Here is a 288358-nt window from a genome sequence, read left to right on the forward strand (position 1 = left end):
AAGCCGCTTTTGTATTGCTCCATCTTGCCATGTATACACTGCATCCTGACCAGAGGGCACCATTCGATAACACTTTAAGGGATCGTCCCGACCCATATTAACATCTGGGAGCAACCAGTGTCCAGGGTGGCCTGAAGCGGCCTAACTGCTACCCACACTGTCACCATGGCACGGTCCCACCCTTCTACTTCTTTGCTGCGTCTAAAACTGCAGTCCATTTCCTCAATTGGTTTGCAGGTATTGTGTCACTCCTTCACCCCCGTAGCCTCCCCGATGGGTTTCCATCTTTCTGTGCCCCCCAGGGTGCATTCTTGGGAAATGTGTCCAGTCTTGCCACACTGATAAAAGATGATTCCTTGCCTCACCTGGTGCACGGGTGCCTGCCGGGGCTCATCCTCCTTCTTAGGTGTAATCCCCACACTTTTATAGTTCCTTTCTCTGAGTGACTCCCCTTCTGAGGCAGCAAAGGCCTCTGCTATTCTTAAGGCTTCAGTGGCTGTCCAGGGAAGGTGCTGGTATACCTATAGCTGAGTGTCCTCATCCAGATCTTTTATGAACTGTTCAAGCAGGATCTGATCCACCAGGGCCACTCGATCTACCTTCCCTGGAGGAACCCATTTATCCAAAAGATCTTTTAGCAACTGCATTAAATTTCTGGGTCTGCAGTCCTCCTTGCTCTTTCAGGCATGGAACAACTTACAATAGTGGTCTGTGGTGAGCTCTAACCACTGCAGTATGGCCGCCTTAACCTTTTTATAGTCGCAGGCTTCCTCCTGAGGCAAGGCCTAATAAGCGACCTGTGCCTTGCCCACTACTAGTGACCTGAGCTTACTGGCCCATTGTAGCTTGTCCAGCCCTGCCTGGATTGCCAGCCTCTCAAACGATTCGATGTAGGCTTCTACGTTGTCTTCAAGAGTCATATGATGCATTCAAAAGGCGGTCAAGTTTCGACGCATCCACTCCTATTGTTGTATGGCTTGTTGCTGCTGGACCTCTAGCAGCTGAGCTACCGCATGCAATGTCTAGCCTAGCAAATTGATCTGGGGATTTAGATTCATCTCCATCATTGTATTGGCCTCCAGGGTACTCCTTGTATCAGCATTCCCAGCCAATACACCAATTTGTAGCCTCCCATGCCTCTCCCCCAAGCATTGCGTGTCTGGGTTCTTCACGAACCTTGCCATGGCTTCTTGGGTGGCACGGCCAGGCTATGTGTAGCAGCTTCGAGTCAGCTCCCCCAGGGCCTCTCCTGCCATGTCTTTGATGATAAATATGTTCCTATTGGGAGGACAATGTCTGGTCCTGCTTCACCTGGTACTTCCCCTTGACTGTCCTTGCAGTTGTTTCTTCTCGGAGCTCCACCTCCCCTACACCCTGCCTAACGCCAGCCATGATACTGTCTGTCAGGGCCGATGCTCGGGCCCTTCCTAACACTCAGTTTCTTAGGGGCTGTGGTTGTTAGCTATTGATAATACTCTTCCCAAGTGCTCCCCACAGCCCCTTTCTGCTCTCGGCTTATGCAGAGCCGAACTCTGCCCAGGCTCCAGCCCCCCTTGACGCATCATCTGCTCCCCAAGTTCAGTACCTGCCACCTGTCATCTGGGTCAGGGTCCCATCCTCACTGTATTCAATAGTGTCCCAGTCACTGAGGCTGCCGCCCTTAGCCCACGCTAGCTCCATAAACAACTCCTTGGGCCCTCACTGGGCCAGCGTTCTCTTGATGCTCCCCTTCCGAGAGAGCCACCAAGTCTCCTTCCCAGGGTCGTCTGGGTGCTCTGGCCCCTCCAGGCTGGCTGGGGACACTGTTTCCAGTCCCCCCCAGCTTCCTTCTGGCTGGACCTTTTCTCCTGGCGCCAGGTACCTGCCCAGCCAATTGCCCTTGGCGCGTTTTCAAAAAGTGTGCCTAGGTGGACGGGGGAGCCACTCCTGGCTCCTCCTCAGTCCGCCATGGGTTTTTCCTTTGATCTTCATCTGTGGTGGCTGGAGCCACTACGGTTTCACTTTCACTGCAATCAGCTGCTGATGCAGTGTCCCACCGCCTCTCCCTGGACTCTGGTAAGTTTCCACCACACAAGGGTTTCCCTCTTTCCCTTCTTAAAGATGAGTACCACGTTTGCCTTCTCCCAGTTGTTAGTTACAACTCCTGAGTTCCACAATTCCTCAAACAGCCTAGCCAGAGGCACCGCTGTGAGCTTGGCCAGCTCTTTCAGCACTGGCTGAAGATTGTCTGGATCAGCCAACTTGAAAGTGTCCAACTGATCTAACAGTATCTTCACCTGTTCTCCACTGATTTTATGAGGACTGCTGTCATTGCCATATTCTCTGTGCCCCGGTCTGGTGACCAGTTCTCATCTGATTTCAGGAATACTGGTGCAAAGCAATTGTTGAGGAGCTCTTCCTTTTTACAGGGATCAATTGTGGGCTTCCTCTCTGTGTTCTGTAGGGGTGCCACAGTGAAGCTTGATTTTTTTCTTGCTCCCTATGTACCTATAGAAGGATTTTTTGTTATCTTTAATTTTGGTCACCAACTTAACTTCCATGGATGCCTTGGCTTTCCTTGTCTTGTGTCTGCAGATCCTGGCCACATGACTATACTCTTCTCTGGATCCTGAACCATTTTTCCATTGGGTGTACACTTCTTTTTTCTTTTTGAGAAGTTCCTTGATGTCTCTGTTAAGACAGGCAGGTCTCTTGGCCCCTCTCCCTCTTTTTGATTGCCTAGGGATGCCCTCTTTTTGAGCGATAAGAAAACCCTCCTTGAGGAAGCACCATCCTTCTTGAGCTCCTAAGTCGGCCAGACACTGGTTGCAAAGGGCCTTTCCAACTAGACTCCTGAGTTTACTAAAGTCCACCTGTCAAAAGTCTAGGACTTTTGAGGGAGCAGGGCTATGGAACAGCAGTGGAAAGGCAAGTTCAGGGCTTGTTTGAGACTGGGGCCCTAGTCTCAGGACTGTTGGTAAGGTTGAGAAGTTCCAGACTTAGCACTTGGAAACCATGACTGGGGAAGGGCAGGGGATGAGCTGAACTTTTGTCCCTGATTAAAGGTTTGTTAGTACTGCTGGAGGCATCCTTGGGATGGTGCAGTGGGGTTCTCAAGGCAAGGTTAGAGATGGAGGCAGGGTTCTGTGGTGCTGTTGAGGGTCTGACCCTGGTGAGGGCCTAATGGGAGGAGCTACAGAGAGCCATGGCCCAGAGATGGCATCACTGAGGTATGGGGATTAGCTCCCCACAGGGTCCATCACAAAGGAGGGTGGCTGAATAGGATAAGCCTGACCCTGGTGAGTAGATGATCTAGGCTGCAGTGTCCTGCTGTTTAAGGCTGCTGCTATACCCTGACCCTGCTGAGGATACTGCTGGCCTGGGAGTGGAGTGGGACATACAGAGAAGCTGTGGAGAGAGAACTTGGGTGGGCAGAAGTGGGGAGTGGAGCAACACAGAGAGGTAGCTGGGTGCTCTCAGTCTGTCTTCTGAGGGTGACAACAAGAGTCTGTTGGGTGTCTCTCCACCCAGAGGGTCTCCATGTGTGTCTCTGATCTACTTTACCATGCCTGCTGCCACACTGGTAGTTTGACCTTCCTCCTCTCCTCATTGTTCAGGATGTTTTCTTCTGCAAGGATGTATTCTAATCCACATGACTGTGTCCCACTATTTGGGGCAGCTGAGGGCAGCAGCTCCACATGTGCTCTTCTGTTGCTGGAGGAGATGGTCCTGTTGGAGGAGATGATACTGCTGAGGATCTAACCTCCTGGGGAGAGCAAGTTTGCTCTGGTGGTTCTACAGAAAGGACAAGGACTCCCTTTAAATGACAGAACAGCTGCCAAGGAAATTGTAGTACTGTCACAAAATGGGTTTCAGGTTTGGGGAATCAATCAAAAAAAAAAGGTTATCAATTCCTTCCTGGCCCAAGGAGTGCAGTGAAACCCATACGAAGACTGCAAGCACTGTGCAGGGCTTGCAGGTGTAAAGTCTCCCTCCCATCACAGCTGCAAGCTTCCAGAGGACCCTGGTCATCACCCTACTAAGATCCCCTGATTTAAGTTCTGTAGCTCTGCAACTTCCCTAAAGCAGCCAGCTGCACCTGCCACGACCATTCCCTGCACACCCCTGGGTTGGCACTCTTCTCCCACAGTGATTTCCAGTTGGAACCCTACCCTGAAGTGATTCAAAGCAAACACATTTCCACCCAGCTTTGCACTGTGGGGGTGCATGCAGTGGCGCCAAGTCAGTCCCCTGCACCCCTGGACAAACCTCACATGGCTCCACCCCATGACCCACCTCAGCCCCAGCCCCTACCCCACTCCCTCCCTCACCATGGGGGCCTTGATCTGCCCCCTCCTTTCCTTTCCCCCCTGCTCCTTCCCCTTCCCCTCTGCAGACTTTTCTGCTGGGCACTGCTCTACAGGCCATTGGGGTGCATTCTGGGTGCATGCATACTGCGGCTGTGCACCTGCATGCAGATTCTCCATATGGCACTGTCGCAGAGCTCTCAGGTCCCCTGCAACTGAGAGCAGAAACGGCTTGGGAGAGACCCCTAGTGGCAAGAAGGGGGAAGCTCAGCTGCCAGTCACCAGTACTGCGCAGGTGCTGGTTGCTAGGGCAACCAGTGAAACCTAGAGACAGGAAGGGGCGAAGCTTAGCCCTTCTTAAGCCCAGGCAGGAGGCCAGGAGGGCAGTTTCCCTTTGGCGGCCGAGGGAGGAAGAACTCGGCCAGTACAAAGGGGATAACTCTGACGGTAGGAACATCCCCTAGTTCCTGCTGGGGTTGGTGCACTCTCTGATAGGGATGGGTCCTGACCAGGACAGTCTAGCTTTTATGTTGTAGCCCAGGGGTTTTGTGTTCGTGTGTTTATTGTTTTGACCAGAGGACTGGGGGAGGCTATTAGGGGTTGGAGGAGGCCTCATAGGGATCCTACAGTAGCGTGGGTGTTCCTGGTGCTGGAGAGGGCGCAGCATTATTTGGGGTGCATTGGCCCCAGCCCCGGAGCCAGGGGGCAGTGAGAAGCCCTGGAGCTAGGGGGGATTGAAGAGCCCTAGAGCCAAGGGGGGACAGCGAGGAGCCCCGAGTGAAGGGGGCAGCAACGAGCCCCCTAGCGGGCACTGGCAAGAAGCCCCAGAATGGCCAGTGCAGGACAAGCTAGAGGGTGCCGGTAGGGGTGCAGGCTATGAAATGAGCTAGAGGGCACCAGCAAGGGTGCAGGCTGAGGGACAAGACAGAGAGCGTCCGTGGGGCACAGAAAGTAAGACAGACCTGAACAACATCAGATACATCTGCGAGGCTTGGGCTGCGGTGTAAGGGGAGGAAAGGAGCTGCAGATAGTGCCTCAGGCACCGAGACAGAAAATAGGCAGCCTCTCGCTCGATTAAGATCTTCCAATCAAGCAAATAACAACAAGGCATGGCAAGCAAGAAGGCGGGCAGTTGGCCCTTGATCGGTGTTGCGGGACCACTAATAGATGGCCCCGAAGAGGCACAACTGTCACAGGCACCAATATATCTGTGCACCTGTAGTGTGTGTGTGTGTGCGCGCACACACATCCACCCCCCAAGTGCCTTTAGGCTGCAGCAACCGGAGCCTACACTGCCCTGAGGCTCCTCTGCACTGCCATTGCTGCACCACTGGGCAACCAGGTGGCAGAGGTGATGGCAGTGGAGAGAAGCCTAGGCACCCGCTCCAGACCATGTGCTCTGTTAACACTTTTAAAAAATTAGCACGTTCATTGGTTCTTGCATTAATTATGCACATTAACTGCAATCCTACATCAATAATTCTAAAATGAGCTCTGGCACTCTGAGGTGCTATTAGAGCCATTTAAGGGTGACACAGGGTGCTATGCAATATTAGCATCATTAGGTGTGCAAACATCTACACAATTCACAAGAGAAACCCAGAGGGTGCCTGGACATGTGCTGTGAGGCTGCTCCAACAAGCTGTAATTACAGCACATCAGAGCAGATTCAGTTAATCAAATCTGCCAGAGTGTGGTAATTACCATGCTCCAGCCAGCCTCCCTGTCTCGTGTATCATTATCCCCATGCCTCAAAATGGCAGCAGGGGTACCTGAACTAAAGCTTGTTGAACAAGCTTTAGTTCAAGTACCCCCGCTGCCATTTAGAAGCATGGCGACACTGATGCATGAGATGCTGCAGCACTTTAATTAGACGAGCTCTTGGAGCCTCTCTAATTAAAATGTCCCTCTCTACCCCCAGAGCATGTGTAAAAGTGCTCAGAGATTTCAAATAGGAAGTCACACCACCGTGTCAAAACCATTCTGACCTGTTGTCTTCCTGAGTTCTTTGCAACAGAAGACTTGCTTTGTTATTTTTCCAGAGTCAAGAAACGTGAAAGTTAAGAGCTTTTGGTATTTTCCTAGGCACACCTTGAGTCTAAAAGCTTGAGAACCACTGGTCTAGGTTCTGATTCCAACTTTGCAAAGGACTTGCTGTATAAACATGGGTATCTTACTGACTGTTCCCGTATCTGACATCCTCTGTAATTTTAGAAGATGGGAGCAAATTACTAGGGCTGTGTGAAGCTTCGGGTGGTGATTTGATTCAGAGGAAATTCAGCACAATTCAGTCTCTGAATCTGAATCAAATCAGGGGACGAATGTAAAGATCCAAATCAATTCAAAGCTCTCCGAATCTTTTCCAAAGATTCGGAGAGCTTTGATGATTTGGACAGTTCCCAGTGGCTACAGCAGAGAGCTGCAGCTGACTCTGAGCTGGTAAGTACTAAGGGCTGGGGGAGGGTGGAGGGGACCATGGAGGGACCCTTGCCAGCTCCCCCATCCACCTCTGCTCCCCCCCAACCCCCGCCTGCTCCCCCAGCACCCCCTATGGCTGCTCCGTCCACCCCAGCTTGGTACTTTAAAAAAAAAAGCCCTGGTGCTCACCAGGTGCTGCTGGGCAGGGGGCAATCCCTACTGCCCTCCACTACCCCACACTGCATGGGGGGCTCTGCACAATCCCCCTGACCCCTCCACATTCCCCCAGCCCCACCATGGGCGCCCCACCAGGGCCAGCTATGGCCCTTTAAGAAAAAAAAACAGAGACAAGCTTCGGAACTCACTACTCCTACAGTGGCCTCAGGGCCTTGTGGGGTTCATGCGGAGCCCTCCCCCCAACATGGCATGGGGCAATGAGGGGCAGTGGGGATCACCCCCCACCAGCAGCAACAGTGAGTCCTGGGGGGGTTGTTTTTTTTTCTTAAAGGGCCAGAGCTGGCCGAGGCGGGGCACCCATGAGGGGGGCTGGGGGAGTGAGGGGCTCATGATAGAACCCCCCATGCAGCATGGGGCAGTGAGGGGGCAGCAGGGATTGCCCCCCACCTGGCAGCACCTGCTGAGTCTAGGCTTTTTTTTTTTAACAAGTGCCAGGAGATGAGGCAGGCGGGGCAGCCATTGCTGCGCTGGGGGGAATGGGGCTGGCTGATTCAGAGATTCGGCAGCAACTGCATCTCTGATTCAGATTTGGCCAAAATCTAATTAGGCCAGTGATTCGAATCACCAGATCAAATCACTGTCCCCCAAATTGCCCAAATTCAAAGCGAATACTAGTCGCTTCACACAGGCCTACAAATTTCAAAATGTGTAGCTTAAGTCTATTGCCTAGTACCCAGTTGTCACAGGCCAGCTGGGCACTGTGAGTGTATCAATTTATCACAGGCCAACTGGACTGTCTGATTCAGTTTCGGATCGAGAAGGCAAAGTTGGGAGTGAAGTGAAGGCATATTTATTATAGCTTACACACACAACAGTTAACAGAAAGATAAATCCGATAAGCAGATAATGCAGTATTAAAGAGCTAATAGTAAATAACAGATAATAACAACAGATAGATAGATCAATTCTGTCACAGACCAACTGGGCACTGCGAGGGTATTAGCCACTGGGCTGTTCAAAACAACAGATAGACAGACATGGGTTGGCAACTTATTGATAGTCCCTCAATGCCAGGTACGCATCAAGTGATTCCAGCGAAGTCAGGCGTCCCCGATCCACACTGTCAGAGGGATTACCGGGGAAGGTCCCTTGATCTGGATCTGATCCTCACTCACACCAGGAGTCTGGGGTCCAGGCATGGAACAGAAAAAACAGTTCTGTTCCCTCCCTGCTGGTTATTTGATGCACATGCTTTTTATACCTAGTCTTATGTTAATCTGTTGGCCTCAGAGCCACTCACAATGTTGCCCTGTAGCTGTTACCCTATGGGATTGAAAGGTGTTAAAAATTATCATAAAAGGTTACTACCCAGACTTGGCTTTATCCAATAAGCACATTATGATGCAGCACCTTTAGATTTGAAATTGACATTGCCCTGCCTATGCCCCAACCTCTTTTAGGTTTCATTTGAATATGCTTTCTTGGGCTGTTTTTTTCTGGAATGTGTTGGATGTGCCAGGCAGTTGGATCCAGTTTTTTAATCACTAAAGCTGAACCCTGAGCAGAAACTGTTAGGTCAGCTAATCTCACAGCTACAGCTTTGCCTGTGGGGCCCAGTCAGGTCCGTGAACAGTTAATTTATCATTTTGGTTAAACTTATGACAGACAAGTTACATTTGCAGTTTACAAACTTACAAGCTTTATCTTAACTAATATTACCTGTTCAGGCAAAATACAAAATGCCTCCAAGAAGCACATATTTATTGCTTATTAATCCCGCTGGTTCTGGCTGTTACACCCAGTGGACAATAGTTTTGCACTGACTTTTTCTTTATAGTAGTGACAGGAACAGTGTAAACACATACACATACACGTACACACACACACACACACACACACACAGAGTCATTAATAGCACCTTAGTCTCAGAAGTAAAATGTTATGAATATGAAACATGCACCACTTTAAACAAAAAGTAAATAAATTATTCAACTGCACAGCCATTATTGTTAACTTTCCTCTTCTCATCCCCTTAACTCCACCCCCAAGGAGTGATGAGTGGATTTACAATTTTATATTCTGTTCTTTATATTACTTTCATGTCTTTTACTTTTGTTTCCTTTCTCTGGGGATAGTTGTGTCTGTTCTCCCTGCATATATTCAGTCCTTTCAGGAATAATCTTATTTTTCATTAGAATCTTTTCATTTACAATATTTACACAGGCACGGCACACATTAAACGATATTGGTCTTGTTTGTAATAAAAGTCACAGTCTTAGAGGAAAAGACAAAAGAAGGGAAGGGACAAAAGAGGAGCAGAGACAGAGAGAAGCAGTACCAACAGCAAGAAAAATTTCCAGAGTCTACTTTCAAAATCCTGCATATACTTAGTAAAATGGTTTATGCAATTAGTGGAGTGTAGATGCCAAATCTACATTGTAGTTTGTGTGCATATCCACTGATGTTAACAGAGCTACTGTGACTTGCATCAGCTGAATATCTGGTGTTGGAACTCCTTTCTACCCAGGTTTCCATGTCCACCTGAAAGAGACAAGTAGCCTGTACCATATCATATTAAAAGCCTGAGGCTTTTTTCTGTCATACTTTAATCTTCCCACTCTTAGACAGTTATGGGCCGGGTGGGGTTCAGTCAAACTTACTGTTTTGTTTGTGGAAGGGAAAGGGTGATATTTTTTGTATTGATTTTTCCCTTTTAGTCACACCTTTTATTGTTTGTATATTTTAGAAGTGTCAGCTTCTTGTCATTCCAGGTCCCCCAAATTGTGGTTTGGCCTTTGCTGTGAGTAAAATCTAATAGGAATGAAACAATGTTTGCTCTTTTTCAAGCGATGAGTTCTTCAAAGTAAGACTGTCAGCACAGAAATGTAGATGTTTCTTGTGCTTTAACTTACTGAGACTCTTTGATAGTATCTTTCATGAAAGGATCAAAACTCTTTCTAAATAATTAAATATGTTTCAACACCCTGTCAGGGAGGTAAGTATAGCCCCAATATTACAGATGGAGAAACTGAAGCATCCAGGCTTCTGCTTTTTAGTTTTTTTGAGTGGCCATATCTTAAAGTGATGGCTGGACAACTGAAGTGCTCTGCTTCAAGTCTCCAGCAAGTCAGTGGTAGGACAAGATGCAGAATGTATGTGTCTTGAGACTTTGTCCTCTACCCTACTTGCAAGACATTCTTGGAAAGAGTATTTTAATTACCCATAAGAACATACTGCCAAAGTCTGTGCACCAAAACATTACTTATTACAAACATTATGTTTGCAAAGCCCAAACCGTAAGAAAAAAAGTAAACTTTTAAAATAAATTTTTTTGCTCTGTAATGCAAAAGGCAAGCCTGTGGCCCAACTATTCAAGAATAGCCCAACAGAAAAAAACAGCATGTATCACTGTACCAGGCAGGGGCCCCCTAAGGTTGCCATACTCTCCCCTAGCGCCACTCACTGTGTCCAGTTCGCCTATAAGGCACCCTTCATTCTCGCCCACCATGTCTTGATCACAAATATATTAATGCCTCTCATCTTGTTGGTCACGGTGTTCCAGCTACCCCGTGTCTTGCCTCTGTAATGGGGTTCTGGACACCCCAGCCTTATTGGCTATGCATGGTTCCAACCACCCCTGTACCATGCCCCAAGCCTCGCAGATGTACCAGACATTGTTTAGTCTCTCTCACTTTCAGCGCGCCCTCTGGCGCTTGGGCTGTCCGCAACCCTTGTCTCTCAGCCAAGCCCCACAGGCACTCTGGCTTTTTGCAGCCTTGTCTCACAATCGCGCCCCACAGGCACTTTGGCTTCTGCAGCCTGGTCTCTGAATCGTGTCCACAGGCGCCCTGGCTTTCTGCAGCCCCCTCTCCGGGGTTTCTCACTGCCCCCTCTCTGGGGCTTCTTGCGGCTCCCTCTCCAGGGCTTCTCTGGGGTCTCCACGTGGCTGTGGCTCCCCTATGAGGCCTCCTCCATCCCCTTATAGCCTCACCCAGTCCTCCGGTCATAAACCATCAACACAACACTCCAGCCCTTGGCTATAACATAAACCTAAGCCATCTAACTATAATAACATTCAAGCCACTCCAGGGTTTCTCTATCTTTCACCAGTATCACATCATTTATTCATTCAGGCCTCTTCTCTGTTCTTACTCCAACAGAGTTCCTACCCCTTTGACAGCCCAGAGGGAACTGCCTGCCTGGCTTCAGCCTGGGAGTTATATGGGAGCCAGGCCCTGCCTCTTCTGGTCAGCTGACTCCCACTGGTTACCCTGGCAACCTGCAGCTGGGCTCCTCTTACTGCTCCACAAGTAGCAGGCACCTCAGTGCCCTGCTACAATCACATTGGAGGGAAAGAGTTCTGGTAGGATTAACATTTCAGTTGCGAGTGCCAAAGGGGTTAATTTAAAATTCCCCTTGCCACCATCTGCCAAGCCAGAAAGAAACACATATGAATGAGAAAATACTGTTGTTCATTTCTCCCAGCCCATTTGCTTTAGTTGAGATTTGCTAATGAGTATGTATTTTGTGATAATTTTTGTGGCATGGAAACTTGTCAGTCAGGTTCCCTGAGATGGTAACAACTCTTTCATGTAGCTATGCCTCCTAATGATGGTGGTTTTCAGTCATTGCAGAGCTGGGTTGGATTTTTACTTCTGACCTAGAGCTAAAAGAGACTATCTTTGTAACAGCTGCAAAAATTGCTTTTTTGATACTTCTGAGTCCTGACTGGTATCACAGAGGTACATGCCACCAATTCTGCTAGCAAATACTTATTTTTTTGTCACCCCAGATGGCAAGGAGGCCTGGTGGCACACATTTCCTGGCCTGGAATAATAAAGTACTGTTAACCTGAAGTATGGTAGTTTGCTAATCAAATGGAGCTGCAACCATTGGGCACAGGCAGAAGTTACAGTTGCCATGTGATCAGCTTCCTAAAAGTGCTCTACAACCATGCTGTGACACATGCACCACTCCAAAGCACTTTTAAAGTGTCTGATTGCACAACAAATTAACCTTCATTAAATGAGACATCAGATAAAAGTGCTCCACTTTGGAGCACCTTAGGAAACTTGTGTTCCCTAGGATTTATTTGTGGCACAACTGTGGATGGGCTGATGCAGCCCAACCCTGCCTCTGGGGCTTTCTGTAGGAAGGGAAGAAGGAGAGAAAGCAAGCTGCTTCCTGGGTTTTGCCCAGCCTGTGCTAGAGGCGGGGCATAGATTGGAGCCCTCTCATCAGGTGCCTCAACATAGCTCTTCGGCTGCAAGCAGGCTCCTCAGGCTCCTACAGCCAAGCTTTTCTCATCCCTCTCCCCCCTATCCCCCAACCCAACTGGCAAACTTCTGTTGGGTCAGGGGGTGGTCACTCCTAACTCACAGCACTTTATCTAAAGCGCCATGAATTAGAGTGGGGGCCTGCACATCTATCAGCACTCTAAGGGACAGCCAATTGCCAGGTCAACTGGAAGAGATCATGTTAGATCAGTCAGAAATTTCAAAAAGGAAACAAAGTGTTAGAATTTGCTTTTGAACACAGGGAAGATATACAAAATACAGAGGAATATGTTCTCTGTGCAGGGGAAACTTAACTGTCAGACCTCAGCAAACGAAAGAAAGTAAGAGAAGCCTCCATGGCAAGGAAAAAAGGACTGTACCACTGGAGCTAAGAGAAGACTCTTGGGTCCTAAGAAAGCACTAGCCAAAAACCCAAGAGCTCTCAGGAGCAGCAGTGCCATGAGGGAGGGAATTTCACTTAAGTGCTTTTTTGGAGGGGAAGTGTTAATTATTGGGAAGTGAATGGTTCAGAAATTACTCTGTAAAATGTGTGTTTTGTTTTAATTGTCCTGTGTACCTGAAGGGTTAAATGATAGAGCAGAGTACCAACAAGGTCACCATCTGGGAGAGTGAGCTAGTGCATTTGGGGTGTCTTGTTGGGGGTGGGCAGAAAGGGAGGTCAGCATTGGTTTTGTGAGGTCAGAGTAGATGGGCCACAGAGTCTAATCCCCTAGGAGTAGCACAGGACTCTATGTCCAGGAAATTTGACTTCAGCCTGTCCAGCCCCAGCTGACCTTATGAGTATGCCAAAAGGGAAGTCGAGCTTAGTCTCTGACAGGCTCAATACTGATATGAACCTTCTGAACAAATCCATCGCCTGAGGCAACAATTGAATGTTTCTTTCATTTAAAGCTGTGTCTACTTCCGAATCACCAAATCTTTCTGAGTCTCTCTGAATCAATTCAAAGTGTTCCAGTTCGATTCAGAGAGATTAAAGGCTCCTCTGATTCAATTCGGATTTGGAGATTCAGCCACCGAATCAGGCCGAATCTCCACCGAATCGAATCAGGGACTGAAGCTTCACACAGCCCTAATGTTCAGCTGTAACAGCATCCTGAGGGCCATTCTGGAGTAGAGGGTAGATGTAGCACAACGCATGGCTCTTGTCCTGTGGCATAGCCCTATTGGGGGGTCAGGAATTCCATTCAGGAATAAAATCTTTTCATTCAGGATGTTTCTAGGGTCTCTACCTCCAGGCTCACAACCTCTTTCATGCCATGGTAGAAAACCAGGTATGAAGCAGGATGTGTAAAGCAGCAGTGCAATAGAATTGGGAAGGCTGCAGCTGATTCAGAAAGGTGTGTTCCACATAGATTTTTGTCATTAGAAATAAACCCAACAGAACTTCATTGCATTTGTTGGATCTTGGCAAATATTGTGAAACTGGAATAGTCACTTATGGAGATTAGAAAATGACTTTTGCTTGGCTACATTTATACATCTCCTTTCCATGAGCTCTGTGCCAGTAAAAAAACAGGTTTGGAAGCAGTATGTGCACAAAGTTGGTTTTAATTCTACAACTGAGTGTGTTCATACTAGAAGGGGTTGGCATTTGGGGTCAGAATCAAGACTGTGGGGTGGACCTGACTCAGCACAAGTAAATGACATTTGCAGACAGATTTTGTAATCAAGCCATAGAGTTTAAAAATAAACAAATGCATGGAAGTCCAAATCTGTTCGCAGTTGTTACAGTCAGTAAAAAATACTGAAAAAGTTAGAAAGGATTTGCTGCAGATTATCTGCTCAGTTCCAGCATGTATCAATATTATTTTATTTGCCAGACTGAGACCAAAAACAGTTGGCGGGAGAGACATACACAGGAAAATGAGCCAGTAAAGATATTATCTAAGTCCATGCAAAAAACCTGCTTGCTTGGCTTAGAAAGCAAAATGTTTACAGAAAAAAACATGCCTTCTAAAATTATGTTCTTCTGCCCTAACATCACTGAAGGTTGTGAGACTTTGACCCTAGACAAGGAGCATAACAATTTAAGAGATTTTTATCAAAGCAGACGATAAAAAAAATAAATATGCTGTAATAAAATCAGTCTGATGGCTCACACGTGCCTTCTTTACATCGTCTTCTTCTTTCAGATGTGGTACACTCCCTGCCAGCCAAGCAGAAGCCTTTATGGAGAAGGTATCAAAGATACCAATCCACCTTCTTGAAGTTTCAGTTGCAATTAACTTCTGTTTCATCTCGCTGGTAAGCAAGAAAGTTTTCTCCTTTGACAGGTTTTACTGGAGATACTGGCTTCCTGAAGTCATTGGCGTGATTCAGTGACTAGTGGCTTTTTGGACATTGTTGCAATATGCTCTATAATGCTTTCTTTGCAAAATAATTCCAAGAATCACATGCATTTGTACAAAGCCTTGCACAGCTGAGTCCCAGTCAACAGCGTATCAAATTGCTTTCATAAGGCATGTGTAGCTTCAAAATTTAAACCAAGGTAAACAGAAATGCTTTTTACTTTCAGCGTTCAGAATTTCTCTTACAGCAGTCTAATAGTACTAATAGCATCACAAATAACCAGTATAAGGCAAGGAGCCTTTCTTATTGGTTTGGTTTTATTTAGCATCATATCTTGCTGGAGAGGTGCATGTCCCTGACCCTGGGCCCTTCGGATTATTTAAAAGAGGAAAATACCTTTAAAATACTTGGTTAACTTGCTCCCCTCTGTCACTTAAGATATCTGGGCCTCTCAGGGATGTTAAGAGTTAGTAACCATTAATGGATTAAGTCACCTTTGTGCAGAGGGGTCTTTGCAACGTTGATGCAGCACTTAATTACTAAGCCCCTGGGGAAAACTTTCTAGAAGGGGTGACTAATGTGACTGTTAAAATGTATTTTTCTGGCAGTTAGGTTGGATTTTTTTTTAACTCTCCCCATGTACAGTTAGTTTCTACCCCTCAACAGTCCTCCCCAACCCCACCACACACACACACACCTGGTTGTTCACTAGCGTATATCATCTGGGAGTAGAAGCAGGAGCAAAGAGCAGAGAGGTACCTAGGGCCATTGAATAGCTGCTCCCTATCCCACTGGCATTTAGGGCATAGGGCTACTTCACAGCTCAACTCTGCACTGCTCAGTAGGGCTGTCCGAAGCTTCGGGTGGCGATTCAATTCGAAGGAGATTTGGCCCAATTCGGTGGCCGAATCTCCAAATCCAAAACAAATCAGGGGACCAATTTAAAGGCCCAAATCTATTCAAAGCTCTCTGAATCTTTGGAAAAGATTCAGAGAGCTTTAATGATTCAGGCAGTCCCCAGTCGCTGCAGCAGGGACCTGCAGCGGACTCTGAGCTGGTAAGTACTAGGGACAGGGGAAAGTGGCTGGGGGAGGGGACCATGGGGGGACCCCTGCCAGGTCCCCTGAACCCCCCCCCACTCCCCCAGCCCCCCCGGCCCCTACCTGCTCCCCCAGCATTCCCTTGGCTGCCTCGCCCACCCCAGCTCGGTACTTTAAAAAAAAGCCACAGAGTTCACCGGGTGCTGCTGGGTGGGGGACAATCCCCACTGCCCCATGCTGCATGGGGGGCTCTGCACAAGCCCCCTTGCCCCCCCTCACTCTCCCAGCCCCCCTATGGGTTCCCTACCTGGAGCAGCTCTTCCCTTTAAGAAAAAATAAGCAAGAAAAGCCCTGGGACTCTCTGCTCCTGCAGTGGCCTCGGGGGTTAGGGGGCTTGTGCAGAGCCTCCCACGTGACTTGGGACAGTGCGGGGCATCAGGGATCGCCCCCCACTGGCAGGAGCGGTGAGTTCCGAGGTTTTTTCCTTTTTTTTCCCCTTATAGGGCTGGAGCTGGCCTGGGCAGGGCACCTGGGGCAGGGCTGGGGGAGCGAGGGGGGCATTGAAAGGCTCGTGCAGAGCTCCCCCATGCAGTGTGGGGCAGAAGGGATTGCTCCCTGCCTGGCAGCATCCGCTGAGTCGAGGCTTTTTTTTTTTAACAAGTGCTGGGAGCTGGGCCAGCCATTGCCAGGTTGGGAGAGTGGGTGAGTGATGAGCCTGGCTAATTTGGCTGAATCGATTCGGGACAAGTGATTCGAATCACCAAATCAAATCACTGTCCCCCAAATCAGCCGAGTCCAAAGCGAATACTACCCACTTCGCACCAGCCTACTGCACAGGTGTCAGGAACTCCAGCCCTAGCTTTTGCCTCTCTGAACAGTACAACTGCACTGACTCCCTGGGTCCTGTTGCAACCAGAAGGAAAGACTGACTCTTCTGGGTCTGTGGGGAATTCTGTACACCTGAATGCTGGTAGAGGCTCCCCCAATTCTTGAATGCCCAACTTGAATGGACTTGATTTTTCAGAAAGTGTTGAGCTTTTCATTTTAAAAAAATAGCACTCAGTTTTGGACTGTGGAAAAATGCTAGAGCAGCTTTTCTGTTGTAAAGAACTCAGAAAGACCACAGCGGGTCAGAATGTTTTTAACACTATGGATTCCTGTTTGAAATTTCTGGGTTTATCTTGTGAAACGTGTTTTCACACCAAGCAGTGTTAACATTGTGTAATGCTCTGGGCCACTTAAAAGAATCTCAAGGCACTTCTGGGAGCCATGGCACCCTGGTCAAGAGTCAGTGAAATAGACAAATAGGTTGTCTTTCTTTTTCTTTTTCTTTTTTTTACTTCAAGCCAGGTTTTTATTCATCCAGGAATAAAACCAAAATTGTTTGCTGAAAGCTAAAGTACTTTGGGTGAGAGTGGGGAAAAGGAGGTAGTATCTGATGGCAGGTTTAGGGAAACCCTGTTGTAAAACACCTTGTGCCTCTTTCCCAACTCTGAGGGAAGGACTATGTACAGGCATGGCTTGATTCTCCTCTTCTGCCAGGGTAAATCAGCAATAGCTACATTGAAGTCAATTAAGTTAAATGGGCACAAAAGCGCGTCTTAAGGAAAACCAAATGTGTAAGATGAAAAGGAATGTCTATGGTTTTTCAAAGTGTTAATATATTAATTTGTGCAAGTGTGCAGATTTATTTCCATTATCATTTCTCTGTTAAAATTTTCCTCTGAAACAAAATGTTACTGAGTTGTACGGCTGCCCGAAACCACTAACCCTATGGGCTGTTTTAAAATGCTGTTTACTGAAATCAGTGGAATGGGATTTCCCACTCTTGAGCCAAAAAGTGCCAGGGCAGTGCTGTATGCAGGCTATGATAGAAACAAACTTTTTGCTACTTGCAGCAGATTTTATATATATATATACACGTGTGTGTATAATAATTATATAATTTAAATACCTTATATATGGTATTTAAGTTAAAGGCCAAATCCTACTCATCTTACCCAGGCAAGTTATCCAATAGGCTCCACTGGAATGATTTAAGTAAGCAAGGTTTCAGCAGAAATATGTCTTTAGGTTGTGGCTACAGACTTTTTCTCATTCTCCTTTTATTTGGTGCTAAACAATGTTTACTGTTTAATGTTTACTCTGGTTTGCTGTGCAATTAGCATGGGACAGAGTAGGCAGATTGCAAAGGTAGTAATGTGTTTGCTTCATTTCACTGCTGGGTTAGATGTCCCAAAATCACATGGCACCCCTGCTGTTCCTATCTAGGCCTCCAAGTTTGTTCCATGGGGCCTAGCAAAGTTCAAGCATGAGCGCTTTGCCTCTTTTAGAGTGCCACTTTGAAAGACTCCTGAGAGAGGATCATTGGTATACATCCTGTACTGCACTAAAGCAGCTCCCTCACTTCTGTTCTGGGGATAGCATGTGTAAAGCAGGTATGCTGCCTTATTGTTATGCTCCCTAGTGTGCAGGAAGTGGTGTAGGAATGCCCTGCATAGACAGGGCACCTGTACTACCAGCTGTCAGTTATGGTACCCTTCAGCTGCTGTGATTCCATTAAATTCCCTGGAGGCTCAGTTCTCTGAAAATGGAAGGCTGATGTGCTAAACTAGGGATAGCCAACCTATGACATGCATCCACAAGTTGCACAGGTGGCTTCTGTATGTGGCACATAGCAGATCAGGGAGCGGGGAGGAAGAGGAAAGCAGAGCAGCATATCAGGTAGGATCACAAGGCTAGAAGTAGAAATCAGGGTAGCAGGTCAGACAAGGAGCACAGGGCTGAAAGTAGAAAGCAGAACAGCAGATTGGGCAGGGGAAGGGGACTGGAGTGGCACTCGGGGAAGGGGAGGGGCTGATCTGTGGCATGCCTCCCAAAAAAGGTTAGCTCCCACTGTGCTAAATGACTGTCATTTACCTTTTTTTTTTATGCTGCTGCCTGGAACTGCTTATCATCATACACCCCTGGAAATGACTTTGCTTGATTCAAAGTGGCTAATTGCTTGAGCCACTTAATTCAAATTTTAGTGACAAGCAAGCTGCTTGTGTCTAAATGAAACAGTAATAAAAATCCCAACCAGACAAAAGGAGTGAAATTGTGAAAAGTGTTAGGATCTGCAGAAAAAAGAATGATTGTATTAAAGCAGGAGTAATGAGCACCAAGCATAGGTTTGTTCTGCTGATGAAATGTCTCTGGTAATAAGACAGATGGCTTTGGGGCCCTGATCATGATCCCACTGAAGTCAGTTGAAAAATAAATAAGAACCTGGGGCCAAGGTTCCTGTTTTATCTGAAATGAGTCATTTGCTTCTAATCATATTCTAAATGAGGCTGGGGAGGGAGGGAAGTTCTGCTTGTCTTAGCTGGGGTCTTGTGGACAGCTCACGTGAGCAGTGTGATCAAGCTCTGGACCTTTGGCAGTACTTTAACTAAAAACAAATGGAGTTTCTTTTGAAAGCTCTTGAGATCACACTTTTGCTTACTATGAAATTAAAAGCCTCCAGACTCTCAAAATACTCAGTCTGTTCAATGCTTCAGTGGAAGGGGACTGAATGCCCTAGGAATAAGGGTGACTAAAATGTGAGTGAGATGGGAGTCTTTTCTTATGCCTGCCACTGATCTGCCCTGTAACCTTGGCCATGTCTCTCTCCTTCTCTCTGTGCTTCTGTTTCTGCTTCAACACTTTTTTCCTGCCTTTAGGTAGGAACTCTGTTTTACTATACAGTGTAGTGTTTCAGGATTTAGCACAACATCATCCCAATCTTAGCTAGAGCCTTTTCAGGCCATAACAATATTTGGAGGTGCAACTTTGTCCCTAAGAGATTGTTACTAGGGGGAAAGTAAAAGCAGTAGAGTGTAATAACATGCAAGTATGTGATGTGACTTGCATCTCTTACTGCTTAGTTCATATTTGAGATCAGAATACCCGACAATAGCTCTGAGTCTCAGAATAGTTGGTGCCCAGCAGAGGGCGCCAGAGGCCTTGCAGCTGAGTAGTGAAATGTAATTTTCTCTGTCCTGTAATTAGATGAACATCTGAGTGAAGGCGGTTGTTGAAGTTAGGATTTTGTAAAACAGAAAACATTTGCAATATACTTTGTACCCTCTTAGACACTAGAATTACTTTGTCAGTCTTCGTGCTATTATCACAAAGTTTATTTTTGTTTCGTTTCCCCCTTCCCCTCCCCCAATCATTTGTATTATAGCTTCCAGTCCTTTTAGGGTTAAAATCAGGGACAGTGTTTTAGCCTGCAATTTATCATGTGATGTGGCATTTCAGCAGATTTTGAACAACATGGCACTAGGCCCATATCTATGTATTCATGTTAATTAATTTAAATAAATGCATGATATTAAAGGAAACGGTAGTGAAGAAATCCCAAAGAATAATACTAAATAAATCCATCTGTAGTTATGACTGATATGATTTAATAATTAGGTCATTAGGAATTAGACATTCCATAATAAAGTCCAAAATCTAGTTATAACATAGAAACATTGAAGTGAAGAAAAATTAAACAAAACATAAATAACTTTAATTCTTTAAGCATAGTGAATTTCATGTGTAGGCTGAAAAATGTCTCTTGAAAATAGCAAGTAGAAATAGTTTTACCTAACATACAAATCTAACATGAGCTAATGTTAAAAATACTTGGAGCTCTGACTTTGATCCTATTGAAACTAAAGGCAAAACTTCTCTTAATTTCAGTGTAAGATTTTTCTCACTGCTGAGACTTGCTAAACAATTATACAATAGGTGCTTAACTCATGTGAGTGCTTTTGCAAAATCTTATCCTTTGTGTGCAATTAATAAAAAGATCTGATGTTCTGTGAGAGTTTTACCTGAAAAAAGCCAACAGGATCCAACTTAAAATTAAAAAGCATGGTGGTTTAAATTTTCTCCAGTAGTGTATAGATTTGTACTGGATGTAAAGTAATAACTAAAACAAAACAAAAATATGCATGCAAACCTTTGATATTGCCGGGGGGGGAGGGGGTATAGACAGTTTCTGCATAAAGGAATCTATAGACAAAGCCATCCTAATTTTCAAATTATAAATAAAACCTATATGTGAAGCCAGGACTTAAAATAAGATTTATAGTTTTATTTCTGGTGTGGATGGCTCTTTTTCAAATAATTCACAGATCAGTCCATTTCCTGCCCTAGAGGACTTTTAGAGGGGAAGTGTGTGTGTGTGGTTGGACTTCCATGAATGTTCATCCTTTTAATTTCTTGAATTAAATCAGTGTTCCCAGGTTCCCACTTCATATTATGTTAGATTGATACATGACTGGCAGGGTCCCTAGTGGTGTGAGATGTAACAGGAGGAGGTCTAGCACTAGCAAAAGAAAACTCATGATACAGGAGGCGCTACTTCACGGTCAGGGCAGCTAGGATTTGGAACCAACTTCTAAGGGAAGTGGTGCCGGCTCCTACGCTGGGGGTCTTTAAGAGGAGGCTGGATGAGCACCTCGTTTGACCCCAGTACTCCTCCTGCCATGGCAGGGGGTCGGACTCGATCTGCTCAGGACCCTTCCGACCCTAGGAACTATGAAACTATGAGACTATATTCTTGAAGATGTAAACTGCCAAAGATCCCTTGCCATGTTTCCTTTTACTTCAATTTGAGCCAGGTGAGGATCTACCGCTATTGGTGAAAATCAGTCACAAGATCGGTAACTTGAGGTGGGCAGAGCTGATATATGGCATCAAGTTCAGGAAGATTTTTCACTGAGGTTAATAATGGTTAATAATAGCTGATATTAGGTTTTAGCTGAGGTTAATAACTGATTTTAATTTTAGGTTCACAACACACATGCATAGACACACACGCTGTATATATTAGTTCTGAGACTAGCTCACAGAGCACAAAGTCCTAAGAACATGATATAAGAAAATAAGAAGTGCCATTTACTGGGTCAGACCATAGGTCCATCTTGCTCAGTTTCCTGTGTCACACAGCGGCCGAGTGGGTGCTCAGGCCGTTCATGTATGCAGTATGAGTCTGGGGATCAAAAATCTGCATGGTATTCAATGTGTGGAAGCACCATAGACTTATAAAGAGAAATAATGATACTTTCTGTTTTATTTATAATTCCCTTCTTAATAAACCTAACATTTTGTTTGTCATTTTGACAGCTGCTGAGCATTGAACTGTTTTTAGCGAAGCGTAAATAATAACTCCCAGATCTCTTTTCTGTGACAAAGGCTCATGTAAGTGTAAGCATGTGTTATTTTTGTCAGTAATAATTTTGGGTTATTTTTGCCCATGTGCGTAACTTGCTACTTATCTATATGGCATTTCTTCTGCCATTTAGTTGCCCAATGGCAGTTCTTATTTTCTTTATGTTCTTAGGACTGTGTGCTCTGTGAGCTAGTCTCAGAACTAATTTATACAGTGTGTGTGTGTGTGTGTGTGTGTGTGTGTCTATGCATGTGTGTTGTGAACCTAAAATTAAAATCAGTTCTCTCATTATTAACCTAAGTGAACAATCTTCCTGAACTTGATGCCATATATCAGCTCTGCCCACCTCAAATTACCAATCTTGTGACTGATTTTCACCAATAGCAGTAGATCCTCACCTGGCTCAAATTGAAGTAAAAGAAAACATGGTAAGGGATCTATGGCAGTTTATATCTGCAAGGATATGTATCATGGGTTTTCTTTTGCTAATGCTTGACCTCCTCCTGTTACATCTCATACCACTTGGGACCCTGCCAGTCATGTATCAATCTAACATAATATGAAGTGGGAACCTGGGAACACTATGATGCCAGATTCTTCTGTAGTTCCTCTGGCACAATCATGCCAGATTCTTCTGTAGTTCCTCACAGTCCTTTCATTGGACACTTACTTCCATGGAAGCAGAGATTGCTGTGTAGGACTAGAGTCGTACAGAAGATGCACAGGACCACCACAGAGATAGCTTTGGTCTCCAGTGGATTGTATAAGCTCACGTGTACTTCCTTGAAGAGTAGCCCCAGTAATGTGAAAATAGAAAAGAAACTCCCCTAATCCAAACTCACACAATTTCTGTTCCTCTGTCTAATATACTTCTGCTTTTTCCTGAGTGTCTCTCAAAAAATTGGTAGGCCAGCTTTTCATCTAAGGCTTGATCCTATTCCCACTAAAGCCAATGGTACAACTGCCTTTGCTTTCGTTGGCTGCAGAATCAAGACTTTATATGCTAAAACTACCAAAGCCAAATACATAGGCATTCATGTGCCCAAAATCCACAGTGTAAGAGGTCAAAAGTTAAGGGGACTACATTTTTCAGGTTTAATAACAGGGATACAATTTGCCAAAGATGTAGATATGAATTTAACTTTATGTATTTGTGAGCAGTCCCAGGACAGTTAATAAGACTACTCTTGGATGGCAATGCTAAGCACAGGCCTATGTGTTTGCCATGTTTCTGCAATGTGCTTATTATTTCTATAGTGAAGGGTATCTTTAATTTCACATTTGTTTTAATTGGTTGCTAGAATTTAAGAGAATTCAGGAGGCAGAAGTGCTGAGTCATTGGTTTGCAGCTGTCAAAGGAATTGCAGACAGAGCAGTACGGTTGAGATGTGATGTAATTACTAATTAAACAAGACAACCCACCTTTTGAAAAGTGTAGGCCCCCCAGCTGGGGGTGCAAGAGCTCACATGTAACTTGAAGGCTTGCCAGCAGGCACACCTGCCTGTTCCTCACTCCCATTTTGCAGTCCCATCAGGGATGTTACTTATGCTAAGGTTATGCATGCAAAAGTTTGTACACAGGTCTCATGATCCAGAACTAGGATTTTATGTATGCTGTAGTGGCATATATACAACCTATTCCTGCAGTCATTTGGGAATTTCACTGAGAGTTTTGCTAGAGAAGGACTTGATCCCAGAGGCCATAAACCTACACCGATATTGTACTTCTTACCTAGCAATTTAAAAGATGTGTTCTTTCTTGTTTGTAAGGCTTGACTTTACCTCTGAGAAGGCCAAACCCAGTTCTCACTTCTGTCAGGGTGTGAGGCCCTAGACGCCATCAAGTTGCTATAATTGGATTGCAGAGGAAATGCAAGCTGTGTAGGGGCCTTAAGGGACCTCATGGCACAGCAAAGATTTCTACAGCTGCTTTCCCTGTGGTGGTTCCATACCTAGAAGAAACATAACAGAAGAGGGATGGCAGTGGGCATGTGACTGCACTGGATCTCTGATTGAAAGACCTTTTCAAGAGAGAGTTTTGCTGGAGGAGGAAGTTTTTTAATCCTTCCTCCTTGGTATCTCCTTATAAGTTTCCATGGACAATGCACCAAGGTCCAGGACTTGACTCATAGAGATGTATTGCCATATTAGATACTGACCAGCTTGAAACTTTTACCTGACTTGACTTGTATGTCCATACAGGGATTGGTGATATGCACATAGTCAGAATAAGGGGAAAAATCACCATGCTCCCCTCTTGCAGTTCGAACTTTAGTCACTGTATCTGCAGGGTTGATTAAGGCTCTTTTTATTAATGTGTTTGTACAAAATGAAAGGGGTGGCAGAGGAAAATCATTATTGGATCTCAGTCAGAAAATGCTCACATTTTATATTGTGAAGGGCTAGATTATACATAAGTAGATTTACCAATGTTAATTTCAGGGCCATTATAGCCAGTAGTTGACAGGCAAATTATGTGCATGCTATTCAGATTGTTAAACACTTTCAGTGGAAGATATATTTGATTAAACACTTGTGAATGTAGGTGTACTCTCTACATTTAGATGTACTCTGAAAAATTCTGGAAGCAACTGAGACACTGAGGTTGTGTGAATCACCAGAGTATCTAGCAAAGAGGGCAATGCCAGATTGGTGATGCATTTGAATTGGTGAGGAAGTAAAGAGATCAGAGTGCAATTGCATATAGTTTGCATGGAAACCTAATTATGTCTTATAGACACGACTTTCAAATAAAGCTAAATACTCAAACTGTCTGGTACCACCAGGTGTTTGCAGAAAATCATTTTTGGAGGGATACGTGTTTAAATACTGATGAAATTTTACTCAACCGTTAAACATAATGTATTACTCAGGCTTCAGCTATTCCCTCAGCCCTAATGCTCTTTTGCAATTAGTGTGTGATGTCACGTTTTCCACTCTATTCATACCACTTTGTGGTTTCCTGAATATCAAGTGCCATGAGAGGTGAGTGAGATGGAGATTATTGTGACTAATTTCCCTGTTCAGACACCCTGCAGCAGTCCAAGGGACAACAATTGTGGGAGTGATGTTTCTTGAATAGCATAATGTCCCCCTCCCTCCCAAATACAAACTGCTGGATATTAGTTAGAGGGCAGCTGGACATGCTGGATTGCCACCCATGATGCCTGCTGGGCTGACACTACTAAGAGCACACTCTTCCTTAGCAATTAACTTCAAGTCACAGATTCATTTTTTTTTAGGTTTTAGCTATTCTAGCGGGAATAACATTGTAATTCCAGCCCACTGAAGTCAATGCAAATACTTCCACCAGCTTCAATGACAGTAGGATTTTTCCTTTCCTGTAGAGGTGATGCACTGACCCTCTCCAATGAACTTTACTGTGGCCTGCAACTTCAGTGAGCTGTACTGGGACAAGTCCTCTTCCAGGGGTGACATGTAGGGGGTGCACCCCCTGCATGTGGTGGTGCATCCCCTACGAAAAGGCGCAGTGGCTGCAGGAGCTCCTCAGCTTACTACCACTGGGCTCCTGCCTGCTGCTGCCCTGCTCCCACTGCCACCATACCCCCCCAGCTGCCAGGGGCATGCACCATTCACATGCTATTCCACAGCAGCATAGAGCATTTACAGAAAAGGAGTTTGCTGGTGCAAGGCCATTGCTGTGAACTCCAGTGCAAAACATCCTCCCTGACGCACAAAGTCGTAGGTCTTGGAAATGGGGGGAAGAGTTTCTCCTTAAGGATGCTTTATATAGCATAAATAAAATTTAGGAGTTTTAGAGCAAATGGCAGCGTTCAGTTAGAACTATACCATGCACCTGCACACTCTGCAGCTGCCAGGGCCTTGGGGTCTTAAAGCTGACCTGCAAATACTGTTTAAAAATAGACTTAGCAAAAAGAGGTGGTGTTTTAATGTATAAATAAGGCATGAAATGTTTGGGCATTTTTAATTTCAGAAATATCAGGAGAGTCTTTCCTGTGTGGTTTCTTTGTTTTGATTTTTCATTAGAAGTGTAAGGGAGTTTACTGTGAGCACTTAACACCTAACTTTAAGGGGCAAGGATGTTGAATGTTCAACAAAAGCCTCCTCTATTCAAAATGTTAATTACTCATTGAAGCTGAAGAGCTTTTACCAAAACAAGGAGTGTTGAAACCACATGCCTAAAAATACCTTTCCCCCAAAACTGTCACAGGTTTAGCTGTCACCTTTTCATTAATACTCCAGCCATCAGGGTCTTTTAGCCTAGAAAGAACCACTTAAAATGCAAAAGTAAGCAAAGTCTTAAAAAATACTTTTGTACTTTTTGGTTTTTATATCATACGGCTGGCAAAAGGGGTACAAATCTATCCTTATTTATTTTTGCAAGTTTCTTGTACAAGCTCTCCAACTATGTAGGCTTGTGATCTGGTGAAGGGGGTAAGGGACTTACATTGTTCATTGATGTTTGCAGGAGGTAGGGATAATTAGCCACCTCTTGCCTGATCCAGAGCAAAATATACACTTCCCTTCTATGCTTACATGTGTGAGTGTACCCAAAGAACTTTGTCTGACACGCACACACACACACACATGTGCACACACACAGACACACACACACACACACTTCCTATCTCTTCTTCCTCCTGTTTCCTCCTACGACTTCCTCCTATAGTAAGCCCTACTTTATTGACACAGCATTGTATCACCCAGATAGGTTATGCAAAATGGGACTGCGTATTCAGGTCATATTTGAGATAACTGGGATTCAGAGAAGATCAAAGAATGTAAAAGGTAAGACTCATAGAATCATAGAAAAGTAGGGTTGGAAAAGATCTTTAGAGGTCATCTAGTCCAACCCTGTGACTGAGGCAGGATCAGCCCTATCAAAAACATCCTACATAAATCAATTGTCTAACCTATTAGTAAAACTATGCAGTTAATCCTGACACAACCATTAGGCATAATGCCCTAACCTGCCACAGGTAAAGTAGGAGGATAACAGTGGCCAATGTCCTGCTGCTGCTATGCTTGAGAGATGCAGGTGGAAATGTGGTCATCTTACTTGCAAAGGAAGGCAAAAAACCCCATAGTCTGTACCAATGTGACCACAGGATAAAATTCCTTCCTGACCCCAAATATGGCAGTCAGTCTAACCCTGAGCAGAAAGTCAAGGCCCTCTATTGAGGAATGTCCAGGTTTAAATCCCAGTGGGAGCATTGGCACACCCCAGTCAAAGTCTGGGGCCAACACCCACTGCTGCACCCAATGCCCTCCTCCATCCCCAACACATGTAGCAGTAGGAAGAGAAAAAAAATTTCTTCCTTGCCCCACAAGCCAACTGGTGAAGCCCAGAACCATGGAAAATACCCATAGTATAGCATGGGCATAGCTACTTCTAAACAATCCCTGACCGGTGCTTAGCCAACCTCTTCTTGAACACTTCTAATGATGGAGGTCCCACAATGTCCCCAGGCAGTCTGTTCCACTGCCTCACTCTTCTAACAGGGAAGATGATTTTCCAGATATCCAGTTTAAACCTACTTTATTGCAATTTCAAGACTCATGATTTCAAATCTATGTTTGATTCAAAGTTAATTGATGTTACACTTTTGAATGATAGATATGGCCTTGCAAGTTGCAACAAATTTGAAGCTGATTTCCAAAGGTTTCTGATGGATTCTGAGCATGGCAACATCTGGCATGAGTGTTAAGGTTTCATTTTTTTGGAATTAAAATTAAGAGACATAGACTCCAGTGTAGGAAATGTATCTGTGTGAGCTGATTCTTGTACCCACTCAGAGCCCTGTTGTCCTCAGGGCCCTGTTTGCAGGTTCTTGGCCCAGGATCTAGCCTTAGGACCAAATCTTGCAACCTTTCCTCATGTAAGAAAAACTGAACAAACTCTGAAAACCTATTTAGTGGGTTACATTTTATGCTGATCCATGAGGTGAAAAACACTCAGCACTTCTTTCCACGAGACTGGACCTTCCCTATTTAGAGGCCAGAAGAGTGACCTGCATTCAGCTGTTACATTTTATTTTAAAAGGGGGAAACAAAGAAGGAGTGAGAAAAAGTACATAATTTGTCACAATGGGTGAATTAGCTTATCTCCTGGGAAAAGGGACAGTGTCAGGCTATTCAGTCTAATGCTGATTTTATTCTGCTAAGGCTGGAAGCTGGATCCTTCTCTCTCTACTCCCACATCATTGTTGTTTCTTACAGCAGCCTCAGGGGGCTCCAGCTTGGATTAGGGCCACTTTGTGCCTGATACAGTAAAGAACAAGTTTCCATCACTGAGAGGTTACATCTAAATGAAGGCAGCAGATAAAGGCTATCAGGAAACACCAGCAAAGAGAACGTGGGGTATCTTCTTATATCAAGGCCTATATGCCCCAGCCAAGCTAATGCAGCACAGTGCAGGTACCTAAGAGTCTTTGTCCAAAGAAGAGACAAGCCAGACTCAAAATGACTTGCTTAAATGTACACAGCAGGTCAGCAGCAAGACCATGAGGGAGGAAAAAAAGCCAATGGGTTCCTTCTAGAATCTAGATCATAGTCATACAGTGTATGACTCCATAGGGACCTCAGTGGGCTGGTTGGTTGGCACAAGTAACATGAGTAGGATTTGGTCCGTAATTAGTAGTCCTCCATTGCCTTTCACTGGAAGTGTGTTGCTAACGTAACAACATTTGCGGAAATTAAGGTAACCTAATAGAAGTTACCAAAATTAGGAAATCACCCAGTAGAGTGGAGAGAGGCATTCTTCAGGCTAGTTAGAGTTTCAAAGATCAGGGGACATAATTTTAAAATTAGGGAAGTAGGAGAAAGTTGAGAATCCAAGCAGAACCTTCACAAATGGTAATAAACATATGGAACAGGTTATCTGGGAAGTCTGTGGCAGCAGACACCTACTTGCCGTAGAATGAGGACCCAGTGAACAGAGAAAGAGGACAGGGTGAAAATAACTTTTCAGAGAGCAGGTAGGTCAGCTTCTGCACCCTTTCTGGTTTCTGAAACCCAGTTCTATATTCGCAGTGTTTGTCCCGGTTTCTGTGTCTTCACAGTTCAGGCAGCGGCATTATGCAGATGAGCATCTCCCAGCCTCCGTAGAACTAAAAACTGTCAATCTGTCTGGTCTTGAAGATAGGGAAGTCCCCGGCCAAGTCCTAGCAGGGCGCCCACCAAGCTGTTACCCAGCTTTACCCTCCTCGGGTTGTGTGTGGGCACCAAGCGCACTGGGAAGTGGTCAGGCTCCTGCAGCGCCCGGCCGCCGGTCTCAGCATCGTCAGGGAGCCGGCTCCGTCCTCTCGGGTCCCTCGGGCGATTGCCCGGCTCGGCGCTGCCCCTGCGCGGGGCACAGCGGGGCCCGGTAGGACCTGGCTGGGGGAAAGCGCGGGCCCTGGCGTTCAGCCGCGGTTTATTGGGCAGCGCTTGCCCAAAGCTCCCGGTCGTAAATCTCCAGCGCGGCGGCTCGCACCCTGCTCCCCAGCGCCAGCCGCCGAGGCGGTCGCCTTGCACATGGTCTTTATTGCTGTCACGGCTGGTTCCTTCCCCCGGGAGCTCGGCGGGTCGCTTGCGTTATACAGAAAGGTCTTGAATGGTGAAATCATTTTGTTCTGAAACACTGCCGGCCTCGGGGCCCTGAGGGCAGTTAAATCAACCTCCCAGGGATAAGAGGCAACATTTAAACGGGAAAATACAGCCCGGGAAGACGGGACTGAACACCCAGCGCCGCGGCCGGGGTCCGGGCAATGCTGCCTCGGGGAGCGGGGTAGGGACGAGCCTTGCCCTCAGCCGGGGTCAGGAGGTGAAAGGCCCCGGCCGCGGCGCGCCCTGCCCGCCCCAACCGGCTGCGGGAGCCGGCCCGGAGGAGCGAGGCGGGTGGGCAGCGGAGGCCGCTGCGAGGCTCCCTGTGCAGAGCGAGGGCCTGGCGCTTTCCCTGGGTCCGGCGAGAGCCTGGGAATCTGGGCCTCTGGCTCCGAGCCGCCGGGCGGTGAGGCGCGGGCGCCGGCGGGCGCTGTACGGAGCGACCCCGACGGCTCCGGAGCCCCCCCCCGCCCACCACACACACACACACACACACACACACACACACACACACACTTCGCGCACAGACCGCCGAAAATAGCGCGCAGCGCCGCGATGACCTGGGGGCAGAGAGCGCGGCGCGGGGCCGGGAGGGCCGCCCGCGGAGCCGGCAGCAAGCGCGGGGACACCGCCGGGCTCCGCCGCCGCGACCGGGAGCAGCCCGCGACACCTGCCGCGCGGCTGCGGCTCTGCCCCCGGCGCTGCCCCCGGCGGGCGCAGGACTCCGGGGCTGCCCTGCCACAGCGCGGGATGTGCACGGCGGCGGCTCCGAGGCGCGGGTCAGGCGGAGGCGGCGACGGGGCCGTGGGGACACGGGGCAGGCCCGGCTCGCCTCCCCGCGCTTGGTGCCGGGCTGCGGCGCGGCGGGCGAGGGCGCTGCAAGTGTCGCCCTAGCGGGAGCCGGACCTGGCGGGAGGTCCTGCCCGGCTCGGAGCCCGGAGCCGGCTGCCTCGCCCCGCAGCGCCGAGCTTAGGAGAGGGCCCGAGCGGCAGCCTGACCCCAGCGGCTTGCAGCGCGGCGGCAGGGCCGCGCCCGTGGCTGTGACCCCGGCTCAGCAGGCCGTGCGCGGCTGGACGGGCCCGCGCGGGCCCGGCCCGGCCCGGGGGCAGCCGTGAAGGCCGGGCGGGCCGCACTGGGCTCCACGGCTGTCGCACCGGGACCCACGAGGGCGGGCCGGGCCCGGGGGCGCTGTCCCGCGCGGGCCGAGCGCAGCCCGGGGGCCGTGCGGGGCCTCGCGGCCGCTGCTGACGCGAACGAGCCGCCGAAGCCGGTGCCCAGAGCGCGGCGGGTTTCAAACGCCTCCGCCCGGCCTCGCACTCGCAGGTAGTCAGCAGGCCCCCTCCCCCGCTCGGCCTCCCCCGCCCCCCGGCGGCTCGGAGAGTCCCAGACGCAGGTCGGCAATATAATAGGCTGCTGTCTTCAGTCCTGGGGCGGAGAAAGCTCTCCTATGACGCGCCTTGTGCAGCATGAGGTTGTAGCTCCTCCAGCCCCGGCTCACTCCTGCGGGAGATCTCCAGGCGCTCGCTCTTCCGAGGGAGGAGGCGGGGTGGGGGCGCCGCGGGGGCGCGGGCAGGCAGGACCCGCCACCGGCCCCCGTGCGGGCGGCGCGGCCAGGCCGCGGGGCCGTGCGGCCGCGGGCAGCCCGGGCCGAGGCGGGAGCATGGACGCGGCCCCCCCGCTGTCCCTGGGCGCCCTCCCGGGCGGGGCGCTGCTCTAGGGGCCGCCGGCGGGAGCCGCGAGGCAGAGGCGGAGCTCGGCTCGCGGCCGCAGGAGGCGGAGGAGGGAGCGGGGCGCTGCCGCGGGCGGCCCGGCCTGGGCGCGGGGCAAGGATGCAGCATCCCCTGGACCTGGGCGCCGCACACTACTTCCCCGCCGACGCCTTCCCCGACCACCGCTCGCACCGCTACAGGAGCTTCATGATCGAGGAGATCCTGACGGACCACGCGGACGCCAAGGGCGCGGCGCCGGCCGGGGAGCTGCTCAAGTTCGGCGTGCAGGCGCTGCTCTCGGCCCGGCCCTACCACAACCACCTCGGTACGTCCGGCCGCGCACCGGGCGGGCCGGGCCGGGCCGGGCCGGGCTGCTGCCGCGGGGCGCCGGGGCAGCGTGCAAACACTCCGCAAGCCGCCCGCCCTGCTCCGGCCGGCTCCCGCCCCCGCATCTGCTGCCTGCTGGGCTGGTTGGCCCGGCCCCGGGCGCGGGGAGCGTCCCCCGGGCGGGCTGTGGGCGCCCGGCGGCCTCTCCCCGCGGCCGCCTGCCCGGCTTCGTGTCTGCTCCCGCCGCTTCCTCCCGGGCCCCGCGAGGCCCGACGCGCCGCTGCCTCCGAGCGGGACGGGACGGGACGGGACCCTCCCGGGAAGCCGCCGCCCGCTCGGGGCGGCTCGGGACACTCTTCCTGAGAGAAACCCCCCCACGTCTTTGCCCCTTAGACGAGCCTGCCCCCCGTGTCGCTCCTGGCAGGGCAGCCACAAAGGCCCCCGCGGGAACAAGCCCCAGCCGCGGGTGAGCGCGGCGCTGAGGCCCGGGACCTCCGGCGGCCTCTGCCCTCTGGCAGGGAGGCCTGAGGCGGGACCCGATGTAAGAGCCACCGGGGCGAGGCCTCCGGCCGGGTCGCAGCCGACTTGGGACGAGCTCCTGGAGCGAGCGGGGGTGGAGCAGGCTCGGGCCCGCGGGCTGCTCCCGCCGCGACAGGCGCTTGGACCCTCCGGGGTGCCCGGGCCTGGGGCACACACAGCACCAGCCCCGCCACCGGCGCCCGGCCCCGCCGAGCCGCCCCGCACACGCAGGCCAGCCGGTGTTTTCCGTCGTGGTGGGTTTTGATACCTAGTCTGCGGGGAGGGGGTTGTTTTGCTTGTCCTGGTTCCTGCCGCGGAGTCGGCGCTGCCTCCCGAGTGGGGCCTGGCGCGGGAAGCCGGGCCGGGATCTCACGGACCCGCTCGACTCCAGGCCGGGAGCCCGGCGCGGTTCTTCCCGGGCAGCCGGCGCGGCGTCTCAGGAGGCCAGGGGCGCTCGGGCCCGGGAACGGCCCCCGCCGGGCCGCCGCGGCCTGTGTGCGGGGCAGGAGCGGCGGCGGGAGCCCAGCCCCCACGGGAGCCCCCAGCGAGTCGCTCCCCGCCTGCCTCCACCTCGGGGCCCCAAGGCAGCGGTGATTCGGGCCCGGGCGGGCGAGCTGCAGGGGCGGCCGCGGCAGACCAGGGTCCGAGCTGGAGGCCGGGGCTGTGCAGACGCAGAGCCATTGCTTGGATCTGGAGCAGAGGGCAGGCAAACCCCGCAAGGGCGGCCCCGCCGCCTTCAGGCTGGCGCTGCTCCCAAGTGATGCTGAAGGCGGCTGCGGGTAGCAGGGGCCGCTGCTCCCTAGGCGCTGACCCGGGACTGCGCGTGTAAACTCTGCGGATGCTCAGTCCGAGCGGCCCGGCGCGAGGGGCTGCGCAGCACCGAGCTCCCCGCTGCCGCCTGACGCTGTCTTTCTCCCCGCAGCGGTGCTGAAAGCCGAGCAGGCCGCCGTCTTCAAGTTCCCGCTGGCCCCGCTCGGCTGCTCCGGCCTGGGCTCGGCGCTGCTGGCGGCGGGCTCGGGGCTACAAGGCGGCTCTTCGTCCTCCCACCTCCCGCTGGAGCTGCACCTCCGCGGCAAGCTGGAGCCGGGCGCCCCGGAGCAGGGCGGCAAGGCCAAGAAGGGGCGCCGCAGCCGCACGGTCTTCACGGAGCTGCAGCTCATGGGGCTGGAGAAGCGCTTCGAGAAGCAGAAATACCTCTCCACGCCCGACAGGTGAGGGCGAGCGGCGCGGGGCCGGGCCGGGCGGGGCGGGGCGGCTCCCGCGGCCCCGGGCAGCTGCGACCGTCGCCCCAGGGGCCGGGGCGAGCTGGGGAAGGGACCGGAGCGCAGGACTCTCACGGGCCGTGCCGCCTCTCCCCGTGCAGGATAGACCTGGCGGAGTCCCTGGGCCTGAGCCAGCTGCAGGTGAAGACCTGGTACCAGAACCGGCGCATGAAGTGGAAGAAGATAGTAAGTGCGCGGGGCCCGGGCCGGGAGGTGGCGGCGAGGTAGGCCCAGACCGGCCGGGAGTGCTCGGCGGCCGCCCCGCGGCGTGGCCTGGGGCTGCGGGCCGCGTCCCCCCGCAGCCGCCGACTCGGCCTCGCCTCTGCTTTGGCAGGTGCTGCAGGGCGGGGGCCTGGAGTCCCCCACTAAGCCCAAGGGCCGCCCCAAGAAGAACTCCATCCCCAGCAGCGAGCAGCTCACGGAGCAGGAGCGCGCCAAGGAGGCGGAGAAGCACGCGGAGGGCCTCGGCGCGCCCTGCGAGGTCAGCCAGGAGGAGTGAGCCCCGCCGCCTGCAGCCCACTGCGGCTCCGGACTGCCGCCTCGGCGCCTCCTCCCGGGCCCCGCTGCGCCCCGGCCGGGGGCGGACTGAGCTCCAGGCTGCCGGACTGCCCCGCTCTCGCCGCCCGCAGCAGCCTGGGCTGATCCCGGCCTCGCGGGCCCCTTCCAGCCCCGCTTTCCGCAGCGTGGAGGACTCGTGCGCGGCAGGAGCCGCAGGAAGGGGCAGCCCCGAGGCGGGGGCGCTGCGCCGGGCCGGGCCGGGCAGAGGATGGCTCTTCCCGCTGTTTGAGACGCGCTCGGTGCCCGCCTCGGGCCGGCTGCGGGGCCGGGGCGGGAGCTGCCGTGGCGCTCTCGCCGCCCGCGGGGCCCCGAGGCCCTCGGCAAGCGCAGTGTGACCGGATTTGTCCCACGAAGACCTTGTCTTTGTCTCAATAAAGTTGTGACGCAGCCGCTCCGACTCACGCGCCGCAGCCGCGACGGGCCGGGCACGGGCCGCCGCTGCGGGACCGCCAGGGCCAGAGCGGGAGGAAGGGCGGGGGCGCGGGCGGCTCCGGCGTGGGCCGAGGAGGGCGCCCTCCCGGAGGAGAGGGGCCGGCTGAGACGGCCGCCGAGGGAAGGCTCCGGCCGCAGCCTTGTGTTTCTCTGCCGGCTCGAGCCCTCCCCGCGCGGGCACGGAGGGCTCGTGGCCACCAAGCAGGAGCTCAGCGCCGCAGCCGGCCAGGGGGAGGGCGGCTGCCGTGAGCCGGGCTCGGGGTCCGGGGAGGGCTGTCGGCCGGCCGGGCCGGGCCGGGCCGCGCACAGCGGGCTGCGAGATGCCTGGGACCCGCGGCCCTTTCCTGCCCAAAGCCGCGCGGCCAGGGACAGGGACAGGAGCAAGGCCCGCCCGGCCTCCTGGGCTACTGCCTGCCGAGGGGTCCAGGGCCTGGCCGGGGTCAGGAGCCCGCGGATGGCAGACAGGCCCGCCCGGTCTCCAGGCCGCTCCTCGATCTCTGCCAGGCGCCCTCCTGGGGCCGCTACAGATCGCCCTGCCCGGCCTGGGCCGTGGGGTTGGGGCAGGGCTGCCCTGGGCCGCAGCGCGGGGGGAGGGCGGGTCCTGGGGCAAAGGCTTCTCCGGGCGCTGCTGGCCTGCTGCTGCGGGAGCATGCCCGCTTCAGGCCTGAGAGGCGACGGGGAGATCGGCCCCGGCCCAGGTGCGGTCACGTCTGGAGCCGGAGCCCGCGGCGACCCGGCCGGGGCGGGCCGGGCCGGAGGGGCCTGTCCGGCGGCACGGACGCGGCTGGGCTCTTCCGTCCCCGGTCCGGGGAGCGCGCGGCCAAGGGGGTGTCGCGGTGCGGGGCGGCGGCCACTCCGCAGCTCCGATCGCGGGCCGCCGGCCCAGCCTCCTGGCCAACCCAGGGACTCTCGAGACGGGATTTGAAACAAGCCCCAGTCGCTGTCAGGCTCTTTCCAGCTGCGCCAGCTTCCGCGAACTCCCCCCATTATATCTATTTTAATTTCCGCGTCTCGCGTGGGGGCGACTCGGGGCGGTTGTCGGGGCCGGTCGCTGCCCGGGGGCCGCTGCCTTTCCTTGTCTCCTGGCTTCAGCTGCGGCGAGCGGGGAGCGCCGGCTGAGCCGGCCGCCGCCGGGGCCGCGCCGGGACCTGGCGGAGCGCTAGCGAAGGGGGTTGATTGCAGCTGCGGGGCTGGGACAAGGCGGGGCCGGCGCCGCGGGTCGGGCACTGCCGAGCGCGCGGGTTGCGGGTCTCTGGCCGCGGGGGCCACTTCCCAGCTGCGCTCGGGGGCAGGGGAGCAGCGGCGCCTGGAGCCATTGGGGCCGCGGGCGGCCGAGGAGAGCCCCGCCGCCGGGTGCTGGCGCGGAGGCCGGGGGCGAAGCGAGCCGGAGCGGCCAGGGGCTCGCGTGGCCTTTGCGGCGCGATGCCGGCCTTTCGGAGCAGCAAGGCGGAGCTCGGGGCGGCTGGGAGCCGAGGGCCCTCCGGGTCGCTTCTCCGCCTCGCAGGTGCTGGTGCAGCGGCTGCGGGACCCTGGCCGTCCCGGGTCGTTGCTGCAGCGCGGCTCCGGCCGGCTCCCTCCGCGCAGCGCTGCGCTGCCCGCTCCCTGCGGCTGGGCTCGCTCTGCGGAGCTCCGGGGGCATGGGGGGCAGCGACCACGGGGGACACTGGGCCCCTGCCGGAGGGCGGGAAGCTTCGGGGCTTGGGCTCGTGTGCTCGGCTCTGGCCTGCATAGGTGCTGGGGTCGGGGCAGGCTCCGAGGCCTGCCCGCAGAAGGTCTCGGCCGCCCCGCGACATGGGACCCTGGCGGGGGAGGGACGGGAGTAGGGGGCTGTGCTTCTAAGCCGGACTCGGGCCTCTCTGCCTAGTTCCAGCGTTAAACCGCGGAATTTGCGGGGGGGGGGGGGACCCGCGTGGCCTGCAGAAAAGCCGGGAGCAACCGCACTAAGACATCAGTTCAATGCGGCGGCAGGGCGGGAAGGGCACGTCGAGCTCCTCTTGCCTGCGGGCCCGGAGCCGGACAGCGGGGAGGCCGGGGCCGTGGGCTGTGACCTGCCCCACCAGACGTGACCGGTCGAAGGCACCAGGGCAAGGGGCAGGTGGAGCCGCGCTCGCACCGTCCGAGGGCAGCAGCCGAGGCAGATCTGTCCGCCACCAGGGACGGGAGGGAAGGAGCGCCCCGGCGGGGCGGGCCGAGCCGCAGAGCGGGCCCCGCACAGCTCTCGTGGCGGCCGCAATCCCATGCCGGCAGGAGCAGGTGACAGGGCCGGGAGCCGCTTCCCGCAGCGCGCAGCCCGCCCGGCCGCCCGGCCCGCCACGGGGCCGCATGTCTCGGGGAAGCCTTGTGCTCCTGGGCCCTTTCGCTAGCGCCGCTTCCCGCCCCGGTCGTGTCCATGCCCACACCTCCCGGCACGGGCCTGACCCTGCCGCGCCCCGGCCCAATTACAGCAGCGCGGGGCAGGGCTGGGACCGTGCTCGAGCTGCCCCAGCGTTTTCTACTTCTAGGTGGAAAAACCAGAGGGCGCGCGGCGGGAGCGCGGGTGCAAGACGCGCGCGGCGGGACCGGGCCAAGCGGCGCCGCGCTCTGCCCGCTCGCTCCTCAGCCCGCCTGTGTCTGCAGAGCTCTCCCGGGGCAGAAGTAGCCTCCTGCACCTTGGCACAAGCAGGCGTCCACGCTCGGGGACTGAGCCCGTTGAACTGTACTGGTGTCATTAGAGCGCTAGGCGCCGTCTGCATGAACAAGGCAGATGCGGATGGAAGGCAGGAGAAGCCCCGAGACCTCTAGCTTTCTTGCCGCGCGGGGATGTTTATTAGGGGAGGGATGCACTGTCGCTGGGACAACCGGCTGCCTCCCCCATCTTTCTGCAGGGCTGTCTAGATCAGATAGTGGCTGCTGCTAGTGACCGCGGAACAGTTCAGATGCGGCCAATTTTTGCTTAGTGGGACCCTCACTGAGGTCAGTCTTCCAGTTGCAAGGGCATCCCTGCTGTTTCAGTGCCTTGTTTGATAAATAAATGATTTGAGACAAAACTATTCCGTGTCTCACACCGTTGTATGACTTGTGTGTGAAAACGGAGTTTGATCCTCTGCAAACGATTGCGGAGGAATTAGGGGGCGTAAAAGAAACTTTTTATCTCGTCATTAAATCAGTGCAACGCAAGGTTCAGTTCTTGTTTGGAGTTCTTCTTGTTCTCTCTTTCGTTTTCTTGAGTGTTTAAAGAGCATGGGAATAACACTGAGTAAGTGGGGCATACAGCCGCGGGTACCCTGAAGCCTTCCCTTCTTTTCAAAACTTTCGTTCTTTTCAGTAGAGCCAGGATTTAATACTAAACCGTGAAAGAAAGACACAAAAAAAGTCGACATACTGTAACCCTTCTGCATAGGGAAAGATTTTTCCCCCTAGCTCTGAGCACTCGTGCTGGAAGCAGGAAAGCTTGTATTTCTATACATTTCTGTCTTGTCTAATGCAACGGTGCAGGCTGTTGTTTTTCGCATAAGCACACTAGTCGCCTGAAGCAAACATCATTCGAGTCAAAAGGTGTTTTTTCCATTGACTTTAGTGAGTTTTGGGTCACGCCTATACTTGCCCCTACTTTAAATGCTGCCGAAGGCTCAGAATTAATTCATCCAGTTTATTTTCACGATTATACTTTTTTTAAAATCGGTTTTTACTTGGTTTGTTGCCTCCTAATTTCCCTGGGTGTCCCTAGATTCTTGTGAGATGGAAGAGTCAAGCAGGAGCTCTCAAGTGCCCTCCCCCCCCGCTGCTTTTCCAGCCTCCCCTCCTGCTTCTTCTTCTTCCTCACTTTCTTATTCAGCCTCAGGATCCTAATCTTCGTCATTTCTTGTTCGATGGAAGGAAAATAAAACGGAGAATGAATTCTGAGAGGGTAGTCTGGCAGGATGATTTAATCCGGGTCCTTGTGCTCACACAGAGCTGCTTGTGCAAATTGTTCCCGGAAGCAGCGGAGGCAGCTCCCATATCACCCCCGAGCTCTCCCAGACCACCAGGAGTGTCCACACGAGCAAGGAGCCTGGGGACTTGCACGGGGGCTCTTGCACTTTCCCGTTTCCTGAGCCGGGCGGCTGAACCGGGGCGCAACTGCTGCAGCCTTCGCTGCCCCGAGCCGTTCTCGGCTCAGGTCCACAGAGGGACCAGCCGGGCGTTACTAGCCGCGGGGGTTCATGATGGGCGGACTGAAGCGCGCTGCGCAGCGCACAGCCGCTCTCTCCTTGGTCGCCCGCTGAAACACCCGAAGCGGGTAGGCCCCTCCGAGTCCGGCCGGAACAGAAGTTGCTCCTTTTTCTTTACATGCTTGTGGGATTTTTTTAAAGTAAAAAAAAAAATAAAGGTGGGGAGAAGGAGGGCTGGCGGGAGTGTCCATTTCAAGCACGCTGAAACGACTCCTCGTTCTGTAGTAACTCGATCAAGATCCAGATTCTGCTTTTTGTGTTCCGCTTCCGTTTCATCGATGTGCACCTAAAGTGCCTGCACGGAGCCGGTGGCGCGGTGCCCATGTCACCCGTACAGAGGTTGGTGCCCTGCGAGTGAAGGCGAGGATATAGGGCACAGGTGAAGCAAGAGCCCGGGGGCAGAGGGCCGCCTCGGGCTCCCCCCACACGTGCAGCCCGCCCCGCTGGCAGCGTAGGGCTGAGGTCGTTGGGGGCTCTGCGCCTGTAGGTGAAACGAATGTGTGCCCAGGAAAGGGCCGGGGACCGAGGGCGCAGGCCCGGAGCCTACGGGGCACGGGGGCGGTGCGCAGGCCTTGAGGGCGCGCTCCGCACAGGGCACCTCTAGGAAGACGGGCGGCACGAAGCCCTGAGCGCGGAACCGAGCACGTTTCCGCCACTGTTGCAAGCGCCCGCGAGCTCCTCCGGCCACGTGTGACTGACCCGTCCCTAGCCGAGCCGCCGGGTGACAGCAGCTGCACCCCGAGGGATTCTCCTTCCTCACGTTTCCCGGCGCGAGTTCTTTTCTCTTCGCCTATCTGGCCAGCAACAGACTCGAAATGTCACCGTTGCAAACCACTGCACCCCTTCCAGTCGTGGTCGTCTCTTTTCGTTGCTTCTATGCTATCTCCGGGTTATATTTCTACTGCCTTTACAGGGTCACAGTCCCCACTTTTTTTTCCAGAGCCGCTTTCAGCACTTGGATGCAGTGGAGTAATTAATAGCCTTCGTTGTTCACCAAACGCTGCTTTCTCTTTGGGGGCGAAAGGGGAAAGAAACGACTGAGATCCGGAGCGCATCCCTCGTCTCACCAGCCAAGGAGCCGGCAGTGGCGCCAGCTGTCGAAGATGGCACTCGGCAGCCTGGAGCGGATTAAGCTGCCAGAGGCAGCGGGGGGATCGGAGTGCGCGCACCGCAGTGAAGCTCCTTCGCCTACGGGTTTGCCGTGAAACGGAGCTGCTCCTTGCACCGGTCTCCCGAAGGCTTCCCCCAGCCGCAGCCGGGAGTGGGCTTTCTGGGCAGTGTGCACGATTTACACTGAATGCTTTTTTTCTCAGTTGTTAGCACAAACAACTGTTTTCTGCGTTCAAGCCCAGTTCATCGCTTCTCCTTTTCTCTCCAAAGCGGCGGACCAGCCCCTTGCCCCCAGACGGCTACCCCGGGAACATAAAAAAGGAAGGAGCGCGAGTCCGGCGCACCGGGCGCCTGCGCTCGGAGGGACATTCCGGCTCAGCGGGCAGCTTCCTGAAGCCGCTGGGTAGAGAGCTGCATTTCGTAACGCTGTTAAAACGTTTTAAACAGTTCTTGTGTCAGTGGAACAGGTGATAAAACAGCCTTCGGCTCTTTTTAACACGCTCGAGTCTATGAGGACTTTTTACAGTTAGGAATGGGTCATCGGGTTGCATCGAAATCATTTTTATTTCATTAAATAAGTTTGAATTTGTAAGACGATTTCTGTTGTTTAAAGAGTATGTAGGAGGCAGAAAAAAAGAGATGTGGTAAGATGATCTCGAAACAAGGCTCTGGCGAGCCAGCCCTGCGCGTTGTCCCTGCGCCGCAGGAAGATGCCGCGTGTGGCCAGGGCCGGGGCGGGGAGCGCAGCTGCACTGCCAGCTAATGGGACGTGCTGGAAATGCACTGGAAGAATGCACGGGGTTTTTCCGAAGTGTGAGCGTGCGGGAGGGAGAGAGGCTGCATGAACTCCTCTCACGTCAGCCCGCCGAGGTAAGTATCATCACTCCCCTCCTCCCCCGCGCAGCGCCCGGGGCACAGCGGGGACTTGACCGCAGACCCCGCGTGCCCGGGCTGCGCCTTCCTCCTCCCTCTGTCCGCGGCCGCCGCCTACGGTAAAAGGCGACTGCCTCCCTCTCGTCCAGCCCTGCCTTCAGCAGACGAGGCGAGGCTCCCCGCTGCCTTGGCCGCCGACCCCCCCGACAGCGGGGCGAGGCGGGAGCTGAAGGTTGTCGGGGCAGGCGGGAGCAGGGACAGGCGGGGCCTCTGTCCTGCCGGGCCGGGCGCAGGAGAGCGGCCGCGGGGCTGCGCTGCCCGGGCCGGGCCCAGCCTGGGGGCGCCGACGTCCCGCGGGCCTCGTGTGCTCGCGGCCACGTGCTGCCGGCCCGGCTCGGCCCGGGCCCGCGGAGGCGGGTTCTCGGGAGCCGGGGCCCTGCGCGAATCCCCGCCTGCAGCCCCCGAGCTGCGGCTGCACGCCCCGGCAGCGCGCGGGCGCGGGGAGGCGGCCTCCAGGTGCGGCGAGCTGGGCGCGGCCCGCAGCCACGTGGCCCGGCCCGGCCCAGCCCCGCCCCGCCGCGCCTGCGCCTGCGCCCCTGCGCTCTGCCCGCACGTGGCCGCGGCCCGGAGCCTCGGCCCCGCCTTGCAGTTCTGCTCCGGGCTTTCGTTGCTGGAAGGTGTCCGTCCCGCGGCCCCTCCGTGAGCAGGTTGCGGCGGAGCCAGCCTGGGAGTGGCTGTGTCCTGCCACGCGCCCCCGCTGCCTGGCCTGCCCCCGGGCCCGGGCCCGGGTCCGTCGAGGCGCAGCGGTCGCAGCCGTCCGTGAAGGCCCGGCTGAGCAAAGCGCCTCGTCGCGTGAGTAGCGCGGCCCCACGCGGGCCTGAGAGCTGCGCGCCTGCCGTCCACGGAGGGGCAGGGGGGCACGGCCCTTTGGGGCCAAAATGATAGTGGAAGAGGAGGAGAGCTGGATTTTTAACAGTGCCTAGAAGCTGTAAATCCTCCGAGTTGGTACTGAGGGATGTTTATCTTTTTTTTTCTAAAGCAAATCCAAGCAGAAGCATTCATGTCTCTAGGACTTCCGTGGGCAGGTCAGCCATGGTGGGTTATTTATTTTTTTAACCTACTAACATGAGTTTTAGAGAAGTCCAGTTTTTTCCCCGCTCTCACGGCTGGTAACAAATATGTAGTGATGTTAACATTCCTTGATGAAAATGATGCTCTATTTTTGCACTTTGCATGCTGGCTGGAGTTGGGGTCAGACTAAAACCTTGGCCTCGGATCTAGGTTCAAGTGCAGCGTGACGGTTCCAGCTGGGGTAACATATCAGGCCAAACCTAATCATTGAACTGCAGTCTTTACTTGGGCTAGTCTCTCTGTAGTCCTAAGGCATTGGCAACAATGAAATTTACAGGACCTGCATCTTTTCCCTAATTAAATTGTAACGTTTGATGTATGAGAAGCTTAGTTTCAAACCATGTAGTTTCATGTTGATGGAAAAAATCATAGTCATGGCTTCATTAGGTTTCACTTAGTTTGCAAGCAGCCTATTAAAACATGGTTATGTACAAAATGGGCTCACTCTGTGCACTGTCCCCAAATCTGTTGCTTATACATAAGAAGAAACCACAAAGAGGCTTGCAGCGGCTCTGTAAATGATTTTTTGCATGAAAGTTAGGCAACTTTTTACAATTTGGAAAGCATGTACTAGCTAAATAAATATAGATTTCAGACTGTTATTGAATGAAAGGTTTAGCCTTTTTGTTTTTAGCAGAAAAAGTTTCAACAAACTACTTCTGACATTTGTTTGAAATATGATATGATTGGCAGCAGGTAGTTAATTTAAATAATTTTCTCCTGTATAAAGTGGCTCTAAACAGGTTAAGAAACTAACATATTATTCTTACATGGATTGATATTTATAACTATTCAAGGAAAAATATTTGCAAGAGTCAGTATTATATAAAGACACTTCCTGCTGGGTTCACATAGATCTACTTATTGCATTATGCTTTTTTCATTTATATGTAAGACTTCTTCAGCCATCACTTACAACAAAAAGTTATTAAACCTGTGCAAAAAGTATTAATTTATCTCAAAATTGTTTCCATTCTGATGTTTCACTACTGACAGCCTAAAAATGCTCTGTGCTGTATCCCAGACCTCTCACACGTTCCTCAAAGATAAAGAGAAACAAAAGTAAGCAGGGCTGAGAAGGGAAGAGGCAGGTGAATAATACTCACTGATAGAGTGAAAACTTAGAATGCACCTGAAATTTTCCAAGGTCTTCTCATTTCAGGAGCATGTTTAGCAATTGAAACACAGGCTGCTTCAGACAAACCCTTTGTATGAATTTATGATGTGCAAGTCCTTCAGCCCTCCAAATACTCTCTTCTACTTTGCACTGTGTAACTGTGATGTAAAAGAGTGTTGGGTGCAAATAGATCTGACCTGGACTAACAAGGAAGCTCTACTCTTCCCTTCTGCTTCCAAAGCATAATTTATTTGGCAGAAGTAGGGCAGCTGGACTTGTAGTTGACTTTTCCTTTGATATCTTGCTGATTCTTCACTATCATACACACAGCTCTCATCATTTCCACCCAAGCAGACCCTTCTAAAATTAATTTCTGTATGCATCTCTGGGAATTAATAAAGCACTTAATAATTTAAAAAAGACAAATTATTTGTGTTGTTATGACTGGTCCATTTATAGGCATCTTTAAAATACCAGTCTAAAATTTGTAAGTTAATTGAATTGAAGCAGCTCTAATTAACAGTGAATTATTTGGACCTTTTCTTTTTTCCTCTTCCTGTTAAGTGTGTTTGGGAGAGTCAGGCTGCTAGCTTAGTTGATATTCTGTTGTGAAACAGTCAGTGCCCTAGCGTTTAGTTCAGTGCCAAGACATGGAAATATTCAAATTCTAATGATTTTGGGCTGATTTTTAAATATGAGACCTGATTATTGTCACAGCTAGAATTTTATGCAGTATGTTTATCATGTATTATATGATGGTATTAATTTAATCTTTTGCTATTTAGTTTTGCGTCGAGTTGCTTTTTTTAAAAATTTAATTGCATTTTTAGTTATTACAGTTATGAAAAGAAATCAAAGTTTCAGTTGTCAGTGATATTGCCAATTCAGGCATTAAGAAGAATCATGAGTCAGACTCCCAAAATCATGACATTATTTTAAAATTGTCGTTATTTTAACCAAATAATACATTTTTCTCTCTTTGTTTGCTTACTGGTTTTTGTGCTTTAAGGTTCATGTTTTAAAACTTTTTTTCCCCACAATTGTGAAAGCTAGAAACATGGTTTTTAAAGTTTAAGACTTAGGTTTTTGCATAAATGCTTGACTCCAATAGCAGGGGGTTGATCACAAGAGTTTCAGTAAAATCACAGAATCTGGCCACATTTGAAGCCAATATAGTGTTCAGTTGTTGCATCTACAGAGATGATTCCAGTTTTTGTTTTCAGTCTGTGAAACACTCATTAGCAGTTAAGGAATTTTTCAAATGTATCTATTTTTTGAAACAGCAAATTTCTTCACAATCCTCTAATCTTCTAATAACGGTCTGCAAATATATGTTCTCATTTTGTGCTGTCGGTTAGCAATGCAATATTGTCCATTTCCTGATTTGAATGAGACATGCTACTAACTGACACACAAGTGCCATGTTTGTGGCTTACACATTTATTAATAGAATATACCATTCAAAACATACTAATTTGATTTGAGAATAAAAATTATTTGTACTTGTATTTGTACCAGTATATTTCAAATGCTCAAATATTGGCAGAAATCCAAGGCAGCAGAAAATATGGCTGAATTTGTTTTTGAATCAGATTAATATTTGCATGGGGGGGAGGGGGGATTCTTTGTCATTGTTTTTTTTCCATTCTTGTTTTCTTCTTCCTGTTAAGTGTGGTGTTGTTTTTTTCCCATTCTTGGCTCCATCTGCTGTAATGCATTTGTAGCGTATATTTGGGTGTAATAGATGTTTCATAAATTCCAATACTTTGCTCTCTCTAGTGGGTAAATTGTAGTTAATCTTGATGAATCCACCTTGTACACTCATAGGCTATAGCTTAATGAGTGGGAAAATCAAAAGGTTTAAAGGGCCCCCCCACACACGCACAAAAGAGGCCCTTCAACAAATTGAGTATAATTTCTGCCCTTTTGAATGAGCCCTTAAGTAAAGGTCCTATCTTCTGTGTGTACAAAGTGGTTTTCTAGGTGAAAGCTAAGAAATCCACAACTTTTTCACAAAAGCTAAGGGATATCCTCCTTGCCCTGGCTAACCTTTGAACATGCAGCAAGGTGCATTCCGGCTGTTCACAGAAGGAATTAAATAAACCCAGATTCAAATCTGGGTGGGGGAGAAAGGGACTACAGAAAACCTGAGCGAGAACATCTGCTCTTAGCTGCAAGTCCTACAGGGTTGGACTTTGTAGTATTCAGCAGGAGTGCCTGGTCACAGGGTTTCTGGGTCAAAGGCCCAACAACTAACAAAGCTGATAAAATCAGTGTTAATACACCCTATGCACTTTCTCTTCTCTGACTAACTCACTGAAGGGATTGGGAGTTTCTGGGGTTGGGTAAAGAGCTGTGCTGCCAGAGGGGAAGGAGATGTTGGCAACATTATGGAGGGATGTATATGAAGACTGGAATTGGAGAAAGAAGGTCAGGTTTCCAGAGGGGCCTGGTTTGCTAAAAAACCAGAAGCTCAGGAATGCTGCCTTTTTTGTAAAATATATACACACACATATCTACATATATATTTCTTACATGTCTGCTTGCCATTTATTGCTGATAGAACAGAGCAGATTTTCTTCACGGATGTCTCAAAACTGATAGATTTCCATGAGGATCTTGCTGCATCTACATGGTCAGCAAGTCATACCAGAACCAGATGTCTCCTTTACAAATTAGCAGTTCCTTCTCTTGAGAGAAGGGATGTTGTATTTAGAGGTTTGGAAAACAGGAGACACAGACATACTTGCTTATTTCCTTGCTTTGGTATGCGTTTGCATGGCAGAGGGTTCTGTGTATCTAGTCTTTAAATTTCTGCCCATATATCCTTGAATTCTATTTTCCTAGCAGGACCTATTTGCATTACATTGTTCCAATCCCTAATTTACTTATAAAATAGTGCTTTTTATTCTGGTTCTTTTGAAATCCCTATTATTTCAGAAGGAGTATTTTATTTTTAAGAGTGAAAGGGAGGGTTGTCAACAAGGGAAGGAAGATAACTTTGTGGTTTGCTGTAAAGCTGTCAGGTCCCAGGCTATAAAACCACCTACCTTGTTTGGTGTTGTTTCATATGGAAGCAGACAAAACACCACACATGGAAATGCTGTTTAGAAACATCAGCTATGCTTGCTACTTGCACAGAGCAGTAGAATATCTGCCTGCTTTTTGTTAGCGATCAATCTGTAGGAATAATAATAGTGTATTAGTTTAGTGCCTAGGAACCCTAATCCTGGACCAACACCACACCATATCAGATTCTATAAATGTTAGACACCTACTCTATCTTGGTATGACAGATGTTGGTATGTTGTTTCCCCTACTCCTTCCCCTTCTGAGCCTTCGCCCAAGAGTGACAGCATTTATTTTTTTGAGTGAATCTATACAAATGATTTGCCTTTTGAAAGGCAACTTTTTTTTTGGTCAGAGTCCACAATGCAACATGATCCATCAGGGGAGGCCACAAAATATGTTATCCAAAAATGGGCAAATCAATGACATTTCTGTTGATAAAGATTTTGATTCTTCTCATTCCCCCAAAAATCCCAGATCTGGAGCAAGAGAATTCAGTAGAGATTTTTACCCCTATCTAAAGTTTTGTTAGGTACGTGTGCGTTGGATAAGAAAATACCACCTTTCTGACCAAAGAGACCATAATTGGAGGTACCCAAAATTGAGCCAAAAACTTTGGCATGCATCTGGGTTTTTTTTGCCCTTTTAAAATGAAAAAAAAACCTGTTTTCCTCAGCTTAGGCATATAAACTCCACAAGGATTCTCTTCTTTGACCCTTTGTTTACATATCTCACATTTTCCAGGTGTGTTTTTCCCCAATGATATTTTTAAGAGTATTTGTGGTATGTGTGTCCTTGCCTGTCCCACAAATTCTCTCCAATATACATTTTGTCGCATTACATTGTAGCTTTCACCTGAATTGAATGTAAAGAGCTCAAATCCAGGAAACGAAGGGCTTTAAAAATGGAACTACTGTTCCTGCGAGACATGCTTGAGGTAGGACACTTAATTTCCTGGTAAAGAAATGGATTTAACACTGTACTCCTTTTTACTTAGACCAAACTTGCTTTGATATCCTTGGGAAAAATTGCTTGAGTAGTGGCTGTAGGATCAGATGTAATAATCTTCCTGAAATTCCAGTCACTGAATCTCAGTGGTGGTATTTGCAATGATGGTATTTGCTCTGAAGTTTTTTCTCCCTGCACTGAAAAAGGACTCTGTTTGTTTTACAGTACTTGAGCAAATCATCAGTAGGACAAATTGATTCCTGCTACAGAGTAATAAGGCTGCTTTTTAGTGTATTGCACCTTTAAATGCAGTTCAAAATGACTGCTATTATGACCTGAGTTACTCTCCGCACTCTCTCATGGAGACTACTTGTTTTTGTTTCCTTCAATCTAAAATGCAAATAATTTGGACTGAGAAGATATTTGTTCCTTGTATAAGGAAAAAAAACCCCCACCCCATGATGGTGCCACTCTGTTGAAGTCAGTGGAATTGCATGAGGAATGGCTGGTTTATTGGGATAACTTTCATGAGTATCTAATTAAAAAATAACGGCTCCACTGGAAGTGTAATTGTGCAATGCAACACTAGCATTTCCCACAGGGGAGGGGGATTGCAAAAGGCAAGCACCAGAATTGCCAGGCATTGACAGTGTTGATCTCCCTCTCACTATGGTCCCTTCAAGAATTTTCTTACATTTACTGTAAGAGTATATAGCAAAAAAAGATGATAAATCTAGATCTCAAAGTGTGAAAGTTTCAAGAGGTCTTAATCTCCACTGGAATCTTAACCTCTTGAAACTTTCATGCTTTGAGATGCAGGTTTATGATAAACATTTTTTTACACTTCCACCCTGATTCAGGTGGCAGCAGTCACCCATGGCTGCAGAGGAGGAACGGGTCCCAACCCCCCTGCCCCAGTCCACCGGTGGGGCATCTAGAAGTGAGTACCCAGCTGGGTAGGGAGCATTGCAACCACAGACCAGATTGTGTTCATGGAGCAGGGGCTGGGAGCTTCCTGCTGCCAGGGCAGGGGGACATTGTCCCCACCCGGGCTCTAACGGCAGAGCCCAGCCTGGGAGCAGGCAGCTCCTGGGGGCAGGGAGCAATCTTCCAGTCAACTGCTACAAATTTGCTCCCACTTAGCTATCTACACGTGCTGTATTGCGCAGTAATTACTTGGCAGTTAATTTGTTACTTGCATGTGCAGGTAGCAGATTAACTGCTGAGTAGAGTAAATTACTGTGCGGTAAGGGTCAGGATGTGTAGACAGTGATGCTCACGATGCAGTAATTAACTCTACTAATGTTTACTGTAGAGTAATTTACCCTAGAATAAGCCCACCCTGCAGCATTTGTATGTGTAGATACACCCACTAAGTCAACAAATTTGTCCAATATACACTCCAAAGAGCATTTTATAAACAAAAAAACCCATGTTCTAGAATACAGTTAAGAAGAAAACTATAGGAAATTAATGTTTGATGCTGAAACTATGCATCCTTCTCTCTTTAATCTTGATGTCATCAGCAGTAATGCTCAGAAAAAAACAACTGCATGTCTGAAAGCTCTTAAATGAACTAGAGTACCCAACTGCAAAAGGGAGGAGGCAGTGACAGGACTGAATTTCCTCCTTTTTAGATCATTATTTTGTGCATAATTAAAACAATCTTTTGTTTTGTAATGGTTCAGTCTTCCGATTCTAATTAAAGGGCAGTTCACATGTGGCTGTGTAATATACAGTACAGCTGCTAGCACAGAACATGTGTAGTAAATTCATGCATCTAAAATATGGTATTCACAACTCTGGTTGCAACTATATTTCTTTTTCTGAAGACAATTTTGAGTTCTCTATTTTATAACCCCTGTGACTTTCAGTTGGAAATTTTTATTTGACCCGACAACTGTCCTTTGAATCATAAAAGAAAATGTTTTTGTGAAGTTTAAGCATAATTTAATTCAACTTTTTCATCTGAGGATAATTAAAGTACATTCCTCTATTGGAAATTTTTGCTTTTCTGTCTTGTTGTCCTTTAGTTCAAGATGATTTGTTAATAATCTGTCAAACTTTCCTTGTTGTTAATTTTCCTTGAGAACCATCAGGGAAACATGTTGTAATTTAGTTCATATTGTTATTGGTGGGGATGGCTTTTGTCATTGACTACTTGGAATAGAGTGAAGAAACATGGGTTTGACTTTCAAGAGAGCTCAGCATCTAACAGTTCCTGTTGTTGTCAGTTGGGAATGCTTTATCCTGAACACTCATCAAACATTGCCTGCTTCTGCTAAGGTACCCTTATGGAAGCCCATATGCTAGTGTGATTATGTTGCCCTTTGTTTGGATGCAGATCTAAAAGAGCCTGTATGTCCTAGCCAGTTGCGACAAAAGTCTTTATTGGAGCCTAAGTAGAAGAGACTTATGTTTTTGGTGGTAGAGGACTGTGGTTTGTCTGGCATTGACTTGGAATGGACTTGGCTGCACACCTGTCTCCCCCAGCCAGCTGCTGTACCAAATGCTTCTGGCCTCATCCTCAACTCCCTGTGCTGCACTGCTCTTCTTCCTCCACCCAGGGTGGGAGCAGGAAGTACAAATCAGAGGAGGGTGTCCAGAGACTCCAGCCACAGTTGTAGCTGGAGTGCTAGGGGGATGTTGTCCAGGTAGGAACCCAGGAGCCATACTTTAACGCCTTGTAGCCCCCCTGTTGGACAGCCCTGACCTCTTTCATAACAACACAATAATCTTGACCCAAAATATTATTCTTTTATCAATTTCAAAGTATAAATTCATGAAGCCCTTCTTTAAAAGTGTAAAACTCACATGTATGCATACACAGTTTTAGTATTCTCTGGTGTTTACGTTCATATATACAATTTTCTTATTAAATTGCATATACAACACAAATCTCAAGAGACAGCAAGTTATTTTAACAATGTAATTTAGGGATGGATACTATTTAATTTATATTCCTCTTCATCAATATGTCTTAAAAAAAAAGTGCCAAATTCAAGAGAAAGTGGTATATTGTATATTATCACATGAGCTTCCTGCAGTCTGCATGCCAAAACAAAAGTAGTTGGGTTGTGATGAAATACATTGTTCTGTGTACCTGGTTAAAATACATTTGGGAACGTTGCATGTGTAATTCTGAATAAATCTTACCCTGCACAGAAATCATAGTCTTTATACACATTTACTCTCAATAAAGTTTAACTTCCAAGGTATGCAGCTCTTTGGAAACAGCACTTCTATAACCACTGGGGTAATAAGTTGATTCCACTAAGCACATTTCCTATAGCTGTTAAACCACACTACCTCTGCAGATATTTGGAAAAGTCAAAATTTGGCTTCTTTCAAATGAATACAAGACAAACCACATAGTATTCTACTAGTCCATCTTTTTGCTTTTATTCATACTTATTGCATAAGTGGAAGGAAACTGCATTAACAGTCATTGAAGTTTATCAAATTCATAAGGTAGGTGAGTGGCAAAGTTATTTCTGTATTGCATCTAAAACTACTTCATTTGCAGTGGAAATGTAGCTGAATGCAACAGCTTCTAAAGGATATGCAGTAAAACTGCATGATAGCATAGGGCAAGCTGTGAAATAGACACTATGGGCCAAATTCTTTTACCTTTTATATACCCAAATGGTACAAATGTATTCTTGGATTGCCTCTGGAGGGCAGAGGTGGGCCTTTGAATTCTGGTCTGCCTCTTTTTCTTATAAGTGATTCTGATCAAATTTTCAGTATCTATGAACTTCAAATTCAATTTCAAATGTTGCAGTTTAAGGATATCTCTGGTTAGTAATTGGTGTATAAATCCTTTGGTAAATACCAGCACATTTACAAAAATAAAACAAAGCAAAATTTTTCCAGGTTGTTGAAAATCTGATTCCTGATCTGTAAGGAATCCTTGTATATATGCTTGTATTATAAAGATCCACCTGAAGGTTCAAAAGTGTCCTTGGGCCCTTAAATTGATGACTCAGGAATGCTTAAAATGTTTTATTTCATGATAAATGTACTGTTTCTAATCTCAGTATAATTTACAATTACAATAAATATCACAAAAAATTAATGTTGCCACTTCAAATACAAAGGGACAACAAACTGTAATTTGAGAGAATTTTATCAACATCCAATTGCCTTAACAAAAACAGCAATGTATCATTTCAGCATGCTGAGAAATATTTATCTTTTGGGACAGCAAAATCATTTGCAGAATGTTTTAACTGCTAAGTAAATATTTTACTGGCAACTTCTGAGGCATCATAAATGCAGTCAATATAAACAAAGCAATGTGGAAACCAGCTTCAATCTCAGTTCAAATAACTTCTGGCTAGATCATGGCAACACAGGATTCTGGGTTGCATCTGGCTGAGTCCCAGCATTTAGAAAAACCTGATTTCTTCCTGCTATTATAAGCAATTTTGCTTAGTTTACTTGTAAATTCTGGCGTTAAAAGGCTCAGCAAGCTTTTAGGCTAAATGATGCAACCAGTCAGCCCTTGACAGAAGCCTAACTTTTTAATTTTTTTTTTTTTTTTTTTAAAGTAGAATCCACTACTTTTGAAAGGTGCTGGATTCACAGCCCTTAGGGAAGAGATTGCCTGGCTAGACAACAGGAACATCCTAGGGCATAGTAGAGCAAGTTACTTAAACTGTGACTTGGAGGTATATTATGCTCAACGTTTATTTTATCCGTAGTTTCTTTGCTGAGGCTGCCAACCAAGATATTGGCTATAGAGTGGTTTTAGATGGTAGGCAGCTATGTATTGGGAATAGACTGGAGATTTCTTTCAGCAAAGCCATTGAACAGTTGTCAGATGGTGACAACTCGTGTTCACCAGCAGTCCAGTTTGGGCTTGAATTGGTGACCCAAAGATGAAGGGCTCATTGTTGCATTACTGGCTCCTAGAGACCTCCAATCACTCTTGTTAGATGTTGAAACTGAGCGTATGCTTTTCTGGCCTTATAACTGTGTGAGTTCCTGCTGAATTATATAAGGACTGAATTAAGCACAGATTCAGACCTGGAGGTTCAATTTAAAACTTTTATTGTTTCACAAATTCATAAACTAAGGGGGTCTGTTGGTTCACGAGGTTCCCAAATCAGGCCCTTGCTTTCTAACTCGAAGGCTAGGTACGGCTGCCCAATTTAGTAGTCTCAGAACTGGTCAACAGCTCATTTAAAAAGGAGTCCCTTATCTTTTTTTAGGCAGAGATACAAAACTGGCCACACTCTGTCTCTGAGTGAGGCATCTAACATAACTTTACTATCACTTACATACGATAACAAATATGCATATGTATATCTAAATCTTACTTCTATTGGTTACTTCTTAACTCATCTACGTCATACCATCAGGAGATACGCTCTTTATTATAATTTTTTACACTTCTTATGTTAATTCTTAGTGACCTAAATACATTATTCATCTATATATTTTGCTGTCCTTGGCGGGTTAAAAGGTCAAGGCTTGCAGGTTGCCACATGCAATTTTTATCATTGCAGTTAACAAGTTGTCATAGTAGTATTTTCATCTCAGGGTCAGATAGCAGTCACCAGAATGTCAATCACTGACTTCTCAACCTCCTTGAAGCATTCTGGGAGTTTTAGTGCGTTGTTCGTTATGCTAGGCCTTGCTTAGCATAAGCACTATCTCACAATAACTGCCATAACTATTGAGTATTTTAAAGATGGAAAGGGCTAAAAGTGAATTGTGGAATAATCTGTTGCAATCATAGTATTGCAATACTACCCATGTGTTTCCTTTATTAAAGATTTGATATTTAAAAATGGTCTATGGATAAAATCCTTAGACTTTTGGAACATGTATGCTCGCAAATATGCTGTCATAAGCATGTTGTAAAGAGTTGCACTTGATAGTCTGTAACCACTTTGTATTTTTCATTTTGGATCTTCATTGCTGTTTGGGACTTCTTCTAGTTCATTCCTTTCTGGAGGGAATTATAATTATTTTTTAACTACTGTTCCAATCTTTTATGCACCTGACTCTCCAAATTTGCTTTTTTTCCTTTTCTTTCAAATAAGCGTTTTTCTTTTCTTTGGCTGCTTCTCTTCCCATAAAAAAGGTAAAAAATAAGCTTTGCTGTTAAATCAGAAGTTAATATTTAAAAATGTTTTAGAAGCTGTAAATAAAAGTGTAAACATTTATATAGGTTAGTGTCTCTTGTAGGTATTATAAGGCTTTGGCCTCTTCTTGATGGGCGCCCTGCCCCCAAGCAATGTCAGGGTGAGACGTCGGCTCGGGTGTCACCTAGATGGTATGGGTGCTGCTCCTACTCACCTGCTATGTCTTCGATGTTCTTGGTTGGGGAGGCAGTTGCCTTCAGGTGGCCCCCCAAGAGTGACGAAGCCTCAATTCCCAGTTCTTTCTTCGTGGGGCTCCAAAACCTCCCCTTTACCCCAACCTTACCACTTCCATAGCCCGGACGAACACTGCCCTCCACAGGTCTTCTGCTGGATGATCTCTCTTCGCCCAGCTCACCTGCCTCTGAATAGCTCTGGCCTTCCAGGCCTGCCTGACTTCTTCCTCAGCCAGTTCCTTAGCTTCAGGCCAGTCGGGGCATGGAATCCTGCCCTGTCTTTGGGCTAGCTAGGGCTTCCAGTGAACCCAACAGAAAACAAACCTCCGGATTCTGCTGTTGGACTCCTGGGATCCTGTCTCCCAATGCTTCTTGTGGTTCAAATAAAACAGAAGAAAAAGGGATGGGGGACTTCCTTGTCCCTGCGCTCCAGGTGACTGTGGGGATGGGCTGCCGTCCCATGCCCCACTCTGACCCGCCACCTTGGATCCCCGGCTGACCTGGGGTCATTTCCTATCATCCCCAGACTGGTGGGCTGCGTGATTCCCATGCCGAGTTGCTCTTGCCTCCCCGCCACACTGATTGTGGGAGTAGCTGCTCCCTGCCAACACCTCCTGCCACCATATCTGGATTCTCTGGTGGGGCTGCGGTGCTGCTCCCAGGAGATCCTTGGTTCCTTGGGCTCAGGCTTCCTCCCTGGGTTGCCAGAGCCCTCTGTTTGCTGCTCAGCTCCCCCTATCTTGCCTTCAGCCGGGCGATCGTCTTCACGGCAGCACGCGTCTCCCAGTTGGAGTCCCACTTTCCCTCCATTGGCCGCTCAGCTGTTTCTCCGGCTGCTATTTGAGCAGCCCACAGCTCATGGAGGCTCCATCCCTGTCGTTTGCCGATCCACAGCTGCAGGCAGCTCCAGAATCACGGAGCCTGCATCTGCGATTCCTCCTGGCTGCCGCTCATCAGGATCCCTGCGGGATAGGTATTGGAGTGTGTGGGGTGGGGGTCTGGGACCCCCTAGCAGGGCTTTTCCTGCCCCTCTCACAGTTAGCTCTAATATTTCTATCTTCAAACTGTTTCAGATACAAAAGGACTACTGTGATTCAGTTTTTGTACCGCATCTTACTGATTTTCCAGTTGTAATGGTTCTTAGCTTGCCACTCATTACAGTAGTTCACTGCAGGTTTCTCTACAAGGAAAGCATTGACAGTTTTGTACATAGATGTAGCAGGGCAAGAGGTGTTGATAACAGAGGTTGTACAATAATGGGAGTGGGTAGGAACAGAGGTGGGGTGTGAAGAAAGACTTGCTGCAGAGAAAGATCCCAAACTACATATGGTTTAAATTCGTAGATTGTTAGGGGCTAGAAGGGACCTTGTAGATCATTAGGTCCAGTCCCCCTGCACTAGGCAGGAAAGACAACTGAGGTCAAGTGACCCCAGCAAGGTGACTGTCCAGTCTCCTTTTGAAGATTTCCAGGGTAGATGACTACCACCACTGGAGGGAGTGTATTCCACAGTTTGGACACCCTGACTGTGAAGGAGTTTTTCCTGGATTTGAGTCTGAAGTGGCCTTCCAGGAGTTTGTATCCATTGCTCCTGGTCTTCCCCAGGGGTGCCCTGGTGAACAACTGTTCACCGAGTTCTTGATGTACTCCCCTAATGTAGCAGTAATACACTACCAAGTCCCCTCTAGGGCCTCTACAGAAGAGAAGGCTAAGTCCCTTAGTCTTTCCTCATATGGCTTGTCTTGCAAGTCCCTGATCATATGGGTGACTCTCCTCCAGACCCTCTCAAGTTTTTCCATGTCCTTTTTGAAGTGTGATGCCTAGAACTGGACACAGTACTCCAGCTGCTGTCTCACTAGTGTGGAGTACAGTGTGAGTGTCACTTTCTTGCTTTCAGACAGGCAAGTGTCATATTTTAATTTGTGAGTTGTCCTGGGCCTTTTACTCATCCTCCAAGACCCTGTCACTGCAAGGGGTATGAAAAATAATCAGAACAAAATGAAAGAATCTTTATGTAGGAGGCTATTCCATCTTTACCCAATTGCCCTAATTACATATAAAAAGGATAGTTTAATGGATTTCCGCCTCTCCTTTTTGGAATAAAGATCCAGTGGGCACGTCTACATGAGCTGCTATGTTGCCATGGCAAGGTAGCATTGGCAGGCATGAACTGTGACGCTGCCGCTACTGCACAGTAATAACGATCTGCTATGCAGTAGCTCGTTACTACTGTGCAGTAGGGTTGGAAGCAAGCCGTACGGCACCAGGACAGCTCAGTACTGGCAGTTATTCTGCAGTCAGGTGCATGTGTAGACATGCCCAGAGACCAGAAAGAACCCTGTTTGCAAAGGAAAACTAATATCTTTAAAATTATGTGGGTTTTTAGAATGTTTTGGGGTGGATAACTTTTTAAACATTAACATATGCTTTAATTTTGGCATGTTTTAGAATGAAGAGCTTCACTTTTTGAAAAACCTATAAAAATCAAATTGTAGGGACTATGAAAAAGATCACTATTTGCTCACTTACCATAACTCCTCTTCCCCTATACTGTCTTACATATAGAACATCATATATCCATTAATAGGAATTTTCTTTGCAGAGTGAATACTCCGGCCACTGCAAATGTCTGTATCTCTGGAAGGTTCTCTTTGGTAATATTCCATTTGTTTCAAATCACAAGCAAAACGGGATGCAGATTATTGTGTTCCCGAGACAGAGTTTTACATGCTGCTGCTCTTTGGAAGTTGCAGAGGAGCCAAGTCCAGTATAGTTTCCTTGCTTGTAGTCACTGAGGCATCTTTCAAGGAAAAATGCTGTCTTGAAGCAGCGATAGTCCAGGAAAAGTAGACAGCAGTTCATCCACGATAGTTTAATCAGTTTGGAGATGTATCTTGAGCTTTGCCCTAACAACTTATGTTGTTAAATATGTTATAAAAAAATTTAAGTTGTCTAAAAAGAGAGTACTATCTAGGTAACTATCTAGGATCAGGGAGAGCAGAAGCCTGAGGAATTTGGTAATGGGCTATGATTTCATACTTCCAGTCTTCCAGGTTAGTAATGACTGACTTAAAAATGAATGACTGAGGTAAAATGAGTTTTGATCCTAAAGAGTTCCCAGTGGACTTGTGTGAATTCTAGGGCTACCGCCAACTTAGTGGGCCTAGTTGGAAAACCTGTTGTCAGTGTCATCAGTGCAGCTGTGGGCTGAATGAGAATGGAGATTGAAATACCACCTTACTACTGAGAACAACAGATCTAGATCCTGGTTAAGGCATTGTAGTGGACAGGTTGGGGAAGTTTGTGCAGTTTCTGCATTGCTTCTTATGGTTGTCTTTAAATCTGCATGTATCTGCCTCAGACTGGTTCCAAGAAGAAAGGGTTAGAGTGTTAGGCAAGGCCCTTCCACATTTTGAGGACTCTGTCTGCCTTACCTCGTCAGCTGTCAATATGATTTACATTATAAAATGTAGTTGGAATTCTTTTCTACTACTACTGTTAGTCAGTCTGACAGACTTGAGAGTTGTACTTGGTGTATGGATTATTCCTGCTTGCAAAGGATATGGAACTTTCTAGATTTACCATCGCTCTGCTCTGTATTACATTTCAGAGTTTACTGTTAATCTTGCCTTTTTAATACTGCCTTAGTCTTTTCTACTGAGGAGAGAGGAAGTGAGGAGGATTAATAAACTCCTCTTGCTCTTCATCAATAAGCTTTGACCTCGGCTCCTGTGAGACTAGGATTTCATGCTGCTTATGTGACAAATGTAAAATGAAACACCTGTATATCAGGGAGGTACAGCTAGCTGCGTGCATGTCACTGCTGATCCATCTGCAACCCACCTACTAGTTGCTCTACTTGGGAAGAGTTGAGGCAGCTGAGAATCACTCATAATGAACTGACATCTGTCACATCTTATCACCCTAATGGAACAGCAGTGTGACCTAACCATGGCTGTTCTGTTCTTGCTATTAATGAGCAAGTATCATGCATTTGGAGCACCACCAGAAGTATTAGGATGATATCTGACTAGTGAAAACATGCTAGTGATTAGGGCAGAGGAGGCCTGAATAACAGGATTGCCATGAAGTAGAACTTACCTATGTGATACTTCAAGTGCTCAACAGAACAGAAGTAGGGGCTGTGGTTATGCTGATCCTATGGCAGCATACTGTGTGTAGTAATAATGAATAACACATTTGTCTACAATCTGAAGAATTACTTGCAATTTTGAGGGCTGTGGACCTATGAGTGTGCTGGAGTAATTTTCCTTGGGTGGGATATAACTCAATCTAATACATGAGGCGTTTAATGTGTACCACAGACTCTTGTGATTTTAATTTTTTTTATAACGTATTTAACAAGAAGAAAAAATCTCTTCTCTAGCAGACCACTTATTTTAGAGGGTGAACAATTTCCCCCAGTGTTTGAAGCACGATTAAAAACATCAGAAGTATGGGGAATAATGAACACACAGTTATAACGCATGTGTCACACATGTGAGTGGGAAATATGTTGTTGTGTTCATAATTGGGCATAAAAATTGACAAAGGCAGAAGTTTATTCAATCCAAAAAGTCTGTTTAAATATTTAAATTGTTAGGGGTTCTTGGCAATAACTGCAATTTAATGCCTCCTTAAAAGTATTTTGATTAATTGAACACAGTGAAGGAAGTCAATGACAGCTCTTCACAAAAGATGTAGCCATTTTTAGACGTTTGCTTGAATGTTAGGTCACTTGTCCCTGTTAAATGTCAACCTTTACCTTAGCAAAACTCCCATTATTAGTCCCTATATAGCAAAGCATTTAAGCATATGCTTTTAACTATGTGCTGCGATCCCAGGACATAGTTTTGCAGAATCAGTGCTTTAGGTGGCCAGTAGGAGAGCATTGGGAGTTTTGCTCGAGTAGGATTGCATGATTGGACCCATAACTAACTTTGTTAGAGTGAAATTGATAGGATGGTGTGGGTGTGTCCAGGCAAGCACAGTCATGTGGTATGTAGTGCTGCAAACACATTTGCGGCACCACTTTACTGCACAGTCTGGAGTTTTCCGTGTTGCAAGGGCATGCTGCTTTGGGGTTTTTTTCTGCAGTTTTTTTTTTTGACCCCTGGATACATTAATGAATGTATTAAAGAGTACCGGCCCGAGTACTGAACCCTGAGGGATGCTGCTGGTCACCATATGCCATGCTGACTCGGTTCCATCAACAATCACTCTCTGGGTCTGACCATGGAGCCAGTTCCCAAGCCATAAGGTTGTCAAGGCCACGGTTCCCCAGTTTTGATATGAGGACATCATGGGAGACCAAGTCAAAGGCTTTTTTGAAATCCAAGTAAATTACATAAAGAACTCCACTCCTGTGCAGGTTTCACATCACCTGGTCATGGAAGGAGATGAGGTTGATCAGGCACGACCTACACAAAACGAAGCCATGTTGGCTGTCTCTCAGAATGGCACCTTTTGTCATCCTGTTGTTGATAGATTTTTGATAATTTTTTCCAAGATCTTACCACAGATTGAGGTCAAACTGATTGGTCTGTAGTTCCCTGGATCTTCCTTTCTGGTCCACACTGGCCCTCTTCCAGTCTTTAGGAACCTCTCCTGAGTACCATTAGTTCTCTAATATCCATGCCAATGGTCAAGCTATGATGTTGGCCAACTCTTTTAGCAGTCTTGGGTGCATTCCATCAGGGCCTGCTGACTTATGGATGTCCAGCCTCTCGGTGTTCCCTCACAAGGTCTTCACTAAACGTAGGTGTATGGTCACCTATACCGTCATAGTCCTGTGTCCTGTCAAGCAGGGTGACCCCCTTGGGCTGGTGGGAAGGTGATGCAAAGCAATCATTTTCTGGGTGTTGGTTGTCAGCTGCACCATTTGATTCAGCAGGGGTCCAGTGTTGCCCTTATTTTTCTTTTGACTTCCTATGTGTCTAAAAAAAGGACTTTTTATTGTCCTTGATTCCTGTAGCCAGCCTGAGCTTGGTATTGGCCTTAGCTTTTCTGATTCACTACCTACAGGTGCAGGCCAGTGATGCATAATCATCCTTAGAGGTATTTCCCATCTTCCATCCCTTTATAGGCTTTTCTTTTTAGATTGAGGAGGTTCACGAGTTCCTTATTTAGCCAAGGGGGTTTCCCAGCCCTTTTACTATCTTTCCTGTGGGCTGGGAAACCCTTGTGTTTCCCTTGTGTTTTTAGGATTGTGTCCTTAAGGAGTGACCGCTCTTCTTGGAAACCCTTTCCTGTCTGATTGTGATCCATCAGGACCTCAACAACCTGCTGAGCTTGTGAAAGTCCAGGATTTCTGCATCGCTGACTGATTTGCCAGCTTTGCAGTGGATAAGGAAGGTGATCAGTTCATGATCACTGTCACTGAGATTCCCTTTAATCCTTAGGTTGCTCATTAGATCAACTCTTTGGCCAGAACCAGATCTAGCAGCACCTTGCTTCATTTCAGCCCATGGACTTCTTGAGTCAGAGCTCATCAATGCAGGTGAGGAATCTGCGTGACTGATCAGATTTGGCTGGATGCTCCTCCCATGAGATTGAAATCACCCATGACAACCATGCACTGAAAGCGTGCAGCCTCTGGTAGTTCCCTAGAGAATTCGTGGTCAAGCTCTTGCTCCTGGTTAGGTGGTCTGTAATAGACTCCTACAGTAGTATCCCTTTCACCACGTTCTCCACGTATTCTAACCGAGAGGGTTTCATGTCGCCCTCCTTGGGTGCCTGCGTCAGCTAGTAGGGAAGCGTACTGCTTCTTGACAGAGAGAGCTACACCCCTGCCCTTCCTCCCAGCATGACCCTCCTGTACAAGGTATAGCCATCTATACTTGTGGTCCAGGCATAGGTAGAGTCCCACCAGGTCTCTGTTATCCCTATGAGATCATATTTGTTATTGCTTAGCAGAAGGGTCCTCCTGCTTATTCCCCATACTCCTGCTGTTCGTGTACAGGCAGCTGAGCCTGCCATTGGAAGCCCTAGACTTCTTTGTATGCTTAGGAGAGTCCTGCCCTTGGGCTGGGGTAGGGGTAAGTTTGATTGTGTTTCCTGACCTACTGATTATGTGCCTGTTCCTTCAGGAATTGTTCTGATGGTTGTCTGCCCATCCCCTGGTGATCTTAGTTTAAAGCTCTGTCAAGCAGGTCAGCCAATGTGGTTGAAAATAGCTTTTTTTACCTTGGGGTGAGGTAGAGGCTGTCTCTTCCCAGCAGGCTGCTGCCTCCCTCCTTGAGGTGTGGACTGTGGTTGAAGAAGCTGAAGCCTTCATGTTGGCACCAGTGCCTCAATCTTCTGTTTACCTCTTCAGAACATCTTTTCCTTCTGTGCCCATGGCCCTGTAACCCGGAGGATTGAGGAGAAAACCACCTGTGCCCCCAGAGCCCTGTAGTCACTCTTGACCTGGTTGGAGTTGCTCTGAGTCATGTAATTTGTGCCCATGTCGATGAGGATGGTGCAGTAGTGGTTGGTGTTCTGGCTCAGTTTTGGGATCCTTTCAGTTGCATCCTAGATATGGGCCTCTGGGAGGCAGCAGACCTCATGCACTAAGGGGTTGAGGAGGCAGGTTGCACTCTCAGTCCCCTTCAAGAGGGAGTCTCCCACGACTACAGGAAACCCTTGCTATTCACGGGTTCGGCATTTGCGGTTTCAAATATTCGCGAATGCCAAATTCACATTTTGAATGTGCTTTATACACTTACGGGAGCTCCTCAGAAGCACCGCGGTTGCTGCCACCGCACTCCTACCATCACCGCTGGAGCAGTGCCTCCCTCCCTCCAGCCGCCAGGGGCACTGTATTCATGAGTGCAGAGTGTGTTCATGAACGCAGTGCCTTATTTGCGGATTTCGCCATTCGCAGGGGATATGAGAATGTATCCCCTGCGAATGGCGAAGGTTGTCTGTACCACTCTGCACCTCTTCTTAGGTGTGGCTGGTGGTCACCTGCCTTCCTCAGGCACTGGCACTGGCAACTCTCCTGGCTCTGCTGATGCTGAGAGGGGTTTATATCTGTTGTGAGGTTCTGGGGGGGTGACCCTGGTGCAGGTTGTCTTCGGGCCAGAGATGACCTTTGTCCAAATGACCCCTGGTTGGACTTCATGGGGGCTCCTCTTGTCTGCTGTCATCGTGCTAGCCTTCCTTGCTCTTCCCTCCTCATTCTTTGGGTGAAGGGCCTGCTGGTAGGCATCAGTCTCTTCCTTTGACATCCCTGGTAGCATGCAATCTGGAGCTCCCCTATCTGGCATTCCAGGGATTCTAATGTGGAGCACCACCCCCCAAGGGGAGGTGTCCTTGCTCCTGATCCCAGATGCCTGCATTTGTGCCAGGCAGCCCCCACAGCCAAGAGCCTGGGGCTCCGTCTGGGTAGAGGCCTCAGAGACCAGAACTCCTTAGCACTCTGTACTGAAGCCTCTTGCTTTATGCTTATTTATTTATTGCTGTTTTTCCTTCAAGGTTTGTACCTCTCATGAATAAAAAAATGTAGTAAGCTTATTGAGATGACAACATCTCTTACCACTCAATTAGAGGACCTGCATCTTACAGAAGACCAGAGCTCTGAGAAAGCTGTTCCCCTCTACTAGCATGAAAAAGTAGAGGCATTCAAATTACTTTGATTTTCCAAATTGCTGCAGCTCTGGTGTCTTTTTTAAATGAAATTGTTTTATATAGTTTGATGCTAATTTATTATGTTAATAAGCCAACATTGTGAGAAGCTATTTTAGGCTGAGCCATGTATAGTAGTAATAACACATTTACCTTGGAATAGTAAACACTACATGCTTTTATTTTTTTCAATCTCCATGTGCAGAGGCTTCTAGAAACGTCCATATTGGATTAATCTAATCTGTAATGAGATGAGAAGATGGTTGGAAACCAACTTTACCATTCATCTCTCTCCCTGTAATAGTTTTATTAGTAGGATTATCATTATGTGAATGGAACTCTGATGAAGTGTGGTCAGTGGCAGAGGTGCACCTACAGTATAGTCATGCTCTACCTTGGATTTCATAAAAAAGAAGCAAGCCCATAGCATCTTGTGCATCTGTATCCCCACGCTTCAAAATGGTGGCAGGAATGCGTTAACTGAAGCTCATCAAACAAGCTTTAAAGTGCCCCCACTGCCATTTGGAAGTGTGGGGATGCTGATACATGAGAAGTGGAGGCTGCTGGAGATGCACTAAGAGTCAACTAAGAAAGCAGTAGTACTTATTTATAGCTGTTTACATGCATTTAACTCCAACTCTGTTAAGCATATAGACTAAAGGAGTGAATGAGAAAAAAATGTGGTATGCAAAATCAGAGCAAAATCCCAGGATTTGCAGGAGAACAGTGAGACAAATCTTTATGGTAGCAATGCGCATGTCATTTTATCTTTGTGTGTTTTCATGTGAGCCAGTGGTTTTTATAGTTCAAACAAGTTGTTAGAGGCAACTTTGACGTGACCAGTTCAGTCTTCATTAATCTGGCTGGTGGGGTAACTGGTGACCGCTATTTAACCAGTAACCCTACTCTAACCAGTGACATAAGTGACCTCAGTGATTTTTTTGCAGCATGGAATGGGCAGTATATTTAGGAATTATCAAAGATGGGTTTGCAGATGCTGAGGATCCTGTTCAGTTCTGGATGGCTGTTGAATACTGCATTCCCAACCTGGCAAAATATGTAGTAGTTCTTCTGCAACTGCCTGTAAGTTCATTTGACATGAAAAGAAGTTTCACAAAACTTGGGGTTCTTTTCAGTGCTTGGTGTCAATGTCTGAAAGCTGAAATCATGGCTGGAATGCTGCAACTCTATTTTAACAATCCAGAGTAACCACGAAAACGATTACATTTTCTGTGTGTGGAGCTAGCAGTCTATAAGCCTCAGCCAGAAAGCAGAGCAAACAGTTTGCCATTGGCCAGGTAATATCTGGTGGAATGTGGACAGGACTCTAGGGGAAGCAGGCCCAGGGAGCAGGGGCCAGGGGGCCCTGGACTGAGTGAGCGGCTCCAGGAGGGCTGAGGAGAGTGGAGAGCAGAGGTGGGCTTGGACTACAGAACATAAGCAAGCCGTGGGGTTTAAACATGCTTTAAGCTGTACTGTGTGTTTCTTTCTTTTTTGTCCTATAATAAACCTGGCTTTTGTTGGTACACTGCTTGCAAGGGAGTTTGTTCATCCAGTTTAAATATAGTTGTCCCAGGTTTCTGGGTGGGGGCTCGAGCCAGGGCTAAACTTATTTGAGATTTCCCAAAACTTGAACCCCTAGCCCTTATTGCTGCCAACAGGTGCAGGGAGCAGAACAGCGGGGGGACCCGCATCCTGATGCATGGGAGGAGCTGCTGCCCGGAGGGAGTGAGTGGGAAGTAGGCAGGGAGTGAGGGGTACCACCAGGGCTGGGGGGGGAGGTACCGTGGCTTGGTGTGAGGGGCAGTGGCATATCAGGGCTGCTTGGCACCACAAAGCAGTGTGGGGGGCAATCTCAGCTAGACCCATTTCCTGGTAAGTGTGGGGGGACAGCAAAAGCTCTGATTTTCCATGATGAAAAACTCATAAACAAACTAAAATTTATAAGTATTTAGAATGTATTCTGTTATAGTGATTAAAGTACTAGTAGGCTTCCAAATTGCTTTAAAACTGTAAATACATCAATAAAACATTGTGTTCAACTGATACCCATATACATAGTAGCTTTTCAATTTAATCATGGATTTGGGGGTTTTAATCAGAGAATTTGTGATTTTTATTTTATTGTTTTTTATCAGGGAAAACCCAAGATATCCATGCTTATCATGGAGGACATCTGTTCACCTACGGTGTGAACCCCACGGCTGCCTGGATTCTCCAGCTGCTAGGGTTTTGTGGGCCAGGTCCTGCAGGGCAGTGAACCCAGGCCTTGACCTGGGGAACGGTTCCTGCTCCATGCTTGCAGATGAACACTGGGAATTCCCTTGCAGGAAATTCCAGGGCAGACATTTCATGCTGCAGACCAAGGGAACCCCATACGTAGAGGGACCATCTGTCCCATTTTTCCTGAGACAGTCCTGGAGTTTAGAGGCCAGTCCTGGGTGCAGGGCACAGATTAAAATGAGCATCCTGGGCATAGGATACAGTCCAGCAGGGAAGGGAATCAGTGTGGTGCTCCAGGAAGGCAGCTGAGCAGGCTGCTTGTTACAGCATGCTGCTCTGCCTCTCCCTACAGTGGGGTGCTGACTTGGGAGGGGGAAGCAGGGGTGGGGAGGGGAAGTGGGGAGGCAGTGTCCTGGAAGTCTTGTATTTCTAACTGGGATGGTTCATCTGGAAGCTCTACCCATAAGATTCCCTGGGGCCTTTATCTTGCAGAATCAGGGGCCTGAAGCCGGGGGAGCTTCAGGGGTTTGATCCTGTGGGACAATGGACCTGGGCACTGTGTGTACTTGCCAGTCAACTGGATCAGTTGTGTTGTGACCACATCCTGGCACAGTTGATCCTGTGACAAAAACATCTGCTTGTAACCTTTGAGTAAAACTTTGCACATGTATTAAATGTGCACCTCAAGTACAGAATTGAGGCATTATTTGGACTGGAAAGCCACTTAAGGAGTTTCAGTTACCTGTTGAAGGTCAGGGAGGGAAGGGAGCAGCTGACCCAGCCCAGCATGGTTGGCAGGAATGGGGAGGAATTGATCCTATCCAGCCTTGGGCTTGTCCACCATGCATCTAGGACCCCCACAAGCAGGTGGGGGTGGGGCAATGGGTGGGTGGGGTGTGGTGTCCAGGAGCAGGAGAAATGGGTGGGGCTGGAATCATGGGGCCATGGCAGTGTGGGGCTAGGTTATGAGGCAAAGCCATGTGTGTCCTTGTGCCGGGCACCAGTTCTGCAGCAGGGACATGCAGGGAATGGATCAGGGCTCTGTCCTGTGCCCCAGCCCCATGCCATCATTGCCCCATGATCCCAGCCCCAGCCCTGTCCCACTCCTGGATACTGCTCCTTGCCTCTCCATGGCCCCATCTTATCTGCCCTGCCATACAGTTTGCCCATGGGGGTCCCAGACTGATCTTTTTGGAGACTGCCTGCCTGCTTCATCTAGCACACTTGGTGGTGAGTGCAGGGTGGATTGGCAGCAGCAACTGGGCAGAGTAAGTTGCTGCTATGGGGGCTGCTGGGAAGCTGAATCCAACTGCCGTGTTATTTTCACCCTGTCATACAGGCAGCAGGATTACCTGTACATATGACAGTCTGGGCTTCCCCCCGCACCTGGGCCAGGTAGGGCCAAGAGTCCTGCCACAGGGTAGATGGAATCCATTGGTATGCTGGGTCTGGCCTGTGGGCCAGGTTTTGCTTACCCCTGATATATGGGATACTCATGCCTCACATATTATTTAGTTAGAGGGGGGCACCTGTTTTGGGGAGTTGCAGCAAAGTTTGTCAGTCATTTGAATTTCCATCCAACCCTTGTTTGCTTGATTGTTTTTTTTTTTTTGTTTTAGTTTACCTGAGACCTACTTTCATTTGTTACACCTTGCTGCAGTCACAAATCTGTCCTCAGGTACATTTATGCATTCAGTTTCTTGAAGTTGAAGCCATATGCACTTCAACACTGACAAGTGCAGGGTGCTGCACTTGGGCAGTAGTAACCAGCAGCACACTTATAAGATGGGAAACTCCCTTCCTGAGAGCACGGAGGCAGAAAGGGATCTTGGAGTCATTATTGGCTCCAAGATGAACATGGGCTGACAATGTGAGGTCATGGTTGGAAGGGCTAACTGGACCTTGTTGTGCATCCACAGGTGCATCTCTAGCAGGACCAAGGAAGTGATCCTCCCCCTCTATGCAACACTGGTCAGGCCACAGCTGGAGTACTGTGTCCAGTTCTGTGCGCCCCACTTCAGGAGGGATGGGGACAACATGGAGAGGGTCCAGAGGAGGGCCACCCGCATGATCCGGGGACTACAGGGCAGACCCTACAATGACAGACTGCGGGACCTGAACCTGTTCAGCCTTCACAAGAGAAGGCTGAGGGGGGACCTGGTGACAGTCTATGAACTCCCTAGGGGGGACCAGAAGGGTTTGGGAGAGACCTTGTTTCCCCGAGCGCCCCCTGGCATAGCAAGGAATAACGGCCACAAGTTGTTGGAGAGTAGGTTTAGATTAGACATCTGTAAGAACTACTTCATGATTAGGGTGGCTAGGGTCTGGAACCAGCTTCCAAGGGAAGTGATGATGGCTCCTACCCTGGGGGTTTTTAAGAGGAGGCTTGATGCCTACCTGGCTGGGATCATTTGAGCCCAGTTTTTTTTCTCCTGCCCTGGCAGGGGGTTGGACTTGAAGATCTATAAGGTCTCTTCCGACCCTACTTCTGTGATTCTGTGATATGCACATGGTAGATACGGTTCTTAGGATTGCACTGTGAAGAAAAAAGCTAATAATTGGTGACGCATCGGGGATGCCCGCAGGTGCACGTTCACCCCCTGAGATTGGTCGTGTACCCCCTGAAAGCACCAGCCACGAAATTGGAAGTGCACTTCTGGTTTCGTTGCTGGTGGTTCTGCGCTCGGCGCTCAGTTGCTGGTGGACCGCCCCACTGTGATCAGCTGTGGCGGGTCTCCTCTTTTGGCAGTCTGGTGCCCTTCCAGACTTGGGAGGCACCAGTTGCCCATGAATTTAACAACCCAGGTCTCAATTGCTTGATCAAAAATAAGGTGTGACTAAGAATCTGATAGTCAGTTGATAGCAGACTGCTGTGTCTAAGCCAAGTACCATGGAAACAAATAGCTCCACATAGTTATTCCTGTCTGCCCAGGTCCTCCCAATTACAGGTAAAACTCCCATTGGCTAAACCAGGATGAGACCAGTGTTAAGAGCTTCTGAAATGCCTGCTTTCAGATTTTTCTTCCATGCACTCCATTATCTCAAATCGGGGAGTGGGGTCTGAAGTAGCACAGGGTAGATTGTGAATCATGGTACTTTTGGCTGCCCAAATGCCAGATGACTTTATACAAAAACAATGCTTCTTGCACATGAGTCCCAACTACTAAAATAGCATGGGAGTAGGAAGGAGTCTGGTTAGAAGTCTGTCATGGAAAAAATTGTAACGCTAAAATTTCACTGCAAGTTTTATATGAGCATTTGCTTAAAGAGTCTTGTATGTCTGACAGGCTAGTTAGCACATAATGTTTTCTGGTTGATATCTTCCAAGCCTTACACTTTAAATATACTGTTTATCAACCCTTTTATTAAATATACAAAGCAAGACCACACTCGCCAAAGTCTGTCACAACCCATTTCATTGTCACAACCCATTTTAATGTGTGCTGAAGAGTGAGAGTCCAAGCCACAAACTTGACTCAGTTCAGCCTCAATGGCTTTTTAAAAAGTCTCCAGTTTAAAATAATACATTATTAAGGCATTCAGAGTTGTCAAAATTAATATTTAATATCACATTTATGTTCCCCACACATACACACAGTTTTTCATTCACTTCAGTTGCTACACTGAAACAAAGTTATTTGCGTGACAGCCAAGTGGTTATAAATTTTAACTTTTTTGCATGGCAGAAATGCATCTGGGAGTTTGGACTGGTGGCTCTAGGCTGCTTTCTTCTGATTCATGAGTATACACATTTATGCACAAAAGGCTATCTAATGCTTGTTTTAAATTGCTACTCCATGAGATGTCTGAAACTGCACCCTTTTGACTGACTGACTAGTTTGAGGAAGGCAGAGTTTTTTTTTAATAGGTAGGGAAGAGTACAATGGGAACAACTTCCATATGCATTTATTTTTAAATCTAAAATCTTGTGATCATATGAAGAAAAATACTGCAAACATCTAGGATGTAAGGACTAATTTAATAGGTGATTGTGAATGCTATTCAAACGTACTTTTGAAAGTTGAGTATGGTTAGTCATGCCCAAAGACACTTCAGCCAAAATATCAAAACTTTTTTTCTCTCTTGTAGTTAAGTTAAAGATTGTTCTGTATGTGGTATTATATATTTGTTTTAAATCTGTTATTCACCACTGTTCAGAGAGGACATAGCATGAAAAGATGTATTTGAAAGTTTTTTTGTGATGCTTCCTGTCAGAATTAGAAATTGCATGCAAGTAGAAAAATGAAAATAAAAATATCAAAATAAAGGGAGGAAAACATGAATGTGGGGATATTTCTGAAGATAACATTTCACCTCAGACTGGTAGGATTAACACATGATGGAACATGCATAAAAAGATTTTGGGGTTTTGAAGAGCAAGCACTACCAAATTAACCTTTGTGTCACTGCTTCTTCAGTCTGAATTTTTGGATCTTCTTTTACATCAATAATGTTTATGGGAATAAAAAGAATGTTGAAGCTACATGGTCCTTGTATGCCCTAAGAAGTTTTTTCTTAAGGTATAGTGAAAAAATACCCCCAAATATTTTTGAGGGTACTGGAAAATGCAAGGGACAGAGTCTACGAAATAACTGTACAATATTTTAGCAATAAAACTTCACACATGAAAAATCCTGTTCCTTACCCCCCCACCCCCCAAACAGTCACCTCAGCAGTCACTGACTTAAGCTATGCTTGCTCAGCATGGCTGAAAATTGGGCCCAGGCTGTTTAAGACTTTGCCTTCAACAATGTAGGATTTATGTCTAGGATTTCTCTGTTTCTGCTGTGTTGGTTTATAAAACCTGTGCTGGCTGCAGCAAGAGATAGTGCCATGAAGGAGTCCCTTGAGTTACAAAAGATTCACTTGTGGCCCAGAAAACTGGGTTTAGGGAAGCTTTGTCCACCAGGTTGTAGCAAATATCTGCCCTACTGCAGCCCCACTGTTTAACCCACACTTTTATGGATGTTAGATTGTCTGATTGTCTTTGGGCATCTTGGAGTTCTAAGTAGTGAGCAACTAGGCCCAGGAAAAAGGAGAGTGGATAGTATAGGGTCAAGTCTGAATCTCAAACAAAACTTAGTAAATTAGTTTTTTCCATAGGAAATAAAACACGTTCTATTGAAGAGAATATATTGGGCCAAGACTATCTGTATAAAAAGGTAATGATTGCTATTACAGGTTATTGGGTTATGAGTCTGGATAAGGGAGAGGCGTTTGATGTCATTTACTTGGACTTTAGGAAGGCCTTTGACTTGGTGCCCCATGAGGCTTTCAAGGTAAAACTAGGGGACTATGGGCTTAATGATTCAATGGTCAGATGGGTTGGAAATTGGCTACAGGGTTGGACCCAGAGGCAGGTAGATGGATCTGTGTTTACCTGGTGGAAGATAGCAAGTGGGGTCCCCCAGGATTCTGTACTTAGTCTTTTCAACATCTTCATCAGTGATCTGGATGTGGAAGTGAAAACCATACTGGCAAAGTTTGCTGATCACATGAAGCTCTGGGGAGGTGTGGCCAAGCATCAGGTAGGCTGATGATTCAGGTGGATCTAGACAGATTAGTTAAGTGGGCGGACCAGAACCAGATGCTGTTCAACACGGAGAAGTGTGAAGTGCTCCATCTGGGGAGGAAAAATCTGCAACCAACTTACAGGCTCAGTGATGCTGTAGCAGGCCAGCAGGGAGTGCGTCTGCACTGAGCTACCCACCTCAATGCACCCGACCACCTTCCAGGCTCCGAGTGCCTCCCTGGGAGTGCCTCATGTCTGGCTGACCCCCTTCTTAGAGCACACCCACCAGCCTGGGGGTATAGCTGCCAGGGCTATAGGACAGGCTGGCACTGTGGCCCCTGGAAAACACAGGCCTAGTGGCCCTCAAGGGCACTTGACTCACCTCAAGAACTTGGGGTCCTTCTCTTGGTCAGAAGCACAAGTAGCAGTCTCCCTTAACCAGCCGAACCAAGGGGACCCCAAGGCATAATCTAGACCCACTCCCAATAAGACTCCCACACTAGGTACAAAAGGGAACTTTACTGGTTACAGGAAGTAGGGTTGGAATACGGTACAGAGTTGAGTAGTATCAGAGAAATCCCATAGAGCAAACAGGGTGGCTGGGGTAGCCTCTGGTCACGTATCTGAGTTACTGCAAGCTATATCTAGTTGGATCTCAGGTAGCTTACTCAGAAGTATCATCCAGAGGCAGGTGGAGATTCCCTCTGGAGGCAGGCAGTTCATTGATCATGAGTTTCGAGCAAGAGAGCAAGTTTCAGATGGTTCAGCTTTCCTCTTTGAGTTTTCATCATGGCTACTGCCCTTCCTCCTGGGCAGTCCTTAACTTATATAGACCTTATGACCTCATTTACCTGATCCAATGGAGGCCAGCCAACCAATTTGAAATGCATTACTGGTTGTCGGGCAGACTGGCAGGGTCTCTAGAATACTAGGGAGCCCAAGCCCTTCATCCAGGTATGTGATGGCAGTCACTTAGGCAGAGAGAGCAGGTTTCCCCCTTCCCTCAGGAATGTATCCAACTCAGGTTACCTAAAGAGATAGGGTAGGGTGTGTACCCTCTGCAGAGCCCATACTAACCAAATTGTCACAGAGCAGAATTTTTGAGGACAAACAGAGGTGGCCTTCTGCCACACTGCTATGTTAGCTAACACCGTGTCTGAAAGGGACCTGGGGGTCATAACAGACCATAAAATGAATATGAGCCACCAGTGTGATGCTGCAGTTAGCAGAGCAAACAGTACACTGGCATGCATCAACCAGTGCATCTCAAGCAAAATTAAGGAAGCTATTTTCCTGCTCTGTTTGGCATTGGTGAGGCCACAGCTGGAGTACTACATCCAGTTCTGGGTGCCACACTTCAAGAAGGATCTGGAGAAGCTTGAGAGAGTCCAGAGAAGAGCCATTTGTATGATTAGAGGCCTAAAGAGTAAGCCCTGTGAGGAAAAGCTGACAGATATGGGACTGTTCAGCCTAGAAAAGAGAGAACTTTGGTGGGATTTGGTGGTAGTCTACAAATACATTAGCGAAAAGCATCAGGGGCTAGGCGAATCCTTTTTCCTTCAAAAGGAGGACCCAGGAAACTATAGGCCAATCAGTCTTACCTCGGTCCTGGGTAAGCTTTTTGAGAGAGTTATCCTGGCGCATGTCCGCAAGGGGCCAGCAGGGGGGAATATGCTTAGGGACAACCAACATGGGTTAATTAGAGACAAGTCCTGTCAGACCAACCTGGTGGCCTTCTATGACCAGGTCACAAAATCCTTAGACACAAGTATAGCAGCGGACGTAGTGTTTCTGGACTTTAGGAAGGCCTTCAACACTGTCTCTCACCCCATTCTCATTAAAAAAAAACTAGGGGACTGTGGTGTTGACACCTATACAGTCAAATGGGTCACTGGTGGGCTGGAGGGCCGCACCCAGAGAGTGGTGGTGGATGGGTCATTTTCAACCTGGAGGGATGTGGGCAGTGGGATCTCCCAGGGCTCGGTCCTTGGGCCCGCACTGTTCAGCATCTTCATCAGTGACTTCAGATTCGCAGATGACACTAAGATGTGGGGAGAAGTTGGCACACTAGAAGGGAGGAATAGACTGCAATTAGACCTAGACAGGTTACAGGGGTGGGTGGATGAGAACAGGATGAGTTTCAACACTGACAAGTGCAAGGTACTTCACCTGGGGAGGAACAACCAGCAGCATACCTACAGGCTAGAGAATTCCCTTCTCGTTAGTGCAGAGGCAGAAAAGGATCTCGGAGTCATTCTTGATGCCAAGATGAACATGGGCCGACAGTGGGGACACGGTCAGGAAGACCAACCGTACCTTGTCGTGCATCCACAGATGCATCTCAAGCAGGTCCAAGGAGGTGATCCTTCCCTTTTATGCGACACTGGTCAGGCTGCAGTTGGAGTACTGCATCCAGTTCTGGGCACCGCACTTCAGGAGGGAAGTGGACAACATGGAGAGGGTCCAGAGGAGGACCACCTGCATGATCAGGATTCAGCAGGGCAGGCCCTATGAGGAGAGGTTAAGGGACCTGAACCTGTTCAGCCTCCACAAGAGAAAACTGAGGGGGGGATCTGGTGGCTGTTTACAAACTGGTCAGAGGGGACCAGCAGGTATTGGGGGAGTCCCTGTTCCCCTGAGCACTACCAGGAGTGACAAGAAATAATGGTCACAAGCTGGCAGAGGGTAGATTTAGGCTAGCTGTCAGGAGATGCTACTTCTCGGTTAGGGCGGCTAGGATCTGGAACCAACTTCCAAGTGAAGTGGTGCTGGCTTCTACCCTGGGGGTCTTTAAGAGGAGGCTTGATGAACACTTTGCTGGGGTCGTTTGTCCCCCAGTACTCTTTCCTGCCATGGCAGTGGGTCGGACTTGATGATCTGCTCAGGTCCCTTCCGACCCTACCAACTTTGAAATGATGAACAGTTGTTCACCAAAGCGCCCCAGGGGAAAATCCGGAAGCAACGGTCCTGAATTCCTAGAAGAAGCCTTTAGAATGGATATAAAGAAAAACTTCTTCACGGTTCATGCGATCAGACTTTGGAATAGACTGCCAGCAGGGGTGGTGCAGGCACTTACCCTGGAGATCTTCAAAAGTTGACTGGATGCCTACCTTGCTGGGGTTATTTGACCCCAGAAGTCTTTCTTGCCCAGAATAGGGGGGTTGGACCCAATAATGTCTTCCATATGAAGGCATGACCCCAGTTTCACCACTGGTCCTGTTCTGGTCTCTGCACTTCCCAATCTTCATGTTACCATGAGTGGCTCCCTTTGAGGAATCTTGTGTTGTATATGTGATCTTTCTGCCAGGCACTGGACAGCAATAATATGGGACAAGTTGGGGTTTTACACAAGTTTTCCATTCTGTCTTGAGCCCCATCCAGAAACCTGGAAAGATTCATGGATTGCTGGGGCTAGAAGGGACCTTGTGGATCATCAGGTCCAGTCACCTGGCAGTAGGTAGGAAAAGACAACTGAGGTCAAATAACCCCAGCGAGATGACTGTCCAGTCTCCCTCCACTGGAGGGAGTGTATTCCACAGTCTGGACACCCTGACTGCGAAGGAGTTTTTCCTGGATTTGAGCCTGAAGTGGCCTTCCAGGAGTTTGTATCCATTGCTCCTGGTCTTCCCCAGGGGTGCCCTGGTGAACAACTGTTCACCGAGTTCTTGATGTACTCCCCCGATGTAGCAGTAAGACACTACCAAGTCCCCTCTAGGGCCTCTACAGAAGAGAAGGCCAAGTCCCTTAGTTTTTCCTCATATGGCTTGTCTTGCAAGTCCCTGATCATATGGGTGACACTTCTCTAGACCCTCTCAAGTTTTCCCGCATCCTTGTTGAAGTGCGGCACCCAGAACTGGATGCAGTACGCCAACTGCCATCTCACCAATGTGGAGTACAGTGGGAGTAGCACTTCCTTAGTTTTGCATGAGATGCAATGGTTAATGCATGCCAGTGTGTTGTTTGCCCTGCTGGCCACAGCATTGCACTGCCTGCTTACGTTCATGCAATGGTTGATCACTACCCCTAGGTCTCTTTCGATCATGGTGCAAATCAGGTTGTCACCACTGAGCCTGTAGGTATGTTGGGGATTGTTTGCCCTCAGATGGAGCACCTTACACTTCTGAGTGTTGAACTTCATCTGGTTCCGGTTTGCCCAACTCTCCAGCCTGTCCAGGTCCGCCTGTACCTGCAGCCTATCTTCTGGCATGACCACACTCCCCCATGCCTTGGTGTTGTCTGCAAACTTGGCTAGCAAGCTTGCAGACCACCACATCCAAATCATTGATAAGGATATTGAAAAACACCAATCGAAGCACAGACCCCTGAGGGACACCACTGGCCACTTCTCGCCAGCATGACATAGATTCGTTCATGAGAACTCTCTTGGTCCTACCATGCAGCCAGTTTTCCACCCACTGAATTGTTGAGCACTTAAGCCCACAACTTGCCAATTTTTCCACAAGGATATTGTGGGATACTATATCAAAAACCTTTTGGAAGTCTAGGTATGTAATGTTGACAGGTGGCGTTCATAGGAGGAGATGAGATTGGTAAGACAAGACCTACTCATGACGAAGCTGTGCTGGCTGTTGTTAAGAATCTTACGCTCATTGAGAGTATCGTACATAGATTCTTTAATGTTTTTCCAGGATTTTCGTTGGGATGGAAGTTAGGCTGATTGACCTACAGTTGCCCGGGTCCTCCTCCTTTCCCTTCTTGCAGATGGACACAATCTTGGCTCTCTTCCAATCCTCAGGGATCTCCCCTGTGTGCCACAGTTTCTGAAAAAGTTTTGCCAAGGGTTCCGCAGTGACCTCGGCCAGGTCCATCAGCACTCTTGGGTGAAGTCTGTCTGGTCCTGCTGACTTATAAATTTCTAGCTTTTCTAGTTGGTTTTGCACCAGCTCAGCATCCACAGTGAAAAGGCTATTATTCCCACCATGACCCCTGTGATCCTTATCTCACTCTTCTTTTCCCTTGGTTTGGTGAAATACTGAAGCAAAGTGGGCATTCAGGAGTTCAGTTTTTTCCTGAGTGCCCATTACCAGATGCCCCAAGGTGTTAAGCAGAGGGCCCCACACTTCCATTTGTTTTCCTTCTGCTTCGTACATCCCTGAAGAAGGACTTCTTATTGTCCTTGACTCCCTTGACTAACTTAAACTCAGTTGCTGCCTTAGCTTTCCTAATCATTTGTCTACAAGTATGTACCACTGTTGTATAGTCCTCCTTGAGGACTGTCCCTAGTTTCCACTGTGTATGCCTCTTTTCTTTTTCAAGAGGACTGCAGTGTCCCTGTTGAGCCAGGAGGGCTTGCCAGCCCTTTTGCTACCTTTCCTCTTCATGGGAACAGTTTTCTTTTGTGCTTCAAGGATCGTGTCCTTGAGGAACGACCACTCTGTGCAGCCCATTTGCCTTCCATCCCTGGTCCTGCATTGCACCCCCTACTAATGCCTTAAGCCTGTTGAAGTCAGCATTTTTGAAGTCCAGGGCTTCAATCCTGCTAGTTGATTTGTCAACCTTGCAGCAGACTGTGAACCTGATGAGCTCATGGCCACTGTTGCCCAGACTACCCTCAACGTTTAAGCCACACACCAGATCATCTCCTTTGGTCAAGACTAAGTCTAGGAGAGTGGTACCTCTAGTTGGCCCTTGCACTTCCTGGGTCAAAAATTGCTCCTCGATTACAGTTAAGAAGCTGCATGACTGATCTGACCTGGCTAAGTGTTCCTCCCAATCTATGTCTGGGTAATTGAAGTCAGCCATGACAACAAAATCCCTTGCATGTGTGGCCTCTGTTGGTTCTTGAGAGAACTCCAAATCAAGCTCCTCCCCTTGGTTCAGTTGCCTGTAGTAAATGCCCACAGTTAGGTCTCTCTCACCTTGCCCGCTGCACCCCCCTCCACCCCAGCTTGACCCAGAGGGTTTCAAGCTGCTTATCTTTGAAGCCAGTTGTCAGCCTCCAGAGAGGTGTACTGCTCCCTCACATAGAGCGCTACCCCTCTGCCCTTTCTCCATGCTCAGTCCCTTCTGTGCAGGGTGTAGCCCTCTACACCTACGCTCCAGTCATGCGAGGAGTCCCACCAGGTGTCTGTGATTCCTACCAGGACATATTGCCCGCTAGAGAGCAGGAGGGCTAGCTCCTCCTGCTTCTTCCCCATGCTCCTGGCATTGGTGTATGGGCAGCTGATGCCCCCAACTGACACCCTCGATTTCCTGAGATGCTGTGGGAGAACTGTTGGCATTTTCAAAAACAGTTATCTTAGTGCCCCCCACGTGGGAGCTTTCCTGTGTGCCAGTCCCCAGGTATGCTGCACTTGGAGTTTCCCCATCCCCTAGCAAAGTCAGTTTAAAGCCCTGTCCAGTAGATCAGCCATCCTGACTGAGAACAGGGACTTACCTCTCCACTTGAGGTGGATGCTGTCTCATCCCAGGAGTCCTCTTTCCCTGAAGTGTATGCTGTGGTTGAAGAAACTGAAGCCCTCATGATAGCACCACTGTCAGAGGTGTCTGTTTACTTCTTTCACACAGCCTTCCCTCTTGGGTCTGTGGCCTGCCACAGGGAGCACAGAAGAAAAAACTACTTGAGCCCCAGTCCCTTGAGCCTGGCCCCCAGAGCCCTGTAGTCACTCATGACCTGGTCCAGATTACTCCTGGCATGTCGTTCGTGCCCACATGGATGAGCATGGGGTAGTAGTCAGACACATGGACGAGCCTGGGGATCCTTTTTGCAACGTCCCGGATGCGGCCCCCAGGAAAGCAGCAGACCTCTCGGGCCCAGGGGTCTGGATGGCAGGTGGTTCCCTCTGTGCCCCTCAGGAGAGATTCCCCCCATTACCACCACCTGGCATTCCCTCCTACGAGTGGGAGTAATTACCTCCTGAGTACTTATCTCTTCCTCTGGTGTCTCTGGACTGTGCTCATGCGTGATGAGGGGAACATACCTGTTATGCAGTGTCAGGGGAGGAGTAGTCCTAGCTCTGCATGCTCTGGATCTGGAGACTACTGTCTTCCAGGTAGCTCCAGGAGGGTCTTTGTGGCCACCTTCTCCTCCACCTTTTTCTTCTCTACTTCTTCCTTTTCCTGGAGTAGGGCCTGGCAATAGTTGTCAATGTAATCTTTGTGGGCCCTGATGGTGCCTAGCTGATGTACCTCTTCCTCAAGCTCCTGCACTTGGCCCTCCAGAGACTCCACCAGGGAGCGTGCCTCCATACGCAGTTGCCAGCAGTCATGCCAGGCAGCCCCCGCAGTCCGGGACTGTGGGCTCTGTCTGGGTGGAGGTCTCAGTGATGCCGGGAGGCCTGCAGGTACGACAAGTTGCCACCATGCCCAAGAGTGATTGTGTGGTAATAGGCTATGCTACTACCTGCAAACTAGTAAGTGAACCGCCAGCAAACTGCTTCCCCTGTTGGCAGGCCTTGTTCACTGGCTCCCTGGTCACCAGGGGAGTCTCCTTTTATATCCTTCTGGGCCTGGGCTGATTCAGCCCCTTTGGGTTCTGTCAGGCCCAGGCAGGAATCACACAGCTACCTGAGCGTTTCAAATCATAAATGCTATCTGAGTGTGTCAATGTGAACAAACCTTCCCACTTGTAAGCAATATTATAATATGGCCCATAAAAAATGGCCCATAAAAAATGACGGGGGAGAGTATGGAGCCCCGTGTCCACCTCCCCCTCCCCCCCGCTCCTGCCACTTGAGGTTCAGCCCTGCTCGCCATCCCTCTCCACGCTGGCATCAGGCCCAGGCCTGCTCCTCCCCTCCCCCCCAGCATCAAGCCTGGGGCCACTTCTCTCCTCCTTCCCACTGCCTCTTGGGGTCCAGGCCCACTCCACCCACCGGTGCCTCCAAGGAGCGGGGTGGGGAAGCAAGGCCAGCACAGCTGGCCTCGCCCCCCTACTCTGTCCCCACCATCACGGTGGTGCTCTGCTGCCGCCTCCTGGCCAGAACACTCTTGGAGCACTCTGATTGGTTGTTTCAGACAACTAGTCGGAGTGCAAATAAAGTGTTACAGACAGACAGACAAAGGCTCTAATAATACTAGAACAGAGCTTATTAAGGGGGGAAAATCATGACAAGCAAACAGTCACAGGGGAAACCTGAACACTCCATAGCTCACTTCAGCCAACTGTTAGGTTTTCAGTTAGTATGGTCAGAGTTGTTTCCTAGTTCAATGCAGAGTGCATTTGGTAGCTAGTGAAGTTAGTGTAGCTGCTATCTCCAAACTTCCTGTTGCCTCAGCACCACTGGGGGGCTGTTCCACCACCACTGCAGCACCTTGCTGCCACTGGGGGTGGAGGTTGCTCTACTAGTTCTTACTGCCAAGGGGGGAACTGCTCCCAGTTGCTGATGCAGTCCAGCTTTCTGATGCCTGGACCAAGCTTAAGGACTTCAACTCTTTTAGGTACTCTGGAGGTTTCATTTTATTTTACAAGGAAGTAGACAGCAGAACTGAACCTGAACCCATTACAGGGATTGGTGTATCATGCATTCTCTTCTAAAGATGTACTGAAAAATACCCTCAATATTATCTCTTAGGGTACTGAAAAATAAAAGGGAAATGCAGTGAGATGGACAAACACCAAGAAATTATTGTACAATATTTTGGTAATAAAACTTCATACATGAAAAGCCTTGTTCTATTTTTCTTTCCCCCTAAACGGGTGGCAAAATATGGCCTGTGAGCTAGATCCAGCCTACCAGGCAATTCCATCTGGCCTGCGGGGCCATTCCATAAGCCCTCTGTAAGCTCTGGCCCTGGGCTGTCCCTCTGCAAGGAGATGCAGCTCTGGTTGCTAAGCAACTTCTGATCCGCCCCAGACCTAAGCCAGGGGGTGGTGGAGGCAAGGAGCCTCTGCCTGGCAGAGCTTGTGCCCGTCTTCCCTGAGGCTGCTTCCAGCCTCCCTGCCTGCAAGCATGGGAATTCAGATATGGCTCTACCAGGCTGGGGCCAGGGACTCCCACTGGGGAAGGGGGCTGGCAGTGTGGGGAGCCATGCGCTGTGGGTCTGGGTGGGGCTGGCCTCACGCTGCCAGCATGTGTGGCCGGGGACTGGGTTGGAAGTGCGGGAGCTGCGGCTTTGGGGCCAGGTGGGGCTGGCCTTACACCCTGCTTGGGAACATGGGGAGCTATGTGTTTTGGGGCTGGGCAGAGCTGGCCCCACTCACTGCTACCACACGGAGATCCAGGGACTGGCACACTCCAGGGACTCTGAGGCTATCCCCCCCCTCACCTCCCACCATACCCCTGAACACACCCACACCCTCCCACACACAGTCTCACCCCTGACCATAACCCCCTGCCCACCCACACCCTCCCACAGCCCCTACCCCAGCCTTCCCCCACACACCCCATCTACCATACCCACATCCCACCACACACAAACACCCACTCCCCAACCAAACACCCCCCACACATACCCTCACCCCCATACACCCCCATCACCTCTAGATACACTATGCAAACGCATAGAAACGCATGGAACAAATTTTTTTTTTTTAAAATAAAATTAAAATAAGTTGTAGTAGATGTTTGATTCTTTTTAGTATATAATTTGTTTTCTTTCCAGTTTCAAGATGGCAGCCCTCTCCCTCCCAAAAGGAGTACTTCTAGGGCAAGGGGAGAGGCTTCCAGTGGCAAAACTCAGGGGTTAGGGGTGGGACTTCCAGTCCCAAGATGGCCATGGAGCAGGGCACCCATCAAAGGGCGGGGCTACCATTGTGGTCCTCGACAGTTCACCAAAACTTGTTAAATGGCCCTCTAGCCAAAATAATTGTCCACCTCTGCCCTAAACAGTTACCTCAGTAGTCATTGACTTCAACTATGCTTTCTTAGCACGTCTTGATGACAAAGCATGTCTTGTTGACAAAGCAAGGCTTAATGACAAAGTACAGGCCTATCTTAGGGATAGCTCTTAGAAAGGATTTTAGATATTCCTCAGCTGAGGGTCTCTAACTTAGACCTCCACACAGGTTACAGTGAGTACTGAGTTGTCAGCAACCTCTGCCGTACCCTTCCAAATATGATTTTGGAGGGGTAGGTTATTGTACACAAAATATGATATTTACCTGACCCCTTGCATTCAAACTGTGAAACTGCATTTAAAATGAATGTATACAGTTAGAGCAAGTTAATATAGTTTAAAACAAATGCAAATAATTCTTGCTCCAATGTGGATGTAAAGAAAAGAGATACAGTTCCCAATTATCTGTGCATAGCAATGAAGAGATGCAAGTAAGCATCGCAGTGAGGTCATCACACAGAACACACATACATTAATAGGTTTACACCTGTGCAGGTGTTTAGAATAGGCTTTTGGGTGTCTTTGACAGTTTGTCCCTTAGATGTAGGTGCTCAGGCCTTGTGTGCTAATGCAAGTATAAGGCAGGGTTGCTCCTAGGTAAAGTCATGATTTGGTAAAGCACATTAAGTATATGTATTAGTGTTTTGCTAAATAGGGACGGACATAAGCACATACTTAAATTCTTTGCCCTAATGGCATTTAATGTTTTGTCCTATATTTATCTCGTATGCCTAAGGAGACAGACAGTGCTCATTAGTTTAGGTACCTATGAGTGTTATTTGTCCAAGAATGATGAATATTTTTTAAATGTGGGAAATCTCAATAATTTTTCCATTCATAAATGTACTATGCCCTATTTTTAAATATTCTGAGTTATTAATATATTAAAAAATAACACATTTTATGTAAGCATAAAAAGGCAGATTCTTTTCCAGCCATTATATGTATACATGTCACTAGACACATAAGAGTGATTCTTTTCCACTCTGTTGAAGCTCCTGAAAATTATTTTATTTTATTGTTTCATACCACATTTGCCCTTAAGATTGAGTGTAGCAGGGATGCAGCCAAGCCCCATACTCACTGGGGTGATGACTGCAGTAGACCCCCGGCCAGGGCCATCCCGGGGGGGGGGGGGCGCAAATTGGGGCAATTGCTCTGGGCCCTGTGCTTTGGGGGGCCCCATGAAGAGTGCACAGGCCCCACCATGTCCGCCATACACTGCCAAACGCCACCAGCGAGTGCTGCTGGCTCTAGCCACTTACTGCCCTCCACCCAACCCTCCCACTCTGCCAGCTCTAGCCACTTGCCACAACCCTCCCCCTCCCCCCCCCCCCCCCCCCCCGGGCCCTGCACACCCCTAGGAACAGCTATAATAATTTCCCACTGGGTCTCTCATGAGCCCCCACTGGCCTTAATCCAGCCCTCAGGCCTGTTAGGTCCCTTGGGTGTGCAGGGCCCTAGCAGGGCCTAACAGGGTGACACCCTATTAGGTTGCTTGGGCCCCTAGGGGCAGCTCTGGCTGGTCCCTTGGGCTGGATGGGTAGCCAGCGGGGACTGAGTTTTTCCCAAGCTCAACTCACAGGCCAGGGTGAGAGCCAGAACCCTGACTCCAAATGTACATGGGCCCCAGCCTAAGAAGAGGGCAGGTGGCTGGCACAGGAAGCACCACCTAGAGTCTGGGAGCCACAGGTGCAGGAGCTGATGAGTCCCTCCAGGGCTCTTGGCATCTAATGGTGGCTGCAGGACATGTGGGAGCCAGCAGGAGTCTGAATTGCCCCAATCCAACCTGGAACTCCTCACTTAACACAGCACTGACCCCAGAGGGGGTGGGGAACACCAGTATAGGCACTGGCGCATGCCATATTCCTCCACTGGAGCTGAAGATGTGGAATAGTGGACCCAGGACCACTGTGGCTCTCTCAACAGATCCCTGACTGCTGCTCTGCCACAGGAGGTCAGGTATTTTTAGGGGCACCATGAATAGGTTCACAGGTTCATGATACCTGTGGCCCCAGATTACCCAAAAGGTTCAACCCAGGACAGACCAGCCTGCTCAGATTGGGCTCATATCAAGGGCAAACCCTGAGGAGACCTGACTGCCTAGAGGAAGGCTGCTGAAATATCCTGCCAGGCTGAGGCAAAGCTTGAAGCAGGTGCAGACACTGTTATTTAAGTTACATTAGCTTATTCATTTCTTTATGTGGGCCAGACACCGCTGACCACAGAACTTTATCAAGATCAGAGGGCATAGCTGAGGTGCACTGACTCTGGGTGAAGTGGCTTCCTTCTGTCATGGACTTTGTCTGCCTAAACAACAAGGCCAGATGCCTAGTACAGCCAGGTGTCTACTCTGAGCACCATCCAGAACACTTAAGTGGAAAGGGGTAGGGTTTAGGGGAGGCAGAACCCCATGGAAGGTTCCTTATGTCATGATGACACACAGTGGTCTCAGGCAACTCCCTACAATCAAGTACCACCTCCTGATACCTTTTGCAGTTGCATCAAATCATGGCAGGTGAGATATGAAAATAGGGGAGTGAGACATCTGCTGAGCATGTGGCCCTTGGGTCCCACCCCAGTGTGGCCACTGGGTCTGGGTCCCTCTACAGTGAGTCACAGAAAAGCAGTAAGGAGGACTACTTGTTGTTATATTAACAGTTTTTCAGAGATTCAAGCAGAGTGATGCCTAGATCCATTTTTGTGCCTAATGGGCATAAATACAATCTGGAATGAAATCTTTTCTGTAATCTCTAAACATTTCTCTAGCTGCAGAAATGGGTCAATGAAAACATGAATCTCTGAATACAGGAGGACATGACCTGTATTTTATTTGAAACAGTACAAGGGGAATCAGTTTTGTTTTACATTCATACTTGTAAATATGGCAACAATTACCTTTTAAGTGCTTGCTGTAACTGGAAGTAGAATTTTCTTCATGCATACTTTAAAATGGTTTTATGTGTTCTTACAGTATTTCTTAACATATCAAATATATAAATAGTAAAAGGTAGTGCTGGTTTGCTGTAGCATTTACAGTATGCTGTTTCAGAGGCTTTAATTTTTTTTTTTTTTTTTACAGAACAGAGCAAGTCCAGTACTTTTTAGACACTGCTCCCATCTTGTGACAAGCATGCTTTGGAACTAATTCCATGAAATTTGGGCCAACACTTACTATGGCACAGTGGCTTGCTTTAAGTAGATAGAAGACAAAGGAAGAGGGGAGCAGCCGTTGCAAGTAATAGTAATACTTAAACTCAAAATGCAGGAGTCTTTTCAAGGAGAGATGTGTAAATGTTTACTTTCGGTGGCATGTATGGCTTTATGAGCATTGCCTCATTGTATGGTATGCGATTGGCTCAAGAAACATGTTTGGAAGTATGACAGGCATATAGCTATGGGGCAGCCCTGATGCCCTCTGGTGGCTTTGTAGTTCCTGCCCGGCCCAGACATTAGTGTTACTCTCCCTAGATTGCTCTCCCATCACACCTGGTTTTTAATAGTAAAGGTTGATTAAGGTAGGCTGCCAGCAGGCCTTAGAGTGAGCCCTATCCTAATAATTTCCCACTGGGTCTCTCATGAGCCCCCACTAGCCTCAATTCAGCCCTCAGGCCTGTTAGGTCCCTCTCAGCCTGACAAGGCTACAGGTGCCCTACAGAGGCCTAAAAAGCAAATTGCATGCCTCCTTTTTCCTCCTGATACCATGCCCCAAGCCTCGCAAATGTTCTGTTCCTATAATGATGTTACGTATACACTCAGCCCCCTTGAGCCTTCAGACCCCCTGGTCCCTTAGAGAGTCTCCCTCTGAACTCTTGGAACCCTAGTCCCACACACAACCCTCTAATGGACTCTTGGACCCCGGGCCCTACACACAGCCCCTCCTCCGGGCTCTTGGACCCTCCAGTTCACCTTAGCCTGCTTTGGGCTCATGGACCTTCTGGCCTGTCTCAGGCCTGGCCCGGGCATGTGAACCCTCTGGTCCAAGTCTCAGCCTTTTTCTAGGCTCCTGAACTCCTACTGGGCCCTAGTTTCAGTCTCAGTGCTCCTGGTTCTCTAAATAGGCCTTGAGCCTGTCACTGCAGGGCTCAAGGTAAACTACCAGTAGAACTTCAAGAAACAAGAAGCATCACAGCCCTCTGATCCTCTACAGCAGGCATCAGCAACCCCCGGCACGCGTGCTGAGCATTGCACGCAAGGCCATTTTGCTAGGCACGCCACCACCAGCCCAGGCTCTAAGCAGCTGCTGCCAGTCATGGAGCCCAGGCTGCTCCCAGCAGGCAGCTGGGAGGCTGCAAGCCTGGCTGCAAACAGACTGGGCTCCATAGGCCGACTGCAGCTGGGAGGCTGCAAACAGCTGTTCCAGGCTCTGGCATGTTGGCACTCCGGCACCTTCCAAGGTAGCCATGGTTTTTTCAGCACTCCAGCCAAAAAACATTGCCTACCCCAGTCTAGGGGTTTAACATAAAACAAAGGCCACTTGCCTTTGTTCCCATGTCTGCAGTGTTACTTAGCTAAATCCAGGTACTTTCAGGAGCCCTGCTGCCCTGCAGCCAGGAGCTCCTCACTTTACAGTTGTGGAGGAGAGACTAGCTACCTGGTGCAGGCTCTGGGCTTGTATAGCTCCAGCCTGAGCCCTCTTCCCTCATTAGCTCCCCTCTGTCCACTGCAAGCATCCTCTCACATGCTTGCTCTCTTAAAGGAGCAGGCACATCCCAGTGCCCTGCTACAGAAACCATCCTTGGAGGTTTTTAAGACCTATCTAGACAAAGTCTTGGCTGGGATCATCTAGTTGGGGATGGTCCTGCTTTGAGCAGGGGGTTGAACTAAATGACCTCCTGAGGTCCCTTCCAACCCTAATTTTCTATGATTCTATGATTTAGTTATTTGTGTTCCAACTGTTTGCGTCTCACTGGATATTATTAATTGACTCAGGGAGCCATTTGTGAGACCACTGTATGTGACAGGTGGTCTTTTTATAACAGTTAAGCTCCTGAATAGTGGTAAAAACAATGGTGGAAATCATGCATCACTGTGCTCCCATGAAGGCATAAAGGAAACTTATGTAAAATGTGAGCATAAAGATATATACCCAGCAGTATTCTGTTTTTTTAGAGCCTTCATGTAGCCCAGATGTGCAGCAATAGCACCTGTAGGACAAGAATGCCAACTCTTGGCATTCTTGCTTGGATGTGCTCCAGTGGGAAGAGGACAATGTTTGTTTGTAGTGATGAATTGTATCCAGTAGAGGTGCACCGATAAAATCGGCCTGATATTGGATTAACACTGATATAACGAAAATTGATTGTATTGGAAATTGGCTTTTTTGTTGCCTGATGTGGCCAATAATGTGGCCAACAAATGCCCCATGCATGTGTGCAACTCTAATGCAGCATGTAGCCGGTGAGGAGCACAGCCTGGCAGTGTGGAGAGCTGCATCCAGTCTGTTTGGTGGAAGGGGAGGGGGGAGGAGAGGGGCATGGGGGGATGCAGATCAAGGCCCCTGTGGTAAGGGAGGGACTGGGGCTGGGGTTGGAGCAGGCACAGCTCATCCGGGGGGCCATAGGAGGGGGCCGGGGCTGGGCAGCTGCCATTACAGTGTGCACCCTGGAAGGGCATGGGGGACACGTGCCCCCCCAGATCTGCGTAGGGCATGGGTAGGCTGGCACTGTGGCTGGAGCTGCACTGGGCTCTTTGGCGAGGGCTGGGCTGGGCTTGGTTGTGCTCAGGGCAGGCAGTGGTGGCCCTGTGAGGGGAGGTTGGGGGGGCTACAGCAAATTTTGGGGTGGCTGCAGCCCCCCAACCCTTCTTCCACTGCTGTTGTTGCCCACCCTGAGTGCAGCCTGGCTTAGCCCTCACTGGAAAGAGCCCAGCGCAGCCCCAGCCCCAGCCCACAGTGGCAGCCCACCCAGCGGCATGCAATTCCCTTGCCTTCCCAGGGTGTGTGCAGTGACAGGAGCCACCCCCGCACTCCCTGTGCCGCCCAGACCAGCTGTGGCTCTGTCCTGCACCCCTCCCTGGCTGAGCTGCCCCAGTCCCACTCCCTCCATCACTGCAGTGGCTTCAATCTGTCCTCCCCTTCCGCCACAACGATTTACCAGCCAGACACTGCTCTTCAAGCTGCCATGTTGCGTATTGGAAATTAGATCGGTTTTGTCTGATATGCCTTCTTAAAAAATTGGCTATTGGTATTGGCCCCCAAAATATTGGTGCACTCCTAGTACCCAGCGTATTTAGTACAAATAAACTTTGCTTTCGTATTAACAGGGCAGCTGATTTTCCTGGAATGTACAATGCTTCAAATATTCAGATACTGTGTTGACAAGGAGGATACCTAGGCAGGCATTTTGAGGCTTGTCTCTCCTGAGAGCAAAAGACAGAGGCTTTTGATTTAGGAGGAATTATTTATTAATTATTGATACAAGTACTGAAATCAAGTGCGCTTGCAGGTATTCTCCAAAATCTTGCTAAGCTTTGAATTTTTCATGGTTGGTGGGTTGCACTGTACTTTACTGTCTGCTCAGGAATCAGTGTGGTTTGCTGCAGTAACGCTGATCATGTTGTATGTTTTTTTGAGATGGTATTGCCAGTGCTGAGTAATGATAGAGTGGCTGGTAACACTAAATCATTTGAAAAATCAGTCAGCAAAGTGAAATGCATTCCTTTACTGGGCCTCCAAAACAGGTCTGAGTTCAGAAGAATGTACATTAGACTGAACCTTGCCAAGTCATCTCTCATGAACAATATGATTTCAGAAGTTCTTTTTCCCCTCCCCCAAACCAAAGTACAGATTTGCTTTGATGACTTGACATTTTCATTTAAAATGGAATTGGAAGAGCTTTGTCTTGAAATAATTTTAAAGTAAAAACACCACAAAACATACAAATACTGAAAATACAAACATCATGTGAAATGGAAAACTGAGTGAAACTATTTTTCTTCCTCTTACAGTGGTGCCACTTTTAACTTTGTGCGAGTAAAAATGGTGTTTGGTTTGGCATTTGGTTAGGTAAAATGAAATAAGCTTGTTTAGCAAACAGATCTACCCTTGTAGGTTCAGTAACCATTAAAACTGATAGAAATGAGGAGCTATGGCTCCTTCAGCAGTTCTTTGGGGAATATCTTAGTAATTGGAAATAGGATGCATTGGAAAAAAAATTGTATTCTGAAGACATGTTAGTAATTGTTATAATAATGCTTCCAAACATGTTTCTTGAGCCAATTATATACCATACTTTCTTATATACTAGACATTCCAGGAAATAATACACATCTTGTTTTTGAAAGGCATAATGAAGGGGGAAGGTTTTGTTCTTTTTCCTCCAGTTATGGCTGCATGGAGTAGGAACAGAGCCTGATCTTCAGGTGACTCACCCTCCCTTTCTTCCTTCACTAAAGCTAAAACTCTAGGTTCTCCTGAAAACTGGTCTCTTTGGGTAGACCTATGATTTTGAAAAGAACTAAAGAGTTTCCAGGGCTGTAATACAGGAGGAGAGAGACCAGGAACAGCTAACAGACAGCAGAATTTCCCAAAGAAAGGTAAGCTTGAATAGTGGAACATCAAGACCATTGAAAAGGAGATATGAACATTAACACCTCTAGAGTGAAGACAAATGAGCCATTATGTCAATTGATTCCTTCAGCTGCCTGAATAATAATGCCCAAAGGTGCTGCACCATAGAGCAGCAAGCAAAGCAGGATCTTTTCATCCCAGACAGAAAATGAGCTTCCCTGTTTAATACATGCATCCCACTTGTGGGAAGGGGCTGATCTTTTGGGGGAAAAGATATGCTGTATGTGAGAAAATACAGTATTTATTTGCTACAGTGAAATAATGCTGTAGGTTATATAAAATATTTCAGTAAGAACTTTTGATTGAAAAATGGATTTTTCAGTGCTACTCAGATGAGAACTTTAGAGAATTAGGAAGGTTTGTGGCAATATGCTGTGTTGAATTTTTGTATTTATAATTGAACATTTATTTCTCCTATAGGAAAATGTTATGTCCTTGAAATTTGTAAAGCACCCAAGACTTATCACTTCACTTTGTTCAGAGGAGACAGTAATACTTTGTAGTTTTGTCTGAGGTCCTATATGAGAGTGCATGCCTTATTAAGTAGAAGTCAGCATGCAAGCAGTCTCTGGGCCACTGTGAATTAGGCTGAATTTACTTAAGCAGAAATAAACAGGTGTTCCAAGTCAATTCTTCTGAAAAGCAAAAACCATAGTCTTGAACTTTCTGATTTGAGCTAATTATGAAGCTAAGGTAATCAGAAGCTGAGCTATTTCCAGAGTTCACAATAATCAAATTTCTTCTGTTGTAGAGGTAATTTTGCAGCACAGGCCTTGCATCCAATCCTGGAACTGGGGTTTTGATTTACTCACATCTCTAAATTTTAAGAGTATAAACAGACAGAATTGTATCACTATGAAAAGATTTCATAGATTTCATAGACATTAGGACTGGAAGGGACCTCAGAAGATCATTGAGTCCAGCCCCCTGCCCGAGGGGCAGGAAGTCAGCTGGGGTCATAGGATCCCAGCAAGATAAGCATCCAAATTTCTCTTGAAGGCGTTCAATGTAGGGGCTTGAACCACCTCCGATGGTACGCTATTCCAGATCTTGGGGGCTCAGACAGTAAAGAAATTCTTCCTTATGTCCAGCCTGAAATGGTCTTGCAGGAGTTTTATAACCATTTGACTTTGTCATCTCTTGGGACGCTCTGATGAACAACCATTCCCCCAGTTCCTGGTGAACGCCCCTGATAAACTTATCACCCCTGAGCCTGCACTTTTCCAGCCTGTCATCGTAAGGTCTGTTTTCCTGACCTCTGATAATGCGCGTGGCTCTTCTCTGGACTCTCTCAAGCTTCTCCACATCCTTTTTGAATTGAGGAGCCCAAAACTGGAAGCAGTACTCCAGCTGCGGCCTCACCAAGGCTGAGTACAATGGGAGAATGATGTCTTGGGATTTATTTGAGAAGCATCTATAGATGCAAGCCAGTGTTTTGCTCACTTTATTAGATGCAGCATCGCATTGAAGGCTCATATTCATCTTGTCAATCATGACCCCCAAGTCCCTTTTATTTGTATTGCTAACCAGCGTAGCACTGCCGAGCCTACACGGATGCTGCAGGTTTTTCCTCCCAAGGTGGAGAACCTTGCATTTTTTGGTGTTAAACACTGTCAGGTTTTTGTCCACTCATTTCCTGAGCCTGTCAAGGTGAGCCTGGATTGCCCTCCTGTCCTCAGGTGTTGATCCTTTACCCCAGAGTTTGGTATCATTGGTGAACTTTGCCAGTCTGCTTCTGACTTGAATGTCCACATTGTTAATTATGATGTTGAACAATATGGGTCCAAGGACAGAGACTCGGGGGACCCCACTGGTCACAGGGCACCATGACGATTGACTTCCGTCAACCACCACCGTCTGGGTCTGACCACGGAGCCAATTCCCCAGCCAGCGGTTTGTGGTGGACCCAAAAACCGCAGTTGGCCAGTTTTGCCAAGAGGTGATCATGGGATACCAGATGGAAGGCTTTTTTGAAGTCAAGATATATGATGTCAGTCTCCTGTCCCTTGTCCAGGTGATAGGTCACCTGGTCGTAACAGGAAGTAAGATTGGTCAAGCAAGACGTACCTGCAACAAACCCGTGCTGGCTATCCCTCAGGATGTTGCTGTTGGCCAGTCTGTTAAGAATGGCCTCTTTGATAATCTTTTCTAAGACCTTCCCCAGGATAGAGGTCAGGCTGATGGGCCTATAGTTAGCCAGATCCGCTTTCCTCCCTTTCTTGAAGATAGGCACCACAATGACCTTCTTCCAATCTTTGGGCACTTCACCAGAGCACCAGGAGTTCTTGAAAATCCATGCCAGAGGCTGGGCTATGACGCTCGCCAGCTCCCTGAGTACCCTGGGGTATATAGATTGTCAGGGTTGGCTGACTTGAAGGTGTCCAGCCTCTCATGGTATTCCTTCACAAGGTCAGCATTGATGGATGGCAGGGGATCTCCCTCACCCAGGCCTCCCAGTCCCTTAGTGGGCCGGGGCTTCCCATGGGACTGATGAAAAACCAACGCAAAGTACCCATTTAATAGGTTGTCTTTTTTCCTGGGCGTCGGTTGTCAGTTGTTCCATCTGGTTTAGCAGGGATCCAATGTTGCCCTTGCTTTTCCTTTGGCTCCCCACATATCTAAAAAAGGACGTTTTATTGTCCTTGATACTTGTAGCTAGTTGGAATTCAGTTGTAGCCTTGGCTTTCCTGGTTTGCTCCCTGCAGCTCCGGACCAGTGTGGAATATTTCTCCTTGGAGGTGGATCCTGTCCTCTATCCTTTGTAGGCCTTTCTTTTTAGCCTCAGATCCGTGGAGAGCCAAGGGGTCTGCTGTGCCCTTTTGCTGCCTTTCTTCCGAGATGGAATAGCATTAGCTTGTGCATTGAGGATCATTCCCTTGAGGAGCAACCAGTCTTCCTGAACTCCCCTCCCCTTGGGGTCGTTCTCCCTTAGGGCCTCACTGACAAGTCTCCTGAGCTTGTCAAAGTCGGCTTTCCTGAAGTCGAGGACTTCTGTATTGCTGACTGACTTGCCAGCTTTACGGTGGATGGTGAAGGTGATCAGCTTGTGGTCACTGTCACCCAGCTTCCCTTCTATCATTTGGTCATGGATTAGGTCATCCCCGGTTGCCAGTACCAGATCGAGCCGTGCTTTGCCTCTCGGCCTGTAGACCAAATAGCTGTTTGGATGTTAGAGCTGCTTGTTTCTTTAGGGATACAAGTGTAGCAGAACTGCAGCTTTAACCCTGTTTCATTCACTGTTCAAGTTACAGTGATTTAGCTAACTTGTATGGCTATAGCAGGGCTTTCAACCTTTTTTAGTAAGCGTACTCCAGTGGCCGGATGTGGGCAGAGTGGCTGGGGAGGCGGGGGAGGCAGAGCAGCAGGTATCAAGTGCAAGCTTCCCCTCCCCCCCGCGTCTGGCTGGTTGGGCAATCCCTGGGTGGCCCGCAGACAGGTGCCGCTGCCCTTAACCCCCTTCCTGCCCTGCTCCTGGAAGGTGGAGGCATGGGGTGGTGGGTGGCAGCGCTCTGTCCCTGACCACCCACGTGTATCCTGTAGGGCCCTCCCAAGTACTCCAGGGGGTATGCATACCCCCAGTTGACAACCCCTAGGCTACAGAATTGTGCAGACATAATGATTACATTGTAATGTCCTGGACATCAGCTCTCCTTCTCATTTTACAGCCCTTAATATGTACATTTGTCCATAACCTTATGCTACATTAATGTTCGTTAATTCTAAGTATTAAGAATGGGAGAGATGAAAAAGATTCATACAAAGCAACTACCTTATTTCCTGGACCTTCACCCAGAGGAGTATCTTCAATCTTCAATAACTCAGGCATTGCCCTTGACAGCACCTGTCCACTGACAGACCTTTAACTTGGGTTTGAACCATATCAGCTCTGCCTGAGCATATTGGCTTGAGCACATATTTCAGTTCAGTGCAGCTTGGCTTGCTCTCCTACCTTCAGTGAGAATGCATATGTACTTTTAGTCCTCCAGTTTTATCCCATGGGTGCACTTGCACTTTACTTTCTTGTTGAAGTCTTGCACCCTGTGTCTTGAACCCTGTGTTCACCTGTTCCAGTTCCTCTGCACTTCTGTGATATGTTAACAGAGATTGTATTCAGGAAATTGTCTTGTGCTGCCAGCTGGCCAGAAATTGCCAACAGTTAGATAAATGAGACCCATTTGGGAACAAGTGCTCAAACAACACTGTTATGTTTAGGAAAGATGCAAGAAATGGAAAATTGGGGAAGTCACTTAGTTGCATCACATATAACTTAGTAGTTTCCAGACTGAAATTGTGGATGGCAAAGCTATTGCTGCCAAACATTGTTTGCTTTTACCTTCAGAACTGTCTGGATTCATGAGTAACTCAGGTTGGAAGTTTGTTTACACTGTTCCAGACAGCAACTCTGTCCTGTGCATAGGAGCTGCAGCATCCTACAAATGATTTTCGAGACTGATTTGTGTTAAGAGTCATGGGCTTAACCCAGGAGTGGGCAAAATGTGGCCTGGGGGCCAGATCTGACCCACTAAGGGATTTTATTGGGCCCATGGTGGGTCCCTCTGTCCTGTCCAGCCCAGGTATGGGCACCCTGGGCCATGATGTATGCAACTGGCTGGTTTCATCACTTCTGGGCATGCAGTGGGGCTGGGGCAGTGTAATGGCCAGACTCAGCTTCCTGGCAGCTCCAGTTGCAGTGACTGCTGCTCTACCAGTGTCACTGCCACTGCCAGATCGGGCCTGCTGCCCAGACACCCTGGCCCATCCATCGTGCACCCACCACTAGGGGTGCTGGATGGAGTGGGTAAGTGGGCAGGGTCTCCATGGAGGTTGGCCTGGGACCCCTGTGAGCAGCATGCGCTTGGCTGGGTGTATAGGATGGGGCTATGGGTGGGTGGGAAGTGGTGTCTGGGAGTGGGATGGGTGGGCGGGGCTAGGCCTGGGATCACAGGGCGGTGACAGCTTGGGGCCATGCAGAGCGGATCATGGCTCTGCCTCATGCTGTCATCACCCTGCAATCCTGGCCCTGGCGCCACCTGCCTATCCTGCTCCCAGACACTGGTCCCTGCTTGCTTGTGGCCCTGTCCCATCCACGCAGCTTAGCATGCCCTGCCTACAGCGGTCCCAGGCTGGTCTCCATGGAGACCCCCCATGCCCACTCGCTTCGTCTGGTGCCCCTGGATCGGTGTACTAATATAGCACTAAGGGGGTTTGGTGAGCTGTTGCAGGATAGGGAGGGGGGTGTTGACCCACCCTGGTGCAGTGCAGCAGGTGGTGGGGGTTGCTGGTGCTGACCTGGCCCACAGCAGCTCATTAAAACAGCTTCCTAAGTGGCCCTCCAGCCCAAATAATTGCCCACCCTTGTCTTAACCCATCAGAAATTCAGTAACTGCAGCCCCACTGCTTGTTTGCAGATATGTGAATCTGATGGGTGGATGTTTGCAGTGGAAATAATTCCACCTGTAGTAGGTTGGCCCAGGTTAAGCTAGTTTGCTAGGCTCATTCGTGTTAACTCTTCAATGAACCCTTGGTATCTGCAGTTATCTAGAACCACTAACATATGAGTAGGGATATTTCAGTTATATTTACTTCAGGGACTAGAAGCAGAATTACTGCAGATCTCAGAGTCTGTGAATGCAAGATTTTGGACTCAACTGAAGTGGCCTGGATGAAGCTCAGGTTGTCATACAAATTTTTGGATGACTGTCATCACCAAACTACAACATCAAACTTTTGGAGGTATGCTTATGTCTGCAAAGATTGAGATTGTGCTATTATGGAAAGATCTAGTTTCATTAAGGTAAACCACTAAGGTAAAATTTATGTCTTTCTTAGTATATTACTGTTCAATCAGTTACATATAATGTACCTCCGAAACCTGGTTGGGTTCACTAAAACCCTCAAACCTTTATCAAGTTTGGATACTAGTTCTGTGAGAGTCTGTGAAGCACATGGTTTAGGAATACAAGGGATATTTGACACTTTGGCTTGGTGTGGCTTTGTCTCCAGTGCAGGTAGTTTGCAGGCACAATTTACAGATTTGGATTGCTTCAGACCCAGATCTCAGTGGATTCCAGCCCCAATGGGAGAAGAAACCTTCCAGAATTATTGTACCAGTCTCTGTGAATTACTGGTAGGTAATTCTTGTTCTTTCAGTTCTGTTGAAAACTTAATAAAGCTTAAAGAAGTAAGTAATTCTAGGTGTTTAGAAAAGAGAATAGATTCCAGCAACATGCAGCTTTCTTATGGCACCTCATTATGAACACTATATGTTTGTTAATAGTAACAGTTACGTTTCATTCGCTAATTGGTCATTGGTGACCTCTCTTGGTTGACTGTGCTGCACTTAAGTAGCGTTTCAAACTTCCAGGACAAAAATGCAGTTTGTCAACAGTAATGTTACTCAATTGATTGCTATTATAGCCATGTCAGTATCAAATAAACAGATGTTTATAGTTAATCCATATTTTTGCCATAAAATATACAATCTTTGGCAAAAAACTAAGGGAAAGGCATTTTTTAATTTACTGTATAGTCTCCAAAATATTTAAATTGCTGTAGAGCCTCCAACATCAATACTGTATGTCAAACAGGCTGTATGTTCTCTAAAGGAAGTATTGTGTGTCTGACAAAAAAGAAAAGAAAAAAATCTCAAAATGTAGTCTCTACTAAAAAGATTTTTCCTTTTATTTTCTTCTAAAGAGAAATGTTGTTCCTGTCAGTCTTGTGAGTTTTTGTTTGGAGAATGTTTATTTTTTACATAAAAATGACAGCAGCCATAGAAACATCTCCTGTTCATCAGTCTCAGTATCTTTGCTGTTTGATACAATGTCAAATAGAGAGAGTGATGAGATGAAATGAAAGAATTATATTGGGTTTTGTTACCATGAATATTGTTTCCACTGGGTTTCAGTCTGCATTAGATGTTGGGACACTGCTTAGTCATGGTGCCTTGATGTAAAGGTGGTGGTGGTGGGGGGAATGAAGGTGGTATGTAATTGTTTTTCATAGTGAATATCCACCTTGTAGAATTTGTTAATGGCTGTAGGCTAAATTAAACTAAGGGCTCTGATGTATACAGTACTTTAATCTGCTAAAAGATTGCCATTGTTTTTTTGGTAAATATATTAAAAGCCTAAGAATTTTATTTTATTTTTTTAGATTTTGAATAGATTTGAAATATCACATTAACATGCCACTACTTGAGCCTGGAAGCGATGAGAAATCATGATTCTCTTAAAAGACAATTGTAACTGTAAATTTTCAACACATTTTTCGAATTACGCCTATCCTGCCTTTTTTTGCTCAAACTCTGAGGTGTTTATGTAGCCCGTAGTGACTCATGATGGTATAGTTAAGCATATGCATAAATGCTTAACTATAAAGGTGTAGGTTGTAGCTGTGTTGGTCTAAGGACATTGGCAGACAAGGTTCTTTGGCTGAATCGGATATCTTTTATTAGACCAACTTAAATAGTTGGAAAAACATTCTTTTAAAAGCAAGCTTTCGGGTTAAAAAACCCTTCGTCAGGGTCTAATAAAAGATATCAGATTCACCCAAAGAACCTTGTCTAACTATAAAGCACTAAAAGTGCTTAAGGCCCTGCTCCTGCAGATGGTTCTTTATAATAAATTTGGAGACCGGTCTCCTTTGAGAACCTCTTTTTTTTCTTACTCTATACCTTTGTCTGTTTATGTTAGTCATCATTAACTACTTAGTTGTTTTTTCCCTACCTCAAGTCAAATTCCTAGGTTCTGAGACATAAATCTTTTTTTAAAAGGCCATGTTTAATATTTCATGCCAACCTATGATTCCAGGAGGAACTTAATAAAGTTCCTTAAGCTTATAGCATCCTAAAAAAATTCAACATCAACATAAACATCCCTAGTTGTTTAAAAAGAATCAGGGGGGAAAAAGGATATAGAAAATTATAGGCTTCAGTAAAATGGTCTCTCAAAGTAATGTTTCGCCTTCCCCCTACCAAGGCACCCATAAAGTGCCAGTACGATATAAAACAAAACAGGCAAACCTCAAAACACTGGAATATGGACATTCTATTTTATTAGAGAACTAATTTTATCAAGCCATGTAAACACACTCACCATAAGCATAACTGGTCCTTGACCAGGGCTGCCAAGTACCATGGAAATACAGAGTAAATAATAATAATAATAAGGAAGATACGTTCCCTATTCCATGGTACAAGATCCTAAGTTTTAAGTCATACTGTGAAGAAAAAGAGTACAATAATAAAAATAAAAATAGATTTTCTCTAGCCCTAAAAATGCAAGCACATATAATTTCTTAATGCAGATAAAATAGCCAATTGTAGCCATCCCATCTACTTTTCTGGGGATGAAAGCACTGAAAATCAGAGCACTGTATGTAGAGTGGCGGCAGCTGCCGGATGCAGCAATGTGGCAGACCAGCACTCAGCACAGGGCAGCACATGCAGAGCAGCAGCAGCACAAGCCGCAGCAGTAGAGCTTCTCTCTCCTGGCCCCCCATGTCCAGCTGATGGAGCAGGGGGCAGGGGTGTGGCAGTGGTCACATGCAGAGCAGCAGCAGTGCAGGGTGGTGGGTGGTGGCAGCTGCTGCTGCTGCATGTGAGCTTTCCCTCACTCCCTCACTTCATCTGGCCAGCCGCCTGGAAATTCCGGTTAGTAAAGTATTCTGGTTATTTAAATGCTGGATAGCAGAGATTTTACTGTATCTTAACAGCTTTGGCTAAAGGACTCTGTCTCCTAGGTAGTCTTTCTAACTAGTTTTTTGTAGGTAAAGTATGAAGCAGGGATATAATATTGTCGTAGTGGGGCATACCCCAATGATCAGCACTAGGGGGTGGGACCCCAAGAGGTTCCCCCACTGGAGCCTGCTAGCAGGGGTGGATACCATTAGGCTACCTGAGACCTTAGACTTCCTTGTAGGGCTGCTGGTGATGTGGACAGGAGAACCCCTGGCACCATGTCTGCTGCAGTTTATCAGCTTGTGCTGAGTGCGGGTTGGCTGGCATGTTGGAGCAGATGTCACAAGAATGTGCCCTGTGCTGGCAGATGGGGGAGAGAGCTGGGACTGTGGTTGGAGGAACATGGAATCTGACAGCAGGATGCACTGGTTGGGATGAAGTGATCAGAGTCAGAGTCTGCCCACTAGACTAGAGGCTAGAAGGAACCTCTAGCCTTAAGGACCCGAGCCCCATGAAGAGGATTGGGTGTGTAACAGGAGTGCCAGTTTCGGAGCCTCTCTGGACGTGTGGCTCTGCCCCCCTGCAATGGGCCATCCGCCTGCTTACTCTCGCCTGCCATGCCTTGATCTTGCTTATAATTGATGAATGATTGGAATTAGCAGGAAGCTGCCCATTTTTGTGCGCCCCTATGACAGGGGGCGCTGTCTGCGGCTCCTTTTCCTCCCCTGCACCACAGCCCAAGCCTCGCAGATGGTGCTGGTGTGATCTATCTTGGGCCATGGTATTAGGTCCCGGCCCCTTTGTTTGCCTTAGGGGCTCCTCGTCGCCCCTTCTCACTCTCGGGGCTCCTCGCTGCCCCCCAATGCCGGGGCTGGGCCAGCGTGCCCCAAGCAAAGCCGTGCCCTCTCCGGCACCACTTGCTGTGCCCACTGGGCACCAGGAACCCCCAGATTATTGGGGAGCTCCCGTGAGGCCTCCTCACACCCCTACAGCCTCACCCGGTCCTCCGGTCAAACAAAACACAAATGTAAAGCCCCCGGGCTACAATATAAAAGCTAGACCATTCTGGTCCAAAAAATAGAAATCTCTCCTTACCAAAGAGAGAGAGAGAGAGAGGGCTCATCTACCCCTGGCAGGGATCGGGGTGTTCCAACCATCTGAGCTCTCCCCTCGCCCAGGCTGAGTTCCTCCTCCTTCGGCTGCTGGAGGGGAACTGCTCTCCTGACCTTCTGCCTGGGCTTAAGAAGGGCTAAGCTCTGCCCCTTCCTGGCTCTAGGCTTCCCTAGTTGCTAGGGCAACCAGCACCTGTGCAGTCCTGGTGACTGGCAGCTGTGCTTCCCCTTTCCCACCACTAGGGGTCTCTCCTGAGCCATGTCTGCTCTCAGTCGCAGAGCACCTGAGAGCCCTGCGACAGGGTGACATGATGGGAGAAGTCCTGGAGTGACACCGCCTTCCTCAGCATCCAGTGGACGAGTGTGTTCCAAGAGGGAAGCTGGGAATCCATTATTGTTTTGATTTGGGAAGTTTTGTATTTAAGTTAAAAACATTCCAGGTTGGCTGGTTGTGGGCATTGAAGCCCACTGAACTGTATTGAGGGGATGAAGCACTATGCCCAGACCAGCAAGTCAATAGAGGGCTGGGGAAAAAAGGATGCAGCTTACTGATCAGCCTCTGGCAATAGGACCTGGCATTCTCAGGCTGCGCCAAGGGGGAAGGACCCCTGGCACCCAGTACCAAGGTCAGGCATGGATGGGTCAGGAGGAGGGACTTATAGACTGAACAGACAGGAGGGTGCCACAGCCCAAGTGGCATTAAGGTGGTGATTCAAGCTTGGAGAGACATTCTTACTAATTGAGAACACTAGTCATTAAAGAGCATGGTGGTGTGGTGGCTGGAGCCACACACTGAAGCCAGTGACCCTGGGTACCCCAGGACATGGCCAGGGGATCCTGGACCATGGGGGACTTACCAGGGAAAAAGCTAGAGCCGGGGCAGGAGCGGTGCGTGCCAACACTGCACTGGTTCTTAGAGTCTGTCAAGTTTGGCAGCATTGGGCTGATGATTTCAGCCTCTGGTGCTGCTGTGGGAAGTTTAAAAGGCCCAGCAATTGCTGAGCAGGGAAGGGTGGGAACGCAGGGCAAACAGACCCCAGGAGCAGAGTAGCTTGGGATGCTGAAGCTATGGAGCAAGCCCAGGAGAGCTGAGCTCTGCCGGAGATGAAGCAGGGTTGGCACAAAGAAGCTGGGAAGCACCCAGATGACATGGCTGCTTCAAGCAGATCACTTTTATTTTCATTTTTTTCCCAGTTTTTTGGGGTTGCAGCCAAAGCAAAGGGGGAATACAGGACCGAGAAGGGCTGGCTGGAGCCTTATAGCCAGACCCATGCCTCAATGTCCAGCCGGACTTTCTGGAGGCTGGCGTGACTGAGCCTTGAGAAGTTTTCTTTCTTATTTGATTGCTGTCATTACTATTAGTTACCATGTTGTCTCAAGGACTGTGACCAGTGTGGGGAGCAGAGCTGCACTCCCATATTGTAGTACAGGCAATGAGCTGTGAACCCGAGACTGAATCAATTCCAGGTAAAGGACAATACATGGCCAAACTCTGCTGCTTCCAGAGGCCAGAGCAAGCAGCAGCTAACTCGAAACATGCGTGGTTGGCGAGTAGAAGGGGTGTATGGGAGGCGGAGCCCCAAGGTCAGCCTCATTGGGAACGTGAGTACTACCCATACTGGGCAGGAAGTTACACCACTGAACTCCTTTGAAGTAAGTTGACATCAAGACATGGCAGGAGGAGCCCCAGGGACCAGTATCTTGAGATACTCATGAGAGCAAGCATAAATAACACAGATCCTCCCTTTCTATTAACAAAATCAAGGTGTGGCAGATGAGTTGGAGGGTGTGCCCATGAGTAAAAGCAAGGAAAAGTCAAGCTGTCCGGCTGTAAAAACTGGCATTCAACCAATGGTAGCACTTGGTCCTAATGACAGAATTGAGGAAGGAGTGAATTGGCTGGGGCTACTGCCTAGCCTGGGCAGTGCATGGGGCTTGGTGTCTGGGGCTGGAATGTGCAGCTGCAGGGCGCTGATGGGGAGCTGGACAGTGCTGCAGGCAGCTTATTCAGGGGGAGGGGAGGGGGGTTTCACAGTAGTTTGGAGTCGGAAGGAACCTGAGTAGATCATTTAGTCTAACCCCCCGCGACTGGCTGGAGCACACACTGGGATCACACGACCTCATCCAACCTCTTTTTGAATTTACCCAAGGTAGGAGCGAGGATCACTTCCCTAGGAAGTTGGTTCCAGATCCTAGCCACCCTAACAGTGAAATAGTGTCTCTTAATCTCTAACCTGAACTTATTCTCCAGCAGCTTCTGGCCATTGTTCCTCATTACTCCATCATGGTGGGGGGGAATAGGACCCTACCTATTTGCTGCTGATCTCTCCTAATGAGTTTGTAGGCAGCCACCAAATCCCCCCTCAGCCTCCGCTTGCTGAGGCTGAACAGGTTCAGGTCCCTCAGCCTCTCCTCATAGGGCCTACCTTGTTGCCCTCCAACCAAGCGAACGACCCTCCTCTGAACCCGCTCAAAGCAGACCACATCCTTCTTAAATTGTGGCACCCAGAACTGGACGTAGTACTCCAATTGTGGCCTGACCAGTGTCGCATACTGGGGGAGTATCACCTCTCTGGACTGGCTTGAGATGCATCTTTGAATGCACAACCAGGTGAGGTTGGCTCTGCTGGCTGCAGTCTGGCATTGGCAGCTCATGTTCATCTTGGAGTCATTAATGACTCCAAGATCCCTTTCCGCCTCTGTGCTCACAAGGGGAGAGCTTCCCAGCTTGTATGTATGCTGTGGATTCCTTCTCCCCAGGTGTAGCACCCTGCATTTATCTACATTACCATCCTATTACCATCCGTCCACTTCTGTAGTCTGTCTAAATCTAAGTGCAGCCTCTCTCTCCCTTCGAGCGTGCCTACCTCTCCCCACATCTTGGTGTTGTCAGCAAACTTGGACGTGTTTTCCACCCCCTTGTCCAAGTCGCTGATGAAGATGTTGAACAGTGTAGGCCCCAGGACCAAGCCCTGGCGGACCCCATTATTCACATCCTGCTAGGTTGAGTATGACCTGTCCACCACCACTCTCTGGGTGCGCCCCATCAGCCAATTTTTGACCCATCCAACTGTGTAGGCATCAATGCCACAGTCGCTCAATTTATTAATGAGAATGGGGTGAGAGAGAGTGTCAAAGGTCTTCTTAAAGTCCAGAAAGACTATGTCCACGGTGACACCATCATCCAGGGAGTTAGTTACCTGGTTATAAAAGGCCATCAGGTTGGTCTGGCAGGACCTGCCTTTGATGAACCCTTGTTGATTCCCCTGGGCATGATCTCCCTTGCTGGCCCTTCACAGATGTGATCCTTGATAATTTTTTCAAGGATTTTCCCCAAGACCGATGTGAGGCTTATAGGCCTATAGTTTCCTGGGTCATCCTTTCTCCCTTTCTTATAAATGGGGACCACATTAGCTAGTTTCCAATCTCCGGGCACCTGGCCCGTGGACCATGATTGCTTGTACAGCTGGGCCAAGGGCACAGCAATGACCCTCGCCAGCTCTCTCAACATCTGTGGGTGGAGGGCATCAGGGCCCGCAGATTTAAAAACATCCAGCCCTTCCAGAAGATCCCTAACTACTTCTGTGCAGACCTGAGGCCTGGCAGTGCTGTCCCCAAGATTGCCTGTACCTGTGGTGGGAGAGCTGTCCTGGTCCCTGTCCAAGAAAACAGAGGCAAAGACCTTGTTAAAAATTTTGACTTTCTTTTCTGGCATAGCCACAAGATTAAGTCTAACAGGGGCCCTACATTACCCGGTGCCCTCTTCTTACTCCCAATGTATTTGGGAGTTAGCTGCCCGATACTGTATGTATCCTGGGAGGGGGGAGGCAAAAAGGTTATGTGCCCTCCAGAACTGTGCATGGGCTGTGGACAGGGGCGGATGCAGACTGTCCATTGTGAGACTGGGCTCCTTACCTTGCTGCCCTCCTCCCGGGGCCTCGGCGGCCTAGTGAGCAGGACCCGGCACAGCAGGGCAGAGCAGGGCTGAGTGCGGAAGCTCAGGCCTGCCACCACAAGCCATGCGCTGCTGTGGTAAAGTCCCTGCTGTCCACCTAGGAGCAGTGGGGTTAGCAACACAGAGTTGTGCCCCTCACTGCTGCCAGGTGGGCAGGAGGTGCCTTGTCAGGATGGCATGGGGCTTCCAGTGGCGGCACAAGCCTCCTCACCTGACCCCACTTTCCCTGCTGCTCTGGGTCCTGCTTGTTGGGCCATGGAGGCCCCGGGGTGGGCAGCAGGGCAGGGAGTCCAAGCCCACAGCAGGAAGCCCCTCCCGTCCCACCAATGGGCTTTGCTCTGTGCTGCCTGTAGGGGAGGGGGATCTGGTGTCTGTGCTCTGTTCTACTCTGCTGCAGCAGTTGTCACCTCTCATGCTCCTGGTGGATGCAGGGGGCTGCAGACCCGGGTCCCTGGCTCTGTAGCCTTGGCAGCTAGGGACCCTCTCCAGCAGGGCTAGGGGAGACAGGGGGCTGTAGATGGGGAGTGAGGGGCACTGGCAGGGCCAGGGGGCTGTGGCTTGGGAGTAAGGGGCCTAGACCTGCATCCTGGTGAGCTTAGGGGGCAGGGGGAGCTCTGATGATAAAAACCCCAAAATCAAATACCAAAATGTATAGGTACTTAGAATTTATTTTATTAGAGTGATTGAGGCAGTGGTGGGCTTCCAAATTGCTTTGAAGTTGTAAATATATCAATAAGATGTGTTCAGTTGATATCTATATATCTACTGGTGTTTCATTTTAAGTAAGGACTTTGAGGTTTCAACCAAAGAATTTGTGATTTTTATGAGTGAATTTGTGATTTTTAAACAGAGAAAGCCAGGACCCTTGCTCAGAACTGAAAATGCATCTGATATATATAAGACATTGTCCTGCACCAGAAAGGAGAAAAGCCAACCTTGGAAATGAGGATCTGATTATCAGGTGAATTTTGTTCTAGTCTGACCATCAAGGTTTCTTATGCACAGTCCTTTTTAGAAGAAATGGACCCAGCGTTGTTCTTTACAAATTATTGCATGCTCTTTGAGATGGGCACCTACTTAAACATAAAACAATGCTACATCCAGTAGCATTGGATGTTGGGAGGTAACAGTCCTGCTCACAGTGGCTGAGTATAACCACCATACTGGGAAGTTGCTGGCAATGACTTAAATGGGAACTTGAGCAAGAGTAGTGAACGCCAGAACTTCTGTGTCATATTTTTTAACCAGTCCAAGCTGATTAAATTTAGTTTTAGAAATGGAGAGTGTTAGAAATTTGTTCTGAAATTTAATTATGTTTTCCTGTTTAATTTAAAAAGCTCATTTTCAATGAAATATGATGTAAGCATGAAGCAATAACCATGTCTCAAGAGATGGGATAAATATTTTCCTAATAAAACTAGAGAATTAATTTTAGGAAGCCAATTTAAATCATGGAAGTGTAGGCTGGCACAAAGATCATAGTGATTCTGACAATAAAAAAAAGAGCATTATAGCACACAATATAAGCTTTTAAAGGAAGAACGTAATTGAGTATATATAAATTATCCTAAGAAACATTCAGCTGCTTAGAAATGGGAACTTACATATATAAGGTTTGTCTTAAAGGATATTGTTGTTTAGTGAGAAAATGAATGTTCTCTTAAAATGCACAGCTTCATGCATTTTAACATGTAATCTAAATTCCACTGAAGTCAGTGGAAAGACTTAAGGTGCAGACAGAAGTGCAGCTCCTGTCTAACTTATAGCGCTTTGCAGGATGCGACATGGAGCTGCAGTTTAGAGTAACTGTGAGTCTGCAGCTGCTTTCCTGTAGCCCTGCCCCTCCCCCCTCCCAGTCCCAGCACTGTCATCAGAATGGGAGCGGGGGGAAGGGAGCAGAGGGAGCTTGGTCTGGGTTTTTCCCCAGTCAGTGCTGGAGGTTGGGTGGGTGGATTAGAGCTCCCCCCATCTGAGTGGGGGTCCAATCCACCTGCCCAACCCTCTTCTGCAGGCTGGGCAGACCCCCAAGGGAACTCCCTCCACTGCCCTCCTCCCCTCCCTTTCTGAAGACCGTGCTGGGATATGTTGACACAAGTTAATGAAGGTGCTCTGCTTTGAAGTGCCTTCATCTAAATGCTTATGTAATGAGAGTTCAGATTGTTGTGAGATCAGGACCTTTTAAAGCGCTTTGCAGCCATGTACTTCTGTAAGGGCACAGCTGTAGAATGCTTCAGGGGGCTGATCAAACAACAAATTGTCCCTTGTGTTAGCACCCTCAGTGGATTGAACTTTCTCTGGATTGTCAGACTAGTAAATATGGCTCTGGACTAGGTCAAGAAGACTATTTTCTGTTCTTGTGCTCTACCAAATTTACACTTCACCTATTTGTGCTTCAGTTTCCTAATCTGTAAAATGTGGTATATCTGTAACTATAATGTGCTCTGAGTTCTATTGATGCAAAATGTCAAAAGGTAGGTGTTATTGCTTAGATATTATTATTAATGCAAATATTTCCAAACAAAAAGTACTTGCTGAGACATGTCATTTATTAGACAACTTTTAGAAGTAAAAGAATACCAGTTACTTTTGTACTTAATGAAATAAGGTGTAATTGGGCTGTATACCTCTGGTAGGGAGTTACTGTTAGTTGACAAGAAGGTCATATATAAATTGCATTAATAGTTTTTCCCCATAAAGTTTATTTCTGTATTCTGAATTTTCCATGAGTGGTGAGCTTGGCTGAACAGTCTTAATTATTTTTAATATTTTTTGGTTGGGAATAGCACATGAGAATGACAGTCATATAGATTCACAGAAGTTTAGGGCTGGAAGGGACCTCATGAGATCATTGAGTCTAGCACTCCTGCTCTGAGCAGGAAAGACTGCTGAGGTCAAATAACCCCAGCAAGGTGTGTGTTCAGTCTCCTTTTGAAGATCTCCAGAGTAGGTGCCTGTACCACTCCCACTGGAAGTCTATTCCAGAGTTTGGACACATGAACGGTGAAGAAGTTTTTCCTTATATCCAGTCTGAAGCCTTTTTCTAAGAGTTGATGACCATTGCTCCTGGTTTTCCCCTGGGGCACCTTGCTGAATAGCTGTTAGCCTAGCCCCTGATGCTCTCCCGTGATATATTTATAAACTGCCACCAAATCCCCCAAAGTCTTCTCTTTTCTAGACTGTCAGCCTTTCTTTGTATGACTTGCTCTTCAAGCCTCTAATCATATGAGTGGCTTTTCTCTGGACTCTCTCAAGGTTCTCTACATCTTTCTTGAAGTGTGGCACCCAGAACTGGACATAGTACTCCAGCTGTGGCCTCACCAGTGCTGAGTAAAGCGGGAGAATAACTTCCCTAGTTTGTTTTATGTAACTTGGGAACACCCAAGGGTGTGCCCATCTTCAATTGGAAAGGATAGATGAGGCAGGCGACAGTGCTGTGAGAGGTGACCTGTGATTTGAGCTTAGGTCTCTCTTTTCTCTAAAGAGCATTGGTGTGAAGTTGACCCTAAACTATTTACAGTTTATTAAATTATAATATACATAGTATTCTTATCCAATGTATACAAGTAATTATTTTAGTAGGTATCACCCAAGAAATAAAGGAAAACTTCTGGTAACTATTCCCAATGATATCATTCAACAACACTAAGGGTATACAAATAAATATTTACAAAATGGTAAGCCAGGAGCCACCTCCTGGGACTGGTTGTCTCAATGGGCAACACACCTTGGGGATGGCCTTCTCAACCCTGCACCCTACAGAGGCCTGGCACAACTAGTGAGTCCTTAGGATGCCCATGTGAGGAGGAGGGGTGGATACCCAGATGGGTGAACCAGGTAAATTAGGGTCAACAGGTAGTTTACAGGGAACCCAGAGGAACCATTGGCAGAGTACAACCGGGTAGAAAAGGAAAGGGAAGGAGGTGGGGAAAAGGTATGAGCAGGCCAATAAGAAACCAGTTATACAAAACTAAACCAATCCCATCACGTATTGTACAACATATCCATAATTAATCTTACAAAATATAACGTGCAGCTTTACATGAAATAAGGCGTGTCTACTCCTGGATTCCAGTTAGCAAGTGGTACCTCCCCTCCTGTAGGTCTAGTTGGGAGGGAACCTTTCACCTAGGGCTTCCCTCTGGGGGTGCTTATTTTAGGAATGCCTCCCCTGCGGGACCTGATTCCACAAGCAACTCATAGTCCTCTCCAAGGAGCCGTTGACCAGGCCTCAGGGTCCTCTGCTCAGTCAGAGGTCCCCCCGGTGCTGTTTGCCTCATGCTGAGACCTCCCCTTCTGGCCCTGTGCCCTGCTTTGGGCACTGAGGGTTCTTCCTGCTCCCGTGGGGAATCAAGCCACCGCTGGCTGGGTTTACCCAGCCTTACACCTGGGTCTTTGCTTTCCCGGGCCCTGTTCTAGGGTCTCTGGGTCTTTTAGTTCCTTGGCTGGGCCACACTGCGGGGCTCTGGCTATCCGGCCTACGCTGGGGCTAACCTGAGTAGCCTCAAGCTGTTCCCAGGGCTGGCTCTCTGTGTGCCAGTCTGCACACTGCTCTGTCTGGCCCCCTGCTGGGGGTGCAGGCTTGAGCCGCCTCAATGCGCCCCCCAGAGCTTGAGCCCCGTGTGCTAATCTGTGCACCACTAGGGTGAAGAAGGGATCCCGATGGAGGCCTTCTTCAGGCTCTTCCTTCTCCAGTGTTGCTTGCTGCATCCCCCTGTGTGGCTCATGCCACTCCTTTTATACCCTCAGGGGGCTCCATACTCTGAAGTCCAGTGGACCTACAACTTCTTGCAGGTCCAAACTCAGTCTGGGGGCTCCTCACCCCCTCCTTTCAGGAAAGGGGTGGTGCCAGCTCCTTCCGCTCTTCCCCTATTGGTGGATGGGCTCCACCAATCAGCACTGAGAATTCTTGAGCCTGGGACACACTGGGGCTTGAACAGGTAAGTCTGCTACATTTGGGATGCAGGAAATCCAACACATCCCCCTCCCCGCCCCCAATCACGCATGCACACACCCACACTCACACACAATATACAAGGGTAGGACTTTATTTCGAGCTATATACACTGTGTGAACTCATGGAAATCAGGACAAAATATTATTTGAAACAAAACATATTATAGTAGATGTTTGAATTTGAGTATATGATTTGGGTGTTTTTTTCTGGTTTCAAGATGCCAACCCCCCCCCTCTAAAAAGGAGTACTTCTGAGGGCAAGGGGTGTGTGTGTGTAGACTTCTGCTGGAAAAGGGTAGGGGGTAGGAGTTGCACTTCCAGTCTCAAGATGGTGACCGGGGGTGGGGCACTTAGCTCACCAAAAGTCATTAAGCAGCCCTCCAGCAGAAATAATTGCTTTAGAGGGAAAGTAAATGATTGGGGCATTGCTAGCGTGATCCATCCCCTGTCATACCCTCCTTGGCATCAGCCAGCATGGGTTTAGGGATGTCAGAGGACATATCCCTGACTGTTCTACTTAACAGTTTCCAGTGGAGCTGTCCACCATTAATTTGTATAACCTGGGGCGAACAATATACGGCCTGCGGGCTGGATGTGGCCTGCCAGGCATTTTCATCAGGCCTGTGGAGCCCACCAGTGAACTGTACCCTGCCCAGCCCTGAGGCTCCCACACACACCCCCAGCATACCCTGTTATATGCCTCACTTCCACCCTTATGGGCAGAAGGGCCTGGCCCTGCTAGCACTGGGTGGGGCTGCTACTGTAGGCTTCCCTGAAGTCCCACTTCCTCCTGGCAACAGGTAGGGAAGTGGTGGGCAGGGCTGCAGCTGGGTGGGAGTTTGGAGTGTGGGGCTGGTGGCAGTGCAGAGTCTGCAACCAGTGGGGAGCAGCGTGGAGCTTGGCTGGGCAGGGTGACCCCTCCTACATTGCCCCTGGCAGCCAACGGGGGCAGAAGCAGTAGCGGGGGGGAAGAAGGGTGGAAGGGCCAGCAGCGGTGCTTGTGCTTGGTGCTAGTGTCTGGCTCCAGCCAATGTTGCACATCATGGGGATGAGTGCAGCTCCCATTGGGCCATCTGCATTGCCAGTGCTCCTGCACTTGCGCTGCACAGGAGGGAAGCCCCAGGTGCTGGAGCCAGTCGGGGCAGGAAAGGCAGCTCTAGTGCCTGGGAATTTCTTCCCTTGCCACTTGAGTTCTGGAAGTGCCAGCTATAGAGAGTACCTGGTGGGGGCTGTGCTTTTTGCTGCAGTGTGCAGTGCTGCTCAGAGCCAGGCACCAGCGCCCTGAGCACCCCTTCCTGCTGCTGTGCCATTGGGGGAGTGTGTGTGGGGGGGTCCCACACCCCTCTCATCCTCCCTTACACCGCACAAATGCCACAGTATCATCTGTAAACTTTGTGATTCTACTATATACTCCATTTTCTAGGTAATTTAGGAAAGTGTTGGACAAAACTGGTCCCAACATAGATCTTTGGGGGACCCCTCCATCTTGAAAAATGACTATATACCTCTGTCTTTTGTTTCCCATCATCTAACCAATTTTCAGCCCATGAAAGGACCTTCTTTCCAATCTCATGACAGCTCAACTTTTTAAAGAGCCTTTGGTGAGGGAGCATATCAAGAGCTTTTTAAGAATCTAAATATATCAGTTGGATTCCTCTGTCTTTGTGCTTGTTAAGACCTCCAGCAGATGGCTGAGGAAGGATTTACCTTTATATAAAAACCATGCTGACTTCCCCATTATATCATATTTATTCATGGGACTGCTGGTTTAATTCTTTATTGTAGATTGTATCTATTTGCCATAGATAATTGTAGTGCCCGGGATCACCTCTAGAGCCCTTTTTGAAGATGAGTGTTATATTGGCAACTCATGAGAAGACTGGCATGGAGGCCATTTGTAACAATAGGTTATATATGATTTGCTGCCCACAGTTCTGTAATTTCACAGTTGAACTCCTGGGTAAATATCATCTGGTCCTGGTGACTTGCTACTGTTTAATGTATCAATTTGCCCTAGAACTTCCACAACTGTCATTTCAGTTTGATCTGATTCTTTGGATTTGTCTGCTGAGAACAATTCATCTGGTTGGGGAATCTTCCCAGTGCAAAGAATTCTTTTAGTTTCTCTGCTAAGGCCTTATCTTCTCTGAGTGCACCTTTTACATCCTATTCATGTAATGCAGGGGTTGGTAACTTTCAGTCTGTGGGCTTGATGTGGCCATTTCATCCAGCCCACGGATGTGGGGTTTGGCGGCATTTGACAGTGGGGGACTTCATCAGCAGTTGCTTTCCTATGCTGCTGCAGGGAAAAGCGCTGGCACCAGGTGCTGTCCCCATGCCACCATAGGGAAAAGTGGTGGTAGTGCCTGGGTCCTAACACTTGCCTTTTCACTGGTCTCTGACCTGAACTAAATTGATCTAGCCTGCAGCCTAAAAAGGTTGCCAGCAGCTGATGTAATGGTCCAACCAATGGTCTTCAAATTCTTTTTTGAACACTTGTACATTTTTGTACTCTGATTTGCTAATTTTGCCTCTAAGCCAGTTGTTATACTGATGACCATACAACAGTAGCCTAATACCTGTACAGCTTTGAAAATCCCTACACTTCACTATAACTGTGTTTGCTCTCAGAACTTCATAATAATATTCATAAACTCACAATAATTATGACTAACTTCACCATTTCTTTACTTAGGTACCGCAGATTTTACTGCAGATGTTAAATACAATTTAATAATAGTTTCCTAAGACTTAGTAAAATAGGTGGTGAAAGATTCTTTTAGGTGTGAAGACAGAAATGTAGTTGAGAAAAACGAGGTCAAATGGATCAGTGGGGCTAGATCCAGAAGTTGAAGCATCCGTGTTTGTTTGGAGCCTACACATGTATAATTCTGAAGGCAGTAGCTTATCAGCTAAGAGGCTGGAGAGCACTTGTTTATATAATGGTAATAATCATATCCTGGGCTAATAATAACTCAGTGCTTCTAGGCCAGGATATAATTGTCTCCACAGTGGGCATGTCTACATATGTGATTAATGCATGCAAATAAACTGGCAGGCTTATTGCTCTGGAGTGTTTTGCTCCCAGGTGCGCAGTTTGAATGAGGCAGGATCCGCAGTAGGCTGTGAATTTTTTTCCTGTGCAGCAGTGCACCTGTAGACGCTGACCCAGCTGACTGGGGCATGACAGTACTTCGGTATGGGGGCTGCCTACCAGCTAGCCCCACACTTGAAGGACCCTTGTGTCCTGGCCAGCTCCTCCACAGCATGCTGAGCCTGGTTGGAGAAGCCCCGGGCTGGCAGGCTGTACCCCCTGGTCCCCTGCCAGCTGGGGTTGCTGCAACTCAGCTCAACATGCTGTGATTCAGGTGCATATGTACACGACGCACCTGGGAGCTTCCTTTATTGCTGCATGTTAATGACACATGTAGACTCACCCAGTGAGTATAAGACTAGTGCAAAAGGTTTCTTTTAAGGGGATCTATTGACAAAGTTGCTGGAACTTAGGTGCTAGAGCTAGAATACAACAATTAGGTACAACATATAAACATGCACAAAGCCCTTTTAAATGATTAGGTCTCCTAAATAAGTGATGAATAGTTATTTGGAGATATAGCTATAATTTTATTTGCTTCAGGATTTTAGAGATTACTCAGTAGAGAAGGGGTGGGCAAAATACAGCCCACAGGCCAGATGAGGCCCACCAGGCACTTTTATCTGGCCCACGGCGCTCCCCAACAAATTGTGCTCTGCCCAGCCCATCTGCCCATGAGGGTGGGAGCAAGGTGCTTACACCCATCCTCAGCATATCTTTTTATCCTGATGGCCTGAAGGGCTGGCCCCACTAGGATGGGATGGGGCTGCTACTGTAGGCTCCCCCACATTCCATTACCTCTGGCAGCAGGTAGTGAAGCTGGGGACGGGGTGGGGTTGCAACTGGGTGGAAGCACAGAGCATGGGGCTGGAATTGGCTGCAGTGTGGAGCCCTCACCCAGGGGAATGGAGGCAGGGCAGTGTTCAGGTAGGCAGTGTGGATGTGAGGGGGGAGGGGTATGGGTATCCCTCCCACGCTCTTCCTCATGGGTGTGCAGCCCTGACAGGCAGTGGGGGCAAGTAGCACTAGCAGGGAGGGGCGCTCTGCTTGAATCTGGTGCCTGTCTTCTGGCTCTGGCCAGCACTGTGAGGAGCACAGCCCCCGCCAGGCTGTTTCCCCGGAGTTCCCTGCATTTGCGGGGCACAGGAGGGAAGCCCCAGGCACTGAAGCAGCCTGGGGCAGGGAAAGCAACTGGCTCCAGCACATAGGGCTTCCCTCCTGTGCCCAGCAAGTGTGGGAAGCACCAGGGAGACAAACAGCCTGGTGGAGGCTGCACTCCTTGCTGCTACATGCAGCTCTGCCCAGAGCCAGGCACCAGCACCCCTGCATGTGGCTGCACTATAGAGGGAGTGTGTGTGTGGGGGTCCCCACATCCCTCCCACCCTCCCTTAAACCCCACAAATCACACACAGACACACACACACTACACCCTCCAGTGTTAACTACATTGACTGCAGCAGAGGACAGTGTTCCAGAGCCACATGCCCACACCCCATAAACGCCACACAACCCCTTCAACATAACCTATGCCCCCTCCACACAGCCACACCCCCTCACAAACTTCTCTCACACTCCACCACACACACATCACCCACCACAGCGTCCCCACACACACCTTACACCCCCACCATATTCCCCATCCCCCCACACACGCACTCAACGACACACCCTAATGCAATACAAGACTGAAAATTTATTTTTGAGTTATTGTACAATCCTCTCTATATACTCTACACAAACACAAAGCATGGCAAAATATTTTTTGTAATAAAATTAATATATATTATAGTAGGTGTTTGACTTTTAGTGTATGATTTGTTTTTTTCTGGTTCTAAGATAGCACCCCCCCCCCAAAAGGAGTGTTTCTGGGGGACCAGGGGAAGGGCCTTCTGGTAGCAAAGTTCAGGGGTTAGGGATTGGACTTCCAGTCCCAAGATGGTGGCCAGGGGCGGGGCACCTACTAAGGGGTGGGGCTATCCACGCAGCCCTCGACAGCTCACTAAACTTTGTTAAGTGGCCCTCTGCCTGAAATAATTGCCAGCCCCACCAGCAGAGGCTTAGTTTGCAAGTCTGTATGTATGTGCATCAGTGATTTTACTAAGTTGTGGTTATGTCTGAGCAAAAACCAGAATGATGAAAGTCTCTCTCACTGGAGTAAAATTAAAGTAAGAATAATTTACATTTAGCGTAAACAGTTAAATGGTAGCTGGCAGGAATAAAGAATCCTCAGTCCATCAGCTGAAACATTATTCTTCCTAGTAAACCATATCACTTCCTAACAATGACTTGGGAGCTTGTAGACGCATGCTCTAAAAGACTACTAGTGTGTTTTAATGTGCAGTAGCCTACTCTACTGCACATTAAAGTGACACATAAAAACTATGCTAATAGTAGATAATGCGAATATATAATAATAGAATAGGCTACTGCACGTTAAGTGTTACCTGAAAAGCTTTCGCTTTTGCTACTGCGCATTAGTGCAGCCTACAGCACATTTATTTAGTACCTCGTATTGGAGGTACTAAATATAATACACATTAGGAAAAGCACACTAATGCACATGTAGACACACCAAGAGAGACATTTTTATTGGTTTACATTTATTGACAAACACTTCCTTAATTCTCAATGTTGAAATCATTTCCCTATTTAAAATGGTGTTGAAACTCCGATTGATTTTTAGTGAGTCCAAGATATTTTTGCTGTGTAATAAATTATTAAAGAACAGTTCTTGTAGCTAAATTTCTCTTGCATTTGAAATATGAGACCTAAAGTTCAGTGTCTAGTAGAGAATGCTGTTAGGCTTTTTGAGGTTTACAGTTATGTTACCATTTTGCTAAGCATTAGCAATGGAAATACTGAGAGAACTAGTGTAAATATCTGTATAAAAGACTTAAAGAGTCTTTGGGAATCTGAACTAAGACATGATAACATTGTCTATGAAAGAAACTTTATCTTGGGGTGAAACTCTGTTACCCTTTATGCACCTAAGTGACACTTACTTACCCAACCATGTTTGCACCTACATGTCCACACTGCACAGGTAGTAGAAATGCAGACTGTAAGAAGGATACATGCATGTACTGTGCAGGTTAGTCTAAGCTGTGTAGATTGAACAGACATTCACTTTTGATACTGGAAATGCAGCCACATGCCTGCAATGGCCCAGGTCAGAAGCTGGGGAGTGCTAAGGCATGCCTTCCTGCTTGACTGGAGCAGACAGCTTGGGCCAAGGCTTGCCCACTTCCCTGGGGGGTGGAGAGGGGAGGGGGGACACAATATCTGGGGATACTGGAGGACTGTAAGTTTACTTGAATCTGGAAGGTAACTGAGACAGAAGTTCAATAAACTGATTTAACCTAAATCAGTTTAGTCTGATACTACATCCATCCAGGTTTATGTTAAACTGGTTGTGGCCATTTTGAAAGTGGTTTATATGCACTGAACTTGTGTTGTGTTATGGATTTGAACTGGCTTCTGATTACCAGGAATCCAGGTTTTCCATTTGCTGTGGAAAAACATGGATTTTCTCATTTAAAGGAGAAAATAATGGACCTTCCTCTTTAAAGGAGAGAAACACAGGAAATGGCGGCTTTCCCCTTGCAGGCTGGCAAACTCCCACTCCCCTCAGCCCCCAAGCAGCCTCTTGCAGAGGTTAACTTGGCCGGCCTGCAAGAGGCTGCTTTGGGGCTGGGGGGAGTGGGATGTAGGGGTGCCATGGGATGTAGGGGCATTTACATGTGTACACACATGTGACAACCAGGCATGGGTGAAGAGCAGCTCCTACAGCTCTCTCCAGGTAAGTCTATCAGGGCAGAGGTGAGTGGGGAAAAAGGAAACACAGGCCACGTGTCAGGGGTGTGGGGAGAATGGGTGGTACAGGAGAGGGGACACATGTCCCCTGAGATTTTTTCACACAGTAGGGCACAGGGCTGCAGCTGGGCCAGACCAGCTCCAGAGGAACTGCCTTTATGGTCCAGCAGGCAGGATTCACCATGGGAGGCAGTGCCACACTAGTATGGTTCCCAAGGTTTTATAGATTTCATAGATTTTTAGGGTCAGAGGGGACCTCAGTAGATCATCAAGTCTGACTCCCTGCACTGGGCAGGAAAGAGCGCTGGGGTCAGATGACCCCAGCTAAGTGCTTGTCTAGTCTCCTCTTAAAGACCTCCTAAGTAGAGGAGAGCACCATCTCCCTTGGAAGCCCATTCCAGATTTTGGCATCTGTAGCAGGGCACTAAGATGCCTGCTACTGGAAAAGCAGCAGTATGGGCTCAGGTGCTGGTTGCTAGGGGCAACCAGGAGGAGCTAAGGGCCCACACCTGGTGAGTCAGCTGACCGGAAGGGGCAGGGCTGACCACTATAAGACCCAGACAGAGTGCTCGCTCTCCTTCTCTCTCAACTGGCAGCCAGAAAAAGGAGTACTGCTTGACTGACGAAAGAGCTCGGCCCTGAATGTAGGAAAGAGAAAAAAGGCCTGGATGTATATGCCGCTGGTTACACGGGGGAGAGATGTGGTGTGGTTTGGAGAACGTTTAGCCAGGAGGTTTAACTTCGTGTTATAGCCCAGGAGCTTGTGTTATTGTTTGTTGTTGTTGTTACACCGGAGGACTGGGTGAGGCTGTTAGGGGTTGGAAGAGGCCTCAAAGGGCTCCATGGTAGCATGGGGACCCCAGTGCCACAGAGGGCACAACATTTAGGGGTGCGCTGACCCCAGCCCTGAGAAGAGCAGAGGATTGGGAAGGGGCCAGGTAAGGCCAAGGCCGCCTGAGCCCTAAGGCGAGAAGCCCCAGAGCGGGCAGTTGTGAGAAGCCCCAAAAGGGGGACAAGCCAGAGAGCGCCAGTGGGGGCGCAGGCTGCGAGACAAGCCAGAGAGCGTCTGTGGGGCACGGAGAGGGAAATCAACCAAACAACGTCTGGTACATCTGCGAGGCTTGAGGCATGGTACAGGGGTGGTTGGAGCCACACATAGCCCTTAAGGCTAGGGTGCACCGAGTCACCAAAAATAGAGCTGAGACTGAGATGCATCAGAGCACCGTGTCAGAGAGGACAAAAGGCAGCCTCCCTTATACATTGTTAACATCAAAGACGTGGCGGGCTAGATTGTGAGGGTGCTTTAACACCGACTTGGCATGGTAGGGGGTACTAGGGGAGATTACGGCCACCCCTAGATCCCTACACTGTCACACATACCTCACTGTAAAGATATTTTTCCTAATGTCCAATCTAAATCTGCTTTCTGGCATTTTATGGCCCTTGTTCATGTAACCCAAAGAGGGGCCCTGGTAAGCATATGGCCACAAGATCCCCTATCTGCCTTCTTTTGCGTAGGTTGAAGAGATTCAGGTCCCTCCGTTTCTCCTCATAGGATCTTACCTGTAGGCCCATAACCATACGAGTAGCCCTCCTCTGGACCCTCTCAGGGTTATCCACATTCCTTTTGAAGTGCTGTATCCAGAGCAGTATTCCAGCTGTGGTCTTACCAATGCCACATAATGAGGACCTGCTCGTGATGCACCTTCCAATGCATGAAAGAGTGTGGTTGGCCTTACTTATCACATAGATGACTCATGCTTATTTTGGAGTTGACTGTGACTCCGAGATCTCTTTCTGCTGCCGTGCTTCTTAGGAAGTCACCTTCTAGCCTGTAGGTGTGTTGGTGTTTCTTTCTCCATAGATGCAGCACTTTGCACTTATCCTTGCAAAGTGCATCCTGTTCTTTCTGTCAACATTCCTAACCTGTTCTAAATCTGCCTGAAACCACTCCCTGCCCTCCAGCGTGTTAGTAATTTGGTGTTGTCTGCAAATTTGGAGAGGATGCTTTCCACACCCTTATTCAAGCCACTGATGAAGATATTGAACAGCACTGGTCCAAGGACCAAACCCTGGGGAACTCTACTGCCCATATTTTTCCAGGTCGAAAATGACCCATCCACCATCACTCTCTGTGTGCCCCATAAGCCAATTCTCCACCCACCTGACCATGTAGTAATGTATGTTGCGACCACTTAATTTATAAGAATGGGATGTGACACTGTATCAAAGGCCTTTTTACAATCCAAGTAGATGACATCTACCTCAACTCCTGCATCTAAGCATTTTGTGACCTGGTCATAAAAGGAAACAAGGTTAGTCAGGCAGGATCTACCTGCTATGAAGCCATGCTGGTTGTCCTTCAGCATTATTTTTCTTGCTGGACTGCCACATACTCCTGTGCCCATACTCCTTCCTCATGCACCCACACTCTCTCACACACTGGGGATAGAGGGGCTGTGGGTTGGGAGTGAGGGTCACTCGCATGGCTATGGCTGTTGTGGGTTGGTAATGAGGGGCACTGGCAGGACCAGGGGACTATGGGTTGGGAGTAAGGGACACTGGCAGAGCTGGGGGGCTGTAGGTTGGGAGTGAGGGGCACCTGAAGGGCTGGGGGAGGGTTGTGGCTTGTGAGTGAGGCACAAGTGCATGGGCAGAGGCAGGATACTGGCATATCAGGGCTGCTCAGAGCCACAAAGCAGCAGGGGGGACAGCTGCAGCTGGACCCATGTCCTAGTGAGTGTAAGGGGCAGGGGAGGCTTTGATAAAAAATGGCAAAATATCTATACATATACCTATGTATTTAGTCATTATGATAAATAAATTCTAAGGCACTATTAGACTTCAAATTGCTGTAAAATTATAAATATGTCAATAAAACATTGTGATCAATTGATACCTATTTATATAGTGGCATTTAATTTTAATTGTAAAAAAAAAAAAAAAAGCAGATTTGGGGGCTTTTAAAAACTCACGTTCTGTGATATCAGGGAATTTGTGGTTTTTAAACAGAGAAAACCAGGATTCCTGCCGATCACTTATATCGTTTTATGGGCAACTTCTGTCTCTGGCCTAGCTGCATAGCTGCACTGGTGTAAGGTAGGAGAAGGAAGTTGCTCCTGTGTTTTGGCTCTGTGGCAGGACAGTCCCTAGGGGTGCTGTGACCTTCCCTAGCGCCCTTGCCCACCGTGCCAAGTCTGGGTCCTGAACGCACCCTCTATCTCGCCCGCCACGTCTTTGATCTTATTATTATCAATGGGAGGCTGCCTTCTTGCCCCTTTGGCATGGGGCCGGTCTTGCTATACCACGATTTTGGGGCTACTCCCTGTGCCATTCCTCGCCGGCCTGTCTCTGCGATTGTTCAAAGTAGCCCGCTCTCTCTTCGGGCTTCCTAGTAGACTCGCCCTTCTCTCCAGGGCCTAGCCCTGGGCTTGCCCCCTTCCGGGGCTTCCCCTTCACAGGCAGTGCCCCACTGAGCCTGCCCAATGTCCAATATACGCGCCCTCTCCCGGGGCCTGCCCAATGTACTCGTGCCTCACGCGCTCCCCTGCCCACACTGGGCCCTTGTTCGTGCTTCTCGCGCTCTCCATCTCCACCAGGGCCCCTTGCTCGCGCTGCTCACACTCCTCACCCACTCTCAGGCCTGTGCTTGCGCTCGTCGCGCTCTCCGCCCACACTAAGGCCTTGTTCGTGCCTCCCGCGCCTCTGCCCGCTCTGGGGCCTCCTATGCCCGACTCGGGCTTCCCAAGGTTGGGGCTCAGGCGGCCTTAGCCTTACCTGGCCCCCGGATCCCTCTTCGGATCCTGCGCCCGACTCGGGCTTCTCAGGATTGGGGCTCAGGCGGCCTCAGCCTCGCCTGGCCCCCAGACCCGCCTGTTCGGGCCTGCGCCCCACTGGGCTTCTGCCTCTACTGAACTCTTCCTGAAGCTGCCCACACTGGGCTGGGGTCGGGACACCCCCACAACACGGCACCCTCAGTGGTGCCAGGAACACCCCCACTTTACTGGGGAGCTCCTGATGAGGCCTCCTCCACCCCTACAGCCTCGCCCGGTCCTCCGGTGTAATAATAACTAAACAGAACCACAAGCCACACGGCTGTAACATAACAATAAGCCTACCGGCTAGAACGTACGCTCCTGTCAGGGTTCTTCCCCCCCCCCCCATCATGTAGACTCTCAGTCAGTCAGACGGCTGTGCTATGTTCTGCACCGCAGGAGAGTTGCTGCTCCTCCAGCTGCCAGAGGGGAACTGGCTCTGGCCTTAGCCTTCTCTATTTATAAAGGCCAGGCCCTGCCCCCTGGTGGTCAGCTGACCCAATTAGTAGCCATAGCAACTGGCACTTGCCCTAATGAATGGCAGCTAAACCCATTTACTGCTATTCAGTAGCAGGCAACCTAGTGCCCTGCTACACACCATTATCTAGTAGCAGGCACCCTGGTGTCCTGCTACAGGCTCCAATGGTTGAGTGCAGGGGTGGGTCCAGTGGGTTGCAGCAGTGCAGTTACACACCCCTTTGCCTGTGTCATGCATGGGCTATAAACTCAGAGATAACTGGCTGCTGCCAGAAACTTCACGTGGGCTGGGATCTCTCTGAGCTCACCAGGTGGTTGGTTTGGGCTATGGCCAGAGCATCTTTTTTCACACAGCTCTAGAGCCCAGCTATTGAAATGTCTCTTCCATTCCTCCTCCCTATCTCTGAATTCAGCAGGGGGAAAGAGGACAAGCAATGGTGGTTGTAAAAGCCGTGCTGGTATCCCTGCTGGTGCCATTGCTATCTGGCTTCTTGTCTTGTTGTCCTTCTCTACTTTCTTGCCATGTCTTGATTAAAAAGATATATACAAAGACAGAAAACAGAGGTGGGGAGGTGGTATTTCTTAATTACAATTAGTACAGTGATTCTGGGCATCTTCACAGGGCTCCTACATCCCCTACACTCTGTCTTTACCACACCTGTGATGTTCTGGGCACGCTTGTCTCTCTGGGTGATCTCTCTTGCTTTCTCCATCCCTCTGTCTTGGCTCAGGCTGTTCTTATAGTTTAGCGCTGCTAGCAAAGCTATCAGCTGTCAGTCGGCGGTCCTATTGGTGGGCCTTGTCTCTTCAGAGTTCCTGCACCCGTCCGCCCTTCTGAGCAGGAATCCTCATGGACTTAACAGTAATCCCTTTTCTGGGTCCATCCTTCTGTGGGCTTCCTCAGAGTAAGTAGTGCAACACCCCAAGCCCTTCTGCCTGGCAGTTGGCTTTTCTTGTCTTCTTCCCTCACGAAAAGGCCTCCTGTCAGTTCCTTACACACTGGTTACACCACTATTCATCCCAAAGAGGATTTTGGTGCCGCTTCCTGATTGGTCAGTACCTATACTGTTTGGGGTTTCTTCCAGTTCCCTGGCTGACTGTAGCTCTGTGATCCATGCTGCAGCTCCATGTGAACCCTGCTGCTCTGGTTACCCCCTCCCTAGGGCCACAAGCTCTGGGGCTTGTGCCCCTTTTAACTTCTGGCTCCATCCCTGGGAGCCAGTCCACTCTGTTCTGCCCCACATGTGTTCTTCTGCTGGGGCCGGGTTGGGACTCAGTGGGGAACAGCTGTGTGCCCTGCGGCTGAAGTAATCCCTCAGTGGCCTGGCCACTAGCAAGTTTTCCTTAACCCACTACATGTAGCGTGTCTATTTTGTCCCAGTAGCGGGCACTGGAGTGGGTGCTCAGTTATAAATCTCCTCCCCTTGTGAAGGCCTGGTCTTGTCCAGGCCTGGAACACCTCTTACAGCGTGCTCAGCAGTTGTGTCTGACATCTTACCACTGCTGGTTCTCTGTGGCCTTTCCTTTTTCTCATATATTCATGACAGGAAATCAGCACCAGTGTTCAGTTTTCTGGGTTGAAGTTCTATGGAAAAAGAAAAGGGTTGCAAGTCTAGGGCCCATCTCATCAATCTGGAGTGTTCTGTTTTTTGTGGGCTGTAATCACCTCAGAGGGGCGTGACCTGTTACTAAAACAATAATCCTCCCAAGTAGGTAGTACCAGAAGAGCTTGATCTCCCATTTAATTGCTAGACACTCTCTGTATTGTTGAGCAACATGTCTGCCCCTGATAATTTCCAGCTAGCAGAAGCCACCAGGTATTCCTCTATTTTTGCTTGTGGTGTCAGAACATCCCCTACAGCTATGGTGGAGGCATCAGTTTGCAAGCAAAAGGACTATTTAAAACCTGGCATGAAAAGCACCAGGGCCTGACACAGGGCCTCCTTGATCTTCATAGTTTCATAGTTTCTAGGGTCAGAAGGGACCTGAGCAGATCATCAAGTCCGACTCCCTGCCATGGCAGGAAAGAGTACTGGGGTCAAACAACCCTGGCGACGTGTTCACCTAGCTTGGAAGTTGGTTCCAGATCCTAGCCGCCCTGACAGTGAAGTAGCGCCTCCTGATATCTAGCCTATATCTACCCTCTGCCAGCTTGTGACCATTATTTCTTGTCACTCCTGGTAGTGCTCAGGGGAACAGGGATTCCCCCAATGCCTGCTGATCCCCCCTGACTAGTTTGTAACAGGCCACTAGATCCCCCCTCAGCCTTCTCTTGTGGAGGCTGAACAGGTTCAGGTCCCTTAAACTCTCCTCGTAGGGCCTGCCCTGCTAACTCCTGATCATGCGAGTGGCGCTCCTCTGGACCCTTTCCATGTTGTCCCCATCCCTTCTGAAGTGCGGTGCCCAGAACTGGACACAGTACTCCAACTGCGGCCTGACCAGTGTTGAATAGAGGGGGAGGATCACCTCCTTGGACCTGCTTGAGATGCATCTGTGGATGCATGACAAGGTGCGGTTGGCCTTCCTGACCACTTCCCCACAGTCAGCCCATGTTCATTTTGGCATCAATAATGACTCCAGGATCCTTTTCTGCCTCTGCACTGATGAGAAGGGAGTTCCTCAGCCTGTAGGTATGCTGCTGGTTCTTCTTCCCCAGGTGCAGTACCCTGTACTTGTCAGTGCTGAAACCCATCATGTTCTCATCCACCCACCCCTGTAAGCTGTCTAGGTCTGATTGCAGCCTATTTCTCCCTTCTAGTTTGCCCACTTCTCCCTACATCTTAGTGTCGTCTGTGAATTTGAATAGGGTGCTTTTTACACTGCCATCCAAGTCACTGATGAAGATGTTGAACAGTGCAGGCCCGAGGACTGAGCCCTGCTGAACCCCACTGCCTGCATCTCTCCAGGTCGAAAATGACCCGTCCACCACCATTCTCTGGGTGTGGCCCTCCAGCCAACTAGCGAGCCATTTGACTGTGTAGCCGTCGACGCCACAGTCCCGTAGTTTTTTAATGAGAATGGGGTGAGAGACAGTGTCAAAGGCCTTCCTAAAGTCCAGAAAGACTACGTCTACTGCTGCAGCTGCATCTTAGGATTTTGTGACCTGGTCATAGAAGGCCACCAGGTTGGTCTGACAGAACCTGCCTCTGATGAACCCGTGTTTGTTGCCCCTAAGCATAATTTCCCTTGCTGGCCCCTTGCAGACATGCGCCAGGATAACTCTCTCAAAAAGCTTACCCAGCACCGAGGTAAGACTGACTGACCTATAGTTTCCTGGGTTCTCCTTTCTCCGTTTTTTGAAAATGGGAACTACATTGGTCCTTTTCCAATCCTCTGACACCTTGCCACAGCACCATGAGTACTCTTAGAGCCATGCCAGGGGTCCTTGAAGACTATCTGAGCCAGTGGGCCCCATCATTTTGACGCAGCTGGCAGAGTGAACAAAATACTGGCATGCATCTAGCAATGCCTCTCAAGCAAGACTAAGGATGTCATTCTCCTGCTCAACTTGGCATTAGTGAGACTGCAGCTGGAGTACTGCATCCAGTTCTGGGAGCCACACTTTAAAAAGGATATGGAGAAGCTTAAGAGATTCCAAAGGAGGGCCACACACATTAAGTCTGGAGAGCAGGTCATTTGAGAAGAAGCTGAAAGACATGGGATTGTTCAGGCTGGGGAAAAAAAGACTTAGAGGGGACTTGGTGGTAGTCTATATGTATGTATGTAAGGGGCATACATCAGGGCCCGGGGGAGCATCTGTTCACCAATGCACCCCAGGGGAAGACAACAACCAATGGACACAAACAATGGACACTGCTTGAAGATCGCTTCAGATTGGACAAAAGGAGAAACTTCTTTACAATTTGAGTGCCTAGGGTCTGGAGCAGATTCCCCCCTCAGGGGTGATACAATCACCTACCCTGGAGATATTTAAAAAATTACTGATGCACATCTTGCTGGGGTCATCTGACCCCAGCAGTCTTTCCTGGCCAAGTGTAGGGGCTGGACCCAGTGATTTTGTGGGGCCCCTTCCAGTTCCTAATATCTATGAATTGTACCAGGCCTGTTCATGAGCCTTAGATCAAGTCTGTTAGTGGGGTGTTCAGCTCTGAGAACCAGGGAATAAACCTTTTATAATAGTTCACTAAACCAAGGAAAGTATACAGTTGTTCCTTAGTTTTAGGGCAGCTCTAAGACCGGATGGCCTCTACTTTATCTGTGAGTGGCTGAATTCACCCTCGGCTTACATTGAAACCCCAAGTATTACATTTCTCTTTGGCCTAGGGTGTGGTTCCTGGGTTTCGCTGTCAGGCCATTGCTTCTTAATTTCCCTAATATACTTTTTAAATGCTGCACATGCTATTCCCAGATTTGGAATAAATTATATTGTCTCCATACGCTATAGCGTATGTTTGATACAGGGTCAATATGTGGTCCATAGGGGTGCACCAATAGAGAATTTTTGGGCCGATACCAATGGCTGTTTTTTTAATTAGCCATATCGGCCGATACTGATTCAGTGCAGATATGAAGCCACGCAATGTGGAGAGTGTCCTCTGGCTGGTAAGTCTGTTGTGGGGGAAGGGGTGTGGAGGGGGCAGTTCGAGACCCCCACAGTGAGGGAGGAAGTGGGGCTGGGGCAGTAGCAGGTGTTGCACACCTGGGGTGGAGCGGGGGATGGAGCTGTGTGTGGCTCATCTGGTAGGCACAGGGGGGCAGCTCCCGCCACTGTGCAAACCCTGGGAGGGCATGGGGGGGCGTGTGCCCCTGGATCTGTGTGTGGGGCAAGGGCAGGCTGCTGCTGCAGGCTGGAACTGGGGCTAGGGCCAGGGTGGTTCTGGGCTTGTACCAGCCTGGGTTGAGCCAGGTTGTGCTTGGGGTGGATGGTGGCGCTGCTGGGAGGGAACTAAGTGGGGGGAGGCTGCAGGCACCCACAATTCAACATAGTCCCTGCTCCCAGCACGTGTGCCAGCCACCCTGAGCACAGTCCAGTCCAGCCCAGCCCCTGCTGGGAAGAGCCCAGTGCAGCCTCATCTTCAGCCCATGGTGGCAGCCTGCCCTCACCCCATGTGCAGATCCAGGGGCACATGCCCCTCATGGGGTGTGTGCATCAGTGGGAGCTGCTCGTGGCTCCATCCCCTGCTCCATCTCAGCTGTGCAATGCCTGCCCTTTACCCCAACCCAGCCCCAGCCCCACTCTCTCCCTCATTGCTGGGGCCTTGATCTGTCCCCATCCCACCCCATGCCCCTTCCCTCTCCACACCCCTTCCCTCACAACAGACTTACCAGCCGGATCCAGCTGCTGTCCACGTTACTGGGCTGTGTTCCTTGTCACCTGCATGCTGTGCTGCAGCTGTGCATGCATGGGGCATTTATTGGCTGCATTATCAGCCACATCAGCTAAAAAAAGCTAATTGCCGATGCTGTCAATTTTTTTTACATCGGTCCCATTTCGGATTGGCATTGGTCCCATAACATCCGATATAGGACTGATGGAATTGTGCACCTCTAGTGGTCCATTAGACATTGGAATGAGGCTGCTGCCCCATTCAGCCCGAATGGTGAGTGTGTAAACTGATACAGACCCATGGAGTACCGAAAGCCACCTTCACTTTGTCTTTCCTGGCCATGAGTATTTGCCAGTACCCCTTTGTTAAGTCTAAGGTGGAGCTATACTGAGCCTGACTGATTTTCTCTAGCAGTTCCTTTATGTTAGGCACAGGGAAAGCATTGAAGGAGGAGTCGCATTTACTTTCTGGAAGTCTACATATAGCCTAATATTTCCATCTGGTTTGGGTACCACCACCAGAGGGCTACTCCACAGACTGCAGTTCCTTGATAATACCTCTCTCCAACATTAAATCCAACCCCTTTCATGAGAGTTCATATATTAATTAGGGTAATCACCTCCAATGCTCTCTCACTATACTCACCAGGGGAGTGAGTATTCAATGTTGCACCTCTTTGGTGTACCCGGTTCTTCCATAAAGACATCTTTAAAGTCCATGATAAACTGCTTTATCTTGTCCCGGCCACCCTTGGGGATTTGAACTCCAATTTTGGGTTCTGCCTTTGTTCTCCTGGAGTTTGAGTCCCCTCCTTTGGGTGTCAGCATGGGTTCCATTTCTTGTGGGTCTAGGAACCCCCCTTTCCAGGCTTTTCCACTTCTTTAGTAGATTCACGTGGTATACCTGAGTATGCTTTCTCTGTCCTGGTTGCTCTATCTCGTAGTCTTGGATTTAGTTTCCAGACTACCCTTGACAGTCCCTGCCACCTGGCAATCATCTTACTCAGTTGATCTCTCAACATGACTAATACCCAGTCTCCTGTTTGAAACTCCCTGTCTTTAGCCCCTCCGTCCTAGTACTGTTTTTGTCAGGGCCGGCTTTTCTCCAAGTTGTCCTGGGCTATTTGTCTCATCCTTTCCAAACACTCTCAGTTCTGCTACGTGATGCATTCTCCTTCTACCTGGCAGCTCATTCTCTTGCCAGCCCTTACAAACTAGTCCAATAGGCCTCTGGGTCTTTGGTCATACATTAACTCAAAAGGCAAGCATCCTTAGGACACCTGGGGGACCTCCCAGATAGCAAACATTAGGGGTGGGATGCTAAGTTCCCACTTTCTGATGTATCCTTGGATGCAAGTCTTGATCATTGCCTTCAGGGTATGGTTAAACCTCTCTACCAGGCCATCTGTTTGGGGGTGATACAGTGATGCGCGCACTTGCCTAATTTTCAAGAGCTCACAGACCCCGCTCAACACATTCAACATGAAGTTTGTACCTTGGTCACCTAGTATTTCATGGGGGATTCCCACACTTGTTATCCGCTTAATTAACTCCTTGTCCACTTTTTGGGCTGTCAGCATCAGCATGGGCATTGCTTTGGGGTCTGAATAATAAGTTCATTATCACCAGTATGAATTGGTAACCCTGGGGCTCTTTGCAAAGGGTCATGTGATATCTAAAGCCATCCTATCAAAGGTTTTCATAATGATGGGCAGCAGTTATAAGGGCACCTTGGCTGGTGTGACATCTGAGTACCACTGGCATGCTGGATATGCCCTGCAAAACCACTCAACCTCTTTATGCAAACTGGGCCAATACACATGCTGGGTATAATTTCTCGTTCCTAGAGAAGGAGCACACTACTAACAATGGTGATGGTGGTTGTACTTACCACAAGGCTTGAAAGCAAGAATCATTTTATAAACCAAGTAGATGTTACTTGAGAAGGGCATTGTCTCACTATTGAATGGGAAATGCACGTAATAGGCTCATGAGAGTGAAGAAAGGAAGGGTTGAAATAATTTCAGAATCCACTTTAACTGTAGAAATAAGAGACTTTAAGATCCATAATAAGAATTTTGATTTGATTTACTGAGTTTCACAGAAACTGATGAAATAGTTATCTGCTCTGTTACTGGCCAATCAGGCTTTTGTCCAAAACCTAAATTGCACCAGGTCCGGATTGGGAATTGGTTGTAGGGCTGGAGATCAGCATAAAAAGCTTTCTCACTACATATCTCGAAATGGAATTCAGCGTCCATCAGCAGCACTATAGCCTTTCTTGGCTCTAAAGTAAACTCTGCCAGAGGTAAGTTTGCCTGTCTTTGCTTTCGGTAACGGGATGTTTGAGTGGGATCTTGACAAATCCTGACAGCACATGTTAGCTCTGATCCAGTGGGGACCTCTTTATCGACTAGATGCTGGGCATTGGATCCATAATGGGTGAAAACACTCTTCCTTCAGGCTTATTTCTTCAGGCTTATTTCTATTTTCCATTTCTTTCCAGGGACCTCTTAAAATTTTCTACAATTCACATTTCATTATGGAAACAATACTTAGACTTTCTGTCTGTCTGTCAGGATGGACTTGCTCATTATTTCTCATTCTCAGACTTCTGCAATCTGGGAAAGAAATGGACATGAAATAAGATAATCAGAAAAGTCAACCATCTTGGCATTTTAAGTAAGGGAGACAAAAATACCTGAGCAGTTGGAATACATCCTATCTTTAACTGACAGGTATTGATCCATGCAGATATGTAGAGTTCCCTGCTAAAAATAATCTTTATTAATATACAGAAGAAAAGCAAAGCAAATCCTAACTCCCCCCCTGTATCTCTGGCATCTTGCTCCACGAGGCCACAATGAGAATTCAGCTTCAGGAGGAGACTAGGTCCTGATAAACCATGATGAGTAGTAGATTTAGTAGAATTCAGTAATACTCAATAAAAATGTGAAAATTCCTTTATTGCTTTTTATCACTACTAACCTTGCCCTCTTCTAAAGTTTTATGTAATATTATTTTTAACTTGGAACAAGATAACATTCCTAAAAGATTACAGTTTTTAGGAGAATGTTTAGTTTTAATTGAATGACAATGACAAAAAGAAAAGCCTTTTTGCCATGTGGCACTTCTGTTCAAAGATTTATAATATTCCATGTTTTTAGCAGCCAGTATTCTTTATTTGGATGACAAGAGGGTTGATTTTTTTTATTTCAGAAGAAAACTAATAGAAGAACAGCTTTAAAAAATGTGGGATATCTTTTCTGTTTCTCGTGAGGCTCATGGAAGTTTATGCTTGGTACACAAATATGTCATAACTTGTTGACTTAAAAGGAAATGTGTAAATTACCAGAAGACAGACATATGGCCATTGGGAATCCCCTTCAAGATATACCTTTGTTTGAGCTCTCAAAGTAATTATGGCAAAGACCTGTATGTAAATTTTTAGAGCCAAAATGTATGTGTGTGTGTTTTTGCCTAAATGCCTCTCTCGCTCTAAAGTAAATAGCAAATCTCAAGAGCAAAAGACTGAGGCCAATGTTAAATAAAGAAAGTTGTGATAGATAACTGAAAGTAGTTGATCAGTAACAAGACAGAAAAAAATCTCAACTCTCTGCTTCTTTGAAGAGGAAGAAAAAGGGAAAGAAATAGAGTGTGGGGTGGGTTTGTAGAGATACAGGAAAAAACAAGGGGCAGGAGATTGGAAAAAAGAGAAGCCAATGTGGATAGTGGAGCAGGGGAATCATGGGAGGTGTGAGCAATGCGGGGAAAGGGGGGAAGGACGACGGCAATAAATTGTGTGTGTGAAGTCTGTGTGGAAAGATTCAGCAATTCTGTCAGTTATCACAGCTTATATGCAATCTATTGAGGACAGTGCAGCATATTGCTACCTTATTTTTGTGTATCATCTTGCAGGCAGATGTAAAGGACACAATACTGTTGGGGTGGGAGCCAAACAAAATTGAGATGGGCCACCCCTCTCCTCTGGTTCTGAAGTGTCCATCCCAAGCCCTGCTGACTGCCCCTCTTTTCCAGCACTTCCCTTTCTACCTTTTTGCCTCCTTCCTCTCTCTTCCAACAGCTAGTCTGCTGCTTCCCTTCCCTGTTTCTGCTTAGCTGTTTGGCTCTTGTGCTAGCTATTTTGTTGGCTAGAAAGATGTAGTACTGTTTAACATGTTGCACTGGGGCTGCTGTGAGTTGTACATGGAAAGGGAGAGATGGTGGTAGGGTGCCTTCTGAAGTGCCAGTAGCCCTGTTGGTGGTGCAGTATTGAGGGGGGAGCAAGGATTCTGGCCATTTCATCTCTTGCCTTTTTCTTTCTACCCTTTTGCTTTGCTCTTTATTGCAGGTCTATGCATCCCTATTCCACTTCCTTTTTGGTCCAAATTAGAGGCAGGAGGAAGGGCATTCCCTTGAATAGCAAGGGATTCTTTCCTGTGCAGGTCCTTCAGACCAAAAAATGTTGCCAGGGGTTGGAGCTTTACAGCAGCTAAAAACACTAGCAGAATTAAGTGATACATGAGCAAAGGTGAAGTAAAAACTTGAGAGAGATGGAAAATAGGTCTGCAGCATTGGCAACGTGTAAGAATGAGGCAGGGCCTGTTGACCAAAAAGTCCAAACATGTTATTGCAACTAGGGCCCTCATAGCAGCATCTGTTCCCTAGAGCTCAATGGATCATTGAGTCCAACTCCCTGCCAGTGGTAGGAAAAAGTGCTGGCGTCATGTGACCCGAGCCAGGTGGTTGTACAGTCTCTTCTTGAAGACCCCCAAGATTAGGTCAGACCTTGGGTCAGAGAAATTCCCCAGCAACCTTGGCCCAGAGGACTCTAGGGAGCAGGCAGGACCAGGACCGCAAGAGAGTGAGACAGTGGAAGAGAGACTTGTGGGGGAAGAACCGGGGACCCTACCTGAGGAGGCCCTGTTAACTTTCCTGACAGAATGGGACCAGAGATGGGAACAGTGGCATAGGCAGAATGCCACAGAAATGAACCAGCTGAGACACCAACTGAGGGAGCTACTCCTGCTGCAAGAGAAGGGAAGAAGCATAATATCCATTCAGGAGCGGCCAGGGGCAGTAGAACCGGCAAAGGCAGGGGCGGCTGGAGAGAATGAACTGGTTTCCCCAGGGAGTAAGACCTCTTGCAATTGGCCTAGATGAGATGCAAGCGGCTAGGGCCGTAGTGCAACAAAGGTCTAGGATACACCTGACGAGAAGGGAGCCAGTGGAGCCCAGCAGAAGAAGGGGTGCCAAGGGGCAGGAGACAAGGTATAAAAAGCAATTACCAAAAGGGGAACCAGAGCAGGAGAAAAGACCGGAGATTTATGCAAACAATGTCCCCAGACAGGTCAGATGGCGGTCACTGAAGAATATCATTGAAGAGATGGTGGGAGGGGTAGCCTATGTAAAAATCTATAAGGGACCTGGAGGAGAATCTATGGGACAGGGGAAGATAGAGTTCTGGAGGAAAGAGTATGCCCAGAGAGCATTAGACCAACAGTGGGAGATCTGGAGAAGGATCCAGGATCTCCAGGGGGCTATAGAGAGGCAACAGACCCCACGACGGGTTCAGAGGAGAAAACTGGAATATACAGGGATGGAACAGAAACAGGCAAGAAGAGCGAGAGAAAGAAAACCCCAGGGGGTAGGCCAGGTCTTGATGGTCAGAGAAGGCAATCTACCGAGGTTGGCTAATGTGGGGGGGACTGCCTGTGGTGGGACAAATCCCGGAAAATCCCACATGGTGCGCCCTGGGTAAAAGGTGGGTGCCTTAAAACCTCCACCAATGCGAGTTTGAGAGGACCAGAGAACAAGAACCTGGGCCTGAGAGATTGGCGACCAAAGGTGACATGGATAAGACTGAAGACTCAGCCTGGTGAGTTTGAAACTTGAGGGGGGAGGTGTGTAGCAGGGCACTAAGGTGCCTGCTACTTGAAAAGCAGCAGTATGGGCTCAGGTGCTGGTTGCTAGGGGCAACCAGGAGGGGCTAAGGGCCCAGACCTGGTGAGTCAGCTGACCGGAGGGGGCAGGGCTGACTACTGTAAAACACAGACTGGAGGCTGGGAGTGCTCTCTCTGCTGGCAGTCAGGAAGAAGGAGTACTGCCTGACTAAGGAAAAGAGCTCGGCTCTGAATGTACAAGCTGCTAGTTACACAGGTGAGAGCTGTGGTGTGGTTTGGAGGACGTTTAGCCAGGAGGTTTAACATTGTGTTATAGCCCAGGAGCTTGTGTTATTGTTTGTTGTTGTTGTTACACTGGAGGACCGGGTGAGGCTATTAGGGGTTGGAAGAGGCCTCACAGGGGCTCCACGGTAGCATGGGGACCCCGGTGCCAGAGAGGGCACAACATTCAGGGGTGCATCGACCCTAGCCCAGAGCGGGCCGTTGCAAGAAGCCACGGGAACAAAGGGCAGCCTCCTTACATAACTACAGAACATCAAAGACATGGCAGGCAAGATTGTGAGGGTGCTTTAACACCAACTTGGCACTGTAGGGGGTGCTAGGGGAGATCATAGCCATCCCTAGGACCTCATGCTGCTACACCTGGTCATAGAAAGAAACAAGGTTAGTCTGGCAGGATCTACCCGCTAAGAACCCATGGTAGTTGCCCTTCAGCATTATATAACCTGCTGGACTCCTACAAATGTGATCCTTGATAATTTTTTTCAAGGGATTTTCCAAGGATAGAGGTGAGACTAACCATTCTCCCTGCATCCCTGTCTTACTAAGCCACAATTGTCTGCAACCACAAGGTCTGGGAGGAGTGGAAGAAAACTATACTTTGTATATTTGTAATCAGGAATCCTGGTTCTCTCTGATTTAAAAAAATCCCTAATTTTCGGTTAAAAAAAGTAAGCCCAAATCCACATTTTCCCATGATTTAAATGAAACACCACTAATTATATATATTAGTGGTGTTTCATTTAAATCATGGGAAAATGTGGATTTGGGGTTTGTATTTTTTTAACTGAAAATTGGGGATTTTTTTAAAATCGGAGAAAACCAGGATTTCTGTTTGTATTTTATGTATTAATAAAGGGAAAAGGAGATTTTGGCAGATTTGAAATGGGAGAGTTGAGTAGGTGGAGAAGAGACCCTTTGGAAGAACATTATGCGATGAGCTGCAGAGAAGATAACTAAGAACATGTGAAGGGAGAAAGAGGATGTTTGATATAGCTGAAGAAGTGATGAGAGGTGTTGAGAGACACAAGGTGAAGAAGGCAGGCTGGAGGCAGTTCATACACAGTTGCAGAAACAACAAGGCTGTAACTGGAAAGTTTATAATGTAAAGTCTAGCAGGCACCACTGTAATTCATTATAGACATTAATTCAGTGAATATGATGTTTAATGGTTATGGTATGTTTGAGTAAAGAGGGTTACCTGTCTTTTTTTTAACTTTAAATATACATTTTATTAAATTACTTTCTCTCTATTAGTTTAAAATGCATATAAAATGATTACTCCAGAGTTACTTTTATCTTAATGGGTGTCATTCCATTTACCAACTTACCTATTGGATAAAATGCTGAAACCAAAATCTCATTCTGAATCTTCAAGTGCCAGATTTACAGAAAGATTCATTTATAATAAAAAGCTCTTGCTACATTATGACAGACCCAAGCCAGGTGTGTGTTGTTCCATCTACACATTGTGAATATCACAAAAAGTTTTCAATACAAATGAGATTAGTGGCATTTTGTTTCACATGAGAAAGGAAAGGAGAGAAGTAGCTAGCTGTGTTAAGTCTTTAAGTCAGGCAGAAGGGAGAATGGGGTGGTACCTTAGGGACCCTCTCCACATGCAGGTAAAGAGACGATGGGATCTAATGTGTAATCCACACAATCACACCTTTTGCCATGCCACACATCTGTAGTAGGAGGCACAATTGTGTGGACCACGCATTAGTTCCCATCATGTCTCATTGCCTGTGTAGGGGGAGGCCCATCCTGGCAAGAAGAAAGCTCCCTTGGGTGGAAGCCCAGGTTGGATGATGGGAATCTCCACAGCAGGGAAGTTGTTGTAGTCTTCCAGCCTTAAGGGGACTTCATGTGCCCCTGAAGCTGGGAGACCACAGCTGCCATGCTTTCCCATCCAAGCGGGGGTGAGAGGAGTGGGGCTCCACATACTTCCACAGCTGGAAGACTGCAGCTGCTGTAGTCCAGACTGTGGGTTTTATCTCTGGGCCCCTCTGAACTGGGAGCTCCAGTCAGCTGGTGGGGGTCCCAGCTACAGGGGCCCCTGACCGCAAGTTCAAACGTATATATATAAAGAGCTTAGTCCATCTGTCCGCGTGTCTGTCCGTAACGCTTTTGGCTAAATACACTGGGGCATGGCTCCAGCCAGTGCTGTATCAAGAATGCCCATCAAGAATGATGGGTGGGGAGTAGCTACAGTGGAGCAGGCCAGGCAGAGCAAGCCAGATGGATGTTGGGGGGGAGGTGGGTGACACAGGGCTGAGTGCAAGGTTGGAGTGGGTGGGATGGGGCTGGATGTGGAGCATGGGGGGGTTTGGTGGGCTGGATGCTGAGCGGGGGGGTTGGTGTGGGGCTGGACACAGAATGGGGAGGCATGGCACATGGCAGGAAACAGAGCAGTGGCAGTGCGTGGTGGTGGGTGGCAGTGCTTTCTCTGCCCATTCTGCCCTCTCCCCCCGCCTTGGGTCATTCTTGACAGGCAGCTCACTTAGTAGTGTAATAAGCTGATCTAACTTAGTTTATCTCCTCATGTAAACCATTTTGCCTCCCTGAACTTCTGTACAACCTAGGGTTAAGTTGATATAAGTGTAATGTCTGCTTGTACCCTAACTCGTTCAGAAAGATACAACCTTTTGTATGCAACAGTCTGCCTCATCAGATGCATCCTTACAAAGTTGGCTGATACCTACAAAAGCTTGTGTCTTTCTGAATGAATTAATCACTGTGGTGCCACCCTGCCCTGCCTTCTGTCAATAAAAGGAAGGTAATTATTTTCCTGAAAACAGAGCTGGCTAAATACATGAGGGAAGAACCCTAACTTATTGAAGTATATGGGAGTTTATCCAGAGGCTTTACTGAGTTAAGATTCTGCCTGCGTCTTTTTTTACAGTGCCCACCAAGTTAAATTTGAATTGTTCTTTTTAACTCAGGGGTAAAGACCAAATAGACCCTGTAGCATGTTGTTCTGTGACCATACCATCAAATTTTAAAGAAAGTAAGGCAGACAAAACAGTTTTTGTATCCTATTTACTCTTTCCAGACTTGGATCCTGCCAGTAGTGTAATAACAGTAGATTAAAAGATGCTCAATGCAGTCATTTTAAATTTAATGTTGTGGCTGTTGGATCATCTTCCCTAGTTTCATCCCATGTATACTTCACAGAGAGAGTCTCAAGTGAAGGCTACTTCCAACAGAAATTGTAATCACAAGGAATAGTCACTCCTCTGGAATCTGCAGATTTTTATTTCCATATGAGATGCAATTTAATCATTAAGGGAACTTTTGTAGCGCCAGGCTAGCATGCCTTCATAGAAGGAAGTTGACCCCAATTTTGTAAGCGGGTGTTTATGAAGTCAAAGGTGCACTCTTAAACAGACTAAGAAGCTGGGCCAGCAGCAGAATGCCCAATCTGGCACACACAGGAGAAATTATCCACGATTAAAGAGTTTCTGATTAATATGACTTATGTGCCAAAACTGCACATGCAGCGTATGATCTCAATTAGAGTGAAACCTAATTCTTCAAGGCTAAGCTCCAGATTCATTCTGTAATTTCTCCTTTGTTTAACTTGGACATATTTCGACAACAGGATTTAAAAAAAGGCAAAAAAACACCATTATAAATTGCGCTTCTAAAGAAAATGTCTTTCTTATGGTGCCGCTCTGAGTACCTTGACTATTTAATTTTTTGGGGGTTGTTGTGCATTCCTCTAAAGCACTAGCATTTAGTGTTGCTAATGGAGCTGTAACAGTTTTCAGGAAAGAATGAACACTCATGTGCAGGTTTTCTGCTTAAAAAGTAACTCTTGCCAAAAAAAACTGCTTGAAGGTGGAAAGGAATAAGTATATAATCACGCCACTGTCATTACCTCTGATATTAAGAAAGTAGGAAATGTCAAAGGCCTGCAAGAAAAATAAGTCCAGGTTTAATGAGTCCGCTGGAGAGGAATTATCAACATTAATCATTTAGGCTAGTGGACTAACGTAGCTGGCATCAATAGAATAACTTTTTCCATCCTGTTTCAATATGCAGCAGTTGCTGTAGGCTTGTTTCTAAGACCTTTTTTTTAACCACTAATTCCAAAACATCCTGAAAACATAAGTACTAATGAAGTAGTATCATTGCATTTTAAGTGCTCTTCCAAACTAATATGGGTACTACTTAAAGAGAATTCAGCGTGAAGGACCAAGTCCTAGCCTGGTTGGAAGAGTGAGAGGTTCCAGGCTAAGCAGAACCAATGGACAGTGGCTTGTGAAAAGTGGGCAATATGCTCAGTCCTTACTTGCTACCAAAGGTGCTGATTCTAGATGCAGGTGGATCTTTGTGCACATACTGAGCAGCCTGTAGGAGTGGGCTCCAGGGCTGAGCCAGTGCCTTAGTAAACTATAGGTACTTCTCTTTTAGACAAGTTGCAAAGTTGAGATCTGTTGCCACTGGTAGTCAAAGAAGCATTTGCACTGGTTGAAAAGAGCATTTGCATCTTTAAGAGAAGGAATATTAATGTCAGAACATTGGCCATGCTCCAGTCTTGTTCTGAATTACTAAATTAGCTTTTGCTTACTGTATCTGACTTTCTGTTATAATTTTGGTTGGATAAGGTGCTCTCCACTTTCCATTTCAAATTTCTTTTTGGCATTGTGGTAGTTCTGTCAAGTGGGTGCTGCCTTCAACACTTGAAATGTTGAAGCAATTTTTGTATATTTTGTGTTTTAAGGCTTTTTGGGGGTCTTCAGAGTGAAATGTATGAGTGTAGCATCTTTATTCAGTTATCCACAAGGGGGAGCTAGAAATCAGCTTGCTAGCAGACAGATTAATGAAAGGGCTTCTGACTGCATATTTAATTAGGGGGAGGGAGCTGTGAGAGAAGAACTCATGAGGATACAAATTCCATTGCTCCCAATCTGAAGGACTGTATTTGTGTGTGTGTGTGTAAGTAATTGGAATAAAGTTGTTCTCCATTTTCATTTGAGACTTGTTGAGTAAAGGGAAGTTATTGGAATCCCACAATTTTTATTTGGAATATTTCTGTGTAAAAAAAACCCCAAAACAAAAACACAACCTACCTTCCACCAGGGAAAAATAGTAAAATTATTACATTAATGATATGATAGTGGAAAGAATGCACTTTAGCAGGCCAGATCCCTAGAAGGTATAAGTTGGTATAGTTCCCTTGACTTTAGTGAAGTAACATCAGTTTTTACACACTTTAGAGCCTGTCCTTTTGTTAAAAATAAGTAGGTAGCCATTGGCACATTAGTAAATGACATTGTAGTTTCTTAGTCCTCAATGGTAGCATTCTTTTCATTTACACAAATTATTAAGATTAACAACAAAATAAAACCAACCCTTTAACAAAAACAATTAACTAGTGCCTACAGTCAAACTGTACCCAAAAGTATGTTTTTAAAATTTAATGGTTTCATGAGTAAGGCCAGAATGAACTCTTGCCATCATATGTTATCAATTTTACATTTTAAAAAAAAAAGAGATAATTTGGTAATTACAATAAGAGGGCCTTTGTACACACCACAAAATTGGCCTTTAAAGCAGCTTAAATGCTCTTTTGCACCACTTTTAACGGTACGACTGTTTACACTGTTGGCAGTGTAATGCACTTTAATGGAGTGGCTGTTTACCCACTGTTGACAGCGTACTGCATGTTAAATGACTTTGGGGTGCAGCAAAATAAAACACATCCGAGGTGTTTTAGTTTGCTACCTTACAGCTGTGGAGAGAAGCACCGGGCTTTGTGCAGCTCAGGAGCTATGCAGGCAGCCCATGCAGGCAGGTTCCACTGAAGGAAAAAAAAGCTGTGATTCTCATCTTTCTTTTGTTTTTTTTCCTCCCTGGATCTGGCCTGCCTGCATGAGCTGCATGGGGGCCTGGTGCTTCCCTCTACAGCTCTGTGTGTGTGTGTGTGGGGGGGTGCTTCCTTCTGTGGTTGCAGTGCTCCCCAAGATTACCTGGGCCAAGTGCCTGTGGGCGGGTACTGCTGGGGGGGGGCACCCCCTCCTGCCACCAGAGCCGCAGATAAGGATCGGGCTTGACCCTTGTGTACATGCCCATGGGGGTTTACTTCGCCCTAAACTGAAGCGCTGTTTTTAAAAACCCACTGCTTCAATTTAAGGACCATTAAACCCCTGTGGCATGTACAAGCAGCCAGACACACTAATGTGTAGCCAGTGTTCCTGAGAACCTTTTGCTATATGCCTAGCAATGTACTTGAGGTTTGTATGCATTTTTGCTTACTAATATATTCTGAAGGAGTACTGCATGTTGATTGAATATTCAACAGAGTGGCACAATTTCTGTCGTATTCTATTCTATTATATGTCTAAGGAATAGATGTGCAGTGTTGCCTTCAATAGCAAGAAGAAAAATGGAATGCAGTTCTGAAATAAACCTGCTTTCCAAAATGACTCTACCTTGCCTCATATCTAATCCTGGTGACCACTGAAATCATTGGCAAGAAAGAGTCCCATTACTTTTAGTGAATATTTAAACACATTTGTTCCTTCCTCTAGTCTAGTATTGTATTGTGCTGGAAGGACAAATGCAATTGCATTCTGTGGTGATAGGATAAACCAAGGGCTTTCTTTCTGGCTTTTTTAGATATTTCCTGTGAAATGGAATCCACATGCAGGGATGACGACCCCCAATGAATTGCTGCTCTGAACCCATCATTTCCATGTCACTCACTCACATTTTTAAATCTAAAATGTTTCCCAAATTAAGCATGTTTGAATGACAACATTCTGGTTTAATTATAGACATTGTCATTGATTAGGCTAGACTATCTAAATAACACTTAAGCCCTGCTGGAATAATTTTGTGAATAGAATCAGTCAAATAAGAGGATTCAAATTTCTAATTTTAACTGTGGATGTTTCACAATACCAGTAATGTCTGCTAGTTAGATCCTCTTCCTTCTAGCTAATTGTTGTTTTCAACATATAAAGCTTGATTGCTTAAGTAATTTACAGTTTAAATTCCCCAGTTTATGTAGCAGGCAGTACGACCAAGACAAACTCAGTTAACCTACTCTGTGGGAGGGGAATATAGATTTAAAACTGTGGTAGAGGGATTGAACAACTTGCAGAGAAGTTTAAATATGTATGTACAGCTTTGTAAAATTGTCAGTGGGCATGTCTACACATGTAGTTAATTTGCAGCAATAAACTCGAGCACGTATCACTGCATTCACATGTGTGCCTGGGACTGCAGCACATTGAGCTGGATTGGAGTGGTCCTAGCTGCTAGGGGCTTGAGGAGTCAGCGTGCTAGCCTGGGTCTGCTCCCCCCTGGCTCAACATGTTGCAGAGGGGCTGGCTGGGGCATAAGTGTGCTCCATTGCGGGGTGAGCTGGGCTGGCACCCTTGTGCCCCAGTCAGCCCTGTCAGCATTTATAGATGTGTTGTTGCACACTTAAAAAAACTCCACAACAGGATAGTATACTTGTATTTATAAGGACTAACTTTCTGCAGAGTTTATAGTGCCCTAGTGGTAGTTAGTGGAATGCTAGCTAGAAGAGTGACTCAAGACGGGAATCTAAGTCAAAGTCATTGGGTGTAACAATAAATGTAGAAATATTGGGTTGGAAGGGACCTCAAGGGTCATCTGGTCCAGCCACGACCTAGTTGGTATGTACCAGGCCTGGAGCCATGAAAGATTGAGCACAACAATGTTCTGAGGTAACATATGAGGTGGAAGGTAGGCTTGTTGAAGGCCTCTGGATGAAGGTCAGTGGGAAGCTCAAACATCTTAGAGTAATGACAGAACAGGTTGGGAATTACTTAGAGAAACTAGATACTTTCAAGTTATGAGGGCTGGATGGGTTGCACAATAGGATATGGAAGGAATTGGCTGAAGTAATTTCAGAGTCATTGGCTATCTCTTTGAGAACTTGTAGAGGTCAGTTGAAGTCCCAGATGATTGGAAAAGGGCAATCTTTAAGAAAGGGAAAAAGGAGGATCCAGGGACTTACAGACCAGTCAGTCTGGAATGATCATGGAGTAGGTCCTCAAGGAATCTATTGTGAAGCATCTAGAATAGAACACAGTGATCAAGAACAGGCAGCATAGATTCGCCAAGAGCATGTCATGCCTGACCAATCTGATTTCCTTCTTTAATAAGGTGACAGGCTCTGTGAGTGTGGGGAGAGCAGTAGATGTGACATGGCTTGAATTTTTCAAGTTTTTTGACATTGTCTCCCATGACATTTTCATTAACAAACTATGAAGATAGAGACTAAATGCAAGTACTGTAAGGTAGATGCTTAACTTGTTGGATCATAGTGGTCAATGATCCCTAGGGGTCTATCCTGTGTCCGGTACCATTCAACAACCTCATTAATGATTTGGATAATGGGATTAAATACAGACTTAGCAAATTTGCCTCACTGAGTACTGCATCCAGTTTTGGCCCCCACACTTCAAGAAGCTAGTGGAAAGATGGGAAAAAGTCCAGCACAGAGTGGGAAAAAATAATAAGAGGCCTGAAAAGCATGACTTAAGAGGAAGAGGCTGAAAGAGGACAGGAGAGGACTTAAGGTGGAATTTGAAGGGTGATTATAGAGAAGATGGAGATAGTCTATTTTCTGTGGATGTAGGGGACAAAAGGAGGAGTGACTGCTTCAAACTACTGCAGAGGAAAATTTAGGTTGGAGATTAGGAGTAACTTTCTGGCTATGAGGGTGGTCAGGGCATTGGAACAGGCTACTTATAGTAGCTGTGGGATCTCTCTCATCGGAAGTTTTTAACAGCAGGTGGGACAGATGCTTGGCTGGGATGGTTTAGTCAAGGATGACCCTGCTGCGAGTAGGGGGCTGGACTAGATGACTTCATTAAGTCTGTTCAAGCTTTACTTTCCTGTGATCATATGAACCAAGATGTGGCTGTGAGGGAATCTTGGCATGAGAGATGAGGCAACTGAAACAGTCACTATGGTAACCCTCGTATATATGATCAATGAACTTGGAGAATCAAATGAATATAAAGAAAGGAAGAAAGTGTTGAGGAGGGAGATGCTGACTGTCAGTCAGGTTATGGGTAGATTTAGAAGCAGAGCATAGAGAAGAGTGTCTTGAATTTGGTTGGGAACATCTTTCTGAAATCTTGTTAGAGAGTTTCAGTAGAGGAGGTATGGAATCTGGATTGGATGGGGTTAGGAAGGAGGAGTAAAATATTCAAGACAAGGGTCATAGATTTTTAACACTTGACCAAAAGGCAGATGGGAGGGGTAGCATTTATTAGCCAGAGGATAAAGGAACAGTTTCTTTAAAACAGGGTATAGTTCTGTGGATTTGAAGTAAAAAAAAAAAAAAGAAAGGAAAAAAAAAAAAAGGCTGAGATGGGGAAGGAGGGATGGACAGAAAGCAAGGACAAAAGATGGGGAGAGGGAAAGTCATGAGCAGCGTTGCCCGAATAATTAAATATTTCTACAGACTATGTTAATCTCATTAGGTAGGTTCACATTTTGGGGTTTACTTTTTGCTGATAATTTAGCAAATCAGTTGACTGGCAACCAGTCTAACTGAAGCATAATCCTTACGCTAGGTGAAACTTTCAGGGTTCATTTAACACTTCATTTTTAGAGCACAAATGGCCAAATAATTTTTTACTTGTAAAGTGGTTCATGCACAATTTTAAAAAGTGAACATGACTAAAAAGAAGTATCTGGCAGGAATTATTTATTCCTTTGAGCGGTAACTGAAAAAGTAGGCTTTTCACCTGCCAGACTAGCAGAGTGCATCTACAGACTCCACGTGGAAACGTCTGTTATAATCCCCACTTAGTGTTTGTGCACCATATTTCCATTAAGGGTCTGCACTGCCATAACTGCATCACTGTGGTTAAAAAGGTACAAAGCCCTTTCACAAACAGGGCCAAAGGGTGGAGCTGTGTGGAAAGTGAATTCTAGCATAACATGCCGATGAATGGAAATCTCCTGTTACCAGCCTCTAGACTCTGAAATTGAGGGATCCAATAAGAGTGTATCCAGTGATTGTATACGTTGTTTTAATCCAGGTAGAGAGGAGGTTCTTTACTGGTTTGGATTCTGAGTGGAGAGCTTTAAAGATCAATTCTAATAATTCCAGCCTGAGTCTCAACTTGCTTATGCTAGTGTCAAAGTGAAGTATTTCCAGTAGAACTGGTGTGTACAAGAAGAGGAAAACTTAGAATCAAGCACATTCAGCTACATAAAGTGATAAGTGGAAAATCGATGTTTTGTTCTACCTATGGCTAGGCCTGCTAAAACAGCCTAGCCATAGGTACAATATAACATGACATTCTGCAGCAACTGCAGCTTCTAGGGTAGCCCCCTGCAGAATATATCATCCCGCTTTTCAGGCCAGATATTGCTACACTCTTGCTTAATATGTAACTCTGTAGGGCAATTACAGCACGGTTTAATTTACAAGTCATTACAGTGTTTAGCCATCACCCAGCACAAGGTAGTTAGGCTTACTTTGAGTAATTGAAGCATAATTATCATGCCATCTGAAACTTTCAGGCATCAGGTAACACTTTATTTTATAAGGCAAAAATAACCATTTATTTAAATTGTAAAATCTGTGTATTTACACAGTGGTTATTTTTGCTGTTCAGATTTCACAGCAATTACACTGAGAGTTATTTTTGAAAAATTGAGGTCTCACTTAAGTCATAGGCAAGCACTTCCTATGTAGCTAGTTACTTGGATAATTGTACTCTGCAAAAGAAAGTGAACTGTCTTCTAATGGCAACTAATAACTACAATAGTATCTGCTAACCCAAGTAGACCAAAGGGTTACTTGGACTGTGGTTGTCATGGGTCACTTCAGTTACCTGGACATCTCATGGGAGGATCACTCAGCGAAATCCGAGCAGTCGCAAAGCTTCCTCTCCTGCATGGATGACCTCTGTCTGACTCAAGAATGTCTATGGGCCAATGAGAGGCAGTGCTCTACTCGACCTGGTACTGGCTACAGGGGATGACCTAATCGGCAACCTAGTGATCGATGGGAAGTTGGGTGACAGCGACCATGAGCTGATCACCTTCACCATCCGCCGTAAAGCTGGCAAGTCAGTCAGCAACACGGAAGTCCTTGACTTCATAAAAGCTGACTTTAAGAAGCTCAGGAGGCTTGTCAGTGAGGCCCTAAGGGACCATGACCCCAGGAAGAGAGGAGTTCAAGAAGAGTGGTTGCTCCTCAAGGGAGCGATCCTCAATGCACAAGCTAAGTCTATTCCATCTCGGAGGAAAGACAGCAAGAGGGCACAGCAGCCCCCCTGGCTCTCCAGGGACCTAGCAGACCTCCTAAGGCTAAAAAGAAAAGCCTACAAAGGATGGAGGACAGGATTCACCTCCAAGGAGGATTATTCTGCACTGGTCCAGTCCTGCAGGGAGCAAACCAGGAAAGCCAAGGCTGCAACTGAACTCCAACTAGCTTTGAGGATCAAGGACAATAAAAAGTCTCTTTTCAGATATGTGGGGAGCCGGAGAAAAAGCAAGGGCAGTATTGGATGCCTGCTGAACCAGATGGGGCAACTGACAACTGACGCCCAGGAAAAAGCCAACCTATTAAATGGGTACTTTGCGTCAGTCTTTCATCAGTCTCATGGGATGCCCATGCCCGTTACGGGACAGGGAGGTCTGGGTGAGGGAGATCCCCTGTCCTCCATAAATGCTGACCTTGTGAAGGAGCATTTTGAGAAGCTGGATACCTTCAAGTTAGGTGGCTCTGACAATCTATACCCCAGGGTACTCAAGGAGCTGGCGAGCATCATAGCCCAGCCTCTGGCACGGATCTTTGAAAACTCCTGGCGCTCTGGTGAAGTGCCCGAAGACTGGAAGAAGACCAGTGTGGTGCCTATCTTCAAGAAAGGGACGAAAGTGGATCCGGCTAACTATAGGCCCATCAGCTGGACCTCTATCCCGGGGAAGATCTTAGAAAAGTTTATTAAAGAGGCCATCTTTAATGGACTGGCGAACGCCAACATCCTAAGGGATAGCCAGCACGGGTTTGTTGCAGGTAGGTTTTGCTTGACCAATCTCATTTCCTTCTATGACCAGGTGACCTATCACCTGGACAAGGGAGAAGAGATTGATGTCATATATCTTGACTTCAAAAAAGCCTTCCATCTGGTATCCCATGATCACCTCTTGGCAGAACTGGCCAACTGTGGCCTTGGGTCCACCATGATCCGCTGGCTGGGAAATTGACTCCATGGTCAAACCCAGAGGGTGGTAATTGACGGAAGTCACTCATCATGGTGTCTTGTGACCAGTGGGGTCCCCCAAGGCTCTGTCCTTGGACCCATATTGTTCAACATCTTCATTAATGATGTGGACATTGGAGTCAGGAGCGGACTGGCCAAGTTTGCCGATGACACCAAACTTTGGGGCAAAGTATGCACACCAGAAGACAGGCGGGTGATCCAGGCTGACCTGGACAGGCTCAGCAAATGGGGGGATGAGAACCTGATGGTGTTTAACACTGAAAAATGCAAGGTTCTCCACCTTGGGAAGAAAAACCTGCAGCATCCTTATAGGCTCAGCAGTGATACGCTGGCCAGTACTACGGAAGAAAGAGATTTGGGGGTCATCATTGACCACAAGATGAACATGAGCCTTCAATGCGATGCTGTGGCTACTAAAGTGACGAAAACGTTGGCTTGCGTCCATAAATGCTTCTCAAGCAAATCCCGGGACGTCATTCTCCTCTTGTACTTGGCCTTGGTGAGGCCACAGCTGGAGTACTGCATCCAGTTTTGGGCTCCACAGTTCAAAAAGGATGTGGAGAAGCTTGAGAGAGTCCAGAGAAGAGCCATGCGCATGATCAGAGGTCAGGAAAACAGACCTTATGATGACAGGCTGAGAGCCATGGGACTCTTTAGCCTGGAAAAGCGCAGGTGATCTGATGGCCACCTATAAGTGTATCAGGGGTGACCACCGGGATCTGGGGGAATGTTTGTTCACCAGAGCGCCCCAAGGGACGACGAGGTTAAATAGTCATAAACTACTGCTAGACTGTTTCAGACTGGACATAAGGAAGAATTCCTTTACTGTCTGAGTCCCCAAGGTCTGGAACAGTCTGCTATTGGAGGTGGTTCAAGCACCCACATTGAACACCTTCAAGAGCAAATTGGATGCTTATCTTGCTGGGATCTTATGACCGCAGCTGACTTCCTGCCCTTTGTGCAGGGGGCTGGACTTGATGATCTTCCGAGGTCCCTTCCAGCCCAAATGTCTATGAATCTATAAACTTCAGCAGTAGTTGGGTTCGTACATAATAACTATGACCTGCTCCTAGCTTTGGAGCAAATTTCTCATGTAGAAACTTTTAAGCCCTTTGTAACTCTGAGAAAACCCCCCTAGATATTTTGCTCATGCCTTGATCTGACTAAGAATGTCATACATGCACACAAAGCTGTTTCAGGGTATGTGAGAGCAGATCTGTGTATACAGAGATTCCCATTAATGTGCCATTTATATTTTTTGCCAATGCATCTTGGAGGAGGATGAGATGGCAGACATAGCTTTTCCGTACTCTAATTGCAGCTGGACAGAGTTTCCCTCGCTCTAACAGAATTTTGTATGCATGGTACCTCAGTCCAAAGCCACTGTTCTGTTGTGCTTCAGTCATACATTTAATGTTATGCTGTTGATTGAATCTTTTATTTGCACCCTGAGGAGATAAGAGTGCAGACCAACAGGAAATAAGCCATTTGCCTCTGTAGATGAGTGTGGAAATTATTGTAAAACTGGGATTACTGCAACACCCAGCACAGCTTTTCTGAGAAGAATCTGTTAAATGTTGTAGGATGTTTTCTATGAATATTTTAAATGTTGGCTTTGTGCAAGTGCCTTTTTGTGCAATTGAACTGGAGTTGCATAAATATAAGTAAACTCAGACATGGATGGACATAAACATCACCTCAATCTTTATTTGATGATTTTCAAGTGCTATCACATACCCCAATCCATGCATCATAGAAATATATACTGTTTTTACTCAAAAATAAGACGTTTCCCCCCCCAGTCAGGATGGGGATGTTGGGAGGAGGGGGGAGAACTCATCTTACTTTTGCATATGAGGAAACCGCATTAAATACATTGTCATTCAACTGATGTCAAAAGCAGCATATGCTCAGTAATGGAAATGAACTATGAGGGTGTTTAAATGAAGCCAACACTGAGCATGACTATAAAACACATGGCCCATATTTGTCAAACGTGCTGATAGGAACCATCCACAACGACAGGTTAGCAAAGGCCATCTGAATAAGATAAACAGTAGTGCCCATTGTGCTCAGTACTCCTCAGCACCAGTTCTTTTTTTCCAAGTCATGGTGAACCACTACATTAAATATATTTTGAGTTTTCCTAAAGCTGACCTGCTCCTTTCTTTCCCATTTCCAATGATTCCTATTTCTTCACTAACCTTGAATGCCTGGCAAACATCAGCAAACAGGGCCCCAAACAGTTCACCCAGAATCCCTCTGTTGCCTCTCTCTCAGCCTGTCATACATGATAGTGTGACTCTGCATTCCAGGAGGTGGAGCTTGACCAGGTTGCCCTGTGCCTTATCTGCATATACATTTTTGGAGGATCCCAGGACTTGTGACAAGAACACCCAGTTCTAGCCATAAGTGGGGGGATAATTAGCACATGGATCCTTTGTGGGTGTATCTGGAGTGAGTATACACACATACTGAGGAGTGCTGAGCTGTGGGGTTACCATGTCTTGAAACACTGTTGACCGTGCTGGGGCCCATATAATTTTTATTGTATATAAGTAGGTACAAGAGTGTTGCTTATAAGTATGTTTATGGAATACCTGTATTAAAACTTGTAACAGTTTCAAAATAGGCAAGTTGCATCAGTTTTAGATGAGCTAAGTCCGTGGGTATCCACAGTCATTTGCCTATACGCAAATTATTATGGGCATGTTTATTCCCCAAATCAGTGTGTGTGTCAACGTGAGATGTTTACTGCAGAGTAGACTAACTAGCTCCGCAGTAAATGTCTTGTGTCTACACATGTGTTCCTATTAGGCCTTAGGAAACTAATTAACTCCACAGCAAGATAGCACCTGTAAATACAAGTACCATGTTGCTGTGGAGTGTTTTTTCCATGCACAGTAGTACACGTGTAGATGTTGACCCAGCTGGCTAGGGCATGAGAGTGCTTCAGTGTGGGGGCTGCCCACTGGTTAGCCCTGTGCTGGAGCACCCCCATGTCCTAGCCAGTCCCTCCGTGACATGTTGAGCCAGATTAGAGAAGCCCTGGGCTGACCCCCCGGGTCTCCTACCAGCTGAGGCTGCTCTGACCCAGCTCAGTGTGCTGCATGGTCCAAGGTGCATCTTCAAACGGCACATCTAGGAGCAATAAACTGTGGTGCAATAAGTGCTGAAGTTTATTGTTGGATGCTAATAGGACTTGTAGACATGCCCATTGATTTCAAATTTGCCCCTCACTTCCATGTCCTCGGGGAATCAGGGTTTGACAGTAAGGGGTGAGGGAAGGGGGCTACAGGGGAAGAAGTAGCGGGCAAGGGGGGGCATCTGACTCCCCTCCCTCCCTTTATTTATTTTCTGTGTTGTAGCAGTGGTAGGGGGATGCTTTCAAGGCAAACATGCAATAATTTATAAGTTTTCCATATATAGAATCTAATTATTGTGGAGGTCCTCTTATATTAAATACTATAGTACTTTAATTAAAAATAACCTGGAGGTGGGGGAGGAAATTATACTTGGCTATATAAGCCAAGCTGAAAATAGGTCTGTATGCCACCCTGTTTCTTTCAAAGCACTTCCTACTTTGTGCCGTGTTGCAAAGACAGAACTTTGTGTTTGTATAGTACTGCAAGATCCCTATGCAAGAGATGTTAAGTACAGTATTTTATAGACTAACAACTAAGTTCTTACACATGTAATTAGTGCATAAGTTTCTCCAACAAAACTGAATAAGTCACTCTCAATGACTTTTCTAACAGGGAAAGTTTTCTAGACACTTTTTTTTTAGTCAGAATAGTTTGTTCCTTTGAGCTGAGAGCAGCTCTCCTATAAATACCTCAGCCTTGCAGTGGGACCTGTGAACCTCTCTCTTTCTCCATCAGACTTCTACCTCACTGACATCCACACCCCAGCATGTACACTGAGTGCTGCCTGTGTACAGACCTGGACTTTGGAGACTCACAAAGTTTAATATAGTTTTATATAAATAGTTTCTCAGAAAAGCCCAGTTTTGCCACATAATATTAACAGACTGCAGCAGGTATTTAATTACAATATTTCATTTATTTGCCCCAAATCACTTATCAAAGATGCCTTAAGCCTCTTTGATTTGTACCTTATCTAGTAGGCAACAAAATATTTAACTTTTGTTCTTTGTGCCTGGTAGATTTAGGTAATGGGACTTTGGCTGAGTACAGATAGTCAAAAAGCCTGAGACTGAATTGATTCAGTCTTCGTAGGTTAGTCTAAGCTTTGTAGATTGAATCAATAAACAAGAGGACAGACATTCACTTTTGATACCAGAAATGCAGCCACATGCCTGCAGTGGCCTGGGCCAGAAGGTGGGGGGTGCTGGAGCACACTTCCCTGCTCAGGTGGAGCAGACAGCTTGGACCAAGGTTAGCTTGCCAACCAGGGATGGGTGGGGGTTGTGTGGGAGGTGCAAAGCATCCTGGGATACTGGGGGACTGTGAGTTAACTTGAATCTGGAGGGGATCTGGAACAGAAGTTCAATAAATCGATTTAACCTAAATCAGTTAAGTCTGATACTGCATCCATCCAGGTTTATCCTAAACCAGTTTGGGCCATTTTGAAAGTGGTTTATATGCACTGAACTTCTGTTGTGTTAGAGATTTGAGCCAATTTCTAATCACTTATACCAGTGTATGTGTAATTTATGTCCCTAGCCTTTGAGTTAGGAGACTTGCATTAATACTGTTAGAGTTCATCACTTTCACCTTTCATCGACAGTTTAAACTGTTTGCCATTGCTGAGTTAACCCCCTCATCAGTGACATACCTCATAGGATGCACAAGCCATGAATGGGAAATAATGACTAACAATGTTTCCATTCTCCACACTGTTCTTGAGCCATGATCAGCTAGAAGGAAGGTCTGGCTGTGATTGGCATGACTATTGCTTATTACATGCCAGACCAAAATTAGCTTGAAAATACTTGCATAGAGCTTAAATTGGTCTTCCTAAACCATTCTGCTTTTAGCCACAGAAATAGTACATACTAGTAAAAAATGAGTGAGTATACAGTATAAATAAACCCCCAGTGCAAGTTTCTTTTTTTTTTATTCATTGTTCTTGCCTTTCTTATTGTGTTTTTCTTCTGCACAATATATCCCAACATGTATTATTACCATTTTAATCAGTTCTAATTATTTTCTCTCATTCTGCCCCTGAACCATTTTCCCTGGCTCTTCCTTTAGCTTTCTTCCTTTTCTTCCTTGCCACTCCTTTCCCCCCTTTTTTTCTATTTCCCAGCTTCTGGTCCTCATTTCTCACTTTTTTCCCCTTTAGCTCCCTGGGAAAGTCAAATGCTACAAAAACACTCTGTCAGTATATGTCTGAATAGCTGGAGACCATGTCAGTAGATGGTACTCAAGAATATGTAGCATTTATTGTAGAGGTATGCTAAGTGGGCCCTATTCAATTTGGATTCAGCTCGAATTGGGGACAGTGATTTGATTCGTTGACTTGGGTCACTGTCTCAATTTGATTCGGCCAGATCTGAATCTGAAGATTCAATGCTGATTCGGAGAATCAGTGATTTGGACGTAGACACAGCTTTAACATTTTTTCTACATACCTTGAGGTACCAGCGTGGCTTGTGAACACTGCGATGGAGCATCCTACAAGAGTGCAAGGTGGGGTCCCTCCATGCCCCACCAGCTCGTTGATCGTCCATGGGGGGACCTTGGGTGCTGCCCCCCAGACCCAGGAGGCACCAGTTGCCAAGCCAGGGAGTGCAGCTGGGGGGCCCCCAGTGTACTTTCCAGTGGACCTGGAAGTGCTTCTGGTCCACTTCTGGGTCTGCTTCTGAGCACACTAGGGGACACTCCATGCAGCATTGCAGCATTCATGAGCTACCTGCTTCCTAGAGTTACATAGAAAAAAACATTGAAAGCTGTGTCTATGTCCGAATGTCCAAATCTTTCCAAATCTATTCAGAAGGTTCCCATTCGATTCAGAGAGATTAAAGGGTCCTCTGATTTGATTCGGATTTGACGATTCAGCCACCAAATTTGGCTGAATCTCCACTGAATTGAATCAGGGACTGAAGCTTCACACAGGCCTAATTTATTGCTTTTGTAGGACCAAAAATATTTATCTTCTAAGATGTATTTTCTTTCCTGATTATCAGTTAGGTATTAACTTTACTGGGGAGGACAACATACAAATTGAAGGAATGAAAGAATGAATACATAAGCTATGTGTGGGATGGATAGTGCTCTATGGATAAACAAAGGTTGTGCAGTGCAGGAGGCTGCAGTCTGTAGCAGCCTGCCTTATTTGCTGCAGAGTTTGGATGATGTATAGTTTGTGAAAGCCCTGGTATGAAGAACCCTAGGCTTGCAGATGAGTTCCTTAGTTCTGATAATATGATCAGGCATTGCTAAGTCAATGTCTTCTCCTGATTCTGCATTCATGTGAGATGGGCTTCTGGACTCAGCTGGGTTAGTTTGTTTTTCAAAGCTTCTGAATGGACTCTCCATGTTGCTTATAGGCCACACTTTATCTTCCTAGGCTGCACCCTTGCTTGCCCACTGGCTCTAGCATAAAGCATTAGGAAGTAGGAAGAGCCAAGGGAGCTGTAGGAAGGCCCACATATGGCTAATGGTCTTGACTCTGGAGATCAGCAAAACAGTAATTTAGGGGTAACTGTCCAATTTCACAGCGACTGCTGGGGAGGAGCAAGGGGCAGGGGAGGTTCACTGCACATCTCAAGCATCTCTGAGAGGTCTTATCACGATTATGACATCTCCTCCCAAATTAATTACACAGTTGAAGTGTTCACATCATTCCGTTCCATAATGGAACAGTCCAAATACCCTTGATATGGGTGAAAGTTTTTCCATTGCCTTGAATGACAGTAAGATCTCACTTCATGTCTGTATTACTTTTGGCTCTGAATATGTAGTTAGCTCCTTACAGCAAGGTTAGTTACTCTATTCTGCACACATGCTTATTATTTATAATGGAAATTTATTCAAGGAGGAATTCACCGTTGTTAATTCTTTCTTTGGAACTAATTCACTTTCTTTTTAAACAGCAAATGGAGTAAGGCTACCAAGGCCCAGGTCCACAAAGGTATTTAGACACCAAGTTACTGAAGTCAAAGACAATGTTATATTCTAGCATCTGAAAATCCAGTCCCCTTGCAGACTCTTGCGGAATACTTTGAAAAATGAAACCAAGGAATTATTAGATAGTTACTGTGTTCCAAAACAGCAACAAACAGCTTTAATTATGGAATAAATCTGAACATTTTAATACCTCTGCTTCTGAACAGCAGTAAGCTTTTTTCAGTGACAAAGTCTGGAATGTATCTTGAAGTAAAAAGGCTAACAGATAAAGAAAATTCCTTCTTCCATATTTGATTTATACTAGCCCTGATGGCTCTTCCAAAGCCGTTACAGTGTTTTGCTCCAGGTGGGATCAGCAGCAGTTCAAGGGCTGCAACACCATTCTGCTGAAGATGGTGTCTGCAGAGGCCTGAGTATTTATACATATCGTTTATCAAAACTGAAGGCTGGAAGCCACATCACTGCCTAGCGAATGTCTGGTAAATGTGCTTCCCCATTGTTTGTCCGGGGAGCTCCCTTTAATTAGATCCTGTGAAGGATTGTGGTGCTTTCTTCCCTGCTGCAAAATCGTCATTCATAGTCAGATTTTTAAGCCATTCAGATGGTGATTTGCCTTTCTATTTCAGTGTTGTTGCAGAAAGAATTATTTTTCTGACTGCTTCAATTTTGCTTTCCATGCTATGTATAGTTGCAGGGCTCTGTGGATAGTTGCACTTCCTTAGGATTCTTGGGGTTGGGACAGATCTTATGTACTAGTTCTGGTCCAGGTTGAAAAAAACCAGTGTTTTATAGTTCTGCCATTATGATGTCGGTGAAAACCCCCCCCCAAACCATACAGCTGTTTAGACATGAAGCCTCTTTCTGTCTATCGCTATTCAGGACTTTAAGGACAGTAATTAAACGGAAACCCGTCTCACAGGAACAAACTTCGGAGACATGAGAATACTCACCATGCATCCTGTGTGGAAGCTGAGGAGTGCAGTATTACTTCAGTTTATCCATTGTTGTTAGGAACGAGAAAATCCTGGGACTAAGTCTAGTCATTGTCTGTATCTGGTGACTGTTACCCCTTAGCTGGAACACTTGATCCTGAGCCACAGTGAAGGAGAGGGTAGATCAGCAGCAGCAAGGAAAATGCACATATTAACAAGTGTTAGTCCTTACTTGGCTTTCAAAGTCCTTGGCTTGTTTAGGCATATCTGGTGTTACAAAGTAGAATTGTTGCACTCCCACCTACTTGAAAAGAATTACCAGTCTCATAGTCTGAATAGTATGTGTGTGTGTGGGTGGGAGTGTGCTGAAGATGTTTCCCAAATAGTCATTCAGATGCTCAAGCAAATTTTAATTGAGTTGAGTTTCTGAAGTTTTGCACACCCTTTTCTTAAAGTGTTTGAATAATTAAAATGAATGCTGTAGAAAAAAAAACCAAAAATGTTTGAATAATCAAAATGAATGCTTTAGAAAAAAAGGACATTTTTTGTAGTTGAAATGCTGGCATGTTTTCTGAAAGCAAATGTTAGGATTTTTTACATTTTATTGTTGGCTGTGTGCAGCTAATACAGTGAAATGAGCTGTATAAACTGACAATTGCATATATTTACAATCTAAGCACAGTATTTGAAATCCATGCGGTATGTAGCTTAACTAATATATACTGATCTGTAGGCTAAGAATATTCCCATGCTATATCCTCTCATAATTTCAAATACAGATTATATTTAAAAGTTAGCAGTCTGTTAAAGCAGTCTTTGAATGGGGAAAAAATAAAGCAAAATTTAATTGACTAATTTATTCATACATTCCTGATACTAAATTCCGCATGACCATGTGGCTTGCTCAGACAGCTAAAATTAAGGACTTTTTAACTGTTTTAAAAATGAAATATCTATAAAATCTGGAACAGTGCACAGTTAGGTTATAAAAAGACCCAGAGCTGCCAGATATCATCTGTACCTCCTTAAACCACAATTTTAACCTCAGCTGCCTATGTCCCGTAACATGTACTAACTTCATTGACATCATTTCCTTTCATTTCTAAACCATATTAAATTAGTGTACTGCTTTGGCCCTTGACATTGAAGATTTCTTCTTAATCTCCATATGATTCACTTCATAAATAGCTCACTGTATAAATATGCTATTTGAATGGATGTGAGAAAAACAATATAACAATTACAACTTAGAATGGAGGACTATATGCCATACAAAGCATAATCCATAAATTCAATAGCTCAACTTTTTCATATAGAAACATAATATTGAAGAATGTTTTTAAAAAAAATTCTTACATTCTCATTATTGTGGTGATGGCTTTGTTTCTTCCTTTTGATTTTTCCTACTTTGTTACTGTTGATATAAAATTAATGCTTAATTTCTATCAGTAGCCTTTCAGGATCTCCTGGGACCAAATCTGAATGATCTGGAGGGTGCTAGTAGTTTGCACATACAGCTCAGAATGCATGTGCAGATGAGAACTGCATGCATTAAATGCACATCAAAATCCTGTACTATTGAACTGGATACAAGTTTTGCCAGGATAATAACCTTTTCTGTTTTATCTCTAGGCCTTAAGCTGTATTCATTTCTATGGTACGCAACATTTATCTTGATAGATTTGCGGAGATTTTGTTTTGTTGTTGTGTGGCATTTTTCTCCTTAAGACCAAATTTTGAGGCTACTTCCAAGTTGTCTCTACAGGACACTGAGTGGTTTCAGATAGGACTGCAAGCTTTAGTAATTTTGAATTATCTGATGCTTCTTGCCATGCAACAAAGGCAGTAAGGCACTTGTATATAAGGATAGGGTCCAGAAGCAAGATGTAGGAGTGCTCTACAGCACTATAGGTATCTGAACTAGCCAGGGAGGTTTGCATTGGTTTGTTGAAGGGTACCAAATGAACAGAGAAATGTATTACTACAAGCTTGCTACACTGTTAGCTTTTCAGGTAGTTTATGGCATTCACTTCAAGCGAAAAGCAATTCGTATCACAAATGGAAAAAAAATTAACAATGGAGGATTGTATTTTATAGGCAAGTTCCATTTAGATCTGGATGAATACTATTCATTAACCTGATTATTTTTTTTTCTCATTTTTACATAAGAGTAATGAACGATTATTTTGGCAATCAACCCAGATAGTTTAGTTACTGTGTGCGCATATTCCATGGTTTGTAGCTAGTTTAGAAACTGCTTGTGAAATAAATGAAGCCATAAATCAAGTACCAGAAATCAATGATTTCTATCTAGTTTGTAACTCTAATGTGTACATGCATAAAAACTGACAATTGGAGGGAAAAAAATCCGGTGTTGGTACAGCATAGAAAAATGTTCACTGTAAGGGGAAATGAAAATTATTTAGACTAAAGTCAAAACAACAATTTAACATCCTTTTGTGTACACAAACACTCTTCTGAAAGTCACAAATCATAGAAGCTTGATGTTCGAAGTCATTATAAATGCTACTTACCTAAAGCCAGGAGATGAGAAACATGTGGCAGACCTTTCTTGCAAAAGTTCAGGGAAGGGAGGGGAAAGAGAGAGGATGTTTGCATCTGCAGAAGGAGGGCCTAAAAATACTCTAAAAGCTGACAGTTCACTTAAATCATTAATCCTACATTGAAGACATTTCCACATTTTAATGGACTGCAATTAAACTCAATATTTCTTAATACGAGTGTCAGGTGTTTTCAGCAGTGGTGCAAATGACTGCTTAGTGCTATAACTCTGAAGGGGAAGGCATTTAGTCCGGGCTCATTTGAACAGCCAGATATAAACAAGAGCACATAATTCCATCTGCTTTTTGGCAATTTGTTGTTCCTTTTAGGTTCTCTTTCCCCGTTTGTCTTGTGGACACAGTTTGCAGGAAATGTCAGCCTGTGTGATTGATAGCATGAGATTGGATGTACTGACTTCATGCTTTCATAAAGCAAGACAGCTGTTGGGAGAAACTTTCCTTCAGGAGCTGGAAAGGTTTAAATTTTCCATCTCTGACTATTTGGCCTGATGAAGGATTGGGTTTTACCAGACAAGTAAATAAAAAGATGGCTAAGATGTTCTAGAAGGTCATTCAAATGATCTTTAAATAGCAATTACAGGAAGAAAAAAAACTCTCCACATTCAGAATATCCTTTCGTGATCTTTAAAAAAGTTTTCTCAACAAGCTTTCTTTTTTTCAAACTACTTTGTAGAAATAGGCTATCTTTAATAGCATAATCTTACAATGTAAGCTTGTCACATGTCAGCAGACAGTGAAAATGTAATTCCCCAGTTGTTAGTGTGTTTTTTGTGGTTCTGAGAATTAGGCATTATTCCAAAGTTCATAGATGTGCATCAGCTTGCAATTTTTTTTCTACATAAAATTAGTTATGTTGGTTCTATTCCAATTAGTTACATTTTTTGAGAAGTTAATTATTTCATAGTAGGTGTATTTATCTTTATGGTTTAAAAAACACAGTGCATGTACCATTATTTTAGAATTCTATCTAGGTTTGAATCACAGTGTGTTTTATTTTGGGGAGCATGAATTGCAAATTTGCAAATGTTTTGAGAATATTGTTGAGAGACTACATTTCAAAATAAATTTTCTCTTCAGGATTTTTTTAAGGATGATAATTTGATGGACTAGCTTAGTTTCAGATAGTCTTATCTACATTAACCCTGAAACAGTCTTAGCCAGATCTGTATTTCGACTGGAAATGGGCCAGAACCAAAATTCAGGCACTAAAGTCTAGTGAAGATTGGAACCAGATTGTGGTTTTACAGTTTGAGTCAGACTCCAAAAATTCCTGCTCAGTCTCATGTTTTATAGCCATGTCTCTCACTATGATATGTGACAGTTCCTGCTAAAAAGGTGTTAACAAGGTTTTCCAGGTTGAACTGGGCCTTGCTGTATTTTAGACTGTTTATCAAACTTTGCTTTCCTATAGTTATTAAGTATCATATATCAATAGCAAGTATCATAGCATGTTTTCTTAAAAAAAGGAAAAAAAAAAAGAACAAAGTGGTGTAAAACATTGTCAAGGAAACTACTAGCTAAACACTTTGCCAGCCGGCACCATATTTGTACACAATCCTGGCTAACCTGCTGTGAACTGTAATCTAGATGGGACTTTATTTATTAGCATAATATTTGGTATCCACCGGTGGTCTACATTAGGCCAAAGAGCATCCTCAAGACACGTGGCAGACTTCCAAGGAGTGTAACATGTTGGCCTGTTTATACTTTCTGGTCCCAATTCCTGCACAAGAACCAGGTGACACTGATTGAGCAGGAAGGTGCCATGCCCACCCACAATCGTTAGTGCTGCCCCACAGAATGCAGCCATTCCCTACTCTCTGCTTCGTGCCTCTCAAGAGTCAGAAGTTCATGGCAAAATACTCAGGGAGAAGGGGAATGTGTTTATAAAGAAGTCATGATTATAAGAAAATGTGATATTCCAACAAATTCTAAAAGACCTTGAATAACTTTTAAAATGGTTTAGGAACTGAAATAGAAGTAGTTATATAGGGCAGACAAAAGATGGCATTAACTGCTGTGTTGCAATACATTGGTAAGAGGATCTCAAAGAACTATTTGGGTCATTTCATTTAGATCCAGTAAACATTTCTGTAATTACTAATCATCTGCACTGCTTAACTCTATCTGGATCCCAGAAACAGTCTGATCACTTACACAAACACACAGTCTCAACCTCTCCAGTTATCACAGTTTGTATGGAATTGGAAAAAAGCCCGTCTGTATTATCCTTATACAGCCACCTTATTGTTGAGCATTGAAGGCCTTAATCATTTGTTCATACCTAACTGGGAATTTTTCTTTATGTTTACGTACATTGAGATCCTGGGTTTCTTCTGTTTCTGGTGGGCTGTCTACACCCTCCTGTAATATAATTAGGATTGGCAGGCTGGTCAATAAATTAGTCAAATATTGTCAGTTGACTGGTCAATTGACTGTACATTTTTGACCAGTCAAAGATTATAGCAATTTTATAAGAAGAGCTGAGAAGAGATTCTCATGTAGTTTTCTTGGCAATATGACTTTTTATTGTTTTTTGAGACATTTCTTAATGGAACATATATACTTTTTCTGTGTATTATTTGGACCTATTGACAATTTTTTAGAATTTTTGACCAATATTTAACTGGTCAATTGACCAAACTTTATTTGACTAGTCAAATACCCAACCCTAATTATAATTCAAATCAGTAGTTTTACTTATGGCAGGAATTTGACCCACTGCATCACTTTGGTGCATGGCAATTACACTGCAATAAATGAGGTTCTGATAGGTAGCTACTTATTTCTAAACTATTGTTCTACTTTCACAAAACTCAGTTTGATCAACCATCTGCTGTTAAAAGTATTTATATTGAGGTATCCTGTAGAGACTGCAGATGAGTTTGGGGCTCTATTGAGTTTGGTACTATACAACCACATAATAAAAAGCAATGCATGAAGAGTTTATACTCTAAGCTGGGGATGTCATAATTAAGTTGGTGGGCCGTGCTCCATGCCAGCAGTCAAGGGATGGGCATAGGAGCGGGGTGAGTCATCTAGCCCATGGGCCTTCTCACAAGCTGGATGACCCACCTCCAGATCTGGGCTTCTTCCCATGGCTGCTGGAACCACTGTGTTGGTATGACCAGTACTCAGGGAGAAAATGCTGCTGCTGCTCACTTCTCTTTTTTATGCTGTGACTGAAAACCTGGAATTCAGCAGCAGGTCAGTGGGAATGGGAGGGGAATACATGGGGGCAGGTGGTGGTGATGTTAACTCCTTGTTTGCTGGTCCACGCTGATACAGCAGCTCCAATGGGCTGGATCCAGAGATTCATGGGTTGGATGACCCATCTCTCTGGGCTGGATTTGACCTGTGAGCCATATGTTTGACACCCTACTCTAAGTAGTAAGACAGAGGAAAGGTATGAGGACACGTGCAAAAAGAAGGTACGTGACTTCCCTGAGACTGCACAGCAAATTAGCAGCAAAGCAACCCCAGAATTGTATTCCAGTGACCTCAAGATTGGTAGAAATTGCTTCTGAAGTTGTTACTCCCACTTAATGTGCTAACTTAAACCTGTTAGTATCTTTTCATTCACTGGATTAAGAAAACTACAAATACAATATTTTCACAGCAGTGGTACTCCATCCTTGGAAACCACAGTGCACATAAGTGCCAGGAGAGCCACAAGAAATATATTTATACTAGAGAAATGTAGTGCATTCATTTTAAGCATAGAATCATAGACAGAGTTGGAAGGGACCTCAGGAGGTCATCTAGTTAAACAGTCTGCTCAAACCAGGACTACCCCAACTACTACCATACTAGTGAGAGAGCTTTTCCTAATATCTAACCTTAGCTTCCCTTGTTGCAACTTGAGATCATTGCTCCTTCTTCTAACATCTGCCACCATCTTCTTTTGAACCTGCCTTCAGGTAGTTGAAGGTTGCTATTAAATCCTCTCTCAGTCTCCTCTTCTCTGGACTAAATAAGCCCAGTTCTTTCAGTCTTTCCTCATAAGTCATGTCCGCTAGCCCCCTCACCATTTTTGTTGTCCTTCATTGGACTCTCCCCAGTTTGTCCACATCCTTTCTGTAGTGGGGTGCCCAAAACTGGACACAGTACTCCAGATGTGGCCTCACCGGTGCTGAGTAGAGGAGAATTATAACTTCCCATGATGTGCTGGCAACATCCCTACCAATGCAGCTCACTATGCCATTAGCCTTCTTGGCAACAAGGGCAGATTGCTGGCTCATATTCAGCTTATTGTCCACTGTAACCCCCAGGTCCTTTTCTGCAGAGCTGCTGCCCAGCCAGTCAGCCCCCAGCCTGTACTGATGCATTGGATTATTCCATCCGAAGTGCAGAACTTTGCATTTGTCCTTGTTGAACCCTCATGAGATTTCTTTTGGCCCAATCCTCCCATTTGTCTAAGCCACTCTGAATCCTAGCCCTACCTTCAGAGTATCTACTACTCCCCCCAGCTTGGTGTCATCTGCAGACTTGCTGAGGGTGCACTCTATGCCGTCTTCCAGATTGTTGATGAAGACATTGAACAGAATTGGCTCCAAGACTGACCCCTAGGTCACTGCACTTGATACCAGCTGTCAACTAGACATCAAGACATTGATTACTACTCTCTGAGCCCACCACTCCAGCCAGTTTTCTGTCCACTTTACAGTCCATTCATCCAGCCTGTACTTCAATGAGCTTGCCTCAAGAATGCTGTGGTCTCCCTGCGTCCACAGAGCCAATCCTTTCATCATAGAAGGAAGTCAGGTTGGTCAGGCATGACTTGCCTTGGTGAATCCATGCTGACTGTTCCTAATCACCTTCTCCTCCTCCTCCTCAGAGTGTTTAAAAATGGATTTCTTGAGGATCTGCTCCATGATTTTTTCAGGGACGAGGTAAGGCTGGCTACTCTGTAGTTCCCTGGATCCTCCTTTTTCCCTTCCTTAAATATGGCCACTATGGTGCTTTTTTCCAATCATCCAGGATCTCTTCTGATCACCATGAGTTTTCAGAGATGATGGCCAGTGGCTCTGCAATCTCAGCCAACTCCCTCAGCACCCTTGGGTGCACCCTGTCTGGCCCCATGGACTTGTATATGTCCAGCTTTTCTAAATAGTTCCTAACCTGTTCTCTTACCATGTTTGGCTGCTCACCTCTTCCCCAAATGGTACTGCCTGGTGCAGGAAGTAGTTTGGAAGCTGACCAGACCTGTGAAGACTGAGGCAAAGAGGTCATTGAGCACTTCAGCCTTTTCTGCATACTCTGCCACAAAATTGCTTCCCCCCATTGCTCTTATACTTCTTATTTATTTGTCCAAGTTTCTACTTCTTATAAGCTTCCCTTTTGTGATTTAGTTTACTAAAGTGTTCCTTGCTAAGCCAAAATGGTTTTCTGCCATACTTGCTAGCCTTCCTATACATCAGGATGGTTTGTTCCTGCACTTTCAGTAAGGCTTCTTTCAAGTACAGCCAGATTTCCTGTGGGGGACTCCTCTCCCCCTCAGACTGGCTTCCCAGGGGATCCTGCCCATGAGTTCTCTGAGGGAGTCAAGGTCTGATTTTCTGAAGTCTAGGGTCCTTATTTTGCTGTTCTCCATCCTTCCTTTTCTCAGAATCCTGAACTCAATCATCACGTGGTCACTGCTGCCTAAGTTGCCATCCACTACTACCTTCCCCATCAATTCTTCCCAGTTTGAGCAGGAGGCCAAGAAGAGCATGGCCCCTTGTTGGCTTCTCCAGCACTTGCACCGGGAAGTTGTCCCTAACTCTCTCCAAAAAATTCCTACTTTGCTTGTGCACTGCTGTATTGCCGTCCCAGCAGATGTCAGGGCAGTTGAAGTCCTCCATGAGAACCAGGGCTTGTAACTGAGAAACTCCTGCTAGTTGTTTGAAAAAAGCCTCATCCACCACTTTGTCCTGGTCCAGTGGTTTATAGCAGACACCCAGCACAACATCACCCTTGTTGCTTTCCCCTTTCACTTGAACTCAGAGACTTTCAACCGGCCTATCTCCAGTTTCATACTGGAGCTCTGAGCAATCATATGGCTCTGTTACATAAAATGCAACTTCTCCTTTTCTCCCTTGCCTGTCCTTCCTGAACAGTTTGTACCCACCCATGACAGTGCTCCAGTCATGCGAGCTCCCATCAGGTCTCTGTTATTCCAATCATGTCATAATTCTGCAACTGTGCAAGGACTTTCAATCTTCTTGCTTGTTTCTCAAGCTCCGTGCATTTGTGTACTTGTGTACAGACATCTGAGGTAACTATTTGATTACTCTGATTTCTCAGGAAGTATGAGAACACCTCCCCTGTTGTGTTCCCCCTTTTCCCCCCTCCATTTGCTCTTCCTTCAGGTCTCCCACTTCTCCATTTACCTCATGGCTTTGGTCTCCACCCCAAAGCAAACCTAGTTTAAAGCCCTCCTCATGAGATTAGTGAGCTTGTCTGTGAAGATGCCCTTCCCTCTCTTCATCATCTGAATCAAACTGGGAGACCAGTTAAAAGGTCCAAATCAAATCAGAAGCCTCTGAATAGATTTGGAAAAGATTTGGCACCACTTTGGAGATTCGGCGATAGACTAAACAGGCAGCAGTCCTCACCACATTGGACACAGCTGCCTCCAGCTGCCAGAGGTGGAGGGAAGGGCATGGGGGGGGGGCAGATCAATGCCCTTCACAGCAAGGGAGGGATTGGGGCTGGGGCTGTGACAAGCTGCCCAGCCAGGGTGGGGGTTGCAGGACTTGAGGAGGGGGCGGGGGCAGGGGCACAATGCAAGGCCGGGTAGGGGCAAGCATAGTCTCCATTTGTCCTCTGCTGGGCAAACAGAGACTATGCTCTGCTGCTACTTGCCCAGCCAGGGTAGGGGCAGAGGAGGCGCGATGCAGGCGCGGCTCGCTCCGGGCAGAAGGGGGCAAGAAGCAGCAGGGCATAGCTTCTGCTCCTGGCATTGCTGTGCCTGCATCCCATGCCCACTCTCCCCCCCCACCCTGGCTGGGCATAGGCCCCACTCCCAGTGCTGCTGCACCCACATCCTGCACCCCCTGACTCCCTCCCCAAGTCCCACGCCTCACTGCCCCAGCTGGGGACCTTGTCCCAGCCCCAATCCCTCCCTCACTGTGGGGGCATTGATCTGCTCCCCTCCATGCCCTTCCCCACCTCTGCCCACCACAACAGACTTACCAGTTGGAGGCAGCTGTGTCTAGCATGGTGAGGACTGCTACCTGTTTAGTCTATGGCTGAATCTCCGGAGCGGTGCCAAATCTTTGTATCCAGTTCGGCCCACAACAGCTGGAAGTGCAGGGTCAGGTGCACATTTGTGTGTTGTGCTGCCTACTGGAGGAACGTGTGCAAAGGCTCTTTAAGAGACCCTGTGAGGGTGGGGCTCTTTCGGTGTGGGTGTGTGTGAGTGAGGAGAGAGGGAGAGGTAACAGGAAGGATATGAGAGAGTGAGTGAAAAGAGGACTGAGTATAGGACAGACTGAGAAATAGATTGAGACAGAGAGAGAGAGAAAGAGTAATATGGGATGGGATGAAGTGAGTGACTGGGTGAAAGGTGGAACACGAGCGGGACCACAGCATGGAGCTGAGATTCCTCGTGTTGGCGGGGATCAACCATCGCTGAGGCTGCCTTGAGTCAGGAAGAAGTCGGCTCCCTGATAATTCCCCATCAGATGCACGACAGTGCTATAGTAGCGGCTCCTCTGATTCCAGTGTAAATATCACCCCTCCTAGGTGGGATTGGATACTGGCTATCACTGTCCTGAAACCCTGCAAGTGACCAGTAACCCACACAGAAGTAGGTAAGCTTTGGGTACTGGGTCGAAGGAGAGACAGCCAAACACTGGCAGAGCCTTCAATAAATAAATCTCTGAATCTTTCTGGCCTTTGACAAAGTTCAGATTTATAGAATTTTCACTGTGTGTTTATATTTTGTAGTTAACTTTACAGTTTGTCCTAAAGTTTGTTAATTAATACATTTATTCAAGTACCTTAAGCAGTTCTCTTAGTGATTATTAATTTAAACCAGTGATAGATACAGATAGGACAAAGACCCACCATAACTTTCTGGGGAAAGATCCAAGAGGAGGCAGCTGTTTGGGCCTGCTTTATAATTTGGTTTAAAAGCATGACTATTTTTCCCCCGCAACAGTAGTAGGTTGTCACTCAGCTTTTATTTTCCCTGGGGCAAACTTGTCCCCACAGGAAACAGCACCAATAATAAACAAGTATACAAACAATAAACAACTCAGAACCTGTAGTCCTTCCTTGTACCTGGAGAAGGCAAACCTCTCTCTGTGCTGCCTCCTCAGCATGACAGCCTGCCCTCTCCCCCTCAACTCCCCTCCCTGGGACCTTTTAACTTTCTCTGTGCCATGCAATCACCCTCATCAGCTGTTCCTATGCCCCTGAATAGCCAGGCTATTACTCATTAACCCCCTGCAGATGGACTCCCACCTGTGAGCCATGCACCCAGTTACAAACTTCTTGTAGCAAGTTCCACAAGTTCACTATGCACTATGTTTGTTGTGCCTCCTTTTGATTTCAGTGGGTCTCCCCTAGTTCTTGCTGTGTAACTGCTCTTTTGCTTCCTTCCTTGCTGTGCAACTTTATTCTGCCCTCCCAGAATTCTGAATTCTGCATTTGTGGATCCTTTGTTCCCTGGGGGGATGAATGTCAATGTCAGGTAAGCAATATGAATTTATCATTGAGCCTTACAGCCCCATTCAACAGCCAGGACCCTATTCAGCTAGGCAGAACAAAAAGACAGTCTTTCAAATCTACCAGAATAATCTTGTGGATATGGGTGCCTTCTAATGAGAGAAGGTGAGCAAGTTACCATCTAAAGATCTGTAGTGGGTTGTCCCAACTTATAAGCCTTTCTTGGCCAATATGCTCATTGAAGTTTAAAAGTCAGGTTCTGGTCTTTCAACTATGCAACTATAAATAAGGCCAGAGTAACAAAAGATCAATAGTTGCTTTGGATTTATACTAACAGAGCACTTGGTCAGTAGGAGATTTGTTTGAGCTGAGCATGTAAAGAAGAGTAAAATGTTCAAGATTTGGCTTGGTATGTTAGAAAAATCAACCCTTTTCCTGTTATGGACAGTGTGGGTTGGCAAGGCCAACAGCTGCAAAGGGTGGCATGTGTGCATGTTTTATCATGGCAGTTTTTAGGAAAAAAAAATCAGACTAGAGGAAGCTAAACATCATAGAAAAAGTAGAATATTTTGGGTACAAAACATCCTTTATTGTTTATCTTAATGCATTGTATTTCAGAGGACTCCACAACTATTTCAAAGGTCATGTTATAGTATATAACTTTGCTGGGCTAGAAAAAATTTGGCCAATAAGAATAATCAGCAGAAGCAGAAGAACAACTTTTGGTTGGAAGCATATAGCAAGTTTTTAAAGCTTGTGTGGATTGATTTTTTTTTTTTTTTAAATTAGTTGATGTCACATTACCTAGCTTTCTGACATACACTAGCCCAGTGGTTTGCAACCTGTGGTCCACAGACCCTAGGGGTCCTCAGACTAATGGGTTCATGAAAGATGACTATGTGCAATCAAAAGTATGTGAATACCCACACTTACAGTTCAAAGGGGTCCGTACCTCCATTCAAAATTTCCAAAGGGGTCCACACGTTCATTCAGAAATTTTTAGGGATCCGCAAATGAAAAAAGGTTGAAAGCCACTGGACTAGCCAGAGTTCTGAAAGTGCCAAAGGGAGCATCTATATGTGCAATTAGTGTGAAGCAGTATACTTTGGAGTTTATTGCTCCCTGGCGTGCCAGTTGAACATGCATCAAGGACTGCATCTCACTAAGCTGGCTTCGAACAGTCCTAGAGATGTAAAATTTCCAGAAATTTTCATAGAATCATAGAATGAATGAGTTGGAAGGGACCTAGACAGATCATCTAGTCCGACCCCCTGCCATGGGCAGGAAGGAGCACTGGGGATGTGAGGGATCATAAGACTCCAGCCAGGTGCCTAGCCAGTCTTCTCTAAGAGACTTTTTTGAAGCCATGGAAAAAAAAAGTTTTTTCCCATTTTCTATGGGAAAAAAAATTTGGGGAAAAATTAAATATCTGCCATACTTATTTTCTTAGCACCCTTTACAGATCTGAATTCACTTTGCTACTTTAAGAACATAAAATGTATGCTTTGCTCATAAAATTATCATGTTTGGTATATTTATTAAATTTAAAAGTGTAGTTTATTAAGACAACAATTACAAATGTACTAATTGATTTTACTTTAAAATGGTTTTAATTTTTGTTACAAATAGAGCTACAAGCTGCTGAACTCTAAGGAACCTAGCATCTCTTAGTTTTTGCCAGTTTATGAGAAGCAGGCAAAATTTAAAGTTGAAAATAGAAGAAACCATCAACATTATAGTAAAACAAAGGAAGTTATTATGTATTCTGAACTTAGTCTCCTCCACAGTATCAAACAGATACAGAAAGCACTCATTTTTAGAAAAAGAGCTGAGGGGAAAAAAGGAAAAAAAAGCCCAAGACTCATTGAATACAAATTTTGCTACATGAAACTTTGTCTAATCAGTCTCATTTTCTGAGCTACCACTATCAGCAGTTTTTGCTTCTTCTGCTTCTTCTGATCCTTCATTCTTACCACCTTCATGGACTAATGAAAACTGAAGCTTTGCCTGGATTTCGACAAGCTTTCACATGTTAGTTTATTTCTTAATTTGATGTGAGTATTTCCAGACATAGACCAGTTTCTTTCACATGCTACAGAAGATGGAGGAATCTGAAGCAGGTGAGAAGCAAAAGGAGTCAAAGTCTGTGTCGTGCAAAGGTCTTGCCACTGGGTTGCAGGAGGGATATGCTTGGCAGAGTCCCAGACTGCATTCCTGGACCAAATACTTGAAGATGTTCTGTATTCTGCAACATTTGAAAGTACCTTTCCAACATCAAGTCCTAAGTGTGTTGCTTGTGTTGTAATCCAGTTAAATGCAGGATCCAGGAGATTTGCACCAGCGTGAATTGATTGGCAACAAAATTCTTTCTGTCTGTTCATAAAGTCTTTCACTTTTTTTTTCTTCTGTGCTTGTAAGTGGAGATGCACTTAGATTCTCAAAAATAGTTGATTTTATCTGGGCTATTTGGTAAGGAATGTCTGACAAAAGTGCAGTGTCTGACTTAGATGCAGTGATTGCTGAAGAAATTGGCTTTCAAATCTTCAGGGAGTTTTACAGCTGAACCCAGAAGACATCCTCATCAAGTACAGTGTTCTTTACTCTTCCGGGTATTTTAAGATCCTGAATTATTACTGTTTCTTGAAAAGCTTATTTATTTTTTAGTAAACTTTCAAATGAGTTCACTACTCTATCCCATCTAGTTTTACTATAGAGTTTGAGTGTCACTGTTTTATTCTTTGCATTCTTTTCTTCCTGCTTCTTCTTAAAGACTGCAGCTACAATATGAGTAGCTTTTACATGTTTTATAACTTCTTTTGCTCTTCTGTAGATCTTTTGCAGAGTGTCCAACTTCATGATGTCATTAAGAAGGAAGTTTAGCCCATGGGATGCACATCCTATTTCAGTAATATGTGGATATTTATCCATTATGATCTCCCATGCTGCTTTCATGTTACTTGCATTGTCAGTCAGCGAAGCAAATACTTTACCACTCTCAATCTTCTGTAGGACTTCACATATTTTACTACTGATATACTCTGCAGTATACCTGTAGTATGCCTGCTCTCTCCTGTTACGATGCTTCTGTAAAAAAACTGGTTGAGGGGTTGTTACCACAAAGATTATGATTCCTTCTCCTCACACATTTGTCCATTCATCTGTAAGTGCTGCAAGACATAGTGCTTTGTTGATTTTTCCTTGCACAGATTGCATTATACCAGGGGTGTCCAACCTTTTTGAATGTGGGGCCAGATCATGAACTTTTTATCACCCAGTGGGCTGGCGAGCCATATTCAAAGACCTCACAGGAAGCGGTATCACATTAGGAAGTGATGTCACGTGACCTTTGACACCAATGAAGTTGCAGGAAGTGACAATGAAATGGGTCTAACTAGTTCAAAACTGTCCCTCAATAGCATCCACCTCTGCCACTGTTCAGAATAGATGGACCATTGGGCTGACCAAACATGGCATTTTTTATGCTCTTATGTTCTTTGGCTGAGCTTCCAAACTATGACTGAGATTTGCAAAAAGGGTTACATAGGCATGTTACAAAGTTGTCATAAAAGATTTGGAGCCCTTTAAATCCCATTCATTTTAGTGGAAGTTGGCCTTTTGATTCAGCTTTGAAAATCTCAGCCCAAGGTGCCAACTAAATAAGTCAAAATATATTTTGTGTTTCTATGCAGTGCATGTATGTGGGGCTCTCCAAGTATTTTACAAACATTGAATGAACCTCAGGATATCCCTGCTTTTCAAAAGAAATGTGGTGGTGAGGACATTCTGGGAACATCTCTCACTTTCTGTGTGCAATCTGCTTCTACTGCCCTTGGACCACCCTAGAAGGGCCCTCACTGCCTCGTTTCCCGTTCAGAGCAGGTAAAGTGTAAGTGGGTAGGAAGGGCTTATTTTTTAGCAGCAGGTTTGAGTGGCTTGAAGATGTACCCACAATTAGTCACTGACCAGAGTGGGAACACAGTTGTCCTCACTTATTAACATGGCTCCAAGGCCCTGCACTGTCTCTGTCTACATGTTGCTCTCATGTCCTCTTGCTTTCCTAAATCCCATGAGAGTAGAGGATTCCCATCATGCCTACTGGACTGCCGTCACTGGATAGCTGTCCTGGTTCTAAGGTTGTGCTTCTGACTCTTTCATGGCCTCTTTTAGGGTGCACATTTAGAACTCTGGCTTTTTCTTCCTGCCCATTTTGCTGAGTTGTGATTATTCCCACAGGGCATGAATTTAGTTCAGTGCCTATGATTCTGCTTTCTCGTACAGAGGCAATTACTCTCACAAAGTATGGCATATTTTAGTAGGATAAAAACATTTTGAAGGCCACACAGAAAGCAATAAGCAGTCTTTACTCACATGAGCTTACCAGGTATCAACCATCTGCTACCTGAGTTCCTGGCAGGAACAGACACAAGTTTATTAGCACATTGTTCCAGAGTGAGTCTCTGTGCCATAGTCTACATCAGGTCTCAGATCTAGAGAGCCTGACCCCTCCCCAGCCATAGGCTCGATATGTTATACCAGTCTGCTGGCCGGTGCAGACCTGGCCAGGCTCCTCCCATCCACAGCAGCATGTGGAAAGCCAGCTTCAGCTGCATGCCACTTTTCCTGGCTGGTGCTGACCCAGCTGGGTCCATCCTATCTGGAGCAGCATGTGGCTGAAGCTGGGTTCCCATGAGCTGCTGGGAACAGGAGGAGCCCGGCTGGGTCTGCACCAGCCAGCAGAAGCAGTGGCGGAGCCATATGCCATTTGGGATGGGACAAGCCCAGCTTGAGCAGCAGGGGCTGAGCTGCATTTTCCCCCTACCTGCGCTGGTCAGTCCTGAGCGGCACACGGCTCCACTGATGTTTCTGCTGGCTGGCACCAACCCAGCCGGGCTTCTCCCATCCCCAGCACCATATGGGAATCCGGCTTCAGCTGCATGCTGCTCCAGATGGGACAGACCCACCTGGGTCGGCACCAGCCAGCAAAAGCGGTGACGGAGCCGTGTGCTGCTCGGGACTGACCGACCAGCACAGGTAGGGGGAAAGTGCAGCTCAGCCCCTGCTGCTCCGGCTGGGCTTATCCCATCCCGAGTGGCACACGGCTACTCCTCTTCCCACACGGTCCACGTTGGCAACATCAAGCTGACATGGTGCATGTGGGAACCTTGTCCCTTCCCCAGTTCTTCAGCAGCCATTAGGAAGCTGATGAAGGGCTGGGGGAGGGATAAGGGGTGGGAATGAAAGTAAACAGTGTTTACTTTTGTTTCCCGTCGCAGCACCTCAGGCCTCAGAAAATGGCTTGGCAGGCCGCGTGTTAGACAAGCCTGCATTACGTGTTCATATTCTGACTAAAAGAGGCTTGCTCAAGAATATCTGTTGGGCAAATGGTATGATGTGATGGTCTTAGTAATTTAAAAGCTTCCTGCCTGTAGGCATTTTCTGTTATTGACAGTGGTGTCCCAGAAGAATATATTGCTCTTGCAAGAGCTTGGTCAATTTTTTCCTCACTTTCAAGTGTCATCTGGTCTACAAATGAAGCTACTTAGAGTCTTTTGTATACAGTTGGTTGCAATATTTAGTTATTTGAGGTTGTTAACTGGGAAACCCTTTGTGATGCTGATGTTATAGAAGAAGCTGCAGCAGCAGCAGGAGTAGGAGGACTTCTGAATCAAGAACATTGGAAAGAGCTATTTGTACTTTCATCATCATGATCTACCTCCTTCTCATTTATACCCATGAAGGATTTTTAATGTCTTACAGGACACTTCTTACATACAAGGATGTGTTTGGTCATCCTAGTAGCATTTGGAAATCCATTTTTCATTTGACAGTATTTGCAAATCAAATATTTTTTAGAATAACTTGCAGTGTAGAGATGCTTCCATATGCTAGAAGTTGGTTGCAGCATTTTGCTGAGGGAGAAAAAAGAAAAATGTAATTTAGTGGCTAGCTTGCATATATAAACATTAAGCTACAGCTTGTACAAATTTAGTAATGGATGAAGAGAGGCCTTCTCAGAATTAACTGTGGACAACTTCCCTGCCCTGCAGGCCTCACTTCACTGCTAAGGTTGGGTGATTAGTCACAAGACATCAGATTAGTAGGAATTCAATTATAAATTACATAGGTTATAAAAATATAGTAATGCAGCTAAAATATAGTTTAATATACTGAATTCAGAGAAATTTAAACTCTTACCTTTCAAAAAAGAAGTATACTTTCTTTCAGCTCCTTTGTGCTGCTTCTGTACTTCTGTGCATCTCAAGGTCACAGGGCCAGGAGGGGGCAGGTTCCTTCCAACTCCAAAACCTTTAGATTTGCTCTGTCTCCTCTCCTGATGCTTTTGAGCAAGCAGGGCAATACGGTCCTTGTTTCTAATCTCTACAAGAATGAATGGATGCTGCTGCCAGTGTCCACTCCCAGTCCTTTGAGGCCTAGTCAGGAGGAAAGGAGCAGATCTGCCAACCTCTAGATCAAAAGTCAACAGTAGAGGAAGTCCACAAGCAAAGGAGACACTGAATCCTTCTTCCTTCTCTTGTGAAAATGGCAGTGCCCTCTTGCATTAGAGAGTTGTTACTGTACTGCTTGTCCTCGGTGTACAGGAATTGTAATGATCTCATCTGGTACTGTAGATAGTCTTACATAAAAGTCTTCCTATTATATAGTTATTAGAAAACATTTTTGGGGAGTAAAGGTAGCAATATATGAACACCTCATTTTAAACATTTTATTTGTCATTCTAAAAGAACATATTTCATAAGAGGTTTTTTAAATTTTTCCAAAAATTTTCAATTTTTACAAGTTTTGGGAAAAAAACCAAAAAAGGCCTTGGAAAAAAATGGGGTTTTTTCTGGGTTTTTTCTGGGCCTTCATATCTCTAAGCAGGTCTGGCTGGCAGGGGTCCTGGGGGTCAGCCTGCCAGCCTGGGGCTTCTCTCATCAGCTCAGCATATTGTGGAGGGGCTGGCTGGGGCACCAGTGCTGTTGCCTGCACTGCCCATCCTGGCTTCTCTTGAGCAGCAGCTGGAGGTGGAGTGTTGGCTGGGCACCACTCCTCCTGCCTCAGGTGGGGATAGACCAGGGTGGGGTAGGGGAGAGCACTGCTGTGAGCACGGGCTGCTCGTGCACGTGTGTGTGTGGTGCCTCGCTGACCACTGTGCCCTGGGTGGTTGTCCACATTGTCCACCCCTATGGCCAGCTCTGGCTGTGAGTTTTGGGTAACTTGTCCTATTGTAGTATTGGGCTTGGAGGACTAGATAACTGAACTCTTTCATACTAGTGAATTCCATCTTTGTTTCTATGTAAAACTCGCTTGTTCATGCAAGAAGTTTAGCCTTTCATTTCTGCATTGCCAGAGCAACTGGTAGGCTGTCACATAATGCAGTATGTTTTATAATAGAAAGCCCCACCAAACCAGCATAAGGAGGAATTCATATGCTTTGTAAAAAATTTTCCACGTTTTAACTTAATGTTAATGTTTCTCTCTTTTGAACCAATTACAATATGAATCAAACCCTGCAATCTTTAATTGACTACAGTTGGAACTTTTCCTGAGCAACAGCTGCATGATCAGTGGTCCCTGTATTGAGTTTAAGTTTCTATTCAGCAACAAGTTTTACTATTTGACATTTGTATAATACAGTGTGTTTTAAAAGGAATACATTTATCAAGAGACCTTAGAAAGCTTGCAGAAGCTGTGATGGCTTTATAATCACTGGATGTCTAAAAAAACATGTGATGTCAAGGAACTATTGCCATGGTTTCCTCAGTATTGTATAGAAACCACATTTAAAATGTGGTTTATATTGTTTTATTCCTCTAAGAGTTAATATGTTTTTCTTTCTGTGTAATGCAGACATAAGACAATGTTAGCCTTTCTGTATGGGTTGATCATTAGTAAATCACCACAGAGAATGTAAACAAGTAACAATTCAAACTCCTAAAAGAATGAATAACAGTATTTTAATTCAGGGCCAAGGATACATAGAAATTGTATCTAATTGTGGCTTAGTTTTAACTCGTGTTTGTATTTAGACAGCAAGAGTGTTTTTTAAATCAAATAGCAGTTCAAATGAAGTGTCCCTTTTTTGCTATCAGTATCATCAGAAAGAAAGGAAGAGCTGAGGTGTCTATTTCTCACCTACTTTCCATTCTGCTTGGGGATGGAGTAATACTACTGGAATATTGTAGTAGTAGTAGTACTAGTAGTTTATATACATCTTTCACTTAAAACAATACAATAAAATGAACAATAACATTATATATATACCAATAAAATGTAAATAATTTATAATGTAGAATTTTTGCTAAAAGCATACCCTTCAGATCATACATTCTACCAGTTTAAATAAAATAAGAACATAGTATCTGATGTTTCAAAAAAATGAATAGAGTAAAGCAGTGAACAATAAAATAAAACAGGAGAATTCTATTTGATTTTAACTCTTGTTCAAGGAATAAGTAAAGCAAATAAACTTAGGGAATATAGGACACTCTATAGCATTGTTAGGAAAAAGCCCATTTTTTCTCTCCATTAGCCCAGTAAAGTGACCTCTAATAGAGAGATCCATTCTTTGTTCAGAGCAAACAAGACCACTGATAATGATTTAAGTCATCTTATCTCATTCTTTCTGCAAGAACTTATTCTCTCTGAATATGGGGTCCAATACCACCACCTATCCATGACAAGTCCAGTTCTCATTACAGCGAGTATCACTCTAGTAATGGTTTCTTCTTGTTTTTAGGGTGCTTTATTAATCTCAGAAAAAGAGAAGTTTGAAAAAATCTCACAACATATTTGTCAGTTTGGTGGTATCTTTAATTCTTAAACTGATGTCTTTTTACTCTGGATACCTTTAAGAAATGCTTGGATGCTTATCTTGCTGGGGTGGTCTGACCCCAGCTGACTTCCTGCTCCTTGGGCAGGGGTCTGTACCAGGTGATCTTGTGAGGTCCTGTCCAGCCTAGTATCTATGAAATATAGGGGAAATATTGGGTAAGTGACTCTCAATATGTTTTCCATGCCATTTGTCTGGAGAAGAATATAAATGTTATTTAGTCATCCAGACAAGGGTTTATGTGGTAAAGGAGGGTTTTCTAAAATGCATTTCTTAGGTTATCTGATAGGTGTAAAAGATCTAATTTTCAACCCATAATTTAGAATCCATAACTGAGCTAAAGCGCTTACCTTAGGCCCATTTCAGAGCACCTAACCTCCCCCCACCCCCTGCATCCTGCCATCACAGAATTTGGTAGAGGCAATAATTGTTTAAAAAAAATAAATTAGAGGGTTGTTTTTACTTTAGAATGAACTTTGGAGTTCTGTACAATAAAATGGACTTCACCTTAGATCTGTAGACCTTTAATGCTGCCAGTACCACTCTTATGCCTGTCTTATATTTTCAGTGTGCTTATTCCAGCTCATATTTTTCTTAAAATAGTCTCTAAGGTATTTAAATGAAGACACCATCTCCTAATTTCTTTTCCTGTAAAAAATCAAACTCATTTCGTCCTTTTATGCCCTGAAACCAAAACCTTGGAATCAACAGTGTTTATTTCTGAGGCACATGAGGTTCAGTAGGTACTCACATGAGTACTGTGTCCAGTTCTGGGCTCTACAGTTTAACAAGGATGTGGAGAAGCTTGAGAGAGTCCAGAGGAGAGCCTGATGGGCATGATCAGAGGGCAGGAAAACAGACCTTATGACGAGAGGCTGAGAGCTATGGGACTCTTCAGCCTGGAAAAGTGCAGGCTCAGGGGGGCCCTGGTGGCTACCTATAAGTATACAAAGGGTGTACATCAGGATCTGGGGGAACCCCTGTTCACCAGAGCACCTCATGGGATGACAAGGTCAAATGGTCACAAACTCCTCCAAGACAGTTTCAGGCTAGACATAAGGAAGAACTTCTTTACTGTTCAAGCCCCTAAGGTCTGGAGCAGACTGCCACCAGTGGTGGTGCAAGCACCTACTCTGGACTCCTTTAAAAGTCAATAGGATGTTTATCTTGTTGGGATCCAGTCACCCCAGCTGACTTCCTGCCCCTGTGGCAGGGATCTGGACTTCATGATCTTCTCAGGTCCCTTCCAGCCCTAATGTCTATGAAATCTATGAAATATTGCTGAAAAGCATCTAATAACATTTGGAGGCCTGTTTGGGGTTTTGACATTAATAACGTGTCATCTGCATAAAGCAAGAAAGAGATACAGAATCTTTCAATAACATAAGTACACAGGACTGATTCCCTATTAGCATATTTTAAATCATTCAATAATAGATTACAAAGTAACGGACCAAGCAAACATGACTGCTGTAACCTTGTCTTAGTTGGAAAACTATTAGACCAATACCATAACATACCCTAGATGCTGCATTTAAATAGTAAGTACTGTGTTTATATAAATCTAAGATGACCCCTCCCCCCATAATGTAGGTTCTATACATAGAAAATTTATAAATGTATTATACTTTTTCATATAGAGAATCTAATTATTGGAGGATTATCTTATACTGATCCCTCTGCTACTGCAGGCAATGGGGGAACAGATGATAAGGGGACAAAGAGTGCAGGGACAGACAGACAGGTAGGGCAGGCAGTGGAGGAGGCACTAAAGGGAAGGTGGTGGAGGTAGCAGTGTGGGACAGGCAGTAGGGGGGACAGGTGGTAGGAAGCAGGCAGTGTTGATGCTGTGAGGAAGGTATATAGCTTGTCCCCTGCCTACTGCCCACAGCTTCATGCCCCCACCCCCCTTCCCTCATCTTCCCCTTACCCTCACCATGCTGCTTCTGACCTTCTGCAGCCTCAGGTCCCTGCTCCCTTTCCTCAATCTCAATGCCCCACCTACCCCTCTAGCTACCACTTACCTCTGCTACAGTGCCAGCAGGCTTTGTCCCTGATGGAGCCTGGGGCACCAAGCATGGCCCCAGCCTGGCCCCATAGCAGTGGTGTGGAGCTGGCATTGCTGGCAGAGCTATCCCTAGGGGCCCAGGGGAGGGGGGTATGGTGAGCAGCATAGGTGGAGGAAGAAAAAAAATTGGGGGGGGGCTGAATGTGCATGCACACATATACCCCCCCCCCTGAAAATTCTGCAGGGGGAGGGGAAAGGGCTGGGGGGGAGTGGCATTACTTGGTGTTGCACTGACCCCAGCTGCCTGCTGGTCCTGGCTAGCTCCTGGTCCCAGCTGCGTCCCCACACTGGCCCTAGCCACGCACCACCCAGGGGGGTCCAGAGCAGGGCCAGCCTCGGCTACACTGCCGGGCCGGAGGGCTCTGCGCCTCCATGCCTCCCTGCTGCCACTGCTTTGAAAGCGGTCAGTACTACCATGTGTGTCCCGCTGGTGGGCAAGCAGCAAGGTACATGGTGCCATGCAACTTTCAAAGTGAGGTGTGGAGGTGCAGAGCAGAGCACAGCTCGCAGCTGTGGCCCACTTGTCCTATGCAAAGATCGGGGGCCACGTCTCCCCCCGCTTTGGCTGCCCAGTGCCGCGCCTCTGGAGGGGCCCTGGGCTCCAATTGTCCTGCAGCCTGGCCCAGCTGGGGCCTGGTTTGCCATGACTGGAGCCCTAGTTGGGCCAGTCTTGGGACAATTGGAGCCCAGCAACTTGTCCAGAGGTGCAGCACAGGGCAGCTGCAAGTGGGGTGGATCTCACCTTTCCCTCCACTTGGCTTCCTGTGGTGCACACAGCAGTGAGAGCTGCCTGCCCACATCCCTGCATGAGCTGTTGGGCTCTGACTATCCCATGACTTGGCCTGGCTGGGCTGGGTCATGGGACAGCTCTATTGTGCAGCAGGGATGGGGCAGGGGTGAATGATTTGCCCTTCCCCTACCCCACTCTCCCCCACACTGTGGGAGTCTTGATCTGCCTCCCTGCTCCCTGACCCCACCCCAAGCCTAGGGTGATAAAGAAGATTAAAAGAAACTTACCTGCCTGCATGCATCTGGGCCAGCTGCAGTGCTGGCTGTGAGTGCAGGGTAGCTGAGTGGGCCTGCCCTTCCCCCCTGATGCAGCAGCCTTTGCATGGCCTAAGGCTATACCTGTTGCTACCCTCCATTTGGAGGGGCTGGGTCCTGTTAGCTCCCCCATTTTGCTGCCGGCCAGAGCCAGCAGTGCTCTTGGTGGGGGCAGTGCGTGGCGGGGCCTGTATGGCACTGTCTGTGGGGCCCAGGGAAGTCACCCCAATTCATCCACTCTGGGGGTGGCCCTGTCTGCTGGGCTGAACTGGGGCTGTGCTCCGTGCCTGACTCTCTGTGCTCCAGGCTGCAGCGAGGACAGAGCCTACTGGCACCAGAGCAAAGGTAAGATGGAGTGGAGGGGAAGGGAGAAGTGGTACAGTGCGGAGACTGGGTTCAGTGGGGGCCTAAGGCAGAAGGGGAGGAGTGGTGGTGGGTGCAGAGGCAGTGGAGGGAAAAGCTGCAGCTGCAGCTCATGCCAACCTAGGTTGGGACTGGAGCTGCAGCTGTCTGCCTCCTGATGCCTCATACTCAATTCTAAGACAATGGTCCCACCCCCTAGCATATTAAGTGAGAGGAAAATATCATCTTTTAATCTAGTAAATATGGTAATGATTAATTGTAACAGTTTTATCCATTGAATATAGTTTCACACTCAGGCACACATCAGTAGTGAAGGTAAGCCAAGAAGTATGTGACTTGCTTCTCCTGTGTGGCTGTATAGTAAAAATGGCAATCTCATCTCTAAGGAATATAAAACTCTCCAGAAACATATTTACTTCTTTTAAATGGGTGAGCTTTGACATAAAGATAACATAAATATGCATCAAAACCTGTCGACTGTGTATTTTAAAACACTTGATTTTCTTAAAGTTTTCTAAGACCACTTTAAAGGCATATAGCTATATTAATGGATTCCAGAAAGAGTGTGACAGAGAATGGATCATTCTAGACATATCCTGTTCATACATTCTCCATCCATATCATCAGCTCCTGCTTCTCTCAGGGACAGAATACTGGTATAGAAGGATCATTGGTCTGGCTCGGTGTGGTACTGCTTATGCCCTTAGAGCAAGGGTGGGCAATTATTTTGGGCAGAGGGCCAGTTACTTAACGAGGTTTGGTGAACTGTTTAGGGCTGCACAGGTAGCCCCACACCTTGATAGGTGACCCCCTGGCCGCCATCTTGGGACTGGAAGTCCCACCCATGACCTTTGCCACCAGAAGTCCCTCCCCTGATCCCCCGGAAATGCTCCTTTTGGGAGGGGTGGGGAGGGTGTGCCATCTTAGAATCAAAAAAAAAAAACCACGAAAAGTCAAACACCTACTATAACATATTTTAATTTTATTACAAAAAATATTTTTGTCATGTTTTGTGTTTGTGTAGACTATATAGAGGTGATTGCATAATAACTCAAAAATAATTTCTCAGTCTTATTTCATAGATTCATAGATTTCTGGGGTCAGAAGGGGCCTGGTAGATCATCGGGTCCAACCCCCTGCTCTAGGCAGGAAAGAGGGCTGGGGTTAAGTAACCCCAGTCAGATACCTGTCTAATCTCTTCTTGAACACCTCCAAGGTAGGGGAAAGCACCACCTCCGTTGGAAGCCCATTCTATATTTTGGCAACCCTCCCCGTAAAGAATTTCTTCCTTATGTCCAATCTAAATCTGTTCTCCTTCAGTTTGTGGCCATTATTTCTGGTAACTCCGAGGGGCACCCTGGTAAACAGAATATCCCCTATTCTCTGCTGACCTCCTGATGAGTTTGTAGACAGCCACAAGATCACCTCTCAGCCTTCTCTTGTGGAGGCTGAAGAGATTCAGGTCCCTCAATCTGTCTTCATAGGGTCTTACCTGTAGGCCCTCAACCATACAAGTAGCCCTCTTCTGAACCCTCTCAAGGTTATCCACATCCCTCTTGAAGTGAGGCGCCCAAAACTGAATGCAGTACTCCATCTGCAGCCTCACCAATCCCGCATAGAGGGGAATTATTACTTCCCTAGACCTGCTCATGATGCACCTGCTGATGCAAGAAAGGGTGCGGTTAGCTTTGCTTATTACCTTGTCACACTGGTGACTCATGTTTATTTTTGTGTCAGCCAGGACTCTTGAGATCTCTTTCCACAGTTGTGGTACTCAGAATGGTACCCCCCAGCCTATAGGTGTGTTGGAGATTCTTTCTCCCCAGGTGCAGCACCTTGCACTTATTCTTGTTAAATTGCATCTTATTCTGATCCACCCACTTCCCCAGTCTGTCCAAATCTGCCTGAATTCACTCCTTGCCCTGCATTGTGTTTACTATACCCCATAGTTTAGTGTCATCTGCAAATCTGGACAAGGTGTTTTCAACACCTTTATCCAAATCACTGATGAAGATATTAAACAGTACTGGTCCAAGGACAAAGCCTTGGAGGACACCCCTGCCCACACCTCTCCAGGGAGAAACCGACCCATGCACCACCACTCTCAGGGTGCATTCCATAAGCCAGTTTTTCACCCCCCCTTGCTGTGAAAAAATCCACATCACAGCTACTCAGTGTGCTTGTAAGAATTGGATGTGACACTGTGTCAAAAGCCTTCTTAAAATCCAGGTAAATAATATCTACTTTCACTCCTGCATCTAAGCACTTTGTGACCTGGTCATACAAAGAGACCAGGTTAGTCGAGCAGGATCTGCCTGCTATAAACCTATGTTGGTTGTCCCTTAACATTGTGTTACCTGCTGGTCCCCTGGAAATGTGATCCTTTATGATTTTTTTTCTAAGGTCATGCTGAGAATAGAGGTGAGGCTAACTGGCCTATACTTACCTGAGTCCTTCCTCCCCTTCTTGAAAATAGGGACCACGGTGGCCCTTTTCCAGTTCTCTGGACCTGTTCCAAGTGCCATGAGTGCTCAAACAGTTGCGCCAGTGGTTCTGCTATGTCGTTGGCCAATTCCTTTAGTACCCTTGTGTGAAGATCATCGGGGCCTGCTGAGTTAAATATGTCCGATCCTTCCAAGTGCCCCTTCATTAGGTCAGTCCTAACTGTTGGTGGATTGTTATTATTCTCACTCCAGACTAAAGACTCATTGGGAAGTGTATTTGTATCCATGTCCAGGAAAACAAAAGCAAAGTTATTACTTAAGAGCTCTGCTTTTTCCATCCTATCAGTTACAAGTTGCCCTAGTCCATTCTGTAGCTGCCCTATGTTACCCTGCGCCTTCTTCCTCCTCTCTATGTACTTAAAGAAGGATTTTTTGTTATTTTTAATCTTTGTTGCCAACTTGAGTTCTGTATCTGCTTTGCCTTCCTCACTGCTTCTCTGCAAGTGTGAGCCAAGCAGGTATACTCCTCCTTGGTGTCTGCCCCCTGCTTCCATAGCCTGTAGGCCTTTTTTTTTTCCTCTGAAGGTGCTCCTGGATTTCTCTGCTCAGCCAAGAATATTTTCTGGCTCTTTTGCCTCCCCGTGCGTGTACTGGGATGGTACCCCTCTGCACCTGTAGGATCAGTCTCTTGAGGAACTCCCACCCTTCTTGGACTCCCATCTCATAGATGTGATTACTCCTTAGTCCCACCCTAACTAATCTCCTGAGCTCGTTGAAGTTAGCCTTCCAGAAGTCTAGCACTACTGCTGTACTACTTGTCTTTCCCACCTTACGCCAGATAGCAAATCCTATCAACTGGTAGTCACTTACCTCTAGGTTACCTTGTACTTGTAGATTCCCCACCAAATCCTCCCCTGTGGCTAGCACCAAGTCAAGTAAGGCATCTCCCCTGGTGGAATTGCATACCTCCTGTGTTAGATGCAGGTCCTATATGCAGGTTAAGAGCCTACGTGAACGGGCAGACCTGGCCGACTGCTCCTCCCAGCAGATGTCTGGGTACTTTAGGTCACCAATGTCAACTAGGTCTTTTGAGCGTACTGCCTTTGAGAGCTGTTTTGAGAATTGTAGGTCTAACTCTTCCTCCTGGTGTGAGGGTCTGTAATAGACCCACATTACCAAGTCCCTTTCACCCCTACCCCCTTGTAATCTGACCCATCGGACTTTGATTTGCCCTTCTTCTGTCCCCATCTTTATTACAGAAGATGTATAACATTCCCTAACTTTTATAGTAACCCCCCACACTTTTTCCCCAATCTATCCTGCCTGTATATCCTATAGCCCTACCACTGCCCAGTCATGGGTAGGGTCCCACCAGATTTCTGTTAGACCAGCCAGGTTGAGATCTTTGTCTGCAAACAGGAATGCAAGTTCCTTCTGCTTGTTTCCCATACTTCTAGCGTTAGTATAGAGACACCTAAGGCCCCTGATAGATGCTCTAGTATTCCCCTATCCTGATTCTTAGTGGGCCCCTTAATGCTAACCTGATCATTTCCAGCATGTGGTTCATGGCTTGTCTTACTCGATCTTGTCCTGAACTGCATCCCCATCCCCCAATGAAGCTAGTTGAAAGCTGTACATGGGAGGTCTGCCAACTTGTAAAAGAAGAGACACTTACCTGTTGGAGAGGCATGTAGACCGTCCTGTCCTGTCCTAGCAAGGTCTTGTCCTGGAAGTACGGATCATGGTCTAGAAAGCCAAACCCCACACAGTAGCACCAGCTTTGATGTCATGAGTTGACCTCCTCAATGCAGTTGCTGTGGTGCTGGCCATGGCTGCTGACCGGGAGGACTGATAAGAAGACTACTTGTGCCCCCAAGCCTCTAAGCCTGTCTCCCAGAGCCATGTAGTCAGCCATGACCTGTCCCAGACTTCTCTGGGCCGCATCATTCATTCCAACATGGATGAGGACCATGAGGTAGTAGTCAGTGGGCCTGATTAGGTCTGGAAGCCTTGCTGTGACGTCCCAAATCTTAGCTCTGGACAGGCAGCATACCTCCTGTACTGTAGGAGCTGGGCGGCACGTGGCTCCCTCAGTTCCTCTCATATTGCATGTGGGGGATGGGGGGTGTATGGTGGGGTGTGTGTGTAGTGGGTGTGTATGTATGTGGAGTATGCGGGGAGTTTGAGGGTGTATGGCTGTGTGTGGGAGGGCATAAAATATGTTGGGTGCTGTGGTGTGTTTGTGGGGCGTGGGTGTATGGCTCTGGAACACACTGTCCTCTCCTCCAGTCAATGTAGGCAGCAATGGAGGGAGTGGTTTGTGGGTTGGAAGGAAGAGTGTGAGGGGTGTGGGCTCCCCCCACACTCCCTTCATAATGCAGCACTAGGTGGGAGCACTGGTGCCTGGCTCTGGCCAGAGCTGCACATTGTAGCAAGGAGTGCAGCTCTTGCCAGGCTGTTTGTTTCCCCAGTGCTCACCGGGCACAGGAGGGAAGTCCCAGGTGCCGGAGGCAGTTGCTTTCCCTACCCCAGGCTGCTCCCGTTCCTGAGGCTTCCCTTCTGTACCCAGGGTTTCCCTCCTGTGCCTCACAAGTGCAGGGAGCCCCAGGGAAACAAACAGCCTGATGGGGGCTGCACTCCTTGCGGCTCTGGCTGGAGCCAGGCACCAGCACTAAGCAGAGCACCCCTCCATGCTGCTGCGACTGCCTCCCACTGCCTGCCAGGATTGCATACCATGGGGAGGAGTGTGGGAGGGATCCCCATAACTCTTCCCCCTCATCCACACCCACACCCTGCCCACCTGAGCTCTGTGTTGCTCCACCTTTCCCCTAAAGGTAAGCGTGTGTTCTCTTCCAGGTTGGTGAACCTCCTTCGACGGGCTTTAAACTAGGCTTGTCGGGGGAGGGGGAAGATGAGGGCGGAGGAGACAATGAACTACCAGGCCCAGCAACAGCCAGCGAGCCCAGACCAATGGTCAAAAGGGAGAAACAGGTAAGTGATGGGGGACGGGGCATTGCTGAGACTAGGGGGTCAGTGGGCACGACCGTTGGAGGCCTCAAATGCCTCTACACGAATGCTCGAAGTATGGGGAAGAAGCAGGAGGAACTTGCCCTCCTCCTAGCTGTCACCAGCCCTGACATAGTAGGGATCACAGAAACGTGGTGGGACTCATCGCATGACTGGGCGGTGAGTGTCAAGGGCTATAGGCTATACAGGAGGGACAGGATAGGAAGGAAAGGTGGAGGAGTAGCACTCTACATCAAGGAGGAATATACTTCCTCGTTAATCAGCACCAGATTAGAGGTAGAGGGGGGGCACTCTGAGGTGCTCTGGGTTAGAGTAAAAGGCAGTCCAGGGGAGAGAGACTTAACGGTGGGAGTCTACTATAGACCTCCCAACCAGGGAGAAGAGCTCGACCAGGAATTCTTAGGTCAGCTCACAGAGGCAGTGAGGGCTAAGGATGTGGTCATCATGGGGGACCTGAACTTCCCAGACATCTGCTGGGAGGAGCAGTCAGCCAAGTCTGATCGCTCACGTCGGTTCTTAGCCAGAGTGCAGGACCTCCATCTAACCCAGGAGGTGCACAGTCCCACCAGGGGAGACGCCTTGTTGGACCTGGTGCTGGCCACGGGTGATGACCTGGTGAGGGGGCTGCAGGTGATGGGCCACCTGGGAGACAGTGATCATCGCTTGCTGGAATTCACCATCCAGCGAAAGGTGGCAAAGGGCTGCAGCAAGGCAACAGCCCTAGACTTTAGGAGGGCTGACTTCAACAAGCTAAGGAGGATCGTTGGGGAAGCGCTGAGGACCCAGAGGGGAAGGGAATCAGATGTCGAAGGGGAGTGGTTGCTCCTTAAGGAGACGATCCTCCATGCCCAAAGGGAGGTAATCCCAACAAGAGTCAAAGGGAGCAGGAGGGCACATAAACCCCCATGGCTCACTAAGAGCATCCGGGAATGTCTCCTTGCTAAAAGGGAGGCATACACCCAATGGAGAGATGGGGTCATCACCAAGAAGGACTATGTTACAGTCGCCCGAGGATGTAGGGGGGCAGTCAGGAGGGCCAAGGCAGAGATGGAGATAGGACTAGCTTCCCGGATTGGGGACAATAAGAAGTCCTTCTTCAAATACATAGGGGGTAAAAAGAGGGTCCCGGGTAATGTGGGGCCCCTGCAGGACACGATGGGCAACTTAGTCATCACGCCAGATGACAAAGCTAACATATTTAACGATTTCTTTGCCTCTGTCTTCCTAAGTAGGGACCAGTTCAGCCACCTCCCTGCTGGGCCCCCCTCGGGCCCCGGGAGAGACACGCCTGGGCCAGAGGATAGCGAGGAGTTAGTTAGGGTACTTCTGGAGAGGCTGGACGTGTTCAAGTCCGCTGGTCCGGACGATCTTCACCCTAGGGTTCTACAGGAACTGGCCGAGGTCATTGCGGGACCTCTGGCGCGGCTCTATGAGCACTCATGGTGCTCTGGTGAGGTGCCGGAGGACTGGAAGAGGGCCAATGTGGTCCCTATCTTCAAAAAGGGAAAAAAAGAGGACCCGGGAAATTACAGGCCAGTTAGTCTTACCTCAATCCCGGGTAAGCTCTTTGAAAAAATTATCCTGGCACACATCCAGGAGGGCCTTGCGGGGGAATGCATGCTCAGGGGCAACCAACATGGGTTCATCAGTGGCAGGTCTTGTCAGACCAACCTGGTGGCCTTTTACGATCAGGTCACCAAATCATTAGACGCAGGGGTTGCTGTGGATGTAGTCTTTCTGGACTTCCGGAAGGCTTTCGACACTGTCTCTCACCCTGTCCTCATCAAAAAGCTGGGAGACTGTGGTGTTGATGCCCACACGGTGAAATGGGTCGCCAACTGGTTGGAGGGCCGCACCCAGAGGGTGGTAGTGGATGGGTTCTTCTCGACCTGGAAGGACGTGGGCAGTGGGGTTCCGCAGGGCTCGGTCCTCGGGCCCGCACTGTTCAACATCTTCATCAGTGACTTGGATGACGGGGTAGAAAGCACCCTGTTCAAGTTTGCTGATGACACTAAGATGTGGGGGGATGTGGGTGCACTAGAAGGGTGCAATAGGCTACAAGCTGACCTTGACAGGTTGCAACGGTGGGCGGATGAGAATAGGATGGGGTTTAACACTGATAAGTGCAAGGTGTTGCACATGGGGAGGAAGAACCGGCACCACACTTACAGGTTGGGGAACTCCCCTCTTGCCAGCATGGAGACGGAAAAGGATCTTGGAGTCGTCATTGACTCCACGATGAACATGGGCCGGCAGTGTGGGGAGGCAGTCAAGAAGGCCAACCGTACCCTGTCATGCATCCACAGATGCATCTCGAGCAGGTCCAGGGAGGTGATCCTCCCCCTCTATGCGGCACTGGTCAGGCCGCAGCTGGAGTACTGCGTCCAGTTCTGGGCGCCACACTTCAAGAGGGACGTGGATGATATGGAAAGAGTTCAGAGGAGGGCCACTCGTATGATCAGGGGTCAGCAGGGCAGGCCTTATGAGGAGAGGCTACAGGACCTGAACCTGTTTAGCCTCCACAAGAGAAGGTTAAGGGGGGACCTTGTGGCCTGCTACAAACTGGTCAGGGGGGATCAGCGGGTATTGGGGGAGTCCCTGTTCCCCCGTGCGCTGCCAGGAGTGACCAGGAATAACGGTCACAAGCTGGCGGAGGGTAAGTTTAGATTAGATATTAGGAGGCGCTACTTCACAGTCAGGGCGGCTAGGGCCTGGAACCGGCTTCCAGGGGAAGTGGTGCAGGCTCCTAGCCTGGGGATTTTTAAAAGGAAGTTAGATGAGCACCTTGCCGGGGTCATCTGACCCCGGTGCTCTTTCCTGCCAAGGCAGGGGGTCGGACTAGATGATCTACCTAGGTCCCTTCCGACTCTAGCTACTATGATACTATGATACCCCCAGGGTGAGGGCTCCACCCAGCTGCAGCCCCACCCCTTCCCCTAGCTTCACTACCTGCTACCCAGAGGGTAATAATTAGACTGAGCTTTTTAAGATAAAATATTGACAGAATCACAGAAATGAATTGAGCATCTCTGAAGTGAGCATGGAAGATCCCAAATTGCACAAAAGTAGTGGGGGGTGCTTGTCTTCAGTTATACAGACTAGCAGGAAAGCAGTAGAAAAGTCTAATTCAGAAGGAATTTTTAAGTATGGTGTGCCTAAAAATGAGGTATAGGCAAGGGCAGATCCAGAGGGGGTGCTGTGGCATGACCACATTCCCTTTTCTGACCACATGGCAAGAGCAGCAGCCTGGGACTTCAAGTTCTGAAGCAGGTGAGCATTACTGCCCTCTTTCCCCGCCCCCCCGGCTCAGAATCACATCCCCTCGCATCCTTCCATGCTTGCCTGCTGCTGCCACCATCCCAGGGCTAAAAGTCCTGTTTTACTTCAGCCTGCCTGTACAGTGTCTGGGCTAAACGTGGGACACTGGTGGTGGTGGTAGGTGGGTGAGTTCCCCCTCCCTGCCTGCCTCCCCTGGGTATTCTCTGCCAGCTGGAAGCAGGCATGGGGAGTGGAAGCCTGCTCACCTGCTGCTGCCACCATCCTGGGCTAAGCCCAGCCCCTGTACAGCTTGGCTGCAGCAGGACAAGAGCTCTCCTCCTCCCAACCCCAAAACACCAGGGACAATGGGGATACCAACAGTTGTACCTTGGGGAGGGGGGCAGTGGGAAGGAAGGTGGGAGACGTGCTTCTGAGCATGAAAGGGAAGGAGTGGGAGAATACTTACCTTCTAAAGTCCCTGACTGCTGCTCCTGGGGTGTGGTCTGTGTGGCCCAGTGGGAGGGGAGGGAGAAGGCTGGGAGTGGGTGGTGCAGCCACCCCTCCAGTGCCTGTTGGTGCTCCTGTAGCCTCCCTCCCTTTATAAAATCCTGGATCTGCTTCTGTGGGTGGGTCTCTGCGTTAAAATGAAATCTGAGGAGAAATCAAGTTGATCCATAGCAGTTGAGCTGGTATCATGTCAGGCATTTTAGAAGTATTCAGACATTTCCCCAGTAAATTACTGAAAGTGAATGACAGGAAATTACAGAATCCAGTGATTTGAATGGTAAGCCTTTCTTAATTTCAGGATACACAGATTTTCTAATCCATTCGTATTCTCACTTGTTAGAACACTAAGAGCTAATCCTACCTACCCTTCTCACATGCATGGTCCCTTTGAAGTCAGTGCAGCTACATAAGGGGGTAAAATGAGTATCATTTAGCATTCTTCCTTTGTATTTGCAACACATAACACAGTAGGCTCCAATCCCAATTAATGCTTTTTGGGGTGCTACTGCAATACAAATCACTAATAGTAATGTTATAAATCCTGTGCATTAGGAGGATCTGGAAAGGAATTGAGTGGTATTTTGCAACTCATTCAATGAAAATAGACTATGTGTATAGTAGCTGAAAAAAATTTAAATTTACCAGTCTTAGTTCCTAATATGTAAAGAGTGAGGCAAAGAGGATTCAGGATATCACTCTAGCTTAATATTAACATTCCCAAACTACTAAAAAAAACATATTCTACAAATCTTGTGTTCACACTAATATAACATGATGGAGTTATTCATTTGCTTTGATATATTCTACATTTTGTAAGAATGAAAAGGCTGGATATGAGCTTAACTGGGATTATATATTTGCTTACAAACTAAGTTTCTCCATTTTTGTTTGGAGGGCTAGATATTACCTCATATTCTTTTCACTGTATGTGTCCATTATTGTTTAGTTGTGGCTTTCAATGACATTTGAGCCAAAATTAACTGGAAGAAAATCAGTAAATTCAGTACTGCAGTACTTCTACTCCTGGGTGGATCTCGGCCCTTGTAAAGGACGGTGCAGAAGCAGTCGTAAGCGTTGGAGGGTTAGCTGCAACCTCTGTTCCCAGCTTTCTCCTTTCCCACCCCACCCCAACCTTGGCAGGCAGACCCTGCAGTGACAGCAGCAATGGGGGACTTTTTTAAAGCTCCTCACCTAGATAAGAATCTTCCCTCCCCACTCGAACTTCCCCCCCAATCAGTGGCATGTCCCCTTCCCTCCATTCTTCCCCTCTCCCATGCACAACTGCCTCTGGCCCAGCTACACATGGCTGCCCTGCAGGCAGAGTTGAGCAGGGGAGAGTGGCACCAGAGATGCTCTGGCTTGGCTACATGGAAAGCTGGGATTTGCTGGGGGCAGCAGTAGCAGTGGGTGGGTTCCCTTCCCCTGCACTTGCTACTAAGCTGTCAGAGAACACCCAGGAGGACCAGGCAGAGAAGAAAACCCTACTTGCTGCCACCAGCTGCCGCCCACAACATTGCTCTCAGGGCAGCAAGGACAGTAGCAGTGGTGGGCGGGTGAAAGGGGGGCAATGGGAGGGGATGGGACATGCCATGGAAGGGAAGGAAAAGGTGGAATTCTTTCTTCCTTTATAGTTTCACAGTTTCTTAGTAGCTAGGTTCAGGAGGGACCTGATCAGATCATCTAGCCTGACCCCCTGCCACAGGCAGGAATGAATGCTGGGTTCACAAGACCCCAGGCAGGTGATCATCTAACCTCTTTTTGAATTTGCCCAAGGTAGGGGCGAGGACCACTTCCCTGGGAAGTTGGTTCCAGATTCTGGCCACCCTAGCTGTAAAATACTGCCTTCTGATCTCTAACCTAAACCTATTCTCCATCAGCTTATTACCATTGTTCTTCATCACCCCAGGTGGTGCTGGGGAAAATAGGGCTCTCCCTATTTGCTGTTGATCTCGCCTGATGAGTTTGTAGGCAGCCACCAGATCCCCCCCTCAGCCTCCTCTTGCTGAGGCTGAATAGATTCAGGTCCCTTAGTCTCTCCTCATAGGGCCTGTCCTGCTGCCCTCTTATCAAATGGGTGGCCCTCCTCTGAACTCTCTCCAGGCTGGCCACATCCTTTTTAACGTGCAGTGCCCAGAACTGGACGCAGTACTCCAATTGCAGCCTGACCAATGTTGCACAGAGGGGTAGTATCACCTCTCTGGACCAGCTTGAGATGCACCTTTGGATGCATTACAAGGTATGGCTGGCCTTGCTGGCTGTGGTCTGGCATTGGCAGCTCATGTTCATCCTGGAGTCAGTAATGACTCCAAGATGCCTTTCCGCCTCTGTGCTTTCCAAAGGGGATGTATGCTGTGGATTCCTTCTCCCAAGGTGCAGCACCCTGCATTTGTCTACGATGAACTCCATCCTATTCTCATCTGCCCACTTTTGTAGTCTGTCTAAATCTATGTGCAGTTTCTGTTCCTTCAAGTGTGCCCACTTCTTAGTGTCATCAGCAGTCTTGGACAATGTGCTTTCAAACCCCTCATCCAAGTCGCTGATGAAGATGTTAAACAGTGCAGGCCCCAGGACTGATCCCTGGGGGACCCCACTGCTCACATCTCGCCAGGTTGAGTATGACTTGTCCATCATCAGCCAATTTTTTACCCATCCAACTGTGTAGGCATCAATGCCATAGTCGCCTAATTTATTGATGACAATGGGGTGAGAGACAGTGTCAAAGGCCTTCTTAAAGTCTAGAAAGACTACGTCCACGGCAACACCATCATCCAAAGATTTAGTTATAGTTTCAGAGTTTCTAGGGTTGGAAGGGATCTGAGCAGATCATCTAGTCTGACCCCCTGCCACGGCAGGAAAGAATACTGGGGTCAAACAACCCCAGCAAGATGTTCATCTAACTTCCTCTTAAACACCCCCAGGGTAGGAGCCTGCACCACTTCTCTTGGAAGTTGGTTCCAGACCCTAGCCGCCCTGACCGTGAAGTAGCGCCTCCTGATATCTAACCTAAACCTACCCTCTGCCAGCTTGTGACCCTTATTCCTGGTCACTCCTGGCGGTGCTCAGGGGAACAGTGACTCCCCCAATGCCTGCTGATCCCCCCGACTAGTGTATAACAGGCCACTATATCCACCCTCAGCTTTCTTTTGTGGAGGCTGAACAGGTTCAGGTCCCATAGCCTCTCCTCATAGGGCCTGCCCTGCTGTCCCCTGATCATGCGAGTGGCCCTCCTCTGGACCCTCTCCATGCTGTCCACATCCCTCTTGAAGTGTGGTGCCCAGAACTGGATGCAGTAATCCAACTGCGGCCTGACCAGTGTCGCATAGAGGGGGAGGATCACCTCTTTGGACCTGCTTGAGATGTTACCTGGTCATAAAAGGCAATCAGGTTGGTCAGGCAGGACCTGCCTTTGACGAACCCATGCTGGTTCCCCCTGAGCGTGATCTCCCATGCTGGCCCCCCACAGATGTGCTCCTTGATGATTCTCTCCAAGATCTTCCCGAGCACTGAGGTGAAGCTTACAGGCCTATAGTTACTTGGGTTCTCCTTCCTCCCTTTCTTAAAAATTGGGACCACATTAGCTGGTTTCCAATCCTTCGACACCTGGCCGGATGACCGTGAATGCTCATATAGCCGGGCCAAAGTCTCCGTGATGACCCCTGCCAGCTTCGTCAACACCCTTGGGTGGAGGACATCTGGACCTGCAGATTTAAAAATGTCCAGCCCTTCCAGAAGATCCCTAACTACACCTGTGCTGACTGAAGGCCTGACAGAGCTATTCCTGAGATTGTCCCTACCTCTGGTAGGAGGGATGTCCTGGTCCCTGTTCAAGAAAAGAGGCAAAGAAACTTAAAAATATCAGCTTTCTCGTCTGGTGTAGCCACAAGGTTACCATTTGAGTCTTGCAGGGGCCCTACATTGCCTGGTGCCCTCTTCTTACTCCCAATGTACTTGAAAAAGGACTTTTTGTTGTCCTTAATCCTGGACACTAGCCTGAGCTCCATCTCTGCCTTCGCCTTCCTAATAGCCCTCCTACACTCCTGGGCATAGAAGGAGTACTCCTCCTTGGTGATAGTTCCTCCCTTCCACTGGTTCTACTCCATCCTTTTAGCCCTCAGGCATTCCTGAATGCCCTTGCTGAGCCAAGGGGGTTTCTGAGCACTCTTACCCCCCTTGCTTCTCTCAGGGACTGTTACTCTGGTCCTGGAGGATTGTCTCCTTAAGATATGACCATCCCTCATGGACTCCCATCTCCTCTACCTTCTGGGCCCTCAGTGCCTCCCCCACTAATCTCCAAAGCTCATTGAAGTTGGCTGTTCTCAAGTCAAGGGCTTTAGTCTTGCTGTAGGCCTTTGTCACCCTGTGCTGGATAGTGAATTCTAGCAGGTGATGATCTCTATTGCCCAGGTGGTCAAGGACCTGCAGTCCCCTCACCTGGTCATCCCCAGTGGCCAGGACCAGGTCCAGAAAGGCATTACCCCTAGTGGGGCTGTGCACTTCCTGGATAAGGTGAAGGTCCTGTAATACAGCATGGAACCTATGTGAGCGGTCAGACCTGGCTGTCTGCTCCTCCCAGCAAATGTCTGGGTAGTTTAGGTCACCCATGACAAAACATCCCTTTGCCTAACTGCCTCCACAAGTTGACTGGAGAAGTCCCGGTCCAGCTCTTCCCCCTGGTTGGGTGGTCGGTAGTAGACACCCACTGTAAGGTCCCTTTCACCACGCCCCCCTTGTAGTTTGACCCACAGTGTCTCCACCCTACTCTCCTCTAACCCGAAACTAATCCTTGATGTTGTGAGGTGCTTTTTGACATAGAGCGTGACCCCCCTCCCCACCTTTCCTCTCTGTCCTGTCACTTCTCTATAGGGTGTATGCCTGAATGTCCACCGCGCAGTCGTGGGTGGGGTCCCACCAGGTTTATATGAGTCCTACCAAGTCTGGATTCTTATTCGCAATCAGGAGGCACAGTTCCTCCTGCTTGTTCCCCGTACTATGAGCATTAGTGTAGAGGCACTTGAGGCCTCCTGAGGGTGCGCCTCCCTGCCACTCACAGGATAGTTGTGGCCCCCTACTCCCAGGATGTTGTTGCTTACCTGGCAATTCCTTTCTCTTGTCACCCTGCATGCTGGTGAAGCATCTCCTCCACTCAGAGTGGCCCCTTCCCTCAGCGAAGCTAGTTTAACCCCCAACTACTGGGGTTGACTGAAAGGCAGGGGGCATCTTGCCACTATATCCCCTCTGAATCTGCCTGGCCTGTACTATACAGTTAAGTCAGAGGTTAAAAGCTCAATAGGATGCAAGAGGTCTGAACAGTATTTTATGAAATAAGCCACCTCATTAATTTTCAATAATTATACTGGCCCTTCTTCTTTCTCTGGAAAGTTGTACAGGCATTTTTGTCTATGTAAATTACATTTTTTGTGAATGAATTATACAGTATTTGGATGATTAGAATAGGCACAAAAAACTTGCAAAGTTTGTATGCAAAAAAAATGACATCATGTCTGTGTGCAGAGGGCAGGTGTTTGTTACAGCACGCCAGTCTGGTTCCTTTGTCATGTATTACTAATATTCATATCTGAGTTTTGTGACTAAAGGAGCTGAGGATACCACTGTGAACTGTGCACCTGAGAGTTTGGTACCTTTATAGCTATGCAGACAGCTGAGCACTTTAATTTTTTTAAGACTCTTTTGTGCAACAGATTTCCATTACTTTGATTTTTCTGTATTGTGTAGGTATAGAGTAGAAGGATGCCCAATTCCTAGATCTATTATAAAACAGATCTAAGAATTGGGCATCACAACTTCATCTTTAATGGTTTTGACAACAAACTGTCCATGCACATAATACTGTTTTTTCGTAATGTAAATCAGAGGCTATCCATGTCACCTTCAGAAATATTTCAAAAGAGGTTATCCCATTAATATTAGGTGGACAGGGTGGTATAAAAAAATCAGTGATATATAATTCTAATATCTGTTCATATGTTTGTACTGTTTTTATTGCAGTCTTAAATCAGTATAAACTGATAGCTATCCCCATAAGTAATTCTGACGTATAATTTAATGAATGCATCAAGACACAGTACATAAAGAATAGGTGATAAAATATTGCACCAACATTCAGTACATTAAAATACTGACTTTTTGAACAGCTGGCTTGGTCCTTTTTTTCTCTGCTGGAATACCTATTCATATTAAAAGATTAGCGTGCCCAGCAACGAGTGTTAAATGACTTGACTTCTTTCCAGAAACTAAAGAACTTGGGACCTAACTTAGAATATCTTGCAGCTTAAGAGCTATATTTTCTAAAACTCTTTTCACAATATTATCATAATTAACACCCACACAGATGCAAAGAATATATATACTAGAAACCCCTCCCCAATAAAATGTTGAATTTAGAATCTTTTGAAATATGAGGTTATCGTGAATGTTTATGGTTTTATATAAATAGTTTTGTCATACCACATTTTAGAAGTATCTTGTCCTGATTTTTTACAATTTCATTATTATTTTCTTTATGACTTATACATCATTGTTGTAATTGAAAAATATCCCATAAAAATTGGAGAAGAGCAATAGTAATCGGAAGCATCACAGAGTCATCAAGAAAGCAAAGATGGTTTAAAACATGTTCCAAACTCAAACTGGGTATCAGTGAAAAAAATACTAAAATAACTATAAAGATAATACTGAAAAATATAGCTATCTATATTCCTAAAAAAATGAAAGAACAAAGGGTAGTAGAAGTGGCAGAGAACTGAACCACAGGAAAAGTTTAATACCAGAAATGGAGTTCATTGAAAAAGAAAAAGATTGATAATGCATGCAATATTTGTGTTAGAACTGAGTGCTGTTGATAATTGATTTTGAGTTCATTCTAATCCAGAACCAAACTTGAACCTGGGTGAGAATTAGGAAGGGATGAGAACTATACCCACAGAAGTCTTTATACACTCAAAAAAAAAAAAAAAAAAAAAGTCTTGCTCATGTGCTTATTCATTCACACAAGCCCAGATCCGGGTCTGAATCTGGACCAATTGCTATAGTTTAGGGTTTCATATTGAACAAAGCAATACACCACCAAAGTTGGTTTAAATGTACTTATGGTGCAGCATAAAATCTTTAGTGTCACCGTTCATTAAAAAAAAGGCTTCTGAATCTGAGCGACAGACCAGGTGAGCAGTGCTGTTCACTACTTTTGGGGAAAATAAGAATTTTTTTCTTAAACTTTCTGGAGAGGGCAACTTTACAGTGTTTTCTCTTTATTATGTTAAACATCCCTGAGCATGGGAGCCTAAGTTACATGCCAGAGAGTCTCCTAGCAAACTTTGTCTCTCTGGAGGACCCTGGGATATGCAAGATGAGAGGAAGTTCCACTCCAGAAAACATATTTTCCTTTTTTTCATTTTTGTTTGTGCATAAATCCACGAACATCTTAGTCATCTAACTCCTCCTTCCAGGTACAAGGCACATGTCACACAAACATGACTATAGCAAATATGCTGATGGATAACTTTAATTACAGACACCAAGGTATACATGCTGAATTCTGTAACTATGCCAGCACCAGAAGTGGAAACATCCTCCACAGCACCCCATAGACAGGATTTTGCAGTGATACTTGGGAAGAATGTGGTGTGGTTTGTTCAATCAAACAAATATGCCCTTTTCCTTCTTCATGATAAAATGTAGATAATCACAAGAGCATTGTGATTTATAATTGCAATTTTGAGGCCATTATTATTTTTAATTAAGACAATAAATATTAAATAATTAAATTAAGGCAAGTTGGAGAAAGAGGCCACTTCACTGCATCCACTCATTTGAAGATTATGTATGGCTACAAAGATTCAGGTGAATAAAACCATTCAGTAAGGCAATAAACAAAATACAAAGAGGAAGAAAAGAGTTCTGGCAGGTTGATTGTCATTAGGATTAGGTTGTCATCTTTGCTGTCTCCCTTTCAAGCACTTTCTCCAGGTACAGAAATTTCAATAAGGCTAGTCAGCTATTAAGCATGTGCTTAAGTACTTTGCTGGACTGGAATCAGAATGATCAGTTCTTTGCCTTCAGCTAGTATTTTCAGTTTGCTTGCTTGCTTTCTATGTGAAAATCTCAACGTGACTGAAAAATCAAATGATCTCCCAAAATAAGCCTATTCTCTCAATGAAAATGAAACAGCCTGTGGCAGCTTTTCTGCATGGATTACTTTAGGGGTACATAGACATCAAGTCAAGTCAAGTCAGTCCCTAGGCTGCTGTGATCATGGGGGGACCTTAGATATTGTAACAATCCTCCTCCACATCCAGGGCTCGACCAGTCCATTATGAGGTTAGTTGAGTTGCTTTGCATCATTGGTGATTCTTTGGGCAAAGTGACCTAATGGCGCCCATCTCTTCTCCAGGTATAGATGTCTGTTGGCCCACAGGGAGCTCATCCACCCTTTGACAGGTCTTGTTTGTAGTTCTGCTGGGTGTTCCACACAGCCTCCTTGCCCAAGCTAGCCCAGGTGGGGACACCGGTTTAGTCGCTTGACAACCTGACCATGGAACAGGCTATACTGGTTTACATGGTACCAGATAGCAGACCAAGAGTATCATAGACATGGCTAATTCCATTTGTCCTGCTTTTCCTGTTTTGGGGCATCATTATCAGACAGATATACTGTAACTATCTAGACATACTAACTCTTTTGGCAGTGGAGAATGGCTTGCACCATATCCTTTAAAAATTACCGGACCTACAGGCTTTTTCCCAGTCATTGCGTAAAATAGATTAATGTGTCTTTGCAGCAGATTGCTGTAGTTAAACTACTACCAGAAGCTGCAGATTGTTGCCATGATTATATCTTTAGAGGACCTAAATGTGTGTAATAGGGAGATCTTGCTCCCTTCACTGCTACCTTTCTCTTTCATGGTGTCTGTTGAAAGCCTTTAAGACAGTTACAAATAAACCAATGATTAATTAAGAAAACGCAAAGACATAGTTGTTGAAAAGTTCCTCAGAACCTTGGCCAGAGGTCCGATGGGGTTCAGACCATACCCTTCCCAACCACTGCCATGCACTATGAGAATGCTTTAATTCTTGTTAACAATTGCAGTGAATGGAAATGTCTGGTAGAAAATTATTGAATAAGTTTTAAGTGTAGCTAGAAAACTATCTTGTCAAGAATACTTGAATTTTAGGGCTTACATGGTTATTTACAAGTGTACAAAATATTTTTGATGAAACGCAAATAGTTAACTGTTGCAATTTTCATTGTCAGCTTGGCACTTTGTGCAGCATACTTCATAAAGGTGTGCATGGTTTTGAGCAAAAACTAACTCAACGTACAGTTAAGCATTATGTGTTCCCAAGCAAAAATCATACTCTCCACTTCATTTGGAGCCAAGAAAATGAAATTTGAGAGGTTGCAAAATTACAGAAGAAAGGACAATTTTCATGCAGAATTCTGTGAACTGTAAATATGTGAAGTTTATGCAGCTGCATTATCACTATAACTGAAGAACAGAGTCATAGCCCTGTGCCCAGGCTGTCATTTGTCACATGGTTTCTTTTTGTGTGTGTATGAATAAAGATACCAATGAAGATTCAGATTGTTTTTATGTGCTAAAAGATTTTCCTTTTAAAAAATCGTTATTTGCTTATGACTTCTTACACTTCACTGGTTGGTATTTTGCAGTTCCCCATTGTGTGTGTATTTACCTTTACTCTATTCAGTCTGAAAAGAACACAGCAAGTATAGCTGTTGAGACATATGTCCCGTTTCCTCTAAATGGAAGGCATTTATTGTTAGTGCATCAAGATTATAAAGACTACTTGTTCACATAATGGATACAGCTGGTTGGTTGGGGGTAGGGGGTTCTCACAATAAAAAGGCATTCAATTGCTGCTGGGATCCTTGTCAGTAAGATACTCAAAGATGGTTAATTGGACATTAATGTGTCAGATTCTTAACAAAATAACAAAAAATTTGCCAAAAATGAAACTCAGAGGAAACACGCCTCCAAATTTTACAACAAAGCTTTGTTTAAAATGGAAGTTAAAGCAGCTGAAGATTTATGACATGTTGACATAACTGATGGTAAAGGAGTTGGCTGAAGCAATGGGTGCGAAGGGCCAAATGAGAACATCTGCATTAAGAAGCTAATTCTCTTAAACATACTGATCAAAATATTAATGCTACATGTAAACACAAGTGCTTTATCTGACAGTGATTTACATTTGGAACGACCTAATCCAACTATGTACTGCATCTTTATTCATTACCAGCAGCCTTTACTTAACACTTCATGCCCGCTTGCACAGGTGGACAATCTACTCAGAGTGACTATTGTGTTTATGTTATTTTTTCATAAGCCGGGTTTGAAATTTGTCAAACTGCATCATTGTTTAACTATGTGCCAGTCAAAGGGAAATTGCCAGATGGAGCAGCTTTCCCCTAACCTTGCTCCAGGCAATGAAATTACACATAGGCCACAGTCTTATGTCAAGTCTTTTAAAAAAAAAAATAGTCAGGCCATGAATAGGTATGACTATGTGCATTCACAAAACCTGGCTTTCTTATGCCACTAATTTTATATGAAAGCTCATGCCAATGGTAAATAAAACTTCATGTCCGTCATGTCACTCATTAACTAGGTGCTCATAATTTATGTATTTAAGGCTTGCTTGTCCGCCAAGCAATCAAACAGTAAACCATGTTTTATAGGTGTTAGTGTTTATAGAAACTGTAAATAAATGTCAAACAAAAAAAGTCAGGTTTCAGAAAAATGATCAGGGTTAAGTCATTTATCATTGTTCCAACTGGAAAAATCTGAGAACCTGCTGGTGCCAAAGCAAATGTTTCCCCAACTTTTTCTAACTTGCAGTTTAAACTACTGGATTGGGGAATTCTATTAGTAGGATTTGATGAAATGGAAAACTTTCTAGATCATATGTTTTAAATGAATCGCTTACTTAAAGAATAGAGAGGGCTAATTCTCCCCTAAAATGACCTTGATTATTATTATTATATTGCAATTTTGCCTAAATCTAAATCTAAATCTAAATCTGGATATAACTTGGAGCTAGGATGGTCTAGGTAAAAGTTAAGCTTCTTCAGAAACATTTTCAGAGAGATTTATTGCAAGTAAAGGAAGGTATTTTTATTTCTGCAGCCGTAACCTTGCTGTTGTGGGAACTACCAGACTTTTCATGCTGTGCCAACTTTCAGAATTTTTCCTCCGACTCATGTAAAAGAAAGAAATGCCACTACAGGACATATCGCTTGAGTAATGGTATGATATCATTGCTTTCCATGCAGAGCAGCTACTTTAGGCAATCAGAAGTCCAATTTTTGTCATGCTTACAGGCATGCACACACTTTGGTTATGCTCATGTGAGCCACCAGATAACAAGTATTTTCAGAGTGGCTTGCCTGCATCCATAAATCTGTATGTTACGCACATTAGTAACACAGTCAGAGGTTTCTAAAGTACTTTGTAGCCAAATAAAAACTTCCTAAAAATATCTATAGCACAGTGGTTCTCAACCATTTTGGGCTTGAAGCCCCCTTATTGGACTTGAGGCTCCCATCCATAACTTCTGTGAATTACCCACTTGCAAAAAATAGTTTATATATTACAGTGCTTACTTCCTTGAAGAGGGGCCAGGCAGTGGGGGTGAGGAAGAAGCCAAGCAGAATCAAACTTGAGCCTGCTCTGCTCATCTCCTCACACCTGGCTTGTGTCCTCGCACCTCATGGTACCCTTTAAAGCATTTGCTGGTGACCCTTGGTACTGTGGTACACTGGTTGAGAATTAGTGCTCAACCATTTTGTCTGATGGGCCAGATGCACAGTGTCTGGTCCAACCATGGGCTGAATGGTGTTTCCCCTTCAGTGCCTGGGACCAGCGCAATGGTCACCATCCAGCCATGTGGAGGGGTGCAGTCTAGCCTGAGCCCAGTCTTGCAGGGGAGAAGGGGGGCTCACCCAGCCCTGGGAGCAGATTGGGTAGGAGAATAGGGTGAGAGGAATCATGGTTCAGCCACAGTGCAGCCTGAATCCAGCTCCCCAGGGAAAAGGGCATGGGCCAGCCGTACAAGGGAGGAAAGGGGGCATGGCTGGCCTCAGCCAAGCCCCATGAGGGCAAAAGGGGCATGGCTTAGCCTTGTGGGGGAGAGGGGGCACGGCCTAACCCGAAACCAGCTACACAGGAAAAGGAAGCATGGCCCAGTCCTAACTTGGCCCTGTGGGGGTAAAAGGGGGCATGGCTCAGTGTGGCAGCGTGCTCTCTGGTTAGCTAGTTGATCTCCCACTTAGGTTCAACACTCATATGTTCTTTGATTTCTTGTCTGCCATGACTTTGCTAGAATTGTTGTGGACAGAAAGAATGTCCACCCTGTGGGTTTTCCCTCTGCTAATCTTCATTGTCGATGTTCTCCATGGCTCCTTTCTTCCCCTACATCCTGTTCCATCACTCACATGGTGTGCTTAGCAATTACAGATCTGAATGTTTGTTGTCTCAGCCTTCTTCACTTGATTGGTCTACAGCTTCCTTCTGGTTCACCTTGGCTGAGGCTCAGTACTTTAATAGGTAGTTTCTGTTAAGATGAAAGTTAGTGACGCTGGACCCTCAGGATCCACTTAATGGCTTCTTTGTTTCACCCTAGGTTCAGGAAACATTAGGTTGCCTCTTGGTCCAACCTGCATTACCTGCATAATCCTTGTTCACTCACAGCATCTCAAGGCCTCTATTAGCAGAATTGACCCCAAACAGGTAAGCCCATCTTCTCTTAATTTCAACTCTCAGGTTACCAGGCTCTCATAATATAGTCCATACCTGGAGCCAACAAATATCTTCCAGAATTCCTGGTCAGTATCCCGAGTTCTGGGTTATTGATTATACCCCCCCTTTAAAGTCTTTTAGCCAGCTCATGGTGCTCAAGAATTATCCTCAGCACCATCACTGTAAGGAGAAATGACAGACTTCCCACTTACCCAGCAAGACTCTTCTTAGCTTCTTTAATCAGTCCAGCCTGGCCACCTTCCATGGACCACATCTTGTTCCCATCAGACATCTAATTAGTATACAACTATATGTCATTTCTCAACCCATCTCTTGTCCCACTCACTTCTCTCTATTTTCTGCTCTCAGGGCTGTGCTTGCACTCCCAGACAGGGGCTGGATGGCTGGCTCCCTTCCTATGCTTCCTCCAGGGACTTGGTCAGCAGCTCAATCTATCAGTGATTTGCCTGTAACTCCCTGCTGTCACCCAGTTAGTGCATTTTAATTCCCCTCTTCCAGGGGTAGTCCATACTTTTGGAGGGTAGGGTCTGAGCTCCCGCCCCCCCCCCCCTTTTCTACATAGGTTACCGCTTTCCTACTAGTCTGAAGAGGCGATCATATTTCCTTAGTGTTTCCTTCCCTGTGATGGTGGCAGTAAAGGCAGTCCTCTAGGCTTCTCAGTGATGATCAGCCCGTGCTTCCACACAGGTTCCAGGTAGAGGAGAACGCTCCTCTTCTGCCTCCTGCAGTCCTTTCTTCTCCCGCTGGCCCTGAACTCCTAGGGTCCCCTGGGATTCTGCTTCGCCCCTGCCAGACTCGGAGACATCAGATTTAAAGGGCCTGAGTCTGCGGCGGTGACTCTTTGCCACCGGACTTCCAAGACAGGCTCATCAGCAGAGGCTATCATAGTGGGGCCAGAACCCAGCTCCCTGCTACACTCAGCTTCGTGGGTAGGGGAAGGCACAGCCTAGCTCTGAATAAACATGTAGCACTTGCAGTTTGAGATTTTGGCAGGGGGGAAGGTAGCCATTTTAATGGCCACTGTTCCCCTGTTGTCAAATTTCCCAACCCATTGGGAGCCCTTTGCACCAGATCCAGTGGCTCTGCGGGCTGCATTTGTCCCATGGGCTGGAGGTTGAGCATCCTTGGGGCTGGAGGCTGAGCATCCTTGCTGCAGTTGATACACACCTGTATTAAGGAGACTTCATATTTGTTCCCCAACTCAGTACAGAATTCACCTTAGAATGAGTAAATACAACTGTGGGATATTGAGTTATAAGCTTTTGAAAAATAACTTTTTTGTTTTTTAATTGTTCAGATGAATTTAAGCCTTTTCAAATCTGACTAGCACAGTTACCCAGACTGCAGGGTATGGAGATCTGCTTGCTAGAATTCCTCCTCTGTTTCTAGCTGAAGGAGGATTATGAGCTATGGGAGAGTAGGGGAGATGAAATGCGAAAGGCTGATTTGTTCTTTTTGCAGAAGGCAAAAAAAAAATGATATAGCTGAGGGGATGGATGAACTTCGGCTAAATTGCTATTTTATGTAAGCAGTTGCTATTGTTGCCAAAGAAATGTAATGTGTCTGAAAATGAGGGGGAAGTGTTTTCTGCAGTTACTGGCATTAATGGAAGAGAGTGGTCAAAAAAATAATCTTTTGTAAAATGTGGCCCTCAATATGAAAAAGTTTGAAGTTCCTTTCTTCTGCAAAGAAGTGTATGGAGTTGAAAAATGGGCTCCCTTCTAGATTAATTCAAACTCCTATAAAACTACTTGTAAAACTTCACATAAAATATTTTACTTATGAGCAGTACTAGTCATAGCTGTTTCTATCATGTCTTGAAGCTCATCATTCAATGAAAAATGGCCTGATGACTCAATGGATTTGATGTCCTTGGATACTGGGAAATCTTTAGGGAGGCATATGCAAGAGAGACATGTCCATCTAGTTCAGGAAAGGAAATTTACCTTCTGGGTCTCTGGCAAAACTTTAACTAAATCATTTACCCAGTACTGCTCTTGTGTCAGTGTCCTTCATGTTGCTGTTCTGTGTTTTCCCACTGACCTGATTGACTTCCTCTCTGTAAGTTGTTAGCAAATAACTTTTTTACATAATATACAGTTTTATTACATACATATTTGGCATGTGCAATGAATCAGTGCATAAAAGAACTAGAAATGCAATGAAAAACCTTAACACACACCATACATGTTTTGGCAGATAAATATATGCATGCATTTATTCCCAGAAAACCAGTGTGATTTTGCTTTAGCTGTGTGTAATGTATGTATATAAAATTTTGTACATTTTTATAGCTAAGATATTTTCTGTGTATTTTACCATTGCACAATGACTTGACCAGATCCTTAGATGGTATACGTTGGAGTAGCATTCTTAACATCAATCATGTGACATCTGTTTCCACAGGCTAAGAATATTAACCTGTCATTCTAGTGTTTGGTACATAAAAGGCTAATATTTTAAGTTTAATATTTTTTGTTTACTATTTTAGCAAAAATTGTATTGAGTTGAGAAACTGAAATTAAGGCAGTGGTTACATTTCACTTGAAAAATGAAATAAGATGTATCATTTCCATTGTCTTTGTCTCGTGTGTAAATTCAGGATTGTCCATATTAATGCTTATGTGGAACAGTATTTCTTTCATGCTGTTGTGTCCATGATGGATTAGCTTTACATTGGTCCTGAGTTACCGTATTTTCTCATAAACATGCTCTGGAATAAAATATATATCTTGATTTTGAAAGGCAGAATGAAACGAAATTTTTCCTTGCAAGTAACTGAGTAGCAGCAGCTAGGGAGCCAAACCTACTTAATGTTTACATTTTTCTGCTGTGAATTATGGGCAAATTTTACTTTTGCCTTTGCCCAGTAACTGTAGAAACTGCTTTTACCATAATTCTCAGACATAATGTGCACTACAATTTCCAACAGTTGGGGGGGAGGGGCTAAGGGAGAGGGGGGAAGTGCATGTTGTATGTGAGAAAATACAGTATTTGAAACCTGCCCAAAAAATTAACCCAGTAATACACTATACATTTTATAAATATGGCAATACATGTATTGAATGTCATGCTATTTCCAGTGCATTTTGAAGTCATGTTATTTCCTCTTCTTAGGGCCAACTCCTAAATTCAGAGTCTGTAGTGTAGATTGATCCAAAAATCCATTAAAGGCCACAGTATAGACTCTGGAGTATTTCAACAAACTCCTAGCCCACAAATACATATATTTAATAAGTATAAACGTGCCTATTTTTAAGATGCTCTCACACCAAAACTGGATTTCTATATATTATCTGCATTGCACATTTTCCTTGACTTTCTGAAGATAGCCCTTGATACTATAGTTCTTTTTTTAAAATACAGGCAATAAATGCTTTCAAATAGCTAGGGACATAATTCATGCCCTGTAATACATGTTTAAAAATCCAGCTCTTTTCTGGCTCATTACCCAGCCTGTAGACTTGATTTTTTTTAATTAATGTATGAACACCTCTTTTATGGCATGTTCATGTTTATTCAAAAGTCACATCATTTTTCAAATTATACAAGGTGTCAGTACCAAGTATAATGATATTTATTGCTAGCTTACCAAAATGAGCACTGCATTTTTTGCTAAATCAATCTAAAAAAACAATAAAAAGTTTTAACTGATAGTGTTCGTGTACTTATGCATGTTGTAAACAAACACACATAGAACAGCTTAGAGAGATAATATAGGCAGATTCTGTGTGGTTCATCTTAAGATAGATAAGTGCCAGCAATCAACATGCAACAGTTCCCAACCTTTCTTTCTATATACCGTACATAGACTTTACACTGATGCAGAGCTATATGTATGTTTCTGCAGACAAATGGCCTAGCATTTTTAGGATTCTTTTGGGGTGATTTGTACAACAAAAAGGGGGCATCTACACATGTACTTTACTGAAGAGTTGACTAATTAGGTCTGCAGTAAAGTGTCACTGCTTAAACGTGCAGCGCTATTAGGCCGGAGAAAGTTAGTTAATTCCACAGTAGGATAGTACTGCCCAACACAAATACTATCCTGTGGTGGAGTTATCTGCATGTAGTTGGTGACTGAGGCTGGCTGGGTCATGAAGGTGCTACACTGTGGGGGCTGCCTACCAGCTAGCCTCGCTTATGCCCAAGCCTGCCCCCCGCAGCATTTTGAGCTGGGGCAGAGCAGGTTCAGACTGGTGGGCTGACCACTGCTAGCTAGGGCTGCACTGCTCTGGTTGAACATACTCCATTCCTGGGAGCACATGTAAACATTTTGCCTGTGAACAATACATTCTGGTATGACCTGCACCAGAGTTTATTCAGGCATACTAATTTCATGTGCAGATGTGCCCAAAATGGATCAAATTTATCTCCAGCATAAGTGGACCCAAGTTCCCATTGATTTACAGCACTCTGAAAACCTCATTGCTTGACATTAATAATATGAAAATAGGCAGGATACTGAACTAGACCATCAGTGGGTATAAACTGCCATTTATATCAGCTCAGGATCTGACCCACCAACTTCCATAGCTAGTTACAGGAAATTTGTCCATCCTGATAACTTTGCCATAGCAAGGAAAGTAGTATCTTCTTTCTTTCTTCCCTGGTAGAGGCATGAAGGCCAGGACACCAAGAAAGGGCTTTTAAAAAAAAATTAAGTAGGTGGAAAGTGTGTCTGTGTTCTATGTTTCTAAAGTGCCTGTCATAAGATGCTACTGCAATAAAAATAAATTAGAATAATGAGAGAAAGTCACAATTATCTTAGCAGTTGGACACTGTAGGTATCCTTTGGGTGTCACTATAGGGTTCCCGCCTTCAGAGGCTTTCCAGAGCCTGTACCCTCAGGCTCTCAGCCCTGTCTCACTTTTACACGTAGCCTGGGTACACTCAGAGGGGTGTGCCCTGTCCTCCAGTGACAGTGGTGGGGGTCAGGCAGGGTGCTGATGGAGGGACCAGCTACCAGAACAGTTTCCTCTCCTCTCTACAGGCCGAGACCAAGTGCTTAACTGTATACAATTTATTACTATAATAAATACTTAAGATAAAACATGAAATATTTACAGTAAAGCTTAGCATATGATACTACATATAATATCCCACAATTCACATAAACCATATAATTTAACACATATATAATAATTAATACACTGAGCAAGATAGTTAAGGTTCCCAGGGCCAGCTCTACATGTGCGGATCTGTACACCTGCTGCCCAGCTGCTTGCTAGGTTTGCAGGCTCAAGCTGCCTCAAGCTGCTTCTAGAGGTCGATCCCCATGCACCAATTCACACACTGCTGAAGCTCAAGTGGGGTCCTGACAATGGCTGTCTCTGGAGCTCCTCTCTCCTCACTGTCCCTTGTTATCTCTCCCTAGCATGCTGAACACATTTCTCTTTTATACTCTTCAGGGACTCCACCCCCAAAGTTCTCCGGACATGACTGGTGCAGTTCTGATTCAGGTCCAGCTGCTCTTTGCCCCTTCCCTTTGGAGAAGGGCAGGGCATTACTTCTCTTGTGCTGCCTCCAGATTGGTGGGTGGGCTTCACCAATCAAACAGCAGACCTTTGATCCTGGGAGTCAACCCAAGCTCTGAAAACGTAAGCCTGCTACATATTTTAGCTGAGCCTTCTAGCTTGGGGCCTACTATCCAGGGCCTGTCTTCAGCTTTGTTCAAGCTTTGTGACTCCTAGGTCCCAAAACTCATGATATTCACCATGTCATACTCTAATAGTCCCAAATTGTATCCCAGTCTTCATGCTCTGCCTGCTCAGCTGAGCTTCACTTTCAGGGTGTCCCCAGTTACCCCACTTCCGTGGTCTCTGCCTCCCCTTCAGTTACAACTCAGTGCTCCAAGAAACAAGACATGAAAATCACCTAAAATGCCAATGCCATCCCTGGGCATAGCAGTGTCCCACAGGGGTTCACCTCACCTCTGTGTGGCATGCTACACATAGGAAGAAAACAAAACAGAAAAGTGTACAAAGTACTTAGCTCAGTTTCTGTGGAAGTCTCCAACCTCTCTTCCTCTAAGCTCCCTCTGCCACCATCTGTGCTTCTGCCCTTGGCAGCTCCTCCAGGCAGACTGCCCCTCTCTGGCCTAAGGCTTGAGCGTGCACCAGGCTCTGGGTCACATGACTCTTCACTTCTGCCTCCTGGGTCATCCAGCTATGTCTACACCTGCACTCAAAAGCTGTCTTGCTTCTCATCCTCAGCTTGCATGTAAACTGTGGCAGTACCCAGAGACCCATCAACTCAGACCACACTGTAAAGTATAGGCAAGGAGTGCATGGATGTACAGGGAAAGAGATGGAGGTGAAAATGAGGAATAGTGGGGGGAAGGTAGCAGTGAGACCCTAAACCATAAACTACCCAGTCTCCCTAATAACATGGTAGGGGCCCCATTACAGACGTTAATAGGGTTTTATTTCAAAGTCCAAGAATTGTTCTTTTCAAAAATTTTAATTTATCAAGTTTTTAACATTGTGTCACAATATGAGAAGTGGATTGTGGTTTCGGATATGTTATGCATCACTGATTTCAGTGGTTCTTAAAGGATGGCATTTGGCTACTACTTCCAGTGTTTGGTGGTGGTAGTGTCAGTAGTTGCCAAATTTGGAGAACGAATGTCTTTCCTAACAATGTCCCTACTTCTTTTTCAAGCAGTTTTTTTCTATTTTTGGCAATTATTTAACAGTGCTAATTTAAGCTCTATTTTTAAAGGTGTTTGGCACTTCCTGTGAAATGTTTGCACAGTATACACAGCATAATCAAGCAGTACCATGCAAGTATGTGTGCGTGTGTATGTGTTGACAAAAAAGTGATTATATCTTGCAGATCCTCCTGGGTGTGGGGAATAGATTAAAATGAATGTCCTGGGTGCAAGGCATAGTCTGGAAGGAAAGCAACATGGTGTCCCAGGTAGGCGACCAGGCAGGCACTGTAGCTGACCTGTTTGCTTGTCATAGCATGCCCCGCTTGTCCTCTGTCTGCAATGCACCCAGAAATCCTGTATTTCCAACTGGGATGGATATTCACCCTAGTGGGCATCCTAAGTAATTTATGCTGGTGTGGTAGAACACCTTTGGTGCCTGCCACTTTAAGGGCTGAGAGCAGGCAGCAGGGCAGCCAGCAGGTATGGGCCATACTTGATGACATAGCCACAAGACTGCAGGAGCGAATTGTGATAGGGGGATGGGGCTGAGCAGCCTCCATTTTAGCTCAGGCCCTCAGGGGAGCCAGCAGTCTGCTGGCTGCAGCCACAGAGAGAACACCACCCAGCTAGAGAGGGGCTAGTGGCTGAGTTCAGCCCAGTGGCTGGCAGACACATTGAGTAGGGTCTGTGTGATGGCAGCTTGAAGGACTGCATGTGGTCTGGCCGAAGAGTCAGTAGGAAAGCCTGAAGAGTCATGTAGAGTCATCAAGTAGGGTGGGTTGGGAGTGGCTCAGTGAGGGGTGGTATGAAAGAGACCCTGTGAGAGGGGGTGGTATGAAAAAGACCCTGTGAAGGGCAGAGTGGTTGAGCTAAATGTTAGAGCAGGGGTGGGCAATTATTTTGGGCAGAGAGCTGCTTACTGAGTTTTGGCAAGCCATCAAGGGCGGCATGACAGGCAGTCCAGGGCAGATAAATATGAATTTTCTAAATTTTTTAGGGGCCCCGTGGGCTGGATAGAATGGCCTGGCAGGCGGCATCTGGCTCCTGGGCCGCATTTTCCCCACCCCTGTGTTAGAGGCCCTACACGGGGCAGAGTTTGGCCTGGCCCCGGGCCAGTGATATAACTCACTTATGAGGCCATGTGCACAGCATGGGACACGGTATAAGAAAGGTTGGAGTCATGTGTAATGCCCTAGGCACCGGGGCTCTAAATGGGCAGCATCCGGCATTTTACATCAGTTATTTATACATCAAGTCATGGCAAGCGGGGCAGGGCAGACTGCCCGTAGACAGGTGGGTGGGCCGAAGATGAGACTCGGTTCTGAGGGGCCCCTTGCCACAGCTGGTATCTCTTGATAATAGGTTCTTCACAACAGGAAGTAATTGAATTACTAATTTCCTTTGCAGTTTAAAATCTCGTAGATTAAGATCAAACTATAGGTGCCCACAGTGTTGGAACAGCATGTTGAGGAACAAATCCGCCTTTCCTCCTTTCCTGCCCTTCATCCTGACTTACTGACTCTGAGAAGGGTTTTAAAGAAATTCATTCTATTACCAATGATTAGATATGGATCCATGACTTCCCAGGCTGTCAAAGGAAGTAGGAAGATACTGGCTCTTTGCTTACTGATGCCTTTACTGGGCTTTTTGCTTTTGTCTAATAAGCTACCATTTATTTTCCGGTCATTTTTTGGCCTGCTTAAAGTATTTTTGTTGGCTGTGGTAAAACAATGGAGCCCAGCAGCCTTAGACTTCCTTGACTTGTCAGTCTAGATTCAGACTTAGGTACAGTTCTGTGTTTGTCATATTTCTTGACCTGGATATGGAAATTACTCTTCTTACACTTAAAGCTTTCTCTTTTCTGCTATCAGTGTACCATCAGATTGCAATTTTTTGACAATTCATATAAGCTGCTTTCTTTCCCAGTAGCTCTAGCTGCACCTAGAGATTAATAATACTGTACTATAATGTTAATATTATGCCAAACAAATAGGGAAGTTGAAAGAATGGAAATGGCAATATAGGACTTTTTTGGTAAAAATTCCACAGTTTGCTGTGGAAATATGGATCTGACTATATGAGCAGGCCCTTTCCCTTTTGTGATATTTCCCCAGCTTCTCTCCCCAGTTTTCCCTCTTCTGTTTGTTAGACTTTAGGCTGAATTTAGATATATTCTAAATTCTTCTTTTTTATAAGAATTCCCAATTAAGGAAAAAATGGTTTAATTCAGTGTTTTTAGTTTCCCTTTGGTGAGTAAATCACACAGATCCTCCTTAGTTTCTGTTTTTCCTTGGAATGGTACATTTTCATGCGTTGCAGTACCTTTAATTCGCTCACTGTTGTCAGACACAGATATTTTAATCAAGAAATGATTGATACTATAGTTAAAAACCTTTTGTAGGGGACAGCCTACTTTGTCAGATGCTATGAATGCCATTAATGCTTCAATTCTAGTATTCTACTGCTATCCGAGTTGCACTGGAGAGAAAAATACGTAAGTATTTAATTGCAAGATACATTCATTCTTATGCAACTGGAAAATCATATAATATCAGTCTGTTCATGGCATCTAAGTAGGCTGTCGCTTACAAAAGCTTATGCCTCTCAGAATGAGAGAGTCTGTGATGTGCCACCCTGCCCTGCCTTCTGCCTGACCTTGGACTAACACAGTTAACTCTCTCTCTCTCTCTACTGTCAAAAAGAGCATTAATGGTGTATCAAATAATACAAGTTTATTCCTCAAGAGGTGCTAACATTCCTCTAGCTTTCAAACTCAATCAGTTTGCTACTGTTTATACAAATCTATTGTTGGGCTTATTCTTCCCATTAAGTTCCATGTAATTAATTAAGCATAGCCATGTCTTGATTCTGCACAATTCTGATGGAACTTTTACTAGTATGAGTCACACTGGAAAGTTAAGGTTAATTAAATTATTCATATTAATGACAGATAAGTTTTTGGTTAGTTCCAAGGCATCAGTACTGTCCATGTATTTCATTCTCATGTTGTCGTGGTGCTGAGCAGGCTGTACTTCAGACCATATTGCTGTTTCTTCAGAAATGTTTCTGGAAGGCTGCATGACCTAAATATTGTTCAGAGACTCTTGTAAGTTGCTTACTTCTGTCTGAGTTAATTGGAAGGTTTACAATGCCAACTCCAGCCCTTGTTTTTCTTTAGGGAGCAGGTATTTCAGTGCTGTAAGCACAAAGCCCAAGCAGTGGGACAGAAAGTAGCAGAAAAATTAACATTTGAATTCACTCTGGTTACTGGTTGCTTTTGCTGTGATCTTGTTTGGGTAATATCAGCTTTTATCCCTATTTGCCATCATTTTATTGAAGTTTTGCTCTGCTGCTTAACTTGTCCTTGTTAGCTTTTTTTGTCCTATAGTCTTAGTAGATGGCTCTTCATGGTCTATGGACTGAATTCGGGTATCAAAGGGAACTTTATAATAAGAGTCAAGCTTATGATGAAGTATGAGGAAATTGCTGAACAGAAGTTGACATACAAGCTGACATGTCTGAATGTTTCCTTTTTGAATAAGATTTTCCATCCTGTTTAATGGATGTGAAAAGTAAAATATGTTTGTATTTTTTTTCTCCAGCACATCTTGTATAGCAGTGATATGCTGCAATTGAGGTACCTCTTCAGGATGTTCTTCTGAAAAGAATGTTACTTGAAGGACTGATAGATCTGGTAAGAACAGTTCTGCAGCAATCTTTGCGAACATACTAAGGGAAGTCCTGTGGATATTCAACATGTCCATAGAGCATGATTAGCAGATCTATGCTGCTTACTCCAGGGAGACTACTGAACTGCTTAGCAGCCAAATCACCCTGGAACTCATAAACGGGGCTCCAGGGGTCACAGCTAGGTATAGGGAAAAGTGGCAAGCAGGCACATTTGAGCCAGGAAGCTGAAGACAGGTGATAGAAGGAAATCCTGAAGAATCAGAGTGAGGTTCAAGGTATGCAAGTTAGCTGTAGGAACTTGGCAGAGGGGACAAGATTAAGGACTAGAGAGAGGAGCCTCAGGGGAAACAGGGCCAAAGTAGGGACAAATTAGTTGTAGCTACATGAGAAACTGTACCGTGCATTAGACTAATCTAATGCGTAGTGAAGGGTCATCGTCTACATGTAAGTGTCAATTACTCCACATTAAATTAGTCTACTGGACTGTTTGCTAGTACTGTCGGGGTCCCCACGAGTCTGCGGATTGTGCAGGCGCCGCCTGCCAGCCGCCTAGTATATCCTCACCTTTGATTGGGGTGTCACACGCGTCTCCTTCGCCCGCCATGACTTTGATATTAACGGAGTTGGTTCAGTTGTCCAACGCGTGCAGTCCAATTATCTCACTGGCGTCACGTGGGTCCCGAAGTTTCTAAGGGCTCTGCCACCCCTACACCCTCGCCCGTTCCACCGGGATGGTAGCTGACTATCTGGTCCGGCCGCGGATCCACCCGTCCCTCAGATGATCCACAAAAGAAAGATGAAAATCAAAACAAGCACTACGATCAAGAGGGCTCCCTTGATTGGAGCGGCTGCTCCAGCCGTCTGCAGCCATCTTCCAATACCTGCTTGCCCTCCCAGGGGTCAAAACCCCTTCTTGGTTTTCGACGAGCCCCCTTGGAGGGCTTAATCAGCTTCCCTCATCACAGTTAAAACTCACTCTTGAGCTGCAACCCTATTACAGGGACTGCGGTACCCAGAGTCAAATAGTGCCCTTCTATTAGGGTCTTTATGATACCAAGTTTCAGCCGGGCTCCGTCCGCTCCTGGTTGGTAAATAACCAGTCTTATGCCCTGCAAGGGCCAGCAGACTGGGTTCAAAAACCCCGCTGGGGCTTTGCCCTTTTCCAGAGGCTCCTACTGGCACTCAGCGTTGCTCACAGCGTCCTTTGCAGCGTGCGCCGGCGTGCTCCACCACCTCGACGTCCTCCTTCCGGTTCCGCATCACTCTCGCTTATCGGCTCCGGCCTCTCTTTTATGCTGGCGAAGCAAGTCCCAGCCCCTCTCTTCCCCACACACCTGGGTAAGGGGGATTTCTGCCTGGCTCCTTGGGGCTGCAGACCTGGGGCCACTGGCCCTCCGCTTAGGCTGGGAGCCAAGGAGCCTGCTGGCTCTTTCTCTCCCTCACAAGTACCAATACGAATACATACTAGAAAAACGGCACATTTAGTTAATGTGTTGAAGCACATGTTTAGACCCTGGCCGTAAGCAGTTTGCTCCTGGTCAGTTCAGGCAGCAGGTAGCTACAAATGCTCCCTGGCTAAGCCCCATTCTCCATGGGGTGGGAGGAGCTGCCCTGGATCTGGGACAGCTCCCCCTTGTCACAGGCCAGCTGGGCACCGTGAGTGTATCAGTTCTGTTGCAGGCCAGCTGGGCGCTGCGAGGGTATCAGCCACTGGGCTGTTTGGTTCAGTTTCGGATCAAGGAAGCAAAGTTGGGAGTGTAGCAAAGGCAAATTTATTAAAGCTTACACACACAACAGTTAACAGAAAGATAAATGTGATAAGCAGATAATGCAGTATTAAAGAGCTAATAGTAAATAACAGATAATAGCAACCGATAGATGGATCTATTCAGTCTCAGGCCAACTGGGCACTGCGAGGGTATCAGCCACTGCGCTGTTCAAAACAGCAGATAGACAGATGTGTTTGGCAACTTATTGATAGTTCCTCGATGCCAGGTGTGTGCCAAGTGATTCCAGTGAAGTCAGGCATCCCCAATTGACGCTGTCGGAGGGATTACCGGGGAAGGTCCCTTGATCAGGATCCAATCCTCACTCACACCAGGAGTCTGGGCTGGAACAGCAATGACCGTTCTATTCCCTCCTTCCTGCTGGTCACCTGACACGCGCACTTTTTATACTTAGTCTTATGCTAATCTGTTGGCTTTAGAGCCACTCACAATCTTGCCCTATAGCTGTTACCCTAGTTCCACGAACAGTTAGTTTTATCATTTTGGTTAAATGTATGACAGACAAGTTACATTTGCAGGTTACAGACTTACAAGCTTTATATTAGGCAAAAATTCCAAATACCTCCAAGAAGCACAAATTTATTGCTTATTAATCCCTCTGGTTCTTGCCATCACAATCCACCCCTTGCTTCTTTGGAGCATTTGGTAAGGCTTACAAATGATTTCTGCCAGGTGGCGTATACATGGTTGGCAGAAGCAACAACATTTACTTTGGCATGGGTATTAAACTTCATTTTCTAACGTCAACATTTAAAGATTATATTGAATAATAATATTCCTATGACTAAACTTAGTACTCCTACAAACCAAGGAAAAGCAGCACCTTTAGTAAAGGTATACATTTGCACAGTACAGACCACTTCATACCACTTACACAGCGGGGGAATATTAGTAGCGCATTTAATAATTCGCCCTCCCTCTTGAGCTATGAGGGCAAGTTGTTTTCCTTTTGGGGCATCTTTGAACAAACCTTGTATGTGGGCCACTGCTTTACCCCATTCTTTTAGCTGGGGCATGTCTACATCTTTAACCCAGGATTTTGGAAGGCTTAGGTTAAGGGTGATGCTTTCTAATTGGGTTTTCGGCCACATTAAGGAGGCTTCCTAGTCTTGGACATATAGGGTAGCTGATGCCCCTGGGAAATCTTGAGCTTCTGCACAACAGCTGGTGCAGGAGGTCCAAAACATGCTGTTAGGATGATATAAGCAGACAGGACCTTCCCAGCAAACTCGCTGGGCTAGGGTAATATAGGGAGTTGCTGGTAGGGGTGTTACAGAAACCATGTTGTGGGAACTATTAGGCCACCCTCTCCATAAAGTTCCCAAGCCTATTAGAATGCCATTTACAGGGTACACTGGGGATTGGACTAAATACTTGGGACAGTCGGGGGTTAAAATTTCCCAAATGGGAGGATGTAAGTCCCCACCCCACATGCACCCACCCTCTAGTCCTGTTGTCAAGAGATGGGTGGTGGACCACGTACCATTTGCTACCCCGTGTACGATGAAAAAGCATTTTGTCTTGCTACACCCCTCCCAGCATGTGCTCCATGTGTCTCAGTAAATTAACCGTTGAGCTAAAACTGGGGGTAGTCCATGGTACGCTAAACCAAAAGGCCATTCTTTGTGTCTGAGATCACCTATCACCTGGGAAAAATGAAGATTAAGTGAAAGCTGCACTTGAGCACAAGCAGTGCTCCAGGTTTGATTAGCATTGGCTTGGAAGGCTACATGCATCAAAAGGTAACTTATTTGTGCTGCTTTTCGGCCAATGGTTGCCACTAACTGGGTGTATTCTAAGGCCATGTTATCAATCATAACTCCCTTAGTGAGAAAACCTATGGCTCGCCATATATTCATGATTCCTTGGGTGTTTTTCTGGGATTTATCTATGTTCCAAACTCCCATGGCTGAATTGAGCCCATTCCACACATGGTCTAGGGTATCTCTTTTTTTCTGGGTGATTGGAGGCTGAGCTGTGGGTTGGAAAACAGTTGGCCAGGTCCAGCGCAGCATATTTTCTGCCAACCAAGTGCTGGCAGAGAGAGGAGTTAGGAAATGCTATTCTGACAAACCATTGCTTGGGGTTAAATGTGATACGGGCATTGAACAAGGAGGCATTAAGGAGGACTGGAGCCCTGGTTTGGAACCTCCACCAGGGAGTGATGTTAAATAAGCGAGGTAGTGGGTACACCTGTAGTGGCTCCTTCTGGATTAACAACGTACATCCCTGCTTAATGTAAAAAACGGAAAGGGGTTCTTCTGTTCGGGTGTTTAAACATCTTCCTTCTTCCCTTTGGGATTGGTAAATCTCCCAGTTGGGCTGGTCGAAGGAGTATGTTCACTCGGGTGTGTCCCCAGCTGTGTACTTAAATGCACACTGCCCAGGTCTATGGCTTTGGTATCTTACAGAAATGATTCTGGCATGGTGCCCCCCTGGCCAGTTGTTCTGGGTTGACCAGGGTTGTGCCCTGCAGATTTTCCCAGGGTGATTGGTGATATGCAGCTATTGTGTATTCAGTTCCATGAGCATGCCCCCCTCTTCCATATGGCGGAACCACAAAATACCCAGAATATGGGACGTGTTGGCCTCCCATTCCGTGGACCACCACTTGACGGCATAAGAACCATTTTTAAACCACCACAGTACCTTGCTGTACTTGGAGGACTGGTGTATTTGGTGAGCTGTACACCATTTTGCTAAAGTGTCATCAGGCAGGGGAATGGCTGGAATTATCATCTCCCATGGAGTTGGAGTTGGAGGGTTTGGTTGCCTCCTTGGGCTCCAGGTGGTTGTAGAATTTTGAGCTGCAGGTGGGGTTGTGGCAGTGGTCACATCGGGGCCCAGGGTGGGCAGCTTACCTGCTGGCAGAATATAATAGCACCAGGGCCGTTGGAAGAAATCACAACAATCTTCCCCTGTCCCACACTCATTTTTCCCGATCCTGGCATATGGGAGGAAACCGAGCAACCTCCCTGTCCCACAGTAACATTGACAGATTCCTCCTTGCCAGTCCACAATCCACCGCTGGCGACTGAAAGGCCAGTTTTGCACTTCTTTGATTGCAGCTGGGTGCTCCCAGTATTCTAGTGGGTCTGAGGCCTTGGCAGTGGGTGTGATCTGGGGTGTGGGAGCATGGGAATGCTCCACATTAGTCAAACAATAGCAAACGACTAGCAGTCCCATCATGATGGCGTTCCACCCCTTCATTGCTGGGTGAGGGTGGCAATGTTGCTCTGGAGCAGGATGATGACTCCAGAGAACCCCGAGGCCACTACTGCTGTGCCCGTGGATGGACCCAATCTGCAGGAACAAGGAAAAATGGAGTCTGGCTCCCATTAGATGGCATGAGTTATGTGTGTTATATGTGTCCCGTGCCATTAACACCCCTTCCCCTTTGTCCCCCTGCATATGCCTAACTACTACCTGGTCTCCTGCCTGGAGTTTCCCCCAGCCACCCCTTGAGTGTTCCACTGCTGGCTCGCGGGGCCCACTTTGACCAAAGGCTTGCTTCATGGGGCTTCCTCCATGTAACAGGGAGCCTTCTTGGGGCCAGTTTCCCTGTGGCCCGCCCACCTGTTTCTGGGCTAACCGCCCGCCTTCTTGCCCTCCATACCTTGTTGAAATAAATTGGTTAATGGATGTAATAAGCAGGAGGCTGCCCATTTCCTGCCCCAATGCCAGGGGGCACTGTCTGTGGCTCCATTCCTCCCCTACACTGCAGCCCAAGCCTCACAGATGGCATCTAGCTGTTCTCATCATCACTGGCCCCCCCAAACTGGGTCACAAAATCCTCCTAATTGAACCCCACCTGGATTCCTCGCCTCAGGCAGTCTATTCCACTTTCATACCAGGCAGCATAGCTCCCTGAACTGCTTCCCCTTTGGGTGTGGTTCCCCCCGGGACCTTCGGCTCACTATCTCTGGCCCACCTCCAGGCCAGCTGGAACCCCAGGTGCACAGCTCTTGGGCAGTCCTCATGGTGCACCCCTGGCCCTTTGACCCTTCCAGTCCTGGGCCCAGCATTGACCAGTCAGGGGAAGTCCAGACAGGCGTGAGTCTATGGCCTTTTCTCTCTCTCCATGGGTCCACCCTCCAAACCCTCCAAACAAGGGGTAACCCACCTGGTTTTGGGGGCTAGGGGCTAAGGTGCCCTGACCTGCCTTTCACCGGGGTGGTAACTGGCCTGGCATTTCCTGGGAGCTTCTGGCAGGGTGCAGTTTTAGGTTGTACCCAGGACCATGAACCTCCTTACTATCCCCTACAGCTCCTCCCTTACCTCCAGATGATAGCAGCAGCCCTCCAGCCAGGCGGTGTTGTTGCCTGGCCTCCAGCAGCAGAACTGCCCTGTTTATATGGGCAGCCCCAGATTCAAAATGGCTACCCTCATCAGGCATCTGCCAGCTCCAGGCCCTTAAAGTAGCAGACACAAACAGTGCCTTGCCACACTCCAGCGTGGGGCTGATTGTTGGTCCAGTTAACTGAGCGATCCAGGTGCAGGTTGCAGTCCTTGAGGGCCGAACTAGCAGCCATTCGCAGGTTACACTTTAAGATACTGTTGGTTCATTCTACCAGTTTATTAGATTGTGGGTGATAAGGAGTGTGATAGGGCCACAGCACATGATGTTTTGCGGCCCACTCATACACAAGATGGTTGTGAAAATGTGAACCTTTGTCACTTTGCAGTTCTACGGGAGGTGGGTAGATGGCTAACAGGTTTTCCAGTGCTGCACAGGTGTCCTCTGCAGTGGCCTTGGCGGAGGCGTGGGCAAACATCTTTCCGGTGACTGCTTCCACTGCTACAAACACATACTGTCACTTTTTGGGGGTGTAGGGAAGTGGGCCTATAAAGTCGCATTGCCAAACTTGCCATATTACCTTTCGACCCTTTCATTTCCCACTTTCCCAGACTTGGGGGGCCCTGCTGGGTCATCTTTCTGAGGGGTCACTGCCATGGCCTTGGCAGTTTTTATTAGTTTGGGAAGCCCCAGCTTCTGCAAGATGGGCAGAAGCTGTACCAACCACCAGATCGCATTTCTTCCCGGGTGAATTACTAACTCTTGTTGTAAGGCCAGTAGGGCTGAGGTGCATTCCGTTGGTGCTTGTCGGCAGAACTTCCTCCACGTGGCTTCTGTCACTAGTTCTTCATCTAGTGTGTGCCTCCAGTTTTCTGCTCAAATGATTTCAGTTAAGGCTAGCTGATACAGACAGCGGATAGTTTCCTCTAAGTTAGTTCATGCCTGTGGGGGAGGGTTAAGTTCTTCTTCCATGTTACTGTAACCTGTGGCAGCCGCCTGTATTGCAGCAGAAAACAGATTACTGTTGTGGTCCTGCCCGACCCACTGACCCAACTGGATTTCAGGGCGGAGAAACAATTGTGCTGCCTTGGTGCAACTCACAGATACTGCTGAGGCTCCTTCACCGTACATTCAAATTAACCAGTCTATTATTGGCTCCCCCAGTTTGGCCTTCTTGTAATTCTCTGATTTCTGTGCGAGTAAAGGTATGTGCCTCCATCTGGAGATTTCCCCCTTGTGGCCCTGCACGGGAAGGGTTTGGGCTAACTGTCCTCCTAAATTCTCTTGGGCCAGTGGGGCATAAGGAGGTGGGATCTTGTGGGCTTCTTCTGCAAGCCTCACATACTCATCATCTCCTGGCTTAGTTTCTGCCATTTCACCATACAGACCCTTACTCTCTGGGTCATCCCACAGCTCAGGTTTTGGAATTCCACCATAAAGACACTGCCGGACCTTTTCAGGGGAAGGTTCTACTGATCATGCCACTTGCATCTTCTGCTCAAGGGCGGTGATTGTCTGTGTGACTAGTATCTTTCCCTCCCAATGCTTTAGTATCTCTAGTCAGTCTTGCACTGCTCTGACTGCTGCACAAGCACTACTAGAATCCTTTTCTTCCCTTAATTCACTTTCAGTCTGGGTTACTCGACCCTCTAGTGATTGGATCTTTTGATGGAGCTGAGTGGCTTCCTCTGCCCCCAGACTTAGGCAGGTTGCCAGCAGCCAGGACAGGCATCCTTTCCTTGGTCTGTCTTTCTGTACGGCAGTGAATGCAGCCCATTGACAGAGAACTGTGGAGGGAACACTCCAGGTAGGTCTCAACCTTTCTTTATCCCACCCTGGATTCTTAACACCATAACCTCTTCTATTAAAGCAATCAGCAGGACCCACTTCTCTGCCCCCTCTGCACCATTCTTCCCCTCCAAACTCTCCATCCTCAATCCTGTTCATGGCGCCATTGTCACAGGCCAGCTGGGTACTGTGAGTGTTTCAGTTCTTTTGTAGGCCAAAACAACAGATAGACAGACATGGGTTGGCAATTTATTGATAGTCCCTCAATGCCAGGTGTGTGCCAAGTGATTCCAGTGAAGTCAGGCATCCCCGATCTACGCTGTCGGAGGGATTACCGGGGAAGGTCCCTTGATCAGGATCCAATCCTCACTCACACCGGGAGTCTGGAGTCCAGGCTGGAACAGCAATGACCGTTTTCTGTTTCCTCCTTCCTACTGGTCACCTGACTCGAATGCTTTTTATACCTAGTCTTATGCTGATCTGTTGGCTTTAGAGCCACTCACAATGTTGCCCTATAGCTGTTACCCTATGGGATTGAAAGGTGTTAAAAAGTATCATAAAAGGTTACTACCTAGACTCAGGTTTATCCAATAAGCAAATTACAATGCAGCACCTTTAGGTTTGAAATTGACATTACTCCACCTAAGGCCAACCCCTTTGAGGTTTCTCTGAATATGCTTTCTTGGGATGTGCTTTCCTGGAAAAGTGAGGGCGCAGGCTGTGAGACAAGCCAGAGAGCGCCAGTGGGGGTGCAGGCTGCGAGACAAGCCCAAGAGCACCCGTGGGGCGCACGCTGCAAGACAAGCCCGAGACGAACAGGAAAATCGACCAAACAACGTCCGGTACATCCGCGAGGCTTGGGGGTGGTACACGGGTGGTTGGAGCCACGCATAGCCCATAAGGCTAGGGTGCACCAAGTCAGACAATACAGAACAGTGGCCAGGATACACCAGAGCACCGTGTCCAAGTGGACAAAAGGCAGCCTCCCTTATAAAATACATAACATCAAAGACATGGCGGGCGAGAATGAGGGTGCTTTATCATGAACTTGGCACAGTAGGGGGCGTTAGGAGAGATCACGGCTGCTCCTAGGACCCCACGCTGTGACAAATTGGTGCATTGGCTGGGAACCCAGCCGTGCACGAGGTAGGAGCCCATGTCCCTGAAATGGGAAACGAACCCAGGGGCTAGAGTAGGGCGACGGACTTTTTTTTGGGAAGGCAGTCTTACCACAGCTCGCTAGGTTGGGCTGAGGAAGGATACCCATTGCCCGGAATTTCTGGAGCAAGACTGAGGCCCCGACCCAGGAAGACAAGGTCAGGGTAGTTATGGCTCAGGAAGGAATTACGGGAGGCCAAGGACAGGAAAACTTTGCCTGGCAATTGAGGATGGATGAGATGAAGGAAAAGATGACCCAATTGGAGTGGGAGCTAGGACTAGCAGAAGCCCAGAAAGAGAGAGCAGAGGCGAAGGCTGCAGCATTAGAGTGACAGGTACAATCGAGTAAGAAAGAGGGGGGAGCAAAAGAAGTCAGGTGCCTAGTGGCGGCAGAGGCAGAGAAAACTTGAGTTATTGAACAGCTTATTTCCCAAGAGGCTCAGAAGAGCCAGGAGAGGGAAGAGAAGCTGCAGAAGATGTAGAGGGAGATGACAGCCTGGATGGCATGGTTTCCAGAGGCCTGCACAACTCAGGCAGGAGAACAGCAGGAGATGCAGCAGAAGCTGAAAGTGGCCCGAGGCCTAATAGGAGTCCTACAAAAGAAAGTCCACAGCCAAGTGGACCAAATAGAAGGTCTGCATGAGGACCTGGAGAGATGTTTGGGGGATGAACATTTGGTCGAACAGCTGCAAGAAAATCTGAGCGAAACCCGTACCCAAACTGAGGAAAATGGCAAAGTGATTGGGCGGGAGATGAAAAAGATAAAAGCTTTCATGATAAATTATGAGGTGCTGCGCGATCAATACCTGTCCCTTGAAAGGGAGCTAGAGGACAGGAAGAGAGAGAGTGATGGGTTAAGGTCTCAGTTACAGAGTGTGGAGGCGGAAAAAGACCACCTTGGAGAAGAGGCACAGTCGCTTAAAACCCTCCTAAAAGATAGCCAGGCTAAAGAAGCAAGCATAAATGCAGAAAAAGAACAGTTACGTTTGGAAATGCAAACTGTGAGGAAAGAGATTCAGGGGTTGAAGGCTGACAAGAGGCTACAAGAGGCAAATAACAAGATGGCCATGAAAATCCAAGAACTGAAGGAGGTTGAGAGGTCAGAAGAGAAGGTAACAGCAGGGCAAGAACTGCAGACCGTAAGGAACACGGATGCACTAAGCGAAAGGCTGGAGGTTCTTGACACTTGACTAGTGGAGTACGCGAGAGCCACAAAGTTTGAATTCCATGAGAGGGAGGTACTTATGGAGTCCTTGAAGCAGGCAGAGGCACAAGTTGAAAACATCCAGTCTAGGTTTATGCAATGCCTAGAGTCAGAGGAGCTTCCCAGTGTCAAGAGTCCAGAGGGTCCTAGAGAGGAAGCTGGGCCAGGACAGCCGGGGAGAAGTACCAGGGAGGAGAGTCCCGTAGAAGAGAAACTGGGGGCCTTACAAAGGGAAGCCCAGTCAGCCCTCCTAGAATACTGGGACCTGAGATGGGACCAGTGGCAGAATCGCCACACGCAAGAAATGAGCCAGCTAAGACACCAGCTGAGGGAACTATCCCTATTGCAGGGCAAGGGAGGAAGGGCAGTGCCTAGTCAAGGGCAGCCAGAGGTGGCTGACTTAACAGAGGTAGGAACAGCAAGGAAGGATGAATGGACTTCCTCTAGGAGCGAGACCTCCTGCTCAATTTACCAGGACTGTGCACAGACAGTCCCAGGCCTAGGGCAACACGAGTCAAAGACAGGCTCCACAAAAAGGGGAGCAATTCAGCCCAGAAAGGAAGATGGAACCCAGGCATGTGAGACAAGGAGGAGGGAACAATCAACCAAAAGGGGATCAGAGCCCGAGAAAAGACCACAGATCTATGTGAGTAGCATCCTCAGACAGATCAGGTGGAGGACATTAAGAAAGATCATTGAAGAAAAAGTTGGAGGAGTGGCTTATGTAAAAATCTATAAGGGGCCTAGAGGGAGATCCACTGGCCGGGGAAAAGTGGAGTTTTGGAGAGATGAGGATGCCCAGAAAGCATGAAGTCGACAGTGGGAGATCTGGGGAAGGTTCCAAGACCTGCAGGGAGACCGAGAGAGACAAGAAACCCTACAATTTACCCGGAGAAAGAGACCCAGGTGTGTAGGAAGGGAACATAGAGGGGCTAGAGAAGAGAGGGAGAAGAAATCCCAAAAAGGAGGTAGGAGTTTAGCTGGCAAAGGGTGCAACTTACCAAGGCTGGCTAATGAGGGGGGACTACCTGTGGCGGGTAACTCCCGACAAATCCCACATGGTGCGCCTTGGGTAAAAAGCGAGTAGGAGGTGCCTGAAAACCTCCGCCTCCGTATCTGAGTTGTCGGTTGCCTAAAGAAAGGCCAGGAGAAGAACCCTAGGAGGATGCAACACCTCGCAAAAAGGAAGATCAGCCCTGGTGAGTCTTGATCTTAAGGGGGGAGGTGTGTTGCAGAGCACCTCAGTGCTCTGCTCCTATAAACAGGTACAGGTGCTGGTTGCCGGGGCAACTGCAGTTGGTCAGCTGACTGGAAGGGGGCAGGGCCTGACCTATATATGTAATCCAGGCTGAGCCTAGGTAGGCAGTTCCCTGCCAGCAGCCATAAAGGTGGGAATTCTGCTGGAGCAACAAGAAGGAAGAGACCAGGAAACATGAGCAGTTGCTATGGGTGAGAGAGGGAGAAACAGTCATGGACTTGAATGTGGTTATAGCTGGATGGTTTGAATTTATGCCGTAGCCAAGAAGCTAGAGTTTCTGTTTACTGGTTAAAACCAGGGGACTGGGTGAGGCTATTAGGGGATGGAGAAGGCTTGGGGACCCCAGTGCCAGAGAGGGCACAACATTCAGGGGTGCACTGACCCCAGCCTTGAAAAGGGGAGCAGAGGATTGGGAGGGGGCCAGGTAAGGTTGAGGCCACCTGAGCCCTAAGTGCAAGAAGCCCCAGAGCGGGCAGTTGCGGGAAGCCCCAGGGCAGGCATATGTAAGACAAGCCAGAAAACACCAATGGGGGCGCAGGTTGTGAGACAAGCCTGAGAGTGCCCATGGGCCGTGAACAGGGAAATCGACCAAACAACATCCGGTACATCTGTGAGGCTTGGAGCGTGGTACGCAGGTGGTTGGAGCCACGCATAGCCCATAAGGCTAGGGTGCACCAAGTCAAACAATACAGAACAGGGGCCAGGATACACCAGAGCACCGTGTCCAAGTGGACAAAAGGCAGCCTCCCTTACAAAATACATAACATCAAAGACATGGCGGGTGAGAACGAGGGTGCTTTATCGTGAACTTGGCACGGTAGGGGGCGTTAGGAAAGATCATGGCCACTCCTAGAACCCCGCGCCATGACAAGAAGCACATATTTATTGCTATTAATCTCTCTGGTTCTAGCTATCACACCCTCTGTCCCCTGAAGCACTGGCTGTGCCCCCTGCCAACCACAGACTGGCACCCCAGTGGAGCCTGCAGTTCCCTGTGGCTGCTACAGAGGGGCAGAGCAGGGCAGCAGCAGCTCTGAACTGAAGTCCTGTCAGAAGCAAATTTGCTACTGACAGGGTACACATTCAGATGCGTGCTTGGGTGCAGTTTAATGTACCTGAATTCTCTGTGCAGAAAATGCAAGTGCATTAATTGCATGTGTAGATGTGCCCTTTTGGTAGCCAGGCAGGGATTGAGATCAAGCTGCACCTTAGGCAGACAGGAGCAGGAGGCTGGGAGGGAATTCTGAGGATGGCTGTGGGAAGATGGGCACTAGTCTAGGGAGATGGATGGGAATCTTGAGGGAGAACTGGGTGAGGAAGGGTCTAACAGTGGCTTTTGACATATTCCTGAACCTCATTGTTCTCACTATTTGAGGGAGCCCCAGCTCCCAGCCTGACACCAGAAAGTGGAGGGCCCTAGCAATCTAGCTAGGCTGGCTCACTGTAGGAACCATGCAGATGTACCTTATCATGTTCACAGAGTTTGCTGCAGGGCCATGCCTGCCAACTCCAGCAGACCTTTAAGGAGCTGTCTGACTCTGTCTGTGTGAAGGAGTGAGACAAAACTCATAACATGGAGGGTTGGCAGGGCTGCAGCTGGAGACCGGAAAAGAAGGAAAATATCAAACCAACTTCCGGAGCAGCCTCTTGCCCTGGAGAGGGGCAGAGAGGGGCCAGTTCCCTGCAGGCCACAGGGAGAGATGAGTGACTGCGCTTCTCAGCAGGCAGAAGAAACATGCCTGAGGAACACTGTGGGAGTAACCCTGAGGCAGGTGGAGGCCTGTATACACGCTGCTGGTGGTAATTTCCAGAGCGGAGTGGAGTGGAGCTGCAGCTGAGGATCCAGAACTAGGGAGTCCACAAGGCCTGAGAGAATCTCCGGAGTGGAGTTTTTCAATAGAGGATCCACAGGAGGGCCTGAGGGAAAAAAACTACAGCCACAGGTAGAGCCTTCCTGCACATGGGGGAGACCCCAAAGAGACTGTGAATGTTCATAGGGGTGCAGGGCAGGCTAGCGCATAGCAAAGAATGGGCTAAGGGTTTTTTTTGTTTGTTTGGATTATGGTGATTGGGATGTTGAGCACCTGATCATGAGTAAAAGGGACATTGCCCGAGCCTGACAAGAAGGCTGGGAAGCAGCTGGGATTTTCTTTGGTGTTTTGCTGTTTCTTTTGATTTCTTGAGCACAGGCCAAGACTGGCCCCTGGAAGGATGTACCCAAAAGAGGCCCAAGGACACCCTGGGGTAGGGTACCAAAATAAGACCACAACAGGCAGCACTGCGGCCTGGCTGCAGAAGAATACTGTGAACACCATCTGGAGAGGCTAGGCTGGGGTAAAGGGGAGGTTTTAGAGCTCCACAGAAGAAACAGGGATCAAGACCAGGCAGGATCACCATGGGCAGTGCCTCCCAGGAATATATATGTCATCAAAGTCATGGCAGGAGAGAAAGCATAAGATCCACTTCTGGCAGATCCACTTCCTGGCAGACCAAGTGATCCAGAGCCAAGTGTTGCCACCTGTAGGCAGATGAGTTCAGGGCAGTGGTAGCAAGCCTTATAATACCTACAGTCATCACAGTCTGCTTCCAGCAATACTGCCTTCCAGTGGACTCAATGTGCTATCTGTGCAGCCGGTTGAAGCACAACATGGAGCCTTCCACCTGTGAGCGAGTCATATGCTTTTGCCTTGGAACCACGCTGAGTTATTTAGATCACAAGGTATCCCCTTACACTCGCCTGCCATGCTTTGATGGAATTTATGTCTAGGAGGATGGATGTTCCAGCTTGCATGTCTGTCTGATCTTGTCACAGATCTTCTCCAGGGCTCCAACCTTCCCTATACCTTGCCCCTTTCCTCTCAGGTGGGTGTTCACTGTTCTCTGTGGGTGATGAGCAGAGGCAATCCTGGCCTCTCTCTCTCCCAGGCCCTCAGCTTGTGGTAGTTCATCCTAGTTTCTCCTCAGCTCTGTTGCTCTATGCATTTTCTCCTCAAATCAAAGAGCATTATCTCTCTGAGATGCCTTGGAGTTTTTCCCTCATAGACTGCCTCAGTCCACTTCAGTTATCCTCTTTGGGGCTTGTAGGTTCCTTCTCCCTTTTCTTTAACTCAAATCAAATTAATGGACTAAGAATTCTTCCCCTTCCTTTTTCTTGCTATTATTTCTCCTTAGTGCAGAGGGATTTAAATCAAAGGTAGAGCCTCTAACTGGGCCCTTTCTTACTCTATTCTTTTCCAACTCAGAATTAACTAGTACTTCCTCCAGGTCTCTTCTCCTCCCTTCTGGGTCTATTCTGCCATTGGCAGCATGTCTCTGCTTGGTCCTTTGCTTGCCGGCAAGATGCCTATGTTCTATTCCTTACACAGGCAGCCTCAGGGTCACCTCTGTCCCTGCTTGCCAAAGCAAATCACTTTTGTTCACTCCCTTTCCCTCCTTCCTTGGTGGGCTGGCCCAACTACTTTCCACAGAGATTCTTCCCCTAGATGACCAGCCTGGGCTTCTGTGAGGACTTGGTCTCTGTCCTTCCCCTTTTCCCCGGTTACTTGTCTCTCTCAGGCAAAAGGATCAATCTCTCTTCTTTGGGGTTGTCTCATTCTCCACAGCTCCTGAGGGTCCAGTGTGCTGGCCTGCTCTTCCAGGTTCCTCCCCCTTCCTGCTGCCTCTGGTCAGGTTTCTTCCTGGGGTTGCCGAACTTCCTTCGGCATCCTCCCTTTAAACTTCCCACCATCTGCCGTGGGCTAGTCAGAGTCAGGGCTGGTTCTCTAGAGCACAGGTTCTCGCACTCCTGGGATTGCCAGCAGCTGTGCTACCTTGGGTGTCTGAGCCTTGCCATGCATCTGGACCTGGACAGGTGAGTTCTCCTGTCCACAAAGCTGTTTCCATGGAAGTGTGGCAGGAGCCAGAACTATGTCCCTGCCACCCCACCCCACTAACTTTGACTTAACCAGCACCTAACAAAGACAGCACAGTACTAGCTGGCCCTGAGCATAGCTCAGTAGGTTGCAGGCCAGACTATGAGCATGAGTCAGTCCATGGCTTATACTTTTTGGCTTGCCTCATCCTGCACAGCCCAGACTTCTCTCCTGCACACCCCAGTATTTGGTGCTGCACCATGCAGGAGTTCTTTGAGATCACTAACAACCCACACATGCTGGGTGGTCTGGGTGGAAACTTTGTCCCTATGTCTTGAACATGCTGGTGGTCAACACTGCCTGACTAGAATTCACTGAGTTCGTCAGGACCTGGCTGATGGCCTCTGCCTGAAGTGTGGGTCCCAGGTGGCATCACCCTCATTAGGATGAGCATGGGGGGAGCAACTGAGGGTGCCACACAGAGATTGGATGTCATTGCCATTGCATGTTTGTCCCCAGAGCTGGGTGCACTAGAGAGATGCCTTCTTGATGCCCTTAGTTTTTTTTTGGGAGGGTTCATTGCCCCTCTCTGTGCCATGGACACCCTTATTCGTGATGCCGCCTGGGCATCAACTTGTGCTGTGAGGTGATGGCAGATCAAGACCTGGGAGGTACAGACAAAACTGTCTGATGGTTGTTGATGCTAGATTTGGACCCAGCCCCTATACCTTTTTTCCAGTTGAGCACAACCCTCAGACTAACCACAACACCTGCCAGTTGATAATAGGTGAGTTTATTGATATAGAGTGATAACAAAAAAAACAAAACCTATGCAAACAAACAATTCTATATCTACCAATCCTAGGTCTGTCATCAGTCAAAGTACATCTGGTCAGGATGCAGGCACCACTCTGAGGCTCTTTCTCTTAGGTGTCAGCAGTCTGGAGGTGGGATGCCAAGGCTCACGGCCCCCCTCCAGTGGGGTGATGAGACAGGCTGCTCTGTCCATGGCAGCCTCGGGGACCCTTCCTGGGCAATGGGGGTGGGGACAGGGATGGGGACCCTTCTCATGGAGAGAAAGGAGGGATGGGAGGGATAGGGAAGAAAAGGAGGGACAGGGGGGATCAGCAGGCACTGGAGAAGTCCCTGTTCCCCCAAGCACTGCCAGGAATGACCAGGAATAACAGTCACAAGCTGGCAGAGGGTAGGTTTAGGTTAGATATCAGGAGGCGCTACTTCACTGTCAGGGTGGCTAGGGTCTTCCCTAGAGAAGTGGTGCAGGCTCCTACCCTGGGGGTTTTTAAGAGGTTAGATGAACACCTTGCTGGGGTCATTTGACCCCAGTATTCTTTCCTGCTATGGCAGGGGGTCCGACTAGATGATCTGCTCAGGTCTCTTCCGACCCTAGAAACTATAAAACTATGAAACTACCCTTCTTTACAGGTGATCACATGGAATCCCAGTGTGTATTTTAAGCTACTGTCTGAGAGGGGTGCAACAGTGGGCCTGCAACCCCATACTTGAAGCCAAGCATGGAACCTGCCTGCTGTGGTGCTGTGGTCAGAGTGGTGGGGGTCTCCCACCCAGTGCAGGAAGGTGTCCAGTTGTCCTTGTGTGGCATACTGTGCATTGGAGCTGATGTCTTTGTGCAGCTTTCAGTTGCAGCTTCTAGCAGGTCGAGGGAGCTGCCTGAGAGAGAGCCCTTTGCTCTGGCAGTGCAGTACTGTGTGGGCTGCCTCAGGAGCATCTAATTGTCAGGAATGTTCCTTTCAGTAGGTGGTGGGAGCAGGTATGTGCTTTGTGCAGCCTGCCTAAGTGGCGGGCAGCTGACCACAGAGGCATGCAGAGGGAGTATACTGTCCTCTGACTACCTTTCTGGGAGGACAGACTTGGAACAAAATGACCCTCTGGAGGATCTGTATGTCTTCCTGTACTTTTCACGGGGGCATGTATACACCCCAGGGGCGCCAGTAGAATAGACTTACTCAAACTAAAACCTGTGCGTGCCCACTCTTTGTATGCCTTTGTGTTTCTGATATCAGTACGTCTCTTTAAACTGAAAGGCCCGCTGATTGATTTTTTGGCTTGCATATATCATTTCACATATTTCAGTCAGCTGATCCTGGGTTGGGGCTAATACTGTGGTGCTTGATCTTTGGACTCCGCAGGCAAGATGAGTGCAGGGCTGGTTTGTGAGTTAGACTGGGCCCCAGTGCCAGGATTGGGACTGCGTTACCTCTGTCCTGCCTGCATGTATGGATCAGGCCCTGGAGCTCTGCCCAGCCTTTGTGCATTGGATGGGGTCCCGTGCCATCTCTGCCTAGCCCCTGTGCACTGGGATTAGACCATGGGGCCCTGCACTGCTGCTGTATGCCAGGGTCAGAACCCAAAGCCTTGCACTGGCCCCATTCACCAGGATCAGGTCTCAGGGCCCTTTTTGCCTTTGTGGGGCCTCTGTGTGCCAGAATCATGACCCTCACCCACCCTGTGCCCCGGGCCGTACTCTCTGGCTTGTGGAATTCCCCCTGGGTCTGGAAATTTGAAAACACCACTCCCCTGTTGCCAGATTTTCAGACCTATGGTGAGGATGACACAGCGCTGGGGCTAGCCTGCGGGCTGGGGGTTGAGCACCCCGGGCTAATATGTATCATGGAGCTGTATCCATGTGTCATGAAGCACTAAGCACAATGACAGACATAATTTGGTCACAGGGTGAAGAAAATGTCCATGTTTTCCCTCAGCAATTGTTTTCTTTTTGTTCAGAATATAAAAATGCCTGTGCTGTTCACTTGATATCTCAGCACTTTGGTGAAGATCTTACTTTGAGTCACATTTATGTTGTTGGCCAGGACACAAACAGTGGTAACACTGCTAAGGAGGAAGCTGTCATTTAATTTCGTTGCTGTTCCCAATGCTATTCTACATTTTACTTTAGACTATATTGATAAATTCTGGGAAAGCCATTAACGAAAAAAATATTCCCTCATCCTTGAAGTCATGAGACAGGTGGACCGCATGACTTATAAAATAGCTATTAATTTAGGTAAACTAGGAACAGGCATTGCATTTGTCTGTGGGCAAGTTGTACCTGTGTTTGTCCCAGAACAAAAATATCCTGGGATTTGCATGTACATGCATCACCTTTCTAATCAGGGTTTAGTGAGTAGTGCTGTTTTCTGCCATTGATTCAGTAATGCAATCCTGCAATAAGTGTACAGACGTACTTTGCAATACATCTGGTTTATCCCAGGATAAATGGAATGTCTGTTTTCAAATTCTCTTTACTAGCTGACTTGGAATCATACAATTCCCAGTATCAAGGCAAAGTGCTGTTCTCAAGTTGCGTTTTGGGGATGTTCTGCAGTTTCCATTGCTTGGGAGTTGCTCAAATCCAGAGTCTCCAGCATAAAATCTGGGGTGGAGATGGATGGGGAGGAAGGAAGGTTCTCCATTACAAGAAACATTTGCTGTATGAAAGGTTTGAAATGTCATGTACCTGAGGAAGAAAAAAAGCAAATTTTGTATTAAATTCCAATTGGCATGTGAATATTTTGAGTCTGATTTTCTCCTTGCACCAGTATAACTTAGTTTCCTTCAGTGACGTTACACCTGGTTTTCTACTATGAAAGGAAGAAAAGAGATTTTTTTTCTTTAAATGCTATGATTTCCAAAGTTCTCTTAAAGAAAATGAGTAGCACAGTAAGAAAGGCTTACTTTCAGGAACTATGAATGAGGCAACAGAATGTGAAAATGACCTTTACATGTAATTACATTATTTACTTTAAATGAACTCCCAATTCAGTTAATGAGACGAAATGTAGGGAATATTATTTTCTTTCCTTTACTTTTATTTAGCATAATTTTATTTAATTCATAGCTTTTTGACTTATTTTCTAGTAGGTCTTTTCTTTTTGCATTGCAGTTCACTTAATCAGCATGTGCATAAGTTCATCCTTCTTCAGTGGTTCAAGTGGCTGAGTTTCAAAGAAGTCAATGAAATTTAAACTTGTTTTGAAGTGCTCTGCTAAATCTGGATGTGATGTCTAAAATAAAAGGTTTGATTTTCCACTTTTGAATAATGGAACTATGCTTTTTTCATTTAACTTAAGAACAGTGAATGCCCAGGTTGTCTGAAATTTCTTCTCAATTACACTTAATCTTTACTTGGTAAAATTAAAAATAAAACGAGAAGGATAAGTCAACCTTGAAATTACACGTCTTGTTATTGACCAGATTTGATAGTTATGTAGCCTTTTTTATATTCAGTTTACACTGTTTTGGGGAACTTTATTTAAATTTAGTTGCTGGAGGGGGATATAGTCTAAACTATGGATAATGTCTACTGTAGAATGTCTACAGTAGACATTCTGAGACAGTGTCACTGTCTAAGGCCCATTAAAAAACTGATTTCTTTAAATGAGCTCTTTGACTATTGCTTTAAAATCATGTTTAAATTGTTTATTCCTTGTTTGTTGATTTGTATATATAAAGCTCTGTAGGAAAATTTCTGATTGACATATTATAAAATAAAGCTTATTATTATTTATGAAAAATAATATTGTACAGCTACAACACAAAATATGGAATACATTTCATGTCATGATTTATGGTCTGAATCTACAAATTACACATTAGATGTGGATTAAGTCAGAAGATAGTATTACCCTTAATGATAGTGTTGAGGTTTACATAGTTTTTCAAGTTAAAAATCTTCTGGATTTAAGAATTATCAGATTCTTATTTCTACTTTCATTAGAATGATATATTTTTGCCATCATACTCAAGTATTTATTTTCTAAAATTGTTCTCTTAAAACCAAAAGTTTCTCTCTCAAATTCATCTACTCCAGTTTCCTGGAAACATTGTATAGACTATGTACATGACATTTATCATTTGCATGACTAAAGGCTACATGTTTTAGCTTGGTTTAGCTTTTATGGCACTAACTTGTAGCTTCAGTAACTCTATATTGACTTGTATTCAGGTTTATAAAAACACTGGATTGTGACTTTTTTTTTTCTTTCCGCTACCAAGGTTACTAGAAAGGGAGGCAGAAAGTTATCTTTCTTAGCTCAGAATTGCCAGTTGACGCAAGTGTGTCTTTTAAAATGCTTTCTGAAGTGCTACTTGCTTATTCTGATTTTGTCGTAGCACTACCACTGGTGTATTTTACAAGTTTTCTGTGTGTATAGCAGTAGAAAGGGTCTTGCATTGCAACAGAGTCAGTACAAGCTAATGGGCATGAACAAACAGAAAACTGGTACCATGCAGAGACATGGTGGGATCAATTGCTATTCTTGTGCCCTCCTTCAGTTGGTGCCCCATTTCCTCCCCCAATAAGTAATGCCACTGGTATCATGCTGCATTATTTTATATGCACTTTTTATGGATTGGTTGATAAAGCTCAAAAGCAACTGATTTTGAATTTAATAAATAAGTTACCTCAATATTAATGAGAGATTTTTGTCAAATAAAATGAAGTCTTGAAAGAAACTTCTATTATTTTCATAACCTCCTCTGTTAAGATATACCTCCAAAGTATATTTAATTGTTTTGGGTACAGTTGAACTCCACTTCTGTAAAATTCTGCTGCCTTAAGTTGATAATAGCTGCTAATAAACTATTCAACTAGTAACTTATTTTTCAGTTGAATAAATACTGATGCTAACATTGGGAGTGTCTACACATTCACTTTCAGGTGCAGTAGCCTATTTTACTGCTTGTTAAAGTGTCATGTAAAGACCATGCATTATGCTAATGCACAGTAAAATAGACTACTGCACATTAAGCATCACTTAAAATGTGTGCTTTCAGTACTGTACGCTAGGGCAGCTTAATGCACATTTAGTTAGTACCTTAGTGCCTCACATTGCAGGTACTAAATTTAATGCATATTAGTAAAAACGCATTAATGCATGTGTAGATGCGCCCATTGTAATATAGCCATGAACTCTTCAAAGCACAAGGTAGATCTTTCCATATCAGGCTATTGCAGATGTTGACCTGCCATTTTGGTATTTCAGTGGATGGAGTTAACTTTTTCTTAACATCTAAGATTCTCTTGAGTGTTCTGATCTGCTATTTCTACTCAGAGGGTCAATACAGCTCCAGTGTTTCATGCTTTGAGCTGAAGAGTGATGTATAGCAGGTGCTTTCCAAATCTCCCAGCACCTTCCAGAAACATTAGAGGGGATTTTCAACTTCCTTTTCAGCTTTTCAAACAGAGAGTCAGGCCAGTCTTTGGATTAGAGAACTCCATAAATTCGCTAATCTATTATATAGGCATCCAGCTAGCATCTACTATTTTCATGGTTTGTGATACTCCACTATGCTGACCTACACCAAAATTGGTAGAATTTAACAAGCAGATCTACAGATCAATTTTAAATTACAAGCAGAGAAAATATCACTTCTCTGATGTTTGTATATAAAATTTGGGTCTTAAATTGCTTTTTCCCTTAATCATCCTTTGTTTGAGTTACGCTGTTGGTGGCCGTCTTCTAAGATGGGAAGTTCAGTGCTGTAAATAAAGTCCAGCAGGATGCAAGGTGCTGAAAAGAGTGACTTCACTGGCTCTATTGCTCCACTGCTGCAGTGAAATGAATGATTGTTGATTTGTATTTAATGCTCAATTTCCTCTCCATTACTACAGACCATGCAAGGCAGACCTCGTTTCAGGCTATTCATGTGAGAGCTCGATCTATCCGGTTTCACATCTGCTAAAAGCCCCCGTGTCATGCTAATTACATTCTCCCCAGGAACAAAGTTTTTAAGGCCAAAGAGAGATTTATTTACAACTGATGTTCTAGTCCATAAAATTTGCTGTTTAAAAGTTAGAACCTATAAAAATGCAATCACAAAAAGGAAGAAAGAATAAAAATTGTAAATGTAGGAAACAAGTGTAATGCTCTGGGGTTAGTCATGTATTTTCTATGTCCTCTTTACATACAAATGTACACTGAATGTAAAATATATGAGAGCAATGCCTCTGTTTTCATGTCCCATAGCGTAACAATTGCTTCTTCATGCCCCTTTGGCAATGCGCCATCACTGAGCATACAGGTTACACTCACACTGTTACTGCCTCAGAGGAGCTGAAAAATAATCCTCTGGAGAATCAGATGAATGCATATTGCGACAAGGAAATGTGTCTGGGACCCTTATTTGCCTTTGTTTCTGCTCCTGTCTCTCTTACTTTTATCTATTTTCCTCTTTTTACATTAAAGGTTTGTTCATAGCAGCCAATTCATTCATTTTCTCCCATGCTCATTCCACCAGCTCTCATTATGCTGAGCCTATTTCTCCCTTTTGGTGTTCCCATCGCTAATGTCAGATTCCTTAGTCCTTCTCATCTTGCACCAAAGAGAAAGAAAACAAAAAAAGAAGTAAATGATTCCTCCTCTGCTAACTTTTTGATAGAAGTTCAAACCACAATCATGGCTCTGTTAGTAATATAGGACTGGAAGAGAGCCTCTGGATTATCAGGTTTGGTTCCCCAGGGTCACAGGCAATCATGCCATACAATTCTTTCATAAACTGATCAAGCTCCATTGTAGAACTGTATGTCTCCCACTCCTACCAGAAGGTTGTTCCTGATGCCTAGAAATCTTCTAATTTCTAACCTAAATTTATTCATGGCCAAGTTAGACCTATTTGTTCTTGTGCTAATATTTTTTTTTATCTTTAACCTTCCTGGTGTTACTCCTCATAGTTTTCCAGAGGGTAACTACATCTTCCCTCAGCCTTTGTCTATGCCAGTGATGTTCAGTCTTCTGGACTTGTGGGCCAGGTGAGTGGTGTGGTTCTGGTCTGTGGACTGGATGGACCCCACACTGCTTCTGCCTGCCCCTGCAGCCCCAGATTGGGCCCCACATACTGGGATCAGGCCCCAGGGCTAGCACCATCCCGGGCACTAGGATTTGGACATGGGCTTTCACATCAGCCCTGTGCAGCAGGACGTCTTCCCACTCCTAAGACTCAGTCTGCACAATATTGTTTCTTCTGTGCTTGGTGTGCCGCTGCAGTAAGGTAATACAGGAGGGGAGACACAACTCACATGGCCTAGGTTAATTAAGAGCAACTCTTTGTGTTGATCCAATGAGCATTTTAGACTTACCCTAAAAAAGCTTAGACCAGAGGTGCTCAGCTCCTGGCCTGTGGGACAGATCTGACCCCAGCATTGGTCATCCAAAGCATGGGGATTCATGGACCTGAAAATTTGGCATCAGGACCCATGGGGCGCCCCACGGGCAGGAGAGCATGGCCCTACACCGGGGTGGGCAACATGGTGGATCCAGCTGCAGCTGCGCTGTGATAGCACAAGGCTGGTGATGCCATGGAGACTGGCCCCAGCTGTGCTGGTAGGGCAGGAAGTAGGGCAGGACAGCGGGCTGCTCTGGAGCCACTGGGATGTTACAGCAGAGACAGCTTGATCAGGGCCAGCAGGGGTGCACAGGCAGTGGATCACGGCTTTGCCCCTGCTCTGGACCAGGCTGTCACCTCTGCAAGGGGCCTGGGCAGAGTTGCAATCTGCAGCCTGCACGCCCCTGCCAAGAATGTTTAGGTTGCAGTTCATAGTTGTACCCTGGCCCCAACCAAACTTCCCCCACTGCAAGATCCCAGCAGCTCTAGAGGAGCCCCCTGCCCTGCCCTGCCAGGCTCCCTGCTAGCATGGCTGAGGCCGGTCTCCATGGCACCCCCAGCCTTGCACTATCACAGGGCAGCTGCGGCTGGGGTCTTCATGGGGACCATCCCCTGCCATGTGGGCAGAGGATGCTGGGAGATGGAATCCAGCTGCAGGCCTGATCCACCATTTTGCCCACCCCTAGTGTAGGGCCACACTCCCCTGCCCGTGGGGCTCCCCGTGGGTCCTGCTGCCAAATTTTCAGGCCCATAGGAACCCCATGGTTTGGATGACTGAGTGCTGGGGGTCAGATCTGTCCCAGGGGCCATAAGTTGAGCACCTCTGGTCTAAGCTTTTTTAGGATAACTCTAAAATGCTCATTGGATCAACACAAAGAATTGCTCTTAATTAGCCTAGGCCATGTGATTTGTGTCTTCCCTCCTGCATTACCTTGCTGCAGTGGCACACCAAATGTAGATGGAGAGACAGTATTGTGCAGACCGAGTCTTAGAGGTGGGAAGATGTCTAAGTGTTCAAGTGATGTTGTAATCTTGATAGTACAGGAAATGTGTGAGAGGCAAGAATTTTTGTGGGTAATATATTGAACTGGACCAACTGTATGGTTGGGGTAGAGTTAGGCAAGTTTTGGGGTATCACAATATACTTCAACAGGTTTCTGGGAAAGAATCAAACACTGGTGTGATACCTGAAGGTTTGTTTCAGTCTGTCCCAACCATTCAACTGGTCCAATAAAAGTATCGCCCACAAAAATTCTTGTGTCTTGCAAGTCTTCTAGGAATCAGTCTACCAATCACAGACATCCCTGTCTTTCTCTGTGTGTGCTTGGTTCTAATAATATACAGTAAAGACAAGAATTGGGGTACAGAAAACCTGGGAGTCATATGCTGGCAGACTTCGTGTACTTATGAGCTGAAAGAGCTTTGAAGATGCAACAGGCGAGTTGGCAAGGGGAAAGCTTGACCTTGGGCTTTGAAGACAAGGAGAACTCCAGGGTTAGACTGTACTGTTGCTGGACAAGCTAAGGGGTTTTTAGTGTGGGTGGTTGACAGGTTTGGGCTAGAGGGTAGGCCTGTGAGCAGCCTTAAGTACCAGTACAGGTGTACTCTCTGTCTCCTCTTGTATGATAGTCTTTTCATTCCCCTGACTACCTTAGTAGCCCTTCCCTGTGCTTCTTCTAGTTTATCTTTCTTAAACATAACTATAACATATGTAGTGTTAGCAGTTTCATTTGAGAGGTGTTTTATATTCTATGGACATTTTTGTTATTGTTGAAAAGCTGAAACTTGCAAATAAATAACATATTTTTGGCTTGTAAATTAGTGCTGTATATAGGATGGCACCAATAGAGCAACCATTTGTCTAATTTGCACTGACTATGTTCTGTATGCAGTCAACTTTACTGTGTCTCCTGTAGAGCTGGTAATTTTTCCTAATTGTATTTGAGCATTTTCTTACGCATGTAGATGTGAGTGCAGATACATATATATATTTGGAATACCAGAAAAATTAGCACACAAGGAGTGCTGACAGACGTGCAGCTCCCCAGTCTAACACGTGGTGCTTCCCAGAAAGCACCATGAGTTAAACTAGCCCTCCTGACCCAATAGGATTTCACTGTTGGATCAGGAGGGTGGAGGACTGAGCTCTGCTTTGAAGCTGATCAAGTGAGAGAGCCTGCATGTCTGCAACCTCTTCCCCTATCCCTCCCTCCCCTCTCCCAGCTCCAGTGCTGTCTCAGGATGAGAGAGGGAAAAGGCAGGAGAGGGAGCTCCCTTCTGGGATTTACCCAGCCAACGCTGGAGTAGAAGGGTGGCAGGCTGAACAACCCCCAGATGGAACTCCCTCCCCTTTCTTCCCCGTGTCCCTAGTCCTGAAGACAGCACTAGGGACAGGATTGAGCTGCTTCTTCCCAGTCTTGCTCCCAGTGCACAGTAACAGAATTTAGTGAAGGCACTCCCCTTTGGAGCACCTTCATCTGAATCCTCATGTAATGAGGGTTCATTTGTCATTCTAGCAGGTACTTTTTAAAATGCTCTGCAGCCATTCACTTCTGTCAGTTCCCAGCTGTACAGCACTTTCAGTGGCCAATCATGACAAAAAGTCACTTCTGTCAGACCAAGTATATGGGCACTGTATCTGAAGCTGTAGTGAACCTGTCTGAAACAGATTGATGGTATATTTATAAACCTCTTTCATTTAAAAAAAAAAAAGTATTGCACCAAATTGCTACATGAAGTTCAGAAAAGTAGAGAATTCTCAATTATGGTCCCCTAGAATTTGGGCACTCTCAAATCATGTACATTATAGGCATATTAGGCCAGTTTTTAAGTGCCCTCAAAAAATCTAATTTTAAATTTCATGACATAATGCAGTACATCATTTTTCCTGTATATGGTTCAGCTACAGCAAATTATTCAATATAAGAAAGACATTTTTTAACTCCCACATGGTCTTTGCCTGTGAAATCCATATTACATTTAGCACTTGTTTATATTATATGAAGTGATCCCTGTAGATGGCCTACATTAACAGTTCCTTACTGTTAGAGACAGGAATGGAAAAAATGTACGTCATCAGCAAGTCTGTTGAATTAGTTGTGTCCTCACAACCACATGGCAAATGAGACAAAAGATCAATAGTTAGTGCCATGTGTAGGTATAAAACACTAATTGTGGGCCCTGGAATCCCTGGTATTTAATCTACTGGGTAAGGGCTGAAGGATTGTGTCTTTGGTCTTTTCAGTGTTGTCAGGTTGGCTGTTGAAGGGTTTGTAAAATACCTGTTCTCTTCTTTTGGGGAAAGTGTTGGCTTGTCATTGTTTCAAACTATCTAAATTGTTCCCTTAGGCATTTTTGCACTACAAATATATTAAATGATGTTAGTGATATGCCTTCTGTATGAGATTTGGGTGATCATATTGTTTTCTGAATCAATGTTTTCTTAAAAGACTGTAAGTATATTCACATCACACAAGGGCGATGGCAACAGTAATCTGAACTGAACTAGGACTGAATTATAAATCAGGATGTATGCCACTCATTCTAAATGTCTTGACATCCAGTATTGCCTATGGTAGGCTATCTTCCTTCTTTTCTAGTTGAATATCTCCTTTTTCTTAGAGGCTGGAATTTACAAGGTATACCAAGGAGCCTCCACATCTACTGTCTTACTGACTCATAATTGATCACCATGACTGCATCATATGTGAAACAGTATTTCATGGAAGGAGACCATGAGGGCTGAGCAATTCTGTGTGCATTTTGAATATACTGGGTGTGTCTACACGAGATGCTTTACTGAGCAGTAGAACTAATTACTGCATAGTAAGGATCATTGTGTACACTGCACAGTAATTTCCTCTATTTGGCAGTTAATTTGCTACCTGCAAATGCAAGTAGCAGATTAACTGCCAAGTAATTACTGCACCGTATGGCAGGTGTATACAACCGACCAGGTACAGATTTGCTCCCAGTTAACTGGACAGTGGCACTAGAGCTCCGCCTGGCTGCTGCAGGGGACTGCTGCAGGGATAGAGGGGACAGGAGTAGACTGTTGCCAGGAGCAGCAAATCTGCTCCTGCATCCCAGAACATGTAGACGCCTGCCAGGGGTGGGTTTACTCTAGAGTAATTTACTCTAAAGTAAACCCACTCAGCAGCATTTGCACATGTAGACACACCCACTGCAGGCAAAAACAGGTAAGGCATGTTTGTTTTGTGTACCATCTTTGTGTCCCATAACACAGCTAATACTAGGAAACCCCTTTCAGAATAGTAGAGAAAGCTCATTTTAATCATCTAAAAAAGACACATGCCTTAAATCAGGACTCTATAACTTTTCATGAGACAAATGGCTAGAAACAAAAGTATGCTATGTGTTCAAGAGGCAGTATAATAATCTGATAACCTGTATCAGCTCACATCCTTGATCACGTGGATTGTTGCATCATTGATACTTTATATATATTCCACCCCCTGGGTTTTGCTGTCTTATGTGCTAACCCAAACATTTGCATCCGTGTCCATGGACAGTATTTTAAAAAGAACGAGAAACATCATAAAGCTGTTTGTCAAGGAATTATGGGCTAAGTTTTTTCAGCTCTAAGAGGCACAGTTAACAAAAAATTTCTACTAAAAATATTGTACCTTAGTAATGATTATGAAGCATGAAAATATATTTACAAAAAATAGTCTGTTTGCATGCAGTTATTATTGCTGTGCACAAAAATCAGGAAAATAGGCATACATATGGCTAGGCAAATGCCTACATGCCTACCTTTTGGATTGTTTTACCTCATTTTATGTATATATAGTCATGATGATTACCTGTGCAAATTTAAGTACAACAAAAACATTTTCTCTTCAATCAAGTAGGGACTATGCCTTCCATATAATTTGCCCTGTGATGCGGAAATGTAGTCAAAATGTTGACCTCTGATACTGTGGAAATTTGCAGATGTTGTGATTTTTCAGTGGGTTGATTGTCTGATTAATTCTTATGAGTTCTGCACCATTGCATTTTAAACTTTTGAATTCTTTGTTGTTGATGCAATCTGCAAGAATCAGCTTACAGTTATCAAAGCTGAATTTGTCATATAGATGCAGCAGGTTCACCTTTCTGAGCTTGGGTTGAGTCCCAGGCTTGAAATTCTGCTGTTCTGATTGGTGGAACCCATCCACCAATCAGGAGGCAGCAGGAGAAATAAAGTCACACTGTTTTTCCTGAGGGGAGGGGGAGAAGAGCTCCCCCGGACCTGATTGAAGACTGTGAACTGTCAGGTCTGGAAGACTTCAGGGGCGGAGCCCTGGAGTGTATAAAAGGAGCTAGGTGCCCCGCACGAGGGGCAGATGCAGTGCGGGACTCAAGAAGAGTGGAGTCAAGAAAAGCTGGGGTGCTCTCCCCACCGCGGGCAGTAGGCCCAAGGCTCCTGAAGCTGCCACTGGAGGAGCAGCCTTGGGAGCTGTGTGAGACTGCTCAGGCTGTTGACAACGCACAGGGATGGTGCGCAGAGACCCAGCCCTGGGAGCAGTGTGAGACTGCTCAGGTCTCTCACGGTGCACAGTTCAGTGCATGGAGCCCAGGCTTTGGGAGCTACAAGTGGCAGCTTGAGCTTGCAACCCCAGTAGGGCATTGGGGGCCGCAGTGAGGCAGCTCAGGTCCCATCTCCCAGCAAGTGGCCAGGTCCCACGGTGTACAGGGCGATGCACGGACCCAAGACTTGGTAGCCAGGGAGCAGCAGAGGCTGCTTGGGTTAACTACGCAGCATGAGGACGACTGGCCAGAGCTTGAAGGGCCCAGCCTGTGCTAAGAGAGCCCTCAGTGCTGAGCCAGGGCATGGGGAAATGGTAGTTCTGCGGCGTGAGGCCCAGGATCCAGCAGCTGAGAGGAGCTGAGCCCTCGATGTTCAGAGGATCTGACTGCTCTAAGCCCCTTCCCCTGGCAGGGCTTAAAGTTGCCATATGCCTCTTGGGCACTACTGGGCCTACTACCTCCCCTGATAGTCCCTACCAGTCCACTGGTCTAACTTAACCCAATGGTAATCCCTCTGTCTACAAAACAAACCTTCCCAACTAGGCAAATAAACACTATGAGAGGAAAAGCATACTACTACTTTAAGAAGGCAAGCCCTTGCTGTTTGTAGCAGGGCTCTGCCCTATTATGCTACTGTAGAACATGGAGCACTTCAATAGACACTGATAGTCTCTGGCCCCATGGCTGCCTATTTCCTGCAGCCAGATCATCAGATGCAGTGTTTCCTTCTGCCTGGGGAGCTCTCTGCTGTATCTTTCCCGTTAAAGTAAAACTGGGAGCCCCTGGCTCCTTGGTACAGTGCTTTTCTGAGTTTTAGACCTTTTTAACATGTTGTACGGCAAATAGGTTGACACATTGTATAAGTCAACCCCATATCTCTGTTTTTAAAAGTTAGGATTTTTGTATGTCCAGTATATAAGTTGATCCCACCTCAGTGTGCGAGGTGCTGGAAGCCCAGGTGGGTTCATGAAAGAGGTGATGTGCCGGCGGGCTCCCAAGAAGTTGGATCAGGCCCCTGGATGCTTGGGCAGCATGTGACCTGCTGGCAGCCTGCCTGGCTAGCCCTGGGGGGATGCTGCTGCTGCAGAGAGAAGGACTGGGCTCCCCTGCAGCTCAGGGGCTGCCCAGCCCTCTGGCAGTTCACCCCCCATCTGCAGGGCAGGTGGAAAGGTTCTGCCAAAAACAGGATCAGGCCCCTCACCACTTCTGCCTTCAGCAGGTGCCTGTGGCCAGCAGGGATGCCTGGTGCCACCTGAGAAGAGGCTGGCTTGCCCCAGGGGCAATGCAAGGTGCCAGGCAGGGGCGGCCTCCCCCTTCCCTTTTTTCCAACTACTCAATTGGTTTAATCAAAGATATCACATCGACCCAACGAAGCTTGCCTGCCTGTGTCCTTAGACCAACATGGCTACAACCAAAAACCCTGAAACATTGCATTTTGGGGCCTACAAACAATTCAGTATGCAGCTGCCAGAATAAGTAAGTTGTTTTTGCCCATTACATATGCTTATAGCCTCATTGATTTAGACTTGGTATACTTTAGTATCTAACAACTTTAAAGCATGTGAGTAACACTGTGCATAAGGCGAATGGGGTTAGTTGCATGCTCAGTTTAAACATCACCGTGTTTGTAGAAGGACCTTAGAGCAAGTGAAATGGACCATCCCACTGGGAAAGTAGAAAAGGTTAGATGGTTTGTTGTGCTTAGAAAAAAATTACTTTCTGCACATGTACTCCAGCAATTCTTTTCTTCTGTCATCTCTGTGAGTTAGAATTACAAGAAGATGTCAAAGTCCACAGGGAAAATTTGCCTGCCTTTTATACTGTCTTTCAGGCAGCGGGTTCTTTTAGTGTTGAGTCTTAGGCCTCCACTCTTTGGTCGAGCATGCCCTGCAACATTGAGACTGGGCCCTGCTTTCAGCCCCACTGGGCATGTCTACATATTCATAAATGTGCCGTAATTGAGGCACATTACGCTTAGTACCTGTAATTACAGGTACTAACTTACTGCACTGTAATCAGTGCTACTGCGCATTAGCGCTGGCACACACTTTTTTCATGACACTAATGTGCAGCAGACTAATTCTATTGTGCATTAGCATGGGTTTTGCCTGCCGCACTAATGTGTGGTAGAATTAGTCTACTGTGCTCAAAGAACTCATGTAGACACGCCCACTATTTTTGTAGGTCTTTCAGCAAGTCTAAAAGAATTTAAACTCCTATTAGAGACTTTACACTTTTGAGGAACTATGCAAACAGCAAATGTTTGCAGTGTTGTGTGTCAGTCCTTTCAAAATAATGCAGCTTTTCTTGGTACAGTGGTAAACATTATTTCTCTAAGTTAGATATTAAAACAAAACTTAGTTGTATGTCCATGCTGGCAGCATTATCTGCATCTGTGGTGCAAACAGTTACAGTTGTATATCTCTCTGTGTGCTGGGCAACAGAGTTCATATCACCTGCCTCTCATCTTTATTTCAAGGAGTGTCATTCTGTTCTGTTCACCTTGACTCTGAGTCATTAAAAAATGGAGACATAGCAGCGCAGCTCTGCACCCAGAGCAGTAGCCCAGGCAGGGCCAGCCCACAAGTTTTTGGGGCTCCCTTTAAGGCATAGTTTTGGGGCCCCCTGACGTGAAAAAGGCATTGGTGGCAGAGGTGTGGTGAGCACAGAGGCAGATTAAGGTGTACTGGGGCCCTGGGCAAGCACAAAATTGGAGGCCCCTTCCCCGCATGGGAGCTGGCCCCTTCCCCCCATGGGAGCTGGCCCCTTCCCATCCTAGTGGTGGCAGGGGAGGCTGGGTGGACCTGCCAGGCTGGGGTGCATATGCCCGCCACTTCTCCCTGCTCCCCACTCCCACTATGATCAAATGTACACATACACATAGCGGACAAGGTTCTTCGGGTAAATCTGATATCTTTTATTAGACCAATAAGTAGTTGGGAACATTTTTGTAACAAGCTTTTAGGTTTAAAAACCCCTGGTCAGGCTGAGGAAGCATCTGGAGTTAGTATGTGCTCTTCCTGGATGGAGCGAATAGTAAAGAAGCCAGAGGCTGGTCTCCATGCAAGCCAGTCAGTGAAATGTAAATAGAGGAGTCAATGGGTAAGAGAATCAGTGGGTTTCATGGAATCATGAAACCACTTGTTACCAAAAAAGCGAGTTTTGTCTAAGATACTACAGACTTTATATGAAAACTTAAAAACATTCACCACCTTCCCAGCAACACCCTCCTAGCCATCATGGATGTTACCAGCTTATCTACCAACATCCCACACCAGGACAGAATCCTGTAAGAGCAAAATGACAACTCTGAGTACAGACCCAAAGGTATTACTGAAATTATATGCTTCATTCTCACACACAGTTTCACTTTTAATAACCAACACTTCCTGCAGACCATGGGCACAGCTATGGGCACCAAAATGGTCACACAGTATGTGAACCTTTTTATGAGAATTCCTCAAACACTGCACCATCAAACCCTTGCTATACTTAGGATATATCAATGACATCTTCATCACTTGGACTGAAAACCTGCAATCTCTGATTGAGTTCCATCAGAAATTCAGCAATTATCACCCCTCCATCTGACTATCTTTGAGTACTCCAGCACCAACATCTCCTTTTTAGACATGATGATCAGCATGCAGAATGGTAAAATAGAGACTACGTTATACAAGAAACCTGCAGGCCAACATACACATCTGCACAGAACCAACAATCACCCTAAACACACCAAGAAACCTGTGATATACAGCCAAGCCCTCAGATCCCACCAAATTTGCACTGAAGAGAACCCAGGATTGCTACCTCATAAATCTTAAAAAGACTTTCACCCAACAAGGACAGTCCTCCAGAGAGAGAGATGCACATTTGAAAGAGACACCCAGATACCATGTGAAGAATTGCTGCAGCGCAGAAGGAAAACCCACACGAATCGCACACCACTGGTTATGACATATCACCCTTCCTCAAACCTATATGGAAAATCCACAAACAATTGCAACCGCTGTTAGAAGGAGACCCAATTCTTAAAGCATTCTTCCCAGGTTCACCTATCCTAGCCTTCAAACAAGCACAGAACCTCACCAAACTTCCTACAGCCCAAAATACACCGCATGGATCCAGGCCATGCAATGAAAAGAAATGCAGAACCTGCCAACACCTCTCCACCACCCCCGCAATTACCACACCCCAAAACAGAACCATCACCATTCCCGGATCTTAGATCTGCGCCTCCAGAAACGCTATATATCTCATCCAGTGCACCAAATGTCCTGATGGAAAATACGTAGGAGAGACCAAACAACTCACCAGAATGAATGCACTCTGTAAATTTATTAATTCTTGGTCTTAAAGACCAGAATACCCAATTACCGGTGGGGGCACATTGTTCACAAGAAAACCACTGTCTCTCCAAGCTCTCAGTATTAATCCTCAGAGGGAATTCACAAAATACTTTTCACAGATAAACCTATGAACTTCACTTCATCATCCTACTGGATACAAAAAATCATGCACTAAACATAGAAGAAATACAAAAATCTAGAACTCTTGGTTCCACATTTTTGTATTTTTTCTCATCTCAGATCAACATGGCTACTAAGTACATTGCTGAAACATGGACGATGCCACATTTTAGCTGCTTTGGATTTTAAACATCATTTCAGAACAACAAGAAAGATTTTTTACCTCCCCACCTGCCATCTGACACCTCCAGGGAAGGAATTTTACCTAATCTACATACCAAAGAGCAACTCAGCACAATTCTCAAAGACACAGCTACTAAGTACATCCCTGGACTAAACATAGACATTGGATTTATGACACACTATAAGCTGCCTGCCATTTGACTCCCCATCTCACCCACTGGCGCCTCAGTTTACATTGTCACTGACTGCCTATCTTGTTGCAGCCCAGCCTCTGGCTTCTTTACTTTTCATTCCATCTAGGAAGAGTGCACACCAACTGCAGATGCTTCCCCAGCCTGACCAAGGGCTTTTAAGCCCACAAGCTTGCTAAGAAAAATGTTTCTAACTATTTAGTTGGTCTAATAAAAGATATCACACATACACATAGATCCTGCCCCCACAGACAGCCCTCCGCCCTTCCACCCTGCAGCCACCTGCAACTCAGTTTCACTCCCCCCCAGCCCCTGTTACACTCACATGCAGGGAGCTGTAGCCTGGTGTTCGAGACAGCCCTGCAGATACAGAGGGCTGGGCTGGACTGGGCCTGGCAGGGAGCAGGTAAGGCAGGGCTCTTCCAGCCCAGCTTGGCCCTTTCCCCCATAGGTGTGGCGCCACCTGGCCTGCAGGCATGGTGGGGCTCTTCAGGAGAGACCTCAGCCCTGTCTCCCCTCCCCTAGCCCCATTGGTGAAGAAGGGTCCTTGCTTAACCCAACGAATGGTGGATGCTTTAAGTTTACTTTTCCTTTTGCTTATTTTTCCTTTCCTTTGCTACCCACCGGATGGTATAATTGGGTACTTAAGGGCCCGACCTAGCCTAATTTAGTCCAAGAATCCTGGTAAAGCTGATTTAAGGCCATTGGCCTGGTGGACTTGCAATGGACTGATTTGATTGTTGGCAAATACCTGGCCCAAAAAGGGTAGGGACTATAAGAGAACTGGCCTGAGGTGGCCCAAGAAAAGGGGTTAAACACCAGGGCACCTGTTGGGCCCTCCAGTACCCAACTGTCAGTGACCACAGGGTGATATATGAGTCTAGCCCCAACATCAAGAATTCCGGAAGTGGTAAGGGTGGGGTGTGAAGGGAGGCAGAGCCCCACAAAGAAAACCCTCCAAAGAAGCTATCAAGATCTTAGCCAACCCAACATCCCGCTCCCACTAGTTAAAAGTACACCAAGATGTGGCAGGCCAGAAGAGGGCATTGGAAGTTGGTGGTGGTGATATGGTCTGGTGCTGCAACAGCTTACTCAAGTAAGATGCCAGGCAGATGGGGGCCATGGCCATACAGCACCATCCCTGACAGGGGGCAGCCTGCAAACCTGGGCCTGCTCCGAACTGGCTCAATGGGCTTTGGTTGGGCTGGCTGAGAAATGTGGGTGCTACAGTGCAAGGCTAGTCAGAAGGCAGCCCTGCACTGTAGTATAGGGTGACCATTGGTCCTGTTTTAAAGCAGACTGTCCTGGTTTTAAACCTTTTGTCCTCTGACCTTTCCTGAATGAGGAGTGAACTGCAAAAAGTCTTGTTTTTCAGTTAATTGGTGGAAATGCATGTCAGTAATTTGTCTGTGCCTACAGGTAGGGCGGTGCATAGCCAGGAGGAGCAGGTTCTGAGCCACTCGGGGAGGGAAGGAGGTGGAGGCTTCCAGAGGCTGGTCCCTCTGCACCTGCGTGTAGTGCATGTGCAGCTACAGTGAGAACTGAGGCACTGTTGCATGCCTCAACTCCCTGACCCTGGCCTGGGTGTGTGTGTGTGGGCCTGGGCCCCAGGGGCAGCTGAGCTGCCAGGTGTGGGAAGTTTGTCTGCACCCTCCACCGCCTCCTACTGCCTTGGCATAAGGTAATGGCTTTGCAAACAGGTAGGTGGAGCACTTCACTTGTATCTTCTGGAAAGCTGGTGGGACTGGGAGGAGGCTCTTGTTAACCGCTTGGTACCAAGAGAATAGCCTGATGAGTTCTTAGGGTGTTCTGCTGCACAGGAAGGGGGAACTTTGGGCAGAGGGGCTTCTGGGTGGCTAGGCCAGCTCATTAAATCATTATTTCTCCTCCAATGTGTGTATCCAAAATCAGGCTCCTCACCTGAGGACTCATCAAGGATGAACATCATCCTCAACTTGAGGGAGTGCTGACAATGACGATTTCTCCTTCAGAACAGGCAAACCTGTCTGCTGGGAAGGAAGAGAAGGCCCTGCTGGGCAGCTAGCTGCACTGCCACAGGCATCCAATGCCCACCAACTCCACTCCACTCAGCCCAATTCTGACCCAGAATGTGGACAGGGCAGATTCCTGTGTGCCCTGTGTCTGTGCTGAATGCTGATGGGGGGAGAAGGTGAGGTCCTTGTGCATTGTGTGCCCCTGGCTCCCACTCTTGGAGCTGGGCTGGAGTAAGACTTTATCCCAATGGGAGGAGGGGATGCTTAAGTCTCACACCTACAGTGCCATGTTCTCTCAAGGCTGGGCTGTCTGGAGAGAATGGCAGAACTGTGGGTTATGTGAAACCATGATGCAGGGGGAGCAAGGCAAGGCTCCCTGCTGGCTGAACTGCAGAGGCTCACAAACTTGCTGCTAATCCTAACACTGCTCTTCCTCATTTCACAGGGTGCCACATGTTCATTGGTGTGGAGTTCATGAACCAAACAGCAGTCTTTTTATGATGGACCCACCCCCTTCTGCTGATTGGCCAGGGGTCCTGGTGGCCTAACTCCTCACTGTTTGGCCAAGGGGTCCAGTGGTCACACCCCTCACCAAGGAGATGTCCTGTATTCTGGGGATGTCAGTGGCCACCTTCATGCCCCAGCAAACCCCAGTCACCGTCTATACGTACGTTGTAGTGGAATAAATAACTCCACTGTAGGAAGGTACTTGTATCAGGCAGTACTAACTTATGGTGCAATTAATTAGCTTACTCCAGCATAATAGTTTCTCACTTGCAGGTGGAAACACTTTACTGAAGAGCTAATTAGGCAACTCCACAATAAGCATCATATAGATGCCCCCTGTGAATTCCTATTTGAAATCTCTCAATTTATTTTATGAATTGTGTAGGTGTTTGCACACCGAACAGTGCTAATATTGTGCGACTGCCTTAAAAACATCTCATGGTTTCCTGGTAGAGAATCATTGAATTAACCACATCAGATTTAGAAGTTCAGTATACAAAAGTGGGTCAGTACACTGAGTCATAAACAGACTTTTCCTAACAATAATACATAAATTGGCCATGTTTTCAACAGTATTGTTTTGTTTTCTGGCTCTGGGTATGTTCTTAAAGGCTGGTACCGTATACTTGGTTTACTTCAACTTTCTGAAATTACAGTATTTATCTTTTCTAAATGTGCCACACTCGTGTGTTATGTGAAATGTTTTGTCATTTCCCTGGGATGCCATAAATATGCTTGGCCACTGCATGCAAACTTATGAAACACATCTGTATGTTAAATGGAACATAACTAGCTCCAACAGACTTTCAGTCCATTTCTTTTTATGAAGAGATGTGTTCTTTTTAGTCAAATGACTTTGCAGAGAGGTGCTCTTAAGTCATTAGAATAATTTTTAACATCACTCTTGGTGAAGTACAGTCCTGTGCAGGAGACTTAACTGGAGCTTTCGTGTTGGATGTCTAGTGCTAATTCTTTGCACAGGGTTGACGTTATACTGGAACTCTTATATTTCATCACAGCGCATCCCTGTTCCTTATTACAATACAAGAAATTACTTCCTTCTTATTCTTTTTTGGTCTTCCAGTTTTCCCAGCTATTAACTGACAAACTGACATAGTGGAATGATCTCATATGTGGTGATGTTACAAGTTGGAAACTGTGGAATCATACATAAGAAATCTTTTTTTTTTTTACTTTATTTCAGAAAAGTTGATGTTTGAAGTTCAGCTTGCCTTTGGCTTCCTTCCTCCCACAGTATTTTAAACAGCTCAGTCATTTTTTAATGGGCAACAAGTCCTACAGTTCAGACACATTTACAGCTTGGAACTTACTGGGACTTTTATGACATTGGTAGCCTCCAGCAGTCTCCTGGCCCAGGATTCAAAGAGGAGAAAATTCCTCAAGCTTCCTAAAAATACAAATAGAAAAATATATAGAATTACAGCTCTATTTTGACTACTCAATCCTGTGTAAACTAAATTCACTTGAGAGGGTTATTGGGAGTAGGGAGTAACTTACTAAATTAAAAGTTTCATGCTATCTGTCAGAACTTTTTGTGCTGGAAGGTGCCACCTTTTCAGCTTTCTTGCAAAAATCACCAGTCATCTCGAGTTCTGTTTTTGTTTTTGGAATCCAGATCTAACCTAGTTTGTAGCAAACTCTGAAAGAGAGTTAAATGAAAGGAATGTTTAGGTTTTGCTTCACAAGATAAGTAAATACTAGAGCTGCATGATACAATTCTGCTTCATCCAAGGCCAAAAGGAAACAAGAGCTGTACGACCATGGTGGTAGCCCGACTGTCTCTTTTCCTCAGACGTTTTCATAGAAGGAAATGATTCTCCTTCTTTCTTTCTTTACTATCCCATGTGTTGCTGAATGTAATGAACTGTCATCTTGCTTGTGGCTTACTCCCTTTCAGTGCAGAAAAGAAAAGAAATATTGAAATTAAAAACACGTGTCATGCATCTCTCTCTCAGTAAATCCAATAGGTAAAATAGGGGAAGGGTTTAGCTTTAGAAAACTTCTTGTCTCACTTAAACATTTACCTTCAGGTCTGGAGTTATTTAGGAGTCTTAGAGTGGAATTCTGTTTCATTTGTGTGTCTAAATGGCAGCTTTCTAGCAGCATAAGTGGCATTTTTGCCATTTAGATGCAAGTAGGGATTCTGTTTTTTCTGTACTGGGGCCTTGTACATGTATGCATGTTCAGTAGGCTATGCACAGCTTTGTTCACATGCCGGTTCTGGATGGGTACATGCATCTCACTCACAAAAGTGTAGCTACCCAGAAACCCATAATACATAATTGGTAGATGCAGGAGAAGTGTGGGAGGGGGAGCTTCCCTTGCCTTAGCCCCTATAGCTGAATGATGAGAACACTCTTGAGGAAGTGGAAGATCCAGATTCTAGGTGCACCCCCACTCAGAAGGTGTTTAAATTCGTATCTTTCTGACATCCTACTACAGTGGTCTAAACAGCACATGACAGGTTGCAATATCCATTCCAACCTCCAGCACTCCTTTTGAAGCTGGCCCCCTGGACAGTCACGAGGAGCTGTGTGGAGCCAGGAGGAAGACAGTTAGCTAGAGGGTATGTGGCTCAGTGAGATGAATTTTATCCTGAATGGGAGGAGGCCCTGGATTTTAACCTGTATGGGGGACAGAAACTGCTCTCCTTCCACTTCATCCAATGACTATTAAATACAATAGGCACTGACTAACTTTCATGAAGAGATCAGACAATATCTGACTTGTAGCATGGTGGTTAGTGCATTGTGATGGAAGGTCAGAGAAATGCAGGTTTAAACTCTGTCTGGGTAAGAGGAGCCTAGAATTCAGGTCTTTGTCTACCTTAGTGATTGTTCTCCCATTTTGCCTTATCCTTACACTTAGCTAGATGCCCAATGCACGCACACATTTATCCACAGTGCAAAGGAAGGGCAAAAAATGCCTTGGTATGGAGCTAAGAAATTGCCATTTAAGTGCTCAGAAGGAAATAGAAGTCTGCCGTTAGTTTTCTGTTGGAGTTTAAAGTCCAGTCATGACCTTGGGTAAATTTTATTCAGAAATATTGACTTCAGTGAACAATGTGCTTGGGGCGCATGTTGAGATGTATACATGTGTTGGTACAAGTGTTATATATAATGCATGTGCCTGTATGTGCTCTTATATATATATATACTTGTATTTTGACAAATCCACCTAAAACATGCGTGCAAAACCATACATTAAAACCTATATAAGCCACTTTATTACCTTATTTTTGCTTTGCTCTCTGGTCTTCATGGCCATGTCCAGACAAGCATAGACCTGCAGTATGTGGCGCTGCTGACCCGTCTGTGGTGGCGCACGGCACACACGAAGGCATTCCCCGCACTGCTACCTTGGAGTGCAGGAGGGGTGAGGGTTGACCCTGGGAGATCCCAGGATTGAAAAAAACCCACACCAAAAAAAAAGGGGCGGTGCATGTGATGGCAGTATGCACCACCCAAAACCAGAGCCTGGCCAGCCAGAGCCACAGTCCAGCTACTGGCCAGGCTCCCAGCTGCAGCAGCTGCCACTCCCTGAGGCCCCCAGGATCCCAGGTAAGGCTTCTGGAGTCAGCACAGTTGCTGGCCCCAGTCTCCCCTACTCCAGCTGAGGTCACCAGAGGATGCATGGCATGGGCTTTCCCTGGATACAAACACAGTTCCCTGGCATCTTGTGCAGCTGCTATTTGTCCCTGGGGAAACAATAAGTGATTTTATGCCTCCCTCTGATTCTGGATAATCTTTGTAGATGGAGATGATATGCAATTCCCTTTCCTTGGTTGTATCCAGAAAAAGCAAAAAGCTGCTTCTGCTGTGAACTCTTTTCTCTGACTGCTACAGGAAAAGCACACAAAATGCACCCATGTCCACTGATGAAACAAAGCAAAACAGCTCACATAATTTCTCCTCTCCACATGAAGTAGACTTAGCCAGTTTTGGGAACGAAGCTCAAATTGTGTGGCTTATGTGAACAGTGACTAGTGGCTGAGTCAGCTTTGAAATGTTAAGTGATTTAGAAATTTGCCACTTTATTATTAGGATGACTTGGGGAAAAAGTGGCAAATTTTGGCATCACTCAAGAAAACTTTATTAAAAACTATTAGATTTTATAAAATAACAAACATTCTGTTTCACAGCTTTTTATGAATTCTAAAACAAGCAATTTTTGATGGTGGAGGGAAGCATTTTGCTACAACTGTCCAGGGTAGTAAAGGCAGTGAATACAATCAGAAAAAAAAATTACCTACAGGTTATATGGTCTCAGTCAGTTTCCAGCACTCTGACAACTGGCAAATAATCAGCACTGTTGTTAGTTGATAAGAGAGCGACCAAAGATTGAAGCAGGATGCAAATATGTTTATTGGTGGAAAATTTATTTATCATTAGAGATGAACTGCCCAGGATGATTAAAAGGTATGTTGTGACTATTAGCATTTTCTATTGGGTTTTGTCAGTCTTCAACACTGCCACTCTAGCACCTTTCATAAGGGCTAAAACGATTTGTAAACTTTAAGAATCATGGCTTCTGGACTTAGACTGTGGATAATAAGTATGTGAAAGAATACTACCTCCATTTATATTCTGAAGCACTAAATATGACGCTTTCTGAGTTGTTGATACTTCCAAGTCTAAAACAGGAAAGTGAATGAAATATTAATCTTCCACGGAAAATTCTTTTTTACTGTTGTTAAGACTAGCTAACAAGTAATCTGAGTGCCAATTAGTTCAATAATTAAGAGAAAATAAATAAAATACTGAATTTCATAAAACATGGCTAGGACCCTTTTATATGCAATTTTAGTGGGGGAATGATGTTGTAGCTCTGATGATCCAGGAGATATGAGAGGCATGAGGATTTTTGTGAGTGATATCTTTTATTGGACTAACTGCATAGTTGAAATAGACTTGTACAAGATTTCTAATGTGGAAACCTAAAGAAAACTGCTGTGACATTTTTCTGAGTACAGTACTTCTGGTCAAAAATGTTTTTCTCCCATTTTCTTCCTTTTTAAAGACAATATTTAATTTTTTTAACTAACTGTTAGACAAATGAGACAATTAGTCTGTTCTCTCTCATATAAGGGAACGCCACTTTGGTCAGTCAATTTCACAAGCACCAATTTGACAAGATTGTAACCATTTTTCCTCTGTATAATGCTTTTACATCGATGCTTCTGTCTATAGTCCATATTCAGCCATTTAACTGTAACAACAGATATTGTACTCCTTACTGGAGAGATTATTTCTGCATCTGTGAATAAATAGTTTTGATTATGAGGAGCAAGAAGAGCAACCAATCAACTGGTGATAAGAGAGAGAGAGGGAGGCTATTCCTGGGCTCTCATGTTCATTTCAAGGTACAACGACTACTAAAGACTACTTCTGGTCCCAGCCACTACAAAAAATATATTGTCAGTAGAGATTGTTAATTCCTGTCCTGTGCACTTTGTGTATCTACATTTCTATCTGTATATATTGCAATAAAACAACATGTGCAAGGTTATAAAAATAGCCTGGAAGTGATTGACATGCTAATAATGCTCAATCAAGTCAATAATGCTCATGTAACAAGCTCCTGAGAAAATAATATTTTTGGTCAATAATACATTTTTTTAAATGAACTGTTTGTTTTTAATTAACCTCATATTTAGCTATTTAGTCATGCCATATCTATCAACCATGGTAGAAAAAATGTAGCTATCTTCAAGGACTGTGTTGTTGCTTTAAACTTTCATCTCTTCCTCCTTGAATTTTTTTCCGCATTACACCTTGGCATATTTGAAAGGATTGGGGCAACTCACAGCTTGTCATGTTACTTCTGTTCCTCAGCTCATCCTCCAATAAGAACAGCATTATGTGATTTGTGTATGACAATGCATCCCATTATGTTATGACAGTCCATCAAGATGAAACTGCTGTAAGTATTTAGCCACAATGCAGTGTTTCCAAAGCTGTCATTAAGCATTTTTTTGCCATTGGCTCACAGAAATAGGTTTTAATCCATTAAGAGTTCCAAGAAACAGGTAGTGCAGGTAGAATTCTGTGGTGATCAGTAAAATGTAGCAGGCCATGCAGGGCCTATACATTCATAAAAGAGAGAAAGTAAGCCCTTTTATCTGGTGAAATTTCTTGTTACGTGGGCTAAGGACAGACATTCAAAAAGCCTTAGCCTGAATTGATTCAATCTAACCTGGCTAGGCTGAACTTGTTTGAAACTGCACAAACACTCTCTCTGGACTGAGGAAATTCAGGCACGTGCCTGCAGTGGCTCAAGCTAGAAGCCAGGGGGCACTAGAGCAGCCCTCCCTTCCCTTCTGCAAGGAATTGAGCTGAGGGTGGTGTGGCCAGGCCCTGGCAGGACTCTCTCATTTGGGATGTCTGCCTGCATGGTCACAGGCTTTTGCCTCCTGGCTGTTCAGCAGGCAGGAGTGGTGCCAGCTCCAAGCTAGCACTCTGAGGCAAGGGGGCGTGTGTAGTGCATACATCTGTTGATGATATGGAGCTTGTCAATCCCCCTCCTTGCTTCATCATACTGTCTGCAGCAAACTGACAGATGAGCAAGTCAGTTGGCTGATAATAGTCTTTATTACCCAATAAGCAAAGCAATAGCCTCTCTCCACATTACTTCGAACTTCTTACACAGCTTACTTGCTGACCTGTTGATTAGCTCCAAAAGCCCTAAGCAATCACTGTTCTGTTCGCCTATCCCAGTAAAATTGGAGAGACACACACACACACAGACACCTTGGCATTAGCCAGCATGCCACATACTGGCTATGATCAGTGTTGGGGCAGAGAGGAGGAAGGGACCTCTGCTTAGCAACAAGTGGTGAGAGGGGGCCACAGGGAAGCCAGCAGACCCTGCTGTGCCTGCAGATCTGTGCCAAGCTCCAGCCAGGTGTCGGGGGGGAAGCCCTCTGTGGAGCAGAGAGCCCCATCCAGCCCAGAGAGCATGCTAGGATGCTGGGGGCCTCTGATTTAACTTAAACCATCAAGGAGTCTGGGACAGGCATTGCAAAAACTGGTTTGAACTGAATCAGTTAAGTCTGATACTACATTCAACCAGGTTTATCTCAAACCAGTTTCAGCCATTTTCAAACTGGTTTATGTGCACTGAACATCTGTTCTGTTAAGGGTTTAAACCAGTTTCTGATCACTTAAACTGGTTTATGTGTAATGTCTGTCCTTAGCCATGATAATTAGAAGTAGCCTTCCTGCCTGCCTTCCTTCCAAAAAAGGAAAGAATTATAGGCTAATAGGCAAGGAATTTAAAGACTCTTGAATGATATTTGGAGGACATTTGAAATAACCTGGAGCTTTCATGCAGAAAACTCTACTTTTTTTTTGCTTTCAGTGGTTGTTGTCACAAAAAACAAATAAAAGAAAAACCCTGTAATTTAACATGAGAGAAGAATTTTCTGCTCAGAGAATTAATGAGCTTTGTTTTAGCTTCCTACTGGGCAAGGTGTAACTCAGCTAAATATCTAAATGTTTAAACATAAACATATTTCACGCCTTTGGCAGCTGCCTGTACCATGGATTAATATCCTCTTTGTACAGTGGGTTGAGTGGTGAGGAGTGGTTCAGAGAGTTGGCTCCACCCCTGCAATGTGCCCAAGTTCTGGAGCAGCAAGAGACCAGAAGGGAGGGTGGTGATTGTCATAGTCTGCTGTCCAGCTGTTCTGGGAGCAGCAGGACATGGCGATTCACCCCTCTGATTTTTAAATAATATTTGCATTAAGTTTTGTACCTATAAATGCAGTGAAAGTTAGACTTGCAACCCTATAGCTGGGAATTTAATAGCTGGTCTGGTTTCCAAAGGTGTTGAGAATCTAGCACTTTCCGTTGTTTCCTCAGGGCCTATTGGGTGTTGAGTATTTTTAAGACCTTTAATGTGCCTACATATGGGCTTAGGGCCTGTGTATGTTTATATGCATGTAAAAACAGATGATTATACAAATATGGACAGATCATCTGTAGTGGCCTGGTTCCATTTAAGTCAGTAGTGTTAGGGTGACTTACAACAATTGTGAATTTGGCTTGCTAGTTTTTTGAAACCACTCCTACCTTCTGAAATGGAAAGGTGGCTTTTTGTCACCAGTGGATCTGGATCTCTCTTTCTGTATGCACCCTTCATCAAAGCTCACTGTGTTTGCTCTGTCCTGGCATTGGTTGATTAATGAGAGGGCTGAGGGCTGGAATATCTTACATGAAAAGATCAATATCTGCATTCTTTGAACAGCATCAGACTGTTTATGTTCAGACGTATACTTTTAAGGTTCTGACTGCTAAACTATTGCATATTTTATTTGCTGAGCTATAGGAGTTGTGACATGAGGGAAGTAGTGCCCAACATTCACATTGGAATAATCTCTGATTGTTCCACTATGCATTGAATGGTTATACTCAGAAACACACTTTGGTCTGTACATTTTTAGCTCCCTTTAATGCATTTGACCGATGAAACCCAGCCGTATGTTAAAGAATTTTTGCTAGGCTCTAGAAGCTGGGTTTTTTAATTACCTGTTTGAAAGATAACATAACCTATGTTTCTCATAAATTCCAGAACTTAAATTCATTCCATAAAAGAGAAGAAAATGTTCAAAGAAAGGGGTAGTACAATCAGTCTAATGCAAATAAACATTCAAACGAGGGCAAACTCAAACACTGAAGAATTTGGCTGGTACTTTAAATGCTTTATAGTACAGTCCTGATTAAAAGAGAATAAATCAAATGCTGAGCTCAGAGCAGAGCTACTGTATTTTATTTTCCTCCGTGGTTCTTCTGATATTCTGGCAGCTTCAAGTTAACCCTGCCATCCTGCTTCTATAGACATTTGGGAAATTAGTAACAGTTTCCTAAAAGCTGAACTGAATGCTGAGGTGGTGGAGCAACAAAGGAGGAGTGTCTACAAAGGAGGAATGCAGGCCTGCATTCAGAAGCTTATTTAACTATCCCAACTACATAGTTGGTCCTATAAAAGATCTCACCCTAAGAAATCCTTGCCTCTTGCATAGAATAAACTAGATCTTTCAGCTATATGGTCTATATTTAATTCCATTTTATAAACTGAGAATACAGACTGTATTAATTGTTAAAAGCTGCAGTAGATAAAGGAAATTATTTTTATTTTAGATTTAAATGTTCTCTCTCTCTCTCAACTAGATTATCCATGTGTATTTTTGAATGATAATTTCCACTTGCAGGTATTTAAGAATATGACTTCCCCACATCAAAAGGAAAGAAAAGAATATAAAACAAAAAAGCCCCATGATTCAGAGAAAATACATACGTCCAAACATAGAGAGAGATGCTAAGCAGCTGCAAATGCCATTGATGTCAAGCCAAGTAAAGCTAGTTAAAAACTGGGGAAAGTATTTTGCGATTTTTTTTTGCAAAAATAGTCCATTTTTCCCACTGAAAAACAAAATTTAAATATATATATATTTTTTTCTGATCAGCAATCCAGGCAAGGGTCTCAGTGACAGTGGGCTTTGGGGCTTGCAGAAGCCCAACACCTCTTGGGTTGGCCCTTGGGTTGGAACAAAAGGTGGGCTTTGTTCCAAGCTCTCCACAAGTATGAGCTGAGAGTGAATTACAAGCACTTTGAGAGGGGGCAGCATCTGCTTCATACGTCTTATTCATGAAAGGCTTCAAAGGGCCAAGTGAACTGTACTGATTTATACCAGATGAAGATTTGGCCCCAAACATCTTCAGCTTCTAAACCAAACAGGTGCAGATTATGTTTAAGTGTCTGATCCACTAGATATTTTTATCTGAGCCAAGTTTTTAAGTCATGCCCATGAGTGGTGTGCTGGCTGGTGTTATACAGCCTCAGACTCCTGTTAAAAGACTGTTGTCCTACAGGTGGTGGCAGGGTGGACCCTAGGGTAAGATCATCCAGTCTGCCTAGAGGGTGATCTTTTTCCTTTTGTCTGCCACAACTTGATGTAATAACTTCTTGGGAGGCAGTTCCCCATAGGCAATTTTCGTGGTCCCAAACCATGTCTTCTTCGTGGGGCTACAAACCTCAGTCGAGGCTTGATGACAAGTGCCTCAAAATGTCTCAGATTATAATATTGTCAATGACTAGCAGCCTACAGCCATGCTTACTGTACCTCTGACTCTGCTTGTGTCTATGTGAAACTATATAGTCATGGTCTTTAACCGACCTACTTTTAATCTTTATCTTCAAGGCCTGGCTGGTCAGCCAAAAACCTGACTGTGACCTGTTCCCTTTTTAGGACACAGCTTCGAATCTGCTAATCTATCTGCCCTGCTACTCTCCCATCCTGGGAACAGAGCATGCCACTGAGTCAGGGGGAGCAGTCCTATTGCCTGGGCTCCTTGCCGGATCACTCCCCACCCAGGTTCCCCCGACCTTATAGATGAAGTGCTGCCGTCAATCCTGCCGCACTCCTCCACAGCTGTTCCTGAATCTCATGGTGGCTGTATCTCTGAATAGGTGCTTCTCCCAGCACTCTGCTTTCCTGGTCCGCTCAACAGTGTTGCAGATGATGGCAGCTGCTCCCAGTGTGGGAATGGCTCTGCTGCTTATCTGTGCTGCCTGTTGTCTGCCCCTCTCCAGGGCAGGAAATATTTCTTGAAGGATGCTCTCTGCCAATTCGGAGTGTCAGGCTGCTCCAGAAGTGCTGTGGTGTTTGCCACGCACTGTTCCCGGGAGCCACTTGCATCCAAGTAAGTTGAGCACACTGCATGTTCCCTTCATTTTCTTTCCCCTCTTCACAAATGGTAACATTTTGGCAATCAGAGGGCTCTAATTCTCTATGCACTTCTATGAGAATGAGAAGTACTAAACATAGCTAAACAGAAGAGAAACAAACAGAGAAGAAGACAAATGGTGAGTTCTTGGATATTGCTGGGGTGAATAGGTTGGAAGCAAAGGACTCTTGATGGTGCAAATTGACGGATAACTGTTCTCTTACTGTATCTGGGTGTGGAGCCACTGGTGTAGTGATTTAGAGCAGTAGATTTGCATAAGAAAGTATCTGATGATCCAGTCCCTCCTCACCCTAAATTTCCTCCCAGGCTTTGCTGTGATAAAAAAAATTTTCCTTGTCATTCAAGATCTGCAGCGTCCTCTGGCACATCCTCTCTACAGATTGCAACCCAACACAGAACGCAGCCCTTCTTGTTAAGTTACGCATAATCATGATGTACACCTAAGAAGGAATTGCTGAATTCATGATGAGGGAGATTCTACATATTGTGGAAGAAGAATGTGAAAGGGTTACCTTCTTTTTCCTTTCACACCCTTTGTTTGCACGACCATAAAGTATTCATATGTGGTGTTTAAGCAGCTGAAAAAGCCCACAGCTTGCCTCCTTCCTGATTCTTATGCTGAACTGAGATTGCCTTTTCACTTGGTTTTTGCATAACTGGTGAGGTTTTGCTTGCAAATTCAATTAGCTCTGGACCCTTCTGTGTCCTTGAAAAACATGAGCTTCAAAGAGGAGGAAGAGAGCTTGACAGCACATACTAGGGATTGACTAGGAAAATACGTGAAATCTCCCACCAAAATTAATTGTGACGTTTCTGTAAATTTAAAAAAGCTCCTGCCATACTCAAACATATTTAAAAATATGATATTTTAGCAAGCTCCCATTTAACTGTCATGTTTCTTTTTCTATATTTCCTTTCCATCACTGCTAATTATTCAGATTTCTGTATTTAAATACTAGCTCTTACTTGGTCTCTCCCTTCTCAGTTCTGTTATTTTGGTACAATATCCACAGCAATGAACTGTAGTATCCTTAATACTGGATTAAGCTATCACTGGGTGTAATTAAGGTGACACAATGAACTCCTGAGCAGTTTGCACTGGAATTAACTGCTCCTGGGCACAGCATCTACTTGTGCGCCTGGGATAGCAGCAATTAAAACTGGAACAGAACAGGCCTGAGCTGACAGAGGAGATGGGGGAGTCAGCCCCAAGCTCCAGGGGGCAGTGGAGGGGCTGGCAGGAGCTGAGGGTCTGACCCCTGGCTGGCTGGGCTGACACCCAGTGGTCACCATCAACATGAGCATTCAATCACAGTTAATTACTCTGCTGTAGGATAGTACTGTCTTACAACGTAGTTAGTTAATTTATGGCACACTAATACCTGCACACATGTGAACAGTGATGTTTTACTGCAGAGCTAATTAGTAAACTCCACATGCAGATGTACCCACTGAAGCCATGATCCAGCCTCCATTGGAGTTAACAGAAGAAATTTCTATGGGAGTTGGATCAGGGCTTCCAGCGAATTAAGCAGTAACTGCAGGTTAATTTTTAGAGTGGATCAGCAATGCCAGAAAGGAACATGTAGCAAAACTAGAGGACACTCAGAAGAAGGGCTTATTAAACATAGCAGATTCCATGCAGGTCACCTGTGCCTTGCACACAAATCGGGTGTGCGCAGCAGCAGGAAGTTGTGCCCCCACATCCGTGGATGAGCCACCTGCGGCTCCATTCTACAACTCACCCTGGCCCTGGGGCCCCATTCTTCCCAGCCCCTGCCTCTGCCCCACTCCCTCCTCACCATGGGAGCCTCAGTCTGCCTCCTTTCCACCCCTTTCTCCCTCCCTCCATCCCTTCCCTTCCACAGACTTACCTGCTGGGCATTACTCTACATGCTGCCAGCTTGCATTCCTGGCAGCGTGCATGCTGCGGCTGCTCATGTGTCTGTGTCTATGTGTGTGCATCTGTATCTCTGTCTGTGGGCACATGCCTTCTCCGCCCACCGTCCTGCTGCAGCAGCCTGGAGCCTGTGCCCAGGCTGTCCTGCAATCCTCTTGTTGTCACCGCTGCTCTGCTGGGCAGCCCAGAAGCGGTGGTGATGGTGGTGTAGCAGACCCTAGGTGTGTGATTAATGCATTAAAAATGTAATACAAGAACCAATTAACATGTTAATCATTCACATTAAAGGCAATTAATTGACAGCCCTACTTAAGATACTTATTTTTGATGGCTATTTTTGGGAGCTCCAGGGGAATCACAAACTGAATGTGAATCAACACTATTGTGCTTATCTGAGAAAATAAAATATTATATGGGGATTTTTAAGCAAGAGCTTTATGTGTATGCAACTCAAAACTATTAAGATATCAGCTGCAGTACTGTGTTCAGTTTTGATCACTACCCATCAAGAAGGATGTGTACCAATTGGCAAAAGTTTAGAGGAAAGCAACAAATATAATCAGAAGTCTAGAATACATGACATGAAGAAAGATTGGAGGAACTGGATTTAGTCTAGACATTAGAGCAGTCTTAAAATGTGTGAAAGGTCATTCCTGAGAGAAAATGTTCTCTGTGTCTATTGGAGCTAGGACAAAAAAGGTTGAACTGCAAGAGGTTTAGAAAAATCTTTCTAACTATTAAGACAGAAAGCATTGGGATGGATGACATATGAAGTTGGCAGCATCTTTATCACTGAAGGTATTTAAAATAGGTTAGACAATTTTCAAGCCCCATGCAGCCAGATTGGAGCCTGGACCAGCCTCTTGCTGTGTGGCCAGATTGGGATGCAGTCTGGGTCATTTTTGCATGGCTAGATCTAGACACCCCTTACTTCCCAGCCCCACACCTGGCTGCATCTGGCCTGTGCTGGTTGCCTCCCCCCAAGGCCAGCCCATCCTATCCTGTAGAACCTGCAGCCACTCTGGGCCCTGCAGCCAAGGGGCCATGCCCTGCTCGCCCCCTGTGTCATGTTTATAGGGCATGATGCAGGCAGGGAGCCCCTTCCCAACTGAGCGGGGAAGCAGTTCTCGGCCCCAGCCCTGGCCCTGGCCCTGGGGAGGGAACCCAGGCAGCCCCCGCGTGTGCTGCTCCAACTCCGTGTCCCCCACGGAGCAGCCCATGTGCGCGCAGCCCACCCCTATTTTATCTCAGTGAGTTTATACTGCAGTTAACCACAATTTTGATTTTTTGATGGATCAGGGCCCCCAAAAATTGTGCGCCAGCCCTGCCTCACCCCTTCTCTCCCCACCCCCCTGACCATGCAGCCAGGATTTGGGCCATTGCAGCCAATCCTGGGCCATTGCTATGCCCTGCATGCTATATTTGGCCATTACCATGTCTGCTCCACATGCCAGATTGGGCCCACCAGCCAGATCCAGCCCATCCAGCCAATGGGGCAAAAAGGTTGAGCACCAAGAGTTTAGGTGATCCTGTCTCAGGACAAGGGGACAGGTTAGATGCCTTCTTCCACTTCTATTTTCTATAATTCTGGAAGAGGAAGGCCCTTCTTCAAATATGGAAGTAAGAAGTCAGGGTACAACAAAGGGCTTTAGGACTGTTTTAATATCATGCCCTATTCTTTTGCTAGCACTGAAAGAGACTGTATATTTCCTGCTTTCTAAATTGTATAGGATCTGGAAGAGTCTATTAATTGTTATCTGGGAAAATCTTGTGGTCATCCAAGGCAAAGCTTACAAATCATGAAAATATTTACAGTAAAAATAGTCTAGTCTGCAGAGTTGAGAACTCCTAAAAATTTGGAGCTGAATTTTAAGTTTTGTTCCCTGGGGCCACTAGAAGGTATAGGGACCATGCTACAGTTGGGGTCCATTTAAAGATGTTTTTGCTATGTTGATGCAATTTCTCCTGGAAGATTCTTGGTCAACACAAAACATCAAGGCAGCTGAACTGTGCTTGAAATCTAATCTAAAGTTCCTTGAGATTAATGGAATCCACTGGCTACCTCAGTCTTTGCAGAAGGGACTGGCAGCACGACATTGTCATGCTAAAGATTCCTTACTCCTTTCCCTTAAGCTGAGAGGTCACAACAAGGCTGACCACAATATGGCCCCTAGTAACTTCTTATAATATACTGTATTTACTTGAATATAAGATGAGGTATTTTCCTCCATTTAGCTTGGCGGGGGGGGAACCTCTCATCTTATACTTGAGTCCAGGCCAGGCAAGAAGCTGCTGCAGCTCTGGAGGGGGCCAAGGTGTCTTATGTGGCAGGTAAGGGATACATAGGAGAGCATGGGGAAGGGGCAAGTGGTATGGGGGGAGCACAGGGAAAAGGGCAGAGTGGGGATTGCAGGAGAAAGGATGAGCAGAACAAGGTAGATGTGGAGAAAGGGACACATGGAGCACAGGGAGATGGCATGGGGGAAATGAAACGTGGTACGCCCCTTCCCCTGCACCCTGTCCCTGAACTCCCCTCACTCTGTGCGCTCCTTCAACTGTGCTTCCCTAATACTGCATGCCCCTTCCCCATGTTCCTCCCTGTACCATGTGCCCTGTCCCCTGTGTGGGGAAGGGGCACACAGTGAAGGGGGAACACAGGGAAAGGGTTCATGGTATGGCGGGGAAACACAGGAAGAGGGCACATGGTGTGGAAAAAGTGTGGGGAAGGGGAGAAGGAAGGGGGGTGCAGTGCAGGGGAAAGCACAGGGGAAAGGGTGCATGGTGCTGGGGAAGCACAGGGAAGGCATGTGTGGAGTGAGTGAAGTATGGGGAAAAGGCACGTGGGAAGGAGCATGGGGAAGGCGATACATAGGGCATGGGGGGAGTGGAGCACAGAGCTAGAGCAGTGCAGGGAAGGGACACAGAAGTGGGAAGTGGTTCAGGAAAAGCACAGGGAAAGAGATACACAGAGCAGAGGGAGTGTAGGGAAGGAGGCGGAGCAGTGGGGGAGCTGCTGCTGTTTTGACCCCATATACCAACTAGGGCTGGAGTCACTGAAGCCAGAGTCACTGCTACTGCCTTGCTTGGCTAGGCACTCTGTGACCCCAGTGGGGACAGAGCAAAACCATCTGCCAAGGAAAGGATGTAGGGGGCAGGCACAAAAGGGGGGTAAAGTGGTAGGAGGCGAAGGCACTGGGGGAGGGCAGCAAGGGAGCAGTCATGTGGGGCAAGTGGCAAGGAGCGCAATGACAAGGTGCATTGGTCAGGCTGCCTGGCCCCAGCTGCTGCTTTCCTTGCTACTATATTCCCTGTGGCAGTAGTGGAAGGGATGAATACAAGATGACTCTCCAATAATTAGATTCTAGACATGGAAAATTAAAACAAATATAGAATTTTCCATGTCTACAATCTAATAATGGGGGGGTGGGGTCATCTTAAATTCATGGTCATTTTAGATTTGAGTAAATATGGTAAATAACGGCAGGCAGTGAAGGGCAAACATTTTCTTCTTTGTGCAGAACAGCAAAAGCCATAAAACTGGTGCCACTCCCACTTTTGCAAATTAAGAATGATGCTGTGCTCTATATGGTTTTACATTATACTTTCATTGGAAATTAGAGGAGCTTTACTATACTGGCTCTTTGCAAGACAGTAGCATACCAGATTAATGAAAAAAAGGGATTGATTAAATGGTTTAGGCTAAATAAGAACTTACCTGAACTTGGACAAAAATTTTAATTAATTTTTTATAAAATTGGCTAATGTTTGTCCTTTTATTTTTAATATTCTCTGTATTTCTTGGCTGCAGCTGTGACCACAAGGAATGCTGAAATCCAGTATAGAAGGATGATCTCTCATATTTCTGGCCTAGTCTGAACCAGAAGTTCCTGGAAGTTTCAGAGGTTGATCCTGTAATGTTTTCAACACAAAAAATTTCACATAAACTTTCAGCAAATGTCTTAGCTAAGATTCTAGAGGAAGGGTGGCCAACCTGTGGCTCTGGAGCCGCATGTGGGTCTTCAGAAGTTAATATGCATCTCCTTGAATCTTTGTACAAGCACATGGTGACCAGCTTCCAAATAGCCACTGTGTGCTTGTGCAAAGATTCAAGGAGATGTATATTAACTTCTGAAGAGCCACATATGGCTCTGGAGCTACAGGTTGGCCTCCCCTGTTCTAGAGAGAACATTTTGTTCATGGTGTTTTTGCCATGGCACTAGGTGATTTTACAGAATGAAATATTTATAGTACTGCAGATTCCATAGTCCTGTTCATCTCAAATATTGCCAGCATATTTGAAATTCCAAGGTACAACAAAATACCCTGAGCAAGCAAAACAGCCAATTCTGGGATTAAGGCAGAGCAAAAGTGTTATAGGATTCCCCACTGAAAAATACGTATTCAGATCTTAATAGGTAGTGAAGTAGCTGTTTACCTGTCTGACATAGACACTAGTGCTGTGCGAAGCTTCAGTTGCTGATTCAATTCAGAGGAGATTCTGCCTGATTTGGTGGCCCAGTCTCCGAAAACAAATCGAATCGAATCGAATCAGGAGACCCATTAATATCTCTGAATCAAATCAGAAGCCTCTGATTCGATTTGGAGAGATTCAACAATTCAGCCATACAGAAAGCTTTATATGTTTTTTTTTCTATGTACCTTGGAGTACCGGGCACAGTTTGTGAATACTGAAATGGTGGGACAGATGGAGCACCACTTAAAAGCATGGGGGTGGTCCTCCGTGCACTTAAAAGCATGGGGGGGGGTCCTCCGTGCACTTTGCGGCAGACCCAGAAGTGGACAAGAAGTACTTCCGGGTCTGCTGTGGCGCACGTGGGGGACCCCCATCCCCCGGCTTGGTGACTGGTGCCTCCTGGGTCTGGGGGGGACACCTGCAGACCCCCTGTGGCCGATCAGCGAGCCAGGGGGATGGAGGGGGGTGCCGCATGTAGGCTGAAAGTACTTTCGTTCCACTTCTGGGTCCACCGCCGAACATGCGGGGCACCCCTTCTCCCCTGCACTTCTGGAGACACTTCATCCATCCTACCATCTCAGCATTCATGAGCTGTGCCTGGTACCCCAAGGTACATAGAAAAACCATATAAAGCTGTGTCTATGGCTGAATCACTGATTCGCCGAATCAGAATCAAATCTTCAGATTTGGATTGGATTCGGGCAAATCCAATTGGGACAGTGATCCAAATCAGTGAATCGAATCACTGTCCCCCAAATTGAATACCGCTTGCTTCGCATACCCCTGATACACACATCCTCTTCAAGACCTCACAACATTTTAAACAAATAATAGGGAAAACCTCCAAAGGATTTTTCTACTTCTCTCTCTTCAAATGAACTCACACAACCCTTAACTTTAAGTGCTCTTTTCATTGTTATGTAAATGAGCATTCCCTCCAGACCTTCATGACCACAAAACACCAAGAATCAAATTACAGACAAACCATTTGGCTCAATGTGTAGTTGCTGGGGTTTTAATATGTAAACCCACCATCTGATCAATTGCAGATTTCACTGACAGCTGAAGCAGCAAATTCCTTTTACATTCTGTGCTGGTGGCAGAAATCCAAATTACATAATAGGTCTACTATTGAATAAAGTTAATAGATGTGTATTTATTATTTGGTTTACTATTTCAACACATGATATAAAATAATTATCATGATCTAATCTGGTAGATTTTCATCTGGTTTTGCTTATTGGAGTCAATAATGACAAGGATGGTTAATGCTTGAGAAAATTAGTCCTGTCAGTGATCCTAAAAAAAACGGTAACGTGGCAGGGTAACTGATCACCTGTGACCCCCTTCCTGGCTGGGCAAGCTATCAAATTTTCATTCTCATTTATTATCACTCAGTACCTGCCACTCCAGCTCTTTAATTGATCTACTTCTTCTATCACTCAACCCTAGTTTCTGATCACTTCAGAAGACCTACCCCTTTCAGAGTTTCAATGTCCTTAAGCTTCCAAATGAAATGAATCCCAGACTCTCTTGGTCCTCAGCACCACATCCCTCTTTCTCTTTAGTGTTTCCTCAATTTAATACTTTTTAGTCAGTAAATGAATCCAGGTGTTCAGTTCAGATGATGAAAATATCATCTATATAATGAAGATACGGTGAAGGTTTGATAGCACAGCTTTTTAAAACTTCCTCTTCCGGGTCATGAACAGGTTGACATATTGGGAAACCATCTTTGTGCCCATAGCTATTCACCTGGTTTGGAGAAAGTGTAGGTTGTTGAAAACAAAGTTGTTGTAGGTGAGGATAGAATGGATGATTCATGCAATACAGTGCAGTTGCAAATCTGAGCATAGTCCATGTTCTTTCAGGCAGACAATTGTCTTCATTATGTGGGATAGTAGAGTACAAGCTGGTGATACTCATGGTTGCAACCATGGCCTTTGCAGACAGGTGATGGATTGATATTTTGGATTTTGTTGAGAGTCTGTTGTGTCTTGTAGAAAACTTGCTGTTTGAGTGACAGGAGGTTTCAAAATAGTTCCTGTGAATTGATTGCCACTCAATGAGGGTATCCCAGTTATACCTGATAGATAGAACTATCTGGTTTATGTTGTCTGTCTTCAGAAGCATATAAACTATTCCTGTAGGAGGGTGGGGGATTAGTGCAAGCAGTTTTTCCTAAGGTGGTATAGAAAAGGTTTAATAATGTTTTTCAGTTCAAGATGACTATTGGTATGGGGTCCTCCCCAAGTTCTTTATAATAGTTCATGTCAGAGGTGTCTGTTAGCCTCATTGATGTAGTCTTGTCAGCTAAAGATAACTATAGGTCCTTCTTTTTCAACTGCCTAATGCAGACTTTATTCAAAGGTTGCCACCTTTCTGATATGGAGCACAGTCATGCAGATAATTGGGGAAGTGGTGCTCTTTGAAACTGAAACTGTAACAGGCAGCTGGCATACCTCCACAGTCTCACACAACTATTTGCTGCAGCTCTGTACGCTCCCAGTTAGCTTGCAAATCATCATCTTTGCAATGGGGTTAGGAAGAAACCAGAGAAGACTCCAGTTTCTGCTATAATTGTCAACATGCCAGTTGTGGTGGTGATTAAAAATAAGTAGCATAATTTGTGTGTTTAGTAGGACTAATAAAATATGTTGCATTGCACTGCAAGTAGCTGCTGCTATACATTCCTTTTCATTGGCTCTTCACATGCTTCATTGGATGCATCCAAAGTTCATTGCATTCCACAGGAGTCTTTCCAAAAGCTTTGGATCAAGATCTTAGTGTTATCTTTATTCAAACCCTTATTACTTTCCCAATACCTTCCCCGGGGGGGGGGGGCTATGTTAACAATTAATTAACTGCTTCATAACCCTCAGTGGGAGGTGCTGCTTGCTAGTCTGAAGAAGCCCATAAAGAAGAGTACTGTGACTGTTCCTGCATCAGTTATTTAGGGAGTTCAGGTGCCTGTGGTCTAGAGTTCCTGGTCTTGTTTCTGCATTTTCAGGTGGCAGCAATGATCTGTTGTATCTTTTATTCACTGCAGCTGGAAAGAAAATGGTGATTGTATTACTTATTAATGTTGTCCTTCCAGTGCTTATCCATAGTTTTATTTCTTCTTGGCTCAACTCATCCAGCCCTACAGGTCAAATCGAAGGTAGGACCCTGACCCAGCACATGGAACCACATCATCTGGCTCCTGGGGCTACCCACATGTCTGAAAATTTGCTGGTATAGGCCCAGTGGCAGCATTAGCTCCAGGAGCCATGGCACTTGACACATGGGGACCCCTGTGGACTGGATAACACAGCTTTACGCGTGGTATCTTACTCATCCCTGCTGTAGGCTATACTAGAGCCTAGAACAGAGCCTGTTATATATCAGCCTCTTCATGTGTGTTGCCTATCTATTTACAACTCTTTGGGACATTTCCTTGTCATCTTAGCTTCTTTCATCTTCAATCATAGGCTGAGCACAATGACATAATTTTAAAAAGGTAGTTTTTCAGAAATTAACATTTCACCACAAGGATTTCAAATTCTGAGGAGGATTACAAAAGGAACAGGCTGATAAGATTTTTTTAATGTTTTCTTTGACAAAGATTGTGATAATTTTGAGAAATATTTCCAAATGATATATTATTAAAAATATTTATATCTTGGTCCCAATTCTTCTCTCAGTTACACTGATGTAATCCAGGAGTGAACTCATTTGAGTCTCTGTAAACACACAGACATAAAACTAGAGGAAATGAGATAGTCAGTCCTTCTTCAGTATTTTTAGGATGGCGAATATTTGAACATATACTCCAAATATCTTGATGCTACTCCACAACTGAGTGAGTGGCACATACAGTGAATCTCTCCATCTCTCCTGGTACATGGAACCTCTGGATCAAATTCTTCTCTTATATTGGGGTAGATCTAGAGTGACTCCACATAGAATTTGGTTCTATGGGTTTAGGCTGGGATTTTAAAAAATGTTTAAGCTAGGAGCCCAACTCTCATTGACATCCAATGGGAGTTGACTGGTTAACTTTAAAAATCTCAGCCTTAACCTTTAATCCAAGTGTTTTTCTTCATTTCTTTTTGTTTCATAACAGTTTGGATATCTAGAATGCCAGGAATTGGATGACAAAGGTATGATTTGAAAGCCACAAAATCTAACATCATCTCGCCAGCTAATCCTGAAGTGATGTATTTCAGCAAATACAATGATACATTATGTTTTTGTTTAGCACTGTTGTGCCTGTCTCATAGCAATACATTGCTGCTTTTTATGATAATAGATATTTAGTCAGAAAAATTATTTTTAAATCTCAGACAGTCAAAACAGGATATAAGCTTCATTTTTTTACCAGTATCATCTTGGAAAACCCAGTCCAATTAATTCAGAATTACCAGTAGTTACATTTTGTAACGTTTATAGCACTTTTAATTTTTATGCAGAAAAAATGGGCAGCTAATACCCAACTTATTTGGTTGTTGCAAATATTGGCCATCATTAAAGAATCAATTTGGTAATGTGGAAATACTACAATGCAGGAATTATTTGCATTTATTAATTTTTTAATCTGATTGTCGTTCCTGTAAAATAAAATGCCAAAAGCTTAAATATTGTTTTTTAAGCACATATCACGTTCCCAACAGTCTGAAATGTTATTTTAAGGAGACTAGATATCAGCATATGAAAGTGTATAAAAGCATATTATCGGCCAAATCCTCTGTAGGTGTAAAGTAAGCTACACCAGTTTGTAGCAGCTGAAGATTCAACACCCAAACTTTAAAGCCACTTTTCCAATGAACCTCTTTATAACAAAAGTAAACAGCTCTGACTAAATATTATGCAACAAATAGCATACCCTTGGGCAGGGGGAGGGGAGTAAGGGAGGGACATTTTCAGCCATGCATGTAGGAAAGAAAACCAAAAATGTGTTTTTTCTATTTTGCTTTTTAGTGATGTACTTTTTTGGCTCATCTTTGTATCACTCACAATCCAGCTAAAACCAGTTCCTTTTTAGCAAATGGAACTTTCCTCTCTTTTTGATTTTCTTTAAGAGTTCTCTCTTCATTGCAGTAGTGACATATTACATTTATATACATCATTCAAAGAGCCTCCAGATTAATAGTTACCAACAATGCCATTTTTTGCTTAGTAAACATAGAGTAAGCAGGCACTTCTTTCAGAGCTGTTTAGCATTACTAATCTATTTGGAAACCAAGTTGTGAGAATGTATTCGTAGTTGTATGCCAGGCAGCATGAATATGCATGAATGGGTTTCAAATAATCATATAAACCATGTGTGAAGGACATGAGGACAACACATGATGAGCACAGTTCAGATCTCATGTAGATTTGAGAGGCTGAAATTCAAAGCACTAGGAAGAGGTTGCAGAGCCATACTACCATTACCATCCCACTTATGCACAGGGGAGGTAGAAACCCAACACTGTCTTGCTGGCCAGAAAGTGGAGATAGCCCATGAGCCCTGCATGCAGTGATTTAACAACATGTCTCACTAGAGAGAAGGCTCTTAAACTAGAGTTGTTTTCTCCAACTCCCTCACACTCCAAGTTGGTGCCATGGGGATGATACTGGCTTCTCTTGTTCTGGTGAAATGTAGGTGACCACACCTCACTGCTGCAGAACTGGTGGTTATGGCCCTCTGGCTGACTTTTAGACTTACTTTGTAGTAATACCATATTTACTTGAATCCAGGATGATGTTGTGTTTAAGACAACTCACAATAATTAAGATTCTATACATAGAAAATTATAAATTTATCAAATTATTTAAAATGTACAACATTCTAAATAAATGGTACATTTCTTATAATTTTCCATGTAATGAATCTATTTATTGGAGGGTCATCTTAAATTCAACTCCTCCCCCCCCCCACCCACCTCCCCCACTACTGCTATGGCGGGGAAAGCAGCAGCAGGAGGGAAAACAGTGTGGAAGGCAGTAGCAGAGGGGGCAGACAGCCTGATGACTTTTGCCAACCTAATCCCATACCATTCGTTCCCCCTGCCCCCCTGTGCCTTGTCCCCTGTGTCTTCCCTCCTGGTGTCAGCCTTCATACATATATGCCCCTCCATCTGCCCCTGGACACTTGCCTGCCCCCACTCCACTGCCTGTTCTATCCACTATCTCACACTGCACTGGCCACTCATCACTGCTTAGTTAAGCAGAGAGACAAGGAGCAGTCAGGATCCAGCACAGAGCCAGGGAGCAGTGGGGGAATCAACCCAAAGCCGAGCAGTGGGGAAATCAACTCAGAGCCAGAGAACAGCACAGGACCCAGGCTGCCTGCAGGTACTCGATTCTAGGATGAGTCTTCATTTTCCCCATGATGAATGAGGAAGAATAAACCTTTGTTTTAGAATCAAGTAAATTCAGTACTAGGCTATGTGAAGAGGTGATAAAAGCCCCTTTTAAAGCCACAGCTACTGAGGGAAATGACTCACCTGCCCTGTAGCTGCAAGAGACTGGAAGCTGACATGGGAGCCCTTTTTTATCAGCAGCTGTTTGGTCTGGATTGAACCACCCTGCAGCTATGCTGGTATTTCTGGCCTACCACTGAGAACAGACAGTGGGCAGGCTGGACACTGGGAGAACCTTTCAATGTCAGAGCATCAGGATGCTGGTGCAGAGAGGGCATCCCTTAGCCAGGGAGCTCAGAGGGGATCCCATAGTCTAAGGCCAGCACCAAGCCAGCAGCACTTTTAACAGCAAGGGAAGCTGTACTGGGAGGCAGAGCTGCTGCAGGCAAGCCAGCAGCGCTGGAATCAGGGTTTTCTTTTTCTTATTTTTACTTTCACTTTTAACAGGGCAACCTATCAGGTTGAGTTCCTGTCACCTGAAGAAGGGGAAAAGAGAAGTCAAGAGAAGTCAGGTTGGGGCTGGAGAGACGCTGAGCAAATGCTGGGCCCCTTCTCTCCAGAAACAGATAGTCAAGGAAGGGCTGGGAAAAGGCCTATTCCCCAACATTGCGAATCAAGACAATCCCCAGTGCTTGGATGTGCAATGAACCAGGATTTCACATTTTTTTTAATAGTTTTATAGTTTTCCTTTATTGTATAGGGCCGGGCTTTAAGGAACAGCCTGCAGCCCTCAGGAATAATGGATGCCATAGTAGGGTCACTGCCAGCAGTTGCAACAACCACAGAACCAAGAGGCTTACCAAGAGGTCCAGGTCTTTGTTTTGTATTGTTTTTCTTTTTTCCTTCTGTTTGCCAGCCCTTGACAGGATGACCGTCACGCTAACATAGCCATCATTTCCTGGAGACAGGCCCAGGACAACCTCAGGTTTGCAGGGTTTGCAAAGCTGATGATTCAACAACTGGGTGACACTTGGCTGGGGTGGGAGGCAGGAGCCCCAAAGAAGAGTCGGGACCAGTGCTCTCAGGTCAACACATAGCAGAGCAAACCACCTCCCAACAAGTATACCCTCAAAATCAAGATGTGGCAAGTGAGAATCAGGTGACCTTCACTAAGTGTGTGGACCGGTTAAGTCTGTTTCCTCATGGCCCAGTCCAACCAGACACAGGGCTCCCAGGGCCTGTAGCCCTACCCTGTACTGTACTGACAAATGACTAACAAACTCACAGATGTCTCAGTCTTTGCAGTTGATACCTTTCGGAAGGTTTCAGTACGTGGATGACTGCTTTGTGTACAGTGGTAGGTGTTTGAGTTGAATATTTTAGCTCAATAGGCTCAATCACAGGAATTATTTTAAAAGTTTTAGGATCAAATTAACTTCAGTTCCAATCATGAAACTTCATTGACTTGAGCTGGATGGTATTAGAGACAATCCAATCAAGATTGACCCCTAAAATACTTGAATGGGGGTTGCTTTTTGGAGTTTTTTTTAAGTAGAGTGTAAAAAGTAATTTGCATAGGGAACACAAATGCAACGTGACATTTTTTCCTGAGGAATATTCTATCTTGAATGATGCAATCATTTGTTACACTGAAATTTGTGTGCTATTAACTTATTGACATCTTACAAAAATATAGGGTTTGATCTTTCAGCTTGAATGAATGCAAACCTACTGAAGTCAGTGGGTATTATACCAGTTAAGACTGAATCCTTTCATAAAGTGGACATTTTTAAGGATCCATTAGGTGGTTTGGGTGCTTTTAGTTTTCATTATGAAAAGCAGAGCAAAGCAGAGAAGTATGTTACTTAAGTAAAAGCTTTCCCCTTTAGTCATTCACTTTTATCACTTTAAGTACTCCAATAACAAAGTTAGGTATTTCAGATGGACATTATTACATACAAATATGTTAAGCAGCATAGTTTTAACTGACATGGGAAAGTTTTCACCTATTTAGATTTCCATTCAGTGAGGTGAATGCACCTCAGATGGAATTAAGCACATAATCTGTCTTTGCAGCAAGCTTGTCAGCTGCATAGCTATTTATTATTATAGGCATTCCAGTGGTACAGATTGTCATAGTATGCAAAGGTCTGACAAACGTGTGATAAGGAAGCAACATTGCTGTCTTACAGGTAAGGAAAGTAAGGCACAGGGGGGTTAAATGTCATATCAGGGACGCTGCAGGAAGTCTGTGACAGTGTTCTTTAACCACAGGTAGTCCTTACCCTATGGACATGTATACTCTGTCCACGCAGCCCCCAGACAGTTAGGTGCTGATCTGCTACAGTCTGCCTGCCTCATTGAGTGCATGAGGCTAGGCCCAAAGCTGCAAAGCAGACGGAAACCTCTCACCTGGCAAAAATGAGAAACCCTGAACTTTCCGGCTTGGAAGCTGGAATGTCAGGACCAGGTGTCCTGGCTTGACAGATGATGAAACCCTACAGTACACAAGCAGCATATAAAAGTCAATCTTGATTGACCATGAGCTGTACGAACTCAATGTTGACATTGCAATGCTCCAGAAAACAAGACTTGCAGATGCTGGGTCTATCCAAGAGGCCAATTATACCTTCTTTTGGTAGCGTAAAAGTGCTGAAGAAAATTATCTTCATGGCACTGGTTTTGCTGTGAGTAACAAGTTGGTAAAGCTTATAGAAACACCTGGTGGGAAGTCAGCGTGCATCATCTCACTTAGACTTCAGGTGACCATCTGTTCTATGAACATCATCAGTGCTTATGCACCAACACTCAGCTTCAGCCCTCAGAAGGATACATTTAATGACACTGCACCAAGCCGTCAAAGGAATACCATCAATCAAGTGACTATTCTTCCTCAGAGACTTCAATGCAAGAGTCAGCGCAGACAAAAACTCATGGTCAGGTTGCCTAGGATATTTTGGCATTGGCAAGATGAATAAAAACGGCCAATGACTTCTTGAATTATGCACCCAAACAAACTGTGCATTTTTGCTAGGAAAGATTGCCACAAAATGTCATGGTGACATCCAGAATCAAGCCACTGGCACCAACCAGCCCTTGTTATTGTTAGGAGAAAAGGCTTACCTTCCATGCAGAAGACCCTTACGTTCTACAATGAAAGAAAGAAACATCACCAGTGAAACACTGAATCAAATACCAATGCTACAGCTCATGCCAGAGTTAGATCTGGAGCCCACTTGAAAAGAGCTAAGTAATGCCATTGGTTCATTGTCAAGTTAAAAGGCTCCTGAAAAAGATGGCATCCCAGCAGAAATTCTGAAATGTGGGAAAGAGCCTACTACCATATTTTCATCAGCTGCTACTCAAATGCTGGAAAGAGGGTGAAAATAAAAGTAAAGGCATAAAAATAAAGAAGATACGGGCAACTGCAACCACTAGAGGTATCTCACTACTAAGTATAGCAGGAAAAGCTTTTGCAAGGGTCATCTTGGTATGCATACAGCAGCTGGCAAGCTTTTCCCTGGTAAGATATTTAATGCCCCTTGTGCCCTACTTTTCTTACTTGTAAGACAGCAGTGTTACTTCCCTATCATATGTTTGTCAGACCTTTGCATACTATGACAATCTGTATCACTGGAATGCCTGTAATAATAAATAGCTACACAACTGACAAGCTTGCTGCAAAGATAGATTATGTGCTTAATTCTACCTGTGGTGAATTCACCTCACTGAACAGAAATCTAAATAGGTGAAAAGTTTACCCACCTCACTGTGTCTGGGCAGTGCCTGCTCCAGCCCCACTCCCTCTATCACCACAGGTGTCTTGATCTGCCCCTCCCTATGCCCCTTCCCTCCCCCCTCCCTTTCCACCACAACAGACTTACCAGCTGCATGCAGCTTTCCATGCTGTATTGGAAATCAGATCAGTACTGGCCAATATGCCTTTTTAAAAATCGGCTATCAATATCAGCCCTCAAAATCTCTATTGGTGCACCCCTTCACAAGATCCATCAATCACCCATAATGAGAACCAGCTAGAAGTAGTCCAAAATTTCAACAACCTAAGTTCTACAGTGACCACCAACTTTGCACTGGATGAAGAACTTAATGTTCTCATGAGAGGCTGCCACTACTTTCAGCAGACATAAGAGCACTGAACAACTCAAAGCTTACCAACAAAACCAAAATCCTAGTATACAAAGCTTATGTACTCAGCACTCTCGTGTGGTGGGGAAATGTGAACAACTTATGTACATCAAGAGAAGAAATGTAAAAGCTTTCACGCATATGCAACATCAAATGGCAAGATAAAGTTACTAATGCAGAGGTTCTCCAAAGGGCAAATTTGCCAAGTGAGACAACCCTACTCAGACAGAGACACTTGCATGGGCTAGGCCATCTGAGCAAATTGGATGATGGGTGTATACGCAAGGACATTCTATATTGGGAACAAGAACAACAGGACACCCCAAGCTTTGCTATAAAGACACATTCAAGATATGAAGGTATTTGGAATTGATGCTGGCCAGTGGGAAATGTTTGCAAGCAATCAGAACAAGTAGCGCCATTGTCTCCACCACGGCATTAAAGTCTATGACAGGAATTGGCTCCAGCAGCTTGAAAAGAGGAGTCCGTAGGAAGCATGCAACTCCTGAACCACCCAACTATGACACATACATTTGCAACCACTGCTGCAGATCATACAAATATCGGATTGGACTATTCAGTCACATGAGACAGTGCAAACCATCTATGTCACAGGCTACAATATGCATCCTCTCTCGTAGATGAAATGATGCCTGGAGATTAGCTTTAGGGCTATTTTACTATTTCCCTGTAAAGCTAGATGAATAAGCTGTAGTTGCAGAGGGGTCTGTCAGGAACTGGAATCTAGCACTATTCTCCCTAGGCCACTTAGATATAAACCTAATGACCCCTGCACAGCAGTGCATCAAGAGCTGATGCATACTGCTGCATTGTGGGATGAATGCAAGAACATCAATAGCCTGTCTTGTTGGGAGCATTTGATCTACTGCCTTTGATTCTCTTTGTGGCCCTTTTGCAGGTTTTGGATCTCTATGTATCCCCTCTCGTGAATCTGGGTGATTTTGGCCAATTGCTGTTGGTCCCATGCTGGTCCTACTGAGGCTCCTAGGACCATGCATGATGGGAGCCTGCAATTGAGTACTAACTATGGCAGAATCCTCTGCCACTGCCTCTTTTCAGCTTCTGGTCAGCAGAAGGAGAGGCTGTGATCCAAAGGAACAAGGTATGTATGCTGTTCTCACCCTCCCCAGTGCCCATAGATGAGCTGCCCCACCTTTGACATTACTTCTGTTCAGCTGATGGTTAGGGAATGCCTTTCTACCTCTACCATAACCAGGAGGAATACTTAAAGGGCCATGATACATTTTCCTTCTGCTGGAAAAAGACAATGCTGTCTTGTTTGTAAGGTGTCGGGAGAACATTGGACCTCTAAGAAGGCATAGGTCAAGATATATATGCATTCATTCAACACCTTACTATTCTGAGTGCCACCAACAGCTCCTTCATGCAAAACCATGATGAATAATAACTAAATGACAAAATGCAACTTTAGTGCGTTGTAAAATATAAGGTCAAATGCTTTTTTATCTCCTGAGAAGAGTATGCCTTAGGTAGGCCATTGGTACTAGGTTGATTGTGTTTGTGGAATGCATCAGTATTGCAGCATAACGGGTGGGAAAAGATTGTTTATAGAATCATGACTGAAGAGACCATATTAGTATTGTGATGATTTATCTTATCTGACCATAAGACAACTGGATTATTCAGCTCCCTGGCTACTCTTCTGCAATCAGAGTCAATAGAAGCTTGTCTGTGGTGTACCATAGATGTCAATATTTTGTTTCCACTCTGAAAACGTGGCTGCTATGGAATGCTTGTGAATTCTTTATTAACCATTTTATTCCTTTAAATCATCAGTTTCTCAAAAAGCCAAGTTTGTAATGCTTATTTTGATTTGACTTGAATCTTATTTTTACTTGTGGTTATTTATTGACATAAATGGGGAATTGGAAATGATGAGACAGCTGCAATTTAAAATGTATGTGTAGAAAAGTGAGAACTGCAATATTTACATTCCCTCTGACTTTCAAAAAATAACACTGTATTTGTGTGTAAGAAATATCATTAGTTGTAGTATTCAATAATAATGTGTTACAGGTATATTTTACCTTTCATCTCCAACTATATTTTCAATCTATAGTAGGCTGTACAAGCTTATTGGGAATAAAGGCTTTGGGAATAAATGCAAGAAAATTTCCTATTCTTATCTGAAAAATTCCCGTGTGACCTTTCATTTTCCTGTTGAGCAAATAGATAGGACTGCACTTTTAAAGTCTCATTTGAAGTAGCCACATTCAGAAAACTGCATGGAACTCAGTTTACCCTGAAGGGAAGAGAAATTGATTAGACTCATAAGACACAGCTGACATTTATTGACCACTATGCCATCCCCTCCAATTAGGTGGCTGGAAATCAGTCACCAGAAATAGCAATGAAATCCATGTAGTTCTGAATGAGCTCACCATCCTTTGTTCCAAAGTAAATAGGCTTTCTTCTTGAAGTGTTGAGACTGCTTGAAGTGGCAATCATTTTGGCTCACTGATGCAGTACGTGCTTGACTACTAATTCTGTATTTGAGAAAAATATGCTGCTGATGCTAATGCAGTGCTGACTAATTTTAGTCCTGGCATGTGGTCTCTACCATCCTGAGAATTTCTCAACAGAGTTGTTCTAATCTTTGAGGCACACAAAACAGAGAAAGACCTAGTTGTCACCTAGTCAAACTCTGTGTTACTGCAAACCCTGTCCAATTTTAAATGATCCAAGTAACAGTCTGGGAACATCTCAGAATAACTGGTAAAACTGGATAAGCACTGCAGGTAGTTTCCAGCTCGTGTTCAACAGGACTTAAAAGGGAACACCCTTCAGTTGTGTTTATTTCCTGAAGCTATTCCATCCAATGAGCTTATTTGCAGCAAAACTCATTGAAACAGAAAATTTTAAACAAGCATTTCAAAATGTTCACAGAAACATCAGATTTATATTTGTCAGTCTTTATATTTTAGAAGAGTTCTCAGTGACTACTGCGTTTTGAACATGAACGCTTGAAAGAAACTGCTCATGAGTTCTAGAAATCATTTGACAAAAGCACAGTATATTCATAGACAATTTGTAAATGGAAAGAAAGATTAATTCCATAGGGTAAATTATTTGTTAGGAATTACTTGTAGTTACAGTTAGTAGGTAGACACTAGCAATTCTCAGGCAAGCTCTGGATTCCTTATTCAGTATTGGCAAACATCAAAGATTGATATGTATGGGGAAGAAGGGGGTTGTTTGTTTTCCTTTGTTTTGTTTTCTTTACCAGAATGGATAAATAATTTTGTTTTAATGGCAGTATTGGACTGCTGTTATGCAAGATTGTGGTGGCAGAGAATACTTTGTACTTAAACACCAGCCATTTGGAGACCCAAAAGCTGCTTTTTTGTTGATTTATGTTTTCATGCACATGCTGTAGCAGAAGAACTGTCTGAAATAAGTGTCTGCATGGCCAGGTTTCACCCATTTCTCTCTGAATCAGTGCATACACATGCCACTTTTTACAGAATAAGTTCGGTAAGTACTGCATAGTTCCTTGTCCTGCTGCTGCACTTCGCTGTCATTTTTGTGTGTGTGTGTGATACCTACCAGAAGCCACTGGTATTCTGAAACTTAGGGTCAAAGTAACAAATTCCCATGATTCATCTTTCTTTAGTGAACCAGCCCCCTTTTCAAACATCTCTCAAGCAGCATCCAGGGAACACTGTTTTGTGTTGTGATCCTAAGAGTCACTAATCCATGTAGGCTGCTGCACATCCACTTGTGATGATGCAGCAGCATGACTTTGGCAGCCAGGAGCCATGTAGCTGTGCTGATTTAACATGAGGATGCTAAAGACAATGAAATCAAATAGCTACTTGTAAAGGAACTTTCCCTGGAGCAACTGCAGTTGGTTGCATGCTGTTTCTGGGCTTGGGAAACTTTTATTCTTGGGTAAGAAAGAATACCAAAGTAAACCTGGGGTGAAAGTGATGGCAGAATTTAGGGATAATAACGTCCAGGTCTACATGATAAGTTCTACCATACCCAGGAGCAGCACCCTCAAGCATAGTGGCCTCTTACTTCTGAGATGTCTCCTAACCCAGAAGCAATGTAGCCACATTTACCATGTAGACATGGCCTCAGGCCGCTTTCCTAAATATCCACATAGAATCAGCCTGCAGCTACAACAGCAGCACCCCAACATAACATCTCCCCTCAGGCCTGTGAGGGGAGATGCATGTATCCATTGTCCTCTGAAACCACAGCCCCTTTTGACTGCCACCATATTGGTACCAATAAATTAAGTGTTGTGGCTTTGTCATGGCCAAGGCACCCACTCATAGGGTGTTTCCTGAAGCTATTCCTAAGCAGCAAGGCTGCTCCAATGTGTTGATGAGCTTTAGTTAAAGTACCCCCGGCACCATTTTTCATAACAGGGATAATGATAGACAAGATGTTCTGGGCACTTTAATTAGAGCAGGTCTTGAAGCCACTCTAATTAAGGCACTTTCCTTGGTTGTCTTCATAGGTTTCTTAGATTTCATAGACATTAGGGCTAGAAGGGACCTTGGAAGATCATCGAGTCCAGCCCCCTGCCCCAGGGGCAGGAAGTCAGCTGGGGTCATAGAATCCCAGCAAGATAAACATCCAAATTTCTCTTGAAGGCATTCAAAGTAGGTGCTTGAACTACCTCTGGTGGCAGTCTATTCCAGGTCCTGGGGGCTCAGACAGTAAAGAAGTTCTTCCTTATGTCGAGCCTGAAATGGTTATGGAGGAGTTTATGACCCTTCAACCTTGTCATCCCTTGGGGCACTTTGGTGAACAAACATTGCCCCAGATCCTGGTGAAGCACCCCTTATAAACTTATAGGCAGCTACCAGATCACCCCTGAGCCTATGCTTTTCCAGGCTGAAGAGTCCCATAGCTCTCAGCCTCTAATAATGAGGTCTGTTTTCCTGACCTCTGATCATACATGTGGCTGTCCTCTGCACCCTCTCAAGCTTCTCCACATCCTTTTTGAATTGTGGAGCCCAAAACTGGATGCAGTACTCCAGCTGCAGTCTCACCAAGGCCGAGTACAACAAGAGAATGACATCCTGGGATTTGCTTGAGAAGCATCTATGGATACAAGCCAGCATTTTGCTCACTTTACTAGCAGCAGCATTATACTGATGGCTCATGTTCATCTTGTGGTCAATCATGACCCCCACGTCCCTTTTGTCCATAGTGCTAGCCAGCATAACACTGCCAGGCTATAAGCATTCTGTGAGTTTTTGCTTCCCAAGGTGGAGAACCTTGCATTTTTCAGTGTTAAACACCATCAGGTTCTCATCCACCCATTTTCTGAGCCTGTCAAGGTCAGCCTGGATTGTCCTCCTGTCCTCAGGTGTGTATGTTTTACCCCAAAGTTTAGTGTTGTTGGCAAACTTGGCCAATCCGCTTCTGACTCCAGTGTCCACATCAGTAATGAAGATGTTGACTAATATAGGTCCAAGGTCAAAGCCTTGAGGGACCCCACTGGTCACAGCACACCACAGTGATTGACTTCCATCAACCACCACCCTCTGGGTCTGACCATGGAGCCAATTCCCCAGCCAGTGGATTGTGGTGGACCCGAGGCGGCATTTGGCCAGTTTTCCCAAGAGGTGGTCATGGGATACCAGATCAAAGGCTTTTTTAAAGTCAAGTTATGTGTTATCAATCTCCTCTCCCTTGTTCAGGTGATAGGTCACCTGGTCATAAAAGGAAATAAGATTGGTCAAGCAAGACCTACCCGCAACAGACCCGTGCTGGCTATCCCTCAGGATGGTGCCATTGGCCAGTCTGTTAAGAATGGTCTCTTTGATAATATTAGTTCTCTACTGTGATGTAGTGATGCTGCCTAGAGGTCTTCCTTATCTTGACCTGGAGATTTGTCATGGGCTCTGCAGCTTTTAACACACCTCTCAAGGGTTTGGGAGGAAAAAGGCAGTAATGTTCCTTTTGGGAGTAAATGGAGACATGAAAGCAGGCTTGGAGGTTAGATGTATTATAGCCAGTAACTGTGGGGTATGACAATTTCAGTTCAATAATTATTGCAGCACTGAAAGTCCCTGAGGTGGATAGCATTTGAGTGAGAGAGATGGGTGGGTGGCCTAAAGCTGAGCAGGATCAATTCACAATGACAGCCTCCAGTGGGCATGTGGAACAGAAATTAAATAGAACAGTGTAAGTGGTTTCAGTAAGTATACCCTGTAGTACTCCCTGGTATTTGTCCCCTTCCCAGAATAAACAGGCTCTGTCTGCTGAAGTTTTGAGAGCTTTCTGTTCCTCAGAATCTGTCTCAAGCTCTTGTGTGTGAAAAACTTCCCCATCAGAGCCTAGGTTGGTTTCAGGGATTGAGGTTGCTTTTGCAGCTTTTGGCATTGTACCCAGAAGATGGGTTCAGTAGGTGTCTCCTCCCTGACAAAAAACTGATCCTGTTCCTCAAAACTGGGGCAGGTACTTGGAGCACTTCCAGAGGTTCTGCTTCCGTTCTCATTTTAAATCTTTCTGCTGGATCTCCTTTCTTCTCTCTCAGCATAGAGAAATTTCTCCATCACTCCTCTCCACTTCTCATACATTTTAACATTACAGTAGCTACTGCTAAGGCAAAAACAACCCATTCCAGATCTGCAGATTTCAAGGAAACCCCTGACCTCTGTACAGTTCCATGTGGTCACATGGCAGCTATGTTTTTGAGTAAGGTATACAACAACAGTGGGTGTATCACAAATGTGGTGCTCCTGGCTGCCTACCAGTGATTATACACCCAAAACAATGAGGATACAGAGGAAAGCCAGGGTCTTTTGACCCCAGTACTTTTTCCTGCCATGGCAGGGGGTCGGACTTGATGATCTGCTCAGGTCCCTTCCAACCCTACTAACTATGAAACTATAAAAACAGATCGTTGTTGAAGTAGATAGTTGTTGAAGCAGTGTAAGTTTAGGTTGCTGGGGAAGGGCTCACAGAAGCAATGAAATTACTCTGAGTGACAGGCACACAAAACTTTTTTCCAATGTCTCATCCTAAAAGAAACTTAATCTACTTTCTAAGAAGATTTGCAAAAACATGGCTAATGAGTTTTGAGGAAGAAGTGCTTCTGCCAGTGAGTGGACCTGGCAGACGGCATGAAAAGTGCATCATGGAGACCAACTGGTGGCTACAGGAATGGTGCTTCAAGGCAGGCTTTGGCTTCCTCAGCCATGACCGGCACATCATAACGAGAGACATGCTTGGATGGCATGGGCTCCACCTTTCCCCGAAAGGTAAGCGTGTGTTCTCTTCTAGGTTGGTGGACCTCCTCTGGCAGGCTTTAAACTCAAATCGGGGGAAGGGATAGTTGAGGGCAGAGGAAACATCGGACTGCCAGACCAAGCAACACCCACAACTACAGCCCAGCCTAGACCAACGAGCGAAACGAATAAACAGGTACACGACAGGGGCCAGGACAATGCTGGGACTAGGGGGTCAGTACACACATCCACAGGAGGCCTCAAATGCCTCTACACAAACGCTCGTAGTATGGGCAACAAGCAGGAGGAACTCACCCTCCTGCTAGTTGCCACCAGCCCGGACATAGCGGGGATCACTGAAACGCGGTGGGACTCAACGCATGACTGGGCAGTGAATGTCAAGGGCTATAGGCTGTACAGGAGGGACAGGATAGGAAGGAGAGGCAGGGGCATGGCAGTCTATATTAAGGAGGAATACACATCCTCATCAGTTAGCAAGGAGTCAGAGGAAGGGCACTCTGAAGTGCTTTGGGTTAGAGTACAAGGCAGTCGAGGGGAAAGAGCTTTAATAGTGGGAGTCTACTACAGACCTCCCAACCAAGGGGAAGAGCTCGACCAGGAATTCTTAGGTCAGCTCACAGAGGTAGTGAAGTCTAAGGATGTGGTAGTCATGGGGGACCTGAACTTCCTGGACATCTGGGAAGAGCAGTCAGCCAGGTCTGACCACTCATGTAGGTTCTTAAACAGAGTGCAGGACCTCCATCTAAGCCAGGAGGTGCACAGCCCCACCAGGGTAGACGCCTTGTTGGACCTAGTGCTGGCCACGGGTGATGACCTGGTGAGGGGGCTGCGGGTGCTCAACCACCTGGGCGATAGTGATCATCGCCTGCTGGAATTCACCATCCAGCGCAAGGTGGCAAAGGCATGCAGTAAGGCAGTGGCCCTAGATTTCAGGAGGGCAAACTTCAATGAGCTAGGGAGGATAGCTGGGGAAGCACTGAGGTCCCAGAGGAGAGGGGAACCAGGTGTCCAAGGAGAGTGGCTGCTCTTTAAGAAAACTATCCTCCAAGCCTAAAGGAAAGTAATCCCAATGGAGGATCAAAGGGAGCAGGAGAGCACACAAGCCTCCATGGCTCACCAAAAGCATCCAGGAATGTCTTCTTGCTAAAAGGGAGGCTTACACCCAATGGAAAGAAGGGGACATTACCAGGGATGACTATACTGCAGTTGCTCGGAGATGTAGGGGGGCAGTCAGGAAGGCCAAGGTAGAGATGGAACTGGGACTAGCTTCCTAGATTAAGGACAATAAGAAGTCCTTTAAATACATAGGGGGTAAAAAGAAGGTTCCAGGTAATGTGGGACCCCTGCAGGACACATTAGGAAATTTGGTCATCACACCAGATGACAAAGCTAACATGTTTAAAGATTTCTTTGCCTCCGTTTTCCTAAGTAGGGACCAAAACAGTCACCTCCCTGCTGGGCCCCCCTTGGGCCCCAGGGGAGGTGCATCTGGGCCAAGGGTTAGTGAGGAACTAGTTAGGGAGCTTCTGGAGGGACTGGACGTATTCAAGTGAGCCACTGCAGACGATCTCCACCCTAGAGTTCTAAAGGAATTGGCCGAGGTCATTGCAGGTCCCCTGGCACGGCTTTATGAGCACTCGTGGTGCTCTGGTGTAGTGCCGGAGGACTGGAAGAGGGCCAACGCGATTCCCATCTTCAAAAAAGGGGAAGGAGGACCCAGAAAACTATAGGCCAGTTAGTCTTACCTAGGCGAGCTGTTTGAGAAAATTATTCTGGCACACGTCCACGAGAGGCCAGCAGGGGACTGCATGCTTAGGGGCAACCAACACGGGTTCATCAGTGGCAGGTCCTGTCAGGCCAACCTGGTGGCCTTTTACAATCAGAACACCAAATCACTAGATGCAGGGGTAGCAGTGGACATAGTCTTCCTGGACTTCCGGAAGGCTTTCAACACTGTCTCTCACCCCGTTCTCATTAAGAAACTGGGGGACTGTGGTGTTGATGCCCATGCAGTCAAATGGGTCGCCAACTGGCTGGAGGGCCGCACCCAGAGGGTGGTAGTGGATGGGTCCTTCTCAACCTGGAAGGACGTGGGCAGTGGGGTTCCGCAGGGCTCGGACTGTTCAACATCTTCATCAGCGACTTGGACAAGGGGGTAAAAAGCACCCTGTTCAAATTTGCTGATGACATTAAGATGTGGGGGAATGTGGACACACTAGAAGGAAGCAACAGGCTACAAATCGGACCTAGACAGGTTACAAGGGTGGGCGGATGTGAATAGGATGGGATTCAACACAGACAAGTGCAAAGTGATGCACCTGGGGAGGAACAACCAGCACCATACCTACAGGTTGGGGAACTCCCCTCTTGTCAGCATGGAAGCGGAAAAGGATCTTGGGGTCATCATTGACTCCAAGATAAACATGGGCTGGCAGTGTGGGGATGCAGTAAGGAGGCCAACCATACCTTGTCATGCATCCACAGATGCATCTCAAGCAGGTCCAAGGTGATCCTCCCCTTCTATGCAGCACTGGTCAGGCCGCAGCTGGAGTAGTGCATCCAGTTCTGGGTGCCACACTTCAAGAGGGTAGGGAGGACAGGTGGGACTGCTGGTGGCACAGCAGCCCCGTAAATGCCAGGATCAATGATCCCCTGGTGAAAGGCAGGTAGGAGGCACCATAACCTTCAGCTAATACACTGACGCACACACGTCCTGGCTGGGGAAAGCCCAAATCTGTCATATCTTTGACAGGCCTGACATTTGCTGGTTGCCATAGAGTTGTGAGACTCCTAGTGCTTAGCTGCCTGGGATGCCAGCTTTTGCACTGAAAAACCCTTTGTCAGGCTGAGGAAGTACCTGCAGTTGGTATGTCTCCTGGTTCTGGATGGAAGGAATAGTAAGGAAGCCAGAGGCTGGCCTGGCACACAATACAGGCAAGAAAGTCAGTCAATGAAAATGGAAATGGAGGGGTCAGGGGATGAGGAACATGTTGGGGTGGAGAGGGCACGAAGGAGGATATAGCAGCGCACCAGCTTCCTCATGTTAAAAGATGTCATGTGCAGATCTCTGCCAGGGATGTTAACATCTCCTACAAATCAAGTCCTGTGGTGACAGTTGAATGGCAGTGGGGACCAAAACAGTAATCTCTGGGAGTACCAAGTCACAAATCTGCACATAGGCAGTGGTCATGTGATAGTTGTTTTGCACTTACTGAGACAGAAGTACAATTCCATGACTGAGCTGTCCTCTTTAGGATCCTGTCTGCTCATCCTGAGTGGGATTACATCCAGTGGGATTATTTCTGCGACCAAAACCAACAAAATGAAGTACTGAAATTCACCACATGGAATGTCTGCACTCTCATGGACTCCTGGAACAGCAAGTGTCCTTAAAGAAGAACTGCCATAGTACCTAGAGAACTTGCAAGATATGACATTGATATTGCTGCCCTAAGTGAGACCTGCTGAGCAGATGAAGGTCAGCTGAAAGGAGGAGGAGGTGGCTACACATTTTTTTGTAAAGCAAAGTCACTTGAAGAGAGACACATTCATGGGGTTTGCTTTGCCACTGAAAGCAAGATTGACAGTCAGCTTTCAGAACTCCCTGTGGGCATTAATGAACACCTTATGACCGTCTGCCTCAAGCTCAGTAACAACCAGTGTCCTATAGTCATCAGTGAGTACCCCCCCACATTTAATGAGGAAGAAGTCAACAAGAAACAGTTCCGCTGTGCTATTGACACAGTCCTGACTGCCACTGCCAAGGAAGACAAGAAGTCATGGGTGACTTCAATGCAAGAGCTGGGCAACACTCTGAACTTTGGAGTGGAAAGAAGGGGTGGGGAAGGTCAATTCCAATAGTATTCTCCTCCTCAGCAAATGTGCAGAGTATGACTTCCTCATCATAAATACTATCTTCAGACAGAGGGACAAATATAAGACAACTTGCAAACATCCATGCTCCAATCACTGGCCCCTTCTTGACTATATTATGGTCAGAGCCTATGATCATACAATGTCCACATCACCCAAGTCCTGAGAAGTGCAGATGAGTGCTTGATGGACCACTGTTTAGTCAAATTAATCATGGACATGTAGCTTGCACCACAACACCATAAAGAAGTGAAAGGAATGTGGAAGAGGTTTAATATCAAGGCACCCCAAAACCAAGCTAGATAGAAGGCTCTTCAACAATGCCTTACTGAGAAGCTCTCTGACCTACCTGATGACATCAAGGGCATCCAGGCACATTGGGAGGAACTTAAGAACTCTATTCATAAGGTATTAGGGCTGTGCAAAGTTTTGGGTGGCGATTCAGTTCAGAGGAGATTCGAATCCAAATCGAAGCAGGGGACCAATTAAAAGGCCCAAATCAATTCAAAGCTCTCCGAATCTTTGGAAAAGATTCAGAAAGCTTTGATGATTTGGGCAGTCCCTGGTGACTGCAGCAGGGAGATGGACCCAGACTCAGAGCTGGTAAGTATGTGGCAGGGGAGGGGAGGCTGGTGGAGGGGGGAGGGGACCTTGGGGAGGGGACCCTGCCAGCCCGCTCATGGCTGCCTTGCCTGCCCCAGCTCCTGGCCCTTTAAAGAAAAGCCCCAGTGCTCACCAAGTGCAGCTGGGTGTGGGGTGATCCTATAGCAAGAAACCTTTTTTTGCTTGCCCACCCTCCAATGTGAAGCCCCTCCATATGGCAAAAAGCCCCTTTTGCAGTATTTGTCCCCTTTTGGGGATGCTTTCTCTCTCGTTCCTTTTCTTCCTTCCTCCTTTTTCTTCTTTTATTATATTATTATTTTTATAGAATATAAGGTGTACTTGTAATAAAAATATACTTTGTAGATGCTTTTATGGGTATAAAATAATATTCTGCAACAGAATGTTGCATGCTGCAACAATACATCCCCTCCTAAATATGATTGTATTTAGAATCATAGAATCACTGAGTCGGAAGGGACCTAGACAGATCATCATGTCCGACCCCCTGCCAGGGGCAGGAACAAGCACTGGAGGTGGGGGGGGGGGTCATAAGACCCCAGCCAGGTGCCTGTCCAGTCACCTTGTGACAGGAGTATCACTATCAGAGCCTTTCCGGGAGTGGCTCCGCCCTCCTGTGATGGGCCAACCACCTGCTTACTCGTCTGCCACACCTTGATCTTATTTGATTAATAAGTTGTTGTAATCAGTGGGAGGCTGCCCATTTTTACGCGCCCTGATGACAGGGGCTCTACCTGTCACTTTTTTTCCTCCCCTACACCGCAGCCCAAGCCTCGCGGATGGTGCTGACGTGGTTTGCCCCAGGCCCTGTAATGTCTTGGCCCTCCTCTCTGCCTCTGTGCTGCAGAGAGGGGCAGCCCCTAACCTATAACTATAATGCTGGTTCCCTCTCCCCAGATGCAGCACTCTGCACTTGTCCTTGTTGAACTGCATCCTGTTCAAATCTGCCCACTTCTCTAACCTAGCCAGGTCTGCCTGGATGTGGTCCCTGCCTGCTGGTATATTCACTTTACCCCACAGCTTGGTGTCATCAGTGAACTTGAACAGGGTGCACTCCACATCCTTATCCAGTTCACTAATGAAGATGTTGAACAGCACCGGCCCAAGGACCGAGACCTGGGGGACTCCGCTGCCCACACCCTTCCAGGTCAACAACAACCCTTCCACCACCACCACCCTCTGGGTGCACTCCTGGAGACAGTTTGCCACCCATGTGACCGTGCATTTGTCAATGCTGCAGTCCCTCAGCTTGCCCACCAGAATTGGGTGGGACACTGTGTCAAAGGCCTTCTGGAAGTCCAAGAAGACGACATCGACTTCCTCCTTCCCATCTAAGCTCTTTGTTACCGGCTCATAGAAAGAGACCAGGTTAGTCAGGCAGGATCGGCCTGACACAAATTTGGTCAATTTGTTGCATGTGTGTCACGGAGTGGGGCCTAGGAGTGGCCGTGATCCCACTAGCGCCCCTTGCTGTGTCCAATTAGGGCGATCCAGCACCCTCTTTTCTCACCCACCACGTCTTGTTGGTATATGGGAGGCTGCCACTTATCACCCTGGACATTGTCCTATGCTTGTATTATTCCCCGTTCCATATGGGGTGACCTGGTGCACCCCCAGCCCTATAGGCTATGCGTGCCTCCTACCTCCCCTTTAGCACGTCCCAAGCCTCGCAGCTCTTCCGGACGTTAGCAGGTCCTTTTCTTCTCTGCGCCCTGCCCGGCGCCCCTGGGCTTGCCACGCAACCGGCGCCCCTTTCTCTGACACCCCTGGGCTTGTCACGCAGCCGGCGCCCTTCTATATGTTAGCCCTTTTGGGCTGGTTGACAGTACTCTTCCAGTTGGGCTCAGGTGGCCTAAGCCTTACCTGGCCCCTTTAACTCTTCGGAGTCCCCACCACTGCGGAGCCCCTCCGAGACCCTTTCCAGTCTGCACACCTGCTGCGGTTTCTATCAATAATCTGTGCCCTCTCTCAGTACCCTCGCCCCACAGGGCTGGGGTCAGCACCCCTCAACACCGTGCCCCACTGGCACGAACAGCTGTGCCCATCTAGCACTGCTCACTGTGCCCCACTGGGCACCAGGAACCCCCAGATTATTGGGGAGCTCCCATGAGGCCTTCTTGCACCCCTACAGCCTCACCCGGTCCTCCAGTCAGGTGACTGAGCCACCCTCACCATGCTATAGCCACTTGGGTGGTCAGGCTGCAACAATCAATTCTGTTCTGCTCAGCTCTCCTGCAGCGCTCCTGCACCTCAGGCTGCCAGAAGGGAACTGCTCACTCGGCTCCGGCCTGGGCTGTTTATAAAGGCCCGGCCCTGCCCCCTTCTGGTCACATGACCAACCTGGTTGCCCCAGCAACTGGCACCTGAGCTGCCCCTGGGGATTGGCAGCTGGCCTTCTCCCTTCTTAGGAACAGGGCACCTGAGTGCCCCTGTGACAATGTGCCATGGCATTTCACCCTTTTATGGTTTATATTCTATGGTTTTTAACAAATATATTTTAAGTTTAAAAGCAAGTTGTAACATGTAACAATGTTAGCAAGGGCAGAAATTGAACCACAGCTTCTCTGTATATAGCAGATCCCTGACTGAATCTTGATTGATTGTGTAACACAGTAGCTAGACAGGATAACAAGTTAAGGAGCAGCAATTAACACCTAGGAAACCACAGACTAAGGAGAGGAAAGGATCAATACAGAGCCAGGAACTCCCTGAAACTTCACTGTTAAAAGGTACAGAAACTCCAGTTTGAACTAATCAATGCTGAAGACGAACTCTTGGGACTGAATACCCCCCAGATGAACTGCCCCCAGAGCCCTCTTCATCACAGCAGTGAATTAATCAAACTTCATCAACTGACTCCCGAGACTGCACGTACCTGCAGATGTGACCCCTGAGGCTGACAGCTGCCATCCAGCAACCACCAAGGGGGACATCCTATGAGGTCAATGACCCCTGGATTGGGTGAGCCCGAAAATTGGGCAGTCACCAAAGTCTTCCAGAGAGGGATAAAAGGCAGCAAAGAATGACCCCCAATGCTGCCCACTTTGACCTGACCAGCACCCTGCTTGCCCAGCCAGAAGGACCAGCCAGCAACCCACTTCTGAAGCAACACCGCAGTGAAAGAAGCCTCGACTGGCCATTGACGGCGGACTCCAGCACTTGGGGATAGGTATATCTTGAGACTGATTAGTGTTCGTAGCTAGCTACTGTGTGTGTGTGTGTGCGTGTGTGTGTGTGTGTGTGTGTGCGCGTGTGAATGTGTGCGTGTTTCATGGGATCAGCCCCAAGGTTTATGATCTGACTTTTGTATCTGTTTAATAAACTAGAATTTTATGATGATTCTGTGAGTTGGTCCTTTGCAGCCAACAATCCCTGCTGCCCCCCACTGCCGCTTTGCACAGGCCTACAAGGCATGCACTGAATCAATTGGCTACTCCACTTACTATCAACAAGATTGGTTTGATGAGAATGAGGAAATCCTAGCTCTTATTGACCAGAAGGGAACTGTGTTCTGCAGTTGGCAAAATTAATCCTTCAACCAGCAAAAACAAGAAGCATACTACCAGCTTAAAGCTGTAGTTTAGAGGAGGCTACAGGACATCAAGAACTAGTGGTGGCAAGCAAAGGCGATGGAGATCTAGAGTTTTGCTGATCAATGTGGAAGGAGCACTTCAAGATTCTACTTAACTGTGAATTGGAGGTCTCAGCCACCACCATCAAGTCCATCCCTCAACACCCAGTAATAGAATTCCATGCTGATCTCCCATCCTTCAAGGAAGTCTGGCATACCATCACTCAGACCAAGAACAATAAGGCACCAGGACCAGATGGCATTCCCGCAGAGGTCTTCAAAGCTGGTGGAACAGCATTTACACAAAAACTTCACTAACTGTTCATCAAAATATGGGTTAACAAGAATGCTCTACATGACTTAAAGAAATCCAACAGTGCGACCATCTTCAAGAAAGGGGGTAATCAGTGTGTGGGAACTACCAAGGCATTGCCCTCCTCTCTGTTGCCAGGAATATTCTTATTCACATCCTTCTGAATGGCCTCCTTCCCCTTGCCAAAGATGTCCTTCCAGAATCCCAGTGAGGCTTTAGACTATCATGGGGTATAACTGATATGGTTTTTGTTGCACAATGGATCCAGGAGAAGTGTAGAGAGCAATACGAGGGACTTTTTATGGTATTCATTGACCTGACCAAGGCCTTCGACTCCATCAATCATTAAGCCTTATGGAAGGTGCTGGCTAAGGTTGGTTGTCTATTGAAGTTCATCAGTGTCCTCAGATTACTCCATGATAGGATGACCACCACAGCCCTTGGCTATGGATCAAAGACAGACCCATTTACCATCCATACTGGTGTCAAGCAGAGCTGCATCATAAACCCAACACTTTTTTTCCATCTGTCTTGCTGTGTTTTTGATTCACATCCATGACCATCTTCCTCCCAGAATTGGGGTTGAATATTGAATGGACAGTTAGCTTTTCAATCTGTGGCACTTTCTAAGCAAAACAGAAAGTACTAAGAATGGCATCAGTGACCTTCAGTACTCTGACAAATGTGTTATCTTCATGCATGTTGAGAGTGATCTACAGTCCACCCACGACCTTTTTTCAGGTGCCTATCATAGCCTGGGGCTCTCCCTTAATATTGGGAAAACCAAAGTGCTCTCATCAGCCTGCTCCAGCACAAGTTGCTCCCTTCCCCTCACAAGTTACCATTGGTGGAGAACCCATGGAAAATGTCAAGCATTTCCCATACCTTGGCAGCCACCTCTCCCAGTCAGTCAGTCGAGAGGTAGAAATCAAACATAAGTACAGCGTATCCTTACGCTTCTCTACAGGTCTGAGATGGTGACATATCAAAGCCATCTTAAGTGTCTGGAATGGTTCCATTAGCTGTGCTTCAGGAAGGTCCTTTGCATTAGATGGGAAAACCAATGCTAGCATCCCCTCTGCAGCTAACATAACCAGCATGGAGGCAAAGATCATGAAACATCAACTCCGCTGGGTTGGCCACTGTGTGCAGATGCCTGACACTTGTCCTCTGAAGCAAATCCTCCTCTCTCAATTCAGTCATGGTAAGAGGACCCACAGAGGATAGAGAAAGCACTACAAGGACACCCTGAAAGCATACTTTAAGAAGGGTGGCATCAACCTTACAAACTGAGAAGTGCTGGCTGGTAACAGGTATCAATGGTCCTGTACCATGCATCAAGCTACAGTCAACTTTGAAGGGAACAGTCTTGCTTAGAAAGCCAAGAAATGGCAGAGGAGGAAGGAAAGCGCACAATATCCTGGCCAACAGCTGTGCTTGGCCTCCTCCCCCTTCCCATGGCATGACCCATAGAAAAACTTGCAGAGCATGGATTGGACTCTTCAGCCATTTTAAAACTCACCAATACCACCCCCCCAAAGACATCATCCTTGTATCAAGGGATAGCCAAAGAAGATGATGCATTACTGTCACAGAGTGGGGCCTGCGAGCGGCCATGAGCCTGCTAGCGCCCCCTGCCGTGTCAATTAAGGTGGTCCAGCACCCTCTACTCACCCACCACGTCTTTGTTCTTAAGTTCAGTTATTGGAGGCTGCCTACTTCCACCTTGACACCTCGCTGGTATTACCTCCGTTCCACATGGGGTCCCCCCACACCCCCAGCCTTATGGGCAATGCATGCCTCCTACCTCCCCTTTAGCATGCCCCAAGCCTTGCAGCTGTTCCTGGACGTTTATCCTGTCCTTGCCTTCCGACGCCCTCTCTGGCGTCCCTTGGGGTCATCCTGCCCAGGTGCCCCTCTCTGGCACCCCCGGGCTTGTCACCCACCTGGCGCCCCTGGGGCTTGTCATGTCCCGGCACCCGTCTCTGAACCGCCTGGGCCTATCGCTAGTGGCACCCCTTAACTGGCGCTCCTGGGTTGGTCACGTGCCTGTCACCCCTTTACCAGCACCTCTGGGCTGGTTAAACAACCTGCACCCTGTTACCAGTGCCTCTGGGCCGCTGCTGCAACCTGCACCCCGCTACCGGTGCCTCTGGGCTTGCCTTGCCCAGGCCATGCCCCACTGGGCCCATCTTGCGGTTCTTCCACCGCTCCTCGCCCTCTCTGGAACCTCTCGCCCCCTCCAGGGCCTTTGCCACACTTCCCGTGCTTCTTGCCCCCTATGGGGCCTATGCCGCGCCTCTCGCGCCCATGGCCCCACTCTGGGGCCTATGCCGCCCCCACGGGCTGGAGTCCGAGACCCTGCTCACTGCACCTCTCCGGTGCAAACCACTGTGCCCCACTGGCACCACTCGCTGTACCTCCCTGGGCACCAGGAACCCCCAAGCTACTGGGGAGCCCCCATGAGGCCTCCTCACACCCCTACAGCCTCACCTGGTCCTCCGGTGTACCGATAAATAAACCAAACAGTCAGCCAGCCAGCCAGCTACAACACAACAAAAGGCCTACCGGCTTATAATCCAAACTTCACCCAGTGCTGACTCTCAGTCATACCGCTGTCCGGACTCTCTCTCTCTCCTCACATCATTGCAGCCAGCCAAACCACCATCATTGACTCTGCTGCTCAGCTCTCCCACAGAGCTGCAGCTCCTGCAGCTGCCAGAGGGGAACTGTTCTCAGGCTCCAGCCTGGGCTGTTTATAAAGGGCCCGGCCCTGCCCCCTTCTGGTCACCTGACCTGTCTGGTTGCTGCGGTAACCAGCACCTGAGCTGCCCCTGGTGATTGGCAGCTCCTTAACCCTATATTAGTCACAGGACACCTCCTTGGTCCTGTGACTATTACATATTTTAAAATATGGTATAATACAACATGCATCATATTTGAAAAGAGAGCATGTTTGCATATTGCTGTACAGAATCATGTGTTACACCAGAGGCAAAGACTGAATCTACAATGTGTATTTGGACTATATTTCTTGAGTATACATTAATTATATTTCTCTACCTCCCAGGGTTATTACGGAGATCACTTAAGGCAATGAGAATATGTGTTTATGGATTTTTTTCATTTTAGGGTATGAACAGGCATTACATTTAGATTGATCTAACAATGCTTACATCAATCTAAATGCTTAATTGTGCAGGCATTTGGAGGGTTTAAATTGCCCCCAAAATGTCATGTCCAATCTAAGTTGGTTCACTTCTGGAGGTGAACTAATTTAGATGAAGAAAGGCTTAAAGAGATTTAGAAAGGGGTTAACCTGATCTCCCAAATGTCTGAAAGCCCAGCCATTTGCCTCAGGACTGGAGCCATGCTATTCCCACTACCCATCCCCATCCCCATCCTTGACTGGGCTATTTGTAGTTTCATAACCACTCCCCTTCAACAGGGCAACTTCCTCCCCTGGCAGACCTACCCACCCCACCTATGTCCTGACTTACTTACATTGCGTTTCCTGAGCCACTCACAGTCTATATTAGTGCAACTCATTTTTTTTTTTTAATCAATTTTTACAACAGGTATTCCTAGGCATGACTACATCAATGCTCCCAATTCTCCCAACTTTGTTGTGATTTGGGGGAGGGAGAAGGAAACAGAGAATGGGTTGTTCCAGAGACACTGAGTAAGTGGGGGCCTGAGGGCCCCGGCCTCTTCAGGAAGAGAGTTGTCACCTGAAGTGCCCTGGCAAAAATAAAAGTTGGCGCCAATCAATGGGTTGTTCTGTGTTCCCTGTGTGATGAAATCATGACAGGCTGCCATTTTATGAATTTTTCCTTCCTCACAATGGCTGCCATCTGCTGTTATTGTCACTGGAGTTGAAGCCAGCAAGGTGGCTGCCATTTTCCTAAACTCTTTCTATATGGGGAAATAAAGCTGGCTGGCAATTTCCACTATTTTCAATGGGGTTAAGGTCATGCACTCAAGCAAAAATATCTGCTACTTTGCATTTAATTAAGAGGGACTGAGCAGGATATTATTGCAACAAAGGAATTCAGAGGAGCAGTGGGGACCTTTTAAAGATCCATGTTGAGAAGGGGAATGAAGGGAGCATAAACCTGGTACTGGATGGCAGGAAGCAGATTTAGGGATTTCAGGGAATGAGGACATAAGGGGTCAGGGGGAGAACAGAGGATAGTGACCAGGTGGATGACAGCTCCCATATCCTGTGGTACCAGAAACAAAGGGGCATCTCCTTTTAGTGCCCAAGAAAGGACATATTGTTGTATATGAATTCCAGACCAGGTTTTGCAGACCAGATTTTGAATTCCAGACCAGACCCTTAAAAGCTCTCATATACTTTGGAGACAGGTGACAGCCCCTAAGGCTTCAAAAACCTGAAGGAAAATAGAAAGCTGAACAACACAAATGCATTATTTTAGAATATCTTAGTAATTTTAAGCAAAGTTCTTTATTTTTGGAACTTAGGGGTTGACAATACTGCTACATTAACACAATTAAAATCCGAAACTAAAAAAACAAGGTAGTTAGTAAGTACATGGTATACAACCCTGCTAATACAAGATTTCATAGATTTCATAGACATTAGGGCTGGAAGGGACCTCGGGAGATCATCGAGTCCAGCCCCCTGCCCAAAGGG

General features: G+C 46.5%; 1 protein-coding gene, 2 long non-coding RNA genes and 1 pseudogene across 4 annotated transcripts; 3 read left to right on the plus strand and 1 right to left on the minus strand.

The window, feature by feature from the left end:
• Positions 1 to 30434: 30434 nt before the first annotated feature.
• Positions 30435 to 34025, plus strand: BARX1 (BARX homeobox 1). Its single transcript, XM_090022655.1, has 4 exons — positions 30435 to 31294; positions 32738 to 33026; positions 33179 to 33263; positions 33412 to 34025. Exons 1-4 carry the CDS (start codon positions 31090 to 31092, stop codon positions 33574 to 33576), a joined length of 744 nt encoding a protein of 247 aa, XP_089878781.1. The 5' UTR covers positions 30435 to 31089; the 3' UTR covers positions 33577 to 34025.
• Positions 34026 to 40196: 6171 nt separating this feature from the next.
• Positions 40197 to 223488, plus strand: LOC149855759 (uncharacterized). Of its 2 annotated transcripts, none has more exons than XR_016438519.1 (3): positions 40197 to 40237; positions 177017 to 177151; positions 223357 to 223488. It is a non-coding gene; the product is annotated as an uncharacterized LOC149855759 (long non-coding RNA). The 2 variants fall into 2 exon arrangements; XR_016438520.1 differs by lacking the exon at positions 40197 to 40237 and adding an exon at positions 101155 to 101249.
• On the minus strand, positions 123798 to 150746 carry LOC149855760 (uncharacterized). The gene is made up of 3 exons (XR_016438592.1): positions 150706 to 150746; positions 148190 to 148328; positions 123798 to 124348 (listed from the first exon to the last, which is right to left on the minus strand). It is a non-coding gene; the product is annotated as an uncharacterized LOC149855760 (long non-coding RNA).
• On the plus strand, positions 213292 to 214311 carry LOC149855761 (uncharacterized; annotated as a pseudogene).
• Positions 223489 to 288358: the final 64870 nt, after the last annotated feature.

Source organism: Crocodylus siamensis, chromosome 11 (genome assembly GCF_052110815.1).
Source record: "Crocodylus siamensis isolate JL-2025a chromosome 11, ASM5211081v1, whole genome shotgun sequence".
NCBI lineage: Eukaryota > Metazoa > Chordata > Crocodylia > Crocodylidae > Crocodylus > Crocodylus siamensis.

Coding starts and splice junctions, on each gene's coding strand:
- BARX1 (XM_090022655.1), top strand. CDS start 31,090: ATGCAGCATCCCCTGGACCTGGGCGCCGCACACTACTTCCCCGCCGAC. Junction 33,027..33,178: donor TACCTCTCCACGCCCGACAG/GTGAGGGCGAGC, acceptor CTCCCCGTGCAG/GATAGACCTGGCGGAGTCCC. Junction 33,264..33,411: donor GCATGAAGTGGAAGAAGATA/GTAAGTGCGCGG, acceptor CTGCTTTGGCAG/GTGCTGCAGGGCGGGGGCCT.